Raw genomic sequence first — 206,584 nt, forward strand, 5'->3', positions numbered from 1 at the left:
CCCGCCTTGTGAAAAAAAACAGGAACACTCAGTAAAAAATCAAATCCTGCCATGTACTGTTTCAACAGACATTCCTAAAGCACGGAGGTGGGACATGAAAGGATGACGGAAAAGAAGGAGAACGTAGCAACAGTAATATCAGGCAAATAGAATTTAAAGCAAAAATACTAATAAGGATAAAGAGATTTTATTTAATGATAACAGAAATAATCCATCAAGAGCACACAGCAGTCAGAAACTTGTATGCGCCTAACAGCATATCCTCAAAGCAGGAGAGACGCACAACCCAGGACTGCAGTGAGAGGTGTCAGCAGACCTGTCCTAGGGAGGATAGCTAAGCACACACACGTGTGGGAAGGCAGAGAAGGTACGAACCACTGGAATCACAATCTTGACCACCTGATTCTTGCATAATACAATTACTTTTCAAGGATTCGTGTAACATTACCAGACACTTAAGATCGGCAAACAGGGGGGCGCCTGGGTGGCGCAGTCGTTAAGCGTCTGCCTTTGGCTCAGGTCATGATCCCAGGTCCTGGGATTGAGCCCCGCGCCGGGCTTCCTGCTCAGGGGGAAGCCTGCTTCTCCCTCTCTCCCTGCTTGTGTTATTTATTTGACAGAGAGAGACACAGCCAGAGAGGGAACGCAAGCAGGCAGCCGCTTAACGACTGAGCCACCCAGGCGCCTCCCCAAAATAAAAAAATCTTAAAAAAAAAAAAGATCGGCAAACAGGACCACCCACTTTGCCACAACACGGAGTCTCAACATATTCCAGAGAATCAACAGAACACAGGCTACATTATCTGGCTAGAAAAACAATAAAAGTCCATGAGAATGAAAATGAGCAAAAACCAAAAACTTGGCACTCTTGTAAATAACTAGAAAGGAAAATGATAAATCAGCGTGGACATTTACGAAATGTTTAGAACCCAATGACAATAAGGGAGCTACAAATCAAAATTCATGGGACAAAGAAAGTTTTATAGCCTTAAAACATATTATTTAAAAAGAAGGGGGGGCGCCTGGGTGGCTCAGTCATTAAGCGTCTGCCTTCAGCTCAGGTCATGATCCCAGGGTCCTGGGATCGAGCCCCACATGGGCTCCTGGCTCAGCGAGGAGTCTGCTTCTCCCTCTCCCTCTGCCTCTCCCCCTGCTCATGCTCTCTCTCTCTCTCTGTATCTCTGTGTCTCAAATGAAATAAAATAAAATAAAATCTTTAAAATAAATAAATAAATAAATAAACAGAAGAAGGGTGCCTGGCTGGCTCGGTTGGTGAAGCGTGTGACCCTTGATCTCAGGATTGTGAGTTTGAGCCCCACACTGGGTGTAGAGATTACTTGAATAAATAAAATCTCTTTTAAAAAATTTAAAAAAACAGATTGAAAATTTATGAGCCAAGCACTAAACTCAGTCAGAAAAGTACAGAATTAACTCAAAGACAGAAGATAAAATGAAATTAATGAAGATAACAGCATAAATTAATGAAACAAATTGGAGATTCAATAAGAGCAGAGGTTGATTCTTTGAAAAATTGAATAAAAGGCACCAAGAGAGGGGGCCCTGCAGTCCTGGCTGGGAGAAGCATAACCTTGGGGGTTGAGGGCACGGCGGACAAAGGTGATGCTAAAGTGCTTGCGCATCATCCTGTGGGCAGTGGGGAGCCATGGAGGGTCCTGAAGTTAAGCACAAAGGGAAGTGGTGTGGTCGGTCTGGCAGCTGACGATGGGAGCCTGGGCTCTGCAGGCGATCCAGCCAGAGCTGAGATCAGGTGCAGCCTGGGGAGGCGCAGGAATTGGGGGCTGAGGGTTCCTCCCCCAGTAGCTCTATTACTGCCTCGCTGTGTGACCCTGGACAAGAAGACACTGAGCTTCTCTGTGCCACAGGGTCCTCCACTTGAAGTGATGGAGAGGATCCTACAAATCTTCCCAGCCTGGGCCAGCAGCCACTCCATCCCGGTCCTCACTAACAGAATCCCATTTCAGGAGGGGTCTGCAGATACACGCAGCCCTGGGGTGAACCTTGGCTGACCTAACACACAGCCAGGTACTCGCCCAGCCTGGAGGGGCTTGGGAGTGGGCCCCTGGGCAAAGGTGAGGGTCCCCCAGAAGGGAAAGGCTCAGAGGAGGGAACCATTTTGTGGCTGACCCCTTGCCATGAGGAGAGATACACAGACATGTGGAGGGTGCCAGAAGGGAGTAAGGAAACCCCGGGTGATACCCCTGAACCTGAGCCAGCCACAAGACCACCAACCTCGAGCTCTGAATCCTAGTAAATACTAATATCCTGGGGGTTTAGTCCCCGTTGGTTATGAGGCAGTGAAGTGCTGAAGAACCCTGGGGCCCAGTTCTGCTGGTCTTTACCTGTGCTTCCTTGGGCAAGTGTCTCAACCTCTCTGTCCCTGTTTCCTGTCTGCAAATGTCAATAAAAAATACTTTCACCTGGGGCACCTGGGTGGCTCAGTCGGTTAAGCGTCTGCCTTCGGCTCAGGTCGTGGTCTCAGGGTCCTGGGATTGAGTCCCGCATTGGGCTCCCTGCTTCTCCCTCTGCCCCTCTGTCCCACCCCTCCCCCTGCTTGTGCTCTCTCTCTCTCTCTCCCCCAAATACATAAAATCTTAAAAAAAAAAAAAACTTTCTCCTTCTTAGGGTTTTATGCAGATTCGAGAAGGAAATGCATGTGAAGTTTGGCCCAGACCACGGAAGTCTTTGTTGTCGTCTGTGGGTCAACAGGCTCTGGAGCCTGTGTGTCCTGTGCTGTGTCCTTACTGCTGCTCCCCCCTCCCAACAGACACACAGACACACACACAGACAGACACATGCATCCTGCTCCTTCACACCTGATCCACCCAGGTGTGCCCTCCCCGGGGTTCTTCCCGGAACTCCCCATTTAACCTTCAGTCCCCAAACTACAGGCTCCAAAGGAATATTCGAGAAGCCTTCCCTGCGCCGCGCCCTCTCGGCTTCCCGCTCTCCCGCGGGGGCCCCCGGCGCTGGGGTGTGCCCCTTTCCCGGTTGGGAGCAGGCCGGGCCCCCGGGGGCGGCGAGTGACGCAGGCGTTGCGCTCATGCGGCTCTCGGCAGTCAGGGCACGGCTCCCGTCGTCGCCGCCGGTCCCCGAGGCCCTCGCAGCCTCTTCTTGTCTTTCCTTCGGGCCTGGGCGCCTGCTCCCGCCGCCCCGGAGGCCTGGCCCTCCCCTGGACTGCGTGGTGGGGGAGGGGGGCTTAGGGGGTCGCGGGGGAGGGGGCAGCCACTGGGCCCAGCCCAGCGGGGACACCAGGCCGGGCCCCGGGGTCCCAGCCGGAGCTGGGAGTCCCCAGATGGGACTCCACCCATCCTGCCGCTTACAGGCGTTTAACACCGGAGAGAGTGTCAAAAATATGTGTCCGGTTTATTTTGCTTTTTATTTAGGTTGTTTTTGCAAGTAAGACCTCTTATGAGGCCTTTTCATTTCTCTTTGAAGCTTAATGTAAGCCCCTGTAGAGATCTGATGGATCTTCACCTTGAGCTCCCCCCATGAGAGGAGGAAGCCAAGGTTTGCCATTTCTCACTCCTGGTGTGGATCCATCTCAGCTCGGGGCCTGTCTGCCTAAAGCCCAGCATTTTCTCATGCTTGTGATTCTTGCTCTGTGGATCCTCTTTGATTCAATTCAGTGAGCAGTTTGGGGCTCCTACAACTTTGCTCCCTGCAGTTTCCCTCTTCACAGTAGACAGAGCATTTGCGTGTCTACACTGCCGAGGGTCCTCAAGTGTCACTGGTGGACCACAGGTGAGGAGAGCAAAAGGTGGACTTACTGTGGCCGCAGAGGCCCTTTGAAAGTGAGGTCAACCCCCTTCCGACAGGCTGTGTGCATGTCACGTGGTGCAGGCTCTGGGTTGATCCTGAGAAAAGGAGAATGAGAAACAGGAATGGATGGACCCTGGGGCAGTTAACTGTTACTTGCTCTCAGAAAAGATGGTCTAGGGTTGCCTGGGTGGCTCAGTCATTAAGCGTCTGCCTTTGGCTCAGGTCATGATCCCAGGATCCTGGGATCGAGTCCCACATCGGGCCCCCAGCTCCGCGGGGAGCCTGCTTCTCCCTCTCCCACTCCCCCTGTTTGTGTTCCCTCTCTCGGTGTGTCTCTCTGTCAAATAAATAAAATCTTAAAAAAAAAAAGAAAAGAAAAGATGGTGTAACAGTCAGGAAATAAAGAGTATTCTGAGATTTGAGGCTTAATCTGGAGGCTTGCAACTCTTTGTTTTGTAAATATTTCAGAAACTCTTAACCTTTATAGCACCTTGGTCTGATTCCCTTAAATCCTCATTGAGATAGGAAGCGAGGTTGTTAGTACATTAAGCGAGTAACTTTGGGAGCAGGTGTGGCTTGCCCAAGGTCACAGAGTAACTCCCGGGAAAGCTGAGGCTGGTACCCAGAGCTTCCCACCCTCCCTTCCTCCCTTCCATAATCTATTGAAAACCCACTGCGTGGCAAGCACCGTACGAGACTATGGCACCGAACAGAAAAATGAAGTCCCTTCTGCCCTGGGGGTCTCACTCTAGAGGGGCACAGCCATACACACGCACAAAAGATAAACAGACAAGGAAATGAGCTGCAGGTTGTAGTAAGTGCCTATTAACCCTTCAACGCTGACTCAAGTTAGAAAGTAATCGAAGTGGGGCTGAGGGAGGGATGTGCCAGGTGGGTGGTCAGGGAGGTCTCCTCTTAGGAGCGGACACCGAAGCAGCCAGGTGAATCCTACAGAGGGGTGAGGGGAGGGGAGGCTTCTAGAACAAAGAAACAACACGTTCTGAGATTTCAAAGCAGGAGCAAAAGGAAGCGGATAGATTTGAGATGTCTTTTCCAGGTAGGACTAATAAAGAGGGAAGTGTAGGAACGTGGGGTGTTCAAAAGGTCCATGTGACATGTGAGGTGATATATTTGACCTGACAGCGCAGTAACAAGACTTTTTCTAGCCCCTGCATGTTCCAAGAGGGTGGGTGTTAGGCCACGCAGCTGGCCTAACCTAGGCCTGTGGCCTCCACCACAACCAAGAATCACAAGGGAGCAACAGTTTGGACCCAGCTCCTCTCCAGGCCCCATGAATGGAATGAGCATGTTCCTCCTGGGTTAACCCAGGATGCTATTCTCTCTGGAAGACTCTCTTCAGCTCTTAATAAGAATAATGGCATTAGGGCCCCTGGGTGGCTCAGTTGGTTAAGCGTCTGCCTTCGGCTCAGGTCATGATCCTGGAGTCCCTGGATGGAGCCCCGCGTCGGGCTCCCTGCTCAGCGGGGCGTCTGCTTCTCCCTCTGCCCCTCACCCCCATCTCGTGCTCACTCTCTCTCAAATCAATAAATAAAATCTTTAAAAAAAAAACAGAGTAATGGCATTAACAATACAATACCGTTATTAATTAGCTTTACAATGGTGCAGGAACTTTTCTAAAGCTCTTATGTATTACATGATTTCAGTCCTCACAACACCACGAGGTGGGTACTAGTTAGTATCTTCCCGACATTACGCTGGAAGAAAGTGAGGCACCGAGAGGTCAAGTAACCTGCCCGAGTCATGAAGTTTTGAGCAACAGAAGCCAGATTCTGACAGGCCACTGGGCTCCGGTGTCCTCACAGTCCATAAGGGGATGTTCCTGAAGAGCCTGGCGTCAGGTCCGCAGTGTGGGAGGTCTCTCCCTGGGACACCAACCCCCTTAGAGCACTTGGTGGGGAGAAGGCAGCCCAGAGCTTTCTTGGGCACCCTGGAGAGGCGGCGAAGAGCCTGGGGCTGGGAGAGCTAGGGGCTGAACAGATCCTGAGAGGAGCAGGGTGGCTGGCCTGGGTCCAAGGACCAGAGGGGCACTCCAGTGGCCCAGGAGAGGGAGGCTTTAGTCCCTTCATCCCACCAGCCTGGGGTCGTGAACCAAAGTCCGCTTTCTCAGGCTGGGCTCATTTGGCTGTGGCTCCTCCAGCCCCCCCAACACCAAAGCTCCCTCGCCCCCACTTCCACCCTAGGCCCGAGATGGTTCCTGCCTCGGCACCCACAAACTAGGGTCCTTGTCGGGGTAGGAATTGGGGCAGGTGGCTTTCCCCCCACCTTTGAACCTTGCTGGGTCTGAACCCTGCTCTGGGTGTGTGTGGGGTGGGGGGTGGGAGTGTCCCCCCCAGGAGGCTAACCCTCCTGATGGGGTTCTGCACATCTGACGGTCCCCTGTCCCACTGATCCTGGGCCGGGGCTGATCCTGCTCCCTGCACACCAGCCCCTCGGGCCCCCCTTCCCACCTTCTCAGGGGGCTGTGCTTGGGGACCGGCCCGCTGCCCCCCAGCCTCCTCTGGGCAGCCAGAAAGATCGGAGATGGTTTCCGCGAGACCCCCCCACCCCCATCCGTCCCTCTCCCCGGGTCCAGAGAGCCACAATCACGGTCGCAGCAGCTCCTGTCACTCGGCAGCCACGCGGCTGCCAGTGACAGCCCGCAGGGCGGCACCCCTCCTCCCCAGCGCCCCCCCAGACAGGTCCACGTGCGTCCCCAGATGCCTGAATCACTGCCTGGCGGTCGTGGGCTCCTGGGGAGTCACTGGGGAGGGGGGGTGGCGGCCACGTCGTCTCCGGGGGAGCACCTGCAGACATAAAAAGGCCGCCCGCGAAGGCAGCCCAGCACACTGCACACTGTGCCCACCTGCGCCAGGATGCCGGACGCCGTGCTCCCCGCCTGCTTCCTGGGCCTGCTGGCCTTCACCTCCGCCTGCTACTTCCAGAACTGCCCGCGGGGCGGCAAGAGGGACTTGTCTGACCTGGAGCTGAGACAGGTATGACCGGGGTGCATCTCGGGGCTGCCTGGAGGGGACAGAGCCCCCGGGCTTGCGCTACCCTGCAGGGGCCAGGCAGGAGGGAAGTCGTGGAAGAGGCCAGCTTTAGGGGAAGTAGCAGGGAGGCTTGGCATGGCTGGGCAGGGGTGGGGGGGGGCCAGGCTGCCAGGCAGGCTAGGACGGGCTGCAGGACTGCGGGGACACTATCCCCATCCAGGCAAGGGATGCAGGAAAGCCCGTGTTTCCCCAGTAACGGGGCTTGGGGCAGATCAGGGAGAACCGGATAGCAGGGCCTCCTCTGTGCCCATCGGAGTCTCACAGCCGCAACGGGCTGTGTCATAGCCAGCATGGGAGGCCTTCCCCATCCAGCCGTCACCCTCTCCTAGCCACGGCTCCCCGGGGCCCCACACAGAAGCTGCCCATTGCTCTGAGCTCCTTCGAGTGAGGGTGCCACCTCCTGCCAGGCAGTTCTGCTGGGAACCTAGCCCAATTCTCCCGCCCTGCTTGTCCAGTCAATTCCCTTTCAGTCCCTTTTCAGCAGAGCTGAAGGAAATCCCATCCCCATGCTCAAACCTTCCCAGGCCACAGGGGGCTCGCTTCCGAGCCATTGAACAAACTGGGGTGGGTCTGTGGGCAGTTTGTTGGCTGCCCTCTGCTGGGCACCTTCCGACACCAGAGTCAGCGAGGTGCCCCGTGCCCTTCCCTGGGGCTCAGGCTCCTGCCACCCACAGTTAGTGCCTGGCCGGTGAGCCCAGGTCCGGGCCCCCAGAGGCCCACTGGCTCGTGGAGCCGGGCCGGGAAACGGGAGGAGGGGCCTGGAAGTGTTCTGGGCGGGGCAGAGCCCTGTCTGGCGGGGGCGTGCGTGCTAGAGATCAAGTTGGAGTCCTGGGGGCAGGGGAGGAAGGTCGGCCTTAGGGGAGGGGTGGGCAGGGAGAGAGGGGCGCACACCTCTGATGGCCCCGGGGCTGAGAGGAGGGTGCCGAGGGTGTCACCGAGAGCCGGTCCTCAGTCACCTGAAGACCCGGGGCCTCTAGTGGACGTGCGCCCCCTCCCGCGACCGCGGCCCCCGGCCCCGCTCGGCCCGCGCTCACCCCCCGCCCTCCCGCCAGTGTCTCCCCTGCGGCCCCGGGGGCAAAGGGCGCTGCTTCGGGCCCAGCATCTGCTGCGGCGACGAGCTGGGCTGCTTCGTGGGCACGGCCGAGGCGCTGCGCTGCCAGGAGGAGAACTACCTGCCGTCGCCCTGCCAGTCGGGCCACCAGCCGTGCGGGAGCGGGGGCCGCTGCGCCGCCGCCGGCATCTGCTGCAGCCCGGGTGAGCCGGGGGCCGGGCGGGGGCGGGCGGGGGGCCGGGCGGGGGCGGGCCCCGGGGTCCCCGCGGGCCTGGCCGATCTGGGTCCCGCCGGCGCCGCGCTCACCGCGTGCCCGCCCCCCCCCCCGCCCGCAGAGAGCTGCGTGACCGAGCCCGAGTGCCGGGGGGGCTCCGGCTTCCACCGCCGCGCCCGCGCCAGCGACCGGAGCAACGCGACCCAGCTGGACGGGCCGACCGGCGCCTTGCTGCTGCGCCTGGTGCAGCTGGCGGGGGCGCCCGAGCCCGCGGAGCCCGCCCCGCCCGGCGTCTACTGAGCCGCTCGCTCGCCCCAAACCCCCGAGCCCCCCGCAGCCTGGAAAAATAAACCTTTAAAAGTGCACCCGCGAGTGTCTGTCTCCGTGTCCGGGGGTGGGGAGGGGGCGCAGAGGAGACGGTGGGGCGCGGACCCCCCTCGGTCACCCGCGCCAGCCAGTCCGCGATGCGCAGAGGGGAAGCGATCTTGGCTCGGCAGAGGGCTAGGGGGAACTAAGGACGGCGCGACCTGGGGGGCCCTGCAGGGGCTGGGTGGATCCTCCGGCAGAGGGACAGAAGTAAAGGCGAGGAGAGGGAAAGACATTGGTGGACAAGATGGCAGGAGAAGACAGAGGAAGCCCAACGATGGAGAGAGCGACGTTGAGAGCGTCGGAGGGAAGAGCGAGAAAGGTCCAAGGGGAGCCAAAGGATGACCGGGGGTTCCCGTCTCCATTTACATCCCAGGAGACTGAGGCACGGCTTCAGGGACCCACCCAACTCCCCAGATTTCCAGTCTACTATTTCATCCAGGGCTGTGCTGTGTGTGTATGTGTGTGTGAGTTTGGAGGCAGGAGACAGCAAATCACCCCAGACCCAGCAGACAGAGGGCCAGGTACTATCTGTCCAGGAGGAAGTTAAGCAGCCGCCATGGGGGCCCTTCAGCCAGAGTGGAAGACAGAGCCCACTGAGACCCACACAAATCACACACACTAACACAAACACAGACCAGCAAATAATCATGAGCTGCATGCCTTGGGATCCTTGACCACAGTTACAGGTGTAGACCCTGAGATACACATTCAGAGCCACAGACACACCCAGAGAAACACAGATACAAACAGACTCAACCATGGGTGGGCGCGCGCGTGCGCGCACACACACACACACACACACACGGGCCCCCACATCACATTAGGATGCATGCAGCTTCAGGGCTGACATCCACTGGCATTTGGCCAATGCTATTCTGTGTCCCTATGTCCTTCTTTGTCCCCTCTATTCCTTTATCCCCTTTGAGCCTCCACTCCCCTCCCTTCCCCCATCCCCCAGCTCCTTGGCCCTCTTTTGCTTCCCTCCTTGTCCCATTCATCCTTCCCTTCCTCTCTCTCTGCCCCCTCTGTTCTCAACATCCTGTCCTTGGGCTTTCTTGCTCTAGGCCTTGGGGCTACAAGACGCTGCATCTTCTCCAGAATCCTCCAGGGACTTAGAGGCCAGGAGGGAGGGCAGGCAGAGAAGTCACTCTGAGCCCTGATGCCAACACCCTGCCTTAGAGCAGAGTGGCATGACTCAGCCTCCATCAGACGTGGCCAGGGTCCTGGTGCTAAGCCGAGGTCAGGCTCTTTTCTGGTCTTAGAGCTCCGTTTGCTGTCACCCCTGACCTGGCTCAGTGCCCAGAGTGATTAAGTGTAGAGGGAGAGCAGGGGCCCTGTGGGCCTCTATCCCAGCCATGACCTCCTGCCTCTGCCCTGGTGTGGCCCATCCGGGGCCAGTCCCCAGGTCTTAGTAGGACTGGGGCAGGACCACACCTAAGAGGAACTTAGTAACCCTTCAGGACACAAGGAGGTGGAAAGAGGCAGCCGGTTTGAATAAAAATGGATCATATGCCTAAATGTAAAACCTAAAACTCTAAAGCATCTTGAAGAAACTATGGGAGAAATCATTTATGACCTTGAGCTATGCAAAGATTTCTTAGCTCTGACACCAAAAGGAGAATCCATAAAAGAAGAAATTTGATATGTTTGGAATTCACCAAAATTAAGAGCTTCTGCTCTTTAAAAGAATGAAGAAGCAAACCACAGACTGGAAGGAAAGATTTACAACTCACAAAGCTTATCAAGGATTGATATCCAGAATGTATAAAGGCCTCTCAAAACTCCATACTAAGAAAACAACTCAACTTTTAAAAATTTATTTTATTATTATTTTTTTAAAAAACTGAAATTGCTGCCCTTCCAAATTGTACTGGAGGTCCTTGCTAATAGAGTATGACAGAAAAATCAATCGTAGCGATACATGTTCAATGATGAAGTTGATGTTGATAGTTTTCAGACTGGGGCGGTCTGGCTGGCTCAGTCGGTGGAGCGTGTGACTCTTAATCTCCCCGTCGTGAGTTCAAGCCCCATGTTGGGCTTAGAGTTTACATTAAAAACAACAACAACTATTGCTTTCAGACTGGAAAACTTTTGTCCTAAAGCTTCACACAGGGGCGCCTGGGTGGCTTAGTCAGCTAAATGTCTGCCTTCAGCTCAGTCATGATCCCAGGGTCCTGGGATGGAGCCCTGCGTCGGGCTCCCTGTTCAGCGGGGAGCCTGCTTCTCCCTCTCCCACTCCCCCTGCTTGTGTTCTCTCTCTGTAAAATAAATAAATAAAATCTTTTTTTTAAAAAAAGCTTCACACAGCTGTTGTTTTACAAATTAGTATTATTTACATAATCCATGTGTCCTAATTTACATCATTTTTAACAAAGTAAATTTGGGGCATCTTTTCATATCAAAGCATTTACCTTTACCACAATCTTTCTGTTTTGTAGCTTTTGTTATGAGAAATTTCAAATATATGAAAAAGTAGACCCAACAGAACAAAAGTCCCTCAGGTCCACCCCCTCTTACCTTCAGTGATTATCAACAACATGGTTGCCTGTTTCACCTCTACCCGACCCTCTCCTCCCACCCCTGAATTATCTTGATGCCAATCCCAGCTGTCATAACCATTTCAGCTGTAAACATTCCAGTGTGCATCTCACAAGATTTCTTCTTAAAAACATGACCACACATAGCAGCATTCTTTACAATAGCCAAACTGTGGAAGCAGCCCAAATGTCCACCTATTGGTGAACGGATAAAGAAGATGTGGTGTGTATACATGATGGAATATTATTCAGGCATAAAAAAGAATGAAATCTTGCCATTTGCCACAACATGGATGGAGCTAGAGAGTATAATGCTAAACGAAATAAATCAGAGAAAGACAAATACCTTAAGATTTCACTCATGTAGAGTTTAAGAAACCAAACAAACAAAGGAAACAAAAAGAGACAAACCAAGAAATAGACTCTTTTTTAAAAAAAGATTTCATTTATTTATTTGAGAGAGAAAGAGAGCAGGAGCAGGGGGAGCAGAGGGAGAGGGAAAAGCAGGCCCCCTGCTGAGCAGGGAGCCCGATGCGGGGCTCGATCCCAGGACCCCGGGATCATGACCTGAGCAGAAGGCAGACGCTTAACTGAGCCCCCCAGGAGCCCCAAGAAATAGACTCTTAACTATAGAGAACAAACAGATGGTAACCAGATCGGAGGTGGGTGGGGGATGGGTGAAACAGGTGATGGGGATTAAGGAGAGCACTTGTTGATGAGCACTGGGGGATGTATGGATGTGCTGAATCACTGTTTTGTGCACCTGAAACTAATATGTTAACATACTGCTAACTGTTAACTATACTGGAATTAAAATAAAAATTAATTTTAATACTATAGTAACATATTAATAACTGTATATGATAATATAATAATCTAATAATAATTAATTTAAAAAAACATGACCGCAGACTGTCATCACACACACACAAGCTGCAAACCAAAACTCAACAATATATTAGTCTCATGAAGTATTCAGGCACTCTTTAAATTTCCGTAAGTGTTCTATGAGAGTACTCTTTGCAATTCATTGATATCTGAGTCTTTTTCTTAAGGCACAAAAGAGAATTTTTTTAAAAAGATGAGAGAGAGAGAGCACAAGCAGGGGAAGTGGCGGGGGGAGAGGGAGAAGCAGACTCCCCCCTGAGCAGGAAGCCCGATGCGGATGTGGGGCTCCATCCCAGGATCCTGGGATCATGACCTGAGCAGAAGGCACACACTTAACAGACTGAACCACCCAAGCGCCCCAAAAGAGAATTTTTTTTTAAGTAAGCTCTACTCCCAACTCCCAATGTGCTGCTTGAACTCATGATCCCAAGGTCAAGATTCTCACACTCCACCGACTGAGCCAGCCAGGCGCCCCACAAAAGAGAGTATTGATCCTCGTTGCCCTTCTACCTTTTTAAATTTTTATTTTCTTACCTTTTTATTTTCCTGAACTTCTTGTAGGGAATGGGTTCCAATCTCTTTTTATTATATTTGCTCTAAGTAGATGTAATTATCAGACAACTGTATTGTGTGCGTGTCACCTAAATAGGCTTGCCTATTTAGTCACATTTAAAGTAATATTTTGTACTAAATTACTTTCCTTTTCTATATCTTATTGCTCAGACTAATAATATGCTTTTTGAAATTGCGTGTAGGTGGGCATATTCTCTAGGAATTTCATTTCCAGGTAGTAGAAGGACAAAGAACAAAGCTATGCAAAGTGGGAGCTGGAAACCACCACCCTGGAAAAGCCCCCAAGCACTTTGGAGGGTTTTTGTTTTTTTTTAAGATTTTATTTATTTATTTGAGAGAGAGAGACACAGTGAGAGAGGGAACACAAGCAGGGGGAGTGGGAGAGGGAGAAGCAGGCTTCCCGCTGAGCAGGGAGCCCGATGCGGGGCTCGATCCCAGGACCCTGGGATCATGACCTGAGCCGAAGGCAGACGCTTAACCACTGAGCCACCCAGGTGCCCCCACTTTGGAGGTTTGAAGGAGTCATTCCAACAAGGACCAAAGGCTGTGGGACTCCACAAGCCAGAAGAAGGAAGAATGACAGCAAGCTTGCTTCTGCGCTGGTCTGGCCACTGGACCCAGCTTGATGTCACCTCTGGGACATACCCGGGAAAAGCCATGTCAATCCGACCCTGTGTTTTGGGGCCGGAAAATACTGTTCACCTTTGTATTCTAGGGAAGGAGTGGAACAGTGAAGTGGGTGCCTGAGTGGGTGAGGGGACCTGAACTTGCTCCTCGGGGGGGAACAGCTGGGCTGGCACCCCAAGACACTCAGGGGAGAGAAAGAGGTGCCGGGGGAGATCCCGGACTTCCTGCTAAGGCAGATGGTGGATGTTCCAGCTTGGAAAAGCGCAGACCCGTCACGACAAGTCTGTCATTGAGGAGCACGGTCACGTCTACTGCAGTCCTCCCCGGCCGTGTGGTTTCTGAGGGACACAGAACTCTGTGACCAACCTCAAATACTCACTGATGTGCCTCACACGCTTCACCATAGTTGGTTTGAACGGGACTCCGCTTTGAGTCATCTCATGTCCCTTTGGGTGACTAATCCTCCCCCCCTGATGCGGGGTTGGAGGAGGGGCTGCTCTCGTGGCCTCAGCAAGAGCCACAGTCTATACAGTGGACTATTACTCAGCCACAAAAAAGGGTGAGATCTTGCCATTTGCGACAACACGGATGGACCTAGAGGGTATTAGGTGAAGGGAAAGAAGTCAGACAGAAAAAGACAAACACTGTATGGTTTCACTTATATGTGAAATCTAAAACAAAACAAATCAATAAATTAAAAGCAAGAAAAAAAGCAAAGGAAAAAAAAGGAACTATAGTCCAGGTTGCTATTGGCCACTGGGGTGTTCAAAAGCCTCATCTCAGGGACGCCTGGCTGACTCAGTCTGTGGAGCATGTAGCTCTTGATCTCAGGGTCATGAGTTGGAGTCCCACATTGGATGTAGAGATTACTTTAAAAAAAATAAAATAAAATGATAAGCACTTAAAAAAACCCAAAAGCCTCATCTCTATTCCCTCCATACATCTTAGCAGTAATGATCTTTTTTCATTTTTAAAACCTTTTATTCACATATAATACACATATAAAAGTCAACAAATCACGTGCACGCTGTGTTGTTTTCTGAAAATGAACACGCCTGTTTCACCAGCTCGAAGGCCAGGAAACAGAATATGACCAGCACCCAGAGCTGCCCTCGGACCCCCTTCAGTCACCACCCCCACCCCAAGACTTCCAGCACCATAGCTTAGTTTTGCCTGTTTCTGTAATTTATATAAAGAAAATCTTACAGTCCTCTTCAGCATATTTTTTCTCTCTCCACATACTGCTCTGCGTCCTCCAGTGTGAGAGAAAGCCGTAGAAATTACCTTTTCTCTCCCTAACAGAGAGTGATCTGTTCCTGTTTTACTTGCCGTGGGAGTGTGGCCACGGACCTTCTGAAACTGCTTGCCCAGTGGCATGGGTAAGTGAATGACAGCATGCTCTGGGGGAGACGAAATAGGCTCTCTTGATTCCCAAGAGGGTTTTTGGTCCAGGAACAGATGAGAAATAGGTTGAGGATTCTGTTTGTGGGCGGCTTTTGCGTTTTGAGGTCATTTCTGTAGCGGTGGGCTCTCCGGACCCCCTGTCCTTCAGGGTTCCCAGCCCTAGTGTGCTCAGCCGATAAACTCTGGCTGGCAGCCCACCCAGGGCCTGCCTCAGCTTCAGAGAGTGGCCTGGCCCAAGGTCACACCCTTCCCTGGTGGCTCACATCCAATACCTGTTCTGGCCCCATGGTGAGCAACTATGAAGGACTATTTCAGCTCTGAACTCCCCATAGGGCCAACTGAGGCCCGCATGGAAGTTCTCCCTCTACCTAATCCTGTTTCTGCCCCTTCCCTCTCACAGTTGTGGATCCCCAGGACCCTTGGTAATAAACCTCCTGCAGGTTAAACTCTACCTCCGAGTGCTCCCCGGGGGGAGCCCATCTTGCAAGCCATGCCCGGCGGCCTGGCCACCTCTTCTGAGCCCCGGTGGCCCGGAGTGCCGCTCCTTGGAAACGTGAAGGCCCTTCAGCAGCCGTGGCCCCAAACCGGGCCCTCAGGTGGGGCTCAAGCCTCCTTCCAAACGTACGGAAGTCATGCACCCGCCACTGGCCTGCCCCCTCTTCGCCTGCGTCCCTGTCAGGCCCACCCCGCCCTATCCTTTGGGTTCTTTGAAAGTTCCTCTTAAGTCCACCCGCTGTAGCTTCCCAGCTCTGTTTGGAGCGGGAAGCTGGGGTCCGTTACCCTCTCCCTCCCTCGCCACCCGCTGCGGGATTGCGGCGGCAGGGACGGCGCGCTCAGACACCGGGCGCTCCGGCTCTGAATGGGCCGGAGCCAGAGACGCGGGCCCCGCCGGGCGCCACCGTCGGGGCTCCGCCAGCGCCCTCCCTCCCATTTCTAAAGATTTTATTTATTTATTTATTTATTTGAGAGAGAGGATGAGAGAGAGAGAGAGCATGAGAGGGAAGAGGGCAGAGGGAGAAGCAGAGCCCCTGCCGAGCAGGGAGCCCGATGTGGGACTCGATCCCGGGACTCCAGGATCATGACCTGAGCCGAAGGCAGTCGCTCAACCAACTGAGCCACCCAGGCGCCCCCTCCCATTTCTGACACCAAGACGCCAGTCGAGTTGGAGGGCAAAAAGGCTGCTTTATTTCATTTCATTATTTCTGGGGGCGGCTGCGCCACCGTCGGGGCCATCGGGCTCAGCGCTGGGAGAAGGCGGCCTCGGGGTCGCAGGCGGGCTCGGCGCGGCAGCCGTCTGCAAGGAGAGACGCCGGGTCAGCGCCCGCCCGCCGGCTCCCGCCCCGGCCCCGGCCCCCGCCCGGCCCCCGGCTCACCCGGGCTGCAGCAGAGGCCGGCGGCGGCGCAGCGGCCCCCGCTCCCGCACGGCTGGTGGCCCGACTGGCAGGGCGACGGCAGGTAGTTCTCCTCCTGGCAGCGCAGCGCCTCGGCCGTGCCCACGAAGCAGCCCAGCTCGTCGCCGCAGCAGATGCTGGGCCCGAAGCAGCGCCCTTTGCCCCCGGGGCCGCAGGGGAGACACTGGCGGGAGGGCGGGGGGTGAGCGCGGGCCGAGCGGGGCCGGGGGCCGCGGTCGCGGGAGGGGGCGCACGTCCGCTAGAGGCCCCGGGCCCCGCGGGCCGGGCCGGGCGGGCGGGCAGGGGCGGGCAGGGGCGGCGGGCCGCGGCCCGGGCTCACCTGGCGCACGTCGAGGTCCAGCGCGGCCCTCTTGCCGCCCAGGGGGCAGTTCTGGATGTAGCAGGCGGAGGTGAGCGCCAGGAGGCCCAGCAGGCAGCAGGCGAGGCCGGGGCCGGCCATGGTGCGGGCGCGCGGGGTCGGGGGCGGCGGCGGCGGCGGCTCCGGCGGCTGCGGGGCCGGCCCTTTTATGGCCGGGGCCGCGCGGGCGGAGCACTGTCTAAGAGGCCCGCCGCATGACTGGTCACAGCGGGTCGCCGCGGGTCAGGCCCTAGGCGCCCGGCGCGCCCCCTCATTTGCAGGGGCCTGGCCGGGTCACGGTCACCGCGTCGGCTGACCGACTGGGTGCAGGGGAGGCAGACGGCGAGGCCGTGCGGGGGCGGGTGGCTTGTGCGGCGGCCTGGGCCCCCCTGGGGTGGGACAGGGAGTCTGGGGGTCTGCGGCCAACCAAGGACTATGTAGCTGGACTCCCAGTATGTGGGGGAGGGGTTACACGGCAGACACTTGGACCCCCCCCGCCAGGCCAGGCCAGGCCCGGCAGGACTCCCCCCTGCCTCTTGGCTGGTTGCGCCGCAGCCTGGTCTCTCTTGTGAGGTCTCCCCTGCCTGAACCCAAATTTCCTGGAACCCACCTTCCACCCTCACCCCTACCCCCACATCCCTGCACCTGGAACTTGTACAGGGAGAGATCTTTATTTTCTCTAACTTGTAACTGAAATTTAGCCCTCGCTTCGACTGTGAGGTGGGCAATTAGCCACAGTGGAATTTGCAACCCGTGTGGCTTTGTCATACATCAAAATGACAGATATTCTCCTATCATGTTACAGCTATTGCAAATGTCTCTAAAGGTTGTTTAAAGATTTTATTTATTTATTTCTGAGGGGGGAGAGAGACAACACAAGCAGAGGGAGTGGTAGGCAGAGGGAGAGGGAGAAGGAGGCTCCCCGCTGAGCAGGGAGCCCAATGTGGGGCTCGATCCCAGGACCCTGGGATCATGACCTGAGTGGAAGGCAGCCGCTTAACCGACTGAACCACGCAGGCGCCCCAATATCTAATGCTTTAGGTAAAGACGTATATTTGTGACTGTATCACATATTTGTTTTAACATTTTGATACCTGAATATGAATACACTTGTTTCTTTTGTAATCTTATGTCTTTTGCTTTATGGATTTTAAAGAGTGGTGTGTTTTTTTTGCATCTTTAATATATCTTTTTAAAAATATTTTATTTCTTTATTTGAGAGAGAGAGAGAGCGAGCAGGAGCCGGGACGGGGGTGGGGCAGAGGGAGTGGGAGAGGGAGAAACAGACTTTCTGCTGAGCAAGTAGCCCAGTGCAGGGCTCGATCCCAGGACCCTGAGATCCTGACCTGAGCGGAAGGCAGACGCTTAACTGACTGAGCCACCCAGGTGCCCCACATTTATAATATATCTTAAAATGAAAATAATTACAAATAAAAGAAAGAGTGCCTCAGTGGAGGGGATGTTGGTCAATGTCAAGGAAAAGGGAGATGCTCAGCACCAATCGTCCTTCAAGAAGGGACATGCCAGTGGCTCAGTCCCACTCTTGGTTTCTGCTCAGGTCATGATCTCAGGGTTGTGAGTTTGAGCCTCACACTGGGTGTAGAGATTACATCAATCAATCAGTCAATCTTAGGGGGAAAAAAGGAAGGGACTTGCCCCCAGAAGCTGGTAGTGTGCTCAGCCGATAAACTCTGGCTGGCAGCCCACCCAGGGCCTGCCTCAGCTTCAGAGAGTGGTCTGGCCCAAGGTCACACCCTTCCCTGGTGGCTCATATCCAATACCTGTTCTGGCCCCATGGTGAGCAACTATGAAGGACTATTTCAGCTCTGAACTCCCCATAGGGCCAACTGAGGCCCGCATGGAAGTTCTCCCTCTATCTAATCCTGTTTCTGCCCCTTCCCTCTCACAGTTGTGGGTCCCCAGGGCCCTTGGTAATAAACCTCCTGCAGGTTAAACTCTACCTCCGAGTGCTCCCCGGGGGGAGCCCATCTTGCAATAGCACAGAAGAAAGGAGGCCAGTGTCAGAAGGAACAGACTCAGCAGGGCCAGTCCCTAGCTGTCGCCCTCCGGGAAGAGGAGACTGACTGGGATGGCCCCGGCCACTGCAGCACTCTTGTTGACCCTCCTCAAAGAGGGTGCTGCGTGGGGCGCCTGGGTGGCTCAGTTGGTTAGGCGACTGCCTTCGGCTCAGGTCATGATCCTGGAGTCCCGGGATCGAGTCCTGCATCGGGCTCCCTGCTTGGCAGGGAGTCTGCTTCTCCCTCTGACCCTCCTCCCTCTCATGCTCTCTGTCTCTCATTCTCTCTCAAATAAATAAATAAATAAAATCTTTAAAAAAAAAAAAAGAGGGTGCTGCGGCCGCTGGGGCTGGACAGGTCACAGGGCCCGGCTGACCCTGAGCCACTCATGTGAGCTGCCCGGCACTGAGGAGCTGGTCAGGCTGACCTGATTCCCCATCAGCAGCTCATCTTGTTTCTCGCACAGATCAGCTCATTGGCATTGTCGGGCTAGAAGGCCAAGGGCTTGACCCTAGAGGCAGCCCCAGAAAGGCCTCCTGCCTGTCCGTGGGGCACACTGACCTCACCCAAGCTAACACATGCACATAAATTACCGTAGCATAATGGCCCCCCAGGGCTGGCACTCCATCAGCTGTTCAGGGCTCTTCATCTGAAGACACACAGGCTCCCAACACAGGTGCTTGCGACACCAGTGACCCACACAGACAAAAATCCCTGCTCTCGGGGGCTTGGCTCTAGTAGGGTGGGGGAGGCATTAAGCAATAAACACATCTCAGTAGGGTAGGAGGTGGTCAGTGCAAGGGAGGAAAGGGGAGGCATGTTGTAGTTTTTCTCAGGGGGCTCAGGGCAGGCCTCTTGTGAGGGTGACAGCTGACACTTGAAGGACCTAAGGAACAAGCCAGATGGATATCTGAAAGGTGGACTTGTTTTCTATTGCTACATAACAGATCACCACAAGTCGGGCAGCTTAAAACAGCACCCACTTGTTACCCCACAGTATCTGAGCTGAGCCATGCCCTCTGCTCGGGGTCTCACAGTGGGTCAGGTCCAGATGTCAGCCAGACTGCATTCCGTCCCGGAGCCTGGGAGATTGTTGGCAGAATTCAGTTCCTTGCAGCTGTAGAACTCATGGCTTGCTTCTTCAAGACAAGCACCAGAGGGAGAGAGACTCTTTGGTACTTCAAGTCTCTGAGCATGGGGAAGCCTCTCTTTTTTTTTTTTTTTTTTAAAGATTTTATTTATTTGAGAGAGAGAATGAGAGAGAGAGAGCATGAGAAGGGGGAGGGTCAGAGGGAGGAGCAGACTCCCCGCTGAGCAGGGAGCCCGATGTGGGACTCGATCCCAGGACCCTGGGATCATGACCTGAGCCGAAGGCAGACGCTTAACCAACTGAGCCACCCAGGCGCCCGGGGAAGCCTCTTTTAAGGGGGTCACCTGATTAGGCCAGGCCCACCAGGACCGACATTTTTGTTATTGCTCTTTTCCTTTCTTTTTTTTTTTTTTTTGAAATATCTTTATTTGAGTACAGTTGGCACACAATGTTATGTTAGTTTCAGGTGTACAACATAGTGAAATATCCACTAGTCTTTTAACTCAAAGTGAAACTGGTTAATTTGGATAATTGGGGCCTTGAGTACATCTGCAAATCCCTTCACCTTTACCTTATAATATAGTATAATCATGGGAGTGATACCTCATCATTTTCACCATAATCTTCTATTGCTTAGAAGGAAGTTACATGTCCTTGGGGCTCCTGGGTGGCTCAGTCGGTTGAGCATCTGACTGTTGATTTCAGCTTGGGTCATGATCTCATGGGTCATCGGCTCAAGCCCCGTGTCAGGCTCCACATTCAGCTCGGAATCTGCTTGGGATTCTCTCTCTCTCTCTCCCTCTGCCCCTCCCCCTGCTCTCATGCATGCTCTCTCTCTCTCTAAAATAAATAAATAATCACTTTTTTATTTTTTATTTTTTTTTAAGATTTTATTTATTTGAGAGAGAGAATGAGAGAGAGCATGAGAGGGAAGAGGGTCAGAGGGAGACGCAGACTCCCCGCTGAGCAGGGAGCCCGATGCGGGACTCGATCCTGGGACTCCAGGATCATGACCTGAGCCGAAGGCAGTCGCTTAACCAACTGAGCCACCCAGGCGCCCAATAATCACTTTTTAAAAAAAGATTTTATTTATTTATTTGACAGAGAGAGACAGCAAGAGAGGGAACACAAGCAGGCGGAATGGGAGAGGGAGAAGCAGGCTTCCCACTGAGCAGGGAACCCCATGTGGGGCTCGATCCCAGGACCCTGGGATCATGATCTGAGCCGAAGGCAGACGCTTAACAACTGAGCCACCCAGGTGCCCCAATAAATAATAACTTTTTAAATATATTTTTTAAAGATTTTATTTATTTATTTGACAGAGAGAGAGAGCGAGAGCAGGAACACAAGCAGGGGGAGCGGGAGAGGGAGAAGCAGGCTTCCCGCCGAGCAGGGAGCCTGATGTGGGGCTCGATCCCAGGACCCTGGGATCATGACCTGAGCCGAAGGCAGATGCTCAGCGACTGAGCCACCCAGGCACCCCAATAATAACTTAAAAAAAAAATAAAGTTACATGTCCTATTCATATGCAACAGGAGATTCCACAAAGGTGTAGCTACCAGGAGTAAGAATCACAGGGGTCGTTTTAGAATTCTGCTTGTCATGGAAGGGGAGTAGTCTAGCCAGAGGAAATCGTAAGCGCACAGGTCCTGAGCCAGAAATGTGTGTGGCATGTTCAAGGAGCAGGAAGGAGGCCAGAGGGGAGGAAGCAGAGTGACCAAAGTCTTGGGGTCAGAACGGTAATGTGGGATGGGGTCACATAGGGCCAAATGAAATGGGGACCCAGGAGGGCTCTGCATAGAGGAGTGACTTGATTGGATTTACCTGTTATAGGACAATGTTGGCTATTGTGAAAAGACTGCAGGGCAAAAGTGAGAGTGAGGAGGTTCCTGAAGCAATCCCCGCAAGGTATGACAGTGGGCTGGACCAACGTGGTGGGAGCGTGTACTATAGGATAAAACACTGATAAGAGAAAGTGAGGATGACACAAACAAATGAAAGGATATTCCATGTTCATGGATTGGAAGAACATATATTGTTAAAATGTCCATACTCCCCAAAGCAGTCTACAGATTTAATGCAATCCCTATAAAAATATCAATAGGGGGCGCCTGGGTGGCTCAGTCGTTAAGCGTCTGCTTTTAGCTCAGGGGGCTCCCTGCCCCGCGGGAAGCCTGCTTCTCCCTCTCCCGCTCCCCCTGCTTGTGTTCCCTCTCTCGCTGTGTTTCTTTCTGTCAAATAAATAAAATCTTTAAAAAATAAATTAAAATATCAATAGGGGGCGCCTGGGTGGCTCAGTTGTTAAGCGTCTGCCTTCGGCTAGGTCATGATCCCAGGGTCCTGGGATCGAGCCCCACATCGGGCTCCCTGCCCCGCGGGGAGCCTGCTTCTCCCTCTCCCTCTGCCCCTCTCCTCCACTCATGTTTTCTAAGAAATAGAAATCCTTTTTTAAAAGAGGACACTTATCATGAGGAGCACTGAGTAATGTATAGAATTATTGAATCACTATATGGTGCACCTGAAACTAATATAGCACTGTATGTTAACTATACTGGAATACAAATAAAATAAGGGCACCTGGCTGGCTCAGTCAGTGGAGCAGGGGACTCTTGATCTCAGGGCTGTGAGTTCGAGTCCCACACTAGATGTAGAGATTACCCAAAAATAAAATATTAAAAAAAAAAGATAAAATAGAAATAGAATACTGTAGAGCAGTAATTTTTTTTTAAAGATTTTATTTATTTATTTGAGAGAGAAAGAGAGAGAGAGCATACAAGTGAGTGGAGCAGCACTTATCACGCAGCCAAATCTGTAGCTACTTGTCCGTCCCTAAGGCTATCTCTGTCTGGTTCCGGGAGAGGGGTTGTGATGCTGTGTTTGAAGGACTGCTGGCTGGGGCAAGTCATCTCCTCCCCGTCCTTCAGGGCCACTCGTGAGCAAGACAACAGCACCACAGCCAGCTGCCATCGGCATTACGGGCCATCTGAAAACAGGACTCCACTTCCCCCTCTTTGGTCAACTGGCCACCTAAGACTCCCCATGAGATCACAAACAGGAGTTGAGGACGGGGCTTGGGTTCAGGAGGAGTCCATCTGCACATGCTGCTCTCTGACCCACAGCTGCATGAGTGAGCCCAGCCAGGAGCAGAAGAATCATGCACACATAGACTCACGAGCAGTAATAAATATTTATTGTTTCAGACCACTGAGGTTTGGGGTGGTTTGTTATACAGAATAAGCTAACTGATACACATCTGGAGTCTCAACATCAGGCAGTCTCTAACAGGGCTGGGGGACTGGGAAAGATCTGTTTCTCCCTCTCTTTTTTTTAAAGATTTTATTTATTTCTTTGACAGAGAGAGCGCACAAGCAGGGGAGTGGCAGGCGCAGGGAGAGGAAGAAGCAGGCTCCCCACAGCGCAGGGGGAGCCCGATGCGGGACTCGATCCCGGGACTCCAGGATCATGACCTGAGCCGAAGGCAGTCGCTTAACCAACTGAGCCACCCAGGCATCCCCAAAGATCTGTTTTCCAAAAGGAGCTAGTGACTTGTCAAAAAGGGTTATAGCTTTGTTCTAAAACCCTAGGGACTTCTGGGGCGTCTGGGTGGCTCCGTCGGTTAAGCATCTGACTCTTGATTTTGGCTTAGGTCATGATCTCAGGGTCGTGAGATCGAGCCCCGTGTGGGGCTCTGTGCTGGGTGTAGAGCCTGCTTAAGAATCTCTCTCTCCCTCTCTCTCTGCCCCTCTGCTCCCTTCTACACGCATGTGCTCTCTTTCTCTAAAAATAAATAAAATAAAATAAATAAAATAAAATAAAATAAAACCCTAGGGACTTCTGATGTGAGATCCCACTGGAGCTTGCCGCAGGCTTCCCCAGCATTCTGATCAGCTGTGGACATCTCTCGAGCCCTCTGCAGGAGGGGCCCTCTGCGTCATGAGGCGTAAAAGGCAGAAGTGCCTGTCGGCATGCAGCTGGATCGCCCGTGGTGGCCTCTCGCCCTAGATGACTCTCAGAGCCCACAGCCATTCTGCTCCTGGGAGATGGGTCAGAGCAGCCCATTCAAGGGTGGCCAATGTGGACTCCAAAATCCAGAGGGTCACCGTGTACTGCGTCCCCTTTTCAGGAATAAAAAGGTGCAAGGTATAGCAATTTGTCTGTCATTTTTTGGGGTAGTTAACTATAAAAGCAACACACATATTTATATAAAGAAGGCATTCCTATGATGCCATCTCTACTTTCATGGCCAACACATTTATGCAGTCACTTCTCACTGTGTCATCTTGTCCTCAGGATGGGAAATACTTTTTTCCATCACTTTTATTTACCAGAGTAAAATTTACATAAAGTGCACAAATCTTAAGTGTACAGTTCAATGGATTTTTACCTATCTTTTTTTTTTTAATTTTTTATTTATTTGCGAGAGAGAGAATGAGAGACAGAGAGCATGAGAGGGAGGAGGGTCAGAGGGAGAAGCAGACTCCCTGCCGAGCAGGGAGCCCGATGCGGGACTCGATCCAGGGACTCCAGGATCATGACCTGAGCCGAAGGCAGTCGCTTAACCAACTGAGCCACCCAGGCGCCCTACCTATCTTTTAAAAAGATTTTATCCATTTATTTGAGACACAGTGAGAGAGAGAGCAAGAGAGAGCATGAGATGGGGGAGGGTGGGAGGGAGAAGCAGGCTTCCCACTGAGCAGGGTCCCCAGTGCGTGACTCGATCCCAGGACTCCAGGATCATGACCTGAGCCGAAGGCAGACGCTTAACCAACTGAGCCACCCAGGCGCCCCGGATTTTTACCTATTGATACACTGTGAAGACAGCACAATGACCAGCACCCTAAGAGACTCCCCAGGCACTCTCCTGTTCAGCATCCTGAGACAGCCGCTAGCCTAATATCATAAGTGAGTATCATAATTGATTAATTTTGCCGGTTTCTGAACCCATCTAGATGTAATCGTAGAGTAGGTGCTGGTTTACGTCTGGCTTCCTGTGATCTACGCAATCTCACAGAGACTCACCCGAGCAGCTGCATATAGCACTGGCTCAATTCTTTGTCATTGCCGACTGGTATCCAGTTGTAAGAATATACTAGGATCGGGCGCCTGGGTGGCTCAGTTGGTTAAGCGACTGCCTTCGGCTCAGGTCACGATCCTGCAGTCCCGGGATCGAGTCCCGCATCGGGCTCCCTGCTCAGCGGGGGGTCTGCCTCTCCCTCTGACCCTCCCCCTTCTCATGCTCTCTCTCTCTCTCTCTCAAATAAATAAATAAAATCTTAAAAAAAAAAGAGAATATACTAGAATCTGTTTGTCCATTACTCTGTTGGTGGACTTTTGGGTTGTTTTCAGTTTCTAGCTTTTATGAATCACGCTGCTATGAACATTCTCCTACACATCTTTTGACAGACATAAGTGTCATTTCTCTTGGGTACATATCTGCGGTGGAATTGCTAGATTCAAGAGTTTTTGTATGTTTAGCTTTCCCTATCAGCACAGCGTGAGAATCCTTTCACTTTGGACAGGACATCCCAGCATGCCCCAGACCAGTGATTCCCAGAAATGTCACTGACATGGCAAGCCTTTGTGTTTTCATGGGATTTGTCGCTCACCCGCCAACACACATATGTTTTATAAAGGCATGAGGCTACTTTCTGCTTCCTAGGTCCGACTCATCTCCAGACTGCAGCAAGCTTTGGCTCTGATCACTGGGCCCCAGTGGAGCTCTGGGTTCCTGGGGATTAGTGGAGCCAGAAATTCCAGGAAGGTCTGCGCATTTTTCCTTCCCTACTCCAGTCACAGGTAACAAGTCTCTTTGGCAAACAATAGGAGGAAGATTTATAGTACAAATATATAATGTTATTGCAGGGTTTTTCCTTTATCCCAGCGGCTCTGGTTCATGAATGAAAACAGGTCTGGTAACTGGATAAGGGCCTACAGTGCTATCTTACAGGGGTGCACGTTAGGCCCCAATTCACCACACATGGAGTATTTTGGTCATTTAGAATAAGTGGGACCTTAGTGGGCTTCCTGATGATTTCAGTCCTGGGAGACCCGTGACCAGTTAGTACATATCCCAAAGATCCCTGTGGATCAGACCATTCTTATTAGCACAGTATATGCACTCAACAAAGGGCTCATAGTCACAGTCTAAAATGAACTCCTATAAATAACTAAAAAAGACAAATGAGCCAAGAGAAGACCACAAAAGAAGCTATACAATTGTCCAGGGGCGCCTGGCTGTCTCAGTTGGAAGAGGGAGCGGCTCTTGATGTGGGGATCATGAGTTCAAGACCCATGTTGGGTGTAGAGATTACTTAAGTACACTTAAAAACAAATTTTTTTTTTTTAAAAAGAAGCTATACAACTGTCCAATAAAAACAAAAAGGGCCTTATCCCATTAGTTATTGGGGAAATTCAAATTAAAATCACAAGGAGACCCACGCCTGCAAGAATAGCTAAAATTTAAAAGGCTGGCATTACCACGTGAAAACATAACCGCAGGAACTTTCATTCACTACTGGCGGGATGTGAACTGGTACAAAGACTTGGGAAATCTCGGGGCGCCTGGGTGGCTCAGTTGGTTAAGCGACTGCCTTCGGCTCAGGTCATGATCCTGGAGTCCCTGGATCGAGTCCCGCATCGGGCTCCCTGCTCGGCTGGGAGTCTGCTTCTCCCTCTGACCCTCCCCCATCTCGTGCTCTCTCTCTCTGTCTCATTCTCTCTCTCAAATAAATAAATAAAATCTTTAAAAAAAAAAAAAAAGACTTGGGAAATCTCTTTGGCAGTGTTACCAAAGCTGAACATGTACTTACCACATGACCCAGCACATCCACTCCAGAAACCTATGCCTGAGCATCAAAAGACCTTCAAGAGTGCTTATCACGGGGCCACTATTTGTAACAGCCCCAAACTGGAAACAAGCAAAGTGGACTAAATAAATTTACACAACAGAACACCATCAAGCAATGAAAAGAAAACTACTACTATGTGTGAAGACATCCCACAGTCACTGTGTTAAGTGGAAGACTGTGTATGAATAGAAAGGTGTGATTTCATTTATATGAGGTTCAAAGAGAGGCACGCTCAACTTGTGTTAGAGGTGACAGGAGCGGCGCCTGGGTGGCTCAGTCGGCTCAGGTCGTGCTCTCAGGGTCCTGGGCTCGAGCCCCGCATCACTGGGGCTCTCTGCTCAGTGGGGAGCCTGCTTCTCCCTCTCCCTCTGCCCCTCCCTCTGCTCTTGCATATGCACTCTCTCTCTCAAATAAATAAAATCTTTAACACACACACACAAAAGAAGTGAGAGGAGAAGGGCTCTCCTCAGGAGATCTTGCTTGGGAAGACATGAGAGGTGCTTCGATTTTTTTTTTTAAGATTATTTATTTAAGAGAGTGGGGAGGGGGAGGGGCAGAGAGAGAGGGAGAGAAGCAGACTCCCCACTGAGCTCAGAACCCACCACCACACTGGATCCCATGATCCTGAGTTCATGACCTGAGCTGAAATCAAGAGTCATTCACTTAACCCACGGAGCCACCCAGGTGTCCCTGGTGTTTCGATTTCTTGATCTGGTGTTGATTTTGCAGTAGGCTTACTTTGTGAAAACTAGCTAAATATATTTGAGAGTTGTGCACTTTTTTTTTTTTTTAAGATTTTATTTATTTATTTGACACAGAGAGAGAAAGCACAAGTAGGCAGAGAGGCAGGCAGAGAGAGAGGGAGAAGCAGGCTCTCCGCTGAGCAGGGAGCCAGATATGGGGCTCGATCCCAGGACCCAGGGATCATGACCTGAGCTGAAGGCAGCCGCTTGACCGACTGAGCCACCCAGGCGCCCCAGAGTTGTGCACTTTTAAGCATGTATATTTCAGATAAAAAGTTTAAAAGAAGTTTCTTGTTCTGCAGACGATGAAACAAGTATACTCCACCCTGACTCTCTCACTGAATGCTAGTATGCTATTAATTTTGGACAAAATGCATGGAGTGGCTATATGAGGACTCCGAAATGTAAATGGTAGCCGGCAGGGGAGGCGGGGTGGGGGTGGGGCTGGGAGAGTGGAATTTGAACTTCCGGGAACCGGGCGATGAGTGGACCATTTTATTCCCCTCTGGTATTGCCCAGCCAGGAGCAAAGCGAGCACCAGGTGTGGACAGAAATTATAACAAGAGAAGTCCTCTCTGGTTTGAGGAGCAGGGAAATTGTCTCCTAAAGTCAGGGAGAGCGACGAAGTCCCCTTTTCCCACTCCGCACCCCCTGATGCTGCAGGAAGGGTGGCAAAACGGACAGCAAAGCAGAAGCACCCAGACGGGCACCTAAACTTCAGAGGGAGGGGAAAGCTTGCGGCTGTTGCCCAGCAATACGAGAGTGTCGGATTGCGTGTCGCTGGCCCGACAGAAGATCGACATTGAAAAATCAAAGCACGGTTTCTACTGAATGTGTATTGCGGCACAACAGCACCGTAAAGTGGAACTTTCCTGAGTCAGGGACTACAGTGGTCAAGTCTTACCCTTTGGAGGGCCGTGTCACTGTCTTGATCAGACTGCCCTCTGCTGGAGATAAGGGGAGCTGCAGGTCAGATCTTGGCCTCTTCCAGCCATTCGTTCCCAATTTGACTGTATTTGGCAAGTAATTCTTCTTGGTCCATGGTATGACCTGACGCCATTCTCTAGTTTCATTAAAATAAAACAACAACAACAACACAAAAAACCAAATAATCAGATTAAAAATGGGCAGAGGATGTGAACATTTTTCCAAAGAAGGCATACAGATGGCCAAACAGACACAGGAAAAGATGCTCAGCATCACTCATCATCAGGGAAGTGCAAATCAAAACTACAATGAGATGCCACCTTACATCTGTCAGAATGGCTAGAATCAAAAAGACAAGGGACGCCTGGGGGGCTCAGTCAGTTAAGCATGCAACTCTTTAAGATTTATTTATTTATTAGAGAGAGAGCATGAGAGGGGGGAGGGTCAGAGGCAGAAGCAGGCTCCCTGCCGAGCAGGGAGCCCGATGCGGGACTCGATCCCGGGACTCCAGGATCATGACCTGAGCCGAAGGCAGTCGCTTAACCAACTGAGCCACCCAGGCGCCCAAGTGCGCGACTCTTGATTTCAGCTCAGGTCATGATCTCAGGGAGATGTGAGATTGAGCCCCTTGTTGGGCTCCGCGTTGGGTGTGCAGCCGGCTTAAGATTCTCTCTCTCCCTTTTCCTCTGCCCCTCCGCCACCCCCTTAAACACAAAAAACCACAAGTGAGTGATGTAGCGATTAATAATTTTTACAGAATTTCAGAAAATATAAATCCCTAGTTGTCAGAATCTATTACTGTCTCAAAGTTCATTTCACCTTATTTTTAAGAAGTCCCTGCAAAACATTTCTGCCTGTCTTGCTCAAAATACTGTAAGTTGTGAGAAACAGTGCTTCCAGGTTGTTCATCCAGAAGCCTCAGCTCCACAGGTGGCTGGGGGTGTGCACACCACGCTCCCAGGCTTCCTCGCCAGCTGGCTTCCATTATGACAATAACCTAGGAGTCTCTGGCAATATTTTTTTTTTTAAGATTTTATTTATTTGACAGAGATCGAGAGAGTGAGAGCAGGAACACAAGCAGGGGGAGTGGGATAGGAAGAAGCAGGCTCCCTGCCGAGCAGGGAGCCTGATGCAGGGCTCAATCCCTGGGACCATGACCTGAGCCAAAGGCAGACGCTTAATGACTGAGCCACCCAGGCGCCCCCCGTGTTCTGTTTCTTGACAGGGATGTACACATTTATGGATTATGCACTTACTTACCTGCACTGAGGAAATATTCATCGAAGCAACCGATCAGAGAAATGCCGGTCTCAAGATTTGGGATTGTAATTATTGCTTTTGATCTCCTTTTTGGGAAGGCAAGAGAGTTCCAGGCTCGACTCCCTGCCAGAATTCAGAACGGCCCTGATTCCCGCAGTCGGCGGGCCTTGTTTCCCAGGGGGCCTGTCACCTCTGTACTTGTGTCAGGGACACAACCACGGGGTTAAGTTCAGGGGGAACCTCCCAAAGATTTCAGGGAATATCGGATACCTGTAACTGTAATCCACACAGAAAATTTGGAGTTTACTGGAAAAGTATGGGGAATGACCTTAAGCTTACTCAGGTCTAGTGTGGTCTCCTTGACAGAAGAAATCAAGGAGTCACCCGGTGCCCATTCATGTGGCAAATGCGCTCTTCTCGTTTCCTGTCCACCTGGACTAGTACAAGCAGTTTGCTCCCTGCCTCGCTGCAGTAAACCATTGCCACCCAGTCCAAGAGGTGAACAACTCTGCAGTTCGTTTTCAAAGATTTGATTTATTCATTTGACCGAGAGAGAGAGCACGAGCACAAGCAAGGGGAGCTGCAGACAGAGGGAGAGGGCTGAGCAGGGAGCCCGATGCAGGGCTCGATCTCAGGACCCCGGGATCATGACCCAAGCGGAAGGCAGACGCTTAACGACTGAGCCACCCAGGAGCCCCTATTTTATTTTTTAAAGATTTTATTTGTTTATTTGAGAGAGAGAGAGAGAGAGAGCATGAGAGGGGGGAGGGCTGGAGGGAGAAGCAGATTCCCTGCTGAGCAAGGAGCCCGATGCGGGACTCGATCCCGGGACTCCAGGATAATGACCTGAGCCGAAGGCAGTCGCTTAACCAACTGAACCACCCAGGCGCCCTAAGGATTTTATTTTTAAGTAACCTCTATACCCATTGTAGGGCTTGAACTTACAGCCCCGAGACCAAGAGTCGCACACTCCACCAACTGAGCCAGCCAGGCGCCCCAACCACTCTATAGTTTTGCACGACCTAATCCTCAAGACCTTGACCACCCGCCCAGGACATCATGGTGGTCTACTTCATCGATGTCATGTTGCTTATCTTGGAGAATTTGAAGGGGCAGGAATCCAGGTGTAAAACACCTATGCTTGACTGGGGGGATAAATCCCGAGGAAAAATTGCCTACCCAGCAAAATTCCTGGGGGGTCGGCATACTTCTCCCCCTAGGTGAAACACAAATCGCACTTGTCCCTCAATCTACCCTCACAGCGCACAAACCGTGGTAGGGAGGCCTCTGCAAATCTTGGTGAACGCACTTATGTTTGCGTACTGCCTACCAGATGCATTTATTGGGTAGCCCTCAAATATACGCTCAAGTGGGGCCTTGGGCAAGAGCAGATTCTCTACGAGCTCCAGGCTCACATTCTGCATATATTTGGAACTTGAGGTAAACATCAGAAGAGGCCCTGGGGTTTTTGAGGCCCTCAGGCTAATGATTAGGGTTCTACTGGAGATTAGGCATTCTTCCGTGGGACGCCACATAACTCTGCAACCTGGACCACGTGGGATCTGATGGCTTACATGTGCACCTGACAGCACTCTATGATCCATTAGATGCAGGTACAGATGGGACTGGGCCTGATTTAACCCTGAAGGTACCAGTAAGCTGCCTATCTGTGTCTAGACAGGTAAGAGCGCTGTGCGTAAAGGATAAAAACACCGAGGCCTGGTTTATGGGTGGCTCTACGTGACATGCTGGAGACAGCAGTGGATGCTAAGGACTTACAGCCCCATGCAGGGCATTGAAAGACAGCTGTGAAGGAAACGCAGCCCAAACACAGAGCGTCAAGAAAGCAGGACACAGTCTTCCCTGAGGCCAAAAAGCTTGTCAGAATCCTGGTGCAGAAGGGCAGGGACTTTAGCAAGAATGCAACTGGACTTCCCACGCTCACCAAACACTTCCACTGCAGAGTACCAGGTGGTCCCCTTCTCACAACAAAGCCCAAGGCTATGGGCACAGTTGCCTCAATCCATGGCCCATAATGTGCACCCATCAGCTCTCACCTCAGAAGTTACACTGAGCACCTGAAACCAAGGACTGCACCGTCCTGCACCTGGGCCCTGGGCCCAGGAAAAGATGACCTACTATCAGCCTGCGGAGGGAGGCCAGTGCCCTGAGCGGGGCAGGGCCTGATGGAGGCTGGGTGCAAGGCACTGTGAGAACCACTGGCTCTCTGCCTGTACCTCTCTACCTGCTTCCTCACCTGCGTGTTGAGGGATGGCCCATATTCCCGAAAAGGCTTTCATATTTTGGGGGTTTCCAGGCCGTCTCTACCCCACGGGAGTTGGGGAAAGAAACTAGGTTTCTATTTGCTTTCTCCTGGTGGTATCTGGGCAAGTTCAGCTGAATGGTGACAAAGGGGCAGTGGCTCTGGCTCTGAGAAACACGAGGACTTGGGCTTGAAGAGGGCCAGGCAGCTCTGTGTTCACTTGGTGAACCTTGTGAACTTCAATTACAAGTATTTCTGGCACCCATAGGGTTTGGTCCAAGTGCTGGGTAAGCCACACTGACCCTGTAAAGGTCAACCAGGCCTCCCCTGCCAGGACTAATCTGGTGTGTGGTCCAAAGAAGCAGGCAGTGCCAGGGCACATGTGGGTCACTGAAGTCATGGGTGGAAAGGGCCACCGAAAGAAATGGGGTCTCCTCCTTGCCTTCTGTGTCTTGGGCACACCAGACCCTAGAGGGCAAATTGCAGGGTCAAGCAGAAGCAGGCCAGTGGTTAGCATGTATCTCAGGTACTGGGTGGTATCTGGTTACTCTGGCTGGAGTCCTAAAGGTCTAGATCAGGAGTTGGCAAACTTCTTCTGTTGCAGCTACTGGTTTCTGCCATCATAGCGTGAAAGTAGTCAATGAATGAGTATAGCTGTGTTCCAATAAAATTTATTTACAAAAATAGGCAGCGGGCCACATTGGGCCCAAGGACTGTAATTTGCCAACCATTGTCCTCGTCCTCGATGACACTTAGTAGATGAGTCGGTTGCATGAGGTGACGATGGTCCATTCTGCTCCTCTGTGAGATGGGAACCTCTGAGGTCTGGTGCTTTGCTGAGCTGTACATGGCTGCAGAAGAGGACACCGTGTATGGGAATTTCTGACCAAGTGGTGGGTGCAGAGGCCAGAATGTGAGGGCTACACCGGAACAGGCTGAGCCTCCTTCTTCATAAGAAACATCAACAGATTTATTGCAGATCAGGCCCGACCCTCCTACCCCCATACACACATGGTCCCTGGGTGGGCACTGTCCTTACTGGGCCCTTAAGAGCCCTTGTGCTGTGGCTTGACCACCAGCCCCTCTCTGGTGACGGCCCAGTTGTAGCTCTTTGGCGAGTCCAAAGCTTCTTCCACCCGTGCCTCCAGGTTCTCTCGGGTGATGAAATTTTTTGCTTCCTCCTATTGGGAGACAGAAGGCCAGATGAATGGAAGCACATACCTGCTGGCCTTTAGCCCACTGAGAGGCTCCAGCTCTCCCCCTGGACGGATGCTTGGAGCCCAGGTCCTCTGTGAGTGCCCTGACGACCTTCCTGTGGAAGAACATCAGGCAGCCTTACCATATTCCTCTTTCTGAGATAATTATCCACTGGACATCTCAGCTAGAACTCCAAGCACACCAGTTGTGACAATCTCGTGTTCCCACTGGGTGGAATCAGTTCCTCAATGTTGCCTCAATGTCCCTCTTAATCTCTCTCAAACTTGTCTTTCTCTATTACTTTATTTTTTATTATTTATTTTTTTTAAAGATTTTATTTATTTATTTGACAGAGAGAGACACAGCGAGACAGGGAACACAAGCAGAGGGAGTGGAAGAGGGAGAAGCAGGCTTCCCGCCAAGCAGGGAGCCCGATGTGGGGCTCGGGTCCTGGGATCATGACCTGAGCGGAAGGCAGACGCTCATATGCCACTGAGCCACCCAGACGTCCCTCCCTCTATTACTTTAATTCAGACCTCATCCATTCTTGCTGGATCACTCCTAACTGGTCTCCCTGCTTTTACTGTCTCACACCTGCCATCCTAGCCCAGAATATTAACACTTCAATGACTTTATCACCCGCAAAGCAAAATCCGAACTCCTTGTGGAAACGGGAGTCCCTCCCACAGATGTGGGTTTACCACCACCTAGCTACTGGAATACTTTTTCTAACAACTCTCACCTCTGGGTCTCTGCGCCTGCCAGCCACTCTCCTTGCACTCCTCTCCCAAATCCTTACCTAACTCTCACGTCTCAAGGCTGCTCGCTCTCTCAGTGCACGTAGGGGGTGCCCCACTGCGCCGCGCCCAGGCGGAGTTCCCGGCCTCCAACCCCGCCCGCGGAGACGCGGCTCACCTGCAGCTGCAGCACTTCCTGCTCCCTGAGCTGCGCCCAGGCCTCCGCCTCTCGGGCCCGCCGGGCTTTCTCCTCCGCCTGCCGCTGCTCCAGCTCCCGCGCCTCCTGCCGCAGCCTGGCTAACCTGGGGTGGGGTGGGGCAAGAGGCTGACCCTGAGCGCGGCTGGGTCTCCCCGGCGCCAGCCAGCGGCCCGCCCCGCCTCCCGGCCCACTCACCGCAGCTCGTGCAGCCGCTGGTTCTCCGCCTGGTTCCAGGCCATCAGGTCGCGGTGCTCGGTGGCATCTTGCAGCGCCTTGCGCTCTGCCAGGACCCCGGCCCGGGCCTCGTGCACCTTCTTCCGCACCTCGGACACGAACTCCAGCCTGGGCGGAGACGCGCCCAAAGTCGGCACCCTCTACGCCCGCCCGCTCCGATACACCGCCCACGGCGCCGACGGCCACCTCCCCCTTGTGACACACACCTGAGGGCGCGCACCGTCTGGCGGTACTGCCGGTAACGCTCCGTCAGCAAGAAGAATTCTACAGGATCCACCGCGGGCGGGGTCGCCACGCGCCCGACCTTGGACTTGGCCGGAGGGTCGTGGCGGGTCTTGCGGCCGCGCACGGGCAGCAGCAGCGGAGCCGGAGGCCCGCACAGGGACCCCCGGCCCAGGACTCTCAGCGCGTGCAGCATGGCCCAGGCCGCTCAGCGTCCGGCGCGCCGCAGGGCATCGCGGGACCCGGAAGCGGCCGCGGGGCACCACGGGACACGTAGTCCGCGGGCCCCGCCTCCCACCGCCTGGAGGCCGCTCGGGGGTCGCACGCCTGCACACTTCTGCGTCCGCCCCAGGACCACTGGCTCTGGCTGCTCCCTCCCAGCGGGACCGGCCCCGCCCCAAACCCCCCCGTGTCCGTCCCGCCCGCGGGCCGGGTCCACGTCCCTCCAACCTCCACGCGGGGTAGGGTCTTAGTGAGGGTGGACGAGAAAGGAACAGAGGAGAGAACTCGAGGCAGCAGCGTCAGGGACTTCACATCTTTATTGGAGGGCGACAGGGCGCGGCGCTCTACGTCCGGTCTGCGGGGGGGAGGGGGTGGTCATTCCAGCGGACGCCCTGGTCACCTGGCCGCCCGGCTGCGACCTTGCCCGCCCCCACCCCTCCTGACCTGGTTTTGTGGCGGAGGATGCTGCCGCCAGGCGGACGCCCCCTGCCCTTAATACACCTGGTTTGTAAAAACCTGAGCTCACACCGATTTAATTAGGTGGTAAGTTTTTGCCTTATAAGAATTTACAACTTCTTCAGTTACCACTCTCCGGTGCACTTTAAATTTGCAAAATAGTAATAATCCATCTCTGCACACCGATCTTCTGCAATCACGGTCATTCCTAGTGCGTGTCAGTGACCACCTGGTTCTTGGTGTACCCCTCACCTCTTTCCACTGAGGGCCTGCCCACCTCCAGACACACTGGCTTCTCTTGACAAAAAAGAAGCCTGGAGGACCCCACTACAGTCAGTCTTATTTATGGAGGTTTTCAGTACAACTATCTCCACTCCACTAGTGACTTCTTTTAACTTAAGTATCTTATCATAAATTGTCTACAATTCTGGGAAATAAGGATAGCAGATAGCATCGTGTGTGTGCCCGGGCGTGCCTTGGCAGGGGGGTCTCCGTGTTCTCTCATTACCCCCCCTCTTCTGTCCACACAGCGCCCAAGTTCTTAGTCCCAATGGCCCCTGCTGGCCAAGGCCGGGCCTCTCCCTCTACTTACCAGCAGTGTCTGCACCAGGTGCTGCTTCCGGCGGAGACGCCACCAGCCTGTGGTTCTGCCCTCCCAGGGCACATTGTTCTTGGGGGGAGCCAGGGCATCGCTTGGGAGGTCATGGGCAGTCTGGTCTGGGCTGCTTGCTGGGGTACCCAGGACCCTTCCTCAGGAAGGAGCTGAGGCTGCGGCCTGCCCACTACTCACACTCCAGGCTCACAGGAGGTGAAGGATCCCCAGCCAGCGCCTTCTTCCTCCCACTTAGGCTGGGGAGACCCTTAACCCACCTAGGAGCCTTGGGGCGTGCTGGGGGTGCTGGGCTGAGCTGGACGCTTGTTTTCCTCCAGGGTACCAGCCATGGGACCAGTGCTGAGCCTTCGAGGATCCAAGGTGGACGGTCAGCAGCAGCAGCAGCAGAAAGCCTAGCCTGCAGCTGGCCATGGCAGGGCTGCTCCCATGGAGAGTGGACAGCACTCAAGACGAGACACTTCCATCCATACCTCCTTCCTTTTCTTTCAGGGCCCCCTCGGACAACTGGCACTTCGGCAGCAGCTTTACTGTTTCCTAAGGCCCTTCCCTCTTCTGCCACTGCTGCTCATCCCAGGACTGTAGGGATCTCTGCACCCCAAAGGCTCCTGGCAGCTAGCCTTCCCCAGAGCCCCCTGGGGTGCAGAGGATCCCAGCCTTGCCAGCTGAGGACCCTCCTCAGTCCATCAGGCCTATCCCTCCAGGGATTCCAGAAGTGGGAGAAGGTTGGGAAGAGGAACAGAGACCTGGGTAAGGGGAGCTCTCCCAAGAGTAGCAGCAATGTAAGGGCATTTGGGGCACCTGGTGCATGGCCCGCTGCCTCTGTTCTCTGTGGTTTGCCATCTCTCTTCCATGGCAGGTGGGGATGTGGAATGGATGTGTGGTGGTGACAGGGGCAAGTGCTTCTACCCCTTGTCCCTCCTACACTAGAGGCAGCAGGCAGAGGAAAGGTTTTTTTTTTTCCTGGGACGTGGTTCATGGGTAGGACAGGGACTTGGGAGGGAGAAGAGGAACAGTGTGCCACACACCCAGGACAGACTTCCAGCCAGGAGCCCCAGCCTTTGGGGAGAGCATCCTCTTCACTCACCGAGGGATAGCTGTGGATGAGGTGGCTCCCTGAGGTGGCTCCTCCAGGTGACAGTAGGACCCCCAGCCAGCCAGCTCTGGGATTTACTGATCAGCTGACTCCACCCAGTTCCTGGTCCACACACTCCCGTGACGTCTCAGAGAGGGAGGGAGGCAGCCTGCCACCCAACACCCTTCCCTTACCAGTGTGTGTTCCTAGTGTATTTTTAGTCAGTGGCCCTAGGGTCACCAGACAGATAGCTCCCTCTCCGTCTTCCCAGGGATCTGAAGTGGTAAGACTCCTGCTCCAGCCTGGCCAGGCCCTCGAGAATCCTCTTCCCACTTCCCAGGAGGCATCCTCAAGCTCCTGCCCTTTGACCTACAAAGCGTTCAGTCTTCTCTGACCCAAAAAGTAAACTGTGGCCTGCAATGCCTGGGGACCCTGCATTCCACACAATTGGCAGCCTGAGTGGGGAGCCCAGCAACCTGTGAAGCGGTCTGGGAGAAACCATGAGGGCCTGAGGGCTTGTTTGCCACACTGTAAACCGGGTTGATGGAGCGGTCCTCATCTACACACCTGGGCACTACTAGGGCTGGGTCACTCCAGACGCAGGCAGGTTTGGGTCGGACACACCTATCCCCAGGTAGTTTTTCTCTCCTCCCGGGAGGCCCATGAGCGGGGCCCAGCTAAGGGGGCAGTGCAGCATCTGCGGGCCTATGAACGAGCAGGGGGTAGGAATAGTTTTGCCTCTCAAGGTTCCAAGCCTTCCCCTGTGCTCAACCCAGGACTATTCATGGAGTTGGGCACAGCTAATCTAGGACACTCAAAACGTGTCTCCAACTCCCAATCTGCGTCAGCTCAGCTTTCTCCCACCAGCTATTAGCCTGGGGGGCAGGGGGAGGGCAGAGGCCTGTTTACAGGGTTAATAGCCAATCTCTGCATTTGGGCTGAACAGCAAATGCAAGGGCCAGGGTCAGGCTCGGCGTGGGGTGGCCAGTCGTTAGGAGAGCAGGTGCGTCAAATCCTGTGGCAAAGATGGGGGAGGGAATGGCATAACGGGCACCACAGTCATCCACAGGCGCCTGGACTTCAGCTGCCCAGCCAGGAAGGCACACATGAACTTCCAAAATGACTTATCTTTAGCAGGGACCCGAAGCCATGTGTGGACTGTATATTCAGTTAAATTGTTTTGGGAAATACACTTTGTTCCTGTATGTGTTAGTTAACCAAGTAATTTTTAGGGAAACATTTGTGGTTTAGTGAAAATGATTGAGTTCAATAACTAGCTTAGTTCTGGTTTGGGTTTACAGAATGTTTTATTCAAAGTCCCCTGTGTTTATTTTAAAAGAGGAATGGGGTGCCCTTATTTTTTCCTGTAATTTGTGGTTTTTCGTAAAAAATCCAAACCAGAACTAAGCTTCCCAGGGGACGCTCTGGTTCCTTTCTGGCAACATCCGTAGCTTTTCAAGAACGTTTGCTGTCCCCTTCCAGATTACAGACTCAGAAATTCATCCTCCTATCCGTCTCAGCAGGGCACAGAAAGCCATTTGTTCACCACTCAGCTCCAACTAATGGTCGGCCCTGAGGATAGGACTTTATCCGTCTGGGAGCTGCTTGTAGTCAGCTGGGAAAGCAGAGGCCTCGAGCTGAGTGCTCAGGTGCTGCTGGAGCAGAGGGGCACAAATCCCGGATCAGATGGTCTGGGTGAAGGATGACAGTGAGTTAGCCAGAGTCTGTGCACAGGGCACTTGTGGTGCTCCCACGTAAGGAACAAATATGGAGAAGAGTCAACACAGGAACTGTCAGTGGAGAGAGGTGCAGAGAATGCTGGAAGGCTGCAGGAAGGGACGGGAGACTCTGGAGAGACCGGGTGAACCTCGGGGTGGTGGGAGTGTGAGGCAGGTGTGCGTGGGTCACCTCATATAGTCACTTGGCAGGCAGCAGGATATGCCACCCCGGGGCCCAGGATGGGAGCTCAGGGTTGAAGAAGGGCTAAGGATCCGCCACATGCTGACCACAGGAATGCCTGGTCTCTGGGGAAGGAGAAAGAGGAACAGCAGAGGCTACAGAGTGAGGATGAAGTCAGAAGGGAGGGACTAGTGGACACAGAGTGGGTCCCTGATGAGTGGTGAGAAAGGAATCTGTGGGGATGAAGGGTGGAAGAGGGGAGAGTGAGTCAGGAGACTATCGGCCTGGGGGGAAGTGCCTTTTTTTTTTTTTTTTAAATTAAAATGAAAGACTTGTGCATTTGGTGGTGGTGGTGGTGGAGTGCGAAGGAAACTGAGGAAGGAAACCAGGAGTGCGCTGACTTGATGAAGTGAGGTCTGAGCACAGTGGGCACTGGATGCCTCGCTCCCTCTTCTGAGACATCCTCACCGGCTCTAGCTCCAACTCTGTGGGGCACAGCCAACTACCTGAGGGGCAGGCACTGGATGAAGCAGTCACCCCTGCTGTTCCCACATGATTGTGCAGCGTGAGCCTTGATCCACTTCCCGTTAGCCTTGACTTGTTCCTGTTGGGTTAGTGTCTCTTGCAACCATACAAGTCCTGCTTGAAGACATCTGTTTAGTAGCCAGGTGATATTTAAAACATTGACCCAGGGGCACATGGGTGGCTCAGTCAGTTAAGCATCTTCTTCGGCTCAGGTCATGATCCCAGCATCCTGGGATCGAGTTCCGCACTGGGCTCCCTGCTTGGCAGGCAGCCTGCTTCTCCCTCTCCCTCTGTTGCTCCCCCTGCTTGTGCTCTTTCGCTCTCTCAAAAAAATAAATAAAATCTTAAAAAAAAAAAAAAAAAAAAAAATATATATATATATATATTGGCCAAGGGGCGCCTGGGTGGCTCAGTTGGTTAAGCATCTGCCTTCAGCTCAGGTCATGATCTCAGGGTTCTGGGACTGAGCCCCACGGCAGACTCCCTGCTCAGCGGGGGGTCTGCTTCTCCCTCTGCGGCTCCACACCGCTCATGCTCGCTCTCTCTCAAATAATAAATAAAATCTTAAAAAAAAAAAAATTAGCCAAGCCACCAAGCAAATCAGCATGGACTTCAGCAGCAAGTGGCCAGGCCACACTGGTGGGTAGGTAGAGGTACTCAGGCCTTCTGTAGGAACCCTGGTACACACTGGTGTGTAAGCTGCTCAACACCAGCCCTAGCAACAGGAGGTAGGCAGCCTGCTGGGACGTAGGGAGGCAGCACAGGGCACATGATGGGCTCTCCTATTGGGTTGCCATGTAGCTTGCTTGCCCTCCTCCATCTGTCAGGACTTGGTCATAGAGGCACCAAAGGTAGTCTGCAAAGAGTCAGGGTCTCCTTCCCAAACGTGGTACCTCTCATCAGAAATCCTTCTCAGATTGCTTAATTTACTTATGCTTCTTTGAAAACCACTGAGTTTTGAGTTTACTGCCGCTTGGAGTTCCTTAGTTCTTACAGAAGGACCAAGTACTTCTGATGCACACTCACTTCTCAGAAACTTGCAGAGGTGGTCTGTCACGGTGCCCCTGCCTCCTGTAGATGTCCTGACTATGTGGTGAACTTGGCCCCCATCCTGGAGCCACTGCATCTGTTCACCTTCTGTAGGGTTCTGAGGCCTTCTGTAATGCGGCTCCATGTGACGTTGCCTTCCCTCATCCACATTTCCAGCATCCCTTGGGTCCAGTTCAAGTCCCACCTCCGTCAACAAGCAGAGCAACAGTGATGTCTGAGTGTGCCTCCACGGCCCAGGCTGGGGTGCCACTTCCCAACTCCTGATGGCCTGAGTCGCCCAGGGCCTGCCCCTGCTCCTTGAGAAAGGCCCCAGGGGCCTTAAGACTCTCTCAGCCCCACACTGACAGCTGTGCCAACTAAAGATGACATTTCCCAGCATTCCTGTAGTCACACAGTGTAGCCTTTTGACTAGGTTTGAGCCAACAGGAGTGAAAATGTAAAGAAGAGCTTTTGCTTCATGTCCTTAAAAATGAAGTTGCGGGCGCCTGGGTGGCTCAGTTGGTTAAGCGACTGCCTTCGGCTCAGGTCATGATCCCGGAGTCCCGGGATCGAGTCCCGCATCGGGCTCCCTGCCGAGCAGGGAGTCTGCTTCTCCCTCTGACCCTCCTCCCTCTCATGCTCTCTGTCTCTCATTCTCTCTCTCTCAAATAAATAAAATAAAATCTTAAAAAAAAAAAAAAAAAAGATTTTATTTATTTGAGGGGTGCCTCGGTGGCTCAGTTAGTTAAGCGACTGCCATCAGCTCAGGTCATGATTCTGGAGTCCCGGGATCGAGTCCCGCATCGGGCTCCCTGCTCGGCGGGGAGTCTGCTTCTCCCTCTGACCCTCCCCCCTCTCATGTGCTCTCTCTCAAATAAATAAATAAAATCTTAAAAAAAAAAAATGAAGTTGCTTTCTCTCCATTTTCTTTTCGCTTCTCCATGGGAAAAGACAGTGATCCAGCTTCAGCCATGAGGACAAGAATAACATTCTAAGGGACACTGGGACCAAAAGACGGGAGAACACTGGGTCTCTGGACTGGGCACCCCATTACATGAGAAATAAATGAACATCCACGTTATTTAAGACACAAACGCTAGACACTTTTGTATAATGTTAGGCTTGATATCAAGTTGGGATTGAAGACTCCTACCATCCTGGCCTCTGGATCTGAGGCACTTTCACATAAAAGTCCTGGAAGTGTAGACAAATATAAAAGAAAATGAAAGCTATTTAATCTAGTAAGTGTGGATATAAAGACTTATCCTGGACAGAGAGACACAATCCAGACCGTTTTATAGCAAAGCACCAGGGAAGTCGTATTGGCCTTAGCTAGCTACCTCCTCTCTCTCCCATGCCCCTGCGCTAGGGAAACAGTGAGGACGCTGACCATCTTCCAGGGAGCAAGGCTGGCTGGGATCACTGCACCAAAGATGCTCTGGGAACGGAGGGTGGGTCCTGGCAACTAGCTGAGAGCTGGAGAGGCTGTGCCAGTTGGAAAGGAGTTGAGAGGACAGTGGCTCCTGAGACCAGCTGAGACAGAACACTAACAGCAGGGCCGGGAGTGGCCTAGGAGAGCCTCAGCCCTGGTCCGGCTGCCCCACCCCAGACAAAGGGAGACGCGTCCTCAGGGAGTCAAAGTTTTTATTACCTGATAATCCCTAGTGTGGTGCCAGAGATACCGCTCTGGTCCCTTTACTCCCCACAGTGGGTTGTGGTGGTGATGGGGGGAGGCTGGGGAGGGGAGGGATTATTTACAGAGCAGGGAGGGAACAACAGCCTGAAAGGGGTGGGGGAGAGGGGGCACCAGGACAACCAACTTCCTCAAGAGCTCTGAGAACTTTGTGCTTTTTTTTCTTAGTTGATGCTGAGCTACCTGGAATTAATTTTGTGTTCCTTCTTTAGGAAAAGATGTCTAAACCAAAGAATAATACAGCCCAATTTCCAGGCAGAGGATTTCACGATGTCAATCCAAACATCACACTATTTAATTCCCCAATAAAACATTGGAAAAAGGACTATCAGTGCTAACACATTTACATATAAAATCTCCACCTAATAGGTAATAGAAGCCTATGTACCAATTTCTAAAACAGTTATAAGATATATACACAATTTTGGGTATATTAACAAAACAGAATATTACAAAATATTAAAGGCAATTTTCCTGTCCACCGATCTCATCACCTCTTACTTGAAGTTGGCATAATCTGAGAATGCGTCAATATATTCCTGCACCACCTTGTAGCAGAACTCATACTGTTCCTGCAGAGCAAAGGGAGGGGAAAAAACCAGCGTTACTGAAGACAACAAGGTACCTGCAGTTCCTGACAGACCTATTTTTTTAAAAAAATGGAAACCTGAGGGGAAGTGAATGTTTTTGGACTTGTACCTGAGTCCCGCTCTACCTACCCGAGTTCTGACAGCATTCCCCTTCTGGGCTGAGTACAGCTAATTTTGTCCAGATGGAGGGGACCCGAGAGGAAGATGTGGCCCTAGGCCTGCAGCAGTCAGATGTGAGTGCACTGGGCTGTGAGGCGGGGAGATGACTCTGCGTGGCCCGCATCTCACCATGCTTGCCAGGCTGCAGGTGCCCTGGCTCTCAAAGCCTCACCAACTCCCAAACCTCTTAAAATGTATTTTTCTTTCCCCTCAGGCATGTCTAGCTCTCCAAGGTTCCAGGGCCCTTCTGGATGCTCGTCCCCATACCCAGTGGTTACTGGTCACTGAGACAGTCAGGAGCCTGAGCCAAAGAGGCGGCACTCCTGAGTCTTCCTACCCCAGCACCCCCTTCTAGCCTTCAGAGAGGCCACTCTTACTGGTGACAGGGCTGTGCCCCTCTGCTCTGTCACCAAGGCTCATTCTGTCTGGGGTACCTTGGGGAATGATGGGCCCCCTGGAAGAGCCTCCCCCTTGAGATGGCCCTGAAAGAGAAGGGCTGTGGATGGGTGGTGGTGTGGGCAGCATACCAGTGTCTGGACCATGTGTGGCCTCTGTAGCCGCAGGCTCTTGACGGTCTGGAAGACATCCAAAATCCCCTCCGCTTTCACCCGTTCCAGGACTGTGCTTAGGGCACAGAAGGTCCCTGTCCGTCCTGCCCCTGCGCTGTAATAGAGCAGACACATCTGTTATAGCCCACTGGGCTGATAAGGTGAAGACAGTGTCAGTGAGCACATAAAGGCCGAGGTGGAGGTTGGGGCTCATGGGAAGGGCTGTCATCTAATGGAGATGCTGGGCTGGGGTGAGGGCAGGGGCCCATTTGCTCCTCTCCCCATAAGCCCCATGCTCACACTGCTCTGGGGAGGAAGGGGTACCCCCGCTGCCCCTTCTGTATGTTCCACTTTGGCTGCTGAGGGGCTCGCCTACAGGACAGTGATGAAGAACCTCACTGAGCCTTCACTGTCTACCTACAAATATTCCTGAATTGCCCTGATCTGCTGCTCACTCACGTTGGGATGCTAGTCTCTTTCCTTTCCTGATAAACCCTGCCCTTATGCAGAGAGAGAGAGAGAGAGAGAGAGAGTGTGCGTGTGTGTGTGTGCGCGCGCACACGCTGATTCTTTTCTATGCCTCTCATTTGCTTCCTAAGTCCCAGGAATCCAGACTCTGACTCTGACACTATCCACCCTGTTCAATGTCATCAGTTGATTCACCAGACCCTTACTGAGTGCCTGATGTGTGGCAGGGCTGTGGTGGGGAACAACACCCCCAGACAATAAAATATGTAGTGTGGGAAGGAAAGAGGAATAGGGGTTCTAGGCAGGGTGGTCAAGGAAGGTTCTCTAATAGGGTGTCACATGAGCAGAGACCTGAAGGTGAGGGCAAGGCCCAATAGCTGTCTGGAGAGGAGTATCTCAGGCACAAGGCAGGATGTCTAGGTGCGGAAGCTCTGTAGCTGAATCTGATGGATGGAAGGACATGAAGGAAGAAAGGAGAGTAGTGGGTGAGGTCAGAGCCCTCAGGGAGAATGCCAATCCCCTGGTACACTTCCTGCCTGGCCTGGGTAAGAGCCCTCAGATCAAGTTGGGCCTTATGAGCTGTTGTTAGGATTCTTTTTTTTTTTTTTTTTTTAAAGATTTTATTTACTTATTTGTCAGAGATAGAGAACATAAGCAGGGGGAGCAGCAGGCAGAGCAGACTCAGCAGGCAGAGCGAGAAGCAGACTCCCCACTGAGCAAGGAGCCCGATGTGGGACTCGATCCCAGTACCCTGGGATCACGACCTGAACCAAAGGCAGTCACTTAACTGCCTGAGCCACCCAGGCGTCCCTGTTGTTAGGATGCTAAGTGATGTGGCCTGAAGTTTTTAGAAGAACCTCTCAGGCTGCTGTGTTGACACAGGGAAACACGTGAGGCCAGTATAACTCCTGGGAAGAGGAGGTGGTGGCTCAGACAGAGGGGTGCTGGTGGAGGGAGTGAGAAATACTTGATTCTGAAACCACTTTCCATGTAGAGCAAGGTCGAACATTACACGTGCATATGTGAGGAAATAAGGAGGAGAAGAGTATGGCTCCAAGGCCTCTCATCGGAGAGAGCTGGGGGACTGAAATGCCATTTACTGACTGGGGGAAGGCTGGGCAAAGAGCAGACTTAGGAAGGAAGACGAGAAGTTCTGATCCGGACCTGAAAATGCCAAAACTGAAGATGCCAAAGTGGAAATGTTGAGTAGGTAACTAGACACATAAATCTGGAGTTTAGGGAGAGGTTGACCTGGTGATAATGACACAGGAGTTGGTACGAAAGCCAGGAGACAAGACGGGCTGCCTGGGGGAGTGGCTATTAGTCAACAATGAGGTCCATCTGGGCCCTGGACCACAGATGGAGAGGAATCAGCCAGTGAGGACATAAACCAGGAGAGAAGCCATGTTGAAAGCATTCCACAGAGAAGCGACTGGTTAACTGTGTTGGATACTGATGAAGGTCAAGGGTAAGGAGACAGAAGGATCTCTGGACGCAGCAATGTGGAGGTCACAGGTAGCCCTCACAGGGGCAGTTGCAATGGAGTGTGGAGGGGAGAGGTTAACCAGAATGGGCTCAAGAGAGAATGGGAAGAGAGGAACTGGGGAGTTAGTCTGGACAAATCTTTCTTGAGAAACTTTACTATTAAGGAAAACAGAGAAATAGAGGGGTACCTGGAGGGGAATGAGAGGTAAGAGTTTTTAAAATATTAAGACGGGAGAAATTATAGCCCATTTGCATGAAGATGGTAGTTATCCAGAGGAAAACCTGATGATGTAGGATAGTGAAGTCAGGTCCCTGAGGAGACAAAAGGGGATGGAATTGATATCCAAGTGGAGGGTGACTGTGGCAGACAGGCCCTACCATGGCACCCCAGATCCCTGCCTCTTGGTGCTCATGCCCTTATGCAATCTCTTCCCCATGAGTGTGGGTGGGATGTGTGTGTGCTTCTAACCAACAGACAGTAGCAAGGGGGATGAGATGTATGTAACTACACGTATGTGGTTATGCTACATGGGATCATAAAGACTGTCTCGAAAGGAGACACTCTCTTGCTGGCTTAGAAGAGGTAGCAGCCACACTGGGAAGGTCCACGTGGCAAGGAACTTCAGCCCAGCAGCCTGCAGGGGACTGAATGCTACCAAAAACCAAGTGAGCTTAGAAATGGATCCTTCCTGGGGCGCCTGGGTGGCCCAGTTGGTTAAGCGTCTGTCTTCAGCTCAGGTCGTGATCCCAGGGTCCTGGGATGGAGCCCCACATCGGGTTCCCTGCTCAGTGGGGAGTATGCTTCTCCCTCTCCCACTCCCTCTGCTTGTGTTCTCTCTCTTGCTTTCTCAAAAAAAAAAAAAAAAAAAAAAGAAATGGATCCTTCCCATTCGAGCCTCAGATGGGACCACAGCCCTGGCTAACACCTTGACTGGAGTCTTGTGAGACCCTGAAGCGCAGGACTCACCTAAGATGTGCTCAGATTTCTGACCACAGAGACTGTGAGATAAATGTGTTGTTTTAAGATGCTACGTTTGTGGTAATATTATTACACACCAATAGATGATTAATGCAACTGGCTTCAGAGAGAGGTCAGACAACTCATTCACTGAACAGGAGGGATGCAGGGTCCACAGCACCAATGCCGGGAGACAGGCAGCTATGTGCTGGAAGCACACAGAAGTTCTGATTGCTTCTCCTTTCTTACAAACAGAAAACACCGTCCTCTCTCAAATACGAGGACAGAAGAGGTGCTGATGGTATCTAGGTTTGAGAGGAGGTGTGAAATAATCATCTAGGACAAAGGCTGGCAAGCTGTTCTGTAAAGGGCCAGACAGGAAATATCCTGGGTGTTGCTGAGAAGAGACAAAATCCGTTCTAACTGTACAACTCTGACTTCCTGTGTGCTGAGCAGCAGTGTGAGGCACGGAGAGCTCCACGTCTGGTCTCAATTCTGTTGCTGGAGCATAAGAGCAGCAGATACACACACAGACGGGCACAGCTGTGTTCCAATAAAACCTCATATACAGACACCAAAATGTGAATTTCACGCCATCTTCATGTCATGAAATAGTCTTTTGATTTTTAAAAAACCATTTAAAAATGTAAAAACAGGGGACACCTGGGTGGCAGTCGGTTAAGTGGCTGCCTTTGGCTCAGGTCATGAGCCCGGGGTCCTGGGATCCAGTCCTGCACTGGGCTCTCTCTCTGCCTGCCATTCCCCCTGCTGTTCTCTCTCTGGCAAATAAATAAATAAATAAAATCTTAAAAATATAAAAATAGTTCTTAGCTTGCAGACCCACAGAAAACCAGGTGGTAGGCCAGATTTGGCACTGCACCCTAGTATGTCCAGCCGTGGTCTGGAAGAGTGGAAGGTGCAGAAGGATAGCAAGGCAGCAGTAAGGGCCAACCATGAAGTCAGTGGTCAGGAATGTAAACTGAAGCCTGTAACCCGATGCTTCTCTTCAGCCACACTCAGCAGCCCAGTGCAGATGCAGGCTAGCTAGAGAATCTGGGGTTTGCCAAGAAAGGGTGACCAAGGGAAAGAAAAAAGTGTAGGGAAGGAAATACTTATCTGGGCAGTCCAAGGAATCTTTTCGTAGATTTTTAGTTTAATTTTTTTTTTAAAGTAATCTCTACCCCCAATGTGGGTCTCAAACTGACAACCCCGAGTTCAAGAGTTGAGTGTTCTACTGCCTGAGCCAGACAGGTGCACCACCAAGGAATTCTTTTAATTTTGCCAATCCAATGGGCACAAAGCACACTGCATTGTTTTCATTCTCATTTCTCAGAATATTACTAGTAAAGTATAGCACCTTTTTGTGTTCACTGTCCATTTGTATTAGTTGGTACACTTTGTCACTTTTTTAAGATATTTTTTAAATGCTTTATTTTTGTATAGGCAATAAATTATCATAGTTCAAATTTCAAAACAATCCCAAACAAGAAAAGGTTTCCTTCCTACTCCATTTCTTCGCCTTCAGATGCACTCCTGGGAAAGCACCAATGTCCTTGGGTCCTTGCCTGTCCTTCCAGAGATATTTTTAGGCATATACCAACAGAAACATTATGTTCTGTTTTTTAAAAGTCTTTTATTTATTTAAATGATCTCTACACCCCACATAGAGCTCGAACTCACAACCCCAAGATCAAGAGTCGCACATTTCATCCACTGAGCCAGCCAGGCGCCCCCCAACAGAAACACATGTTTTTTCTCTATCTCCCATTTGCTTTTGTTCACAAAGCAATACATCTAGAGGATTAACCCACACCCAGTATATAAGCAGACTCATTAATTTTTGTAGCTCTGTAGCATGAGATCCATAAACATGGCTTATTGAGTCAGCCCCCTATTAATATGTTTAGATAATTTATAATCTTTCACTATTATAAGTAGTACTTCGATAGTGGTGACTATTTCCTTTTGGCCAGTTGATGCACATTTACTGGATACATTCCTAGAAGTTCCTTTGCTTATTTTTCTGTTTTTAAAACCAATTTGCAGTGATTTATGATATACTCTTCCTTCTAAGAATTTTTTTCCCCCAAATTATAATAGCAATACAAGCTCATGGTAAGTTTTTTCCCCCTAAAATGCAATCTCAAACAACACGCCCCCCAAAATTCACCTTTGCTCCCCAAACGAGTCCCCTTATCATCTTTCTTCTGTCAGTGACAGCAACCATTACCAGTAACCCTGATTTAAACTCGGGATACACCCTACAGCCTTGATTCCTCTTCTCTTTCACATCTATGTTTTCAGTCTTGCTCATTTTTCTTCAAATTCTTCTCAAAATAGTTGCCCTTTTCTCTTTTCCTGTGTTTCTTAAGGAGGCCAGACCCTCACCCCCACAGTCTCTCCACTGTCAGTCTCCTCTGCTGCTCGCCCCTACCCCATCACTATCCCAAATGCTCCCCTGCCCGATATTCTAATGTCACTAGTTCCCTAGCACTTAATGCGAAGTTTGACCACCACAACCCTCTCCCATTATCTGGCCCTGTGCTGGCCACCAAACTCGACTGCCAGGTGCTGCTCCCCAGTGGCCTGCTCTTGTCTGGCTTTCCCCACTGTCGCTCCCCCTGCCTGCCTCTTATGGCCTCCCCTTCCCCCCGAGGGCTGGGGAGAGCGGTACCTGCAGTGCACGGTGATGGGGTGGTTCCCCGACTGCTGTTGCTGCTTCTGCACGGCCGCGATGATGCTGATCATGCCCTTCCCGTCGCTGGGGATGCCCACTTCAGGCCAGCCGTGGAAGTGGAACTGCCGGATCTGCCGGCCTTTGTTCTCCTTTGGAAGAAGGGCGATCAGAGATGTGGGGCGGTCTGGCTTTTCCCTGCGGGAGAAGCCGCACCCCCAGCCACCTTACCCTGGTGTTGGTGACCAGGAGGTCTCTGACAGTGTAGCTCTCACATTCCTCCTCTTTCTTCAGCTCCACTGTGATGTCTCCATAGGACACCACTCCATCAGAGGGCCAGTACTGGGCACATTTCTCCTGGAGGGACAAATGGGAGAGGGGAGGGGCTTGGAATATCACGTATGGTAGAGGCGGGGCTGTCCTTCGAGCCTCCTGCTCCCCTCTGATGGTAGGCACCTCTTACAGGACACCTTCATATCCAAGGTATCAAAAACCCAGAGTGTCATTACGTTACTTAATGTCACTCCAATTCACTTCACTAGGATCCTCACTAGCACGTCTACAGCTGACCCTTGAACAACATGGATTTGAACTGCGTGGGCCCACTTATACACACTCTTCTGGATAAATACAGTACAGTAGTATAAATGTATTTTCTCTTCCTTACGACTTTCTTAATGACATTTTCTTTTCTCTAGTTTACTTTATTGTAAGAACACAGTATATCATACATAAAACATGTAAAATATGTGCTGTTAGTGTCATTGATCAATCTTCAGGTCAGCAGTAGACAATTAATTACTTTTTTTAAAAAAGATTTTATTTATTTGACAGAGAAAGACACAGCAAGAGAGGGAACACAAGCAAGGGGAGTGGGAGAGGGAGAAGCAGGCTTTCCTGCTGAGCAGGGAGCCCGATGCGGGGGCTCAATCCCAGGACCCTGGGATCATGACCTGAGCCGAAGGCAGACGCTTAACGACTGAGCCACCCAGGAGCCACAGTTAATTACATTTTGGTAAGTCAAAAGTTATACACAAATTTTCTTTAAAGATGTTATTTATTTGAGAGAGGGAGAACACAAGTAGAGGGCGTGGGAGAGGGAGAAGCAGACTCCCCACTGGGCAACGAGCCTGACGCGGGACTCAATCCCAGGACCCTGGGATCATGACCTGAGCCGAAGGCAGTCGCTTAACCGACTGAACCACCCAGGCGCCCCTACATGGACTTTTTTTTTTTTTAACTGAAGTATAGTTGACACACAATGTTATATGCGTTTCAGGTGTACAATACAGTAACTCCGCAAGTCTATACATTATACTATGCTCACCACCAGCTTAGCTACCATCATGTGTCACCACAGAACACTATTACCATACCACTGACTATATTCCCTACGCTGCAGCTTTCATCCCTGTGATATATGCAGATTTGTAACTGTACAAGATAGAAAGAGGGGGCTGGCGGTCAGTGCCCCTAGCCCCTGTGTTGCTCAAGAGTCAACTGTATATTTAAAAACTTAATTCCTGTACTGACATAATCACTTAACCTTTCGTGTTACTTATCTACAGTCTAAGTTGCCACACATGACAAGATCTCTGAAGAGCTCTGACCATCACCTCAGCTACGCAAAACATTTAATGGCATGGTGGAAAGAGAGGAATGTCTTTGCTCCAATTCCTTTTCTCCCCTCCTTTGCCCCCTTGGGGTGTTTCTACCTCGTAGAGATGCTTACATATGTCAGATAGCTAATCCAGAAAAACTGAACCCCACTGACATGCCAGCCGGCTGTGGTGCTTCACTAGAGCTCAGGCCACTGCATCCTTCCATCCCTTTCCTCTTGGTCCTCTGAATCTGCAGTGGCACCCCCATTTCTGTCCTTGTGAGTGAGTAGGAGATGGGTTACGGCCTGTCTTTGCTGGCATCTGGCTCAATTTCCTCCACAGCTATTTGTGGGCGGGGGCTGCCTCTGTTCACCTTTGTCTCCGCACGCCTCGCATGCTGCCTGCATGTGCTAGGCTCTCAGTAGCTGCTCAATGAATTTGTTCCATGTTTGCAGAACAAGTCAGGCTACACATACGCAAATAAAACAATACAGTTATACTGTCCTTTTCTTTGGAGCATTTTGGGGAAGACCTTAAATATCTCACTACTGGTAATTTTAAAATCCTCAACCGTAAATGTACTTCACATTCACTGGGAAAACTATGAAAAGTGGAAAAATAAGAATCACGGACAGTCTCTTAGTCCAAATAAAATCATTAAAGGTCCATTTTAGTGACTCTTCTTGCTTTTCATATGTGTGATCATTCATTACCCCCTTTATAAATGACACTGAGCTCATTTTAAAACACAGACTTATCAAAGTGGTGGATCAGGGAACTCTCACAGACCAGTCTTTTCTACGTATACCCACTTGGGAGTCCTGGGGATACTGTGAGGGTTGGGGCTCTGGGCCCTCTCCTTAGCTAGAACAGCTTTAAAAAAATTCTAATTAAGGCTCTTCAACAGAGATTATGTTGGCTTTTACGGCACTGGTGGGTGGAATGAATTTTGCTACCACAGCTCCCTCCCAACACTGACCTCACACAGTTTGCCAGCCAGGACTGAAGACTGGGACTTTAAAACCATTGTACGAGTGCTGAGATTCAAATGGGCTTGAGAGAAATGGAGTGTATGAGCTAGAATCACACTATGACTAGAAAAAGAAACAGTATAGTCCCCTATTTGATGGCTTTCAGATATCTGAGACCCTAGTTTTGGAGGTGAGGCACAACAAAGAAAAGGGGCCAAATGGAAGAAGGCCATCAGGGATAAAGTTAGGGAACTATTAAGAGAGTCCTCTCTTAAAACTGTGGACAAGGAGTCAGTCAACAGTAAAAGCAAACGGGGAGCCTGCTGTGTGGCTACTCTAATGGGGACAACTCCCCAAGGTGATTACACGTGGTTGGGACCGACCAACCAAGAGGTTAGATCAATGCCGTAGAGTGAGTTTCAAGGTGACACAGTTTTGTAGGTGAAGAGGTAAGGAGACAAGCCTGGTAAACTTATGGCTTTATAAAGTTTATAAAGTTACTTTATAAACTTATTTAAAAAAAACTTTTTTTAAGGTTATTTATTTATTTAAGGGGGAGAGAGAGAGAGCGAGAGAGAGCTAGTGAGCACACGAGCAGGAGGGAGGAAGCAGAGGGAGAGGGAGAAGCAGGCTCTCTGCTGAGCAGGGAGCCTGACGTGGGGCTCTATCTCAGGACTCTGAACTCATGACCTGAGCTGAAGGCAGACACTTAACCAACTGAGCACCCAGGCACCCCAGGATTAGGGTTTAAGGGATGATAATACAGAGAAGCCACACAAGACAATTACAGATGTTGGACCAATGGCAGCAACTCATTACACTCAGCCAGGTGAAGGTTACAGGGTTTATTTAATTTAGCTCTCTGAGTGGGCACAATACAGAGGAAGCAGGCTGGACTTAAAAACAAAGCCAGCTATTTAAGAGAAAAAGGCAACAACTGAGGGAAATGGCAGTCCAGAGGTGCCTCTCATGGCTGTGGGGAGGCCGATGGCAGAAAGAGTGGGGCCAAAGGCAACAACACTAGTTCAGGAGGCTGAGTTAAGCTGCTGGAAGGCGAGGTTTTGGAATACCCAACAAGAGCCGCTTCAGTTTAGAGACCTATTGGGGTGACCTTTTTCTAGGCCAAAGGAGAGGAACCCCCTTCCTTAAGAGGCAGAACGTGGGCCTGAGGAATCCAGAGCAGGGGCCAGCAGTGGCCTGGGGATCCTGCTGAGGAGGGAGATGTGAGAGCACAGAGCTGGAGACCAGGCCTGTGCAGAACACAAAGCAGTGACAAAACGGGACCCTCCTGTCAAGGAGTAGGCTGTGACCCATCTCAGAAGCCATGCTCCACTTAGCAGCTAGATGGCAGAAGGAACGAGGGGAAATGGAAACTAGGAGATTTATTTATTTTTATTTTTTAAAGATTTTATTTATTTGAGAGAGAGAGAGAGAGAGTGCGCGCACAAGCAGGGGGAGTGGCAGGCAGCGGCAAAGGGAGCCTGATGCGGGACTCGATCCCAGGACCCTGGGATCATGACCTGAGCTGAAGGCAGTTGCTTAACCAACTGAGCCACCCAGGCACCTGGAAACTAGGAGATTTAAATTAAGCAGGTGAAACTGTGAGAAAGAAGGACCCAATTCAAGTCTTAGGACTAGATGTCAACATGAAAGGCTCCTAAATTTTGTATGCTGGGTAGATTTTCCCTCACAATCTCAGGAAGCCCAAAGAGGATTTTAAGGAGTGACCACAGTTAGAATTCTATTTTCGAAATGATCTCTGGCTGCTGGGTGAAGAAGTGACTAAAAGTGGGTGGGAGTGGAAGTTGGTAGATGGGCTGTCAGGCTAACTGCAGTGGCGCAGGTGAGTGGACAATGGTTTTGAGTAGGGGTCTGTAGCTGTGCCGGAGAGAGGTGGACATGCTCAGCATATGTCAGATCTCACGGATGTGGGAAGGGAGGAGGATGTGGGGACCGAGGAAAGGGGAGTGATGAAGGTAACTACTAGACTTCTGCCATGAACAACTGGGCAGAAGGCAGGACAACTTACCGAGATGGTTAAGAGTTGGGCAGACTAGTACAGGAAGGAGGAAATCATGTTTCATCTGGGCCAGGTGGAGTTTGAGATCCTTAACAGTCATGTGAAGATAACCAGTGGGCACATGGATACACTAGTCCACAACTGGGAAGTGGGGGCTGGGTTAGAGACACAGATTTGGGGACCTGTGGCGTATAAATAGCATTCTAAGCCGCAGGACTAGATGAGGTCCTCAAGGGATAGTGTGTTAAACAACAGAGGGTTAAGGCCTGAGTCAGGACACTTCAATGATTAGAGGTCACACAGAGGAGGAGGAGGTGGTCACAAAGAAAACAAAAGTTGCTGCCAGGCCAGTGAGGGGTTGATATCATGCAGTTCAAGAGAAGAAAATGTTCTGAGGAGGAAGGAGGCGTTCAGTATTTCTGATGCTGCTATAAAACGACCAAAAAGACAAGAGAAAAGAAAGGCCTTTGGAATGGCAAGATGGCAGTCACCACTGATCCTGACTCCAGTACTCCCAGAAGGAACAGGGTGAGGAGAGAACTTGAAGGAAGAAAGCCAACTCTTCAAAGGAGTTGTGCTGGGATAGAAAGGGTGCAGAGAATGGGATACAGAGAGAAGGAACTGAGGGACAGGAGAGAGATGTTTGTTTTGTGAAGACAGGAACGCAACAAGGCACAGGCTGGCTCGGGTAACACAGCGGAGAGGAACTACTGATGGAGGTGAGGGAGAAGGACCGCCTGAGAAGGCAGGAGGCAGTGCGCAGGCACACTGGACAGGTGGACTGAGAGGCGAAGGAACCCCCTCCCACTGCAAGCGGAGATGTGAGAGAATGGGTACGGATCGGAGGAGGCTAGTTGCTTGAAGGAGGGAAGATGAGTGTGTTCTCATCTGATTTCTGAAGAGAAGACTGAGCCAGGTTGTGAGATAAGGTGCCAAGAAAATAAAAGACTGGGAGGGAATAACGGATGTTAGCAAGGAAAGGATTATAATAATGACAAGTCCTAAAAACTCTAAAGAGAGTAAGGAGGAAGGTGAGAACACAAAGGGAGTCAGGGGCTGAGGAAGTGGAGGAGTCCATGGCTCTAAAAGAGGACTTCAACCACCTCCACTTTGACCTCAGTCTGTATTTTCTGATTAAGTTTTTCTCTCCAGCTTCTCTCTTAACTCAGGTAAAAGACCTGGCAGGCAGAGCATCTAGGGATGGGAACCGAAACTGCCCCTCAAGCAATGACGACTGCCCTGACCTCAGCAAGACCCCACATGACTGGACTGACCCCAAGACAGTGATCGACCTGACCATTCTGCCCACCTGCATGTACCCACTGACCTTTGTCCCACAACTTCCTTCTATGAACCTAGAACTATTCTCAGCACTTTGGACATAGTCTTTGGGACAGTAGTCCATGGTCTTTCCAGTGCTGGCCTCACTGAAATAAATTCCTCTTCTGTTTCGCCTCTACTGGGCTCTGCTTTTGGACTGTCAGTGGCAAGTGGCCAAACCTGGCCTGTTTGGGAGTCCTGGAGCTCTTGCACCCTTGGGCCCTGATCACAGCTCTAGAGACCTGGTGAAGATTAAAACTTACTGGAGTAAGAGGAGGGAAGTAGTGAGGTGAACAATCAGCAGACAGTAAGCAGGGCAGGATGCGGGGTGCCTGGTGCTGAGATCCCAAAGGCAGCGCAGATATGGGCAATGACTTGATTTGAGTGGGTGGCTGAGGGAACCGAGAGGCCGAAAGACCAAGGGTAAATGGATCACCTGCATGGATACTTATGCCTTCAGGAGCAGAAGCAGGCATAGGGGCCACCAAGGGGCAATAAGTCCAGTGTTAAAATCATCAGTAGCTGAGGATGGGAGACAAGAATAGTGCTCAAGTCCAGTAGCAGAATACTTGGGAACGGGGCTTTAATCTCAGATTTATGTTTTCAAGTTATGGATTCTAGATAATGATATCCCAAAGAAGGTGCAACAAAAGCTTTGTGTCTTTTCTCCTGCTGCCTTTAACCTCCTCCTCCTGGACAGCACCCAGTGTCTTGCATGGTCTGAGGCTGACAAGAGTGATGAGGACACACAGCTTTGTGGCAGGTGTCTAATGCAGTCTCATTCTACTGACTCTGGTAAATGGAACACAACCTTGGGTTGGGCTGACCCCATGCAGAAACTGCTAGAACTGCTCTGCCCACTTGGATGAATGGTCCAACCTAAGCTATTGAGGAAGCAGGCTTTACTAAGCATGTTGGTGGATCCCTCTGGTTAAGATGGAGCCAGGGGGAAGGGAGAGAAACAGGGAGAAAAGAGGATTTTAAGTTTTAATTCTTTTGGGATTTTAATGTATATAAAATTGATAATTTAGGATTATGACTTTTTCCTTGGGACTTTAAAACCAGGTGTGGAGAGTGATGGTGTCATGTTGTGTAAATGTAGATACCTTTCACTGTATCATTTAGGCTTGTGAGATGGAACAGAAAGGGAAATCCTGTCTTAGGGGGGCAGAGAGGCCTTATAAAGAATGTCATTAATATCCTGTTCTGATTCAGTTCAGAAGCTTCTGAGGGCAAGAGCTGCTGCCTACCTCATGGGCCCTGCAGAGAGGCAATAAGGCATAGGAGGTAGAGGGGACTGCAGGCTTGACCAGTGGGTGGGAGACTGTGTATGTGCATGGCCCTTTTCCCCATCTCCACCCTTTACTCTCACTAGGTTTCCTTCAAGGACGGAAGAGCCTGATAATCTGATGGGACGAAGTTGGGATATTCACTGGGCCACATTTCATTGTATGGCAGCAGGCTGACAGATGATACTTGTGTTTGCCATCCCAGCACTTCTCCCTGCAATATGGTCCTGCTCATCATAGATCTGGAGGCGGGCAGTGTGGGGATAACTTCATGCAGGTCCATGGTTTATCTACACCTTCCATCTCAGCCTATTAGAGAGGGCCAGGAGACACGCACCTAGCTTCTGGTAACACAGTAGCTCACTGCCCAATCGCAGAGCCAGGAACTGTGCCCCAAACCTCTCACCTCATCAGTATTGTTATTTATTTATTTATTTATTTAAAAGAATTTTATTTACTTATTTGACAGAGAGAGACAAAGCGAGAGAAGGAACACAGCAGGGGGAGTGGGAGAGGGAGAAGCAGGCTTCCCTTGCATCAGGGAGCCCCATGTGGGGCTCGATCCCAAGACCCTGGGATCATGACCTGAGCCGAAGGCAGACGCTTAACGACTGAGCCACCCAGGTGCCCCATCAGGATTGTTATTAATGATAGATGAAGACCTATGAGGTATGTCTGTTGATTAGGGACATGATAGAAATCTGGAAAGAATAGCTAATGAGTCAAGTGATTAAAATTGAAAAAAAAAATCTTGACATACAGAACATCAGGGTGTGCAAATATGTATAAAGCTGTATCAAAGTTAAACTGTACAAGTACAGAATGGGGAAGGTGTAGCTAATAACAACTAACATAAAATATACTTAGTGATTTATTTTTAAATATTTTATTTATTTATTTGACAGACATAGCGAGAGCAGGAACACAAGCAGGGGGAGTGGGAGAGGGAGAAGCAGGCTTCCCCTCGAGTAGGGAGCCCGACGTGGGGCTCAATCCCAGGACCCTGGAACCATGACCTGAACTGAAGGCAGACGCTTAACGCCTGAGCCACCCAGGCGCCCCTACTTAGTGATTTTTCAATTGGTTGTAAATTCAGTGAGTCATAAGTGGGTGCCATTCTTAATTCTTCACCCTGTCACCATGGCACCTCTTCACGATCTTTTGGGACAGACCCCTTGTCACCATCAGTGCCGAGTCCAGGCCATCAGCAGTACTGCCACAGTACTGCTTGCAGGGTGCTCGTTTCTAATCTGTCCTCCTCACTGAGCCAGAGGGACTTTAAAAAAAACACAAATCTGATATTGTCAAGGGCTCTTAAACTGCTCTATAAAGTCCAAACTCTTTACTACGGCTCAGAAAGACCTTTATCACCAGGCCCTTGCTGGCTTCTCCAGGCAACTTCTCTCTATTCTGATCCCTGTTAAGTCACACGCCAGGTATAAGGAAGCACCCGTTTACCGCGCTGGGCAACCACAACGGAGTGTTTAAGATCATAAACACTGTGTGAACACAGACTGCGCCACCCAGCGTACAGTGAGAGGTGGAGGCAGGAGGCAGGCAGAGAGTGACCCCTGAGATGGAAAGTGCTCAGTAGAGGCTGTGTGGTTGTGACTCAGGAACAGAAGTACGAGATTCTCTACACTGAGGGGGGCTGACCCAAGGGGGCCTCTAAGGTCCCTTACATTCTGACTTGCCAGACAATTCCACTTTTTAACTGACTTGAGGATGCTTTCTTTAAAAGATTTCCTTGTTACTGAATGTTAACTTATAAATTTCTTCTATTATTTCTCAGGCTCTACTGTTTTCTTTTCTGTAGTCTGCAAAGAGGCAACTCATCTTCCCACAGTCTTCTGGTTCATTTTTCTGACCTGGAAGGCAACCTCTTCTTAGGGACACTCAGGAGTTCCACATTAGATCCTTGGTCTGGCTCTGCATCCCTCATTTCACTAGCTCTGCCCTGCCTGGGAGGTGGGAGGAGGAGGTGCTGCACAAAGCTAGGCTCTGGGTAAACCGTATTCAGGAGAGAAGTAAGAGGCAGGAACGGTCTGGGGGCTCAGACCACACTGCTCTTTCAGTCCTAAGAAAAGCCCCGGATTGCTCAGATCAACTGCTCGGATACAGCTCTTTGGATAGTTTAAGCCAAACACAGCTCCCCTCCACCCCTTTTCCTGTGCTCTCTATCTCCCACAGCCCAGGATCTCATTGAGCTCACCTGGCCTCTCTCCTCCAGTTCTGTTAACATGACGATAGAGCAGGATTTCCACTCCCAGATCATTCGCCAGAAGTCTTCAATGGTGTGGAGAAGAGGACCCTGGCTGGCGATGTATGAGTCCTTCTGTCGGTAGCCCTGTAGAGGCCAGGTCGGTGGGAGGAGTAAGGTGGTTTAATCAGGGAGGGGCTAGCGAAGACAGGCCACTAGGATGGGATGGGGCTGCTTGGAGGCAAACTCATCCCAGGCAGAACTCCCCTTTGGCCAAGGACCAAACCCTGTCTGACATGCTAGTCTCTTTCTTTCTTTTTTTTTTTTTTTTTAAAGATTTATTTATTTATTTATTTATTTATTTATTTATTTATTTGAGAGAGAGAGAATGAGAGAGAGAGAACACATGAGAGAGGATAGGGTCAGAGGACGAAGCAGACTCCCTGCCGAGCAGGGAGCCCGATACGGGACTCGATCCAGGGACTCCAGGATCATGACCTGAGCCGAAGGCAGTCGCTTAACCAACTGAGCCACCCAGGCGCCCCCATGCTAGTTTCTTTCTATGAGGGCAAGGGAAAGGGGGGTTGGAGCTGGGATAAAGAGAACAAGAATGGGAAAGACCAGAGGCTTTCAGCCCTTGGCTGTGGTCTGTGCTATGAACTTTTCCCTCCAGTTATTACTGCGGTGTGTGCCCTCTTGTTTCCCCCACCACCTGCTCTCTGGGGCCTGACAGACCTAGTGTGCAGGCTGGGTATTGGTTCTGTATTTGATGAACTGACACAAGCACAACCCTCCCAAGCACTAGGAGTGTGGCAGTGCAAGGCCCAGCCAAATCTCCACGGAGGGTGGGGAGCTCTGGGGACACAGCTACCACTTACGTCAATGAAGGATGCATTCACGTAGTCCGTGTTCTCCTCACCCCTCTTGACTGGAATGATCACTCTGTTGAATTCATCTGCAGGAAGGACAGAAGCTGTGGCTCCCCAACATCACCTGTCCTCTCCTATCTCTTTTTCAATCTTTCCTTCCCACCCAGGCCCTGGGTAAGTATAACCCCAGCTGGGCAATAACGTGCCTTTTCCTAGCCCAGGAGGGAGAAACCTTTTGGCCTTCATGCTTTTTTCATCTCCAGAAGCCACTAAAGAACTAAGAGCAATGCCCTAATTCTGGTCTCCAAGTTGATCATGAATTAGTACCTGAGAAGTGGAAGGAGGGATGGGGCACTAAGGCTTTGCAGTGGGGAGAGAGCTCTTACATGGAATGATTTGTAAAACTCGGTTCTTCTTCATGTTGGCTGGAAGGTTTCCAGTCCGCATCTTGTCATTCTGGATTTTGATTGATGTTAACTTCTGAATGGGGAAGGAAAGGGGAAACGTTCCTGATCTCTGTAACTTGGCAAGATTATGCCTGTCAGACCTGCATCTTCAGGCTACTCTGGCTGCATACTGCTCCTCACTGGAGCCCTGACCTCCACTTCCACATGGTCTTGCTGGAACACCGTTTCTTCAATCATAAGCTCAGTGAACAAGCCAAGAGTGTTTGGGAAACACTGCCTTGCGGGCTCCTTGTGGACCCTTCTGGGATTCCCTGGGGCTGAAACTTTATGATCCTGGAGCAAGGATCTTAGTTTCATAGGAGGGAGTGTGCCTGCCTTTCCTCTCTCCCTGTTGTTCCACTCCAGAGGCTGTCTTCGACTCTTTAGAAAACCTTATTCAAATGCACATGCTCCCTTCTCCTGATTCTGAGGCTCCTTCTTGACCCTTGCTACTTAAAGTGCAGCCCATAAACCAGCAACCGTCTCATCGCATTAGAAATGCAGAATCTCAGGCCCTAACTCTGTTTTTCCCTGCCAAATCAGAATCTGCATGTTAACAGGATCTATGGTAATTCGTGTGCACATTATAGTTTGAGAAGAACTGCTTTAAGGGATGCGTTTTTTCCCATTGCAACCCAGAATCTCTTCTTCTGGGAACAGTTATATTGCCAAGAGTGTGACAAGTTCCTTAGGTGTGCTGAGAACCACCGTCTAATGGCATACAGCAGAGGTCAGCAAGCTATGGTCCATGGGCCAAATCTGGCCTGCTGCCTATAAATACACTTGCATGGAAACACAGCCATGCTCATTTGTTTATGTAGCAACCAGGCTGCTTTTGTGCTACAGCAACAGTGTTAAGCAGCTGCAACAGAGACCATATGGCCTGCAAAGCCTAAAATATCTACTGTCTGGTGCTTATAGGAAAGGTTTGCTGCTGCTGTACATTGTAATACATACAATAATATACCTGTGTGTGTGTGTCTGTGTGTCTGTGGGGGGCGGGGGGGTGGGCTGGGGGACTTAAAAAAAAAATACCACTGCCAGTTTTTTGTTTTTTTCTTTCCTCCTAACACAACCCAAGTGATTCTAAGTGCAGGATGGGTTGAAAACAACTAGGTTATGAATATAAAGGGCCAGAAACCCACCGCTTTAACCACGCACGTATCTTACAAGGGGATTCCCAATTTGTTGCTAAGTCTCTAAGAGCCAAGCATTCGATATTCCCCAGAGCACATGGATCCTTCAGTTTGAAAGAGGGAGTTCAGCTCCAACTCACCTTAAACTCCTCCTCTAATCCATTGTTGCTGGTCCCTGGGATTTTGTTGTAAATTTTCTGCAGATGTGTTTCTAGAGAGGTCACTTCTAGTTCTGTATCTCCATAGAGATAATGCTCCAGAAGGGCTTGGTATATGAAGACGTACTGCATCTGAAATGCCATGATGCCCAAGTTCCCAGTTACACAAAGCATGGTCTCTGGGGTGCCAGATGAGCCCCTCCCACCCCGAATTCCCTCCAGTCCACTTCTGCCTTGACCCTAGCAGGTATAAAATTATTCACTCTTGTCCCGGTTCCGTGAGGCAGGACTTCAAATGCATGAAGCCCGCTGGGGGTGCTTAGCTTGGGAGGGAGGGTCCTACTCTGGCAGCCTCCTAGAGTGCAAGCCTGGAGAGAAGGACAAATCCAACTCCCGCTCATTCTCACAGCACAGACTGAACAGTCTGAAGGGGTTGTCAAAGTCTGGTGACACACAAAACCTGGGCCAGCCTCCCTCCCAGTGCTGTGTCCTTTGAACCCCATGCCCCAACCACAGAGCTGATCCTATTGTTGCTCCTGGACATGGCTGAGCTGAGTCACAACTCTGTGGGCACTGGTTCTCTCAGCTGCCTGCATGCATACTTCTCTCAGGACCTGTTCCTCATCCTTAGAGTCTAGTGCAAATGACACCTGCCTTCCCAACTCCTCTGTGCTCCATGTCTCTTTTAATACATAATTTGTAAGGGTCCTTCATCACAGTGCATGATAATCATTTACAATAACCTAGGAGGTTGAGCAATCCATGAGGCTAGTAGGTGTTTTGATCCTGGAATGCCCCCACCCTCACCTTACCCACAAATCACTCACGTCGGTTTGCACCATCTGGCAGCGCTGTGCCCGGATCCGGCTCACAAAGCCATACACGTCCACTTTGCGCTCTGTATGCATCATGTCCAGCATGGCATCAATGACAACAAAGGTACCTGTACGCCCTACACCCGCACTGTAGCCAGAGAGCAGGGGTGTTACTGAGATGGCCAGCATGCCTTGTGGGAGCATACAGGGAAGGGGTAGCATAGGCCAGGACTCTTTCTTCAGGCCATTACATTCTAATTCTGAATGGGGAATAGCTGGAACACTCATGGAGCCAACAATCCCGCTGTATCCCGGACTCCGTACCTTATCAGGACCAGGGAACCCTGACACTCAGAAAGGTGTGAAGGTTCCAAGCACACAAAGCAGCACTCAATCTAGCTTTCTGGCTTCATAGCAGTGGTCTCCCCACCCCCAATCTTGGAGGACTGCCCTTCCCTCTTTCCTCAAAGGCTCTATACCCAGCACAAAAACTTGAGGAGTCTCTCTGGCTGCTGCCCCGGGACCCTAACAGCTTATCTGCTCTGTGTTAGCCTCCTCTCCTCAGCCAGGGCCCCTGTGCTTTCCTTTGCTCTGACCATGGGAACGGAATATGGTATAAGCGGGGAGCCAAGGGTCAGCCACACTGACCTGCAGTGGACCACGATGGCCCCTGCATACTGAGGGTTACAGGCTTTCACCTTCTTGAGGAACTTGAGCATGCCGATAGGGGTGAAAGGCACCCCAAAGTCTGGCCAGCTGGTAAAGTGGAACTGAGTGATGAGGCGCTGTGGCTTCCTGTTGGTCACGTCGCCCACCTGTGGAGTGAGGAGATCCTGTGTGTTGGCCCTGATAACCTGGGGCAGGGCAGTGCCAGGGGAGGGGAGGGGCGGGGCAGCTTAGGAGCCAGGGCCAGCTGTGGTTGTAACAATGGGGAAGTGAGAGTCTGTCCAAGGAAGAGTTAACCATGGGGAGAGGATCTCTTCCCAGGAATCCCATGGGGTAAGGCAGGGCTCTTACAATTATTCTCAGCTGACAGATGCGCAACGTGAAACTCAAGAGAAGTGGCCCAGTCAAGGTCTAGGAACTACTCAATGGCAAGGTCAGAACTGAAATGCAGCTCTCCTGACTCTTGGTGGGCCCTCCTTTTACAGCGCCACCCCGCCCCTCAGCCGAGGGCAGCCTGTGCTCAACCTTCCAGGGCCGCTCTGGAGGACCAAGAGCAGGGGCCACCACATCCTTCACGTCAGGATCCTCTGGAGCAAGAGGAGGTAAGTCAAGTACCCAGAAGATTATACCACCTCCCGAGGCACTTGGCTCATACCTACAATGCTCAAACTCTATCTCAGTAATACTTTTTTCTCCTGCTCATGAAAATGCTTCTCCCTTAGCTTTGACAGAGTTCCCTGAGAGCCCAGATCTCTGGTTTCAGAGTCCAAACAGACCTCACACTCAGTGATTCCCGACCACCCTGAGCAGGAGGGCGGATCACCCAGTCTGTTCTACCCTCTTAGTGGTCAGCAGAGAAAGGAGGCAGGAGACAGTACCTGCTGAATGCAGAACTTTCGCACTGTGTAGTCCACCAGGACGGTCACATCCTCTACCGACACACGGATATTCCCATAGGTCCAGCAGCCTTGGTCTGGCCAGTACTGGGCACACTTACACTGGAAAGGAACAGACATGCATCCCTTGATGACCTCAAACCTCCTGCCCCCAGCAGACGTGAAGAACGTGAAGCAAAGAACCACAAAAGCCCAGAAAGAAGTCCCCAGAAAGTTCCCAGAGAAGGCCTCTTCTCTCACCTTGGTCACTGCAGACTTATTTTACTTTTTTCAAGTTTCTTAGCTTCCATCCTGTTTAGCAGTATCTCTTGATTTTTACATAGCCCCAGCCCTATACTTCTCATTCTTTCCCACCCTGTTCCCTCAGTTCAGGGCAAACTGGAAATTACTTTACCTACAAAATGTGCCCTTCCACAATATCCCAGGTTATGATCTAGGGACAGGACTGTCTGATCCCCTGGAACCAGCAACCTGCTGAGGGGGTTATCAAGGCGGAATGATGCCTTCTCTGGTGCCTGGGCCTTGAACAGCTTCCAAGAGTTAGAGGTCAGGTTGGAGGAAACGATCCTATAGCCCAGTCCTAATGCTATCCCTCTTAAGCACCGCAGAGCTGCTGATTAACATGTCCAACACCCCAGGGTGGGGATCAAGGTAACTTAAGGGCCATTTTGGGAAAAGACTGTCATGAATGGGGGGGGGGGGGTTCCTCTCTAGAACTTGATCCAGAGCTCAGGACTGGTTCTGGCTGTGACACAGTGATGGGGCTGTCCAGGCATGGACTTGGCAGCCACAGCCACAAAAAGAAAAAGGCACAGGGATCAGGCCAGGGCCTCAGATTCCCTTGCACCCCACAGGTTCTCAGTTTATACAGCTCCCCCTCTGCTGACTCAGAGGAGGTACAGGAAACCAGGAGAATGAGGGATTGGAGAGGCCAAGGGAAAAAAGCTCCTCTGCAGCTTTTCCTTAGCAAATGGCCCAAGTCTTTCTTCCAGGTTGTTTTGAAACCAGGGTGAGCTGTCTGACTACGAGGCATGGGGAATGGACCCTAGGCACACCCCTGAGGTTCACCTGAGACTTCCAGGCCCTAGGAAAGTCTAGTAAGCACACTGGCCTGGGTTCCGCCTGGATGAATGATGGGCACAGGAGCCACAAAGAATGGACAGCCCAGGCTCAAACACAGAGGAGTTCCTCTGCTAGTCATGCCTATCTAATTTCTTCACTCACCTCCTTTCTCTCCTTCAGGTTGGTCACCATGACAATGGTGGCTGTGTTTTGTTCCCAGATCATCCTCCAGAAATCATTCACTGTTTCTTCTTTTGGTCCTAAAGTAGCCAATAGCAAAGATGAGGAGAACACATACCAAGGGGAAAAAATCTGCTGGGAAATTGGGAACATTCATTCCTGACTTTTGGAAGCCTGTGCCCACATGTTCTCAGCTAAATATCCAATCCATCTATCCATCCCCCCACCCACTAAGTGAACATTTCCCATCCACCCTGTATGTGTCTGGCACTTCACTAGGAAGTGAAGTGGGGGACAGGAGGTTTCAAAATGTAAAGAGAACACAAATAATGTCTCCCAAGGATATTACAGATGAAGATTAGAAATCATAACTGCTCACTAAATACCCATGTTATTGGCCAGCCAGTGAGCTAAATGCTTTATATCTCATTTACTCCTTCCTATCATGCTCTTAGGTAGGTGTTGTTAGCCACAGAGATGCTAGGTGACTTGCTCAAGCTAGAATTTAAAATTTACCACCATCCAGCCTTTTCCAAAAAGCTGCTGGGAGATTTCTAAACAAAAATGAGGGAGCAGGGCGCCTGAGTGGCTCAGTTGGTTAAGCGACTGCCTTCAGCTCAGGTCATGATCCTGGAGTCCCTGGATCGAGTCCCACATCGGGCTCCCTGCTCAACAGGGGGTCTGCTTCTCCCTCTGATCCTCTCCCCTCCCGTGCTGTCTCTCACCCTCTCACTCTCAAATAATAAATAAATAAATAAAATCTTTAAAAAAAAAAAATGAGGGAGCAAACAAAGAGAAAGAAAAGGGATCTAACAGGATAGAGGCTAATGGAATTCCCTGGGTGTTGGTGAAGGAAAGGCTCAGGATGTTAACTCTTGACAGAGGCTAGAGGGCAACTAATCCAAAATGGAACTGAAGAAAGAAGGTTCTAAAAGGACCTCAGGATAAAAAAAAAATAAAAAAATTAAACTTTATGTTTCTGAAGGTACTGAAAGGAAATATATACTTCTAGTGGAGAGTCTGGGGGAGAGTGGAGTCAGTGCTAGGTATATAAAAAACTAGTGCTAGGTATATAAAAAGCTAAGTAAATGGGGGGAAAAAAGGTAATTATTAACTCTTGGAAAAAAGGAAAATCAAAAGCTGTATAAAACATAATACTTTAGTTGTAAATAATATTCTCTCAGCCCTAAATTGTGATTTAACTCTACTGGGAGAATGGGGAAAAGGGACATGTGTATGCATATCTGTCTGAGTGTGAGACAGTCTGTAAGACAATTAAGTAAATTATCATCTATCATAAGAAGTCATCAACAGATAAAAATGGTTGAATTATAGTAAAAAAGTGAAGAGGAAAGGGGGGAGAACTTTGTTTTTATATGCCTTGTAATACCTTTTTGACTTTCTTAAACTTAGTAGTAAGAAAAACAAATAATGACAGAGTGGACACATGCCAACAAGATGTACAGAGGTAGAGTTATTCCACTGCCTGGCAAAGTTAGGAAAATCTCCTGGAAGTGGTGACAGTTGAGCCATATGTTAGGGTAGATGAGGTGGATAGGAGTTTAGAAAGGGGATAGAGGGAGAAGAAATGCTCCAGGCAGAGGTGCAGGGGACAGCAGCAAGAAAGAGCATGAGATTTCCAGGGACTATAAGGAGTTCAATGGGGTTATAATGTAGGGTACATGGAATGGTAGATAGAGGTGGAAAGACAGGTATCAGAATCTAAAGGGGTGGAGGCCAGGCTAAGGAAGGCTTGTTGTATACATAATGGAAAATCGTAGGGTTTTCATGAGTCCTAACAAGAGTTTTGCATCAATAAAGGCTATCTGGTGGAAGAAATGCAAGGAGCAAGGCTGGGACCTAGAGGATCAATCAGTTAGGCTACTACAATAGAGCCGGAACAAAAGATGGGAATAAGGCAGTGTGGCAGAGGACCACTCATATTCAGAGCAAGGAAGAGGTAGGAGATCTGGATGATCCCAAATCTGGTTGATTAGATGAACTGCCTTCCATTCATGGTGATAGCCAGAGAATACAGGAAAAAAGCAGTTGGGGGCGGGGGGGGGGGGGTGAAGAAGAGACATATTTTAGTGAGGTCTCTCTTTTTTTTTTAAGATTTTATTTTTAAGTAATCTCTACACCCAGTGTGAGGCTCAAACCCACAACCTTGAGATCAAGAGTCTCATCCTCCACTGACTGAACCAGCCAGGAACCCTAAGACATATTTTAGTTTTTGATGTTGAAGAGTATGTGGAGGTATCCAGGTGGTGGGGTAGAAAACTTGTTTGAAGGGGCACCTGGGTAGCTCAGTCAGTTAAGCATCTGCCTTCGGCTCTGGTCATGATCCTAGGGTCCTGGGATTGAGCCCCATGTCGGGCTCCCTGCTCAGTGGGGAGTCTGCTTCTCCCTCTCCCTCTGCCCTAACCCCCCTTCTTGTGCACTCTTCTCTCTTTCAAATAAATAAATAAAATTAGGGAAAAGAAGGGAAAGGGAAAGGGGAGGGGGAGGGGGAGGGGGAGGGGGAGGGAAGGGAAGGAAGGAAGGAAGAAAGAAAGAAAGAAAGAAAGAAAAAATGGCTCAGAAGTTCAAGAGAGTCAGCAGCCAGTCAAACAGAGGTGGGTATTAGATGAGGTCTCTCAAAGAGAATACAGAGGAGAAGAAAAGAAGGGTCAAAAAGAGAATGTCGGAGATCTTCAGCATTATTCAAGTTCAGACAGAAAAAGCCTTGGAGGAAGACTAAGGACGAGCAGATGGAGAAGCAGAACTGAGAAATGGTGCCATGAAAGACAAGAATGGAGTTTCAAGGAAGTAGTTATCCACAGATTTGGGGAGAAACTATATTTAAGAGGGCGAAAGAAGAATAAGAGCCAGAGAAGGAATATTTAGAAAAGTGAGAAAAATCAAGAACTGAATGTCAGGAAGTAACAGAGGAGAATTTCAAGGAGTGTGAAGTACTGTGGAGAGGTTCAAGAGGATGGGAGTCTGAGAAAAGGTCCATCAGAAAATCATAGGTGACCTTAATTCAACAAATATCTTAGCATCAACAAGGCCCCATGGCAAATAAAGCAAGGAAGAGATTGCACATGACTGTTGGTGCTAGAATGATCAATGAGTAGGAGGCAGCTGAGTTGTGCTTCAGAGGGGAGACCTCACTTGATGGATGGCTACAGAGGGTGAGAGAAAGCAGAGCCTGGTTAGGTAATGGCCAGGCCCCAGTGGGAGACTGTAAGGGCAAGAAGGATCTAAGGTTTTTCTCAGCCACCTTATTTTACCTCTTTGTTTTATCTCTAACAGAACTTCCTGCAATGAAAATGTTTCATATCTGGACTAATATGGTAGTCTCTAGCCACATGTAGCTATTAAGACTTAAAATGTTACTAGTATGATTGAGAAACTGAATTTTAAATAGCCCCATGTGGCTAGTGGCTATTGTATTGAACAGCATAGCCACTTACTAGAACTTCCGTTAATTTTGGTGTAAATTGTCCTCTACCAACTAAAGACCCCAAAAAGGCATGGACCATCTCCTGTTTTATTCCTCTACATATCCCTATCACCTAGGCCAGTGCCTGGCACATAATAGATGGCCAATAAACATTTGCTGAATGGCTAAATAAATGGGCTTTGATGGACCATAATAACATCAATTACTTTATAGTGCAGCAAATATCAAGATATTTTTACTAGGATCCCAAAGATGGAGAACACTTATTAAAACTTGGACCTATGGAAATGTGTGCAGGGCACGTAGAAGGCAATGGCACTAGGTCCCTGCTCTGAGGGTTCCTAGACCACTTTTCTGTGAATAATAGAGGAGCTCTTGCCCAACAACTGGGGGAGGAGATGAGCCAGCCTGGACCCTGTGAGGTGGCCAACCCTCTCTGGAGACTGAATCCAAATTCAAACTCTCAGAAGCCTGGCTTGAACCTAAGGTTCCCATTAGGCCCCAAGACAGAGGACCTCATTAGACTGTGGTATGTGTGTGTGTATGTATGTATGTGTGTGCGTGTGTAGCCTTCTCCAGTCTTTTTTATGCACATACACAAAAGGACTTCTTTAACAGGATCCCTGGATACTAAGTCATCAAGATGAAGGCCCTTAGTTATAAATGAGCAAGGCAGATTGTACTTCTTTCAGGTGATAGTAATGACAGAAAAGTTACTGCGTTCTGATTAATCTATTTAGTATCTGAAAGAAAAAAAGTCCAAATACACTAATGAACTCATGGTTAAGCCCAAAAGTAAAAAATTATCATTACTTTACCTTGTGCAGCAATGAATTTGTTCTTTTCTTGGTAGCCCTGAGGGTAGGGTGGGGGAGGAGTGAGGGATAAAAAGAAAGTGAGAACCAAAAATGGATAGGAATGATATTTTTCAGACTCCCAACCAGTTAACAAAGCCTCCCTTGTGAAAAGGTGCAGGCAATTAACAAGATTTCCATTCTAGAAATTTCCAAAGGATTAGCTTTGGATACCAGGAATCAAAGATTACAAAGATCACATGGTCTAGGTAGTCTTCTCAAAGCGAATTATTAATGAACACTGGTGTAAAAACATCCAAATACCAACACCTAGGCTAGACCTTGTTTCTGATGCTTTCTAAGGAGCTGACAATCTAGGTCTTAGTGTTAACCCTCCAAGGTAGAAGCATACTGTGGTGGCTCCAGGGATGAAGCTGGGCCCACATCCAGAAGGAAAAGGGGTTCAATTCTTCTTCTTTTTTTTTTTTTTTAAAGATTTTATTTATTTATTTGACAGAGAGAGACACAGCGAGAGAGGGAACACAAGCAGGGGGAGTGGGAGAGGGAGAAGCAGGCTCCCCGCAGAGCAGGGAGCCCGATGCGGGACTCGATCCCAGGACCCTGGGATCATGACCTGAGCTGAAGGCAGTCGCTTAACCAACTGAGCCACCCAGGCGCCCGGGGTTCAATTCTTCTAAGGGGTTATTTCCTTGATAATGCTTTACTCAGGTGCAAAAACCTTCGGGGAAGAGCCTGTGGGTATGAGGAATAGTTCCCAGTGTCAGACAACAGGGTTCTCCATTATAGGTCGGGGAGGACAAGAAGCAAAGGGGCCTGGGAATGTCACTTAACAGATAAGGAACCTTGGAAAAACTAACAACTGGCAGTATCTTTCTTTTTCAGTTTTTACTGTTTTAGTTATACATCTTTTCAACCTCACTGTCTAAACGTAGTGTTCACTTGAGAAGTCCTAGGTAAGTGAAAAATCATCTGACTTAAGGATTATAAATCACCCTCTGTTGCTTGAAGACAGCCATAAGATGGGCAATGAGGGAGGAGGCAGCTTCACAGATGGGACACCATGTCACACCAAGATGACGATGTGAAATACAAGTCTGCAAGGCAGTGGCAGAATAAAGGAAGGGGCCTGAGTCTGAGAAGCCACGTCCTATTCCAGTTCAAACAAGAGCAGGGCAGGGTTGCTTCCTAGCACAGAAGGAGAAAGCTTTAGGCCTCGAGAGATGGACATATTTAAAGTCAGTAACAAGAAGCTTGTTAAAATTTTTCTTGAGAAGGAGAATTTAAGTTTCTACAAATATTCTAAGCATTAGAAGACAGAAACTGAGAAAGGCTTAATTTGTTTATAACTAAACTTGTCATTAAAACTGAGAAACTCGGGGCGCCTGAGTGGCTCAGTCGTTAACTGTCTGCCTTCGGCTCAGGTCATGGTCCCAGGGTCCTGGGATCGAGCCCCACATCGGGCTCCCTGCTCAGCGGGAAGCCCGCTTCTCCCTCTCCCACTCCCCCTACTTGTGTTCCCTCTCTCGCTTTGTCTCTGTCAAATAAATAAATAAATAATCTAAAAAACAAAACAAAACAAAACTGAGAAACTCTTGGAATTTGTTAAGCCATATTATATCCCTGCTCCACGAGAAGGCACTAATTTCTCACAGGAGCATGTGGGCCATGAACAGCTTAAAAGCACCGTTGGAGGGCCCAGCCCCAAAGTGCTTCCTATCCCAACCAAGAGTGTGCCATATGTCCCCTATGAACGCATGCTGACATTGTGATATGGCAGCACTGCTTAACCAGTAAGGTATAACTAGAATGAGGCAAATGTACTCGTGTTATGATCAAGGGAAAGAAAAATGTGGCTCCCTGGTTCCTGAGAGGTCTCTGGATTCTGAAAGTCAAATCCTAGGCTAGCTCTAGGGGGTAGCTACATTCCTATCAGTTAAAAATTAAAACACTTCTAAAGACCCTACTCTAAAGACATCTAGAGGTAAGTGAGGAAACTGGTCCCTCTTAAGACTCCAGGCTAGAAGCCTACCTGCCAAATGTGCCACTGTCTGTTTCATCACCTCCTGTGACCAATGTCAGGTTTGCTTTTGGACCTTTGTGTTTTCCAAACCACAGGTCTCATTCTCCCCTGCCTGTTGCCACCACTCCATGGTGCTGGGTACCACTTCTCTTCAAGATTCCCATATGATCTTAGCTCTCTGCAAGAAGGGCTTGGTAAGGGATTGCCAAGCATGGAAATGGGGATTAACTGTAACTGGACAATAAGGTTCTTATTGGGGTGAACAAAATGTTTTAGAAGTAAGCGGTGGGGTGCCTGGGTAGCTCAGTTGGTTAAGCGTCTGACTTCGGCTCAGGTCATATCTCGGAGCCCCTGTGTTGGGCTCCATGCTCAGCAGGAAGTCTGCTTGTTCCTCTCCCTCTGCCCCTCCCCACACTCGTGACATCTCTCTCTCTCTCACTCAAATAAATAAAAACAAAAAAAAAGAGGTGCAAGTTTCTTTGAGGTTATGAAAATATTCTGAAGTTGACTAGCGATGATTGTACATATCTGTGAATATTCGAAAAACCAGAGCTGTAAACTTTAAATGGGTGAAAATTACGGTATGTGAATTACACCTCAATAAAGTTGTTTTGTGACCTGCTTATTTCACTTAGCATAATGTCTTCGAAGTTGTAACATGTATCAGAATTTCCTCTCTTTTTTGAGACTGAATAATAGTCTATTGTATGCATATACAACACTTTACTTATCTATTCATCCACTGAAGGACACTTGGGTTGATTCCACCTTTTGGTTATTGTGATTAATGCTGCTGTGAACACGGTGTGCAAATTCTATAGGTATTCTCTTCATACATCCTCCTTCAGTACTCAGGCTTACTCTTGCTAGCTTGTGCTCACTTGTGCGCTCTCTTTTTTAAACTTTCTTTACTGGCTCCTCACACAGCCTACAAAACATATTCAAGTCTCTTGGCCCATTTCTGTAAACATTCTCTAAATCACCACTAAAAAACCTCCTCCCAGTTTCAGCTCTTCCCTTAGGCTTCCCTTTGGTTCATACTAGATATAACTAACCAGACTTACCTGGTGTCAGATATTCTTGTCCTGTTCTTCTCCCTTACTTTTACCAAAGATGGCAAGACCTGCTTTTGTTCTTAGTTATCTGAATAAGCTCAAAAAGGATTCACTGACTCTTACAGAAAAGTACACATTTAGATTTGCATGGGAAATCTTTGGGAATGACTACGGGTAAGCATAAGAATACACATGAAACTATCTGATCTGTAAAAAAAAAAAAACTGTTTTGGTCTTGGGGTGCCTGGGTGGCTCAGTCATTAAGCATCTGCCTTCAGCTCAGGTCATGATCCTGGGGTCCTGGGATCGAGCCCCACACTGGGCTCCCTGCTCAGCAGGGGAGCCCGACTCTCCCTCTGCCTGCCGCTCCTCTGCTGTGCTCTGACAAATAAATACAATCTTTAAAAAAATTTTTTTTGGTCTCTTAAAAAATTTAGACTACTCAGAGAAAACTTGAAATGATAAATATTCCTTCTAATGTGCAGCCGGGAAGGAGCCGGTAGATGGTAGCCAATAGTCATTCAAGGTAATAATGAGAAAAGCTTAAGTTCCTTACATTGATGAATGAAGCATTGATGTAATCAGAATCTGGGACTCCTTCAACCGGTGTCAGATGGACTCTAGAGTGATCATCTAGGAAAAAAAATTAATGTTTCAGTTAATGATACAATCAGGCCAGTTGAGACATCTGTGCCTATGTGCACAGAGACACACATGTATTAAGATGTTACTGCAACATTGTTTATAACAGGGGCGCCTGGGTGGCTCAGTCGTTAAGCGTCTGCCTTCGTTTGGCTCAAGTCATAATCCCATAGTCCTGGGATCGAGCCCGCATCGGGCTCGCTGCTCAGTTGGAAACTGCTTCTCCCTCTCCCACTCCCCCTGCTTGAGTTCCCTCTCTCGCTGTGTCTCTGTCAAAAAATAAATAAAATCTTTTAAAAAAACAAAACAAAATACAACATTGTTTATAACAGAAAAAATGTGGACACATCTTAGCCATCATTCAGAGACTAGTTAAATAAAGACAGATCCACAACATGGAACAGTAAGGAGCTGATAAAAAGGAAAGTGAGTATTTCTGTTTCTTGACAGATGAACTGCCAATATACATTTTTTTAAAAAGATTTTATTTATTTATTTATTTGACACAGAGAGACACATCGAGAGAGGGAACACAAGCAGGGAGAGTGGGAGAGGGAGACGCGGGCTTCCCGCTGAGCAGGGAGCCCGATGTGGGGCTCGATCCCAGGACCCAGGGATCACGACCTGAGCCAAAGGCAGACGCTTGACAACTGAGCCACCCAGGCGCCCCTGCCAATATACACTGTTAAAAGAAAAAAGTCAGAGCAATGTAATAAGGATACCAATTACATTTAAAAAATATGTGTAATATATGTATGCATATATTCACAAGTGAATAAGAAGACATTAAGTATCTATAAATGCCTCAAACAGTGGTCTCTAATATATTTTGCACCCAAAAATACACCAGAAATTTTTTTAAAGGATAAATTTTTTTTGAAAAGGCAATTAAAAAAAACAAAGCAAAGTTCAAACATTTTGCTGTCATATCCCACTGGATTATACATATATCCCATTCTGGAGACCACTGGCTTAGACAAATGTCTGTTACAAGGTTATAAATCAACTGATTAGCAATGACTAACTCTGGGAAAGGGCTATGAAGAGAACTCTGTATTAGGATTTCTTTGCCATAAGCACTACAAAACACCATTAACAACCACGCACATCCTATCTGGTTCCGGTGAAAAAGCTCCTCTTGACTTAGAAACTTTAGGCCTGCCACAAAAACCTGGTCAACTTCCCTGACTGAACTTTATGAGCACCTGGGTCACTCTGGGTGACCATAAAGCCTCTTCCAGCCCAAAGGCTTGACCCCACTCTTACTACCAGCCCTCCTATGATCAACCACAAGATTCATTCCACCCTCAAAAAATCTGGTTAGAGATGCAGTTTCAGATTATATGCCAGGAAACTCTGCAAACACTCACAAGGCAAGATGTTTACATATCGATTTTTTTCCTTGTTTTCCTCCTTGGAGGCAGCTTCACAGGTGGCTTGGATAGGACAAGCAGGGAGAGCCTAGAAGGTTAAGAGAAATTAGAAGAAGTTACTAAAAGGGATAAACACCAAACATACAAAATGCTGCACCATTCCCTGACCTGACAGTAAGTTCTACCCTAACTTGGGGGACAAAGATGGGCCCAGGTGAACACTTGCAGCCTAACACAGAGAATGCACCTCTCCTCTAAACAGCCTGCAAGCTCCTTAGAGTTTAACACCAAGAATCCCCTGGGGGCGGAATGCCCTTACTGTTACTATAAGCGCAGCAAGCTCTTTATATGATTACTGTGTGGTTAGGGACCTGTTACAATGCGGGGTCAAAATGGACCACCCCTGTAAACAGGAATGGGGACATAACTGAAGGGATGGGCCATTTATCCCCATGTTAACTAACATGCGAAGATGAGAAGCATCTCAGAGTGAACCACACAGGAGGGGTCTGGATGGTCAGCTGAGTTAGGCCATCTCTAAGGACCTGAAGGGAATGACAGCCCAGTTTCTAGTATCATGCGGCAAGGAAGCAAGGACAGGCAGGTGGGTGGGAGAACATATACATGGACGCAGCAGTTAGGAAGCAGAGGATTAGAGGGAGGTGACATTGAACCTGCAGGAGTTTTGGAGCAAATGTAAATTAGCTAGCACTGGGAAGCGTGGGGGTAAAAGTAAATGGTTTGACATGAGACAGTCTGGACTGTATGAACTTGAGAAAATTTGTTGAACTTTCTAGGACCACATTTCCTCATCTGTAAAACTGGGTTAATAGTATCTGCCACATAAGAAGTAAATACCATAATCTCAAGTCTAGCACAGAGTAAGTATTCAATAAATTAGTTTTATAGGATTGGGAAGCTAAGCTTTACTATTTGAACCACTTTCCTCTTATGTGTTCGATATATTCAAAAATAAGAAAGCAAAAAAGGAAATAGTTCAAAATTCCAACCTAGACAACCTTTCTGACAAGTGATTTGGAAATGTTTTATGAGCCTTAAAATATCTATACTTTGACCTAGCAACTCCACTTCTGAGAATCTAGCCTAAAGAAATAAAAATCTCTTTGTTCACATTATTTATCGTTGTTTGGAACGACCCAAAACTGAAAACAACCTTAGTATTCAGCAGTAGGGGAACAGTTAAGTAAATTATGGTTCATGTATTACTTTTCATTTGTTTTTTCAAGATATAGATTAGGTACCTATTAGGTACCAGGATAAATACAGAGCAAATACTGGTGAATCAATCATATACATAGTTCTTGTTCTCAAGGACAATACAAACTTGTGAAAGACATTAAACAAATAAAACATATAAATTACATAACATGATAAATACAATGAAAGAACAGAATGCTATTACAGAAGTATCAGAAAGCCTAAGAAATACCCAAATTTAGATTAAGGGTAGGTCTCTATGAGGAAGGAGGAGTGTGAAAAATAGTATTCAAGGCACAGAGACCAGCATCTATGATGACCTAGAGGCAGGAGAAGGCCTGGCTGTTTGAGCTAACTGAAAGGTCAGTGAGGGTATTATATAGACAATGTGGGTAGTGGGGATGGCAAGAGGAAGTGGATGAGAGGGGTTTGGCAAGGTTAGATCACACAAGTTCATGTAGGTCCCTGAATGGGGAGTTTGAATTTTAAGTGCATGAGGAAACCATTCAAGGTTTTTCAACTGCAATCCAGTTTACATGTTAAAGAATCACTCTGGCTGCTATGTGGAAAAGGGACCAGGGGGAAAGCAAGAATAGGACCAGGGAAGGATGATGGTATAAGGAAAGATGCATCTGACATACATTCTGTAGTTAGAGATGGAATGAAGGGAAGGTGGGTTGGGGAGAGAAAGAGACAGGAATAAAGGATGACTCTCAGGTGTCTAACTTTGATAATAATAATAAAAAAAATCATTAAATAAAAGAAATGCCAGCCTTAAGAGCAACTTGTTTTTCCAGACAGATGCAAAAGCTTTAAGAAGGGAGCAAATACACTTCCTGGGAACCAGCAAGATAATGGTAGTAGAAATTAAAGTGGAAGACCCTAACATGAGTCAGGGTCTCATACTCCGTCTGCCTTCAGTTACTCGAGTCTCCTTTCAGAGTTAAAATGCTGCTGGTTCTATATGTCATTTTACTGAGAGAGGCAATTCTTTGGACCCTATGCTGCCAATACATAAAGGGGAAAAGAGAGTTTCCTGGGCTGGACTCTTATGCACAGAACAGAGACCTTACTTAAGACTGGAGTTTCCCAATTCACCTTTGGTTTGCCTTCTTCCAGACACGGTAGATTTCTGTAGGTTTCCGCCCTGGTACAGGGCAGGATGAGATACAAGTTTTTAATGCCTTCATAACTAAGCCAGAGGCATTATTTTCCCTGTACACCCTTGTCTAAAATGATGTAGAAAAGAAATAGTGACAGCAGGACTCTTGAAAATAGTCCTCAGGGGTCAGTTATGACAATGACCACACCTCATAGTCCTATCAGCATTCCTAGCTCCCCACAGTCATGATGAAGAAAAACTAGGGTCTCCACCCAGGCTGAGATCCCTAAAAGGAAAGTCAGGAAGAAACAGGAGCTATTGTTCGGGAAGAGAAAACAAAGGGCCTGCTCTAGAGAACCTGGTGTTATATGCGAAGGGTCAGACTGAAGAGCCTGTGGCAGGGATGAAAACAAGGTGAACCCTATTCTTTTAGCTTCTACTCTGAAAAACCTAGCTCACAGAGCTAGGCACAAGCAGGTGACCCAGGCTACCAGATGTTAAAATCTCTAGAAACACTAGGTGGCATCAAAGACCATTTCATCCCCTGCTTAAGCCTTTACTGGGGATAAGGCTATGTATGAAATCATTTTTTTAAAATGTCAAAGTTTTTAAAAAAATTGTTTTTCAATTGTTACATTTATAAAAAAGAAGGATATCCATCGCACAACTTAACTTAGAAGTTCTCTTTGGGCCCTTTCTCTTCATACCCTCTTTTTCTCCCTCCCACAAGTAAATTTAGAATTTTGTGTTATCATCACCTTGCTTTATCTGTATACCATGCACTTTGTATCCTCAAACAATATATATATTTTTTGTTCAGTCTATTTTTTGATAAAAGTGGAATCATAATCAAATGCTGACTTTTTTTTCTTGCCTGACATTATATTCTGAAGATTCACTCAGGCTGTTGCAGGTAGCCAAAGTTCATTCACTTCAACTACTCTGAAGCACTCTGTTTTGAGACCATACCAACATTTATTTATCCATTCTACTACTGATGAATATTTGGGTTGTTTACAGTTAATAATCCTGCCTCAAACACTAATTTGTGTTTCCTCATGCACACATACAAGCATTTCAAGTACGAGAATCTTTACCCTTACCAGATAAGGCCAAACTGTTTTTTCGAGATAACTGTACCAATTTACACTCCCACCAGCAATATAAAGTGTTCCAGTTGTTCTGGATCTTCACCAACGTTTGCTACTGTCAGACTTTAAATTTATCAAATGTAGGCTTTACTTTTCTGATTATTAATGAAGTTCACCATCTTTCCACAGTTTACTGGTCAAAAGAGTTCCCTCTTCTGTGAAGTACCTAGTCAAGTGTTTCCCCTATTTTTCAACAGGATTGTTTATTTTCTTATTAATCTGTGGGAGTTCTTTATATATTCTAGATATTCATCCTTTGTCAGTACAAACGTTACAAATATATTTTACTAAGCTTGTGGCCTGCCCTTTCTTATTTATTTATGGACAGAAGTTTTGCATTATAATGTAGCCAAGTTGATTGATCTTTCCCTTTATCAACATTTTAAATCTTAAGAAATCCTTTTTTACTGTGAAATCATAAGCATATTTCCCTCCATTATTGTCTCTATGTTTCATTGTTTTGTCTTTTAAATTTCAGTATCTACACCAACTGGGACCAGTTTTTTGTTTGGTATGAGACAAGAATTCAATTTCATTCTTCCCACAGGGTTACCAACTGTCCCAGCACTACTCATTGTGAAGACCATCCTTTCCCCCACCAAACTGCACAGCCTTTCTGCCATAAATGGGTTTCCACTCACACACGAGTGCTTTGGGGCTATTTTGTTCCAATGGTCAATGCATCTATCCCAGTGCCAATACAGAACTGTCTTAATTTTATAATAACTCTTTATATCTGGTAAGGCAGGTCTCCTCACCTTGTTCTTCTTCTTCAGGAATGTCTTGGCTATTCTTGAATCTTTTTCTCCTCCATATATATTTTAGAATCAGCTTGTCAAGTTCCACAAAAAACCTGTTGGGATTTTTATTGGAATTGCATTGAATCTATATACCAGTTTGGGGAGAATTGACATCTTTACAATATTGAGCTTTCTAATCCACTGACCTTAACTCTTTACTAGTTTAGGATTTTTCTTTAATGTCTTCAAATATTTTTATAATTTTCTCCAAAGATTTTACAAATATTTTGTTAAATTTATTCCTAAGTACTCTACACTTTGGATGCTACTGTAAACGGCATCTTTTAAAAATTATTAGTTTTTGATCATGGCTTATGTATAGAAATGCATTAACTTTTTATCTTGTTTTTGTATCTATCAACCTTGCTAAAGTAACTTATTAATTCTAATAATATATCTGATGAATATTTGGATTTCTCCAAGGACAATATTCTCCTCTGGAAAAAATGCATATTTTGTTTCTTCCTCCTCAATCCTTAATACCTTTCATTTCTTTTTCTGCCTCATTATGCTGCCTAAGATCTCCAGTACAGTGCTGGGTCTCATTCTTTTCTAAATCCAAATCCCCCTGCCAACACTCTAACTTGGGAGTCATCAATGCCCGAGCACTCTGCCATGACGGGGAATATACTCCCTTTTAAGGCAGTTCATCACATCTTGGAAAGTTCTGTTTAGAAGGACACAAAAGCCAGATACACATTTCTTTTCTATTTCCCTTGTCCTGACTAGTGGAAAACCTAGAGGTCAGCTGGAGCCTTCTCTGTCCCTTGAAACCCTTAACCCCCAATTCCCTGGACTGTTGAATTCCAAAGCGCCTGACACAGTTCCTGCTGATTCCCATAGGCCTTCGGCTCTGATTCATTTATTTCGAGACAACTTGTCAATGGAGAGGCTACTTGGCCTCCACCTCACTCTGACGCCACACAGTTCTTCTTAAATTTTCAAATTACACACACATGCTTCTCCACCTGGAAGTCCAAGAATTAAGCTGTCTGTACAAGGATGCAGACTTGCAGCAGGGAGGGTGTCACATCTTGCAACGCACACATTTGGATCATCTCACTGGCTCCACTCTTCCCTCTCTTCTCTGTCCTATCCCCTTTCTCTCAGGAACTAACTAAATTTTGCTGCCTTTTTTTTTTTTTTTTAAACCTTGAACATGCTTTAGGGACCTCAACAGGTGGCTTTTTTAGATAAATTTACTGCTTCTAAGACAAAAGCTGGTCAATAAAAAAATCCAGCTTATAACTCTAGGATGAACGCCATCACCTGGAAATTTCAACCACGGTGGGGCTTCACAGAGAAGCTGCACACTCTCCTTTTAGCCTGTCAAATATCTGAACACAGCTGTCATGTCTTACGCTTATTACTCCTTCAGCTGTTCACCCTCATGGTCCAATTTTTCTCCAGAACAACTTCGCATTTAGTGATATTCCTTTTCACAGAGACTTGATCACAAGACTCCTGGCACAACTCAAGCTGGGAACATCAACTCTTTATTCTATATCCTATGTATTCATTAAAGTACAGTGGATATTATGCTAAAGCTAAGCTCCATTAGTTTCACTTACTATATTAAAAAACCGCTTTTTAAAATGTTATGACAAGAATTCAGTAAAAAGTGAAAGTTCCCTATCATGTTTCTTTCTTTTTTTTTTTTTTAAAGATTTTATTTATTTATTTGACAGAGAGAGAGATAGCGAGAGCAGGAACACAAGCAGGGGGAGTGGAAGAGGGAGAAGCAGACTTCCCACCGAGCAGGGAGCCCGATGCGGGACTCAATCCCAGGACCCTGGGATCCTGACCTGAGCCGAAGGCAGACGCTTAATGACTGAGCCACCCAGGCGCCCCTCTATCATGTTTCTTATGTCTTTTACCCACCTTGTAGAAAGCCACTGCTCATAGCTCACAGTATTTTTCCAGACTTTAAAAAGTACTTTTGGGGGCACCTGGCTGGCTCAGTTGGTGAGCATGTGACTCTTGATCTTGGGGTTGTGTTTGAGCCCCATGTTAGGTATAGAGATTACTTAAAAAAATCTTAAAAAAAAAAAAAGTATTTTTTTAAAAGGGGGATTATACCAGGTATAGTCCCCTGCAATGTCTTTTCTCCCTTAACAATGACTTAGAGACCTAGGTTGAGACATTTATTTTAATGATAGTATAGAATTTCATAATAGATCCAAGAAATCATTTAGCCAATCTGCTATTTGATAGATATTTGCTTTTCATTTTACTTTCTTTGCTATTATAAATAATGCTGTAATGAACAACCTTGTGCAAATACATATTTGGTTTTCTGTCAGAGTCCCAGAAGTTAGGTCAGATAGTGTAAACATTGAAATCTGATTGATATTGCCAAGTCATCCTTCCAATGTTATACCAATTTAAACTGGCTCTACTTGTGCATAAGAATATCTGTATCCCCAGATCTTTGCCCATACCTGACACCAATCTTCTTAAATTTTCAAATCCAACAGGCCCAAAATAATGGTTACTTTTAATCTGCAGCTCCTTGAGACCTTTTCATAGGTTTACAGATCATTTGTTTTTTTTCCTGTGAACTACTAATTTTTCTACTGCAATGTTTACTGTCTCGCAGGTCTGTAGCAGCTATGTATTATGAACAAGTCTCTTTCTACCTGTGGCAAACAGTTTCTCAGAGTTGGCCACTTTTTTTTTTTTTTAAAGATTTTATTTATTTATTCGAGAGAGAGAGAGCACGCAAGCAAGCACAAGTCGGGGGAGCAGAGGGAGAGGGAGAAGCGGACTCCCCACTGAGCAGGGAGCCCGAGGAGGGGCTTGATCCCAGGACCCTGAGATCATGACCTGAGCCGAAGGCAGATGCTTAACCCACTGAGCCCCCCAGGTGCTCAGCTGGCCACTTTTTTATGGTGTCCTTTTTCATAGGAATATTTAATACTTTAATGTATTTCTTTTCTTCCAATATATTCCATTGTGCCTTCTGAATCTTGTGTTTTGCTTAAAAAGGCCTTCCTCACCCCATGATTTTAAGCATATTATTCTTTTTTTTTTTTTTAAGATTTTATTTATTTATTTATTTGAGCCAGAGAGAATGAGAGAGAGAGAGAGAGCACATGAGAGGGGGGAGGATCAGAGGGAGAAGCAGGCTCCCTGCCGAGCAGGGAGCCCGAAGTGGGACTCGATCCAGGGACTCCAGGATCATGACGTGAGCCGAAGGCAGTCGCCTAACCAACTGAGCCACCCAGGCGCCCTAAGCATATTATTCTGATAATAGACACAAATCGGTGTGTTTGCCCTAAGTGTTATTGTTCTCTTCCCTGCCAGGGCTGGATGCAGGCACGGCTGCACCTGAGCCACACTGTGCCAAACCGGATTCTCAGGACTGTGAAACCAACAAAGAACAGAGGCTTCCCTAGAGGGCCCCAGAGCCACCAGGATAGGGCCTGTTCTGCCCAAGGTTTGGTAGTCTACCTCAGTTTTTGATTCTGTCAGCTTCCCCAGAGTCTTCCCAATTGATGGTTTGGGGTTTTGTTTTGTTTTGTTTTTCCTTAATTTGCTTGAGTTGACTTCTCTTATTTTTAAATAAAAGATCTTTTTTTTTTTTTTAAAGATTTTATTTATTTATTCATGAGAGACAGAGAGAGAGAGAGAGAGAGAGAGAAGCAGAGGGAGAAGCAGGCTCCCAAGGAGTAGGGAGCCCGATGCAGAACTCGATCCCAGGACCCTGGGATCATGACCTGAGCCGAAGGCAGACGCTTAACCATCTGAGCCACCCAGGTGCCCTAAATAAAAGATCTTAACTGACCTAGCAGTTTCATATGAGAGAGGTGTTGTGGTTGGGAGACTTAGGGGAGAAATGTGGGTATGTGAACCTGATTACTGGGTTCAGATGAAGGGAAAGGAACTGTCAACCAGTTTTCAGGATGGGAAAGAGCAAGCCACTCCTAGTTCACAACTGCACAACAGTTTCTTCAGTTACTGCTTGCAATCACCTGGGGTATGTTCGAACTGGTGGGAAAGAGGTAGGGGAATCCAAATTAAAAGGAGATGATGGAATGTTGAAACCAAGGGGTAGGGTAATTCTGACAATATCAGATAATGAAATAAAAGCCCAGCTCTAACATCAAATGTTTATCTCCAAAGACAGCACAAAACCTAGGGTCTTTCTGACTGTGCTGTGTATTTTGCTGAACCAAAGGTTAAGATTTCAGTATCTTGCTGGCTGCTGAATGTTAATGCCAGTGGGATTCCCATGTTTCCTGGGCCGCTCATGTGAAAGCCAGGGCCTTAAGTGAGACGACGATGGTGCTGAAACAGAGGAGTTGGAGAAAGCCAACTGCTAAAACTCCCTAGTATGCTCTCTACTGCACCCTGCTTTCATGAGGAAGACAAATGCCCCGCGACTCAGCTCTCATCGCTCATGGACAATCAGGATGCAAGCACAATACAATGTGGAGGTTAAAATACATAAACAAAAAGAAAAGCAAAGGGCTAATACTTAGAGGAAAATGCAGGAATTCTTTGAGTTGGATCATCAAAAATCAGAGGACTAACGGATATAGATTTTGGACATCTTAGACCACAGAGGGAAGAGCATCATTTTTGGATAAGGCCAAATTTCTAGTTATGATATGGTTAACTCTTCGGCACATAATGTAACAGCTCAAGATACTGACCACAAAATGGCAGGCTAGGCTGGCCAGTGAAACCTGGACTGAATGCTAAATTCAGCTAGGTAACCATGAAAAACCAGAAAACCCTTGGCACAAAGTGGGGGCTATCAGTGCTACCGGGGCTCCAAGAGGCTCAACCTTCCTGCAGACACCTTCACTGTACCCCTGATGGGATCCACCACGCGTGCTTTGCCAGAGAGGGCACACATGTGAGCAAAGCACTGGAATCTTTCAGAAGTGCTTTCGTGACTGTCTTCACCAAAGTGAGATGCTCGTGGAAGGGACTAGCTTCAAAATGGGATTCTCATCCTTCCTTGGGATGGAAGGAGCCTCAGAGGCCATAGTCACCAGCGCTTAGACATTTCTAGTTGTGGATAAGTCATTGTGAAGCTCCCAACAATGGAAATGGGAGGCAGCCAGTACAGGTGAACTAAGGGGGCCTGACTACACTGTCAAGCTAGAGAAAGGGTCCCTCTGCATCCAACTGCCAGCGTGAGTCAGTTCATGACCTGGAACCCTTCAATGTTAGGCATGTGTAAGGAAGAACTTCACATAACATCAACACTCATATACCATGAACTTCCTCTTCTTCTTCTCTTAAGAATCTACACCCATTTATCATGGTAACTCCACTGGGTAAAGGAAAATACACCTTTGGGGATCTACTCGTTCCAGCCTTGAGCTACCTAATTCCTGGGAACCCAGAATGCCACTATTTTATGCTAGTTAGAATGGAGCCTTTGTAGGCTGGGTGATGGACAGCTATCTACAAGTGGCAGAATACTCACACTGACTGGTCTCTTAAGCCAATGGATAAGAAGGACCATTAAAATAGCAAGAGCAAATGCAAGCTGGAGCAGTAATCTCTTTACCAAAAGGCTAAGCTGAGTTACAGAGGTCCTAAGTCTCTTGGTGAGTTACAGAGGTCCTAAGTGCTACAGAAGATTACAAGTTGCAGGATAATGAGACAGTACATTTATATGTGTGAGTTTAGTGATGGTGTGAAGCAAGTGCTCAGTGATTACTAGTATTAGCTATTCTGATGCTTTCTATCACCACCTCCCCACATGCAAACTACAAAAGAGACTAGCACAAGAGACCGACAGTGTTTAAGGATGTCAGTGGATTATAATATATGAATCATGTAGAACTGCTGATTTGCAGGTGCTTTTCCAGATGCACTCTCCTTTCCTACAGATTAACATAACTGCTGGTACCTGGAATATAGCTATTGATTAACAGCTGTATTTTTTTCCTTTATGGTGCACAAAGACTACATGAAGCAGTTCCCATTCTCATGGCAGGAGCAGCCTCAGTGATAAATTATCTTGACATCTCTCTGATGTGATCTGGTTCATCAGGATTTTGTCTGTTTCACAGGACATCACCCTGACAACTATGCTGATGACATCAAGCTGACAGGACTTGAAGAGCAGGTATTTATGTATGTTAGATGTACATGCTGGACATAAAAATACAGTGGCCTGCCACTTCTGCCAAGTTTTCTGAAAGTCAAAGGCCTGTGGCATGTCAGGATATCCCCTCCAGCATAAAAGACATGGTGCTGTTCCTTGTCCATTCCCCCCCATCCCTTAGGAAGGCCTGATGCTTATTGAGCCATTTTGGATTCTGAAGACAGCATATACCACATGCTGGTGTCCTGACTCATTTATTAAGTGACCTGAAAAGAGAAGGCTCTCCAGTTAACCCAGGCCACAGAGAAATAGACTCTGGTTGATCTTGTGGGGCCCTAAGTGTCTGTGCTTAAGGCTGGAGCAGGAAAATCATAATGAAAAACTTTAGGATTTGGGGACAAAACCATGATCCTAGCAGCAAGATCATGTTCCGAGCTTAGCACTGGGCTCTGGTAGAGACTATATGCCTGACCATGGGTCACTAGATATCCTAGTGACTTCGCTGTCCATCAACTAAGTATCACATGATTCCATAAGCCACAAATTTGGACATGTCCAAAAGAATTCTACCTCCAGATGGAAGTGATGTGTACAGAACACTTGCCATACAGCCACTCCTTCAACAGACACATGAATTCCCAATGATATCAACAGTTAACAGAAGAAAAAAGTCCAGCCTAGTGCACAAATGGCTCTGTGAGATAAACTGGCCCACTCTAGAAGTGGACTGCTATGGGATAATCTACTTAAGGGATGACTCTGAATGAGTATAAAAGAGAAATCCTTTCAGGAGACAGAACTTCAAGTAAGGTATCACACTACCTCACTGGAGGTCAGGATCTAAGCTGATCCCTGGATGGTGGATAACTGGAACAAGAAAGACAGGAAATATTTATGCTCCATGTGTATGCTCACCAGACAGCACTCACTGTTAAAAACCCAGGAGATGTTGCTGAGCCCTTTCCTTCACTACCCCAGTGCTGGCCCAATGAGCCCACGAGCATAGTGGCCATGGTAGCATGGCAATGGGATCTCACCACGATATTTGTTTCAATTTGCCTACCGTGCCTCTAGGAATACCACCTCCATCCAGGGATTTACTGGAATGCTTTACCTCAGGCAATATTCCTCCAAACAACTCACTTCACAGAAAAAGAAGTTTGGCAATAGGGTCACATACCCTATACCCTAGAAGCAGTGGGCACTACAGATTATGCAACAGTAGGGTGCCTACTGGGGATCTAGCTCTGGTGCTAAGGCTGGGGTGTCATCTTGGGGGATGAGGTAAATGTTCTCAATCAATAATGAGCATTAAACAGTGACATTTTTCCAATAGCCAAAAAATGAGTCCAAGTTATTCCATTAACTCTTGCCTAGTAAATGGTCTCCTACTTTAACTCTTGCTTCCTTCCTATTCTCTTCTCCACTTTGTAGCTAATGATTCTCTCAGAGTACAAATCTGACCACATCACTCTCCACTCCAAGCCCTTCAGTGACAGAACTGAAATGAGGGGTGACTCACCTACCCAATAACTATTCCTCCCTTCCTCCTTGCTACTATGGCTCCCATTCTGTGGGGTTGACTGCTTATCCCCTACATGACACAGGAATGATCTGGATTGATCTGAGTGGTTGCAGTAAGCCTATTTTTCTCTTACTTGTGACTGAGTTAAGAAGGAGCATGCAACAAGGCACGTTTTCAGAAGCTCTTGGGAAAGTTTTCCTCGCTGATAAAGGGAGACACACAGGAAGAAACAGTCATCCTTTTCCCACTGGACCTTGTTATACCTCCATGTGGCACTTAGAACTGGGGAAGCCATTTTGGCAACAAGAGGGGAGCTAGGCTAAGAGACAAAGCTGACACATGGCTGAGTGGGAGACGTAAAGGAAACAGAGTTTAATAATGCCCAAAGTTGATGAATTAGCCAACTCTGGAACTGTTCCTCTATGTCCATCCCCTCTCTCTAATCATTACCACTTTATGTCAACTTATTAGCACCTCTGTTTTTAAACTGTTGCAGCCCCTAACTGTACTCCCTGCATCTACTCTGGTCTCCCCACGGGTTCTTCTCTATTTAGCAGCCAGAAATATTTTTTCCAAAATATAAATCTGGTTGGTCCATGGCTTTTCACTTCACTTATGATAATCCACATCTACAGTCTGGCCTAGTCTTCTTCCACAGTTTCCTCTCTTGCCACCTACCCAAGCCTTTGCCCTAAGCCACATATAGGCTTTCTTTATTTTTCGAATGTGCCCTTCTCTTACCCACCCTCACTAGTGATAGTTTGGCCCTTGTTATTTCCAGTGCTTGGAACATTCCCCACTCTCCTTTACCAATGCCCTTGCCTATGATTAGGCCTCAGTTAAAACATAATTTCTTCAAGGAAGTTCTGAACTGGGATCAGAACTGGTGGGCTGGACACACCAACCGGTAGATCCGCAAACATGTTCAGCTTCCTTAAGGGAGTTATTAAAAAAAAAATACAAATCTACCCCACGTGAGGCCTGTGCTTGGTAGTCTTCCATGGTCCTCATTTCTATACTGATTTACTCCTATTGTCTGTTACGTAAGACACTCTGGGACCCCTGTTTCAGACTCCAAAAAGCCACCTCTTAATACAGACTCCTACAACTATGTACCAGTCCTTCATGTCCTATATTGCTGTCTGAACTTAAACAGTTATTTTTGTTCTTGTTTATGGGGATTTTCCTACTAGACGGCAAGTTCCCTGAGTGTAGGGACTGGATCTGTTTTTGTTCCCCAGCAAATCCCTGGCACCTAGCACATATTAGATGCTTGATAAGTATTTATTAAACAAAGTAATAGATGCAATGATGAATGGATGGATGGATGGATGGATGGATGGATGGATGGATGGGTAGAGGAGAGAGGTAAGGCAAATCTTATTTCATTTCCTGTCTATAATCACATAGGAAAGGAGTCAGATAAACCTGGTAGAAAATTTCTCACCTCTTAACCCGTTAGAAACCTGTTTTCTACCTCATGACCCAAAAGGCCTGACCTTTGGTCTGCCTTCCTCCCTGCTGACACGCCAGCCTCAGCAAAGAACTCACGTTGAATTCCTCTCTGAAGAGCTTATTGTCATCAGCCATTCTCCGGTTAATCTCCTCTTCCAGCTTGTCCACGGGCAGGGGTGGATACTTCCTGTTGGTGCTTGGGGACCTGGCCAGAAGTGGCACGCTCTGGGGTTCTGCAGTATACAAGGGGGGAGGTTGGTCAGGTACTCTGGAGACCAAATTGGGGATTCTACCTCATGCACCAGGCCTCCAAGAACTAGGACTGCTTTCTTCAAGTCTTCCCTCTACCCCTTTTAGGATGGGGAAATCCCTAATTTCTTGTTTTTCTTCTCCATGAAGGTTCCCCAGGTCATTGAGGGGTGCCTTACCCACATCCTCAGTGCGGCCATTGGATAAGCGGAAAGAATTGGAATGGCTCCCAGCTTGCTTGTATTTCTTAAACCTAATGAGAAAATGTTCATAGTGAAAAAGTAAGCACAGAGTCAAGGGAGACCAATCACCGGCTTCATATTTCCACATATCAATTCAGCTTCCTAAATCTCCTTTACCAAATAAACATGCTCTTTTACAGACAGGTCCTGCCCATGCTGAGCCAACTCCACTTCATGGTGACCTAGTGCCTCTGGATGTTCCTGCTCATCCTCAGCACTCTAGAATCCAACGGAGGTGCCGTAACAGTATATTCTGGCTTGTATGGCTCCTCCGTGTGGCTCCAAGTCCAGGACTCGCTGGAGATGACCACCACACCAGGTGGAGAACAGTCAAGTGGGTAGAATGCAGTGGAGGGGAGGTAAGAATATCCCTATCAAACTAAAATCCTGGTATTTCCCCAGTGCAATCAGAGAGAAGCCCAGAGCTTCAGATGGGTGGGCACAGGTCTGGCTACAAGTCTCCTGCAGAACGGTGGAGACACATCACAAACTGTAGGGGTGTGTAAGGTTCCCCTCTCTTTATCCCTGCAAAAGAACACAGGGAGCAGAGAGCAGCTTAAACCAAAGATAAGGGTGGAGTTAATCCAAATTAGCCAGGGCAGTAACTTCAGCAGGAAGAAGACAAATGCACCTCCCTTTTCTCTCCGCTGGGTTCCCCCCCTTCCTTGCCTTTTCTCCCTGTTTGAGTGTAATATCTAGAGGACCCTGGAGAAAGCCAGAAAGGGGAACTCTGTAATTCACATGGTTCAGTTTAGCACACCAGGCTCAGGGATCCTAGATCCTAGGTTTGTCCCCAACACCTCTCCCTCCGCCAACTAGAAATAGAATAAGTCTCTATTTACCATATCATCTCTAATCGGGTACTGTTGAGGGTTGCTTCAGTAAAGCTAGATCTGAGGGTCTTAAATAACCTATCAGTAATAACACAGACTATATAGCTTTTCCCTCAACCTCAAACTACCTTCCTGGGCTTTAGGTTAAACTGGAATTGGGGAACTGGATTTGGGCAGATGGAAGCAAAGGGGAGGGGCTGGGTCTTGAAGAAAACTATGTAGAGCTTTTAAACCACTTCTATGTAGAATTTTAATCTTAATATCATAAACCATTCCCCTCCATTCACTGTCCTTATCCTACTATCTTCTGGACTGTGTGGGCTTAATGAGACCCTGGGGTATTGAAGCAGAATCCAAGAGAATGCAGAAGCTTTAGCATTCTCACCTTAGCATTTAGCATGCTCACCTTAACATGTACAGAACTATGATAATAAACACGATCACTAGCAGAGAGGACAGGGCCACCATCACTGCAATAATTGGCGTCTCATCTGAAACCGAAGAGAACAAAACATGTCATTACCATTGTGTGCAATGGAGGGCTCAAGTCAGCTGCTCGGGGAAACACCCAGATAAGGAAGAAGGGCTCATTCAATGCTTCTGTAGCTGGCAGGGCATGGATAGAGTGAGAGAACATTTCCCACTGCCACCCCAGGGTCAGTGTGGGTGGAAGGGGAAAAGGTAGGGTGAGCACCTAGGATGATACACCCATCCCATCTCTGACTTATACATTTGTTTACTCTGTCTCCCTGCATTAGATTAAAAACCCTCTGAAGCCAGAGACTTTATTTCCTTCATCGCTATAGAGCCTAAAACAGTGCTTAGCACATAAAAAATACTCAAATATTTGAAAGCATGAACACATCAATCCTGATGGCAAGCTGGGTGTGCAGGGCTAACGATGTACTCTGTCCCAGGCTCAATGGGCTCCATCTAGAGGAAGATGGGAGAGGAAGGAAAAAAGACAATTTTCCTATTGTAAACCCAAATGGTTTCCTGGCACAGAGAATACTGTTCCTGATTAAAGCAAGGAGACAGTATTAGATCCTTAAGCCCTATGTCTCTAAAAATGCTGGGTACTCTTTTCTACCACTTTCAACAGCCACCTTTTACCAGGAAGGAGCCCAACTACAGCAACATCTGGCTTGAAGACAGAACAACTCCTCCCTTCATTCCACAGGGCCTGGCTTCCTAACCACCCAATACTTAGCCTCCTTTCTCATGGCAGCTGACCAGGTGCTGACTCATCCTCCTCCAGGCCCACATCTCCACCATGAACACACACAACCACTCTGAGTCTGTAACCATCTTCACCATTTCCCGTTCTGCTAAAAGGGAGGGCATGTCCCTCCCACGTAAAGGTCAATCCTATCACATATGGTCTGGATTACATTCATTACTGTCACCTCAGTGACTTGTCTTCTTGCCCAGTAACTGTATGCCAGGCTCTGCTCCAGACTCTGGGAACAGGGAAGTGATTAAGCAGACTTGTGGGCCTACATTCTGGGGGAAGGAGCAGCACACTCTTCAGAAACAAGTGAACACACAATTTCAGACAGGGACAAGTGCTACGAAGAAAAGAAGAGTAACGGGATAGAGACTGGTGGGCTGGAGGGGGTTATTTTAGAGTAGTTTGGGAAAGTCGGAAGTGCTTATACTGAGCAGAGGTCTAAATAACGTGAAGATGTAAACCATGCAAAGATCTGGGCAAGGAACTTTCTAGGCACAGGGAACAGCAAGCATAACACCCCTTAGCAGCTTGGCGGGTTCAAGAAATAGCACAACGGCCAGTTTTAGTACAGGATGTGACTGGAGAGGTGGGCAGGAGCCGGAAGACTTGGGGCTTCATAGGCCATGGTTAGCAGTGTGGATTTAATTTTGAATGTGATGAGAAGCACTATGTGACTGGAGGGCTTTGAACAGGGCACAAATATCACTGGATTTACATTCTTTTAAAAGATCAGCTAGCTAAACTGACTCATAAGCAGTAGTCATGAGGTGGGAAGTAATCCAGCAGAATATGGTGTCATAAATATAGCCAAGAAAAGAATTTTTCAAGGAGGGAGTAATCCACTCAATCAGATACTACAACAGATTAAGTAGGTGAGTTTCACAGAGAAGTGAAACTGGATTTGACGAGACAACAGCTATTGGTGACTATTTATATGGTAGAAGTCCTCACCTCAAATAAAGAGTCAGTATCTCACTGTCTTCTCTTTCCATCTTTATTTCACTCCATTTATGCTTCCTCACCAACTACTCAACTGAGACCACTCTTAAGAGTGCAGAGAGAATGAACAGCAACTGGAGGGGGATGTGGGATGGAGAGCTTTTTGTTTTGTTTTTTTAAGAGATGGGAGGTATTATACCATGCTTCTTTGTTTTTTTAAAATTTTATTTATTGACAGAGAGCCCCATGTGGGACTCGATCCCAAGACCTTGGGATCACGACCTGAGCCAAAGGCAGACGCTTAACCGACTGAGCCACCAAGGCGCCCCACCATGCTTCTTTGTTAATGGCAATTTTCAAACACACCCTGGTATGTGGCTCTCATCGGAAAATGAGCATTCAAACTGGCTAACTACTCCCTCTTCTTTGAAGAGCTTTCATCTCTTGGTTTCCACAACAAAGCACGCTTCTGATTTTCTTTCTATCTCTTGGCTGCTCCATCTCATTTTAACCTTGCTAGCTGTTCCTCTTCTAACACCAGGTCTCGAAGTGTCTGACTTCCTTGGGCTCCGTCCCCAACACTCTTCTCTGCACTCTATCTAGCTGATCTGATCAGACAGATGGCTGTAAGCACAAATGATACACTAGCAATTCCCACATTTGCACTGCTTGGTCAGACCTCTCTTCTGAGCCTATATGCCACCCCACTTAAATTTCACAGGCAATGCAAACCTTCTGTGTCTAAAGCCTTCCCCTCACCACTCAGTAGTGAACACTGCCATCCACCCTGCTGCTCAAGGAAGAAATGTGGATACCCCCTTGATTTCCTCTTACTTATCATCTATATCCAACCCAGCTGCAAGTAATATGTTTTAGGGCTGAAACCAATGCCTCCAATTTGTCTGCCTTTTTCCATTCTGTTGCCATCACTGTAGTCTCAATCCCTAGCCTCTCAACTGGATCACTGTAAGCCTGTCTACTGCCAATCCATTCTCCACAAAGCAGGCAGAGTGGTCTCTAAGAAAGCGAACCAGATCATGTTCCTCTCTTGTAAGACCTTTTGGTTTCCCAAGCCTTTAGAATGACCTAGAACATGAGCCTAGAACAACCTCCCCCACAAGCCCCTGCTCACCCTATCTCCTGCTACGCTCTCCCTGCTCACTCCGCTTCAGCCGCTGGCACCCTTCATGCTGAGTTCATTCCTTCTGCAGGCCTTCAAACATGTTATTCCATTCTGCTCTACATAGCCTCCCTCCATTCTTTGCCTGGCCACCTCCTACTCACCTAGTTCTCACTTCAAGTGTTGCTCTTCCTAAAGAGGTCTCTTCTGACTTCCTAAAACTAACTTACGATCCTAAGTTTTAGCTTCCTTAACGCTAAAATGAGTTATGTGAAGATTAAATGAGATCATCCATGTGAAGTTCTTGGCACAGTAAGCAGCACACATTATGTACTCACAGTCAGCATTAGCTGTTATCTTCCTTGTTCTTCTCACAAAACACAGTTATTGCCCTTGATAATGACTCCCACACTTTGTAATTATATATTTATTTGAGTATAGTTGATTAATGAGTGTCCTTCCTTTACACCATAAATTCCACAAGGGCAAGAATTACATATCTGCTTTGTTTCTCACCATATACCTAAAACCCAGACAGAATTTCTCACACATTTGGCACTAAAATACTAGATTAATGATCTATCACTAAATACGTCTTTGTTAAATGCCAATCACAAAGGGGTGTACACCAGGCATTCAAAGAAGGTAATTAGAGACATCTGGCTCAAGATGGGGAATTGAATCCATAATTTTACTTCGTTCTCTTCCCAAAAGTACACTGAAATGCTAGAAGAAATATAAAAATACTAATGAATGAAAAGCATATCTGGAAGGCAACAAAGAGTGGCATTAGTAGACCTGAAACAGGGATTTAAAAAAGACAATGCAGAGGGACTGACTGGACTGCGGCAGAGATCAATCAGAGCCAAAGAGCATCCAGCTGAAACACCTCAAGCTTAGAGTCAGCCAGGCCTGGGGATGAGAGTGGGCACTGGGGTAGCAGGATGGTATTTAACCAAAGGTTTGTCAATGCAGGGCCAGCACATCCACAGGCTGGGTAACAAGCTGTGGTGCCCCATCCAGCCTCAGCTAGGAAAACAGCACCCTATACAGAGTGGAGGATTTGTCAAGAGAGTGCTCCCCCGCCCCCATATAAGTTGTACGCCCCCATAAAAGTTGTGCATATATTTTTAAACTCTGTATTATGGAAAACTTTCAAACTCACATACGTGTAAAGAGAACATTACAATGCATCCCTGTGTATTTACCACTTTACTTCAGGGTTAGCACTTACATGCTTTTCATCTCTATCAGGGTTTCTCAACCTCATGATAATGACATTTTGGGCCAGATAACTGTCCGTTGTAGGGGGCTGTCGCGTGCACTGTAAAATGTTTAACAACAACCTTAGCCTCTACCTACTAGGTGTCAGTAGAAAACCTCAATTGTGATGACCAAGGTCATCTGCAGACATTGCCAAATGTCGTCTGGAGGGAAAACCACCCTGAGTTGAGAACTACTCGTCTACGCCCACCCCAATGGATTTTATTTTTTTAAAATTTTGTTTATTTGAGAGATAGTGAATGAGAGAAATCACAAGCCGGGGGGAGAGACAGAAGGAGAGGGAGAAGCAGACTCTCTGCTGAGCAGGGAAGCCGACACAAGGCTCGATCCCAGGACCCGGGGATCATGACTGGAGTTGAAGGCAGACGCTCAACCGACTGAGCCACCCAGGCGCCCCTCCACTGGATTATTTTATTTTATTTTTTTTATTTTTTAAAGATTTTATTTATTTATTTGAGAGAGAGAGAATGAGAGACAGAGAGCACGAGAGGGAAGAGGGTTAGAGGGAGAAGCAGACCCCCCGCTGAGCAGGGAGCCCGATGCGGGACTCGATCCCGGGACTCCAGGATCATGACCTGAGCCGAAGGCAGTTGCTTAACCAACTGAGCCACCCAGGCGCCCCACTGGATTATTTTAAAGCAAAGCTGAGACATATCATTTCAACTGTAATTACTTCAATATGTAACATTAAGAGATAAGGATTCTTAATATAATCATAGTACCATTATCCTATTTATAAAGCAACACTAATTCCTTAATATGATTTAATATTCAGTTGCTGTTTAAATATCCCTGTCTCATAACGGTCTTTTCTGATTTGGTTAGAATTTGCATCCAGAGAGGGTCTTTACATTGCACGTGATTGCTAGGTACACTCAGCCCACAGACAGTTTCCTGGGTCAGCCCTGATGACAGAAAGGACAACGGTGGGGCCTGAGGTAATTCTAGTAGGCCACAAGACATGAATTAAAGGGAAAAAAGAAAGGAAGGCAGCTCCACCTAGAAGATAACAACATCCAACTTCCTAAACCATGACTGAACCCCTAGTTGAAGATGTGTTGTTTCTCCTCCCAAAGGGATACCTACTGTGAGCACATTCTAATCCACTCAATGCTCCAGAGCAAAGCTCAACCGCAGCTTTACAGGTGACCTTCACAAATACCAAGGACAGCAAATGGTAGTCCTGGGAAACAGACATAATATAAGAAATAGAATAAATCTTTAAAAACATATTGCAGGGGCACCTGGGTGGCTCAGTTAGTTAAATGTCTGCCTTTGGCTCAGGTCATGAACCCAGGACCCTGGGATCAAGGCCACAAGCCCCATGTTGGGCTCCCTGCTCAGTGGGGAGTCTGCTTCTCTCTCTCCCTCTATCCCTCCCCCAATTCGTGGGCACGTACACTCTCTCTCAAATACATAAAATTTTTAGAAAAAATTAAAAATAAAATATATCACAATTTGTGCAAGAGGACACTGCATTGACTTTTTTAAAAAGCCAGTACAAAACAGGAGTAATCTCACACCCATCAGGGACTGCTACTATCAAAAAACAAAACAAAACAGGGGCGCCTGGGTGGCTCAGCTGGTTAAGCGACTGCCTTCGGCTCAGGTCATGATCCTGGAGTCCCGGGATCGAGTCCCGCATCGGGCTCCCTGCTCGGCGGGGAGTCTGCTTCTCCCTCTGACCCTCCTCCCTCTCATGCTCTCTGTCTCTCATTCTCTCTCTCTCAAATAAATAAATAAAATCTTAAAAAACAAAACAAAACAAAACAAAACCAGAAATAACAGGTGTTGGCCAGGATGTGGAGAAACTAGAACCCTTGTTCACTGTTGGTGGAAATGTAAAAATGGTACAGCTGCTGTGGAAGCAGTATGGTGGTTTCACAAAAAATTAAAACAGAATTACCGTATTATCCAGCAATTCCACTTCTGGGTATATGCCCCAAAATCGAAAGCAGGGTCTCAAAGAGATATATGTACACCCATGTTCCTGGCAACATTAGTCACAGTAGCCAAAATGCAGAAGCAACCAAATGTCTACTGCTGGATGAACAGACAAGCAAAATGTTGTATACACACACAATGGAATATTTTCAGCCTTAAAAAGGGAGGAAATTCTTCTTTTTTTTTTTTTAAGATTTTATTTATGTATTCATGAGAGACAGAGAGAGAGGCAGAGGTAGAGGGAGAAGCAGGCTCCCCGCAGATCCCAGGACCCCGGGATCATGACCTGAGCCGAAGACAGACGCTTAACTGAATGAGCCTCCCAGGCGTCCCAAAAAGGGAGGAAATTCTAAAACATGCTACAGCATGGATGAACGTTGAAGACCTCATGCAAAGTGAATAAGCCAGTCACACAAGGACAAATACTGTATGATTCCACTTACATGAAGTGCCTAGAGTAGTGAAATTCATAGAGTCAGAAAGAAGTATGGGGGTTGCCAGGGGCTGGCAGGAGGGAGGAACGGGGAGTTACGGTTTAATGGGTATGGAGCTTCAATTTTACAAGATGAAAAGAATTATGGAGATGGATGGTAGAGACGACTGCACAACAATGTCAATGAACTCAATGCCAGTGAACAGTACACTTAGAAATGGTTAAAACAGTAAATTTTGTTATGTGAATTTTACCACAATAAAAAAAATTGGGGAAAAAAGGAGCAATCTGGGAATTGCTAAAACTAAAACATGAAACTAGAAACTAAAAGATGATTGGGGGAGAAACAATCTCAATAGAAACGCTGAAAAGGAGAAAAGATGAAACAGAAAAACAAATTAGTAATGTGAAAGACCAAATCACGAAAGTTCCCAGAACACAGAGCAGTAAGAGTGAGATGGAAAGTGTAACAGTGAAGAGATAAGCTAGATTGTTTCTAAGAGTTCTAATAGCTGTTCAAATACTAGATTTAGGAATTCCCAAAGAGGAAAACAGTAAGGAAGGAGGGAAAGAAATTATATGAGAAACTTTTCTTAGCAAGCCAAAACTGACCATCAAGTTTGAATGGCAATACTGAAAAAGGAGCTTTACCTAGATACATCCTGATAAAGGCTTGAAATCAACTAACCAACCAGAAGCCACCCTTAAAAACTTCTAGCAGAAGAAAAAAGGCTCCCTACAGAGAAACAAGAATCAGATTTATGTATGACCGCACATCTAAAATACCACCACCAAAGTCAATAATGCCACTGTCTACCAAGTTCTTAAGAAGGACTCTGAACCTGGAGTTATTCATCTAGCCAAATTTTCATTTGAGCATGAGGTCAAAAGAAAGTCATTCTGGCTTCAGGGTCAGACAAACCTAAGAGTTCAAAACTCTACTATCCTACTTCGTAGTAGTAAGACAATCTTCTGGAAACCTTGAGGAATGCCTTATGAAATGCAAATATATTATCACTCTCCACCTCTTACGGTTAGTGGATGATTTAAAAGAAGCAATATTGGGGCGCCTGGGTCGGTTAAGCGTCTGCCTTCAGCTCAGGTCATGATCTCAGCATCCTGGGATAGAGCCCTGCATTGGGCTCCTGCTCAGTGGGGAGCCTGCTTCTCCCTCTGCCCCTCCCCCTGCTTGTGCTCTCTCTCTGTGTCAAATAAATAAAATCTTAAAAAAAAAAAAAAAAAAAAAGGCAGCAGCAGCAACATTTGAAAAGTGTCTGATATCAAAGGAAAAGATTTGGCTTTGGCATCCAGAAACTCACACACTAGCAGAAAACCTCAGTCCAGATTTTAGGATCAGGAAGGTCCCTTTGTCTTGAAAACAGGGAAAGTACAACCCAAATGTAGCCCACTGCCAGCTTGTATAAATAAAATTTTATTGGAGTAGAGCTGCTTGCATTCATTTACTTACTGCCCATGACTGCTTTTGCACTACAAACGTAGGGCTGAATAGATGTGACAGAGATAATATGATTGCAAAACTGAAATTCTTTATTATCTGGTCCTTGATAGAAAAAGTCTGCTGAACCCTGATCTAGAATGTTATTACCACCTCTGCTCTTAAACGATTCTAGGCCAAATATCACCTTTTGTGGGTAATTGCTCATTTCTTATACTTCCGTAACACTACATACCTAATCTGCTACAACACTAATCCCCCGAATTAAAGTCACCGATTATATGCCCATTAAATTACAAATTTCTGGAAGGCATGCATTCAAGATCACACCCAGATATTCCTGCACTCAATATTTATTGTTTCATTCAATAAATATTTATTGAGTGACTTATTGTGCCAGGCAGGTCTTGAGGGTACAGTAGGGAATAAATCAAAATTCCTTACCCTTATGAAGCTTATATTCTAGTAGACGAGAAAGAACAACAGGTAGTGATGAGTGCTATGAAGAAAAATAAGGCAGGGTAAAAGAGGAAATGGGGGAGGTGTTCTGTGATGTAAGATGGGGTGGTCAGAACAAGTCCTGAATGAATGAATGGATGGAATAAGTAAAGCAAGAACAGTGCAGTACTGTTTATGACCAACAGTAGTAGAGCTGACAACTATAAGCAATATGACAAGAGTCAGCTCGCCAGATAACTTAGAAATAAAAATTAGTTAATATTTTAGCACTTATATAGCAGACACAGAGCAAAGCACCATACACATATCATTCAATTATCTTAAGAACCCTAAGATAGATATCATTATTAACCCTGTTCTATGGGTGAGGAAACTGAGCACAGAGATTAACTTGCCCATACTACAAAGCTGCAAATCGAAAGCAAAACCACAAAGTTACACTATTCTCCAGATTCTTCATAAACTACAGGACCAACACTTTAACTCTTCCAAGCTTTCAGGCCAGAACAGCCCTCTGTCATAGAAGTAAGATTTTACCTTTGACATCTGAATTATATCCATGTTTCTGATACGGTTAAGGACAATACAGATAGTAAAGATGTCCCCAGGCCTCTGTGAGGGAAAGAGACTCACATCTATTACGAAAACAGGAGAGAACTTGCAACAACAGCTCCCTCTGTCAAATTTTGGACTTGGAGATAGGCTCAGGATCAAGTCACTCTCTTGATCTTAGGGTACCTCCCTAACTGGACAGAATCATCTCATCTCTCAGGCTTGTCCTGGTCTAGGTCTTCTGGAGGTGGCCTTACATGATGCAGGTGTAGGCAAGGCAAACACACTGGTCTGTCTATTCCTTGCCCAACCCCCACCTCCCCTCTAGCAAAATGACATTCTAGCAAAATGTCACTTCCTAGACTCAGGGTATGGGGTAGCATTTCAAAAATACTAAAATGGTGTTCTGGGACAACAGATGTCTTACTTGCTATATTCTTTTTGCAAGAAAACAAACGGTCATGTTATTCTAAGGGCTCACATGTAGACAGGTGAGTCACCTAAAGACTCAGACCACCTTGGTCAACTACAAAAATAATCACTGAAGTAAAAGCCATATTCCTTTAACCTCAATTCCTTTAGATTTATGTATGACCGCACATCTAAAATACCACCACCGAAGTCAATAATGCCACTGTCTACCAAGTTCTTAAGAAGGACTCTGAACCTGGAGTTATTCATCTAGCCAAATTTTCATTTGAGCATGAGGTCAAAAGAAAGCCATTCTGGCTTCAGGGTCAAAAGTGTAGCAGACACAGCAGACACGAGACAATTTAGAGATTTTCCTGTGTAAGAAAATGCTATTGAATGATCTTGATATATATATTGAGGCTGGTCTCTACACTTTTCAATATCAGTATTCATCAACTCTCAACAGCAGAGTTGTAATGTTTTAAGTGCTTTCTACTGGCTTTAAAAATAGCAAAAAATCATCAGGTTGCCTCAAGAGCCCAAACCACTGGGCTGAGCCCAATCTTGTCTTGGGCCAAATTATCATTCAGAAACTAATTTCTATTGCCCACCTATCTTCCCTAAGGCCTCTGGAGTTATTCTAAAACAAAAATCTGACCATGTCACTTCTTCCTTCCCCTCACCAGGAGACACGCTAGCCCTTGAGCTCACACCACCAGCAGGTCCATTGTGCTGAGGCTAGCTCTGGCCACTCCCCCCACCTCATGCGCCTCAACTGTGCACAGTTCCTCAAATATTTGACTTGCTCTTTCATGGCTCATTGCTTTCACCCTACCTGGCGCATCCTCATTTTCCTCAGTCACTATATTAATTTAAACTGCCCAAAGTTCACCCCCACGCCTCCTTCTAGGAATGAGTCTTTTACACTCTCTTGCAGCACTTTGTGTGGTATAGCCAAATAACATGTAGCTGAGTGGACTTTGATGCTTACTGTTCACAGGTTTCTTCCATGAGACAGGGAATATTTTTTTTCTTTCTGGAATCCTTAGCATCTAACGGGTACTGAATGAATATATAATTAAAGGTACTTAGGGAAAGCCATGGAGTTCACAATAATAATGTCATTTACTATGATGATAAAAAAATACTTCTTTAGAAAGCCGGGGGAGCAGGTGATCTGATGTGAGAGCTGAGCAACCTCAACAAGCCTCTGGGGTTCAACAGAATGCTTATCGTGTCTGCTTCTAGAACTCTGTAGTTCAAGGACTCCTTCTTCACAAATGTTTAGAGGATACTATTCCAGACTTAAAAAAACAAAAAAAAAAAAAACAAAAACCAGGACGCCTGGGTGGCTCAGTAGGTTAAGCATCTGCCTTTGGCTCAGATCATGATCTCAGGGTCCTGGGATTGAGCCCTGTGTCAGGCTCCCTGCTCGGTGGGAAGCCTGCTTCTCCCTCTAACTCTGCCTGTTCATGCTCTCTCTTGCTCACTCTCTCTCTCTCTAATACATACATAAAATCTTAAAAAAAAAAAAAAAGGTACAGGCCAGGAGAATAGCTAAATGTCTACAGTCACAGTAGTACTGTTGCAAGATGACCCTGCCTTGGGAGCTGCCTTACACACAGCCTCCAGGAGGCTTACCAGTGCCCCTGTGTCCGTGAGTCCCGACTGACTGGCTGAGATTCCTGACCTCCTTAGTCTCCCATCAACAATAACAGTAACAGAACGGTGGGATGGTAGGAGTGGCAATGTCAAAGCCAGCACTTGCTGAGCAACTGCTATGTGCTGACCCAGCAGTAGGCCAAGCACTTTATATGTGTTACTCCTTTCTCCAAAACAACCCTATGACGGAAACTGTGTTCCTATCCAATTTTGCAAATGGTGAAGAGGCACAGGGAAGTCAGATATCTACCCCACACTGCTGGTTAGTGGTAAGAGTCAACTCACAAACCCAGATGGTCTAGCCCCAGAGTCCACGGCTTGCTTTTAACCACTGCATACAAACCTTCTCCAAATATTCCACTATGCCACTCACTCCCCAGCCTCAATATATATATCAAGATCATTCAACAGCATTTTCTTACACAGGAAAATCTCTAAACAGATGAATGAGAGTATGCATCACTATCCTGCTCAAACTTCATGAGAACAGTAAGTAGATGTTACAGATTCCCCTTCAAGACCAAAGAACCCATTCCCCTAGCTGCTGGGAGGGTTAGTGGCTAACAGTTCTCAGCAAGTCCTTTCCCAGGAACTGCCCTTGGCCTAAGAGAGTAGCCTGGCCCAGGGGAAAGCCCCTGTCCCCCCCATTCCAGCTCCAGAGCTTGCTGCAGGATTGACTGAGGGCTTCGCTGCCTTTGCTCTGACCACATGGCATCTCTCATCCTCTCTGCTCAATACTACTGCCTTCGGTGCTTCGCAGGTGCTATGGAGAAAGTACTCTCCAGTAAGCCTGCTATCTCAGAGTCTGCTCTCTCTAGAACAAAACTAGTAAAACCGAGATGTAAAATTAGTGAAAACTAAACAACAATGGGAGAGTGCACTCATGACCACTGACTTCATGGGGAAGAGGCACTCAGGAGATAATGACAGAACTGGATTTAATGCATTACTATATATTACACAAATCACCCGAAATTAACACCAGTAGAAATGCTTTAAAAGAAAAGCAGGTTACAAAAGGAAAAGTACTGTTGTGATTCCACTTAAATTAGGTAGCTAAGATAGACAAATTTATAGAGACAGGAAATAGAATAGTGGTTACCAGGGGCTGGGAGAAGGGAGAAATGGGGGGTCACTGTTTAATGTTTAGAGTTTTAGTCTGGGATGATAAAAACGTTCTGGAGGTGGATGGTGGTGATAGCTGCACAACAATGTCTTAATTTCACTGAACTATACAGTTAAAACGGAAAATTTCATATGATGTATATTTTACAATTAGAAAAAAAGCTAGTTCTACTGAATAATGTGGGATATATTTAAAAAATAATACACATGAGAAAATAACCAGTTTATTAGACCTCAAGAGAAAGGAAGCAAAGTTCCCTGCCTCCCTTCATCTCTTTTTATTCCTTTCTGTTTTGACAATTAAAACACCAGCCATTGCTATTCAAAAGCATCCCAGAGACCAGTGCAGAAAAACTTACAAGTTAATTCATCTGCATAAGACCTACTTTGCTTGGCAAACCCATTATGATGCAAATATTTTAAAATAATTTGCCTCATTTCTCAGAAAGCATTTGGTTTTAAAATAATGTGATATCAAAATTTACAGAAATACTTCTAAAGGTTTGCTCTGGTAAAAATGTCATTGCATTTGGGGCTTTAGATATTGCTGAGAATATGTACATCTCTTTATTTTCCTGTTTGGTCAAAAGCAATTATACAAATTTTTTTTAACTTAAAAAGGATATATGCTAATACATATTAATAATATGTCACAATTAGCAATATTCTATATAATTAAGGTAATTTCATTTCTTTTTAATCACAATACTGGAACTACTCAAATCCATGTTAGTTAACCAGGTAAAAAAGGAATAATATTGGGGCAAGAAAAGGCTGAATATTAAGAGAATACACATTATGTAGAGGAAGAAAGCAGAGATTGTATGTTTAATCTTAAAGCTATACCATTTTGACTTTTGACTTTAAGATTGGTTAAAAGAGGAGTTTTAGAGAGCAAATATAAGTTATCTATTGCAATATAAATCTACTAAGTCTACATTTGTAGTGAGAATCTAGTAAGCAAATGTGAATAGCAAAGACACTACTTGATAGAATCTAGTTCCTGAGTTTAAGAAAGTGAGAGCTGGAAAATCACAAGAAATCTGTGCACAGTATAACACCTCACTAATACAGTGGCAGATGGACAACACATAAAGGATTATAGTATCTACTTTTCTGATTCAAATGCTCCCTTACTTAGTGGGAATTCATTTAAGCCTTCAAATGTTTTATTAATTATGCAGGAAAAACTGTGCATGGTTAAATAGTGGAGTAAGAATAAAAAGCCCCAGAAAGCTCATTTAATAAAATAAGAAATCACAAGAGAAAAATTGGTTCATGGATTAACATTTCCCAAACTCAAATGCAATGATTATTTCTTAGACTTTTGGGTGATCTCTTTCTCTTACACCCTCTAATGATAGCCCTACTATTGTCCTAAGCAAAATGAGCCAGAACACGTAAGTACCCACGCATTCTGTTCTCTGGTGACCAGGGATTTGGCAGTCCTACTTAGACCACTGACACAGCATCTCCAGCCATAGGGACTTTACACTAGAGAGGTGAAAACCCATAAAATCCATATAAAATGACAAAGGGTCGACACTTTTTAGACTAGGGAAAACAACACAAAAAGCTAGGATGTTTACAGGCAATTATTGACTAGACATCAGGAATTAACTATGGTGTAGCAATTATGGCTTAATATCAACAAAGGATGATATTAGCAAAGTGACATGATAAAGTGAGATACAGCTGTTTTATTACTTGTTAAAAGACGTCATAACTGTTAGAATCCATAATCTATATTTAAAAACATAGTGAATATTTGTTTCTGTTACTCTTCTCTACAAGGTTAATATGGAAACAACTTAAGGGAAAGTAAACACACAACCATACAGATGCACAAGGTTACCACAGACTGTGAGCAAACATGATGAATATTGTACATTATAAAGGGGACAACAGACATAAGGTGAGTGGCTCACCTCTTCTGTCCTTCGAGTCAGAATTACCTGTGTAATAAGTGAGAAATAGAAACATTCATTCTCAAATTAAAGAAAACCATTACAATTCAACCTAAGTTAAGACAAAATAAGCTCTAGGAAAACAGATACTTTCTTCTTTATATATGTTGGAGCTAAAATGAGGTACCATCCAAAAAATGGGAAACAAGATTACCCAGACTCACTAAACTTTAATCAGTGATTTGTCCTTCTGAGTACAAAAACAACACAACATAAATCTTCAAAAAAAAGTACAAGAACACAAAAAGAAATACAAACACAATAGTATTAGAGGTCTTTATGTCTTTTAGGCCATTAAAATGCAATAGCGCAAAATTAAGTTAAGGATATAAAAGACCTAAATGGTAACAGGTAACAAAATCTAACCAGTCTGGGGGGAAAAAAAAATCTAACTAGCGTAGACCAAATTCTATATATTAATAGAGAAAACTTTTTCAAAGGCTTGTGGAATATCCACAAGTCCTTATAAATTATTTCCCATTGTGGAAATAACACAGACAGTATTCTTTCATGATGCAGTAAAACTAGAAATTAACAAAGAAAACACCTGGAAATTAAAAGCAAAGCCAAACTGTAAAACACCTAAAAAATAATAAAATCATTCTTGTGGCAGAATCCACCAATTCTCCCCCAGTAATAGTCTCTTCTTCCTTTTGGTAGAGAAACCCTGTTTTGTTTTGTTTTTTTAAGCTGAGCACAAAGCTGTCTGGCTAGAGACTGCATTTCTAAGACTCCTTTGTGCCAAATGTAGTTATATGAAGAATTCTAGGCAATGGGATGTAAGCAAAAGTGATAAGGGTAACTTCTGGATCACATCCTTTGGAAAAGAAATTGTCCCCATTTCCTCTGTTCCCCCTTCCCAGGGGCTGGAACTAGAACCTAATGATGAGAGCCATTTTTGACCAAGCAGATGAGGGCAATTTTGTTGGGATGGCAGAGCCGGTAAGAAAAAAAGAACTTGGGGGCACCTGGGTGGTTCAACTGATTAATTGGCCGACTCTTGATTTTGGCTCAGGTCATGATCTCAGGGCTGTGAGACAGAGCCCCACATCGGGCTCCGCCATGGAGCCTGCTTAAGATTCCCCCCATCTTTCTCTTTCTCTCTCTCTCTCTCTCTCTCTCTCTCTCTCTCTCTCTCTCGGTGCCTGGATGGCTCAGTCAGTTGAGCGTCTGACTTGGTTTCGGCCCAAGTTGGGCTCTGCACTCAGGGCGGAGTCTGCTTGTCCCTCTCCCTCTGTTCCTCCCTCCCACCCCACCCTGCTCTCTCTCTCATGAATTAAAAGATTCTCTCTCTCTCCTTCTGCCCCTCCCTCCCTTTAAAAAAAAAAAAAAAGAAAGAAAAGAAAAAAAGAACTCAGTCCCTGATAAGGCAAAGCCCTCCGTCTACCTCTGGAATGTGAGAGGGCAGAGAGATACTTTTGTCTACTTAAGTCACTGAATTTTGGTCTGCCTTTATCAGAGTAGTTTAGGCTGCACCATAACTAATACAACTACCTACAAGAACACTTATGGGATATGGCTAAAGCTGTGCTTATAAAAATTCATAGCATCAAATATACGAATTAACTGGGAAAAATGAAAATAAAAACAAGTTAAGCATTCAATTCAGGAAGAAAGAGCACAAAATAAATCTAAGAAAAGCAGGGGGAAGGAAGAGTAAGAATAAAAAAGAAATTAATGAAATAAAAACTGAAGAATGGTAGAACTAGTAAGTATACAATAGCAGACTCTGGAAGAAACAAACAACAAACTGTGAAACATAAATGGTTATCCAACTCAAGCATGAAAATGGACATAAATATATAACAAATATTAACAGCTATGTAGGAAATTAATCTTAAGAGATGACTTCTCCTCAAATCCATTCAAGTAATTTTTAAAACATGAATGAGATGCATAGTTTTCTAGGTCACTGACAAGTAAAACTTATCAAAAATAGCACACATACATTTAAAAAAAAAGCACACATACAAAGGAAACACCTAGACCAATTTAAATAACGAATGTCAATGGAAAAACCCCAAATACAGCAGTATCGAACAAAGTGCTACAGTTCATTCAAGGAAAATACAGGACCAAGTAGGGTTGTTTTTGCATAAATGTAAATAGTTCGAAGTCAAAAAATCTATTAAAATGATTCACCATAGCATATTATAAAAAGAAAAAAATCATAACAATCTTGCTCATTGATGCTGAACAGGCAATTGGCAAATTTAACACCCATTCTTGACATATATGCTCTTTAAAGCAGGAATAAATTAATAAAACCTAAACATGATAAATATGTTTACCTCAACCCAAGAGTCAGCACCATGGTTAATGGAAAACCACTAAGAACATCCTTCTGAGAGGTACAAGACAGTGCTTTTACCACTGCTTCCTAATTTTGTTCTGAAGGTATTCACCAATGCATTTAAAGAGAAAAAGAAAGAGACTAATTTGAAGATTTATGATAATTGAAGAAAATTATGTCAAACACTGAGGAAATTTATTAAGATGACCAGGATAAAATATACCTACAAAAGTCAATAGCTTTATGTAGTATACCCAAAACTAAAATAATGACCTAGATCAATTATAGCTCAAAAAAAAAAAAAAGTCAATGGCCTTCATAGCCCCAACAGCAGCCAGTTAGAAGACATAGAAGAAAATACTCCATTTATACTAACAAAACACCAAAATAACAAAAAGAAAACCCCTGAAATTAGAAATAAGCTGAACAAAACATGTGCAACATTCAGTGACAAAAACTTTAACACTTCCAAGAAATACAAAGTAAGACTTCAGTAAATGGAATACACTGCATTCTTGGATAGAAAGACTTAAAGATGGGGAGCCTGGGTAGCTCAGTTGGTTAAATGTCTGCCTTTGGCTCTGGTCATGACTGCAGGGTCCTGGGATCTAGTCCCACATCAGGCTCCCTGCTCATCGGAGAGCCTGCCTCTCCTCTCCCTCTCCCTATGCTGCTCCCCCTGCTTGTGCTCTCTCTCTAATAAATAAATAAAATCTTTAATTAAAAAAAAAAAGACTTCAAGATGTCAACTGTCCTGTTAACCTATAAATGTGACATAATCAATAAAAACTTTTCTCCTACTATGTAAGTTGATTCTAATGTTCATAAAGAAAAATAATCAAGAACTGCTAGTGAAATTCTGAAAAATAAGATTAACAAGGGATGACTAACCTTATCAAATACTGAATAATTTTACAGTTACAATTATTAAAACAGTGAGGTTCTGACATGGACAGAGAAAATAATTAAAAGAAAATACAAATGCCAAGAAACAGAACTCAAATACATATGGGAACCTAAATACATATCAGAATTCAATATATGATAAGGTAGCATTTTGAATCAGTGAGGAAAAAAATAGATATTCATTAAAAGGTATTGGGACAAGTCGTTAACCATTTTGGGGAAAAAAAAAAAAAACAGATCCATAGCTCACACTTCACATCAGAATAAATTCCAGATGGATAAAAGATTTAAACACACACCCACATATACATATATAGAAGAAAGAAACCATAAGTGCAGAAGAAATAATTAGGAAAATTATTTTGTAATACTGGAGTAAGAAAAGCCTTCCTAGGGGCGCCTGGGTGGTACAGTCGGTTAACTGTCAGACTCTGGGTTTTGGCTCGGGTTATGATTTCAGGGTCCTGGGATCAAGCCCCACCATGGGCTCTATGCAGAGTCTGCTTGAGATGCTCTCTCCTTCTCCCTCCAGCCTCCCACTTGTGCTCTCTCTCTAAAATAAATAAATCTAAAAAAAAAAAAAAAAAGTCTTCCTGTATATGATCTAATACCAAGAAAACATTTAGTTAAACTGATTATTTTTTTAATTAAAAAATATTTTAAATTGCTTATGATAGTTTCTGCAATGAAGAAAAGCTAGAGGAGCAACTGGGGAAAAATATTTGCAACTTTATCACAGGTAGGCAAAGGTTCATTTCCCTAACATTAAAAAGCTTCTATAAATGAGTCAGAAAAACCTGACATTCTCTTAAGAAAACCAGGCAAAGGATACCAACAGAGTTCTTAGAAAAAGAAATAGAAATGATCTTTCCAAATATGGAAAGATGCTCACCCTCACTCAGTGAAATGCAAATTAACGCTACACTGAGATGCTAATTTTCACCTGTCAGACTGGCACAGATCCAGAAGTTTGGTAATTTACTGCAGTGAAGACAGCTTAGGAAAACAGGCACTCTGACACACTGTTCATAGGAATAAATTTCCCAATAGAGGAAAATCTGGCAATATCCACCAGTTTACAAATGCATACTTAAAAATAATTTATCGTACCACTATTCTCATATATGCTTGAAATGATAAATTTTATTGTTTGTACTCTGAAAACAACCTTAATGTATACTGATAGGGAAGACTGGATAAATACATTAAGGTATATCCATACAATGAAGCAACTCTTTACTGTAATACAGAACAGGTATGACAGGCTAATGAAACAAAGCAATGTGCAGAAATATACACAACATGTATGTGTATCATTTGTCATAAATACAAGAAAAAGGAATATATATATGTATACATATACATACATACATATATAAAAAGGAAAAAAAACAGAGACTCAAAGCAAAGGTCAAAAGGAGAGAAAAATTTAAAATAATCAATCTAGGATATGTCCAATATCCAAATAATAAAAGAGTTTTAGAAGAAGAAAACAGAGAAAATAGACAGCGGAAGAAAATTTCCAAATAGAAGAAAAATTTCCCGAACTGAAGAACCAAAAATTTCCAGAATCGAAGAACCAAGGCTCCAAAAGTCCTATCAAATATCCAGCATAATGAATGAGAAAGATCCACATCAAGACACATTTCCGTGAAATTTCAGGACACTAATGATAAAGATCTTTCAAAAACACACCAAAGTGTGATTAAGAATCAGGACAGCAGTAGAATCCCCCAAGCCTGGGAATTAGGAGTCAGGACAATGCTTTCAACATTCTGGAGAAAAAAATACGTCCTCTAATTCTATGTATAGACATGTAAGGCCTCATGCAATGTACCTCCCATGACCCCCTATATCTCAGGAAGCTACTGGAAGATATGTTCTACCAAATTATGGAGTAATCCAAGAAAGAGGTCAATATAGAAGTCAGGAAGCAGAGGGAATTTCCAAAATAATAGAGAAGGGAAATACCACACCAACACCTGGGCAGCAGCCCTGATGATCAAGCCTAGACTTGAGTAAGACAATGGACGACTCAGGAGGAAGATCTCTAGGAAAAAATAAATAACAGATTACCTTACAGATCTGACTTTACTGAAAACTGTATTGAGAGGCTATGGAAAGTATGAGAAGAATCGGCTAGCAACAGGCAAAAAGAAAACTAAAACAGAAATAGAAGGCAATTGGGGCACTTGGATGGCTCAGTCAGTTAAGTGGCCGACTCTTGGTTTCAGCTCAGGTCGTGAGCTCATGGGTCGTGAGACCGAGCCCCGTGATGGGCTGCATGCTCAGTGGCGAGTCTGCTTGAAGATTCTCTCCCTCTGCCCCTCCCACCACTTGTGTGAGTGCGCACACTCTTTCTTTCTAATAAATCAATCAATCTTAAAAAAAAAACAACAAAAACTATAAGGCAATTATAAAATCCAGGAAAAAATTGTACAAGAAAAGAAAAATCATCACATTATACTTATAACTCAGCAGGGAATAACATTACAGTTATAATAATATAAAACATCAAATACTGATTTAACAAAAAAATTATGATGTAACAATTATGGGAGGACTGGTGAGATGGTAGTGATGAGGAGGACGTGGGGGTTCAGGCTGTAACATCCTGATGTACCATAAAGTTTTCCTTGTGTTTTATTGATCTTGAAAAAGTCACCAGTGAAATGCAGTCTCAGTCTCCCCTGAGACATGAAATGTGTTAACTGTACAATAACCGGCTTCTTAGCTATGGCATAATTTGGACCTAAGGCAGATAATGGAAAACTCAATTCCCTAATAGCAGAGTACAAAGACCACAAAAGCGAGAAAAAGGCCTAACGTGCTATTCAAGAGCCCTGAGATCTAAGACAAATCATTTAACCTCTATAGTCTTACATTAGACATCTATTAAAGGGAGATAATTATCCATGGTCATGTCACAGAACTGATAAATGAAGACAGTACAGAACAGAAGTGAAGAACACAGGATGCAAAATTAGTCAGGCCTGGATTGCTGTCTCACCTTTCCCACTGACTATTTTAGCTTGTACAAGTTATTTTGTCTTCCCTCCTGAAGTAATGGCCATAACTCACAGCAAGAAATGCATTCTACACTGTTACTCCGTAGGTGTTTCTGTATAACTGAAACAAAAGTTTCACAAAATGATATACGAAACACAAAAAGAAAAGAAATGGAACAGGACCATCCACTTAAAAACAAAACAAATCATGGCTAAAATTAACAAGTCAGGAAACGACAGATGTTGGCGGGGATGCGGAGAAAGGGGCACCCTCCTACACTGTTGGTGGGAATGCAAGCTGGTGCAGCCACTCTGGAAAACTGTATGGAGGTTCCTCAAAAAGTTGAAAATAGAGCTATCATATGATCCAGCAATTGCACTACTGGGTATTCACCCCAAAGATACAAATGTAGGGATCCGAAGGGGTACGTGCACCCCGATGTTTATAGCAGCAATGTCCACAATAGCCAAACTGTGGAAAGAGCCAAGATGTCCATCGACAGATGAATGGATAAAGAAGATGTGGTATATATATACAATGGAATATTATGCAGCCATCAAAGGGAATGAGATCTTGCCATTTGCAACGACGTGGATGGAACTGGAGGGTATTATGTTGAGTGAAATAAGTCAAAAAGAGAAGGACATGTATCATATGATCTCACTGATATGAGGAAGTCTTAATTGTAGGAAACAAACTGAGGGTTGCTGGAGTGGGGGGTGGGGTGGGAGGGATGGGGTGACTCGGTGATAGACACTGGGGAGGGTATGTGCTCTGGTAAGCGCTGTGAATTGTGCAAGACTGTTGAATCTCAGATCTGTACCTCTGAAACAAATAATGCAATATATGTTAAGAAAAAAAGAAGAAGAAGAAGAAGAAGAAGGTAGCGGGAGGGGAAGAATGAAGCGGGGGAAATCGGAGGGGTAGACGAACCATGAGAGACGATGGACTCTGAAAAACAAACAGGGTTCTAAAGGGGAGAGGGGTGGGAGGATGGGTTAGCCTGGTGATGGGTATTGAGGAGGGCACATTCTGCATGGAGCACTGGGTGTTATGCACAAACAATGAATCATGGAACACTTCATCTAAAACTAATGATGTATGGGGATTAACATAAGAATAAAAAAAATAAAAATAAATAAAAATAAATAAAATACCAGTAAAAAAACAAAACAAAACAAATCATGATGGCCCACTAAACTGATCTTATGAATTGGTCATGACCTGTATTTCAAAAAATACTCCCTAAGTTACAGTTTCATCATTGTAAAACTCCTCCACCTGCAAAACATAAAATAGACCCGATTTCAGAGGATTCATAGGATACTTCATAGGATTACTTTATAAAACTCTCAGTACAACGCCCACCACTTAAAAATAGTGCTTGCCATGTGCAGGTGTGCACTGTAAATACTTTACCTCTATCAACCCATTTCATCCTGATAGTTCCCCTACAAGATAAGTATTATTACTATCACTCGTTCTTATTTTACAGATGAAGAAACTGAGGCACAGAGGTTAAATAACCTTGCCTGCAGCCACATAGCCAGTGTATGGCAGAGATAGGATTCAAACTCAAGTAGTGTGGCTCAGTAGACTGGGCTCTTAATGGCAAATGCTGTAATCCATTTATAGTGGAAAATACGGGATTAAAGCAGGCAGGTGCAGGGTCTGGGCTGTAAAGTCCAGCTAAAAGAGGTCATCTGTAGAAACCAAATGAGATTCAATTCAGCAAATACTTTCTGAATGCTCCCCATGAGTGAGATGTGATTCCTCTAAGAGCCCTCGCCATCTAACAGGGAAGAAATCTGAGCCAAGGGGATGTGACCACAGAAGAGGGAACAGTGATTTTTGCTAGAGAATGACAGTTACGAAGCTGTCAGGGAACAATTTCCTCTACTCACAGAAACCCTGTGAGGGACCCCTTTCTCTTTTACAGACCAGGACCCTGAGGCTCCAACGGTCAGAAACTTGCTCCACCCCACCTGGTCTCTGACCCAGGGCTGATTCTATCTTCGGTGCCACTTCCCATTCAACCCGATGGACTGAAGGAAAGAAGTGGGCTGGGCTGAGGCCCTGAACAAGCTGGTACTGCAACTTAACTGTTTCTCTAAGCTCCTCTAACTCTACCCCTGGCCACAGGGTTCCCACTCCCTATCTGTTATGGACATCCAAACCCATTCTCCTTCCCATGGTCTCCATGGGTCCCTTCTTTTTAAGGCTAATCCTTAGCCTTAAAAGCCTCAGCTTCTGCAGCCTTCATCTTCAGTCTCTTGCATCATCAATTAGCTCCCCTTTCTCTTGTATTTTCAAACTTCTTCTTCTACCTTTAACACTCAAGCCTCCCCAGTCTAACCAGAATGCCAGGCAAAGCAGGATATCCTCTAGAGTATTTCTTCTTTCCTCTTAAGTCTATGTTAAACAGATATTCCTGAGAATTCTCTGTATCTAAGTTTCATTAGTTTGCAATTTTTATTTCAAGAAATCTTGTGGCTAGAAAACACAAAATAATAAAACAGTGAGTAACCTCAAAGAGAAAAAATACAAACCAACCATCCCTAGTACCTGAAGGAGGGAAAGTTTCTGGGGTGGTGGCCACGGTGCTGGAATTCCCCTCCCAAGGCTCTGTGCTGGTATCTGTGAACTGGTTCTCTGGAAGCCACGTTCCATTCGGTGCAAGTGTAGTGACTACAGAACCGGTACTTGCTGTTCTTGTGGTCCCATTGTCAGAGTCTGAAGCATTGACAGTGGTTACATAGGTGGGTCCCAGAGTTAGATTGGGGCTGAATGTTGGTGCCACAGAGGGAGAAGTTACTGAAGAAGTAGTATTTGAAGCTTTGGTCTCTTCTTTGACTGACTCTGCTGTTGATGTTTTCATAGATCTTGTAATGCCTACTGAAGGTGAAACTATAAACATGAAAAAAAGAGAAAGAAAAACACCCCATGAAGAATGTGATAGCTCAAAAGTTATGAGGCACAAAGCAGCAAGCGTTAATAAACTCTCCAAGAGGGGCACCTGGGTGGCTCAGTCAGTTAAGTGGCCGACTCCTGATTTCAGCTCAGGTCATGATCTCAGGGTTCTGGGATTGAGCCCCACGCTGGGCCCCACCCTTACTGAGGAGTCTGCTTGAGACTATCTTTCCCCCACCCCCCACTCGTTCTCGCTCTCTCAAATAAATAAATTAAAAAAATAAATGCACACACACACACACACACACATTCTTATCTAACACTGGACCCTTTCTATCATCTCCAAAGGACTACTGTTTAAGGGAAGAAGAAAACTGGATTCATTACTTATTTCCTCAGAATCAATATATAGGAGTCTTAAGTAGCAACAATTTTTTTTTTTAACTTTTCAGGGATGAACATATAATCTATTTATTTAAAGTAGTATATTGTATACAGAGCAATGCTGACCATTCAATAGGACTCAGAGATTTCCAAAGACACTTATTTTATACCATCACTTTTAAGTAAAACTTTCATTAATTTTTTCTTTCTTTAATACCACCCAGGTCTCCAATTTTAGTCATTAAATGTGAAAGCAAAATTCTATTCAGAACACCAGCCTTATCAAATGACAATTTACCTGTGGTTGCATTGTTGGCACCTACACGTGTCAGACTACTGCCAAGCAGAACAAGAATGAACCAGGAATCCATGCTGACCTAGAAAAGAGAAAGCCAGATTAGATAAGATCCTACGTTATTGTAACTTTGTCCAAAATATTCACCAAAGGAGTATTTTGGGTAAAATCTTCCCAGCAATAAAATGTACACACAGGACCAATGATCTTTTTGGAGTCTGATAGGCACATTTCCCTCCCCCCGACCCCAGCCCCACAATCCAACTACTTAATTGAATCTTTATATCAATAAAAATAAAACTTAATTAAGAAGACACTTTTTAAAGCATTATTCTCAACTCTATCAGTACTTTAGAATCACCCAAAGAACATTTAAAAATCCCCATGCCAGACTGTATCTCTGGGGGGTGAGAGCTAGGGAGAGGTCCTGTGAAAAGCTCCCCTTGTGTTCGCCACGTGCAGCTTTAGCATCTTCAGCATGAGAAGTATGGAGAAGGTAGGGTGACTGCGTGAATGTAATGCTCTTTGAAACAGACCTCATACAGCTGTTCCCAAGCTTTATTTCATCTCAAAACACATCAGAGAGCCGTGGCACTCCTATTGGTAATAGTGGCTCATTTGTCCATTCAGATTTTTGTGCCCTGCAGTGAGCTAATTACTAGGGGAAGAACTGGGGACCAATACACGTATACATCCTATCTTCAGGAGACTCACACCCTGGTGGTAACTGAATATGGTAGTGACTCTCCAAGGGAAGCAGGACATGCCTCTCCAAAGGGTACATGAGAATCTCTGAGGAAGGGTGGGGAGATGAAGGTGGTTCATACACAACCTAGGAGTTTGCCTCTGATACCAGCAACCATGCGTAGTAGGCAAATGGGTTCAGTAGGTGGCCTTCCCAAGATGTAACCATATAAGATTTGACTACTTCCCCACTCTTCCCACCTAACCATAATCTAAAATAGGGAAAGCATGCAATTCCCTCCAAAAGGGTTAGAAAACAAATTGGAAGGCTGATTATTTGTATACATATCTATTTTTTTTAAAAGATTTTATTTATTTGACAGAGAGAGAGACAGCGAGGGAGGGAACACAAGCAGGGGGAGTGGGAGAGGGAGAAGCAGGCTCTCCGCAGAGCAGGGAGCCCGATGCAGGGCTCGATCCCAAGGCCCTGGGATCATGACCTGAGCCGAAGGCAGACGCTCAACGACTGAGTCACCCAGGCGCCCCTATACATATCTATTCTTGATAGGAAATGGTTTGAGGAAAAATAACTATGTGTTTGGGGGGAGAGTGTTAGACCGTCACCTCATTCCACAGAGTAAAAATAAATCCAGATGGGTAGAAGGATTAAATGCTTAAAAACACATTTTAAAAGGAAATAAATGAATATTTATGCGAGCTCAGGACAAGGAAGGATTTTCTGATGTAAGAAATGACAAAAGTAAAAATGGCATATTTGATGATAGAAAAAATAAAAGCTACTAAATATAAAAGAAATCAATCACAAATAATGTTCACGGATAGGGAGCTCAATACTGTCAAAGATGTCAGTTCTTCCCAGCTTGGTCTATAGACTCGATGCAATCTCAATCAAATTCTTAGCAAGTTATTTTGTGGATTCTGACAAACTAATTCTCAAGATAAGAGGCAAAAGACTGAGAATAGCCAACTCAATACAGAAGAACAAAGTTGGAGGACTAACACTACCTGACTTCAAAATATATTATAAAGCAACAGTAATCAAGACAGTGTGGTACTGGTAAAAGAAAATAAAAATAGAGCAATATAACAGAACAGAGAGCCCGGATACAGACCCACATAAATACAGTCAACTGATCTTTGACAAAGGAGCAATGGCAATACAATGGAGCAAAGACACTCTTTTCTTTCTTTCTTTCCTTTTTTTTTTTTTTTTATTTATTTGCGAGAGAGAGAATGAGAGACAGAGAGCATGAGAGGGAGGAGGGTCAGAGGGAGAAGCAGACTCCCTGCTGAGCAGGGAGCCTGATGTGGGACTCGATCCTGGGACTCCAGGATCACGACCTGAGCCGAAAGCAGTCGCTTAACCAACTGAGCCACCCAGGCGCCCGACACTCTTTTCAATAAATGGTGCTGGAACAACTGGGCATATGTGTACAACAAAAAAATCTGGACAAAGACCTTATACTTTCACAAAATTTATTCAAAATGTATCACAGACCTAAATGTAAACACAACACTATAGAATACCTAGAAGATAACACAGGAGAAAATCAAATGATCTGGTATGGCGATGACCTTTTAGGTATAACACCAAAGGCACGATCCTTTGAAATAATTAATAATCTGGACTTCATTCAAATTAAAAACTTCCACTCTGTGAAAGACAATGTCAGGAGAACAAGAAGACAGCCACAGACTGGGAGAAAATATTTGCAAAAGGCACATCTGATAAAGGACTGTTCTCCAAAATTTATAAGGAACTCTTAAAAATCAATAATTAAGAAAACAAACCAATTAAAATATAGGCCAACTCTGGAAAACAGTATTGAGGTTCCTCAAAAAGTTGAAAGTAGAGCTACCCTACGACCCAGCAATTGCACTACGGGGTATTTACCCCAAAGACACAAATGTATGATCCGAAGGGGCATGTGACCCCCAATGTTTATAGCAGCAATGTCCACAATAGCCAAACTATGGAAAGAGCCTAGATGTCCATCAACAGATGAATGGATAAAGAAGATGTCGTGTATATATATACAATGGAATATTATGCAGCCATAAAAAACAAAAATGGAATCTCGCCATTTGCAATGATGTGGATGGAACCAAAGGGTATTATGCTAAGTGAAATAAGTCAATCAGAGAAAGACAAGTATCATATGATCTCACTGATATGAGGAATTTGAGAAAGAAGACAGAGGATCATAGGGGAAGGGAGGGAAAAATTAAACAAGATGAAACCGGAGAGGGAGACAACCATAAGAGACTCTTAATCTCAGGAAACAAACTGAGGGTTGCTGGAGTGGGGGGGGGGGGGGGGGGGGGGGAGGGGGTGGCTGGGTGATGGACTTTGGGGAGGGTATGTGTTGTGGTGAGTGCTGTGAATTGTGTAAGACTGATGAATCACAGACGTGTACCCCTGAAACAAATACATCATATGTTAATTTTAAAAAAATTAAAAAAAATATATACAGGCCAAAGACCTTAACAGATACTTCAGCGAAGAAGATATAGAGGTTGTAAATAAACATATCGAAAGACATTCAACATATGTCATTAAGGAACTGCAAATTAAAACAATGAGACACTACAACACATCTATCAGAATGGCCAAAATCCAAAATACTGACACCACCAAATACTGGTGAGCACGTGGAGCAACAGGAACTGTCCTACATTGCTGGTGGGAATGGAAAGTGGTACAGCCACTCTGGAAGACAGTTTAGTGGTTTCCTACATAACTAAACATTCTCCATATGATTTAGCAATTGTGCTCCTTGTTATTTACCCAAGAAAGTTGAAAACTATATCTACACAGAAATCTGCAAACAGATGTTTACAACAACTTTATTCTTAATTGCCAAAACTTGGAAGCAACCAAGATGCCCTTCAGTAGGTGGATAAAGAAACTGTACTACATCCAGACAATGGAATATTATGCAGCACTTAAAGGATATGAGTTATCAAGCCATGAAGAGATATAAAGAAACTTTAAGTGCATATTAGTAGGTGAAAGAAAGCAATTTGGAAAAGCTACATACTGTATGATTCCAAGTACATGACGTTCTTAAAAAGGCAAGCTCCTGGAGACAGTAACAAGATCAGTGATTGTGGGGCTAGGAAAGTGGGAGGGAATGAACAGGCAGAGGATTTTTAAGGGCAGTAAAACTATTCTATATGGTAATACAATGATAAATACGTGTCATTATCTATTTGTCTAAACCCATAGAATGTACAACACCAAAAGTGAACCCTAACATAAACAAGACTTTGGGTGATAACGATGTGTCAGTGCAGATGCATCTGCCGGAGTAAGTGTAACTGTGGTACAGAGATGACAAGTGTGGGAGGCTGTGCCTGTGTAGGGGCAGAGAGTATTTGGGAACTCTAATTTCTGCTCAATTTTACCATGAACATAAAACTGCTCTAAAAAAATAAAGTCTGTTTTTAAGAAAGGAAATAAACTAGGAAAATTATCACAAATAAGACAAAGGATTAAAACAAGAAGTCCTATCAATATAGAAAACATTAAGACCTCAATTTTGAAAAATCTAAAGAACCTAAAAAGATAATTTACAGAAGAGAAAAACAAACGGCTAAGAAAATACATGAAAAAGTGTTGACCATCCCTATTAATCAAAGGGATATAATGATGAGAGAACATTTTTGCCTTTCAAATCAGAAAATATCAATCATATGAAATATTCAATGCTGGCAAGAGTCTCATGAAAAGGAATCAAATACTGGTGGGAATGGCCATTAGCCTGTAACAACAAATTCCTTCCCAGAAAGATTATACAAGAATCTTAAACATGTCCATATTGTTTTGTGACCCATTTCCAGGGTTCTATTCTGAAGTAAATGTAAATAATCTAAAACTCAGACTAAAATGATACAGAGATATTCATTAAGTGGAAAAGCAGAAACAATCCAAATACCCAGTAGCAGGAAAAACAGGAAAAAGTTGAAGTAAGTGCTATGCTGCTATTCAAGATGATATACTGTTACTATTCAAAATGCTATCTTCAAAGAATTTAAGGAAATGGAACAAGCCCTTCATTTTTTTTTAAGCTTAACAGATCAAAACTGAATATACCATATGATCTCAAATGAACTCATGTATTGTGTATGAATGTATAGGCATGAAAGTAAAACTAGAAGGAAAAAATCTAAACATTTAGCACAGCACTTTATGATTTTATTTTCTTCTTTACATTGTACTTTATTCTCTCAATTTTAAAAATGAAGCAGAAAACAAAAACAATCAATAAAATTAAGTTAAAAAGAAAACATATTTCACTACAGAGCATGAATATACGAATCAAAACTAAAAGGAAACTGCTGGAGAAAGATGTACTTCACCTGAGAGGCTGCAAGGGAAAAGAACGAGTGTACAGCGAATGGCAAGCTGGAGAGGATTTGTATGGGTAAACTGGGGAGTGAGAGGTATGTTAATGTAAAAAGATCCATGTCACTAACAAGGTGTATCTATAGACCACAACCAGAAACACTGTAGTCAAGGCCTATTCTTCCCAGAGGATATAAAGACCCTCAGGTAAATTCCTGTTACTTCCTGCCTCCCAGATTAAATTGCATCCATACCTATGCTTTCCTTCTTTCCTCTTCCAGTCTCCAAATCTTCCATTCCAAGTATCCCAGAGCTGCATGTCAGGAAGGAAAACTGAGGTTTCCTCACTTTCCAAAGATCTCATATGCAAAGCCATTCTTCCTAGAGTCTGCTCTAACAGTCCCAGTTCTTGAAGGCACTCATCGCTGAAGAAACTGCAATGTGGCTCACAGTTTTCTTCCCATCCCCAAGTCCCGATACTTTCCTGGAAGACAGGTCAACATCCTCACAGATGACAGCCACCACAATTCACATCTGGGCCAGCCTATGAGTTCCTTGACTTCCTCAATCCCAACAACCTCATACTTTTACTCTACTTGGGCCACCCATGACAATGGCTCACTCCAGGTTCTGTCATCATCAGGAAAAACTCATACTGAATCTTACCTTCCCACTCTCCAACCACACTCCCTATCCTTGCAGTTCTCTCTTTTATGTGTACTATACCTGTTCTTGGACCTCACCTAGGCTTCCAGTCCCTTGAACCTCTATTTTTTTATGCAGTATCTCTGTCCTGTCTATTTCCTTCTTTACCCAACCCAGAAAACTTGGTGTCAATTCCATTACTATGCTATTCCATCACAATGCTAACATCCTAAATTCCTTTGCTACATTGTTCTATTCTACCTACATGGGGAAAAACAAAAACAGCCCAATCCTGAACTAATCCAACCATTAGCCCTACACTTGGGACTGCCGAATGCTACTTAAGAAAATCAAACAGCGGATAAGGCTGATATCACTTCTGCCTCGAAGAAGTCCAAACAATTTCTGAATCTTTCTGTATTTCCCTATTCAGCTCTCTTCAGTTCTCCATAGCAGTGATTTCAAAGAACCTCTCTCTCCTCTCCAATCACCTCCTCCCACACTTTTAGCTACTGGCCTTGCCTTCTTCACTTCAGAGAAAATAGAAGACAATGGACTGCATGACACCCGTAACGCCCAGTCAACATATTTACGAATTTCCTCCTCCTCTGCAATTCCTCCCAAGAATCTCAGACCATCAGGAACCTTGTCCTGTAGATCCCCTACCACCATCCCGTAACTTTAACTCCTCCCTTTCATAACAGCATTTAAACACAATAATTTCTAAAAGAAAAGGAGAACTGCTTTGACTCTATATCAATCCTTCAGCTAGCATTCTCTCTACTCTACTTTGCAGCCAATTTTCTCGAAAGAGTTGTCTCCATGGCAATCTGGCTTCTTTTTCCTCCATTCCACTAAAACAACTAACTACTTCTAAATTTTTAAAGAATGAGCTCTTCAAAAATATTTCTAACTCATTCACAAATGTCTTATTTCCCAATATATAAAGGACTCCTACAGATTAATAAAAAAGGAACAATCCAAAAGAAAAATGGGCAAAAGATATGAAACTGACAACGCACAGAAAAGTAAATGCTTCTCTTAAATTAAAAAAAAAAAAAATTGCTTAACCTCACTCATGATTAGGGAAGTCCAAATTAAAGCTACACTGTGATACCAGTTTTCACCTATCAGATAGACAAATATAAAAAACTTTAACAATGCATTGATAAGGGTTTGAGTAATCAGGTACTCTCATATGATCTATAAATATTCAGCACAAACCCTTTGTGTGTTTACAAACACACAAACCCTTTGACACAATTCCACTTGAGAATTTTACAGATATACCCATACTTTTAAAGTTCCCTATGTACAAAGTTATTCAATGCAGCAACAGAAAAACAGTGGAAATAACCTGAATGTTTACCAACAGGAGAGGGGAATGTGATTAAATAAATGATGGCATATTCATAAAATGGAATACTATGAGGCCTGTTAAACAAAAAGAGGAGACTCTTTGGAGACCATTTCAGTACATAAGACACCTTCTGATTTTGAACCATCTTAAAAACAACCTTTTCTTTTTTTTTTTTAAGATTTTATTTATTTATTTGAGACAAGAGAGAATGAGAGAGAGAGAGCACATGAGAGGAGGGAGGGTCAGAGGGAGAAGCAGACTCCCTGCCGAGCAGGGAGCCCGATGCGGGACTCGATCCCGGGACTCCAGGATCATGACCTGAGCCGAAGGCAGTCGCTTAACCAACTGAGCCACCCAGGCGCCCCAAAAACAACCTTTTCAAAAAATTAAAATTCATGGGGCAGGGGAGCCACTGGTATTTCTCTCTCCCTCTCCTCCCCCCCCCCACAAACACAACACCTCTTTGTTGTTAAATCCCTCGACTTCCCTCTGTCACATCTGATTTACTGATATCCCATACGTTCCAAAATTCATCTCTTCTCCACACCTCTCTCTGAATTGATTTTAAAAGCTGGTTCTATGATAAAGATCTACTTAGATGAATACAGATACAGATGAATGGTTAAATAGTTTGAATCCAAAGAAAATATGTACTATCAAATGTCAGAAGGAAACTAGCACTGCCAGCCGTAGTCTCCTCAATACCAGAAACCCTGTCTACAAATTCTAATAGTGGGAATGGTTTCGCCTTTCACAGAATGATTTTTAGGATGAGCTACTATTTGTGATATTTTTACTTCTGTCTGACAGCTTCTTATAAAACTAAATATACACCTACTTCATGAACCAGTAATTCTACTCCTATATATTTACCCAAGAGATATAAAAACGTATGTCCACAAAATGACTAGCACAAAAATGTTCATAATAACAAAAAACTGAAAGCAACCCAGGTAACCATCAATAAGAGATTATATAAACAATGGTATTTTCTCACATGACCTGAGCTGAAATCAAGAGCTGGATGCTGAACCAAATGGGCCACCCAGGTGCTTCCAAAATTAAAAAGTCTTAAAAACAATTAAAAACCGGGGCGCCTGGTGGCTCAGTCGTTAAGCATCTGCCTTCGGCTCAGGTCATGATCCCAGGGTCCTGAGATCTAGCCCCGCATCAGGCTCCTTGCTCGGCGGGAAGCCTGCTTCTCCCTCTCCCACTCCCCCTGCTTGTGTTCCCTCTCTCACTGTGTCTCTCTGTCAAATAAATAAATAAGATCTTAAAACAAACAAACAATTAAAAACCTAATCTATGGTGGGAAAAAAATCAGAACAATGCTTGCCTGGGAAAGAGATGAAGATTTACTGGAAAGGAACATGAGGGTACCTTCCTGGACAACAGTAATATCCCTTATTTTGACAAGGAAATGCGTTTGTGTATTTGCACATAAATTTCACCTCTGAAAACGATTCTACCCATAGATGAGTATCATAAATGATATGCATGCTTAAGTATTTGGGAAGAAGTGTACTGATATAAGCACTTGTTTGAAATACATTAAAAACAGTATGAATGATGGATGAACACAGGGACAGTGGACAGATACATGATAAAACAAGTAGAATAAAATGTTAATTATAGAGTCTAGGTGGTGGGGATGGATATAAAATTCTCTCAATTTTTCTCTATATTTGAAATTTTTTATAATAAAAGGCGGATAAAATAATCAGTTCAGGGAGAACTGGCATATTATGGTATTGAATTTTATACTCTTCGGACAGTATTTTCTTCATTTACTTTTTTTTTTTTTGATGTTCTTCAAAGTATTAACTGTACTTATTCTATTTTTTGTCCTATTCATGTCTTCCTGCATTAATTCCTGGTTATATTATGCTGCCACTGTGAATGAAATCTTTTTAATTTCAGCTATGAGTATAACTGACATATAAGATATTTAAAGTGTACATCATGGGGATTTGGTATACATACACAATGTGAAAGGATCCCCCCTATCTAGTTAATTAACACATTCATCATCTTACATCTTATTTTTGGTGAGAATGTTTAAATCCTACTCTCTTAACAAATTTAAATTATACAATACAGTGTTATTAACTATAGTCACCATGTTTTTACATTAGATCCTCAGACCTTATTCATCTTCTAGCTGAAATGAATGGAATCTTTTAATGTAGTCTATTAAAATACTGCTTTTGTTATATATGAAGGACACTGGCCTACTTCTCTTTCATAAACTACTCCAAAAAAAATAATATACATGCTCATTAAAAGAAATACAGAGGGATAGAAAGCAAAACATAGGTCTCATTCACCTCCTGCCCGTCTATTTCCCAAAAGTAATCACTCAATACTTTCTTCTATATTCTTTTAGAAATTTTCTATGCTATACCAGAATATAACTATACATTTTTAAAAAAAAAAATCTATAAAAAGGGTCATATTACACATACTACCTACAGCTTGCATTTTTACTTAATAAATCCTGGACATCTTCCATATCAATACATCTAGCTACCTTTCTTTTCAGTGGTTACACAGTGTTTCACCGTGTCTATATATCAATTCTTTATATATATATATATATATATATATATATATATCAATTCTTTTAGCCAGTCTTTCTGTTTGCTTTTGTTAAGTAAGAGTTAATTGTATATGATTTCTTCCTCTGTCACATACATCATTTTTGATTAGGCAAGACTGGCCTGAGTAAAGACAGAATTACATATTTCAGGAAAACCAAGATAATGGAAGAAACTCAAATTTATACATTGTTCATTTTTCAAAAAGCACTTGTGAATCATAATCCTTTGGTTAACTGTAAGTTAAAGAATAACTGAGCAGGGAGGCTCTGGGAGATGAGTCATGAAGTCTGGGCAGTTCCCCGATTTATCAGACACAATGGCACACACATTGTGTTTTCCCTCCTATTCTACCACACCCAGAAAAAGGGTCAATATACAGTCCTTATTTCATCACAAAAGCATTTCTTAGTTAAAAAAAAAAATGTGGGGGGCACCTGGGTGGCTCAGATGGTTAAGCGTCTGCCTTCGGCTCAGGTCATGATCTCAGGGTCCTGGGATCAAGTCCCACATCGGGCTCCTTGCTTAGCGAGGAGCCTGCTTCTCCCTCTGCCTGCCACTCCCCCTGCTTGTACTCTCCCTCTCTCTCTCTCTCTGGCAAAAAGATAAATACAATCTTTAATTAAAAAAAAAAAAATTTGGTTCCACTGCACATACATTAGGGTGCTCAGTCAGGAAAGTTTAACATTCTAACAACAGAGGAAAACCAAGATGCCACTGACAATACTTAAAAGCCCTAGGATATATGACAAATGAAATTCTAAAAAACTGTAACTGCTGTTTTCCTGATTTTGAGGGTCTAAGCGCATTTCCTAAATGTTCTTAAAATTCAAATTCAGCGTACATCTGAGACATTCTCTCTATGGAAACATGTGGAGGCTCTGCACTCAGTGGTGAAGACATGGATGGCAGGCAGTGCTCACTAGCTATTAAATCACGTACACTTCCCCTCAGGTCTCAAAGCCCCACGTGCACTGCACACTCTGTATGCCTCCTCTCACTCAACCCTCCCAACCCTATGATGCTGATACTGGTGTTACTGCAACTTACAGTGCTGTGTACCTTTGGGGGTGGGGGTGTTCCTCTGGAACTACAGAAATCTTGGATGTTAACTTTATAAGCAGTCAATTATAGATCCTTACATGCATTTCAGGGCTAAATTATTCCAGATATACAACTTGCACCATTACAGGCATACTGAATATCTGCTAGAGAAAAGATTACTTTGGCTTTAGGCTAAAGAGAAACACTCCTTGCCCAAACATACACTCCCTATCACTGGACCCTGAGAGGTCCCGAAAGACATGTCATCCTCTCCTAAGAGGAAGAAGGAAGAAAACTGGGTGCTAATACTAGGGAAGAACACGCCCCTTTCTAAGTTAGTTGTGGACAAGTGACTAAATCCTGGCCAAGGAGTTATAAGCTAAACTGTATGATGAGATTTCTAGGAAGGTGGTTTTAAAGGGAAGGAAGGGGTTGCCCCCGCCACTCACCCCATTCCTTCCTCCTGTAATCTGGAATTTAGATGTGATCATTGGAGCCCCGGCAGCCTTTATGGACCCTGAAATGACCTAAAGATAGCAGAATAGAGAGCTAGAAAGAAATCAAGTTCTCTGATGACACTAACTGCAATACCAGTCCTGCTTATTTTTATTTCATATATATGAGAAAGAAAAAAACCTATTTTATTTTCTGATCTATACAACTAACTCCAATCCTGATACAGCTAGTTATAAGGAATAAGAAGACCAACTCTTAATATTATGACTTGTGATGATCTAGGAATGGGAATGAAGGTGTTCTGGAATGTATTTTTCTCAGCCCTCTTGCTAGTAAGTACAATGCTGCATTCATTTGCTAAAGAAAAAATATTTCAAGGAATCAATATTGTGAAGCCCCCACCAGCAAAGGAAAGCTCAGCCAATCTGCACATTGCCAAGAGTGTAGACTTTGGCTGTGATAGCTTCCATTAAGAGAATATCTATTCCAAGTTAAGCATTCAATATTCAATACATTAGCACTAATAAAATGTGATCAAGTGTCAGATACAAATTATCTCAATATTTGGCATTTTATCTCCGTTCAATCTCATAGCAACTCTATAAATTACATACTCTTCTTAACTCCCATTTTGCAGATAAAGAAATTGAAAGATGATCACATAGCTGTTAAATTGTGTAAGTAGAATTCAAATCCAGGGCTACCTGACTTCTCTTCACAAATCTTATCATGATGTTCTTTTTTTTTTTTTTTTTTAAGATTTTATTTATTTATTTGAGAGAGAGAATGAGAGAGAGCACGAGAGGGAAGAGGGTCAGACGGAGAAGCAGACCCCCTGCTGAGCAGGGAGCCTGATGCGGGACTCGATCCTGGGACTCCAGGATCATGACCTGAGCTGAAGGCAGTCGCTTAACCAACTGAGCCACCCAGGCGCCCCATGATCTGTTCTTTTAAAACTGTAAAGACTAGGGGCACCTGGGTGGCTCAGTTCATTAGATGACGGACTCTTGGTTTTGGCTCAGGTCTTGATCTTGGGGTCATGAGTTCAAGCCCTGCGTTGGGCTCCTTGCTCAGTGAGGAAATCTGCTTAAGACTCTCTCTCCTTCTGCCCCTCCCCCCACAATAGATAACTATATCTTAAAAAAAAAAAAGCGTAAAGACAAATGTAGAAACAGATCAATCTTCCTAATGCCAACTAAAACTATTATTTCCATTTTATATATTTCTAAGCAAAGGGGCAGTGAATGTTTTAAATGTGCTCACATTAATCAATCACTGATTTTCAGATATTCAATATATTATGACTGTTCAAGTACTAGTCTTAAGTAAACTCACCTCTTTCACGGAGATGAAGCTCTCTGGGAGAAAGATATGTATTCCACTCTCAGTCTTACTGAGGATGTCTCTCAGGTGTGGGAGAAACAAAGAAGTGGCAGCTAGGACTGTTAAGCTCTGCCCAGGCCTTCTCCTAGAGCTGTTCAGGTTCTCTGATTTGAGTAAAAGGCACCTAGAAGGAGGATTCAATTCCTTCAGCTAATTGTTCACTCAATCAACATTATATTATTTATTATTAAGAACAAAAACTATTTTTGCAACTACAATCCTTGGCTGCCGCTATGTGCTTGGCACTAGTACCAGGCATTCTATATACTTGAATGCATTTAATCCTCACAACCACCTGATGAGTTAGATATCCTTTTCCCACTCTACAGATGAAGAATCTTCAGATCACAGAGGTTAAGGAATTTCCTCAAGGCCAAATACCTACTGAGTGGCTATTAGGATTCCAAATCAAGGCTTTTAAAAACTCAAAAGCTCATGTCCTTGCCTTCACGCTTTACCTAATGTTGGGAATACCATCAGACAGATTAGATATGGACACTGTCATCCAGTAGTTCCCTCGCCAGTAGTGAGGCACAAACAGTTTGTTCAAACTCTTAATTATCACCTGCCATAAATAATGTTAGCTGATTAACATTAAGGTGGTGAAACTGCAGACCAGAGAAGGAATTTTCAGGGGAGGTAATGCTTGAGCTGAACTTGGGAGGATAAAGAGTAGTGAGCTAAGAAAATGGTCAGAAACAGTCCTTCAAGTGAGAGGACTTGGAGGCTTGAATAAACCTATCTGGTTCCAGGAATGGCAAAGAGCTGGGTAAGGGCATCAAGCAGGACCTCAGTAAGTATGCATTAAATGAATGTGAAAATGACCGACCTGAAAGACTGGGGTCTGTGAGGATATGTGGAAGTACTGCAGGCAGTGAGGTGACCAGAAGCAGTGATCAGATCCTGGAGGGGCTTATATGCCACAATAAAAAGTTTTTAAAGATTTATTTTATTTATTTGAGAGAGAGAGTGTGCGTGTATATGTGTGCACGTTGGCACGCAGATTGGGTAGGGGGCAGAGGAAGAGGATCTCAAGCCAACTCGGGGCCGAGCACAGAGCCTGACACGGGGCTCGATCCCACAACCCTGAGATCATGACACCAGCTGAAACCAAGAGCCGGCTGCTCAACTGACTGAGCCAACCAGGTGCCCCCACAATAAAAAGTTTTGATCTTGCACTGAACACACTAAGGAACCACCAAAGGCTTTAGCACAAAGAGAATGACTGGAATAATTTGGATTTCAGAAAAAATGACAGCAGGGTGGAGGATCAACTAACTGGTGGGGTTGAGGTTAGGAGGGCCACTGACTGAAGCCTTCAAGAGTAATCTAGCCAGGGCGCCTGGGTGGCTCAGTTGGTTAAGCAACTGCCTTCGGCTCAGGTCATGATCCCAGGGTCCTGGGATCGAGTCCCGCATCGGGCTCCCGGCTCGTTGGGGAGCCTGCTTCTCCCTCTGACCCTATCCCCTCTCATGCTGTTTCTCTCTCTCTCTCTCTCTCAAATAAATAAATAAATAAAATCTTAAAAAAAAAAAAAAAAGAGTAATCTAGCCAACAAACCAGGAGGACCTCAGGGCAGGGCAGGAGTATCTAGAGACTCTGATAAGAGGATTTACAGGGCATGACATTGTGATTTATAAGAAATACACATAAATGTAGAGACTTGATGAATCACACTATTGTATACCTGAAACTAATGTAACATTGTGTGTCAAATATACTTCAATAAAAAATATATATATATATTTGGTCATTCAGATGACCAAAATGTATTTCTCAGATATATTTGATCTTCATTCACAGTTCCTGGCTCACAGCTCCCAAACCCTTAAAATGTCCTGAGACAAGAACAAGGAGGATCTTTTGTTGTATATTGTCTCTTGCCCTCAGTTCCTAAAAATGCTTCACAGCCATAAAGGTGAAATGTGTGTTTTATAATTCATAATAAAGCCTTTCCACCATAACTGGGTTTATATTAATGAAGGTGACTTTTGCAAAGCACGTAAGAATGGAGACTGGTTGTGAGGGGGACCAACCGTGAATAGAAAGTTGGAACTTTCAGTCCCACCCTGATTTCTTGGGAAGAGCAGCGAGAGGTTGAATCAATCACCAATGACCGATGAATTAATCAACTGTGCCCATGTAATGAAGTCTCTATAAAAAACAAAAAAGAAGGGGGTTCAGAGAGCTTCCACACTGGGAAACTAGAATACTTCCATTTGCCACTCTGCCAAGCCCCAAGTTCCACAACGACAGAAGCTCCTTTGCTTGGGACTTCGTCAATGTTATCTTTTCATCCGGCTGTTGATTTGTATCTTGTAATATCTTTTGTAATACATCAATTATCTAGTGAGTAAACAGGTTTTCCTGAGTACTGTGAGCTGTTATGGTAAATTAATCAAGCCCAAGGTCCTGGGAACCTTTGATTTACAGCCAGTTGGTCAGAAGTAGAGGTAATCACCTGGCCTTGTGACTGGCATCCTGAGTTGGAGGGGGGTCAATGGAACCACCAACTGGTAGCCGGTCGTCTGAACCAGAGGGAGGTCCTATGGGACTGAGCCCTTTACCTGTGGAATCTGATTCTATCTCCGAGTAGATAGTGTCAGAATTGGGTTGAATTCTTGAACACAATGCTGGTGTACAAAAATTGTCTGCTGGTGTGGCAAAGCGAGACACACACACACACACACACACATTGAACTGGATCCAGGAACCCTTTCACAGGGGTAGAACTGAAGACTTAACAATGAGATGCCAGAGGTAAAGAGGGTCCAGGTGTCTGACTTAGGTGAATCGTAATGCTATAAGCAGGAGGATGACCACTCTGGGGACGTGACATACCATGGAGAAGGTGATAGCTTAGTTCTGAACATGGAGAATGCACATGACGTATCTACATGGGGCAGGGGTGCGCGGTATGAGGGTGGGAGAAGGGGCAGAATGGCAGACAAGCAATGACAGAGCAGCTGCCACGGAAGTCAGGCAGTAAGCCAAAGAAAGGAAGAAGACAGCTGTAAGAGTGACGAAAGCTGCAATGAGAGCGCCAGGCAAGAGACATCTGACAAGCGCAAGAGGCAGGAGTAGGTGGGTTTGGATGAGTAGAAAACTGATATATGCCATCAAGAGAGGGTGGGGTAGGAACAGCACACTGAATACTTGCCAGGTAGAGAAAAGAGCTTGAAAACCTGCTGAAGGCTTCTGAAGAAGGCCTAGTACACCAGAAATCAACTTTCATTACTATAGGTCTTCTCTTAAGGCAATGTGGCAGAGAGGTCCAAAACAAAGGGAAAAGGACCCCCCTTCCCCAAAATTAGCAAAAGTCTGAAACCCTGAAGAGATGCTCACTTCCACTGATGAAATTCAGGACTACCAAAGGTATAAAAAAGATTAAGTTACACCTAAGGCAAGATTAAATTTTGGGGCCTGGAGAGAGATGAGCCTGGAGGCAAGGAAGTCAATCAGATTACTTCAATAAACGAATTAGTTTGGTATAAATTTATATTGCAGATTGATTAAGACAAAGAAGAATGTGGAAAAGTATTTGCTCTGTTTAAGCACACCTTGGAATAAATTAATGGATATATGAAACCAAAGTATAGTACAGTTACATGCATAAAATAACAAAAACAAACCAGGGGCAATTTTGAAAAGGAAGAATAAAATGGGAGAAATCCATTTACCCAATGTTAAGACTTAGTATACAGATACCATAGTTAAGACAGTGTGGTATTAGCAAAGGGATAAATTACAGACCTATGAAATAAAACAAAACCAGAAACAAACACACACAAATATACCCAAATATTTTTGACAAGGATGCAAAAATGGAGGAAGGACAGCCTTTTCAACAAATGGTGCTGGGAAAACTGGATACTGTATCCACATGCAAAAAAATGAAGTTGGTTCCCTAACACCTAGCCTTTGAACAATGGTTCAAAGACCATTAGGTCTTAAAAATGGATCAAAGACCTAAACATAAGGGCTAACACTGTAAAACTCTTAGAAGAAAATATGGGGGGGGGGGAGCTCCATGGCACTGGATTTGGCAATGCTTTTTAAAATATGGCACTAGAAGCACAGTTCAACAAAACAAAAAAACAGGTAAGCTGGACTTCATCAAAATTAAAAACAGCTGTGCATCAATCAAGGATCACTATCAAAAGAATAAAAAGAAAACCAACAGATGGGAGAAAACGTGTGCAAATCACCTGATAAGGAATTGAAAATCAGAATATATAAAGAACTCCTACAACTCAACAACCAAAGAAGCCAACCCGATTAAAAAATGGGCAAAGGACATGAACAGACATTTCTCCAGGGAAGAAAAATGGCCAATAAAAATACAAAAAGATGCTCAAATCACTAATCCTTAGGGAAATGCAAGTCAAAACCATATCGAGACACCACTTCCATGCCCACTAGAATGGCTATTACTTAAAAGAAAAAAAAGAGAAAGATAAAAAGGGGAAAATAACATGTGTTGACAAGGATGTGGAGAAACTGGAAACCTGTGCACTGTCGGTGGAAATGTAAAATGCTGCGGTCACTGTGGAAAACAGTAAGGTGATTATTACTCAAAATAAAAAATAAAGAATTACCATATGATAGAGCAATTCTACTTCTGGGTATATACCCCAAAGATCTGAAAGCAGGAACTCACACAGATATTTTGTACACCAATGTTTATGGCAGCATTATTCACAACAGCCAAAAGGTAGAAGCAACCTAAGTATCCACTGACAGAAGAATGGATAAACAAGATGTGGTATATACATACACTGGAGTATTCAGCCTTAAAAAGAAAATTCTGACATATGCTACCATATGGATGACCCGTGAAGACACAATAATAAATGAAATAAACCAGTTGCAAAAGGACAAATATCATGTGATTTCATTTATATTAAGAATATGATCTGGGGCGCCTGGGTGGTTCAGTCGTTAAGTGTCTGCCTTCAGCTCAGGTCATGATCCCAGGGTCCTGGGTTCGAGCCCCACATCGGGCTCCCTGCTCAGCAGGAAGCCTGCTTCTCCCTCTCCTACTCCCCCTGCTTGTGTTCCCTCTCTCACTGTGTCTCTCTCTGTCAAATAAATAAATAAAATCTTTAAAAAAAAAGAATATGGTCAAATTCATACAGACAGAAAGCAGAATAGTGGTTACCAGGGGTTGTGGGGGGGGGGGCAGGGAGGGGAGAATGTGAAGAGTTGCTCAATAGGTACAGAATTTCAGTTTTGCAGGATAAAAAGTTTTAGAGATGGACAGTGATAATGGTTACCCAACAATGTGAGGAACTTAATGCCGTACTATACACTTAAAAATGGTTAAAATGGTAAATTTTATATTATATAGACAACAATAAGAAAATAAGCAACCCAATAAAATAACAAGAAAAAAATCTGAAGATACATTTTCACCAAAGAAGATATATGTAAGGCAAACAAGCACATGAAATATGTTATAAATCATTAATCATTATGGAAATGCAGAATAAAACGCAAAATACCACACTAAAGTGGCTAAAATTAAAAGACTGATAATATCAAGTATTGTCAAGGATATGAAGAAATCACAACCCTCACACTGCTCATGGGAATGTAAAATGGTATAACCTGTTTGAAAAATCATTTGTCAGTTTCTTAAAAAGTTAAACATAAACCTGCCATACAATCCAACCATTCCACTCTTGGGTATTTATCCAAGAAGAATGTACGTTCATACAAAAGCTTGTACACTAATGTTCACAGAAGCTTTATTTGTAATAGCTGAAAACTGGAAACAACCCCAAAGTCCATCAGTATATCAGTAAACAAATTTTGTTATATCCATGTAAGAGAATATCACTCAGCAATAAAAATGAGGGCGCCTGGGTGGCTCAGTTGGTTAAGCAATAAAAATGAATGAACTATCGATATACACAACAACATGGATGAATCTCAAAATAATTATGCTAAGAAACAAAAGAGTAAATACTTGTTTTAAAACACAGGTTTTATTATTATTCAGTTATGACGAGACCAACAAATCAGATGACTGCCATTGAAAAGACAGTTTGTTATTCACAATTCCCGAGAAGGTGGCATGCCACGCCATACAGGGGCCACATGAAGCACCAGGGCTGGTTAGGAAGCAGGGGGAGTAAGGAGACAACATGAGTAAGAACGGTTATTCGGCTATTGTGGCTTCTGCAGAAAGAAACAGGCAGAGGCGAGGCAAAGCAAAAAGGTTAGGATTAGCTAATCTGAATAAACTCTGGGTTTAGAGGCTATCTTTAATTGCCAGGTACCTGGCCTGGGGGTGAATGAGCAGATAGTGACCTAGAATGTGAAAGCCCTATAAAGGAGCAGGTGGTTGGGGTATGGGATCTGAATTGGCTGGTTTGCATATGAAAGGCACACTAGCAGGTGAGCTGTTTATGATCTCTAGAAATTGGCTAACCCTGAGAGGGGCAGTCTCTTTAGGGTAAGGGAGGCCCTAGATGTCAAAGCATCAAAAACAAATAGTTAATACAATAATGCCTTATTTCATTTATATAAATCCCTAGCAAATACAAGCTAATCTAGAGCGACAGAAACAGATCAGTAGTTGCTTAGGGACAGAGGAGTGGGCATCAGCAAGAGGGAGGATTACAAAGGGGCACAAGAAAAATTCGGGGGATGATGGATATGTTCACACTCTCAACTGTGGTGATGGTTTCACCACATACATATGTCAAAACTTAATAAATTTTATACTTTAAATGTGTATACAGTTTATTGTATGTCAATTATAAAGCTGTTTAAAATTATAGAAATAATCAATACAGAAAATATACAATAAAAATTTTAAAAAGGCCAAAGGATGGTTCTTTGACAAATTAACAAAATAGATAAAAAGAGAAGGCACAAATATTATAAGAAATGGAAATAACTACAAATATAGCAGATGAAAACTGAGCCTATTATCAACAACTACAGGCAAATAATTTTGAAAACTTAAAGAAATGGACAAATCTCCAGAAAAACGGAACTTAAAATTAGCTTAGAAATAAAAAACCTGGGTGCCTGGGTGGCTCAGATGGTTAAGTGTGTGCCTTTGGCTCAGGTCATGATCCCAGGGTCCTCAGATCGAGTCCCGCATCGGGCTCCCTGCTCAGCAGGGAGCCTGCTTCTCCCTCTACCTCTCTCTCTCTCTGATAATAAATAAATAAAATCTTAAAAAAAAAAAGAAATAAAAAACCTGAATGTTCTTATAACTGTTAAAGAAGCTGAATCATAAGTTAAAGTTTTCCTCACAAAGAAAACACTATGCCAAGATGACAGATGAGAAAAAAAAGAGGGAATAATGTCCAATTCGTTCTAAGAGGTAAGTGAAACTTGGCACTAAAATTAAACAAAAACATTACAAGAAAATAAATTACAGTCCCTCTTCCACTCAATAATAACATAGATTCAAAAATCTTAAACAAATTACTAACAAATTGAATCTGGTATATAAAAAAGACAAACCACAATCAATCTGAGTTTATCCAAAGTGTACAAATATGTGTGGATATAAAATCTATAATAAAGAAGAAAGATCATATAATCATTTCAATTGTTGTAGAGGAAATACTGGATAAAAACACATGAATTTATGATTTTTAAAAACCCCTCTGAATTAGGAACAGAAGACTTCCTTCACATGATAAAACAGTTCCTGTTTTAAAACAACAACCCTAACACTGTGCAGCTATCATCTTCAGTAAGGAAACATTGAAAACATTCCCTTTAAAATTAGGAATAAGACAAGAAGACCCATTATCACTTCTACTATTCAATAATTTATGAGAGGGGCACCTGGGTGGCACAGTCAGTTAAGTGTCTGACTTTTGGTTTTGGCTCAGGTTATGATCTCAGAGTCCTCAGACTGAGCCCCACCTTGGGCTCCGTGCTCAGTGTGGAGTCTGCTTGAGATTCTCTCTCCCTTTCCCTCTGCCTCTCCTGCTCATGCCCTCTCTCTAAAATAAATAAATAAATCTTTAAAAAAAATTTATGACAGGTCCCAGCCTCAGCAATAAGAAATAGAATCATAAAAATTAGATAGGATACAGGGGCACCTGGGTGGCTCAGTTGGTTAGTCCGACTCTTGATTTCGTCTCAGGTCATGATCTCGGGGTTGTGAGATCCAGTCCTGTGTTGGGCTCCATGCTCCTCACAAAGTCCACTTGAGATTCTCTCTCTCTCCCTCTCCCTCTGCCCCCCCCACTTATGTGCATGCTCTCTTTCTAAATAAATAAAAATAAAAAAAATTAGATAGGATATGATTTTTTTTGCAGGAAATACAATCGTTTACACAGAAAACCCACAACAACCTACAGGCAAATCCTAAGAAACAATGGGGGGTTGAGTACCAAGTTGACTAGAGAAAGGATTTTTATACCCTAGCAAAACTAGCCACTGATTTGCACTGGGAAAGGGTTTGTTAGGTTAAGAGAGAACTAATCAAATGTAAATGCTAAGGAGGACTTAGTGGGAAGGAAAAGAAGGTAGAAGAGATAAGAGAAAGAATGGAAAATTGAAGGAGTTTCAATCTGTCATCTTTGAGATTTCCTGTGAAGAATGTAGCAAAGTCAAAGGCTAAAAAAGAGGGGAAGACAGTGGGATAAAGTTGTAAGAGAAGTGTTAAGATTAACACTGCTGCTGCAGAAAATGGCAGGAAATCAAAGAAAAGGGCCCAGCTGAGATGAGACCCACTTTTCAAGAATTCTTTTTCGGGGGGCGCCCGGGTGGCTCAGTCATTAAATGTCTGCCTTAGGCTCAGCTCATGATCCCAGCGTCCTGGGATCGAGCCCCACGTCAGGCTGGCTCCCCGCTCCGTGGGAAGCCTGCTTCTCCCTCTCCCACTCGCCCTGCTTGTGTTCCCTCTTTGGTTGTGTCTCTCTGTCAAATAAATAAAATAACATAAAATAAAATAACATAAAATAACAAAATAAAATAACATAAATAAAATAAAATAAAATAAAATAAAATAAATAAAAAAGAATTCTCTTTTGGAAAATTCTCTAAGCAGTAATGGTTTGGAAAACCCAGAATTAAGGTTTGCTGGCTGAATGTAACAGAACTATAAGCAATAGGGTTGAGTACTGGCAAGAAAATAGCTGAACTGCTGAACCAGAGTCTATCTTTTATAGGAATGGTCGGTAGATACTAAAGATGATTCAAAAAAATAAAGGACTAAAGTGACTAAAAATTCAGAAGATGTCAGAGAATATCCTATAGTGGCAACAACAGGTAAACTGGAAGGCCCCAAGAGACTAATTTCACCAGGATCATTTGGAATCTATTATAATTGACAGGTTATATAGTCCTTGAAAAATCAGTAAGTATTGTTAACCCTATATAGTTATAGTTTCCTTGAGATGTAGGAGTCTCAACACCAGCACAATGCAAATCATTTACTACCCCCAGATTATGCCACAAGCAGCTTGCTAAATACCCCTCCATAATTCCATGTTTACTTTCTTCCTCTACTCTTGTAGGCAAAACTTATTTAAGCCTGCAGTGCTGATTCTCTCCTTTAAAAAAACATTGTAGATTTGAAGCAGTCATCAGCCTCCCATCCAACTGATTACAGAAATTATCTAGAGGCAAATTTTATATAAAAATAATTTTTATCTCTGACAAATAAATAAAATCTTTAAAGGGGGGGCACCTGGGTGGCTCAGTTGGTTAAGAGTCTACCTTCAGCTCAGGTCATGATCCTGGGGTCCTGGGATCAAGTCCTGCATCGGGCTCCTTACTCAGTAGGGAACCTGCTTCTCCCTTTGCCTGCCGCTCCCTCTGCTTGTGCGCTCTAACAAATAAATAAAATCTTTAAAAAATAATAATTTTAATATAGACATTTAAATCTTGGCCTACAAACTTGGCAAAAATTAGGCTGCCAAGTCAGTGTATGAGATACTGGCAGACACTAATTTCTATGCTGTGACACTAATCAATACTGAAATCTCTTATCTGGAAGGGGGACTGTTCATATACTCAGTGTCTGCAAAGGGTCCCTGCTGAGCTACACATGGTGCAGTGTGTACTCTACGAAAGAGTCCAGGAGACAGGCGTTGCAGGGGGAGGGTAGTTTAATTCTTTCACAATGCCTGTAGAGAGTCTGGGAGTGATGAAAGCCTAGAAAACTCATGAAAGGCCCTTTTATAACCAGGGTGAATGTGGTGCACAATAGCAAAGTCAGATGACCTACTTAAAGCTTTGCATTTACTGACGAGAATTAATTCTCATTCCACATTAGTCTCTTTCTAGAAAAAGAAAGCCTTACATAATGGTTGGAAAGTTAAGACACAGGGAGTATAACTCAGTTACTAAGTTCCAATCTTTCCCTCTCAAATATCAGCTCAAGACCTACAGTCTGTGGCCAGAAATAGAATATACTTCATAAGGCTCTGAGAGGTATACTCTTGTTTACCTCAGAATAACAATGTGTTCTCTGACTGCTGGACTTTGAGGAAATTTAAGTTCTATAATCCATCAATCAGATCAGAAGTTGGGGCTAATAATATTATGAGAGGAATCTCTTCCTGGACTTTATACAAAGCAAATGGATGGTAGACCTGTCCTGTAAAGCAAGGACTGCCTAAGTTCCTTCAAAGTGGGGAACCAATCATTTGCTCATTTGTTCAACTAAGTTCCTTGTCCTGTACCACACAAGGATGGAGAGAGAAAAGCTCCTGCCCTTGAGGAGCTCACATCTCAAGTGTTTTCTTACCTACCTTTCTCATGTTACCCAAAACATTTCAGGTTTGTCAGTAGAACTCATATAATCCAGGAGGTAGATAAAAATGGTCTTTCTTCATTTTGATTCATTTACTCTCTTTCCTTTAAATAGAGGGCAAGATGGAAAATTCTTACCTCATTCTTCTCTTCTATGATTAATTCCCCATTAAAAAAATTTCTCTGATCTGTTTTAATTTTGTTAAATCAACCGGCACTTAAAGAATGCCTACTGCATGTGCTAAACTGTGTAAACACTTGTGAGGAATATGAAGAAACCTGACATGGTCTCTCTCCTCACGTACTCCTTTCATTACTTCCCATCTCACTTCCATGTGGTATCCTCACCTTCCTCCCTTCCCTCCATCTGTTTTGCTTTGAATGAATAATCAGGTAACTAGTGCAAGATCACAGTGCTAGGGTGCCTGGGTGGCTCAGTTGGTTAAGCATCTGCCTTTGGCTCAGGTCATGATCTTGGGAGTCCCTGGATCAAGTCCTGCATCAGGCTTCCTGCTCATGGGGGAGTCTGCTTCTCCCTCTGCCCTTCACCCCACTCTTTTCTCATTCTCTCAAATAAAATCGTAAAAAAGAAAAAAAACCACAGAACTAGATCTAGAGCCTAAATTCATCAACTCCTAATTCACTAATCTTCTGAAGGAAATTGGGAGAAAAATGGTGGGGGATAGGGGACATCTCCCAGAACTCATTAATATAATTCTGAATTAATCTCAACTACCGCCCCTGCCCCTACCCCCACTTTTTGGGGTGTTATTCAGTCTTTATATTGGCAATTGCTTCTGTCTGGGAGCTTCTGGTCTCAGTTCTTTCAACATCAGTCAGGTCTCAGCTTAAACGAAACCTGCTGAAGTTAGTTATGGTAGGACCATTTTCATATCCTCCCCACTCCAAATATTCACTACCACAGCAACCTTTTCATTGTTTTCACAGAACTTGATTGTATATACATTTATCTGTCATTTAATCAAAACTCTGTCTCCAGTGTAGATTAAAGACCATGCCTGCTCAGCTCACAGAACCTACCTAGCACTAGCAAAGTGCCCCACACATAATAGATATCCCAGACAGTGGACTAAAGTAGGGACTAAACTCCTATTTAAAAGAATCTCAAGCCCTAAAACTGGATTAAAATGATTCAAGACCTCTAGGCAAGGCCAGAAACAAATGTAAATCCTCTCTAAAAAAAGATATCATCCTAAGTCTCAAATTATTTTTACAAACAATTTAAAAAATACCATGTCTGGTCCATGAGGAAATAACATGAGAATCAGTAGAAAATAGACAAGAACAGTACCATAGCATTAAGAATTTCAGCCAAGAATTAACACCATTATTAAAAAAAAAGGGGGGGGGAGAACTAAAAAAAAAAAAAAGACCAAACAGAAATTCTCAAACTGAGAAAATACAATAGCTGACATAAACATCTCAACAGATGGATTTAAGAACAGATAAAATACAGCTGAAGAGAGAATTAGTGAAATGGAAGTATCTATGATAAAGCAAAGGGAGGCAAAAGGATAAAAAATACAAGAGATGGTAAGAGATATAGAGAATACAATGAGATGATTTATTCTACAATTTGAGTCCCAGATAAAAGGAATAAGAGAAATAAGACAGAAGAAATACTTGAAGAGACAGAGGCTAAAAATTCTCCAAAACTGACAAAAGACATCAAGCCACAGATTCAAGAAATCCTAAGAACCTCAAGCAGATAAATAAAATCTGTGTCTTTATATACCACAGTAATATTTCTGAAAACCAAAGAATTAAAAAAAAAATTTTTTTAAGCAGTCAGAAGGGAAAAAAAGGCTGTGGCGGACTGTTAAAGATGGCTATAAAAATTCTGCACATACCTTTTATAACAAGAAACTAGTACTCCTATCAAAAGATAGAGCTTATTTCCCCACCCCTTGATTTGAGCTGGCCTTGTGACTTGCTTGAACCAAGAAAATGCAGCAGAAGTGATGGTATAACTTCCAAGTTGACACCTCAAGAGACCTTGTAGCTTCCATTTTGCTCTCTGGGAACACTGCTGCCATAATATGAAGCAGCCCTGGCTATGTAAAAAGCCCTGACCTTTTTACATACAGAGGTCCAGCAGACAGCCAACACCAACTGCCAGACATGTGCTTGAGTCAGTCCCAGATTAACCAGGAGCTGACTACAGCTGCACAAATGACTGTAGTCAAGACCACAGAGGAACCAAACAGCTAACCCAACATAGTTTACTGATTCAAAGAATGGTAAGCTAATTAGATGGTTGTTGTTTTACACTACTTTTAATGTCTTCTGCAACAAAAAATAGACAATAATAGAGCACCTGGGTGGCTTAGTAGGTTAAGCATCCTACTCATAATTTCAGCTCAGGTCACGATCTCATGGGTGGGGAGACTGAGCCCAGATTTCAGGCTCTGTGTTCAGCAGAGTCTGCTTGAGATTCTCTCCCTCCACCACACTCTGGAGTGCAGGCATGTGTACTCTCTCTCAAAAATACATAAATAAATCTTAAAAAAAGAGAAAAAAGAAAATAGACAGCAATAGAAAATAGATATGTAAACATTTTCTTCAGGGAAAAATATCAGATTAAATATCTGATCCTAGTACTCAAGTATTGTTAACTTTACATCACAGGAGTTAAGTTACAAGTTACCAAGTAGAAAAGTAAACATCTAAGGACTTTGCATCCTCTCCTAGGGAAAAGGTTAGTGACTTTTGGTTGTATGCAGGGTAGTTATACGATGTTGGGTGGAAGCATGACCTTGTTATTGTCTTTATTCAGAGATTAAGTATGGTTTAAGGAGATGCATATAGGTGCCAAGTTGGTCAAACATTAGTCTGATGTTTCTGTGAAGGTATTTTTGGACAAGATTTACATTTAAACTAGTGCAGACTGTCCTTCATAATATGGGCAGGCGTATCCAATCAATTGACGGTGTGAACAAAAGACTGTTCCTCCCTCAAGCCAGAGAAAATTCTCCAGCAGACTTGTCTTTGAACTTAACTTTTTCTTGAGTCTCCAGCCTGCTAGAGGTTTACTTCAGAAATGTAACCATGGGCTATTAATATATTTTATATTAACAAAAATCCTCATTAAAATAATTCAATTAATTATTAATTTAATTAATTAAAATAATTCAAAATATTAAAAGTCACATGATTACCCTGATGGATGCCAAAAAAGCTACTTGTAAAACTTCTAATTTTTTTTTTTAAATGCATTCATTAGGGAAAAAAATTTATTGAGCATTTACTATGTCAGGTCCTGCTCCTGGTACTAGAAATGAAATAGTAACAAGCAAAACCTATTAAATCCCTACCTTCATGAAACTTACAGTCTAAGAACAAAAAACCAACATTAAACAAATGGACAAATGTGACAAGTGATAGGAGAATTACAGGACTCGAAGAACCTATAAGTAGAAATTTGACCTAGTAAAAAAGCTCAGTCAAGGACTCCCTAAAGCAGTGATTCCTGAACTGGAATGTGGAAAATAAATAGGAGTTAAACAGGAAAGGAGGATAAGAAACTCAGTTCTAGGTAGTGGTCTCAGAAATGGTGGGAGCAGGGCCTGAAAGAAGCCATTGTAACTGGAGCATGAAGAGCATGGTGCCAGAGAAGCCTGGAGATATATGCGGAACAGGACCATAAAAGGAGGATTTTTCTTTGTCCTAAGAGCATTCAGAAGCCTTTGAAGAGTGGAAGCAAGAGGGAATGAGCACTCTGGCTAGGTACAGAGGACAGAGTACAGGATGTAAGTATAAGTAGCCCAGTTAGATTAAGGCCACTGGCAGGGATGTAAAAGCATTACAAGCAGGGAGATATTTAGGAGGTAAACTGAACAGGCACTGATAGTGGATTTGCTTTTGGGGCAAGGGAGAGAGAGGTCTTGAGTGCTACTCCTCTTAGGTTTCTCGTTTACCTAGCAGGTGCATTCAACAAGTCAGGGAATGGAGAAAAAAAACCATACTTGTGAGGGAATGTTCTCAGGAATCCTTAGACACCAGAAACAAAATAACCTTCCAGCTGAAAATATTATCTCAGCCTAATGGCCAACAACATACTGAAAGGCAGTATGCACTGAAATCAATTATCACTAAAGGAAAATAAGAAAAGCACGTTGGCTATCACCACTATGGTTTATTGATCTTCAAAAGGCTGGCATATGGTGTCTGTTGCAACTACCCACTTCTGCTGCTGTGCCATGAAAGCAGCCATGGACGATATGATAAGTATAAATGTGACTCTGTTCCAATAATACTTTATATATGAATACTGAAAATTTGAATTTAATATAACTTATATTTAATATAATTTTCATGTATTTTTTTTGAGGTTTTCCCAACCATTTAAAAATGTAAAACCCATTCTGAGCTCATATGTCATACACAAAAAGGCAGAAGGCTAAATATGGGAGGCAGGCCATAGTAGGCTGACTTCTGTTCTAGAAGTTCTAGCTAAAAGGATGAGAAAAGAAAACAAAATGAGATGTAATCATTAGGGAAAATCCTCCCCAAAACTTAACTGCAGATGAAAGACTGTGCACTTAGAAAAAAGTACACAGGTAAAAAACTAATATTCTTAAACTAATGTACTAATGTTCATAATTTAAAACTGAAATGGGGTCTTCTAGGCCAGGACAATATGGAATATGCATCTCTCCCCTACTTCAACAACAAAAAGCACCCCAGACAAAATTCATGAAGCAACTGAAAGAAGATTCTGAAAAGGGGAAAAAAGAAGGTGGACTGGCTAGGGACCATGGAAATAAAGACTGACCCAACAGGAAGTTTCCTACTTTTTGTTTGATTTGGTTTGGTTTGACTTCTAATATGTCCTAGTCTGAGCTCTGGAGAGGCCCAGAACCTGAAAACAGTAATGAGCACAATAAAAAAAAATGCCAAGAAAAGACTGGCTTTTATAGACAAAGGACCAGGAAAAGGGCAGCTCAGCCAAGACAAAAACATTTTGACCATACATGTCCTACTTCAGGCAAACAACAACAAAAAAAGTGGTGCCCACCTCCCTCTCCTCACTAGGCACTGTAGCCCAGAAACTGTGGGCAGAGTTCGGTCTTCCAATCTTGCATTAACGTCCTGCGTTAATGAGGCAGCAGCACCTTTCCCCACCCCGGTACTGTAGCTGTGGAGAACATGGGGGGAGCCCTGTCTTCCATGTCCACCCTGGAGTAACAAAACAGAATTCTGACCCCAGCACAACCAGACAGTATAGGGAGGATTATGGTGAAGAGGGAGCTAGAGAAACAAATCCTCTAAAATACATGTACAAAATCCTATACATACCTCCAAGCGACTCATGTGTAAAAATGACCAGCAACAACACAGCAAAAAGTTGCAGAACTGAAACTGATCTAAAACAACACCCAGATTTCAGGTTGGACTCTTGGAAGCATACAAGTAGAGCGGACCAGAATAGCACAGCAACGCTTGAAAACTAATCTGATCTTTGAATCACAACCAACAAAGATGGGCCAGCGTGTGTCCTCTAACCCTAAACAGGTTGGCTGCCTGTTAAATATAAAAATTTAAATAGCAATCAAAATATCACAATGTCTACGATGCAATCCAAAATTACTTGTCATATCAGGAACCATGAAAGTCTCAGCTTGAATGAAGAAAAGGCAATCAGTAGATGTCAACACTAAGATGATATAGATGTTGGAATTACTTGAAAAGGATTTTTTTAAAGGTTTTTTATTTATTCATTTGAGAGACAGAGCAAAAGCATGAGCAGGGGGGAGGGTCAGAAGAAGAGAGAGAAGCAGACTCCCTACTGAGCAGGGTGCCCTACACGGGCTTGATCCCAGGACCTGAGCTGAAGACAGACGCCCAACCGACTGAGCCACCCAGGCACCCCTAAAAAGGATTTTATTTATTTTGTTTTAAAGATTTTATTTATTTTACAGAGAGAGAGAGAGCATAAGCAGGGGGAGCGGCAGGCAGGGAGAAAGGGAGATGTAGGCTCCCCGCTGAGCAAGGAGTCCAATGTGGGGCTTGATTCCAGGACCCTGGGATCTTGACCTGAGCCGTAGACAGATGTTTAACCGACTGAGCCACCCAGGCACCCCCTGAAAAGGATTTTAAAGCAGCTGTTATCAAAATTCTCCAACAAGAAAATTTAAACACTCAGCAAACAGAATATATAAAGAGTACCAAATGGAAATTTTAAAACTAAAAAATACAATACAATGAAATACAGTTGAAAAACCCACTGGACAGGTTCAACAGCAGAATGGAAGTGACAGAGGAAACAATCAATGAACTTAAAAACAGATCAATAAAAAATATCCAATCTGTACAAAAAAGACAGATTAAAAAGAAATGAAGAGAGCCTTAGAGTACTATAGGACAATAATAAAGATCGAACATTTGTGTCAGAGTCCCAAGAATGAGAGAAGAGTACACTCCAAACTTAAAAACATAATAGCATTTACAATCACTCCCCCAAATAGAAAATACGTAAGTATAAATCTAACAAGACATGTTTACGATTTATATGCTAAAAATTATAAAACACTGATGAATCAAATTATACCTAAATAAATGGAGATACATACTGTGTTCATGTTTTAGAAAACTCAACATTAATATAACTGTCAATTCTCCCCAAAATGATCTAAAGGTTTAACACAATACCTGTCAAAATCAAAGCAGGTTTTTGTTTTGTTTTGTTTTTTGGTAGTTCCTGACAAGTGTATTCTAAAATTTATATGGAAAGGCAAAGGAACTAGAATAAAACAATACTTTGAAAAATAAATTTAGAGGAATCATGCTATCCAATTTTAAGACTATTTGTCTACAGTGCCATGGCTGCAAACAGTAGCCTCCTTGGTAGTGTATGCAGCCTGTTGATTGTATGGGTTGCCCTAAGGGACCTTGGAGACAGCTCTTCCAGTGGACACTGAGGTCTGACCTCATGCTATCTCCAATCTAGGCTGCAGACAGGTATGTGGGGTGCCTTTGGAAAGCCCCAGGGCACAGTAGCCAGGGTCCACATTGGCCAAGTCATCATGACCATCCGTACCAAGCTGCAGAACAAGGAGCATGTGATTGAGGCCCTACGCAGGGCCAAGTTCAAGTTCCCTGGCCGCCAGAAGATCCACATTTCCAAGAAGTGGGGTTTTACTAAGTTTAATGCAGATGAATTTGAAGACATGGTGGCTGAAAAGCGGCTTATCCCAGATGGCTGTGGGGTCAAATACATCCCCAATTGTGGCCCCTTGGACAAATGGAGGGCTCTGCACTCTTGAGAACCTCGGCACTGCCCCCTCCCGACTCATGCCCACCAATAAAACCTACTTCCTGTCAAAAAAAAAAAAAAAAGACTATTTGTCTACAGTAATCAAGACTGTATGGTACTGAAAAAGGGATAGACATAGATCAATAGAACAGGATAGAGAGTCCACAAATAAGACTCACAAGTATGCTTAATTGATTTTTTTTTTTTTTTTTTACAAAGATACAAAAGCCATTCAATGGAGGAAGGAATTCAATGGGCCTGGAACAACTGGACTTCAACAAGCAAAGACAAAAAAGAACCTTGACTAAAATCTCATAATTTATGTAAAAAGTAACTCAAAATGGATACTAGAAATAAATATAAAATGTAAAACTTAAAAATTTTAGAAGAAAATCTCTGAGACCTAAGGTTAGGTGAAGAGTTCTTAGACATGACACCAAAGAAAGACCTATAAAAGAAGAAATTCATAAATTGGACTTCATCAAAATTAAAAACCAGACCTATGAAAGACTAAAGGAACATAAAAAGACAAGACACAGAGTGGGAGAAAGTATTAGCAAAACACATATCCAACAAAGAACTTTTATCCAGAAAGTATAATTAATTCTCTAAACTCAACAGCCAAGAAAACAAAGAATCTCTTCATTTTTTATTTTAATTTTTTTTAAAGCTTTGCTACTCCTTTACTTGACACTTCTTTTTTTTTTTAAGATTTTATTTATTTATTTATTTGAGAGAGAGAGAGAGAGAGAGCACAAGCAGGGGGAGGGGCAGAGGGAGAAGCAGGCTCCCGGGTGAGCAGAGAGCCGACATGGGGCTCTATCCCTGGACCCTGGGATGACCTGAGCCAAAGGCAGATGTTTAACCAACTGAGCCACCCAGGCGCCCCCCCCTCCCTTTTTAAAGCTTTGCTACTCCTTTACTTGACACTTTTTTAAAAGATTTTATTTATTTATTTGACAGAGAAAGAGCGAGAGCAGGAACACAAGCAGGGGGAGTGGGAGAGGGAGAAGCAGGCTTCCCGCTGAGCAGGGAGCCCAATGTGGGGCTCGATCCCACGACCCTAGGATCATGATCTGAGCCAAGGCAGACACTTAACGACTGAGCCACCCAGGCACCTCTATTTTTTTTTTTTTAAGATTTATTTATTTTCAAGAGAGAGGGAGCGAGTGGGGGAGGGGTGGAGGGAGAGAATCTTTAAGCAGACTTCCCACTGAGCGCAGAGTCTGATGGGGGCTCCATCTCACCATCCATGAGATCATGACCTGAGCAGAAACCAAGAATCAGACACTTAACCAACCGCGCCACTCAGGTGCCCCACAAACAATCTCTTTAGAAAATGAGCAAAACAGGGCGCCTGGGTGGCTCAGTGGTTAAGTGTCTGCCTTCAGCTCAGGTCATGGTCCCAGGGTCCTGGGATCGAGCCCCACATCGGGCTCCCTGCTCGGCGGCAAGCCTGCTTCTCCCTCTCCCACTCCTCCTGCTTGTGTTCCCTCTCTTGCTATGTCTCTGTAAAATAAATAAAATGTTTAAAAAATAAAAAAAGAAAATGAGCAAAACAACAAAAGGACATTTCACTGAAAAATATATTCAGATGCTAAATATGGACATAAGATATTCACCATCATTAGCCATCAGGGAAAGGCAAAGTAAAGCCAGGATGAGATACTGCTACACACCTATTAGAATGACTAAAAATTAAAAAAATGGTAACAATGCCAAATGCTAGTAAGGATACAGAGAAACTGAATCTCTCATATAATATTAGTGGGAATGTAAAATGTTACATACAGCCAGTCTGGAAAAAACTTCGGCAGTTTCTTTAAAAAACTAAACACTTAGAGGCACCTGGGTGGCTCAGTTGGTTGAACCTCTGCCTTCAGCTCAGGTCATGATCCCAGGGTCCTGGGATTGAGCACTGCATGGGGCTTCCTGCTTAGCGGGGAGCCTGCTTCTCCCTCTCTGCCCTGCTCGTGCTCGATCTCTCAAATAAAATCTTTAAAAACAAAAACCAAAAAAACTAAACAGTTACTTACCAGCAATGGCACTTCTGGGCATTTACCACAGAGAAATGGGAAACACATCCACACAAAAAACATGTACATGAGTGTTTATAACGGTCTTTTCGTTAATAGCTCCAAACTGGAAGCAACACAAATGTCCTTCAACAAGCAGATGGATCAGTTGTGGTACATCCATACAATGGAATACTACACTGAGCTGTAAAAAAAAAAAAAAAAAAAAAAAAAAGAACAAACCACTGATACTTAACAAAAACTTGGGTGGATCTCAAAGGCATTATGCTAGGTGAAAAATTTTTAAAGGCTACATACTGCATAATTCCATTTAAATGCCACTCACTAAATGAAAAACTTACAGTGATAAGTTGACAAGTTTTAAGATTGAGGAGAGGATGAGTATGAGTATGGGGAAGGGAGGAGCATGAGGGATTTTTTCTTTGTGGTGATAGAACAGTTCTGTATCCTGATTGTTATGTGGTTATACAATTCTACGTATGTGGGCACCTGGGTGGCTCAGTCGTTAAGCGTCTGCCTTTGGCTCAGGTCATGATCCCAGTGTCCTGGGATCGAGCCCCGCATCGGGCTTCCTGCTCAGCGGGAAGCCTGCTTCTCTCTCCCTCTCTTGTGTTCCCTCTCTCGCTGTGTCTCTGTCAAAAAAATAAATAAAATCTTTAAAAAAAAAAAAAACAAAACCCACAATTCTACATATGTAGTAAAATTTCCAAAGCAGTATACACCAAAAACATACATACATATGGGTAAAATTTGGCAAAAAATCCAAAATAAGGTCTGTTTTTTAGTTAATAGTATTATACTTATATCAATTTCCTGCTTTTGAAAATATACTGTGGTTATTTATGTAAGATGTTATTACTGGAGCATGAACCTGTAGTATTTTGCAGCTTTTGAGTCTTAAATTATTTTAAAATTAAAAAGTGAAAAAAAGAAAAGGGCGCCTGGGTGGCACAGTCAGTTAAGCATCTGACTCCTGGTTTTGACTCAGGTCATGATCTCGGGGTCCTGGGATCAAGCCCCATGCAGACTCTGCTTGAGATTCTCTCTCCCTCTCCCTCTGCCACTCTCAATTGTGCTGTCTCTCTCTCTCTCTAAAATAAATCTTAAAAAAAAAAAAAAAGAAAAAACTGTAAGTATACAGTTAAGTGTAGTCTAGGCATTGTTTTAAAACAAATAAAAGGTATTTGTACTATGAGATGTTACATAATTAACTTCATTAAAACTCTGGTAATGGTGCAGAAACAGATTAACAAGCAAGAAAATTTATATACCCAAGTATTCCATAGATGATAAAGAATTTCAAATCAGGAGAAAATGAAAGGATTACTTAATAAACAGTACTAGGAAAATCACTAAATTAATTGAGCAAAAAGTAAATTAGCTCATTTCATGCAGTATTCCAAAAAAAACATGTTCCAAATGGTTTAAAGTTAAGTATAAACTATAAAACATCTTGAAGAAAACATTTGCAGATATTTGTCTGTTCATGAGGTACAGTAGCACTTTCTAAACATAAACAGAGAAACTGAGTAACTTCAAATACAAAAAATGTTTAAACTCCTATATGTCAACAAAACATCATAAATAAAATTTAACTCAAAGTAAGAAACTAGGAAAAGCATTTTCAAAATGTTACAGACAAAGAGCTAAATAATCTTATTTGTGTTTACAAATCAGTAAGTACAAACACATCCATGGAAGAATGGACAAAAAGCACGAATAAGCAATTCATAAAAATGTGAAATTATAATGATAAATTTTAAAAAGCCATCTTTACTAATAACAAAAAAGCAAATTAATGCAATCAGGGTTTTTTTTTTTCCCACCTCTCAAATTGGCACATATTCATATAAATGATAACTCTTTTTTAAGATTTGACTGACAGAGAGAGAGAGGGAGAGAGCATGAGCACAAGTAGCTAGAGTGGCAGGCAGAGAAGGAGTAGCAGGCTCCCTGCTGAGCAAAGAGTCCAATGTGGGGCTAGATCCAGGCTCCAGGGATCATGACCTGAGCCGAAGGCAAATGCTTAACCAACTGGCCACCCAGGTGCCCCAAAAGTGATTAACACTTAAATGTTCATAAGCTACAGGGAAATGAACCTCAAGGTATACTGCTATAATCTCTGATATGTGTCTGTTCTACTCATTTGGCACTTAGTCTATAATGCTATGTGCTATATGATAATTTAGCTTTTTATATATATGATCTAGCTCCTCAATAAGACCAGAAACCTCCAGGCAGGAATTTTCTTACTTTGTTGTTTTCCCAACAATAAAATAAAAACCTACACATAATAGGTATCCAAACTGTTGGTTAATGATATTAATGAAAATTATAAAAACTTCTGAACCATTTAAGAGAGGAGCAAACAAAAGTATATACCTCTGTTACAGACTGAATGTTTGTGTCTCCCTCCCAAATTCTCATATTGAAGCTCTAATCCCCAATATGATTATGTGGAGGCAGGGCCTTCAGGAGGTAATTAGGGTTATATTAGACCATGGGGGTGAGGCTCTCATGATAGGATTAGTGGCCTAAGAAGAAGAAGAAGAGAGATCTCTCTGCCCTCACCCCTCCCCTGCCCCCCCATGCAACAAAGAAAGGCCATATGAGGATACACCAAGAAGTCAGGTCTCTGCAATCCGAGGAGAGTGTTCTTACCAGACATCAACTTATTAACATTTTGATCTTGGACTGCCAGTCTCTAGAACTGTGAGAAATAAATTTCAATTGTTTAAGCCACCCAGTCTAGGTATTTTGTTATAGCAGCCTGAGTGGACGAAGACCATCTCCATCCCATAATTCCCTAATCTACAAAAAAGTGCCATCTTGATTTATGGATTATCCGCACCATCTAGTTTCACCATTCCTGTCTCAGGCTGCCAACCATAACTCCAAAGTATCACACTCAGGGTCTCAGTGCTATGCAGAAAACATCCTTTGTCAGTTTCTAGCACAGTAGCTCAAAGCTCCCTCTGGACAGATGGCTTTAGTGATAAGAGGACATTGCCTCTCCCTTCTTCTCTACAGAGCCTCTATTCTCTCTGTTTAGACTAGAAGAAGAGATTTCCTCATCCTTTCAAAGACTATTAATCTCTGTGTCCATGATCCCATTTGAGATCTTTCCCCCTACAGTATGCCTTTCCTTCTGGTACCTTCAAACTTTCCTCTTCAGCTCTCATTTTCCTGTTTACAAATAGGTACAGATGTTCCGAACAGATTTTTAAAAATGCAAACACAATGACTAGCCCCATTTAACCTTACAGCATTCTCTTTTCCCTTCTTTCCTCATACCACCAACTTAGGTAAGATATACTTTGCTTTTGGGGTGCCTGGGTGGTTCAGTAAGTTAAGTGTGTGCCTTCAGCTCAGGTCATGATTCCAAGGTCCTGGAATGGAGCACCTCATCAGGCTCCCTGGTCAGCAGGGCATCTGCTTCTCCCTCCCCACCCTCCCACTGCCCTCCCAATTCATGTGCATGCACGCTCTCTCTCAAATAAATAAAATCTATTAAAAAAAAAAAGTGTACTTGCTTTTAGTTCCTCACTATCCACCTCTCCTTAATGACCTCACTGTGTTCTTAATGGCTTCACTCTCAAATCTACAAATAATCTTCTCATCAAATCCAATTTTTTTTCCAACAGTTTCCATTCTCCTTAACTTGCATTTGACATGTGATAGTTATCTGCTTTCTCAAACGTTGCTCGGATTCCTGGTTCTCTGGACACAATTACAAGTAAATTTTAGCTTCCACAGCTTTTCTTCCTCTACCACTCACACATCAATATTTTATCTGAGTCCCATTACAGGCCAGGCATTGCATTAAATGTTAGGGATGCAAGAAAGAAAAAGGTAAAGTCCTTATCCTTAAGTTCATGCATTCATTCTCCAGTTCAGCCACTGACTCAACAAATTTTCATTGAAAAGCCAGGCTCTATGCCACGTGCTGGGTTTAGAAAGCCAATTAAGACCTGTCCCCGTCTTCAATGAGCTCCTGACCCATAGGCAAACATCTTTTTTGTGTCCCCAACATACACTATACACTCCTTGAGAGCAGAATCCAAGTCTTCTACTTCCCTGAATCCCCTCAAAAGTGCTTACTTCAGCAAATGCCCAATACATGCGAAGAACAAAGGACTAACACTGCTCAGGTTAGAGACACACATGAGAAATTAAGAACGCGATTATTTCCTTAGAGAGGCAACAGGGTAGAGTCACACAAACTTACATCTGAATCTTAGTTCTGTCACTACTACAGCTTGGTATTTAACTTTTGGGTTTTCATTTCTTCATCTTTAAAACAGCAATCTCTCCCCACCAGTATCAGAAGACTGCTGTTTATAAAATATGTAATATACGTGTAAACATATCTATATGTAATAATGTAAAACCTCTATCATTGAGTCTAGTACATGGCAGGCACTATCCAAGTGTCCCCCTTCATGTGTTCCTTATTTTTCTTCGTATTCACTAATCCTTTACCATGACCAAAATGACGATTGGTATTCAAATTATACATTTCTTGACTTGATTTTTACAGCCCAGATCAAGCCACCACCTTAATGCATACCTTCAAAATGTGGAACTCAAGGCCAAATTCTAACGGTTTACACTTAAACTTTTTCCCTAAGAAATATCTACATGTTCCTCGAGCCTCAAAATCTGCACCTGTAGTGATAAGGATGAAATGATAACACACTTATATTGGTAATAACAGCTCACATGGTCCCTCTTTTCCATAGCCACTGTGGAATGCAGGGAGGAGCAGAGAGCTCACTCTAGGGTTCCAAAAACCAAATACAATTTTTAAAAATCAGAAAACAAGGGGCACATGGGTGGCTCAGTTGGTTGAGCATCTGACTCTTGGTTTCAGCTCAGGTCATGATCTCAGGGTTGTGAGATAGAGCCCCACCTCAGGTTCTGCACTCAGCAGGAAGTCTGCTTAAGATTCTCTCCCTCTCCCCCCACTTTTGGGCTCTCTAAAATAAATCTTAAAAAAATAAAAAAAGAAAGAAAAGAATTTAAGACAATTCATTAAACATGAAAAATATTAATCTTCAGATTAAGGGGGTCTACCAACTAAATATACCACTATGGAATTCTAGAATATATGGAATATTTTAAAAGATAAGCTTCCAGAGATGGAAGAAAATTAATTTCCTACAGGAAAACAAAGCTGAGGCTAAATTTCTATAACTCATAAGCAACAATGGATGTCAGAAAAAACAGAGCAATGACTTCAAAGCTCTGAGGGAAAATAACCTGCAACCCAGAAGTCTATACTCAAATCATCACATAAACATGAGGGAAGAACATCAGAAAGCATTAAAGTTTATTTGCCATGTACCCTTTCTCTCAAGAATTTACTTGAGAATAAACTCCAACAAAACAAGAAAAAAAAAATGGGGTACCTGGTGGCTCAGTCGGTTGGACACCCAACTCTTAATTTTGGCTCAGGTCATGATCTCAGGTTCATGGGACTGAGCCCGGCATCGGCTCCACGTTCAGCACAGAATCCCGCTTGGAAATCTCTTTCTCCCTCTCCCCGTCTCCCTGCTCTCTCTCACGCTCTCTCTCTCTCTCTCTCGCTAAAATAAATAAATAAATAAAACTGGAAAAAATTAAAAAAGGAAGACTGAGATCAAAGATCACTGGAGTGGGTCCAACTCAAAAATCTAAGGAAAATCTCAAGAATGCAGCTGTGCAGATAGCCTAGAAAACAGTTAGTATAAATGTGAGCAGGGTCTTAATAGACTAGAATGTGTATGACTGAGCTTGGGAAAAAGTGAGATAATAATACAGACAGACAAGAAAGAAAGAAGACTAGGGGCACCTGGGTGGCTCAGTCGTTAAGCATCTGCCTTCAGCTCCCGTCATGATCCTGGGGTCCTGGCATGGAGCCCCACATTGGGCTCCCTGCTAAGTGGGGAGCCTGCTTCTCCCTCTCCCACTCCCCCTGCTTGCGTTCCCTTTCTCGCTGTGTCTTTCTCTGTCCAAAAAAAAATTAAAAAAAGAAAGAAGACTAGAATCGCCAAGAAAAAAATTGTATAACAGGGGCGCCTGGGTGGCTCAGTCAGTTAAACATCTGCCTTCGGTTCAGATCGTGATCTCAAGGTCCTGGTATGGAGCCCCACATCGGACTCCCTGCTCAGTAGTGAGTCTGCTTTTCCTTCTCTTCCTCTCTCTGTCAAATAAATAAAATCTTAAAAAAAAATTGAGAAAGGAATAGTCTAAATATGAAATAAAAATATGACTGAGGGGGCACCTGGGTGGCTCAGTCAGTTAAGCAACTGCCTTAGGCTCAGGTCATGATCCTGGGGTCCTGGGATCGAGCCCTGCATTGGGCTCCCTGCTCAGCGGGGAATCGGCTTCTCCCTCTACCTCTGCCTCTGCCCCTCCCCCTGCTCGTGCTCTTTCTTCTGTCTCTCTTCCTCTCTCAAGTAAATAAATAAAATCTTTAAAAAAAAAAAAAAATATGACTGGAGGGATGCCTGGGTGGCTCAGTTGGTTAAGTGTCTGCCTTTAGCTCAGGTCATGATCCCAGGGTCCTGGGATCGAGTCCCACATCAGGCTCCTTGCTCAGCGGTGAGCCCGCTTCTCCCTCTGCCTGCAGCTCCCCCTGCTTGTGCTTGCTCTCTGACAAATAAATAGAATCTTAAAAAAAAAAAAAAGACTGGAAATAACTGATACTTTCAAAAAAAGAACGAACTTTTTCTTCATTTTCTCCTTTGAACAGCCCAGGGTCCAGTACATTAAACCTACAGGGTAAAATATATAAACCCAGAAAACAATACTTGGCCTGACAATGAATAATATTTACTTAGCTATAGTAATGTAAATGCTGTTTATGGGCTTTTTCAGTTTTAGAGAGAAACTGTGGTCAGACCATAAAAGGCTTGGAGGTGTTCTGAGGACAGTATGCAGAGGTTAAAATTCTGACAGGTTAAACTGAAAACTCTATCTGATAGAAAGGTAGGGATGCTGCTGAAAATAGGGGTGCCTGGGTGGCTCAGTCATTAAGCGTCTGCCTTCAGCTCAGATCATGATCCCAGAGTCCTGGGATCAAGCCCTGCATCAGGCTCCCTGCTCGACAGGAAGCCTGCTTCTCCCTCTCCCACTCCCCCTGCTTGTGCTTCCTCTCTCGCTATCTGTCAAATAAATAAATAAAATCTTCAAAAAAAAAAGAAAAAAGAAATACTGCTGAAAACTAACAAAACAAAAGACAGAGGTTAAAGAGCACTTCTGGTAGTTAGAAAGTTATCCAACTTGTAATGGGTTAATTTGTGTCTCCTCAATACATGTTAAAGTCCCAACCCTCAATACCTGTGAATATGATCTTATTTGGAAACAGGGTCTTTGCAGTTGATCAAGTTAAGATGAGGTCATCACAGTGGGCCCTAATCCAATACAACTGGTATACTTAAGGAAAAAAAAAAAAAAAAAAAAAAAGGACGTTTGGTTAGGCGACTGCCTTCGGCTCAGGTCATGATCCCAGGGTCCTTGGATCAAGCCCCCCTCAGGCTCCCTGCTTGGCGGGAGGCCTGCTTCTCTCTCTCCCACTCCCCCTGCTTGTGTTCCGTCTCTCTCTCTCTGTCAATTAAATAAATAAATAAAATCTTATAAAAAAAAAAAAAGACATTTGGACCCAGAGACAGACATGCATAGAAGGAAATGATGTGAAGTCACAGAACACCATGTGTAAGGCAAGGGATGCCTGAGGCCACCAAGAGCTAAGAGAGGGAAGAACAGATTCTCTCTCTCAGCCCTCAGAAGGAAGCAGCCCTGGTGACACCTTGATTTTGGACTTCTAGGCTCCAGAACTGTGAAAAAATAAATTTCTGTTCTTTGAACCACCCAATTTACAGTACCTTTGTTATGGCAGCCCCAGGAAACTAATACACAAAAGAAGGAAAAAAAATAAACAACAAATTGGAGGGCAGAGGATGGTATGAGGTAAAAATCCTCATTATTCATACTGGAGAAGTAGAAAATCAAGTAAGATGACTTTTAAAAAAAAGGTTAAAAAAAGAAACAACAATAAAAGTGTATTATCTAGCTTTACAAATGGAGGTCATCAAAAACCAGTCTTGGGGCGCCTGGGTGGTTCAGTTGGTTAAGCGTCTGTCTTCAGCTCAGGTCATGTTCCCAGGGTCCTGGGATGGAGCCTGTGTTGGGCTCCCTGCTCAGCGGGGAGCCTGCTTCTCCCTCTCCCTCTGCTGCTCCCCGTCCTTGTGCTATCTCGCTCATGTTCATTCTCTCTCAAACAAATAAAATCTTAAAAAAAAAAGTCTCAAAAACAATTAAAGCCTATCTCAGCAGAGTGGGAGAGGGAGCTGAAGAACATGTTTATTTCAGGCTCTTTTGCAGTATTTTCTTTATAACCTAGTGTATGCTATTACAGTAAGAATTAAAATTTTTTTAAAGTTATAGAACATGCATAGTATAATCTTACCTTTACAAAAAATTATGATAACTGGATTTTTAAAATGGGCAAAGTACTTGAATAGACATTTCTCCAAAGAAGATATCCAAATGGTCAATAAGCAGATGAAAAGATGCTCTCAACATCACTAATCACTAGGGAAATGAAAAGCAAAACCACAACAGGATACCACTTTACACCCATTTGTATGCCTATTATTAAAAAATGAGATATTACCTCACACCTGTCAAAATGGCTAAAATAAAAAACACAAGAAACAACAGGTGTAGAGAGGATGTGGAGAAAAAGGAACCCTCTAGCATTGTTGGTGGCAACGCAAACTGGTACAGCCACTATGGAAAACAATACAATGGTTCCTCAAAAAGTTTAAGTTCCTCAAAAAATAACCCTATGATCTGGTAATTGCACTACTGGGTATTTAGCCAAGACATACAAATACACTAATTCAAAGGAATATGTGTACTGCTATGTTTATAGCAGCATTATTATTTATATATATATATATATTTTTTAAAGATATTATTTATTTGAGATAGAGAGAGACAGTGAGAGCAGGAACACAAGCAGGGGGAGTGGGAGAGGGAGAAGAAAGCTTCCTGCCGAGCAGGGAGCCCGATGCAGGGCTTGATCCCAAGGCCCTGGGATCATGACCTGAGCCGAAGACAGACGCTTAACAATTGAGCCACCCAGGCGCCCCTATAGCAGCATTATTTACAATAGCCAAATTATGAAAGCACGCCAATGGTCCACTGATACATGAATGGATAAAGAAGATTTGGGGTGTGTACGTATATACACACAAACACACACAGAGGAATATTATTCAGCCATTAAAAAAAGAATGAAATCCTGCCATTTGCAATGACATGGGATGGAGCTAGAGAATATAATGCTAAGCAAAGTAAAACAGAGAAAGACAAATACCATGTGATTTTACTCAAAAGTGTAATTCAAGAAACAAATGAGCAAGTGAAAAAAAGAGAGAGAGAGAAAAAAACAAAGAAACAGACTCCTAACTACAGAGAACAAACTGATGGTTACCGGGGGGAGGTGAGTAGGCAGCATGGGGGAAATAGATGATGGGGAATAAGGAGTGCACTTGTGATGAACTCAGGGTGATGTATGGAAGTGCTGAATCACTATATTGTACACCTGAAACTAATTTAACACTGTATGTTAACTATACTGGAATTTAAAAAAATTTTTTTAAAGATTTTATTTATTTATTTATTTGACAGAGAGAGAGACAGTGAGAGCAGGAACACAAGCAGGGGGAGTGGGAGAGCAAGAAGCAGGCTTCCTGCCGAGCAGGGAGCCCGATGTGGGACTCGATCCCAGGACCCTGGGATCATGACCTGAGCCGAAGGCAGACGCTTAGTGACTGAGCCACCCAGGTGCCCCCGGAATTAAAATTTTTAAAAAATAAATGAATACCAAAAAAAAAAAACCCCAAAGTAAGTGCTGGTGAGGATACAGAAAAATCAGAAGAACCCTTGTGCAGTACTGATGGGACTGTAAAATGGTACAGCCACTGCAGAAAACAGTATGGCAGTTCCTCAAAAAAAAAAAAAAAAAAAACCCCTGAACATGGAATTAACGACCATCTGGTCTAGCAATTCCACTTCCAAGTACCTACCCCGAAAGAACTGAAAGCAGAGACTTGAAGAGATACCTGTATACCAATATTCATTATGGCATTATTCGCAATAGCCAAAGGTGGAGAAAACTCAAATGTCCGCAAAAAGATGAAGGGATGAATAAAATGTGGTATATACATACAACAGAGTATTATTCAGCCTTAAAAAGCAAATTGTGATACATGCTATAATATGGATGAAACCTGAAGACCTTACACTAACTGAAATAAGCCAGACACAAAAAGATGAATATTGTAGACTTCCATTTACATGAACTACCTAGAGTAATCAAATTCATACAGACGGAAAGTATAATGAATGGTGGTTGCCAGGGGTTGGAGGAAGGGTTGGAGGAATGGGATTTAGTGTATAATGAGTTGGTTTCAGTTGGGGATGATTAAAAAGTTCTGGAGATGGATGGTGGTGATGGCTGCACGGCAGTGTGAATACACTTAATGCCAATGAATGGTACACTTAAAAATGATGAAAATGGTAAATTTTATGTTGTGTATATTTTACCAAAGAAACAACAAAAAGGAAATACGTATACAAACACATTAACCTATAAAACCTTTTCAGTGCTGCAGAGGCTCTCATGCCTCACTCTAGTCATGACCTCCCACCTCCTGCTAAGGGAACCACTAGTCTGACTACCATCATATCTCATCTTCTGGTAACTGAACTACATCCACTTTTTCTGTGTCTGGCTTCTTTCACTCAACATTGTATCTCTAAGATTCATCCATATTGTTATGTGTAGTGGTAGTCTGTTCCTTTCTATTGCTGAAAAAAACATCCATTATATGACTATATCACAATTTATATTTACCTATTCACCTATTTTTGGACATTTGATTATTTCCATTTTTTAAGCTATTACAAATAAAGCTTCAGTGTACATTTATATGCAAATGGAGTGGCAGAGAACCTGATTTTAGCTTTATTTTGCGAGGACACGAACTCTGGTGACAAAGCCTCCCTGCAGCTCTGGTTTTATTTCTTACCTTAGTTACTTGAACTGCATCATCCATCACCACTCACTGGAATTCCATAAATAACTTTTTTTTTTTTTTTTTTTTGGTGTGTCACCCACAACTAGCAAAGGAAAAAACCTTTAGAAAAACAAAACAGCCCAATTTAGACCCATGGATTGTTCCCAGGGAGAGGAATACACTCTTAACAAGATGTCTCACAGAGCTCCATCTTAAATAATTCAGATCTCTGAAGAGCTCATGGGAACTGAATTCAATGAGAAATCAGGTCTTCCCAGGGAAAGCAGTACTCCTCCTCTCTTATCCCAAAACTAGGACTATTCTACTGCACTGTTCCTCTAGGGGACATCTGGCAATGACTGAAAATACTTTTGATTGTCTTGCTTGGGTTTTGTTCGTTTGTTTTTAAGTAGTCCAGGTGATTCCACTGTGCAGCCAGGGCTGAGAACCATTCTCCCATCTATTCTTCTGGATCTCATCCTTTCTTCTCCATCTATCTTCAGCCTCGGTTCTCTTTAGAACCCCAGATCTACCCTTGTCTTCTAGACTTGCATATCTCACAAGCACCTCTGATTCAAATAACCAACACTCAGAGAAATACGTTATTTTATTTTATACCTGTTCCCCAACTGCTTATCCCAGTGGATAAAAATCACCACTTACTCCAGGAGTTAGCCAACTTTTTCTATAAAGAGCCACACAGTAAATATTTGGCTTTGCAGATAATACAGCCTCTGTCACAATTATTTAGCTCTGCTGTTTTAGCACAAAAGGAGCCAGACAACAAGGCTGAGCATAGATGTAGTCTAACAAATCTTTATAAACACTGAAATTTGAATTTTATGTAATTTCCCCATGTCCATGTCATAATTTACTTCTGATTTTTTTAACCACTTCAAGAGGTAAAAACAGTTCTTTGTTTCCGGGCTGTGCAAAAGATACCAGCAGGTCACAGTTTGCCAGCTCTGATCTATCCCCTTGCCCAAACCAGAAATCCCAGTTGTCCCAATTCCTTCCTTTCTCTTAGTCACCGAGTCCATCATTACCTCCAGCAAAGTACTTGTCACAAACTACTGCAACTGTTTATGGCCTCCCTCCACAGACTGTAAGATCCTTGAGGTTAAGAACTATGTCTTAATAATATTCATAGAGGGGCACGTGGGTGGCTCAGTCAGTTAAGCACCCAACTCTTGATTTTGGCTTAGGTCATGATCTCAGGGTCGTGAGATCCAGCCTCAAGAGGCTCCGTGCTGGGTGTAGAGCCTGCTTAAGATTCTCTCTCCCCCCCCCTCTGCCCCTCCCTGCTCACTTTCTCTCTCTCAAAAAAAATTATTTTAATATTCATAGAGCTCAGCAGAATTCCTAGAACACATACTGTAAGCAATCTACAAAAAGGCTCTTTTGGGGGCACCTGGGTGGTTCAGTCAGTTAAGCATCTGACTTCAGTTCAGGTCATGATCTCAGGATCCTGGGATTGAGCCCTGCGTCTCCCTCTGCTTCTCCCCTTGCCTCTCCACCCCCGCTTGTGTGCTCGCTCGCTCTCAAATAAATAGAATAAAAAAAAAAAAAAAGGCTCTTTTTTATTATTATTTTTTAAGTAATCTCTACTGTGGGGTGCGAACATACAACCCCAAGGTCAAGAGCAGCATGCTCTACTGACTGAGTCAGCCTGGCACCCCAGGCTCTTTGTTCCTAAGTCTTTCCCCTAGTTCAAAACAGAGAAAGTTAATGGTATACCCTATGAATTTGACTCTTTCCTATTCTGAGAGCAGTTTCTTTTTAGTTTAGCTTATTCTTGAACTTGATAATAGTAAGGTTTAAAAAGACAAACACCAAATTTTTAAAAGCATTAAATAAAGGCCCAGGCAAACATGGAACATATACCTTATTAAGTATAAATAATAATGATCATTACTATTCAATGACTTAATAATTGCTTAGTTTCTGTTTTCTGAGTGTTTTTTCTGCTTTTCAAGGCACAGATGTAGTCTGCTTAGATCTTTGAAATAATCGACTTAGTCAAATCTTGGGAGATGCCAGTTCCGTGGCTGATTACCAATTAGAGATAACCAAGCACATGAAAAAGCAGCAGCTCAACAAGGATCAGAATAATAACCATTTATTAAGTGCTTATTATGTGTCAGGCACTGTATCGAACTGTATAATGTACATTTAACATTATCTCTGAAACAAGTACAGGAAATAGATGCTTCATTTTGCAGATGAAAAACTGTGGCACAGATCAGTTAAATAACTTGTCTGCAGTCAAACAACTGGTAAGTGGCAAAGATCAGACTCAAATCCAGGGATACTGATTCCAAAACCTATGCTCTCACTCCCTGGTTGAATAGGGCCTCTAACCAATGTATATCAATAGCCATTTGAGAAAAGGGCTTCCCTCCAGAAAGAGCTAAATGGAAAGTTTTGAAGCCCTGTTTGAAATGTATCATAACTGCCATATAATTACAAAACTCCTAAGTATGGTGCAATGTACACAGCCAGTGAGACTTTCTAATCACTGTCTAACTGAATAAAATAAATTGGAAGAGCCAATTCCTTGATATAGCAGAACCTCCTACTCCAAAGATGGGAAACAAAACCTTATGGCAAATTAAAGAGACACTGCCATGATTTCATTTCCTACTGTTAATAGAGCCAATGCCAGGAAGTCTCATGCTTACTATAGCAACCACTGGTCTTGCTATTCACCAAGTTTCTGCCTTTTTGCTTCCTCAGGAAGTAGACAGGAAAATCACACTCCTGATCTCTTTTTTAAAGAGGAGCTGCCATTTAAAAATAGAAATTAATAAATGAGTATGTAAAAATCAGTTTTATGGTTTGGCTGACACCCAATATCTCTGTATATTAAGCTCAATCTTTAAAGCACAGAGTCATCTTTTTTATCTTGCAACACAGCAATCTAGGAAATGTACTAAAATCTCCAGTTACTCTAATCTAGAAATGCTGGATAAATACTAACGTACTTTGAGAAGCTTAGCTAAGTTCTAAGAAAGCAAACAAAACTGCCAGTGGCATGAAACAAAATGTGAACCAGAGCTGGGGGGCATCTAGCTGGCTCAGTCACTGGAGCACATGATTCTTGATCTCGGGGTTGTGAGTTCAAGCCTCACATTGGGGGTAGAGATTATTTTAAAATAAAATCTAGGGGCGCCTGGGTGGCTCAGTCGTTGAGCATCTGCCTTCGGCTCAGGTCATGATCCCAGGGCCCTGGGATCGAGCCTTGCATTGGGCTCCCTGCTCCTCGGGAAGCCTGCTTCTCCCTTTCCTACTCCCCCTGGTTGTGTTCCCTCTATCACTGTGTCTCTCTCTGTCAAATGAATAAATAAAATCTTTAAAAAAAAACAAAATAAAATAAAATAAGAAAAAACCCAAAAAAACAAAAGACAAAAGACAGAGCTGGAAGTATGAGCAGACTTCTGTATTGGCCCCAGAAATACGTGTGAAGACATTTGAATAAATAAGGCAAATAGAAGGAAAGGAGACAGGAAGCAGGCTCCTGAGAAAGATGTGAAATTGGATCTAAGACCTCCTGCAAAACTGTGGCCCTGAAAGGACTACGCTCTGAATGAAAACCTACAAGAAAAAATCTACCTGCATAAACAAGACCACAAAGTTTGTCTACCTCAGTTTGAGCTGGGGGCAAGAGAAGGAAAGGCTCCTTTGAGAATTTGAAACCACAGACATATGCTTCATATGGATTTGAGGTCTAAATTTACTTTTTCTTATGATCCAGGGCCCACTTTCCCTATGGGAAATTAACAAAACTGGCCTGTGCCAGTGATGACACTAGACATCTTTAGTACAAACAAAAATAAACCCACTGTGGAAAGGCAAGCCCTCAACACAAAATGCACATGATTCAGAAAACAGAACAGTCTCATAAAGACTATAAAATGAGTTTAACAATGATTAAGATAAAAGCATCAAAACCATAAGGAAGGCATAAAACACTTTAAAAAGAAGAAAATGGAACAACCAAATGGAGCTTCCAAAATATAAATATTCACTGAAATCTAAAATTTTATAGACAGGTAAACCACTAGAAAAGACACAGCTGAAGACAGAATTAATAAACTTGAAAATATATCTAAAGAATTTATCCAAAATGCTGCACAGAGAAATAAATATACCCTGACCTAGAAAAATAAGTGCAGAGCTAAAAGTTCTAAAGCTGATTATAAAATTTACATAGAAATGAAAAGAACGTAGAATAGCCAAAACAATGCTGATTTTAAAAAAAGAGCGAAATAGCTGGAAGAATATATGAATTCAAAAAATAAGGCCACTTTGCACTCTTTCTCCCTATAATCCAAACCATCCCAACAAACTCAGCAAATTAGGAATTATAAAAAAACTTTGTCAACTTGATAGAAACTATGAAAAACTAAAGCTAATGCCACATTTAATGGTGAAATACTGAATACCTCCTCCCCAAATCAGGAACAAGGCAAGAATACCCACTTTACCATTTTTATTCAACATTATATTGGAGGGTCCTAGCCAGTGCAACAAAGCAAGAAAAATAAATTAAAAACTATCTATGTTGGAAAAGAAACAGTAAAACTATATTTACAGAGAACATGATCTTATAGATAGAAAACCTTAAGAAGGGAGCGCCTGGGTGGCTCAGTCGTTAAGCATCTGTCTTCCGCTCGGGTCATGATCCCAGGGTCCTGGGACCAAGCCCCGCATCAGGCTTCCTGCTCTGTGGGAGACCTGCTTCTCCCTCCCCCATTCCCCCTGCTTGTGTTCCCTCTCTTGCTGTGTCTCTGTCAAATAAATAAATAAAATCTTAAAAAAAAAAAAAAGAAAACCTTAAGTCTAAAGAAGAGTTAGTAAAAAAAATAAGTTTAACAAAGTAGCAGAATATAAGGTCAACATAAAATAAACATATACATAAATATCGATTGTATCTTTATATATTATCAATAAATAGTTGGAAATCGAAATATCTTAAAATACCATTTATAAGACAATTTTAAAAACACACAAATTACTGAGAGATGAATATTAACAAGAGATGTACAAGACCTGTACTCTGAAAACTACAAAACACTGCTGAACTTACAGAATACTTAAATAAATGGAGATACATAATCTGTTCAAGTATCAAAAGACTCAGTGTTGTTAAGATGTCCATTTGTCCCAAACTAATTCTACAGAGTCAGTGGAATCTCAAATTCTCAGGTTTTTTAATAGAAATTGACAAGCTGATGGGGCACCTGGGTGGCTCAGTTGGTTAAGCGACTGACTGCCTTCGGCTCAGGTCATGATCCTGGAGTCCCGGGATCGAGTCCGGCATCGGGCTCCCTGCTCAGCAGGGAGTCTGCTTCTCCTTCTGACCCTCCTCCCTCTCATGCTCTCTGTCTCTCATTGTCTCTCTCGCAAATAAATAAAATCTTAAAAAAAAAAAAAGTCAGAAATTGACAAGCTGATTCTACAATTTACCTGAAAATCCAAAGATCTTATAATAGCCAAAACAATTTTGATAAAGAAAAAAAAAAAAAAAAGGTTGGAAGACAACCTGGCAGTAAACAAGAGTATGCTATGGGTGTACAGACATATATAAATCAAAAGAATATATCAGACAGTCCAGAAATAGAACCACGCATATATGACCATTTGATTTTCTACAAATATGCCAAGCCAATTCAATGGGGGCAGAAGAATCTCTTCCACAAGTAGGGCTAGAACAACTGGATACCCATACGGGAAAAAAATGAACTTTGCACCTTATTCTCATGCCAAATGCAAACATTAACTTGAAAGGATATTAGATCTGGACCTAAATGTAACAGCTAAAAGCATAAGAACACATAAGAAAAAAAACTTCACAATCTTGAGACAGTGTATAAATTTGATATTACTGAGTAACAAATTACCACAAAGTTAAAGGTCAGAAGTCCATGGCTGGATTTTCTGCTAAGGATCTCACAAAGATAAACCTCAAGGTGTCGCCAGGCTGTGTTCTCATCCGTGCTTAGGATCCTCTTCCAAGTTCACATAGTTGTGGCAGAATTCAGCTCCCTGCAGCTATAGGACTAAGATACGTGTTTCTTTGCTCCTTCTCACCCAGGAGCTGCTCTCCGCTGCTACAGACCATCTGCAATCTTTGCCATATAGACCCCTCCATTTTCAAAGCCAGCAATGGAAAAAATTTCCCTCTTGCTGAAATCTCTGTTTCAAATCTTTTGAATTCTCCTGGCTCTGACTTCTAGACCCAGATTTTAAGGGTTCGTGTGATCAGGTCAGGCCTATCTGTATAATCTCCCTTTAACTGACTCAGTCAATTAATTAATAACTTAATTACATCTTTAATATCCCTTTTGCCATGTAATATAATCACTGGAGTAAAATCCCATCATATTCACTGATGCTGCCCACACTCACAGGAAGGAAATAATACAAAAGAGTGCAGGTCCCTAAGACTCCTGAGGTCTTCTTAGAATTTAGTCTACTACAGATAGACAAAGACTTCTTAGACTGGACACAAAAACATGAACTCTAGGGTGCCTGGGTGGCTCAGATGGTTAAGCGTCTGCCTTCGGCTCAGGTCATGATCCCAGGGTCCTGGGATCGAGTCCTGCATCGGGCTCCCTGCTCCTTGGGAGCCTGCTTCTCCCTCTGCCTCTCTCTCTCTCTCTCTCTCTGTCTCTCATGAATAAATAAATAAAATCTTTAAAAAAAAAAAAAATGAACTCTAAAAAAAAAAAAAGTGGTCAATTTGGACTTCATCAAAATTACAAATTTCTCCTCTTTGGGAGATACCATTAAAAAACAAAACAAAACAAAAAACAAACAAAAAAAAAACAGGTGTACCTGGCTGGCTCAATTGGAGGAGCATATGACTCTTGATCTCAGGTTCATGAGTTCAAGCCCTACATTGGTTATACAGATTACTTAAATAAAACTTTTAAAATAAATTTTAAAAATTAAAAAAACAAGCCACAGGCTGGGAGAGAATATCTGTAAAATATATATGTACATAATTAATGATTGTATCCAGAATATATAAAAAACCCTTACAATTCAAGCATAAGATACTATTAACAAATAATCCAACAAACAAATGGGCAAAGGATTTAAGATGACATTTCACAAAAGCACATATACAAATGGCCAATAAGGACATAAACAGATATCGAAGGTAGGATCACTAGTAAATATCACTAATCACTAGGAAAATGCAAATAGAACCATAATGAGACACCCATAATGGCTAAAAAGTAAAAGGCCAACAATGCCAAGTGTTGGTGAAGATGTGGAGGGAATGAAACTCTTGCACATTGCTGATGAGAATGTAAAGTGTAAAACGATGTAAAACAATTTGGCAGGTTCTTATAAAATTAAACATACACTTAAACCATAAAACCCAGTAGCAATTCTACTTCTAAGATTTACCCAAAAGAAACAAAGACCTATATCTAAGCAAAGACTTGAACACATATGCTCCTAGCAGCTTTATTCATAAGGGAATCAAACTAAAAAAACCTAAATACTTATTAACATATGGAAGATAAACTACAGTATATTCACACAATGGAATACTTCTCAGAAAAAAGAAACAAAGAAATTGACTACTAATATACCTAACAACATGGATGAAGGTCAAAAACATCATGCTCACTCTTAACTTAAGCAGCCTGAGGTGATCTCTGAAAATGGCTCACTATTCACTTGACCCAGAATACCCTAACAAAATTATGCAATCAAGAAGTTCAAATCTTCATGTTCACTTTAAGAACACACAGGCCATCAAGAGTATGCATATCTGAAAAGCCACCAAGTATCTGAAGAATGTCACTTTGTAAAAGCAAAGTGTGTCATTCCATCGCTACTGTGGTGGAGGTGGTAGGTGTGCCCAGGCAGGCCAAAGAGTGGGGCTGCACACAGGGTCCATGGCCCAAAAAGAGCGCTGAATTTTTACTGCACATGCTTAAAAACGCAGACAGTAATGCTGAACTTAAGGGTTCAGATGTTGATCCTCTGATCATGGAAGCACATCCAAGTGAACAAAGCCCCCAAGATGCAGCGTAGAACTTACAGAGCTCATAGTCAGATTAACCCATACATGACTCTCCCTGCCACACTGAGATGCTCCTTACCGGAAAAAGAGCAGGCTGTTCCTAAACCAGATGAGGAGGTTGCACAGAAGGAAAAGATAACCCAGAAGAAACTAAAGAAACAAAAACTTAAGGTCCAGGAGTAAGTTCTGCATAAAATAAATGCAAATACAATTAAAAACAAAAACAAAACCCAAAAAACATCATGCTCAGTGAAAGAATCAAGACAAAAGTGTACATACTATAAACAATGTAGAAAAGACAAATGTAGGGGCTTCTGAGTGGCTCAGTTGCTTAAGTGTCCAACTCCTGGTTTCAGCTCAGGTCATGATCTCAGGGTCATGAGATCGAACTCCTGTGTCAGGTTCTGCATTCAGCATGAGGTCTGCTTGAGATTCTCCCTGCCTCCCTCTACCTCTGCCCTCCCCCCACTCACACACTCTCTGTCTTAAAAAAAAAAAAAAAAAAAAAAGACAAATGTAATCTGTAGTGACAGAGAGCAGATCCCAATTGCCAGGGGCCCAACAAGGGGATAGAGAGGAATAACTAGGAAGGACACAAGGGAACTTTTTGGGGTTAAAGAAATGATTATACTTCAATTAAGTTGATTTTTAAAAGACTATTCATATTGTCTTTTAAAATGTATATAATGTATATTATAATGTATATCGTATCTAACATACATAATATACATATACTATCATATATAATATACATATCATGTATATTATAATGTATATCATTAATATTTTATATCCTGAAGACACACCTGCAATACAATCTTGCCGAGCAGTCATTCATAACAAACCCAACATACAATGCAAAAGATGAGATAAAACAGAAGCTAACAGCTAATTAATAGCTATTTAAAAGTCTATGTATTGAATGTTATACACCATATTAATAAAGAAGCAAAACACATGATCATCTCAATGCAGAAAAAGCATTTAAAGTCAGACACCCGGGCGCCTGGGTGGCTCAGTTGGTTAAGCGACTGCCTTCGGCTCAGGTCATGATCCTGGAGTCCCTGGATCGAGTCCCGCATCGGGCTCCCTGCTTGGCAGGGAGCCTGCTTCTCCCTCTGACCCTCCCCCCTCTCATGTGCTCTCTCTCTCTCTCATTCTGTCTCAAATAAATAAATAAAATCTTAAAAAAAAAAAAAAAAGTCAGACACCCCTTCATCACAAAAATACTCACAATGCTCACAGTGCACACTGTCCACTATGCATTTTTTGTTTGTCATCTCACAAATCCACAAATTTACCCACTTTTCCACAAATTCACCATGCATTACATATGTTAGCACTTTCTGGAATGACCTCATGTACAGATCAGCAAGCATCATCTTCCTTTTTCTGGATATATCTTACTGTTGATTCATTAACACTGAACTAATAGCCAACAGCACTTTATGACCAAACAAAGCTTATCTAATGTGAGTATCACATGCACAGATGGATGCATATATAAGTATACATACATGTTTGCATATGCTCTATTCACTTACAGGGACTAGGGGCAGCCATACCCCAGTAGAACAATCATACCTAGCATCTAGACCTGGTTTCTAAATACATCCTCCAATAAAAGGAACCATTTCAATTCTTGGTGAAATGACTGATTTCAGAGCTGGGGCAGGAAAAGTACAGGAAGAGACTGGAACATCTTGTACCACAAAGTCAGGAAGGGAAGTGATCAAAGAATGACAGAACATGTCAAAAGGATATAGGAGCCAGCTTGAAGCCAGAGGCACCCACTAGCCAAATCTGGGACAAATTCAGCATCAAAGTAACATGATATTAATACATAATAACTCATTGAATAAAACAGAAATGCATAAATACATATGAATTTAAGTTAATACATAAACGGGGAAAAGAGGCTTTTCCTTATAATGATATGTCAATTGACAAATGTGAAAGAAATGATAAAATTAGAAAAATCATCATTTGGCAACCACAGGAGTAATAATCCCGCCAAGAAATACCAATGACGCTAAAACTAGTGGGGGAAAGCTTCATAGGGAATGAGGTATTCATTCACATGGTCTCAAAGCGCTTCCTCCTCACAAAGTATTTACTGGCTACAAAGGAAAAAATAGGTAAATTTATAGTAGAGAAAACCAGCAGACCCTATCTTAATCAAGTGATCATGATTAACATAAGAAATGAGACACATAGAAAGTGTACCTCCTGACAAAACCAAATAAGAATACAGCACCATTTACGTGGTATTCCTAACAAAATGCACATTCTGAATCTAACACCATGAAGAAACATCAGGCCCAAACTGAGACATAATCTTCAAAATAATTAGCCTATGCTCTTCAAAAATATCAAGATGATCAAGTCAAAGACAGGACAACAAAATTTCATGTGTGATTCTGAACTGGATCCTTCTGCTTTACAGATTATTATTGGGACAACTGGTAAAACTTGAATGGGATCTGAGGATTAGCTGGTACTACTGTATCACTGTTAAGCTCCGGATTTTAATGGATGTATTGTGGCTACATGGGAGAATGTCCCCATTTGTAGGAAATACACACTGAAGTATTCAAAGCTGATGGAGCATCAAGTGAGCAACTTACTCTCAAATGGCTCAGGGAGGGAAAAGGCTCTTTGTACTATTACTGCAACTTCTCTGTAAACTTAAAATTATTTCAAAATAAAGGACAAAATACAATATTAACAACAAAAAAGCACATACCAATGTCTCAGGATTATAAAACATAATTCTTCTTCAGTAAAATTTCTGGATAGAAAAGTACCCCATTACCCTCACTTTTTTTTTTTTTTTTAAGATTTTATTTATTTGACAGAGAGAGCACACAAGCAGGGGGAGTGGCAGGCAGAGGGTAAAGCAGGCTCCCTGCAGAGCATGGGGAGCCCAATGTAGGACTCGATCCGAGGACCCCGGGATCATGACCCAAGCCAAAGGCAGTCACCCAACCAACTGAGCCATCCAGGCACCCCTACCCTCCCTTACTTTTACTAGCTTTTCTAATAATATCTTTTTTTTTTTTAAGATTTTATTTATTTATTTGACAGAGACACAGCGAGAGACACAAACAGGGGAAGGCGGAGAAGGAGGCTTCCCGTGGAGCAGGGAACCCAATGTGGGGCTCGAGCCCAGGACCCTGGGATCATGACCTGAGCTGAAGGCAGATGCTTAAAGACTGAGCCACCCAGGCACCCCTATATCTCATTTTCATAGCATTTCCAAATAGAAATTTCCGTGATGATGGAAATGTTCTACATATATACTGGCCAACACACTAGCACCCAGGGCTGAGAACTATCATATTGGAAGTACAGAACTAGAGAACAGTAGTAAAAGCCATAAAAGATTAAAGAACTTCTTCATTTCAAAAGTAGTTTTAGGGCGCCTGGGTGGCTCAGTCGTTAAGCGTCTGCCTTCGGCTTGGGTCGTGATCCCAGGGTCCTGGGATCGAGTCCCACATCGGGCTCCCTGCTCTGTGGGAAGCCTGCTTCTCCCTCTCCCACTCCCCCTGCTTGTGTTCCTGCTCTCGCTGTGCCTCTCTCTGTTAAATAAATAAATAAAATCTTAAAAAAAAATAAAAATAGTTTTAATACTAATTAAATTTTAAAACTAAGTTACTTTTTCTATACTTGTTGATAGACTAATGACCTATATTTTTCTTTTTTTTTTCTTTTTTTTTTTTAAGATTTTATTTATTTATTTGAGAGAGAGAATGAGAGACAGAGCACGAGAGGGAAGAGGGTCAGAGGGAGAAGCAGACCCCCCGCTGAGCAGGGAGCCCGATGCGGGACTCGATCCCGGGACTCCAGGATCATGACCTGAGCCGAAGGCAGTCGCCCAACCAACTGAGCCACCCAGGCGCCCCTGTTTCCTAATTTCTTAATCAAGTCTGAGTATCTATTAGAAGTAACTGCCTACTTGGGGCACCTGGATGGCTCAGTCGGTTAAACATCCAATTCTTGATTTAGGCTCAGGTCATGATCTCAGGGTTGTGAGACAGAGCCCCATGTCAGGCCCTGTGCTGGGCTTGGAGCCTGCTTAAGATTCTCTCTCTCCGGGGCACCTGGGTGGCTCAGCGGGTTGAGCATCTGCCTTCAGCCCAGGTCATGATCTTGGGTCCTGGGATGGAGCCCTGAGTCAGGCTCTCTGCTCAGTGGGGAGTCGGCTTCTCCCTCTCCCTCTGTGTGCTCTTTCTCTCTCTCAAATAAATAAAATAAAATCAAAAAAAAAAAAAAAAAAAGATTCTCTCTCCCTCTTTCTCTGCCCCCCCCAAAAGACGTAATCACCGATCTTTAAGAGCAGTTTTTGTTTTTCTTTAAACTGACTTTCCTTTTAGTATACCATTCCTACTGATTCATACTCATATCTTGTCTACTTCTTGAAGTATGCCTTCTTAAAATCTAGGGACATGAACATGTCTACCCAGTATTCCCAATTATGGCTCTCACAGATCACAAAGTCATTTTCTCCCAAACTTCTTGTGATTTACACCTTACTTTTACTCCCTCTCATATTCCTCTTTCCCCCAGTTGTAACTGCTACACTGTATATTAAATGGTATTACAACTTTATTTTCTGCCATTCTCAAGGTAATTAAGTTTCCTCTTGATCAGCTTATTTCAATACAATTGCATTATTTCTTTTCCACATGAAATATACTTATTACGTAGCTAATCATTCCAGTATTTTAAACCAAGGTCTAAAAGCCAAAATCTATTTTAATGACATCACCTTCATGGACTATAGGAAAAGAACAACAGCATGCTTCATGTGCATCAAATTCTACAACTCCTGATTTGAAAACAAATGCAAAGTAAAATTCTTATCCCTTGTGAATCACCTTGGTAACCAAATGCCTTGAGCGAATGCAGCAGCATTACCCACCTACGAGGTTCTGTTATTGTTCATGACTGACTTAATTCAGAACTAGAAAAAAACTGTCTTGTATTCAACAGGTCCATGAAGTTAATACCTATGCCAAACATCTTTAGAAACATTTAACAAATCCAGGAAAATCAAGAATTCTACCAAAGACAGAATTTTAAGAGTTGATTTAAAAGAATCCCTCCACCCCTCTTGCTTCTACCTTTTTAAAAAGATTTATTTACTTAACATGCGCGTGTGTGGGGGAGGGAGGGTGGGCAGAGGGAGAGCGAGAATCCCAAGCTGACTCCACACTGAGCATGGAGCTCGTTGCAATGTTTGATCCCATGACCAGGAGACCATGACCCAAACTGAAATCAAGAGTAGGACACCCAAACAACTGAGTCACCCAGGTGCCCCTTCCCTCTGGCTTCTATTAATAACTATTTAAAACAAAAATAAAATTAAAAAGCAATTCAAAATCCCTAACATCAAAATTATTTAGAAGATGCTTAATAGAAAAACTTCCATCTTAAAATCAAACCGGGATTTCCAAGTCAACATGGCATCAAGGCAAGCAGTGCCCATTATGTTGGCCTAGTAAAACACCCAAGAATATACAAAAGCCAGGACTGGCCAGGTGGGGGAACCTGACAGGGCCTAAGCTCCATGCTGTCTTCTAAACCAGAGCAACATGTATAGCATAGCAGAGGCAGGAAAGAGAAAGAATTCACCCTCTTTTCTCTACCTGTTAGGAAAATAGAAAATTTAGGGACCAGAAAGCCAAACAACAATTCAAAAATTTTCTAAGAAAAATTTTTTTGACTTTTTAAATACTGATAAATGTAGTATCTACTTGCTGCAAAAAACTCAAGCAATGCAGCACCTTGAAGGCTCAGCTGGTAGAGCATGTGACTCTCAATTTCAGGGTCATGAGTTCAAGCCTCACACTGAGTAGAGAGCTTACTTAAGAAAATTAAAATAGGGGTGCCTGGGTGGCTCAGTCAGTTAAGCATCTGCCTTCGGCTCAGGTCATGATCCCAGGGGCCTGGGATTGAGTCCCACATTGGGCTCCCTGCTCAGTGGGAACCCTGCTTCTCCCTTTCCCTCTGCCTACCACTCCCCCTGCTTGTGTGTGCTCTGTCAAATAAATAAAATCTTAAAAATATTTAAAAAAAAAAAAAAAGGAAAAATTAAAAAATGGGCAGCCTAAAAAAAATCTCAAGCAATACCAAAGTGTATGAAGTATAAAGTGAAAGTCTCCCATGGTTTCTTTTGCCTTTTGTGGTTCAGTACTGGATCAACACTTGATATAGTTACCAACATTATGTTTTATTTGGTAAACTTTTTGTGCCCTTTGCCCATTTTTCTAATAGTGTTCTGGTCTGTTTCTTATCCACAGGTACTCTTTCATACTAGGATGACATTAACCTTTTCCTGACATATGGTTCCAAATATGTTTCCCCAATTTGCAGTTTTGTTTTTTTTTTAAGAGATTTTATTTGAGAGAGAGAGTGAGAGCACAAGCGAGGGGGAGGGGGAGAGAGAGAGGGAGAGGAAGAAGCAGACTCCTCGCTGAGCAGGGAGCCTGATGGGATGCGGGGCTGGATCCCAGGCCCCTGGGATCATGACTTGAGCCGAAGGCAGACGCTAAACCCACTGAGCCACCCAGGCGCCCTTCAGTTTATCTTTTAGTTTTGTTTATATTATCTCTTTATGCAATCAAATTTTATGCTATCTTTTCCTTCTTGATTCTGGCCTTGATGTAATGCTTTATGCTAAATGGAGAGAGCAAACCATCTGTTTTAGTAAGGGCTGCAAGCTAAGAATGATTTTACACTTTTTCATGGTTGAAAAAAATAAAAAGATTATTTCATGACGTGAAAATTATGTGAAATTCAAACTCCAGTGTCCATAAATAACATCAAACACAGCTGCACTCACTCATTTACATGTTGCCTATGGGCGGCATCAACCCTACACTGGCAGAATTGAGTGGTTACTTGTACATGTGGTGTTCACAGAGCTTTGCACTGCTGCTCAGTGCACCACAAATCACAGTGAGGAAGCTATAACCCAACAGCGTTCCGACTGGCACATATGCATATTGGCATACTGAATTGTGATAGTTTACTTCTTTGTATTACCAGTGCATGGCCATCATGTCAAAACAAGAAAAGTGTATGATGTCTTGATTTAAAGCATAGTGGAGAGTGTGAGTTACTTTGTTATGAAGTCACATGAGAAAGCTTTGTGTTTATTATGCAATGACACTGTAGCTGTGCTAGAAGAATTCAATATATATCAAGATTAGCACACTAAGTAGTTATCCAATATTCCCAATTCACAGGAATGCCATGGTCTTAAAAACCCAAGAGGCTGTTGTATTAGCCAAGCAAAGAAAGTAATTTGCCAGCGATGAGGTGGTTAAACCATGCTCAGCTCTAGGCACTGAAGAAATAGATTCAGAGAAAATAAACTTAAGACTACTAGTTTTTCAGCAAGACCAGTTGCTCCAAAAGTTGAGGACAAAGGGAGTAAGATTAATAATCTATTTAAAAAGGCAAATTAGTTCATGTAGATTCCCTGTTTCTCAATGAGTTGACAGATGTTACCAATACTGCTCAGTTGTTTACTCAAAGAGTCAATACCAAATTTAAACTGAATGAATAGGGGCACCTGTCTGGCTCAGTTGGTGGATCATGCGATTCTTGATCTCATGGTTGTGAGTTCAAGCCCCACAATGAGTGTAGAGATTACTTAAAAAATTAAAAAAGGAAAATCTTTAAAAACAATAAAGTGAATGAAAAATTAGCTTCCACGAATAGTCTGTTGAACAACTATAGGTCAGAAGCTGAGAAAATACTAATTCAGTACAACTTGGAAGTGGAATCTGCTAAAATGTGTTCTAACTGATGATGGTAAAAATATGTGTGGAGTAGATTAAAGCTTAGTTGGATAATTTACAACGTTTGTTAAGATGTAAGACAGTTTATTCATTATATTTTTCACCAGCAGGTACTCTGGAAAATATTTAAATTTATCATGTGTTATTAAACAAACTGTGGATGGTGAATTTCACTCGCTGTCATGGACTTAACTATTGCCAGAAATAAAAGCTGAATAACCTGACTTGCCTGACCACAGAACAATTTGGTGCTTCGCTGTAGTAAAATTTTGTGATTTTTAATCTTTTAAGCTCAGGGCTGAGAATGAAATTTTTCAGAATGGTAAGACCTCTTGCAGATACTATTATCAAATAATGAATGGCTCTGAAACTTAGCTTTTGCTGCAGATTTATAAGATTTAATAAATTCAATCTAAAATTACCAGGGCAGGGGGCACCTGGCTGGCTCAGTTGGAATAGCATGTGACTCCTGATCTTGGGAATGAGGGTTCCAGCCCCAGGCTGGGTGTGGAGGTTACTTAAAAATAAAACCTGGGCGCCTGGGTGGCTCAGTTGGTTAAGCAACTGCCTTCGGCTCAAGTCATAATCCTGGAGTCCCAGGATCGAGTCCCGCATCGGGCTCCCTGCTCGGCAGGGAGTCTGCTTCTCCCTCTGACCCTCCCCCCTCTCATGTGCTCTCTCATTCTCTCTCTCAAATAAATAAATAAAATCTTTAAAAATAAATAAATAAAATAAAAATAAAACCTAACAATTTTTTTAAATAAATAAAATTACCAGGGCACAACAGCATTTATATGTGAAACTTAAACTTCAACTAAGTCATTCAGACAAAAACTAATATTTGAATCATAAGCAATGTCAAAAGTTGCTTTATACACTTCCCATACTCTCAAATTTAAAATAAGAAGTGAGATCTCCATTCCTAAACAAATTTGCAGTGTATATATTTTCTTGGCTCAAAACTATAGTTTTTTAGGATTTCAATATAAGTGCAAAGAAAATTTCCATATTTCAAAGTCTATTTAACAGTGAAATTATGGAGCTTCCATCTAACCTTCAAATAGAAGTAACTAATCTGCTATGTAATGACATGCTAAAAGGCAAATATTAAAAGAAAAATCTAATATAATTCTATAAACGCTTCCCAAGTGATTAATGTGCTCAATTAAAATCATATGCTTGGGGGCTGATACCAATATATGGCTAGGGTGCCTGGGTGGTTCAGTCAATTAAGCATCCAACTTAAGGCTTAGGCTCGGGTCACGATCTCAGGGTCATCTGATCGAGCCCTGTGTGGGGCTCCCTGCTGGAGAGGGGCGTCTGCTTGATAGTCTCTCTCTCCCTCTGTCCTCCCTACTTGCATGCTCTCTCTCTCTCTAAAATAAATAAAACTTAAATATTTGGCATACATCTGTGTGAAGACATTTTCAAAGATGAAACATATAAAATCACATATATATCATTTATAATCAATTTTGATAGTAGGAAACACTAACTCTGAACTCCAATTAAGCAAACTGTACCACCCTAAAAGAATTCCACTTTTTTCATTTATAAACCTATTATTACAAAAAGTTGTACTTAATAATTACTATATTTTAATTTCATCAATAAGAATTTGTGGGGGTGCCTAGGTGGCTCAGTTGGTTAAGTGTCTGCCTTCGGCTCAGGTCATGACCCCAGAGTCCTGGGACAGAGGCCAGCATAAGACTCCCTCCTCAACAGGGAGTCTGCTTCTGCCTCTTCCTCTGCACCCCCATGCGTGGCATGAAACAAATAAATAAAATCTTTAAAAAAAAAAAAAAAAAAGATGGGATGCCTGGCTGGCTCAGGCGGTTAAGCATCTGCCTTCAGCTCAGGTCATGATCCCAGGTTCCTGGGATTGAGCCCCGGATCGGGCTCACTGCTCAGTGAGGAGCCTGTTTCTCCCTCTGCCCTCCCCCCCCCATCCCGTTTGTGTGGTCGCTCACTCTCTCTCTGACAGATAAATAAAATCTTTAAAAAAATTTTTTTTAATTAAAAAAAAATTTGGGACACCTGGGTGGCTCAGTCGGTTAAGCATCTGCCTTTGGCTCAGGTCATGATCCCAGTGTCTTGGGATCAAGTCCCACATCAGGCTCTTTGCTCAGCATGGAGCCTGATTCTCCCTCTGCCCCTCTTCCCACTCGTGCACACGCTCTCTCTCTGACAAATAAATAAAATCTTAAAAAAAAAAAAGATTTTAAGTAATCTCTACATCCAACGTGGGACTCAAACTTAGAACCCCAAGATCAAGAGTCACATGCTCTACCAACTGAGACAGCCAGGCACTTCCTTTAATACCTTTAACTCTGTGATATATTTTACTATCCACAGAGTCAACTGTTACATACCTTCCCCACTTCTGTGGCTCTCCAATTATTGTTCTTTTTCAAAATTTTTCAAAATTTTCTCAAATATTGAATTTACTCTTCCAAATGAACTGCGCTGTGCAATCTGTCAAGCTTTCAAAAAGGTGTACCCCACTGGGCTTACAAAACATGCATTAAATCCGTAGAATAATTTGGGGAACACCCCTACTAAACCTCTATACAGCAGCTCTATAATATTTAAGTCTTTCACATTCAGAAACACAGCATAAATACTGAATTTAAGGCTCTATAGTTTTCTATTACTCTTGCATATTTCCTTTTTTTTAAATAAGATTTACCCACTTATTTTAGAGCGAGAGAAAGCACGAGCAGGGAGAGGGGCAGAGAGAGAGAGAGACAAACAGACTCCCCCACGTGCAGGGAGCCCAACACGGGGCTTGATCCCACATCCCTCAGACCATGACCTGAGACGAAAACCAGAGTTCAAACCAAGAGTCTGAAGCTCCACCAACTGAGCCACTCAGGCACCCCTTGTATGTTTAAGTTAATTTGTGCTATTTCATATCATTTTTTTAAATTTAAAATTCTGCTAGTGTAGCACTTAACACAATGTATAAAGAATTAAGTTTTATAATAGGTCATCTTCACTTATTCACCCTTCTCCACCTACACCCCTCCAAAACAGGAAGCCCTCCAGGGAAAAAGATGTGTCTCATTCACCTTTGAAATCCCAGCACCTACACTTAGCATGTAACAATCCAACAATCAATGTTTCTTGAATCAGCAAATACCTTGCTAAATTATGTAAACCCAATACTAAATCTTTACAAGAGATCTAAAAACAGGTGGTTTATTCATTTGCAATAGGGAAGAGATTCCTAAATCCTCCACCATTCTTGTTAACCTAAAAAATAATACATGTGTCAAAAATACCTTCCTTCTTCTAAGCCCTTCATAAATGAATTCAGTGCAAACCTTTTCTGGATTTATTATTCAACCTTATTCCTTATGTATAAATGGAACAGTCAGCATTTGCTGAATGCTCCCTATGAATTAGGCATGTGACATAGTTTAGCTCATTTACTCCTTATGACAACCCTATGATGTTATTATCCCTCATTTTGCAGATAAGGAAACTAAGGCACAGAGAGGTTAAGTAACTTGTCCCGTGTTACATATCTAATAAATAGTAAAGCTGGATTTGAACCAAGGCAGTCAGCTTCAGAATCCACAAAATATTTTAATTAATTTTTTTTAAGAGAGAGTGAGTGCACACGCACGTGTGCATGACAGTTGGGGGGGGGGCGCAGAGAGAGAGGGGGAGAGAGAGAATCTCAAGCAGACTCCTTGCTCAGAGTGGAGCCTGATGGGCCTTGATCTCACAACCCTGAGATCATTACCTGAGCCAAAATCAAGAGTTGGATGCTTAACCGACTAAGCCATCCAGGTGCCCTTCAAAATGACTTTTAAAGAGTCATTATTTCATATTTTCATTTCATTAGACTTTGATGGGCCAGGTGAAAACCTTCATTATGTTAAATAAAGTTCAGCTCTACAACTCCTAATATTTTGAATTTATAAAGTTCAAAACAAAACAATCCTCAAATTAGGAACGTTTTAAAGTATTCTAAAAAATGACTAATCATTAATAATTCTGTAATTTATAATCCTTCTGGTTAAATTAGACATAGAAATCTTTAGGTAAATCACTGCAGTTTTGTTTAGCAACTTGTTAATATTTAACTGAGTCACTTAAAGCTATTCAACAAAATTCCCACTCCCTTTGAGATGACCTGGAATCATTTGGCACCAACCTTCTCAAAATGTATTATTAAAGAATCTAATGCTTTTAAAAGAAAATATCAGACCAGTGTGAGCAGCTGCCAAGAATGAGTTTCCTGCCTGGTTTCCATGACTGCATCAATCTGAAACCAGCATAAGAGAAAAGACGTATCCTTGGAAACCAACTCTTTGCTTCCCTCAATTGAGAAAGGGAGTAGGAAAATGAGATAAAATGCTTCAGAATAATTTAACTTGCGTTTAATGTGCCCATTGCACATGATAATCATGGGCAAAAGTCCTGTCCCAATCAAACTTACAAGAAAGTTATGTGATGCCCAGTGGAAAACCCCAAAATGATTTTACAGACTATCTTATGATCCATATACAATATCTGATTTCAATCTTTGAAAGAAAATCACAATAGAAGCTGTACCAGTAAGTTTCATGAATATCTACTTGTGACAATATTTAGTACCCCCTCAATATCCTTACAACTGCATGCCACCATCTGAATTCTCTGTACACACATCCTGTAGTGTCCTTTGTTTTAGGCATTGCAAATTGTGAAATTTCAAAATGGAAGATTTTTCCAAATCCAGGAACAGACTGAATATACTTATGAAAATACCTATACTTTATAACATAAATCCATTCATTTCAACTACACTTCTACGGCAATAACTTCCTATGAAGTGCAAATGAGCTTTAATGAAATATATTAAGCACAGCTTGCCAGGTTTTCTTAAACCAGGGCCCTCCTTCCTTGAAGCTATAAATATACTTCCTGTCATCAATAGCAATGGCTGGAGCAACCCCTATGTTCAAAAGAACTAAAAATACATTATTGTACATATCCTCTCTTCTGCTACCCACCCACCATTCCAAGAGGAACTGACAGAGGGAAATGCAGAGCTGTGTAAAGTTCAGCTGAGAGCAGTGCAGAGATTGTAATTTTCCTTAAAAAAGGGGGGGGGGGGAATACCTTCAACTAAATGATGTCTAGAGAGATATCAGCTATTACAGGGTTGGAGTAAATTTTAAAATTTTTGGAGGAGCTATTCCTGATCACAGGTTATATTTTGTATTTCATTAACTGTTATTTGGGGACTAGTCTCATTTAATTAAACCATGTCAGGGGCATCTGGTTGGCTCAGCCATGGAGCATGCAACTTTCGATCTCAGGGTTGTGGGTTTGAGCCCCACGCTGCGTGTAGAGATTATTTAAAAATAAAAAAAAAATTTAAAAACCATGTTAACAGAAATTCATGCATGAGAATGATGCAAAGTGAGAACTGTCTATATATAAAAATGGCTCATGGAACCAGATGGGGGTGCTCAGCTAGCACTCTCAGTGGGGTTGGGGCCAATGAGATGGCCCTCATAGTCAGGGGATTGTTACCTAAGGGAGATGGAGCACAAAAGGACAGAAAGCCACATTCTCAATGTCAGAGAAAGGAGGAACAAATTAAAAAAGGGGAAAGACTAGAAAAAATGCTGTGGTGTTAAAATGAAATCAGTGAAGGGAACACAGTGAAATCATGGCTTTCAACATTCTTGGGCAGATACGGATGCTTGTATATGTTTATATGCATAAGTACATATATGTATAAAAATATTACAAATCTTCCAACCACAAGCACAACTCTGTGTTTCACTTCCCGCCTAAAAAGGAACATACCCCTAACAACTTCCCCCCACTGTAGTAATAAAGGCTCTTACCCATGCTTTCCTCTTGGCTCCTTCTGCCTCCCGACAGACCCTGGTGCTTCCCCCATGTGACGGACCCTGCATAGGATGGTGTGCCTCCTGCTTCTGGGGAACTACAAGTAAACTTCCTTCAATGGCACTGACCTCTTCATGGCATCACTCAGTCATACTTCTAAATTAAATGCTGGGTACATTTAAAAATAATATCCTACGTCTGACTTCTAATACATCCTCGGGGCAGCTGGGTGGCTCAATCAGTTAAGCATTTGCCTTCAGTTCAGGTCATGATCTCGGGGTACTGGAATCGAGCCCCATAACGGGCTCCCTGTTCAGCAGGGAGTCTGCTGCTCTCTCTTCCCACCACTCATGCTCTCTCTCACACGTTCTCTCCCCCAAATAAATCTTAAAAAAACAAATAAATAAATACATCCTCTAACAAAAGAAACCAGAGTTCCTTCATGAAATGGTTGATTCTAGGACTGGGCATGGAAAACCTGTGCCAAAAAGTAAGAAAAGTAAGTGATCTGGGGCCTGGGTGGCTCAGTTGGTTAAGCACCTGCCTTTGGCTCGGGTCATGATCCCAGGGTCCTGGGATAGAGCCCTGCATGGTGGGCTCCCTGCTCAGCAGGGGACCTGCTTCTCCTTCTCCTCCCAGCTCCTGCTCTATCTCTGTTGCTATCTCTGTCTCTCTCAAATAAATAAAATTTAAAAAAAAAGTAAGTGATCAAAGAATGATGGGGACATGAAGAAAAGGCATAGGAGCCAGCTTGAAAGAGTTCCCACTGACCAAATCAGAGCTAATCTGAGCACCAAAACAAATGAAAAATTAGTAAAACAGGAATCCAGGAGTCCATGCTGATATGTTTAAATGATTTTTTTTAGAAAACAGGGAGGGGGGGCGCCTGGGTGGCTCAGTTGGTTAAGCGACTGCCTTCGGCTCAGGTCATGATCCCGGAGTCCCGGGATCGAGTCCCACATCAGGCTCCCTGCTTGGCGGGGAGTCTGCTTCTCCCTCTAACCCTACACCCTCTTGCGCTCTCTCTCTCACTCTCTCTCTAATAAATAAATTAAAAAAAAAAAATCTTTAAAGAAAAAAAAAAAAGAAAACAGGGAGGGGCGCCTGGGTGGCTCAGTTGGTTAAGCCGCCGCCTTCAGCTCAGGTCATGATTCCAGAGTCCTGGGATCGAGCCCCGCGTCGGGCTCCTTGCTCTGTGGGGAGCCTGCTTCTCCCTCTCCCTCTGCCTGCCGCTCCCCCTGCTTGTGATCTCTCTCTCCCTATCTCTCTCTCTGTGTCAAATAAATAAATAAAATCTTTAAAAAAAAAAAAAAACAGGGAGAGAAAGCTTTTCTTTACAGTGAAATGCCAAATTATGAATGCTGGAAGGAATGATGAAATTTTTTAAATTCACCATCTGGCAACCCCTTAGTAATAACTGATTCAGGCACAAATAATCAATGGATGCAAAAACAAATAGGTGAAAATTTGATGAGAAATGGGCTATTTATATAGCCTCAGAGTATCATGCCACAAAATGCGTATTATTTACTTATTAATTAGAGTAAATACTTTTGAACTAACTTACAGTATACAAACCTGTCATCTTAACCAAGTGATAAAATTTCACATAACCAGTAATGGGACAAGGTGCCATGTGCCTCCTGATACAATGTAGTGAAATGAACACAACATCAGGGCTGTGGTGTTCCCGCCAAAAATGCATAACCTAAATCTACTGATGAGGAAACATCAGACTAACCCAAACTGAGGAACATTTTTACAAAGTAACGGGCCTATTCTTCAAAACTGTCAAAATAACTAAAACAAGACTGAGGAACTATTCAAAATTGAAGGAGACTAAAGAGGCATGACAAGGAAAGACATGGCTGTGAATGGTCTCTGAATCTGAGTTACAAGGAGAAAGGGAAGAGGTTTTTCTGCTTTTGTTTTTGGAGGGAGGAGTTCTTTTTTTTTTTTTGCTGTAAAGAACATAATTGGGAGATCAGCGAAATGTAAGTGGTTGTGAATCAGACAGCAGTATTATATCAATATTTATTTCGTGATTTTAATGGGTATGCTGTGGTTATACAGGAGAGTATCCTTGTTCTTGAAATACACACGGATTTAGAGGTAACAGAGCATTATGTCTGCAACTTATTTCTCAAATGATTCAGAAAAACTATATAAACAGGGGCATCTGGGTGGCTCAGTTGGTTCGGTGGCTGACTCTTGATTTCGGCTCAAATCATGACCTCAGGGTTCTGCAATCAAGCTCTGTGATGGTCTCCTCACTCAGTGGGGAGTCTGCTCAAGGATTTTCTCTCTCTCCCTCTGCCCCTCCCCCACCCTCGCTCACTTGCACACACATGCACACTCAAATAAATCTTTAAAAAAGAAAAACTGTATAAACAGAAGGATAAAGTGACAAAGATAAGGCAACTGTGGCCAAACTTAACATTAACAATGTGGAATCTGGGGGCATGTGGGCGGCGCAGTCAGTTAAGCGGAAGCCTTTGGCTCAGGTCATGATCCCAGGGTCCTGGATCCAGCCCCACATCGGCCTCTCTGCTCAGCGGGGAGCCTGCTTCTCCCTCTCCCACTCCCCCTGCTTGTGTTCCCTCTCTCACTGTAGTCTCTCTTTGTCAAATAAATAAATAAAATTTAAAAACAACAACAACAACAATGTGGAATCTGGGGGAAGGATATACTAGGCCAAACAGCAAATAAATATTAACAATTTCCAAAGGACTGAAATCATAAAGTCCTATCTTTAACCACAGTACAATTAATCTATAAAACCATTACAAAAAGATAACTAGAAAAACCTCATGTTTGAAAGCTAAAAGGCATACTTATAAATAACCCATAGATCAAAGAAGGAAACCACAAAGAAGTTAGAAAAGTCTGAACTGGGGCGCCTGGGTGGCTCAGTTGGTTGAGCGACTGCCTTCGGCTCAGGTCATGATCCTGGAGTCCCTGGATCGAGTCCCGCATCGGGCTCCCTGCTCAGCAGGGAGTCTGATTCTCCCTCTGGCCCTCCCCCCTCTCATGTGCTCTCTCACATTCTCTCTCTCTCAAATAAAGAAATAAAAATCTAAAAAAAAGAAAGAAAAGTCTGAACTGTATTTTAAAAAAATCCTACCAAATCCATACCAAAATATTAGTAATCTGATGCAATCAACACATAAAAAAGGTAATATAGTACATACTGGGACCCAATGGTGTTTAATGTTAAGAATTAATTAGTGAAAGGTAGTTGCCAGGGGATAGGGGAGGGAGAATGGGAAGTTATTGTTTAAACAGTACAGAGTTGGGCGCCTGGGTGGCTCAGTTGGTTAAGCGACTGCCTTCGGCTCAGGTCATGATCCTGGAGTCCCGGGATCGAGTCCCACATCGGGCTCCCTGCTCGGCGGGGAGTCTGCTTCTCCCTCTGACCCTCCTCCCTCTCATGCTCTCTGTCTCTCATTCTCTCTCTCGCAAATAAATAAAATCTTAAAAAAAAAAAAAAAAGTATAGAGTTTCAGTTGTGGATGATGAAAAAGTTCTGGAGATGGATGGTGGTGACAGTAGCACAACAATGTGAATATGCACATTAAAATGGGGGCTCCTGGGTGGTTCAGTCGGTTAAGTGTCTGTCTTTGGCTCAGGTCATGATCCCAAGGGAAGCCTGCTTCTCCCTCTCCCTGCAACTCCCCCTGCTTGTGCTCGCTCTGTCAAATTTTTAAAACTTTAAAAATAATAATAAAATAAATAGTTAAAATGGGGACGCCTGGCTAGCTTAGTCGGTAGAGCATCCGACTCTTGATTTCTGGGTCATGAGTTCAAGGCCCCGTTGAGTAAATAAATTTCTTAAAAAAAAAAAAAAAAGTTAAAATGGTAAATTTTGTTATGTATCTTTTACAATAAAAATTAGATAAACAGGGGTGCCTGGGTGGCTCAGATGGTTAAGCATCTGTCTGGCTCAGGTCGTGATCCCGAGGTCCTAGAATTGAGCCCTACATCAGGCTGCTTCTCCCTCTCCTTCTGCTGCTCCCCCTGCTTGTGCTCTCTCACTCTGTCAAATAAATAAAAAAAATCTAAAAGAAAAAAAAAAAAGCAAAAATTAGATAAAACAATGAGCTTAAAAGAAAAAATAAGTGTTTACTCCTAAAAAACTGATTAAGGTAACTCATATTGACAATTAAAAGAAAAATCATACTGGGGCGCCTGGGTGGCTCAGTTGGTTAAACGACTGCCTTCGGCTCAGGTCATGATCCTGGAGTCCCGTGATCGAGTCCCGCATCGGGCTCTCTGCTCAGCAAGGGGTCTGCTTCTCCCTCTGCCCTCTTCCCTCTCGTGCTCTCTGTCTCTCATTCTCTCTCTCTCAAATAAATAAAATCTTTGAAAAAAAAAAGAAAATTCATATGAATATCAATAAATCCAGAAAAAGCATGGGATATAATCCAACAACCATTCATAAAAAACTCTTTGCAGGAAAGGAATGGAACTTCCTTAATCTGATATATGTATGGTATCTAGAGCCAAACCACCCTAAGAATCACAGGGTTGGATTCAACAGACTACCAGATTAGATAACACTGCATGGAATATAAAACCTTGCACCCTTCTTTTAAAATTCTATCACAATTATTTGAAATGTAAAAGACAAAGAAATCTTCTCTGTGCTAATATTGTTCTGATGTCAAGAACAATGACCTCAACAGAAAAACAGGTCTTCCAAGCTACTATTAGAAAAAACGGCTTAAGATCAACAACTTTAAAATCAAAATCATAATTTGGGGCAGGAAGTTAATATGCAACGATTTCTTTAAATAGCAGAATTCTGTTTTCTAGAGTTACCTTTTCCAAAAGAGTTGTCCTTTTAGACTCACCAGCAAACTGTGCTGTTTGAAATTAAGCATTTCACAATTAAGATGTAATATCATAACTGTACTTACTAACAATAACTGGGTACTTCATCTTTAACATTTCTGCAGACTAAACTCATTCAAATCATCCTCTCTTCAACTGTAGAGAAGTTTGGGGTCTGGTCTATCCATTCATTTGTAGGTGGGTACAGTTGACCTCTTTCTGGTAACCACCTCAGTCAGGCCCACAGTTGCTCCATGTCAAGACAGAGTCACCACCTATTCAAGACAGTGTTGTCTTTTTTTTTTATTGAAGTTTTTTTTTTTAGATTTTTTTTTTTTTTTTTTAGTTTATTTGCTTGAGAGAGAGAGTGAGAGAGAGCAAGAGAGAGGGCACAGAGGGAGAGGGAGAAGCAGACTCCCTGTTGAGCAGAGAGCCCGATGTGGGGCTTGATCCCAGGACTCTGAGATCATGACTTGAGCCGAAGTCAGATGCTTAACCGACTGAGCCACCCAGGCACCCCAGCAGTGTTGTCTTTAGAGTCCTTCATTTTCAAAGTAGGTTGAATTTGCCATTAATAAGCAATTGTCATGATTTCAAAGTTTCTTTTTCTAATTCAATAAAAGTCAATAATGAGAAATGATGCACAGAAAACTGCCTTTCATTTGGGCATTCCTGCCTTTCATTTGCGCATTTGTGGACTCTGGTTAGAATGAGCAAAGCTACAGCAAGACCTATAACAAAATCACTACTGGGACAACTGGATGGCTCAGTCGGTTGAGCGTCTGCCTTCAGCTTGGGTCATGATCCCAGGGTCCTGGGACTGAGTACCATATCAGGCTCCTTGCTCAGCGGGGAGCCTGCTTCTCCCTCTCCCTGCCACTCCCCCTGCTTGTGCTCTCTCTGTCAAATAAATAAATAAAATCTTAAATAAATAAAAAGGCAAACAGAACAAAATATTCTGTTAAAAAAAAAAATCACTACTGTAGGGTTTCTTGAATTTGAGCGATATAAATCCCTTTCAAAAGGAAAACAAGTCTTTTTTTTTTTTTTAAGATTTTATTTATTTATTTGAGAGAGAGAGAGGGAGAGCACAGAGGGAGAAGCAGACTCTCCACTGCGCAGACAGCTCGGTGCGGGGCTCGATCCCAGGACCCTCAGATCATGACATGAGCAGAAGGCAGATACTTAACCAACTGAGCCCCCCAGGTGCCCTGGAAAACAAAATTCTTTTTTTTTTTTTTTTTAATTTTATTTATCTGACAAAGAGAGACACAGCAAGAGAGGGAACACAAGCAGGGGGAGTGGGAGAGGGAGAAGAAGGCTTCCTGCCAGGCAGAGAGCCCGATGCAGGGCTCGATCCCAGGATCCCGGGACCATGACCTGAGCCGAGGGCAGACGCTTAACGACTGAGCCACCCAGGCACCCCGGAAAACAAAATTCTTAACACACCTCCAGTGCAAGTTAAAATTTTAAATTAATGAACATAAACATAAAGCTAAAATACATAGCTTTGTATTTGAAACAAATTTACAAATTTAATATAAAAAATATAAAACTAATGAAATTCAAATTAATCATTAATAGATAACAATAGATTTAACTCTGAAATTAAATCACCATTCACAACATGGATATGGTGTAACAGGTTTTTTTTAGCTTGGCATGCCTAAACATGCCATATGCTATCAAGTCCATCACTTTCTCATTCAAACAACTGCAATGAAGTTGCCCTATGTGCCCAGCACAACTTGTCCTTCCACTGGTCCCACAAACTACTTACTTACAAATTAAGAAGTATGTAACCAATGATCCTAAAAATACAAACATAAGCACTGAGATTGTGTGGCAATGCTCAGATACAAGATAGGTAATCATTATATACTTATATTTCAGATTACTGAAATTTAAAAAACTTTCTCTCCAAAATATATCCAAGGACCCCCATTTGAGATCCTGCAATACAGTATGACTGCAGAGGTATTACTGGAAACATCCTCCACCATATCACACAATGCCCCTTTTAAGAGGAAAATACCACAAACCTTAGTGCCAGGAAAGTCTGTTTTTCACTACTGATGATGGTTTATAGCATGTAAGTCCAGTGAATCTCTTGGAATTTCTTTGGCTTGGCTACTTTAACTTGAGAGCTCAATACACAGTCTTCTTTAAATGACTGCTCAGGGGACACCTAGGGGGTTCAGTTGGTTAAGCAGTTGACTCTTGATTTCAGCTCGGGTCATGATCCCAGGGTTCTGGGATCGAGCCCCACACCGGGCTCCCTGCTCAGTGGGAAGCCTGCTTCTCCCTCTCCCACTCCCCCTGCCTGTGTTCCCTCTCTCACTGTCAAATAAATAAATAAAATCTAAAAAAAAAAAAAAAAAAAGGTATCCTTTCCACCAGCCATCCACTACCCCAGCCCCCAGAGGTAATTATTATTATTATTATTATATTATTATTATCAGTTTCTCTGGTATTCTTCTAGAGAGCTTCTATACACACACACACACACACAGGTTTTTTTCTATTTCAGCAAATTACTTCAAATTCTCCTCAGAATGAGCTAGACCATAAGTACTTCCTTCCCTGGCCATAATATTTTAGAAATTACAGTGTTTTAAAATTAAGTAATTTAGAGATAGAAGGATCTTAAACCGTCAAGTTCCTTATCACTTTACAGATGAAGAAACTGTGACCCAGAGAGACTTACGTAAAGCGAGATGGCTAATTATTGGTATTGCCAGAAATAGAGCTGAAGTCTGCCACTTCCAAGTCCCTCTTCATCCAAGGGTACTCATATTCCTTCACATTTTCCATAATCATCAGGTGTTTAATGTCTCTTAACCATACGAAAGTGGAAGCAGGAAGTTCCCCTTGCAATGGATCTTTTCTCAGGGGGACAAAACACTGTTTATTTGTAAGTTGTTTAATCACCATCTGTACAAACACAGATTTGTCCACATCAAATCCAACAATACAGATACATCATTGCTAATATTCTTGGTAATTTCCAAGAAACAAAGCTGAAATTTAGTGTAGACACACAGCCCTACAAATCATTAAAAGAAAAAAATATTATATTCTTGACCTCCGTATTTTGGTTTTAATCAATACCTGTTGCCTAGCACTTTCTCCCTCTCCCTCTGACCCTCCCTCTTGCTCATGCCCTCACTGGCTCGCTCTCTCTCTCAAATGATAAATTAAAAAAAAAAAAAAAAAAACTAAAAAATTTTTAAAAAGAAGACATGCTCATCAATAAATAATTGTCCTCAATAAACTACCAGGAAATTAGACATGAAAACAAGTAATTAAAATACACTGCGATCAATAGTACAGTTGTGGGGTGCCTGGATGGCTCAGTAGGTTAGGTAGGCATCTGCCTTCAGCTCAGGTCGTGATCCCAGGGTCTTGGGATCGGGCCCTGTACTGGGCTCCCTGCTAGGCAAGAAGTCGGCTTCTCCCTCTCACTCTCCCTGTGTGTTCTCTGTCAAATAAATAAATAAAATCTTAAAAAAAAAAAACAGTACAGTTGTTATGCCAATCCTAAAAGAAGAAAACTATGATCTCTGAGTGAATTCAGGAAACTTCACTAAGTAGGTGATACACCAGCTGGGCCTAGAAGAATAAGTAATAGTATGGTTGGTTAAGTTTTTGTTTAATGAATTCAGTTTCAAGGAGAAAGATAAACTGAATCATATACGTACACTCTTTGGCAGTTAGAGTGACAGTCACAAACTAGTAGCACAGTGTATTAAAAAAAATAATTGAATGTGAACTGTTTTAGATAGGCCATGGAACCTCCAGTGTGATATAGGACCCAGTATATCTACTTCTCTCATACACACTGCCTGCCTGGCCTCCAAAAACATTTGAGTTTGCATTCCCTGACTAAATGCCAAATATAACAGGGATGGGAGAAGAAAAAAAAAAAAAAAAAGGCACCTCAAAAACCTTCTGAGTTTTAAGGGCATAATGGGGGTTTAAAGCTTCTTGTTTAAAACTATTTTCCAGTTTTGGAATCAGAAAATAAAACCAACAAAACGAAAAGATGAACAAGAAAAAGCAGGAAATAATAAAAAGACAGCTTTAGATGCTGAGCAAGGTTAGGCTCATTGAAGAGCTAAGTGAGGGGCGCCTGGGTGGCTCAGTCGTTAAGCGTCTGCCTTCGGCTCAGGTCATGATCCCAGGGTCCTGGGATCAAGCCCCACATCGGGCTCCCTGCTCTGCAGGGAGCCTGCTTCTCCCTCTCCCACTCCTCCTGCCTATGTTCCCTCTCTCGCTGTGTCTCTCTCTGTCAAATAAATAAATAAAATCTTTAAAAAAAAAAAAAAAAAAAAAGAGCTAAGTGAACTCACTTGCTGCCAAACTCAAGGTACAAGTAAATATGAACTTGTGCCTCAGCAAAATTACGTATTACTACACATTTTGAACCACCAACATCGTTCTAAGAACATTAACCTGCATGTGCTAATATGTGATTATACAATATAAATGTATAGATTATCACATAACATGGTAAGTGACTTGACAGAAATAAGCATAGGATTATACATAGATCAGAGTCGGGCAGTCTGTAACATAATGCTCACTGGAGGAGGTGCTCCTTATATAAAGAGTTTAATAAAAGTGGGAGACGGTTAGTCCAACCAAAGGCAGAGGATCTGAAGTATAGCACAGTGGGCACAGGGAAAAGGTAAGATTAAAAGGCTAAGAGGGGTTGGACTATAAAAGCTTGGTCTCATAAGGCATTTGGATTTTACCCAGAGGATTTTAAACTGGAGAGTGCTGTGATTAGATAAGGAAGTCAAAAAAGTACTCTTAGTAGCAATGTGGTAAATGACCTGGAACAAGGAAGTAAAAATGAGTAGACATCTAGGGACCCTGCAGCAGTCATCTCAGTGAGAAAAAACCTGAACTAAGGGACAGAAGGGATGGAAGAAATTAGACAAATTTGAGAAATACTGAAGGTAAAACAGGAATGCACCACTAACCGGATGAACATCATCATCCAAGTTTCCGGTCTGGGTTACTAGGTTGTACAACTCATCAAAATAGAGAATATAAAAATAACACATTTAAAGGAAGATGAGGGCAGTTCTGAGCCTGTTGGTGCCTAGGAAACAGCCCAATAGAGATAACCAGTAGTAGGTTGTTGGCTATCATCCAGTCTGTGCTGAGGACAAATTTTCTCCTAATTAGCAAGGAGCTGGAAGCTGAAACCATGGGCACAGGCATGTGCCTCCAGGAAGATTATGTAGGATGAAACACAAGAGGGCTGAAAATATTTGGTAAGTCCAAAAGTGATCAGAGAAGAAGGGCCTGGGCGCCTGAGTGGCTCAGTTGGTTAAGCGGCTGCCTTCGGCTCAGGTCATGATCCCAGTGTCCTGGGATGGAGTCCCGCGTCGGGCTCCCTGCTCAGCATGGAGTCTGCTTCTCCCTCTGCCCTCACCCCGCTCGTGCTCACTCGCTCTCACTTTCTCTCTCTCTCAAATAAAATCTTAAAAAAAAAAAAAAGCTTTAAAAAAAAAAGAGAGAGAAGAAGGGCCTAAGGGAACTGAGGAGTGGCCACAGAGGTAGAGAAAAACCAGGACACTGTCACAGAACTTCTGGAAAGATAGTTCAGAGAGTAAATGTACAGTTAATAACATTTTCACAGTCTTTTCCCTCTCTCATCCCTTCTACATTTTCCCATTTCCTTCTTTATTGGGTAAATGACATTACAACTCTGGAAGAAAAAGATATGAACAACAAGAAGAGCTATATCAAACACACAGTACTGTTACTTTTGGTTAAGTTAGGATGTGGTTTTTACATGTGGATAATTAAGATTCAGCTAATGAAAAGCACTGGAAGTCTTAAGAGAGTGCATTACTAAATTTGTAAGTTTAATTTCTCAGTATTGCTCAAGTGTTTAAGGAGATTCTGCTTGTTAAGATGGTAACTGAACTATCAAGGACTAGTTGTGCTTGAGTATAAATGTACTTTAAACATCTAAGAAAATTTAATTTACTAACAAAGGAATATGGAAGAATTTAACCTGTTAAACTTGAATTAACATTAATTAAATAGTGAGTACAAGTTATTGCTCTTATTTCTATACAAATATTACAATGCTTATGGCACGCCTGGGTGGCTCAGTAGGTTAAGCGTCTGACTTCAGCTCAGGTCATGATCTCGGGGTCTTGGAATGGAGCCTGGCATCAGGCTCCCAGCTCAGTTGGGAGTTTGCTTGTCCTTCTCCCTCTGCCCCTCCCCCTGTTCATGCCCTCCCTCCCTCTCAAATAAATAAAATCTTCTTAAAAAATTATAATGTTTACAAGTACAATAACAAGACTAAAGGAAAACTAAATTTTTAATTTGGCACTTAAATAAGTTGAATATTAATTTAAACCCAAGTAATCTTTTTTTTTTTAGATTTTATTTTTATTTATTTATTTGATGGAGAGAGACACAGGGAGAGAGGGAACACAAGCAAGGGGAGTGGGAGAGGGAGAAACAGGCTTCCCGCCAAGCAGGGAGCCCGATGTGGGGCTCGATCCCAGGATCCGGGGACCACGACCCGAGCCGAAGGCAGAGGCCCAATGACTGAGCCACCCAGGTGCCCCTAAACCCAAGTAATTTTAAGTAGTCCTTTCTGTGCACAAAAGCCCCACTCAGATGTTAAAAAACAGAAAAGTGAGCTGCTGTTAACCACTACTTGTTTTACAATAGCCTTCAAAACAGAACCTTTGAAAACTAAGTGCAACTGAATAAATATTAAGCAATCTCTCCCACTAACATTGGAGAAACAACTGAACTCCACATAACCCCCACCACCCCTTACCCAAAGGTAAGAACAGCACATCCCAATCTGCTTTACCACCCCTTTTCATAAACATAAAATGCTCATACCCTCCTTTAATGTTAACTGAAATGTCAAACTTAAGAAACATTGTAAGGGGGGCACCTGGGTGGCTCAGTCAGTTAAGCACTGGACTCGGTTTCAGCTCAGGTCATGACCTCAGGGTCACGAGATCAGGCCCCAAGATGGTTTGTCACTCAGGGTGGAGTCTGCTTAAGATTCTTTCTCCCGGGATGCCTGGGTGGCTCAGTTGGTTGGGCACCTGCCTTTGGCTCGGGTCACGATTCCAGGGTCCTGGGATCGAGTCCCATGTCAGGCTCATTGCTCAGTGGGGAGTCTGCTTCTCCCTCTGCCTGCCACTCCCCCTGCTTGTGCTCTCTCTGGCAAATAAATAAAATCTATTAAAAAAAAAAAAAAAAAGAGGGCGCCTGGGTGGCTCAGTTGGTTAAGCGACTGCCTTTGGTTCAGGTCATGATCCTGGAGTCCCGGGATCGAGTCCCACATCGGGCTCCCTGCTCAGCAGGGGGTCTGCTTCTCCCTCTGCCCTCTTCCCTCTCGTGCTGTCTCTCATTCTCTCTCTCTCAAATAAATAAATAAAATCTTTAAAAAAAAGATTCTGTCCTTCCCCCTACTCAGGTACTCTCTCTCTCAAAGAATAAAATCTTTAAAAAGGGGGGGGAGGGCACCTGGGTGGCTCAGATGGTTGAGCGGCTAACTCTTGATTTCAGCTCAGGTCATGATCTTGGGGTTCTGGGATCAAATCCAGTGTCAAGCTCCATGATCGTGGGGGGTCTGCTTAAGGATTCTCTCTCCCCCTCTGCCTTCCCACCCCCACGCTGGCACACGCACTCTCTCTCTAAAATAAATAAATCTTAGGAAAGAAACACATTGAATGGGTGTGTCTTATTTCTGGAAGGCTTCACAAGTTTCCTAGTACTTGGGGATGCCCCCTGGAAAGGGGAACTTAGAAGATGGGGAAGAATTACCTTTTATTGTATATTTTTAGTACACAATAAAAATATTGGAATATTTTAACATGTACATGTATTATTCAAATGCATACATGATTTTAAATGAAGCCAAATTTAAAAATACAAACACTAACTAAAAAATATAAAACCAAGTTTTTTCTTTTTTCAAAAAATGCTTTTTCAAACTTGCCTCCTCTCCACCATAGACAGCCACTATTGAGAATCACCGCCTTAGAGGTTCACAACTGCTGCCAACAGCCACTATTGCTAACTGGGTACGAACTACAAGAAGAAAAAGAATCTTCTATGACTTCTATCAACTAGTAGCAAAGCCCTGGGCAGGCTAGCATCCCAGACTGAGAAAAGAGAGAAACACCAGCTGGAAGTCACTGTGAATTTAGCCTCTGTTAACATATAAGCAGGTTGAGGCGGGCAGTAAGAAGCACTGGAAAGCAGTGGTCTCACAGAGAAAGTAGAGAGAGGCCCTGAATGAGGGACTGGCCTCACTCCCTGAAAGGTGGGTAAAGCATTCACATCACTGGAGACATGGAAAGGACCACCAGGAGAACAGAACCATCCCTATAAAAGCTCTGCCACCCCTCCCCCAGTTCCTTTTAGAAGAGTTGAAGTCCTGGAACTATTCCACATTGCTCTGGTAACAATACTGCTGGTACTTCAATGGAAGACATTCTCTTTATTAACGGGTAGTATTAATGTATTTACAGCATTATATTAAGCCACCGGTCAACCAATGTTTGAAAGCTAATTGCTGGTTAAGCTACTTGTCAATCAATGTGTGAGAACTCCCTGCACCAATTCAGAGCTACCAGGTTTCAAGTTCTTCCCACACACAGCAGCTCAGTTCATTAACAATCATCGCTCCTAAAAAGCCTGGGTTCTGGAACCCTACTAACATTTCTAATGCTTAAATCATACCTATCCACCTGGGCTGCCTGGGTGGTGCAGTCAGTTAAGTGTCTGACTCTTGATTTTGGCTTGGGTCATGATCTCATCGTCATGAAATTGAGCCCTGCGTCAAGCTCCGAGTTCATCACAGACTCTCCTTGAGATTCTCTCTCTAAAATAAATAAATCTCTCTTAAAAAAAAAAAAAATACTGGGCGCCTGGGTGGCTCAGTTGGTTAAGCGACTGCTTTCGGCTCAGGTCATGATCCTGGAGTCCCTGGATCGAGTCCCACATCGGGCTCCCTGCTCGGCAGGGAGCCTGCTTCTCTCTCTGACCCTCCCCCCTCTCATGTGCTCTCTCTCTCTCATTCTCTCTGTCTCAAATAAATAAATAAAATCTTTAAAAAAAAAAAATACTATCCACCTATCTCCATCCCCACTCCCCCGACCCCAAACCAGTCCAGACCACCACCATTCCTGGCCAAATCTGCTCTAACAATCACCAAATTACTCTCTATGCCCTGTCCAGTTCATTCTCCACAGTAATGACAAATCTTCTGACTACAAAACAGCCAATCAATCCATGTGCACACCCCCAACAACTGCTCACCTATAAATATGACAAAGGTACTAATACATGTGAATGCTACAAAACATTCATTTTCAAAAGTACAAAATAATGATCACAATTATGGTTTTTATATGGGTAAGTATATGGTAAGTATAAAAACTACTGCTATCACTAATATATTAATATTAAACTTATTTTTAAAATATTAGTGTGACCCATATAATTAAATATTTCTCACTATGCTTGAAAAAATTCATTCTAATACTTTGTAACAGAGCAATCTAAAAGTTGGTCTCAAGTCAATACTTGGTTTTAATGGCTATCATAGTCAAAAAGAAACATGGGATCAAAAGGAAGGAACACTATGGCAGTGCTTACTAAATCGCGGTATTTATGGGGTTTTCCAACCCCAACCATTATGGATATGGATATCCAACCATATCCAACCCCAAACATTTTCCTTTAAATCTGACTGGCAGGGGCGCCTGGGTGGCTCAGTCGTTAAGCGTCTGCCTTCGGCTCAGGTCATGATCCCAGGGTCCTGGGATCGAGCCCCGCATCGGGCTCCCTGCTCCGTGGGAAGCCTGCTTCTCCCTCTCCCACTCCCCCTGCTTGTGTTCCCTCTCTCACTGTGTCTCTCTCTGTCAAATAAATAAAACCTTTAAAAAATAATAAATTAAATAAATAAATAAATAAATAAATCTGACTGGCAAATGTCCATCTTCCCTGATGTAATTAATTACTCTTGAAAACTAATCAGAACACATAATTTCTAACAAATGAATTTGAAACCCACTAAAACTATTCACTTGGAGTATTTTAACTTTTTACTATGGAAAATTTGAAACATACACAGAAGTGCCAACTCTATAATAAACTCTTTTATGCCTATTAACCAGCTTCAGTAACTCAATATATGATAAAGTATCTATAAACGTCTAAACACAATGAATTATTTTTTTTCAGAGAGAGAGGTAAATACTTCAGTACTTATCTCTAAGAGCAAAGAATCATTCCTCTTAATATATTATCATACTTTAAAGTGATTGTTTAAAAATCACCTAACAGGGTGCCTGGGTGGCTCAGTCGTTAAGTGTCTGCCTTTGGCTCAGGTCATGATTCCAGGGTCCTGGGAACGAGTCCCACATCAGGCTCCTTGCTCCGTGGGAAACCTGCTTCTCCCTCTCCCACTCCCCCTGCTTGTGTTCCTTCTCTCACTGTGTCATTCTCTGTCAAATAAATAAATAAAAATCTTGAAAAAAATCACCTAATATACAGATGATATTCAAATTATTCGCAATGGTTTCATACTTTTTTTTTTTTAAAGATTTTATTTATTTATTTGAGAGAGAGAATGAGAGAGAGAGAGAGAGCATGAGAGGGGGAAGGGTCAGGGGGAGAAGCAGACTCCCTGCCGAGCAGGGAGCCCGATGCGGGACTCGATCCCGGGACTCCAGGATCATGACCTGAGCCGAAGGCAGTCGCCCAACCAACTGAGCCACCCAGGCGCCCCCCCCCCCTTTTTTTTAAGGGACGCCTGGGTGGCTCAGTCGATTAAGTGTCTGCTTTCGGCTCAGGTCATGATCCCTGGGTCCTGGGATCGAGTTCCATATCAAGCTCCTTGCTCAGTGCAGAACCAGCTTCTCCTTCTGCCTGCTGCCCCCCTCCTTGTGCTCGCTCTCTCTTTCTCTCTCTCTGACAAATAAATAAAATCTTTAAAAATATGTCTTTTTTTTTAAAGATTTATTTAAGTAATTTCTACACCCCACATGGGGCTCAAACTCATGACCCCAAGATCAAGATTCAGATACTCTTCCGACTGAGCCCGACAGGCGCCCCTCATAAATATCTCTTTACAGTTGGTCTGTATGAAACAGGATCTAAACAAGGTCTACACATTAATTACACTGAGTGAATAGGTGTCTACTCTTTTCTAATCTGTAATAATTCCTCCATTTTTTGTGCATTTATTTTGAAGTAACTGGCTTTGTTCTTCTGTAGAATTTCTCACATTATGATTTTCTAATTACATTCTGTAAACTCATAGTTAGATCTAGAAGTTCCATTAAGAGTCAGGTTTGAGGGCGCCTGAGTGGCTCAGTCGGTTAAGCGACTGCCTTCGGCTCAGGTCATGATCCTGGAGTCCCTGGATCGAGTCCCGCATCGGGCTCCCTGCTCGGCAGGGAGTCTGCTTCTCCCTCTGACCCTCCCCCCTCTCATGCTCTCTCTCTCTCATTCTCTCTGTCTCAAATAAATAAATAAAATCTAAAAAAAAAAAGAGTCAGGTTTGATTTTGTAGGGGAGAGAGTATTTCATGAATGGTGTTATATTTTTTCCTTTTGTATCACACTAAAGGAATATAAGGTTTGGTTGTATCCACTTTGGAGATAACATGATTGATCAGAAGATTGTCAGTCTGATCCTTCTATTATTATAGAGTTCCCTAATGGCTTTAGCAACCACTGATGATCAATGTCTAGGTACTTTATTTCATTAGATCACTTGGAATTTTTTTTAGAAATACATCCGGAGATTTTTATCAGGTAACAAATTTTTGTTTCCAAGTTTTTCATGTGTAAAATTATGAGAGTTTTTATAGGTATAACAAAGTAACAATGAGATCATGAGTCATCGGGGAAATGCAAATCAAAACCACAATGAGATACCACTTCACACCCACTAAGACAGCTATAAATGACCCCCCTAAGACAGAGGGGGCGCTTGGCTGGCCCCGATGGTGGAGAGTGCTTTTTGACTCTTGATCTTGGGGTTGTGAGTTCCAAGTAGGCGTGAAGCCTACTTAAAAAAAAAAAAAAAAGAGTAACAAGTATGCTGATGATATGGAGAAACTGGAACTTTTGTGCATTGCTGTTGGGAACTGTAAAACGATGCAGGTGCTTTAGAAAACAGTTTTGGCAGCTCCTCTACAAATTAAACAGTTATTACCATTAACCCTCCTAGGTACCATTCCTAGGTATATACCCAAGAGAAACGAAAACATATGTCCATCCACATAGGAACTTGTACATGTTCATGACAGCACTATTCGTAACAGGCAAAAAGTGGAAACAACCCAAATGTTCATTAACTGATTTATGGATAACAAAATTGGTATATTCATACAACGGAACATTATATTATTAAGCTACAAAAAGCAATAAAGTACTGATACATGCCAAAACATGGATGAACCCCAAAAACATTATGCTAAGTAAAAGCCACATATTGAAGGATTCCATTTATATGACATGTCCAGAATAGGCACATCCACAGAGACAGAAAGATAACTGATTGCCAGAGGCTAGGGAAAGGACTGAATGGGAAGTGAAGCTAATGGGTGCAGAATTTCCTCTTGGGATAATGAAAATGTTCTGAAATTAGATAGTGGTGATGATTGCACAACTTCAAGAATATACTAAAAACCACTGAACTGTACATTTTAAAAGAGTGATTTAAGATTTATTCATTTGAGAGAGACGAGTGAGCAAGCACACTCGCACAAGCTGGGGGGGCCACAATCTCATGACCCTGAGGTCATGACCTGAGCCTAAACCAAGAGTCAGACACTTAACCAACGGAGCCACCCAGGTGCCCCTAAATGGTGAATTTATGGTATGTAAATTATATTTCAATAAAAGTATTTTTTAATTACTAGGAAAAGGCTATTGCACAGCATATTTCTTTATAAGAAAAAAAGCAGTTACTTTTCAGTCAGTTAAAATAACTTCACTTGAAGAGACAGATTAAGGATATTAATTTTTCAAATAATATTTGCCAAGTAGCACACACAGAAAAAGTCAAATTTCTTATAAAAGAAAAATGCATAACATCAATTTTACTTTACTACAAGATAGCCAACATATGATAATCTGCCTCAATAATCCATTAAGTGGCAGTGAATGAATTTCATCCTTTTATTCAGTCAAAGCAACTGTCTATCTGTAGTTCACATTTAGACAATTATTCCACAAAGCAATGTTATTAAGGCAGTCATTTACTATTAAGAATGTATCTTCTCCAGTACAACCTTCCTCCAGTAGCTCACAAAAGATGTGATTTTGGGGGGATTTAGTTATTAAAAGAAAATCTAGCAAATACTAAGACATGATAGAAGCTTCTATACTTTTATAACTACGTATACAGAAACCCCCCACACTGCAAAATTTGTCCCATTATTGTTCAAATCTTCAGCAACATTTTCTATTCCTCATACAAGAGTATTTGCTGAAAAAGGAATGCATTTTGGCTTCTTGACATATTGTTTTGCAGTCTTTTTTTAAAGCAAGCCTTTTAGGGGGTGGGGTGCATCAGGAAGAACCTGTCAATGGTATGTGCCTTTTTGTCTTTTATAAGAACAAGAAACCTCGGGGCGTCTGGGTGGCTCAGTCAGTTAAGTGTCTGCCTTCAGCTCAGTGACGATCCCAGGGTACTGGGATTGAGCCCCGTATGGGGCTCCCTGCTCCGTGGGAAGCCTGCTTCTCCCTCTCCCACTCCCCCTGCTTATGTTCCTTCTCTCACTGTGTCATTCTCTGTCAAATAAATACATCTTTAAAAAAAAAAAAAGAACAAGAAACCTCAAAATATATATATACTTTAATCACTAGGTTAGTAAAATTGTGTAGAGCATCTGATTGAATAGCCTATGACTTTAAACATCACTGGAAAGAGAAAAATGCTGAGGTCCTCTTTATGCTCCATATGCTTAGTTTTCAAATGCCCTGGTACTAATGACAGCCTTGTATTTTATTATTTTATATCACAAGGTTCTACACACTCTTAAGATTCCTATTAATGACAGAGGATGTAAATGCATGTTTCAAATAGGCTTCCTGATACTTTCTAATGTAATAAAAGCTGACTTATTTAAACTGATTTAATAGCTCAGTGACAGTTTATAATAGGAGCTGAACAAGGATCAGCTCCGCCATTGTTTGTTTCTGCTTGCATTTCTTCAGTCACTGGTTTCTTTGCAGGAATTGTTTTAAGCCACTTGTCCATTTTGTGAAGGTTTAATTTTAAAAAAAAACACAACAAACTAGGTAATATAAACTGTTACCAATGTTGCAATACACTGAAAGGAAATGTATGATTATGGCTGTGCTTGCTCACTGCAGAACTCCCTTCTCTTCCTTCAGGACACCCAAAATTCACAGTAACACAGTTAACACTGACTTACAGACCCAATTCCTAAATTTAATGTTTTACCTTTTTTTTTTTTTGATAAATAAAAAGCTCTAAAATTTCCCCCAGCATCCCAGTGAGTCATCGTATCTACCTCACTTTGAAAACTACCGCTCTAGATTGCAGACACAGTGAGCCTTTTACAACTGCAATCAGTTCACTCTCCTCCTTATCATCCTATAATGGCTTAGCTCTGCCTTCAGGATAAAGTCCAAAATCCCTGCATCTTATACAGGGCCCTCAACTCTGGCTCCTGCCTCTCTCTAGTCCAGTGGTTCTCAACCCTGGATGCATATGGGAAACACCTAGGGACTTAAAAATATTTATACATTCTCAGGTCCCACCTTAGACCAATTAAATCAAAATACCTGGAGGTGGGGTATTTGCATCCCTGATTTTTTAAGTTCCCCAGGTGAATCTAAAGTGCAGCCAGTGTGGAGAACTACCCCTCTTACTCACCAAGGTCTCAATTAGGCCTTGTTACTCCAGATGTGATCCACCCACCAGCAGCATCTGCCTCACCAGGGAGCTGGTTAGTAATGCAGAATCCTAAGTCCCGCCCCAGACATACTGAATCAGGACTTGGCATTTTAACAAGGTCTCCAGATGGTTCATGTGAACATTAAGTTAGAGAAGCAATGCCCTTAGGTACCAAACCCCTTCCCAGCTCAGGGACTTCATAAGTATTATCTAACATCGAACCTCTCTGGCATTAGCCCACAAGTGAGAAAGGACAGACATCACATCCATGTTACTTTGGGATATCCCCAGCTCCTGGCACAATGTCTACTATTTTCAGTTGAACATCTAGTCTTACATTTCATATCAACATGATCTTATCCTAAATTTCCACAACATTTCTGACCTATTAACCATGTCTTTCATCAAAAACAAGTTTCCTTTAGATACGTAACTCTTGGATACTATAAATTAAACCTAATTCAAAGTACCATTATATTTCGGTTGAATAAAATATTAGGTTGTGTTTGTAACAGTACTGGCTGGACTGTCAGGAAACAGGGCCACATAAATTGTTGATGGTGTTATAGCTTAGTTCAACCTTTCCAGATAGCAATTTGGCACTGGAACTGTAACCTGAGTCAGTGAACCCATTTTAGGGGCAAGAGTCCAAGAAAATAATCCAAAAGATGTATTTGAGCAAGGATGCTCAAAAGTACCATTTATGGGGCACCTAGATGGCTCAGTCAGTAGAGTATGCAACTCTTCATCTCAGGGTTGTGGGTTCGAGCCCCACGGTGGGTGTAGAGATTACTTAAAAATACAATCTTTTTATTTATTTATTTATTTATTTATTTTTAAAGATTTTATTTATTTGACAGAGAGAGACACAGTGAGAGAGGGAACACAAGCAGGGGGAGTGGGAGAGGGAGAAGCAGGTTCCCCGCTGAGCAGGGAGCCCGATGCGGGGCTCGATCCCAGGACCCTGGGATCATGACCTGAGCCGAAGGCAGACGTCTAACGACTGAGCCACCCAGGCGCCCCTTATTTAGTTATTTTCTTAAGGCAGAGGGTGGGGTCGGGGGTTGTGCGAAGGGAGAGAGAGAATCTTAAGCAGCCTCCACGCCCAGCATGTGAGACTGACACAGTATTTGGCGGGGACAGACACACACCTGGGTGGCACAGTCAGTCAAGTGCCTGACTCTTGGTTTCAGCTCAGGTCATGATCTCATGGGTTGGGGGATCAAGCCCTGGGTATGGCTCACATGCTGGGCATGGAGGCTGCTTAAGATTCTCTCTCTCCCTCTACCCCTTCCCCCCTCCCTTCTCATGCCAGTACATGCCTACTAACTCTCAAATAAATAAATCTTAAGAAAAAAGTATAATAGTAAAAAGGATAAAATAAAGGAAAAAATTTAAAAGACTGTACAAACTAGTTATCAGTGCACAGATTACTATTCTGCGATTTAAATTAGATACATAAATGAGTAAATATAAAATATTTTATGCTAGGGGCACCTGGGTGGCTCAGTCGTTAAGCGTCTGCCTTCGGCTCAGGTCGTGATCCCAGGGTCCTGGGATCGAGCCCCGCATCGGGCTCCCTGCTCCGTGGGAAGTCTGCTTCTCCCTCTCCCCCTGCTTGTGTTCCCTCTCTCGCTGTGTCTCTCTCTGTCAAATAAATAAATAAAATCTTAAAAAAAAAATTTTATGCTATTCAAGAATACAACAATCAGGGCGCCTGGGTGGCTCAGTTGGTTAAGCGACTGCCTTCGGCTCAGGTCATGATCCTGGAGTCCCGGGATCGAGTCCCGCATCGGGCTCCCTGCTCAGCAGGGAGTCTGCTTCTCCCTCTGACCCTCCCCCCTCTCATGTGCTCTCTCTCATTCTCTCTCTCTCAAATAAATAAATAAAATATTGAAAAAAAAAGAATACAACAATCATATTCTGTATGTACTGATTATTAATACAAAAAAAAAAAGCTATGCCTGTATACTGACACAAATGGATGTGAATTTAAAGTAAATACAGGGGCACCTGGCTGGCTCAGTCAGTAGGATATGTGTCTCAATCTCAAGGTCTTCCAGTTCAAGCCCCACCTTGGGTGTGGAGCCCACTTAAAAATAAATAAATAAATATAGTTTGGGCAGGGGGACAGGCTAAATAGGTGATGGGGATTACGGAGTCCACTTGTTGTGAGGAGCACCAAGTGACATATGAAGTGCTCAATCACTATACTGTACACCTGAAACTAATATAACATGTAACTGGAATTAAAACTTAAGAAAAAAAGCAAATATAGTTTTACATTTAGTAAATTCTCCTTTCTATAGAGAATATATATATACATATTTTTTAAGATTTTATTTATTTATCTGACAGACACAGAGACACAGCGAGAGAGGGAACACAAGCAGGGGGAGTGGGAGAGGGAGAAGCAGGCTTCCCGCTGAGCAGGGAGCCCGATATGGGGCTCGATCCCAGGACCCTGGGATCATGACCTGAGCTGAAGGCAGATGCCTAACAACTGAGCCACCCAGGCGCCCCACATATTTCTTTTTTTAAGTAAACTCCACACCCAACGTGGTGCATGAACTCATGACCCCAAGATCAAGAGTTGCATGCTCTACTGACTGAGCCAGCCAGGTGTCCCTACAGAGAATATATTAAAACAAATTCGGGGGGGACGCCTGGGTGGCTCAGTCGGTTAAGCGTCTGCCTTCAGCTCAGGTCATGATCCCAGGGTCCTGGGATCGAGTCCCGCATCAGGCTCCCTGCTCCACGGGGAGCCTGCTTCTCCTGCCTCTGCCTCTGCCTCTCTCTCTCTCTCTCTCTCTCATGAATAAATAAATAAAATCTTAAAAAAAAAAAAAAAACATTCTGGGGCACCTGGGTGGCTTCGTTGGTTAAGCGTCTGACTCTTGGTTTTGGCTCAGGTCATGATCTCAGGGTCATGGAGATTGAGCCCCACATTATGCTCCACACTCAGCATGGTGTCTGCTTGAGATTATCTCTCCCACTCCCTCTGCCCCTCTGGCTCATGCGCTTGCATTCTCTCTTTCTCTAAAATAAATAAATAAATCTCTTTACAAAATAAGTAAATAAAAATAAAACAAATTTTAATGTTGGGTTATTTATGGGTTTGCCGTTCAGTTTTATTAAGTTAGTGCTATATAGTGCTATTTTTGTTGTACTCAGACTCACTACAAAGACATTTCTTCAGCTCTGGTATTTGGGAACATTAGTTACTGCATTAGAAGTAAAAAGACAAGATCCGTATTTGGTCAGCTTCCTGCTTATAACTCAAATTCACACTTCACCTGCATCTCACTTTTTCCACATGAAGGTGGAGAAAAATAATGCAACAATGTTTACAAATCAATTGAGTGCCTCCAATGAAAGGTGCTGGGCAAATACAAATATCAGAACTGCTTAAAAAACCACCACCACCACCACCACACTGACAAGTCACACAAGTCACTTATCCTTCTGAACCTCAATGTCTCCCTTTGTAAACTGAAAGAAATCAGTTAAAATCACATGGGAGGAGATTAGTGAGAGAAAAGTAGGCATATGATAGCCGAAAAAGCATCCCAGGTGATCCTGATGTATACTCTGATGAAGAACCACTGAGTCCCATTCACAGTTTTTGGGAGGAGAATGATTAAGTTAATACAAACACCTTGAAAGGGCGGTGATTTGGCTATAGGTTTGAAAATTTTAAATGCATATATATCCTTTAACCCAGTAATTTCACTTCTAGAAATATATTGTTCAGGTAACTTCACACATGAGCTCCTTACAAAGTACTATGTACAAAAACATCCATTGTAACACTGTAATAGAAAAACCTGGAAACTTAAATATGGTTTAACCTGAAGACTAGTTACAAATTATGGTGCAACCCCACAATGAAAAAAGTAAAAAATGTCAACAGAAAGAATGAACAGCTTTATATCTACTAATATGGAATGATTTCCTAAATATGTTAAAAAGGAAAAAGGTGTGACTGGTATGTACCATGGCGGGAGGAATATGGATAGGTAGACTCATGTTTATAAAGGAACAGTGTCTATGTAAGGCCACTGAAACGAAACTCCAGTCATCTCTGGAGAGTTCAGGGTAAGAGGGAGACTTATTTTCCTCTATGTTCCCTTTTATACTGCTGGAGTGTTTTCTCTTTCTCCCCCCACCCCGGCCCCTTTTCTGCTGGAGTGTTTTCTCACATGTATTTATCTTTTCCTGAAACTGAGGATTCTCTCAAGGCCTCCCTCTGAGTCTGAGGCTACGATTCCATCTCTGTAGGGCCTCAGCATTTCCTCCAAATTGCAGGGGCATCAGCTTCTGGCCCCACACTGCCCCTAAATGACTTTTCCAAAGCCTAGTCAGCCCAAGGTTTCTGTCTTTAAAATCCTCCAGTGGCTCTCCACTGCCCAAACTTGAAAACAGCACATACAGCCCTGCAAGCTCACCCTACTCTCATCTCCCACCCTTCTCCCCTCTACCCAATCCAGTTGTTTTAACTTCTCCCGGTTCCCCAAGGACAATGGACTCCTTCTTTCCTATATCCTGTCTATGACACACAAACTCATATGCATCCTCTGTGACCCAAAGGCCCCCCTCCCAGGAAAGGAATGCTCTCTGTACAGCCTGACAGATGTTCTGGAACTAGACGGCCAAGATTCAAATCCTGACTATTCCCTCATGTGCCCCCTATATGGCCTCAGTTTCCACCCTTGTCAGATAGGAAAAAGCCTTGACTGTTCAAAGGATTAAATAAGATAATTCATGGAATGAATTTATTACACGGTCTCTCACAAGGCAAATAAAAGACAATAGTTATTATCATTATTACATTCCCATGGCACTTGTGAGGTATTTGTATTCACCTGTCCTGCATTAGACTGTGAGCTCCTAAAAGGTAAAGATTTGACTTCCATGCTTTTATGTTGTATCCCAAGCACTTCGCCTGGCAAATAGAAGGCACATGAACGCCTTTACTTAAATCAGATGATTGGCTTTTCTGGTTCTGAATTTCATCCAGATGGTAAACAAGTGGCTACAAGGTACCCAGGAACAACCTCCTGGATCCCACATGCCTTAAAATGCATCTATTAGCCAGGCCACTTGGGGCAGGCAGAGGTGAAGAGAGACCACAGGGCTTTGAGGCTTTCAGAGACAGTCAAGCAGATTGGAGACCATCGTGATAGGAGACCTGCCGGTTCCTGCCCGCTGACTACTTATGGGGACTGGGTGAGATGGACACGGGAGATGAGAAATCTGAGATATTAAACGTCCAAGATGTGCCAAAGACTCCAAGCAGGCCTTCAGGAAACACTCAGGAAAAGATTCTCTCAGCAAGTGGGTACCTGGTAAACAGAGAAGAGACATACAGGGGAAGAGATGGGATAGGACCTACAAGACAATGGAGAGGAAGAATCCTCTTAGCATGGGAGATGGAAAGGTAAACAAGACACAGCTCCTGGCCTCAAGAAGCTTCTCAAATCAGAAGGCCTTTAAAGACAGAGGTAGAGGGCGCCTGGGTGGCTCAGTTGGTTGAGCGACTGCCTTCGGCTCAGGTCATGATCCTGGAGTCCCGGGATCGAGTCCCGCATCCGGCTCCCTGCTCGACAGGGAGTCTGCTTCTCCCTCTGCCCCTCCCCCCTCTCATGCTCTATCTCATTCTCTCTGTCTGAAATAAATAAATAAAATCTTTAAAAAACAAAAAAAAATAAATAAAAATAAAGACAGAGGTAGAGCTTGGCAGATAAGGGTGGGGGAGGAAAAAGGATCACACAAGCAAAGGCATCCAAACATGTGAAGAGGCAGTCAAGCAGCTCTGAATGGCTGGGGATGAGAGAAAGGAGAATTGAAGGATTAAGCTAAGAGTGAATTGAGGCAAGATCGTCCACGGCCTTGTATGACTTGATAAGACATTTTGGGCTTCATTCATCCCACGGGAAGAGGGAGAGCGAGGAGTTTTTAAGTAAACAAGTGACAGCATCAGATCTGTGTTTTTTGAAGGAGTGGCCAGGCAGGAAGATGTTCGCCCATCTTCCACCCTCAGTTCTCTCCTCGCCCACCATCTTCTGGTTCTAGGCTGCCTTAAGAGCAAGCAGGTGGCCAATGAAGACATCTCCTGGGAAATGTGACTGGTTCTAGAGCACGAATCCCCACCCTAGGTAAAGGTTTCTGAACACATTTATCTCGCCTAAGGAGGCTTTGAACATTCCTCTTTTCCAATCTTACAAACATCATCACCGAGCTCAAAAAAAAAAAACAAAACAAAAAAGCCTCAGCTCTGCCATTATTTTTTTCATCTTCAGGAAATACAATTAGGAACCAATTTTCCAAAAAACAATATTCTTTATTTTATTTACCAAAAGTAAAAAGGAAAGGGATCTGCATTCCCAACTGGCTCATTCCGAATTCTGGGCGGCTCTGAGCCCCTATTTCCCTTCTCAAGCAGCCTCGACAGTTGGGAGTGGGCGGAAAAGAGAGGCGCCTGGGCCAGGGGCCGGGGGGGGGGGGGGGGGGGTGGTTAAAGGAAAGAAAAGTTGGTCTCCGCAAGAGCAAATTTTCTCATGCCGGGAGTTTTTCTCTTTCTTCCCATTAAATGGACCTGAGCAAATTCTGTTCTCACTGTTCCAAGTTTCTTCTTTCAGAATGAACTATGGCAGCGCCCCGGCCTGGCCCCAGGAGGACGCACGCAAAGTTCCCGGGCAGTCGAGAGGGGTCGGCGCCCTGTCCGGCACGTTTCCGGGGACCCCCGTACGGACAGCGCAAGGACGCGGGGTCCGACTGGAGCCGCCTGATGGGTTCTGCCCGGAAAAGAGGGCCTGGGGCTCCGGCCAGCGACCCCTCCCACCCGCGCCCGGGAGCCGCCCCCCCTTGCGGAGCCCACCGGGGCGGCGGCGGCCGCGAGCACTCACCGAGTCCGGCGCTGGGCGGGACCGCTGGGAACGAGGACGGCGGCTCCGCGGCGGCGTCTCGGCCCGCCACACGCCCTCAGGGCCGCCGCCCGGCCCGCGGCTCGGAGCTCCGCGGCGGCGGCGGCGGCCTCGCCTCCATGGCGAGGGGAAGCGGCTGAGGGGCGACTGGGCGGGCGGCGGTGATGGCGGCCGCGGCCCAGGGTCCGAGCTAGCTGGCGCGCGCGTCTCTGTCAGCGCCGCACTCGCCGCAGCCTCGCTCCCGACCCGGCCTTGGCTGTAAGGTGCGTCCTCATTGGCGGTTCAGAGACGGGCGCTGGTTGGCCCACAGCGAACGGGCGTCTCCCGGCCCTCGCGGGCCCCGCCCTTGCGCGCCTCCGAGCTCGCGTTCGCACGCTCGCCTGAGGCGCTGAGCCGGGTCTCACGGTCTCTCTGGCTCCTGCGCCGCGTGGGCGGTGTGCGTGCGCCCCGCGGCAGCCGGAACCTTGGGGAAGCGGGACCCCGGGAGCGCTGACCTCCCGTGCACCAGCGCCGTCCGCCTCTACAATCCCAGCCCCCTGGACGTGGGCCTTCTTCCCAGTTTACAGATGAGGAAACTGAGGCCAAATACGAATTACACCAATGTCTAGAGACCAGGACTGCCTGGAACTCAAAAGCTTTCCCCCCCCCTCTCCAAATGTATTCCTTTCCGACTCCCTACCCCGCCCAGTTGCTGCAAGGTATTCAAAGGACGTAGGCTCTCTTGGGGAGAGGAACCTGCGAAGCCCCTAGAATGATCCTGGCACCGTAGGTGTTGCCTTACATCAAGTCAGCTCACGCCATCCCCACCCAAGCCCCCAGGGAAATCTCTCCGGCTTTCTAGATACGCCTACCGGGGCCTGGCTTGCCATAGAGCCGAGTACAAATACGACACAGGGCGCTCTGCGGTGGGGGTGTTATTTGCGATAGGACAGAGGGGAGGGGAGGTTCAAAGCACAGAGGACCCGGAGATGCGTCCCGCCCCTGGGGCCGGAGTCGGGGTCGGGGTCGGGGTCGCGCGCGGACCTCTTCCCCAGGGCTCCCTGCCCTACGTGTGGTGCCCCAAAGCTATGCGTAAGTCTGTCCCGCAGCTGCGGCTCACCCAGGCTACGGGACTTGGGCGTCCGCGGCTGAAGGCCGGTTACGCGGTCGTGGTGGGTGGCGGGTGACACACTCTTGCTGGTTGTGGCCCCCACACGAGGTCCCTCGGACGCTTCGGGCCCTGCTCAGGGCGAGTGGTTGGGCATGCATGCTGGAGACAGATTGCACAGCAGTGTGCAAGCAGGGTTTCCTGGGGGGACCCTTAATCCCGGACGCGGAGTCCGCGCCGCCTGCGGTGGGTGGTGCGCCCCAGGGGAAGTCTGTGGCCAGCGGCAACTCTTCTTCATGACAAGGGGTGCCTGGGGGTATATTTTGGTGCAGAAGGAGCCCACATCGGCAACTATTTCCTCGGGGTTGGTGCCCCTATCACCTGCAGTCCCCACCACCGCCTGCAGTTGGGGCGCCAATTTAGGACTTTATGCACTCTCCCTTCTCATTTGTGCAATCAGCGAGTGTCTACTGAGCTGAGCCAAGGCCTGGAAATACAGGCAGCGGTGGCCTCCTTCAGGCTGGCCCCTCCCAAGCAGGGAAGTTCCTTCTCTAGCCGGAGTTGTGTCTCTTGCTTTCAGCAGCGCCAGAGGGGTCACGAAATGGCCAAACCCTTGGCGCCTCTGCCCGAGAAACACTCCAGCCCAAAGGCCCAGAGGCCACATGCTCAGTCTCTTGTTAGGCCAAGAGCAGCCAGTGAGGACAGGTTCTTCCACACGTTTCCCAGGAAGTCCAAACTCAATCTGTCTGCACACCAAAAGGAAAACGGAAAAGCCTGAACTCAAAGCATTTAGAAACCCTGAAAAATAATGACTATAGGTGCAAGAGGTACCTGGGTACCTAGGGTAGCCGTGGCATCTTAAGACCAAATCCCACCAGCTTAGTTTTGCTTTCTCTACATCTGCCCTATTATCTCTTAGTATGCCTCTTTTGGTTGGTATCTTTCTTTATAGTTTTACTTACATTACCATAAAAATGTTTGACATGCTACTTTTATGTTCTAACATATGTGAAAATAACTATTAAAAAGTGTTGGGGCACCTGG

General features: G+C 44.0%; 5 protein-coding genes and 1 pseudogene across 13 annotated transcripts; 2 read left to right on the top strand and 4 right to left on the bottom strand.

Annotated features, from left to right (window-relative positions):
• Positions 1–6,593: 6,593 nt before the first annotated feature.
• AVP (arginine vasopressin) lies at positions 6,594–8,420 on the top strand. Its single transcript, XM_035005659.1, has 3 exons — positions 6,594–6,773; positions 7,883–8,084; positions 8,217–8,420. The coding sequence occupies exons 1-3, from the start codon at positions 6,654–6,656 to the stop codon at positions 8,393–8,395; spliced, it is 501 nt and encodes a 166-aa protein (XP_034861550.1). The 5' UTR covers positions 6,594–6,653; the 3' UTR covers positions 8,396–8,420.
• A 7,311-nt stretch (positions 8,421–15,731) lies between these two features.
• Positions 15,732–16,359, bottom strand: OXT (oxytocin/neurophysin I prepropeptide). Its single transcript, XM_035005660.1, has 3 exons — positions 16,225–16,359; positions 15,867–16,068; positions 15,732–15,787 (listed from the first exon to the last, which is right to left on the bottom strand). The coding sequence occupies exons 1-3, from the start codon at positions 16,342–16,344 to the stop codon at positions 15,732–15,734; spliced, it is 378 nt and encodes a 125-aa protein (XP_034861551.1). The 5' UTR covers positions 16,345–16,359.
• Positions 16,360–32,046: 15,687 nt separating this feature from the next.
• MRPS26 (mitochondrial ribosomal protein S26) lies at positions 32,047–34,225 on the bottom strand. Its single transcript, XM_035005993.1, has 4 exons — positions 33,965–34,225; positions 33,720–33,866; positions 33,504–33,627; positions 32,047–32,572 (listed from the first exon to the last, which is right to left on the bottom strand). Exons 1-4 carry the CDS (start codon positions 34,174–34,176, stop codon positions 32,438–32,440), a joined length of 618 nt encoding a protein of 205 aa, XP_034861884.1. The 5' UTR covers positions 34,177–34,225; the 3' UTR covers positions 32,047–32,437.
• Positions 34,226–35,107: 882 nt separating this feature from the next.
• Positions 35,108–37,423, bottom strand: LOC118011103 (progonadoliberin-2). Its single transcript, XM_035005661.1, has 2 exons — positions 35,529–37,423; positions 35,108–35,387 (listed from the first exon to the last, which is right to left on the bottom strand). The coding sequence occupies exons 1-2, from the start codon at positions 35,680–35,682 to the stop codon at positions 35,200–35,202; spliced, it is 342 nt and encodes a 113-aa protein (XP_034861552.1). The 5' UTR covers positions 35,683–37,423; the 3' UTR covers positions 35,108–35,199.
• A 4,000-nt stretch (positions 37,424–41,423) lies between these two features.
• Positions 41,424–204,696, bottom strand: PTPRA (protein tyrosine phosphatase receptor type A). 9 transcript variants are annotated; one of them, XM_035005994.1, is made up of 25 exons: positions 204,436–204,696; positions 126,950–127,067; positions 124,866–125,037; positions 123,524–123,601; positions 112,379–112,457; positions 111,352–111,693; positions 102,540–102,566; positions 88,402–88,486; positions 87,100–87,173; positions 86,768–86,904; positions 73,348–73,438; positions 71,892–71,968; positions 68,264–68,300; positions 63,983–64,080; positions 62,741–62,860; positions 61,845–62,011; positions 61,209–61,344; positions 60,364–60,513; positions 59,028–59,121; positions 58,651–58,727; positions 57,785–57,919; positions 48,603–48,728; positions 48,372–48,523; positions 42,766–42,901; positions 41,424–42,061 (listed from the first exon to the last, which is right to left on the bottom strand). In XM_035005994.1, exons 4-25 carry the CDS (start codon positions 123,563–123,565, stop codon positions 41,987–41,989), a joined length of 2,457 nt encoding a protein of 818 aa, XP_034861885.1. In that variant the 5' UTR covers positions 123,566–123,601; positions 124,866–125,037; positions 126,950–127,067; positions 204,436–204,696; the 3' UTR covers positions 41,424–41,986. The 9 variants fall into 9 exon arrangements, with proteins under 9 accessions (XP_034861885.1, XP_034861886.1, XP_034861888.1 ...); XM_035005995.1 differs by lacking the exon at positions 126,950–127,067 and having other exon boundaries at positions 41,738–42,061; XM_035005997.1 differs by lacking the exon at positions 123,524–123,601 and having other exon boundaries at positions 41,738–42,061.
• Positions 142,449–142,574, top strand: LOC118011639 (annotated as a pseudogene).
• Positions 204,697–206,584: the final 1,888 nt, after the last annotated feature.

The sequence above is a fragment of the Mirounga leonina genome, unplaced genomic scaffold (genome assembly GCF_011800145.1).
Source record: "Mirounga leonina isolate KUSES-001 unplaced genomic scaffold, KU_Mleo_1.0 Mir_150, whole genome shotgun sequence".
Taxonomy (NCBI): Eukaryota; Metazoa; Chordata; class Mammalia; order Carnivora; family Phocidae; genus Mirounga; species Mirounga leonina.

Coding starts and splice junctions, on each gene's coding strand:
- AVP (XM_035005659.1), top strand. CDS start 6,654: ATGCCGGACGCCGTGCTCCCCGCCTGCTTCCTGGGCCTGCTGGCCTTC. Junction 6,774..7,882: donor CTGACCTGGAGCTGAGACAG/GTATGACCGGGG, acceptor CCCTCCCGCCAG/TGTCTCCCCTGCGGCCCCGG. Junction 8,085..8,216: donor CGGCATCTGCTGCAGCCCGG/GTGAGCCGGGGG, acceptor CCCCGCCCGCAG/AGAGCTGCGTGACCGAGCCC.
- OXT (XM_035005660.1), bottom strand. CDS start 16,344: ATGGCCGGCCCCGGCCTCGCCTGCTGCCTGCTGGGCCTCCTGGCGCTC. Junction 16,069..16,224: donor TGGACCTCGACGTGCGCCAG/GTGAGCCCGGGC, acceptor CCCTCCCGCCAG/TGTCTCCCCTGCGGCCCCGG. Junction 15,788..15,866: donor CGGCCTCTGCTGCAGCCCGG/GTGAGCCGGGGG, acceptor CTCTCCTTGCAG/ACGGCTGCCGCGCCGAGCCC.
- MRPS26 (XM_035005993.1), bottom strand. CDS start 34,176: ATGCTGCACGCGCTGAGAGTCCTGGGCCGGGGGTCCCTGTGCGGGCCT. Junction 33,867..33,964: donor CAGACGGTGCGCGCCCTCAG/GTGTGTGTCACA, acceptor GTCTCCGCCCAG/GCTGGAGTTCGTGTCCGAGG. Junction 33,628..33,719: donor CAGCGGCTGCACGAGCTGCG/GTGAGTGGGCCG, acceptor ACCCCACCCCAG/GTTAGCCAGGCTGCGGCAGG.
- LOC118011103 (XM_035005661.1), bottom strand. CDS start 35,682: ATGGCCAGCTGCAGGCTAGGCTTTCTGCTGCTGCTGCTGCTGACCGTC. Junction 35,388..35,528: donor GCACGCCCCAAGGCTCCTAG/GTGGGTTAAGGG, acceptor TGGGTACCCCAG/CAAGCAGCCCAGACCAGACT.
- PTPRA (XM_035005994.1), bottom strand. CDS start 123,565: ATGATCACATCTAAATTCCAGATTACAGGAGGAAGGAATGGG. Junction 102,567..111,351: donor AGAAACTTTCCCTCCTTCAG/GTACTAGGGATG, acceptor CTTATTACACAG/GTAATTCTGACTCGAAGGAC. Junction 58,728..59,027: donor AGTTTTACAAATCATTCCAT/GTAAGAGCTCTC, acceptor TCCTTCCTGCAG/ATGAATTCAACAGAGTGATC.